General features: G+C 38.2%; 1 protein-coding gene and 1 pseudogene across 1 annotated transcript; both read left to right on the plus strand.

The window, feature by feature from the left end:
• Positions 1-1792: 1792 nt before the first annotated feature.
• On the plus strand, positions 1793-199423 carry SRBD1 (S1 RNA binding domain 1). The gene is made up of 21 exons (XM_069494081.1): positions 1793-1839; positions 7300-7379; positions 10242-10422; positions 12534-12917; positions 22321-22487; positions 26634-26751; positions 27788-27926; positions 32689-32785; positions 34115-34250; positions 38714-38817; positions 46263-46370; positions 48404-48561; positions 51189-51279; positions 52002-52109; positions 109947-110038; positions 120203-120285; positions 170957-171063; positions 172274-172450; positions 174092-174268; positions 195014-195198; positions 198506-199423. Exons 2-21 carry the CDS (start codon positions 7300-7302, stop codon positions 198793-198795), a joined length of 2982 nt encoding a protein of 993 aa, XP_069350182.1. The 5' UTR covers positions 1793-1839; the 3' UTR covers positions 198796-199423.
• LOC138399594 (small ribosomal subunit protein eS6-like) lies at positions 23790-24538 on the plus strand (annotated as a pseudogene).
• Positions 199424-288358: the final 88935 nt, after the last annotated feature.

Raw genomic sequence — 288358 nt, forward strand, 5'->3', positions numbered from 1 at the left:
TCTTGTTGCTGTATCTAGTCCTTAGTTTTGTTTATAAATTCCTCCAGGGTAGGAATTATGTCAAAAGACTTTGTAGAATATTGCTTCACCTCTGCTATGGTTTGAATGTTCCCTTTATAACTCATGTTTAAATTTAATTGCCACTGTAACAGTATTAAGAGGTAGGAAATTTAAGAGGTGATTAAGTCACCAGGGCTTTGCTTTCATGAACGTATTAATACTATTATTGCAGTAGTGGTTAGTTATTTTGGGAGTTTGGCTCATTTGCTCCATTCTTCTCCTCTCCTCTCCCATGTGATACCTTCCCCCATGCTTTGATGCAGCAAGAAGGCCCTCAGTCTTGGACTTCTCAGCTTTCAGAACTGTGAGCCAAATAAATATCTTTTCTTTATTGAGGACTGAACTCTGATCTTTTTCTTTGCCCTCCCACTCCCCAAAAAATTCCTTTCTAAGGGGGCCTGTTGAGTCACACCCACAAATAACAACTAAGCAAACAGGTTTTTATGATGCTGTTTACTTCCCAACCTGATTCTGGTGTAGCATCATGTGAAAGACAGAAGACACTTAAACATTCCTTTCAGCTGATTCCTGGTCTTTTGGACAAAACCCAACTCTTTCAGCCAATTGTCAACTAAAGACTCCCTAGATCCACCTATGACTTGCAAGCCCCGGCTTTGAGATGTCCTGCCCTTTTTGGGCCAAACCAATGTATGCCCTCCATGTATTGATTTATTATTCTACCTGTAATTCTTGTCTCCATGAAAATGTATAAAAAAATCAAACTGTAACCCAACCACAGCGAGTCCACTTGCTCAAGTCTTCTTGGGAGTGGCTTCGGGCCATGGTCCTCAAATTTGGCTCAGAATAAACCTTCTTAAATTATTTTACAGAGTTTGTCTTCTTTTCTGTTGACATTATAAATTACCCAGCCTATGGTATTCAGTTATAGCAGCAGAAAAATGGACTAAGACAACTCCTACCTTAAACCTCTCTAGCACAATGCAATATTAAAAGTAGGTGCATGGTAAATAGTAAATTATTGTTGATTTTTATGACCTGGTTTCTCTTCCTATAATCCTAGACAGTAATGTATTCTCTAGTATTGTTTCAGGGCAATAAATTGTGGAGCGGACTGTGATTGTAGCAGACGGTTAATTCCAGACCTTCTGGAACCACATTGCAAAAGGCAACATAAGATTGTGAGGATTAAGAATGAAAAAAATCCCTAAACAATGTCAGAAACTGATCTTTAGATGAGACTTCCTAAGTTTAAAAAGAGTCCAGCTTTTCTTCCCATCACAAAAATTATCTAGTAAAATCTATGCTCACCCTGGGGTCGATCTGTAGCAAAGCACACTCGTGTATCATTTCAATACCTTGCTAGGGTCTTCAGTACTCAAGAGTTCCTGGAAATGAGTCCTTAGCAGTGGGAAGCTTCTTTTTAGAGTCTTCTAAAACAAATCCAAGAGGTTTTGATCTTCAGTTGTAATGCAGACTAACAACAGATTTATTTTCCTAATTTTAAAACAATCCAATTTCTTTGGTTGTATCTGTGAGTTGAGAGTTTAGTGTGCTTCGTAAAAAACAAAAAAAGTCATTTTTCACTTCTGCGAAGAACAGGTCCCACCCCAGCGCTCCCTCGGGACCCTCGCTCCAGCCGGCCTCGGTAAAACACGGCTCCGCCCCACACCCGCAGCCCAAAGTCCTTGGCAGTGTGTGTTGCTGATTTGGTCCGGGAGAAGCGAGGCGGGACTTCCGTTGTTTGAAAAACTTCCGGCGGGAACCGGAAGGTGCGGTGACACACAGAATCCCGGGTATTCTGCCGAGCCCGGCGGGAAGGTGAGCTGTTTGTGCGCCTTGGCGGTCTTTCTGAGGGCTCACAGGAGCCCGGCGTCCGGGCTCCGGTATTTTTGGGGCCATTTAAAGAGTTCTGAGCGCTCATCTGGGAAATAACACCTCCCCTTTTTAAAAAGTGAGAGGTATCATTACATTTTACTGTCAGCAGTCTGTGTCTTACAACCTGCACCCGGAAAAACCCTCCCAGCTGCCGCGTGTCTCCTGGCGCGTCTTCTCAGTCAAATTGCAGCAGCTCTTAGAGCGTAGGAACAGACATGAGAAAGCCCAGGCAAAGCTAGATTGTTTTTATACGGCAAATTACTGGAGATGGGGGAGGAAGCACCTTTTTCACTGTCAGATGGTGGACCTGTCTGAATCAACGGCATCTTCAGCAGCGTGCCTGGCATTTGGGAGGCGCTAAATAACTGTTGAGGAAAGGAATGAATGGGAGCTCTCTAGACAACTTTCCTGGAACCTCCCACATGACAGCATGTTATTAACATAATGTGTAAGGAATGGGAAACAGGGCTAGTCTTGGTGTTCTGGGCACTGGGCTCTAGTTCTTTGCCACATATCTCTTTCCTTTGAGTAAACCGTTTCACCTTATTGGATCTCAGGCTTCTGAATATAGCAGGACTGTCTGATCTCAGAGGCTCTAATATTTTGTTTTTATGACTTAGGGATCTGTGCTAACATTCCAAGCACTTCTTTTGGTTCTTCAGGGAAGGACCTAACATTCCAAGCACTTCTTTAGGTGCCTCGTAAGAAGATGTTCCCCTCTGCTCTCCTTGAATTTTTAAATTGTTGGTTTTCCAGTTTGAATTTAATATTTATATGTGTACAGGTCCTTTTGCCCCTTTCTCCTGATTTTTATTTGCCCTAGTTTAGTACCTCCTTCCTTAGGAACATCACAGGAACCTCAGGATTATTGCTTTGGATTATGTTCACGTGCCCACAGTGATAAGAAAATTTCAAAGGAGGGAAAATCCCAAGTCACTAAAGAATAGGAATGTTCTTATGTGCCATCACTTTTTTAAGAAAGCAGTGAGTGTGACTTATGGCATTGCCTAATAGTGATGGAAAATGAATGTAAATTCCTCTGTAGAGTACATATTTGTGTACATTCTGATGTTCATTTAATAAGTAGTTATAGGGCAGCTGTTAAGTGCTAGGCACTGTGATATGTAAGTGAAGAAGGCAAATGTGTTTCCTGCATGGTGTTTACTGCCTTGAGAGTGATGCAGACAATAAGTAAAACAAAAAGATAATTATAGATTATGTTACATACTACTGTATAAAGAAGTAAATGGAGTTCTTTTTAAACATAGTACAACTGAGAAACCTATTGTAGGCCTAAAATGTTAAGATCTAAGGGATGAGAAGGAGCCAACCAATTGACAAGCAGGGAGAAGAGGGCTCCGGGTAGAATGAGCCTGAGGTGGGAAAGAATCATGCTTGTTACAGGGCCTGAAAGAATGTTGTGAGGAGAGCTGAGGAGCTAGAGCAAGTGGTGAATGTGGTTAGAAAAGTAGGCAGAACTGAGTTATATGGGGCATTTTAGAAGGCCATGGTAAAAAAAATATGGCTCGATTCTAAGTGAAGAATGGGGCGGGAAGTCATTGAATGTTGTTAAGCATTTTCTAAATGGTCTTTTGCCTTGATATGTGGTGAATGGGTTGTAGGGGCAAGAGTGGAAATAGGGAGGACAGTTAAGAGGCTATTGCAGTAGTCCAGGTGAGAGATGTTGAGGACTAAACACCTACTGGAGCTCGTAGAGATTTAAGATATATTTTGGGGCCGGGCGTGGTGGCTCACGCCTGTAATCCTAGCACTCTGGGAGGCCGAGGTGGGCGGATCGTTTGAGCTCAGGAGTTCGAGACCAGCCTGAGCAAGAGCGAGACCCCATCTCTACTAAAAATAGAAAGAAATTATATGGACAGCTAAAAATATGTATAGAAAAAAAAAAAAATTAGCCGGGCATGGTGGTGCATGCCTGTAGTCCCAGCTACTCGGGAGGCTGAGACAGGAGGATCCCTTGAGCTCAGGAGTTTGAGGTTGCTGTGAGCTAGGCTGACGCCATGGCACTCACTCTAGCCTGGGCAACAAAGCGAGACTCTGTCTCAAAAAAAAAAAAAAGATATGTTTTGGAGAAAGAATTTATGTGATTTACTAATAGTCTGGATGTGGGAGATGAAAGAAAGAAAGATTTGCAATGTTTTGGCTTAGAAATTAGAACTTTGGAAGATGACGGATATGTTTATTATCTTGATAGTGGTGATATGTATACTTGAGTCAAAACTTATCAAATTTGTACAATTTAAACACATGCAGTATGTTGCGTGTCAATTATAACTCAGTGGAACTGTTTAAAAATTTCTGAGGTTCCACCTTAGCAACTAGGTGGATGGTGGTGCCACTTACTGAGATGGGAAAGGCTGGAGTGGAATGGGTTTTAGGGCAAGGAATAGCTATCTAGAGTGGCATTGTGGATGTGTTACGTTTTGGTAACTATGAGGCATGTAAATAGTTTCAGAGGCAGGCAGTTTATTATGTAAATCTGAATCATAAAGGCAAGGTTTTAATAAGTGGCTGATGTGGGTATTAAAACCCATGGAAATGGGTGAGATTTGGGGTAATCTAACAAGTTTTATGATACAAAGTAAGAGGACATGGGAGAAATGGAGATGGAGAAACAGGCCCCAACAACATTAGTCTTTAAATTGGAGTATACACAGACCTGGGAATATACCAGGGATAGTTACTAGAAATAATTTCTAGGTCTTCAGCTTCTAAATCACTTTCAAAATCTGATCTGCTTGAAATTGGCCTATGTGTTCATGCAGATTCTGCTTTCCCACCCCCATCCTCTTTACACTTTTTTTTTTTTTAGCTTATAGATAACAGAAATTTATTTCTCACAGTTATTTGAGGCTGGGAAGTCCAAGATAAGGCACCAGCAGATTTGGTGTCTTGTGAGGGCCCACTTCCTGTTCATAGATGGCATTTTCTTGCTGTGTCCTCACATGGTAGAAGGGGTACACTAATTTTTTTTTCTACTTTTGAAAAAAGAAATGCTTACCTCTTACTCATCTTTCCATGGCATGTCGCCTCCAGGGTGCCTAATAAAGGGGCAGTTGGAAATATGTGTTTCAGGGAAGCCTTTTTTAAGGCTAATGGTTCATTAAAACATAAGCCTGCTAAGGGTTTGCCTATTCCTCTTTTAAACACATTTCTGTTAAGGCTGAAGTGTGGAGATAGAATTGATGTGTGATCCGTATGGGAATGTTCTGAATTCAGGTATATTGTAGAATGGGGTGGTGGGAGTGGTTATAAGGTGATCTGGGTGGGTTGTTTGATGGGGAGCTTAGCACCTTCAGGTTTTTACTCCTGGGCTGGTCAGATTCTACAGAGAAAAGCCTTCCCATTCTTCTCCCTAGAGGGTAAGGATCTGACTGGCAGCATTTTGGGAACTTAGTGGGAGAAGCAGACTTGGGGTTTTTTGTATTTGGCATTCAGTCTGTATGGTTCCCATGCCTACAATTAGACGTGGTGTCCTCTACTCCAGAGACTGTTTTACCTTCTCCAGATTATGTACTTCTAGATTTTTTCCTGGAGGCAGTTGCCTAATACTACAGCATGAAGTGGAATAGGGCACCTACGCTTTGTGTCAGGCAACTTACACCCAGCCCTAAACCCTTCACCTTTAGTTCCAAAGGTAACAGCTATGGCTTCCTGTGAGTTTTTTGAGGATACTGCAGGGTAAATTGGTTTGATTCGCAAATGCTCTCATTACTGGCCTGAGATTTTAATTTTTATGTAATAAAATCAGATAATCTTTCTGGTTTTAGAATTTTGAGCCATACCCAGGAAAACCTCCATTTCCCTACCCCTACTCAAGATTATGCAAAGAGTCGCTGTTAATTTTTGTAGTACTTTTGTAGTTTTATTTTGTACATTTTCAAATCATTGGTCATTGGGGAATATATTTTTGTTCATGGTGTGGAGCTAGGGATTAAACACTGATTTTCCTCCAGAGAAATAGCTTGTTATCTCGATACCATTTATTGAATAATGTATTTTTACCCTACGCTGGTTTGAAATGCTACCTCTGTCATACACTGACTTCCTCTGATTTTTATTATGGTAAGATATATGTAACACAGAAATCACAATGACCTATTTGTTTATGATCAGTATCTAGAAGTACTCATTTGAGGAAGAATGGCCTGTATAACTATAAAATCCCAAAAAGAGTAAAGGAAAAGACAGAAGTTTATCCTGTCTATTTCCTGGAGACTAATTTCTTTTGTTCTCCTGGTTCCCTCTGAGCACTAGCTGCTGGGAGAACATATTCCCTTTTGTGGCAACCCCTTTAGTATTTCTATGAAGGATTACTTCCTCCTCTAAGTGAATGTTAGAACCAGAGGCATTTTAACATATGACTGGTTTAGGAACTTGAAGTGTTCCAAACTGTCAGAGTCTAATGCCATTTTTATGGTTTGGCAAACATTCTGTAGGTAATGAATCTTAACAGCTAAAGTAAATTTATTTACTTCCTGTATTATATGGTATCTCTGGCTATTTGTCTTAATTTTTTTTGAAGAGCTGGGCCTTTGAATGTGGTAACTATTTTATAAGGGATTACTTATCTTTTTTGTTTGAGACAGAGTCTCACTCTGTTGCCGGGGCTAGAGTGCTGTGGCTTCAGCCTAGCTCACAGCAACCTCAAACTCCTGGGCTCAAGCAATCCTCCTGCCTCAGCCTCCTGAATAACTGGGACTACAGGTGCATGCCACCATGCCTGGCTAATTTTTTTGTTTCTGTTTTTAGTTGCCTGGCTAATTTTTTCTGTTTTTAGTAGAGACGGGGTCTCGCTCTTGCTCAGGCTGTTTTCGAACTCCTGAGCTCAAGTGATCCTCCCGCCTTGGCCTCCCTGAGTGCTAGGATTACAGACATGAGCCACTCTGCCTGACTGAGAATAGTTCACTTGTTTTAGGAATAACTTGGCTGTACATTCAGCCCATCAGCATCATTTATTTCATTGCCAACTTTGTAGAGAGACCTCTACTTTATACTGTAAGAAGATACAGAAGAGGGAAAAATGTTTCTGTCTTTGAGATATAGTTTAATAAAGGACATTATAATTTAATGCTCCATAGTATCATCATCAAATAACATTTGCAGAATATTCAAGCACACAATTCTAAAAAAACTAAGAATTGTCATCCTGTAGGAGCTTATATTTTTGAAAATATAGCCCACCCTCTTAAGGTTTTTAAACCATTGGAAGGCTATTAGCTCGTCTTTTAATTGGCATCTATATAGCTGGGAAACCCGTGTTTGGGCTTATGAATAAACCTCCTTTTTTCTATGAAGTATTAGTTTTGAATGACACATCATTTTGTAGCCCGTAAGAGATCAAACTATTCTATTCATGCTGATTTCATGTTCTGTTTCTTCCAGATGTCATCATTGCCAGGAAGAGCAAAAGCACAGGTTCAGACTGTGGTATCGAAAGATGAATTTTCTTCCCTCTCTGAGTTGTAAGCATATTGGCTTAATATGGGGGTGGGTAAATAATGATTATTTTAAGGAGTACTGCATTCTCAACTAATTCCTTACATGATTTGGGTGGAAGAAAGCTATGTCTCTTTCTTTCATTCATGCAATGAATATTTGTTGAACTTATGCTATGTTCCAGACTCTGTCTAAAGATAAAGTGTTGATGATAAAGTGTTGAATAAGGAGAAAGTAAGCAACTTAATATATCAGATAATATTTACATTAGAATGTAAGCTCCATGAGGGTAGAGAGTTTTATATATTGCTTTAGAACAGGGTTACTCACCCTCTGCAATATTGACATTGTGTGCATGATAATTCGTTATTGTGAGGGTTATCCTTTGCCTTGTAGGATGTTTAGCAGCATCTCTGGCATCCACCCATTAGATGTCAATAGCATCTCTTCCTCTTTCCTGCACCCCCCCCCCCCGCCCCCACCGTTGTGACAATCAGAAATGTCTCCAGACATTGCCAGATGTCCCCGGTTGAGAATCTCTTGTTTAAAGTACCATGTTAGGTGCTCTGAAGATATTTGTTAAATAAATGATTTATTTATGTTAGGCAGTAATAACTACTATAAACAAAAATAAAGTAGGGTAAGGAATAGAGAGCATGTTGAGTAGTTGTATTGGGAGAACGTTTTGGATAGAGTAGTCAGGGAGTTCTTTGAGAGGATGTGGCAAGAGATCTAAATGAGATTTGGGAGTGCAACTTGCAAAGATCTTGGGGATGGGTGTTCCAAGTAGAAAGAACAGCAAGTGCAAAGACCCTGAGGCAGGAATGAGTTTGATGTGTTCAGGGAACAGCAAGAAGACCGGTGTGGGCAGTCCAGAGTCATCAAGGCAGAGAGTGATAGGAAATGAGATTGGAATGGGTAGGTTGTAATAGGCTATGACAGGGTATTAGGATTTTATTTGACATGTGTTGGGAAGCCACTGGAGAGTTTTGGGCAGGGATGTGACATGATCTGGTTTGCATTTGTAAAGTATCATTCTGGTTTCTTGGTGGAAAACAGACTATAGAGAGGCAATAATGGAAGTATGGGAGTGAGTTAAGCAGATCGTTATAGAAGCCTAGGGTTCTAAAAGTGAAAGTGATGAGAAATGGTCTAATTTGGGATATATTTTGAAGGTAGAGTAGACAATACATTCTGTTAGATTGGATTTGAGACATGAGGGAAAGATAGGCATTTTGGGGTGACTGGAAGAGGAATAGGTGTGAGGGGTGGTAGAATTGGGGGTTCTATTTTGGATTTGGTAAGTTTGAGGTGATTGCCAGACATCCAGGTGAAAGTGGATATACAAGTCTTAAGCTCAGGGTAAAGGTCAAATTGAAGACACTGTATGTATAAAACTGAGATCCCTGAATTGAGCCACAGGACAAGATCAGATCAGCTAGCAGGAAAGCAGAGAGAGAGGGGAGGAGAGGGCTGAGGACTAAGCCTTGGGGGATTTCAACATTTAGAGGTTGGGGAGAGAAGGAGAAGTTAAAAGGACTAAGGAGAAACTTCCAGAAGTAGGATGAAAACTAGGGGTTCCTGGAAGGCATGTAAAGGACATGCTCTAAGGAGTGCCAGATGCGTCTGAGAGCTCACTTGTGATTGAGAATGAGAGTTGAGGAGCTGCCTTAGAACTGCTTCATGAGTAACAAAATGATACCTGTGCTTGTGTCTTCTTTCATAGTAAGTAAAAGCCCTTTAATATTGGCAGTATTCATATATGGTATAGGGTTAGTCAGTAACCCTACTTGACAAGTGATGAGACTGAGGTGGGAAGAGGCCATCCTGCTCAGTTTGTTTATAGTGTGAGTGAAACCCTGATTTTCTGATTCCTTGGTTTTCTAATTCTAGTTCCTTTTGATTCCACTGCTATTGTGTTATGTGATTCTAATGATTCCTGTTTGTTTATTTCTTTTGCTTACTCTTGGACTTATTAGTATCCACCTCTGAAAGGAATTCACTTTGAAAACACTAGTGGTTTGACCTATCAGAATTATGCTTTCCTAGAGTATAATTTAGCTAAGAAGTCATTCAATCAGATTTTTGCCTCGAGTCAGAACTTAACATTCAAACACCCAGACATCCCTATTCCCTAGTCTCAATGAAGGGAGTGGTCATCCTTCCCACTAATATTTTTCTCTTACACTAGGGTAGAAATAGAATGAACTGGGTTGGCAGGAGCATTATGTTCCTTTAACAGAGTTCACTTGGCTGCTTTTGCTGTGAGTTTAATTCTTTGTTGTTAGAAAAGTACTGTAGATATACCTGATCCAATCTGATCTGGAAACAAATCCATTTTTTGAAAGGAAAAAAGGGGTTAATTAAATCAGCTGGAAGTGTCTTGATGCTGGATTTTTATGTAATGTAGGGTGTTTCCTAGAGCTATTTCTCACTCCTTTCATTGATTTAAGTAACTTATTAATAATACAATTTGAATGAATTTGATTAGCACTTGGGAACTTATTTAAGTGCTTTTCACTGTTAAAATTGAAAAGCTCATATTGACTATGGTGTAACATGACCCAGTAAATTACTTAAGGTAATGAATGATTTTTTTAATGTCTTGAATGTATGTGTATATGTGTTTGTCTGTTAGGTGAGAAGAGAATGGAGATAACCTGTGATTTACAGCATACTGGGGTATTTTTACATGGGTGCCTGTACAGCTCTGTTGGTTCAGTTCTTAACGGTGACAGTTCATAGCCTGTGTGCTCCTATCATTCCGTTTTTTATTAAACACCTCCTACTTTATCGTTTTTTTCAAAAAGTATATGTCTTTTTTTTTTTTTACCTTTGACAAAATGGTTTTATTTTTCCTGGAAATTCTTCTGTCAATTTACTCCTAGATCATATGCCTCTAAAGAAGATGACAAGGAAGATAGTGCCTGGGAGCCCCAAACGAAAGTTTCTAGAAGCCGTAAGCAGCCTGCTCCCAAGGAATCCAAACCAAAGAGGGCACCTCGGGTGAAGAAGAATACCCCACAGATGAGTGATGGGACGGAAGGCATTTCTGTTAAGGAGGAGCTGGTAGGTGCTGTAGAGGGAAGTTTCTAGTGTTCTAGTGTTACTTTCTCCTTATACAGAGTAGGACAAAGCATGTAGATGGCAAAAACTGCCAGCAGTGGTGTCCTCTGCCATGGGTCTTAATAATATTTATCTTCAGATCCACTGTGTTTCTTTGTTTATTTCCTTTTCTTTCTCCTAGGAGGTGGTCTTGGTATGGTAGTGGTGGTAATGATGGTGGTATTAGCAAATATTTGGGTGCTTACCATCAACCAGGCAACTTGGTCAACATTTCATTTGAGTGATTTTACTTGATATTCATAACAACCATTGAGGCAAGTGCTATTATTATCCTGATTTTATAGATAAGAAAGCTGAGGCAAGAGATGTTCAGTGACTTGCTCATGGTATACAGAGAGTAGGTGTTGTTAACTGGGTTTCTAAGTCAGGAATATGATTTTGTCAGCATTTCAGGAACTGATACATCTCTCCTGGGTGTTTTTACATCAGCCATGCTCATACGAGTGATTTATATAATCAGAGTGCTGGCTTAATAATTAATAGTTTGAAATAATCATCTTAAGGACTTAAAATTCTTATGGCCCACACTTTTTCTCTTTGGAGGCTGAACTAAGTAGAGAATTAAATAATAATCAGAAATTTGCTTGATGTGCATGGGCTCAGAATTGGAGGATTAGATAAATTCATTTGAGTTTATTGAATGTCTGCTGTGTTCTAGGCATTGTGCTTGTCACAATGACAATTGAATGTTTTAATTGCATGAAGCTAAGGTAGTCTGAAGTATCCATCTCACAGCAAGGCTTTCATATCATTGGGACAAAAATACCTTAGAATCTATTTGCTCAGCTTTCCTCCCTTTCATACATTACTTTGAAGAATGCTGATCGTATTTGCTTTCTGTAGTTCTTTTTCTGCTTCTCTGTAGCTGACAACCCCCTTTATGATCAACACTTTCTTTAGTTCTGCCAATTCATTTGATTAGGTTATTATCAACTCTTATAGGCCTAGGGGTCATTCTTCATATCTCTGCTCTGATCCTAATATTCAGTAATTCTGGAAACTATATTTGATAGGAGAGAAGATTACATTTTGACTGAAATTTAGATTGGGAGTTGTTTGTGTTTGTGTTATCTGTGTCACTTAGATAACGGAGAACAGGGTATCTTGTGAAACGGGAAGCTCCTTAGAGGCAGGGTCTTTATCTTTTTTACCACTCTATCTCCAGTGTCAAGATGAATGCCAGCTATCTTTCCTTCACTCCTGAGCTTCACTTAGATGGGGGGTGGTGAGGCAGTGGTGCAGAGAGTAGTTCCTAGGCAGTTGTGTGGACTCCTATTAGACAAAAATGTCTGACATTACCCTGTTGTCATTCTTCTTCTGTCCTCTAGCCTTCGGCATAAATTGGTAGCAGGTGAAGCCTGTTGAGTTTTATGAGTGTGTGAGATTCTTCTCCCCCCATATGGTTGACTTTGATTGCAAGTTTTAATTTTGGTTTTTTGGCATGTGTAGACCTATGCTTTACTCATTTTTAAAAAATGAACTTGTTATTTCTAAATAATTCACAAGCAATAGTAAGAAAGAATAGAGGGATTCCATGTACCCTTTATTTAGTTTCCCCCAATGGTAACATCTTACAAAAGTAAGTAAAATATCACAACCAGTATATTGACATTAATAAAATCAACTGATCTTATTTAGATTTCTCTAGTTTTACTTGTGTTCATTTATGTATACATGTGTGTGTGTATGGGTGTATTATTTCTATGCAGTTTTATCACATGTGTAGGTTTATGTATCCACCACCACAGAACAGACCCATCACCACAAGGATCCCTAGTGTTGCCCTTGTATACACACCCCTCTCCCTTTTATCCCCTTCCCACTGTCACCTCTGATCCCTCACAAGTACTAATCTGTTCAGGAATGATATGTAAATAAAATCATATAGCATGTAATTTTGAGGTTGGCTTTTTTCCCTACTCAACATAATTTCCTTGAGATCCTTCCAAGTTATTGTGTATATCAATAATTTGTTCATTTTTTTTTCTGATTAATATTCCAGGGCAATGGTTTTTATCATCTAATTCTCATGTATTCTCTTTGTGGTTTGATAGAATAGCCCTGTGGCTATTGCTGATGTTGATTTGGAAGACAGAAAAAGTAAATTGAATACTATACAGACACTGAAACCAGCAAAGACAAAACGGAAAAATTCAGCTCAGTCATTTTCAGCTCAAAGGACCAAAAAGCTGAAAGTTGAAGAAACCAGCAAAGCCGGCAGCTTAGAGGGTGGGAGTAACAGTACAGAGACGCCGTCCACAAGCACCACGTGGGAAGGTGCATGCAAGAAGGAAGAGAATGAAGATGACTTTGCATTTGGTCAGACCCCTTTAAAGAAAATGAAGACTGAAATGTGTCCTCAGGGGCAGCCTGTCAAGTTTCCAGCAAATGCCAGCAATATTAAAGAGGAGGTGGAAATGAACTGGGATATAGTACAGGTATGTGCAGCCTTTTTCTGTCACTTTAGGTGGTTTGATTCCTTTCTAGCGTAAGGGTTGTAATGGCCAAGGGAAGGGCCGGGAGTTTTCAGTTTTCTTTTCCGTTTTGTCAGTGATTTCTGGAGACTTTGGCTGCTGGTTCCTTTCGTGGGTACACTGTTTTGTGTTATGGCTTCTCATCATCAGTTCTTTGGCTCAGAGTTCTGACCTCAGTCAAAGTAGGTCTTTGCCCTGGAGTTTTAGTGAACATACACTATGTAGACAGACTGTACCAACAGATTGGGCCCTCAAAGTTTTGTTGTTAAGTTTTTTATTTGAACTTGGACTGTATTTCCCCATAAAAGTAGGACAGGTGATTAGGTCATTGGCTGTTCATATTAATACATCTTTTAACCTTTAGCGTACTGTTGTAATATACTACAAATAAGGACTAGCAATTTTTTAAAGGAAAATTCTATAAGAATTCCAATTTGAGGTGCCAGAATTATATCTCTTACTACAAAGGAAATTGGATTTCTCCTGGCTTTTTTTTTTTTAACTGGCTTTGGACGGTAGAGGGGACCTGAAGGGTGGCTCATGAGCAGTGATTCTCAACCTTTTATCTGCTCCGACACACTGTGGAACCATGTCAAACTTAATTATTTATGGCAGTGCCTCTCAGAGTAGTTGGGGTGACCTCCCTCCCTGTTGTCTGTCCCATGTGACTCTGACATGTATGCCTTCCCCTGCCATGAATTGTGGCTGTAGCGTCCAGGGCCTCTGCTGATCCTAATACTACTTCTCAGTCTGTGACTGTGTATCACCTTATTTCTTCCAGAGGCATGTCTTTTTACCCATGCTGCCTTTTTTATCTATTAGTAGAATGTCACCAGTAGTTTTTAATCATGATTTTTGTTCTCTCTGAGCCACTAAGGAGTAGGATGTTGCTTCATAGCTTTTCCTCTCACTCTTGTTTCTGAACTAAATAGTCCAGGGTATCTTGGAGAAACAGTATATTGGGCTCCTTTCTATGCCTTCTTTTTCTTTGTTCATTTAGACCTACAAGGCAATGTTTTAAAGTGTGGTTCATGGTCCACCTGCATCACAATCACTCTGAAGGCTTTTGTAAAGAGCAGAGTTCTTGGTCCCAGACCAGGCCTACAGAGGCAGGTGGACATGTCCCACTTCCCTCCCCTTTCCCTTTACTAACGCTTTTAAGCTTATTTCTATTATTGACATAGACTCATCCCTGGTAGTTGACAGTGTGCAGGAAGAAGGGAGGAACATTTCAAAGACCATGAGGTCTCTGGTCTTGGACACTTAGGAATAAATTATTCATAGTTAGGTCAAGAGCTACTTTCTCTATGACACTTTGCCCTCTACCCCATCCCCTAATCTCTGTTTCAGAGAAAGAGAAGAAAATGACCCTATTTTAGTCTTGTCTCTAGGTTACAAGGAATAGAAACCTACTTCTAATGAGCTTAAGTAGAAAAGAGTTTATTACCAAGGACACAGGGACCTTTCAAAGAACAAAAGGGACAGAATGTGATCAAGTCTCCTAAAGGACTTGAACCAGAAATTGGAAAACCATGAGGACTTGGAGAAGATACTCTCAGCTTTCTCTCTCTGGTGTTTTATGATCACCCATTTCTGTTGCTTGTCTGTTTATTATTTTCCCTCAGCAGACCAGATTTCACTGCTTCTTTACAGAGGATGGAAGATGACAGTTCCCTTGTTCGTTTCCCATTAGTTTTATTAGTGACATAGACTGACCAGCTAATTATGCATTCCAATTCCAAATTTTAGGAAGAGAATCTGATTGGCTGAATTTGGGTCAGTTATCTACCTCTGGTCCAATATCCAGGGTACAGAGGCCTCATTGCATTGCAGAAATATGGTTGTCAAGGGTCCACCAGTGTGTGTGTGTGCGTGTGTGTATGTGTGTGTGTGCACGCATTGGGGGCGGGGGGAGAATGTTTCTCTGAGAAAAGGAGGTGTTTGTGGGCCAACTGAAAGTTTCTATTTCAAGGTCTAGCTTTAGAATGTAAATTTATTAATATAGGTGATGATGAGACTCTCTTAAAGATTTCCATAGGTTTCTTATTTATCACTACCATAATACCTTAAGGTGTTTGTTTACAGAACTTTATTTGACAAGGGATAGCAATACTTATTTATGGATGACTTATTTTGGGCTAGGCTCCATACCAGGCACTTATTATTACATTCTTTTATTCATTATCATGATGGATTATTAGAAATAATGGAAAATATAAAAATCATTTATAGCTAGGATTAAAATAGCCAGAAAACATTTTTGTTTGTACAGTCTATATAATTTAGTGCCTATAGGTTGTGTCTTTTCTATAATAGGTATAACTAAAGTTGATTTCACAGCTTTGAGAGAAGAAAGCGTGTTGCAGTTTGTTAACTTGGACTTTTTATTTTTGTTAGGAGTGGTTATCTGGGTTCGCTAATGAGTTCTGTAATGTCACTAAAGAAGCAGCTAAACAAAGCCTTTTGGTACATTCTAAGAGAAAGGCAAGATTACTTGCTGAGTAGAAAGAGGAAGGAAAAATGTATGGTAGGAAACAGGTGCCCAGTTGTCAGAGGGTGAGTGACAGAAGAAAAGCAGAGGAAGAAGGCTTCGTTTGTAAGCCAGTAGCAGCAATGTCCATTGTTGTGTTGTGAGACTATCAAATGGGAGTAAATTACCTCGTTTTAAGGCCCTAGAACTATTTTGTGGCCTTTGGCCTTCTTGGAAAATATAGGTCTTTCCTTTTAATTCCAAGTAGTTTTTTCCTCCTCCTCTTTCTTATTGTAAGTGATTTTTGACAGCTAAAAGCCTATTCTCTGGGAATCTGGGCACTCCTTGCCTGCAAGTTGGGAAAAGTGGTTGTTACAGCTCCCACCTTTGCTGAGCAATCTGATGGCAACTATTAAGCTCAGCATTTTCTAGGTGGCTTTAGGAAAATTGCAACTGGGCAACTATTTGTGTGAATTTACATGTTTAGGTTCTTTTTATTTAACCAGATACTGTCATCCTTCCCCAACTTTAACTTAACTTTTACAGACAATTCTTGTGGTATATGTGGATTTCCTTTCTTACACTTTTTAAATTCCCCCCTAACCAGGAGAAATTTTGTGGGAGAAAATATAATTTTGTCTTAAAACTTTGTTGCTGCTTCTGGATATGGTTGAGAACAGTGGAAGGTGGAGGAAAAACAGGGAACTGACAAGAGCAAGAGGCAAATAATACCAAGTCAGAAAATCAGGAAGTTCTTAAACATTTGGATAAGGACTAAACTCAATAAAATGCCTATGATATGTATATTATCTGTCACAAAAGATATGTCTGTATGTCCAAGTTCTTTGGGGACATCCTGAATAGTACTGTGTTAGCAAGGAATGGTCAATGGAAATTAATTGTATATAAATTATTAATTATTACTAATTGAATATGTGGAAATGTCATTTATATTTCCTTCATTTTGTGTGCTATTCCCTATGACTCCTGGCCACCATGATGCCTTGGTCCTCTATTTTTTTCTCTTCAAGGTGTGTTTCACAATTCTGGAAACTCTACTCTTTTTTACAAGAATGTCTCTGTCTTGTTTGGGGAGTGAAAACTACATAGCCAACACTTGTTTTATTTTTAGGTTTATAAAGAGGACAAAATTACAACAAATTTAAATATTTCAGTTACCTTTATTTGTGATTCCAGAACCAGGCAACACTTCATTTCATAGAATAAGTGTTTCATTTTTTTTTTTTTTTTTTTTGAGACAGAGTCTCACTCTCTTGCCTAGGCTAGAGTGCCATGGTGTCAGCCTAGCTCACAGCAACCTCAAACTCCTGGGCTCAAGCAATCCTCTGCCTCAGCCTGCCGGGTAGCTGGGACTACAGGCATGCACCACAGTGCCCGGCAGATTTTTTCTATTTTTAGTTGTTTGGCTAATTTCTTTCTATTTATAGTAGAGACGGCGTCTCGCTCTTGCTCAGGCTGGTCTTGAATTCCTGAGCTCAAGCAATCCTCCCGCCTCGGCCTCCCAGAGTGCTAGGATTACAGGCGTGAGCTAACTCACCCGGCCAGAATAAGAGTTTCAATGAGTTGAGGAGAGGATGTTGGTTTGATAGACAGAAAGTTCCAAAGAAATGAGAAACAACAAAAAGTGGATTACTTTTCTCATAAGGTAGGGACAGGGAGACAGAAAAATAGAAAAATAACTGATTAGTTAACGTCAGGTTACTTCAGGCTACTTTTTTTTTTTGTGTAAGGATTAAAGCATAGGATGACAATATTGGGGAAAGAAGTGAGAAAAAAAGGCGGCCAGTATCTGAGTTGCATATCTCACTGCAATTCTGCATATAAAGCAGGGCCTCTTATTAAGTTTAACCTGTTTGTCCCAGGAGAGATTAAATAAAATAAATTATATTGGTATTTTTTGTTAATATAATTTAGCTGGAAGTATTTGTTGTGGGCTTTTTTTTTTAAAAAAAAAACAACAAACTTTTTTTGAAGCATAGCTTACAGAAAATTATACCTAAGTATACAGCTCAGGAATGTTCAAAAGTGTAACCACATAACTAGCTTCCCGATCAAGAAACAGAACATTAACAACACTTTAGAATCCCCCTTCATACCCTTTTCCAATTCCCCCTTCCCTTTCCTGTAACCACTCTTCTGATTTCTAACATCATAGATTAGTTTTTCTTTTTGCAGTCTTTAAGGAAACTTTTTTTGTATGATACCATGAAATAACTAGGTAAGGGCAAAGAGGGCAGCAGCTGGAATCAACAGCTTTCCAGAAGGGAGGTGTCTAATGGCTGGGAATTATTTTGAATGGAAAAGTCTCTTAATTCTACCCATTAGAGAGTTATTTAACTTAAATGTTCTTTTAAAATTCAGATTTTGCCTGGATGATTGAGGCTATAGTTTATTTGCTTGATATCAGGTATTTTCTTTTTAACTGAGGGAATGGGAATTTCCCTTTGGAAGAGTAAATCTCAGGACATTTTGGGAGAAGGCATTTCCTTGGAAGTTTTAGACAATCAGAGGGCAGTTTGAAGTCACCCTGCCTTACTTATCTGCAAGAAGAGAAGTGATACATTTGATTTATTTGTGTTTTTGCCCTCTAAAATCATTTTGCTTTGCATACAATTCAAATTTTTGAAGTAGTGCTGTGGCTTGTGGAACTTAGGGCAATTTATTTAATTTCTTTGAGCTTCAGTTTTTACATTTGTAAAAGGGGAATAATAATAGTACGTATCTCATGTAGTTTAAATTAGTATATATTAAATGTGTAAAAGTGTTTGGAACATAATAAACTTTATATAGGTATTAGCTTAGAACAATAGTCAAAAAAAGTCCCTATTTAATTCTTAGGGGTGAAAAAATTCTCAACACGACCTTTTTTCCCTCTGACTCTGATCGCTATCCACCAGTTAATTAAAAAAAAAATAAAGTAATAAATGTGCATAGTTTAAAAGTATAAACTATAGTAGTTCCCTGCCCTATCCCTTCCTATCCCTAAGGCTTGCTCTCTACTTTTAACTCTTCTAGTTTTTTTTTTGTTGTTTGCCTAATTTTTCTAAAACACTCATTATTGGGCCTTGCTCCAGTGTTTCTGATTCAGTGGCTCTTTGGACCCAATAATTTGCATTTTGATAAGTTCTCAGATGATGCTTATGCCCTGGTTTAGGGACCACACATTGTGAACCATTGCTGTAGTCTACAGATCTCATGGCCTCAAAAGGTCCAGCTGAAACCAAGCAACGAGCAGATCAATTGTTGAATGACTTCATACTGAGTATATGATAAAGTTCAAACTCTATAGAATTCACTGTCCCACCTCCTCCCCTTTTCCATTTCTCACCTGATCTCTACAGCCCTTGTACAATTCAGCATTACTGAACTTTTAGCAATTTAAAAAATGTGCAGTGGCTTTTCATATGCTATTCTCTTCCTGGAATCCCTGCTCCCCATTTAACTGTCTGGAAATACGTTCGTTCTCTTGTTATTTTTCTGTTGTTGCAAAGAGTAGAAATTATATTGTATTTCAACTATTTACTTGTCTGTCTGTCTTCTTATGTTAGCTTGTTAGCTCCTTGGGAAGAAGAACTTGGTTTTTTACATCTTGATTATCACTGGCTTAGTATGGTTATTGACATATAATATGACCTAAAATAAATGTTTGACTAAATCAATATACAAGAAATTTGGTGATTTGGAGGCCCAAAAGTGATGACTGCTTATATGTAGTTTTGTTTAGCCTAAATTTCAAGGAGCAAATTTGTATAAGTAGCAGCATACACAACCTTAACTCATATGATACTGTCTGGATTTGTTACAACTTAGTACTGTGCTGATGTGGGTCTGGAGTCTTAGTTGTTTTAGATTTCTTTTACTTAATAGCTGAGCTATTGGGTAGTGGGAGCTCAGGGGTTGCTCTAACAATCACAGGGTCCCAAAATGATGAACATTTTGCTTGTTTCCAGTTGTCATCTCTATCGTTCAGAATCTTGCCTATTTTCAAGGGCCACCTGAAATGCTACCCCTGCAGTAAGCCTCCCTTGATTACCCCAGGGAGCTCTTTCTCTTCTCTGAAAACATATACCACTTATTGCCTGGTACATGATGTTTTATTTCTACTTATTTGCATTAGTATTTTATCTTCCCTTCTAGATTGCTAACCCCTCATGAGCAGTGTTATGAAGGCCTCTCAGGAGGGAAGTGGTTGGACTTTTACCAGTAGGTAGATGAGAGTCATTGGAGCGTAAGTTCAAAAAAGAGAAAAAATAAGGGTCTTGATTATATCTGTATTTTAGAAATATAATCAGCAGTAATGCAGAGAGGATGGGTGGAAGGCATAGAGAACAAAAAACAAACAAACAACTGCTATATGGTTTAGATAAAAGATGCTATTAGTAGAAAGAATTGAGGGGAAGGAACAGACATTTTAGAAGTTCTCTTTGCCTCCTTGGTGACAGAGTAGATGGGCGTGATAGAGAACACATAGTGACACTGAGGCCATTGATTAGAATGCTTTTGGTCACAATAAAAGAAAACACAAATTAGTTTAAGCAATAAAAGAGATTTATTGACTTACATAACAAGAAAGTTTCAGTCAGTGCACTGAAACAGTCTCTCTACTATTCTCTTAGTACCACCATCCTCATGATAGCAAAGTAGTTACAGTTTCGAGTTTCTGCCTCTATAAACTGTATTTCTCCAGAGGAAGAAATTGTACTTGGGTTCTGAGTTCTAGTCCAAATCTTGAGCTTCATGCTGATTGGGCTAATCACTCTGGCCAGGGCAATATAACACTCTGGCTGTTGTTAATTCTTAAAACAACACTTGAGCCAAGTGCTGTGGAGCTGGACTTGGGTCAAATGCTGTCAAGCCACATAGCTGCTGTATAATGGGGAGGTAACCACAATATCCCCTAAGGTTTCTGTGGTAAATGATGGTGATGTTGACTGAAATAAGAGACAGGAGAAGGTACAGATTTGAGGGAGAAGATTCTAATAAGTGTGATTTTGTAGGGGTTAGGGAAGATAACAAGCAACAGGAGCATTTCTGAATGAGGGAGCATCCTCAGGAAGGCCTCTTAAGAGGGAAGCAACTGGACTTGATCTAGGAACTGAGAGAAGGCCATTGGGCTGGCTTCTAATGATTGGGGAAGACTAGATAAGATGAGGTTGGAGAAGGAGGCTGATGTCTTTGGGTCATGGTAAGGAGTTTGGATTCCAAATGCAATGGGAAGTCAGTGACAGGTTGACATGATCCAATATACATTTTGAAAGAAACATTCTTGTTGCTTTATGGAAATTGGAATAGATGGGACTTGGAGTGGATGCAGAGAGAACAATTAAAGGCTATTTCAGGAGTCCAGGCTAGAACTAGGCTGGGTTGTGGGGCAGAAAAAATGAGGAACAATGATAGGCTAAGGAAACATTTTACAGTTTAAGTTGACTGGTTCTTAAGATGGATTAAATTTAAGAGTTGAAGGAGATGGACTAGTTAGACTCTTACTTTTCTGGCTTGAACTGCTCTTCAGATAGACATCATATGGGAAAAACTAGAGGAGAAATAAATTTCGGAGGAAGATCATTTTGAATATGCAAGGTTTGAGATGCCCATTATATTTCCAAGAGAATATGTCAAATGGTTTGGCTAAATGAGTCTGGAACTCGTATAGAAGAGAGTCAGGGCTGGAGATGTGAAATCAGCGCCCTTATGAGAAATTTGGGTGATAAGCTGTCGTCTCAGGATTTAAGATGCCTAGAGAATGAGGTATCCTCTATAGTCTCTGAAGTTCAGCCATTTCTTTCATAAAGTTTTGAAATTCAGTGTGTTATATTTTGACTTGATTTTGTTAATCAGTGGATTATGGTAATTCTTTAATAATATTTCCCTGTTTATTTCCCCCCAGTTTTGGGCAGGTCATAGATACAAAGATTGAAATAATAATAAAACTTATTCTTTTTGTCCCCTACTTTGAAAAAACTGCTTAGATTTTTGAGAACAGTTGCTGAAATTGTGCTTTATTCTTTTTCTTCTCTGGGCTGATTTTTCTAAACTTTTCTGCTTACATGTACATTTTCCTGAGACCTATAGACTTATTTTTAAAAAATAATTATTTTGAATATGTAACTTGGGCATGATATAAAATTCAAAACATACAGAAAAATCTTCCTACTCTAATACTTAACCACCCAGTTACCTTTCTGTTCCCAGTTCTTATGAATCATTCCATATCAGTTCATACAGAGCTGATTGCATGGTTGCATGGTATTCTACTGTGTGGGCGTATTATAATTTATATATCAGTTCCCTTGTAAACTGAGGTTTTTGCTGACCTTTACTGTGCCAGAAACCGTTCTCAAAAAAAAAAAAATCATTATAAATAATATTTTCTAGAGGTGTATATAACATATATATATCAGGATAAATTCCCAGGAGTGGAATTACTGGGTCAAAGAGTTTATGCATTGCAAATTTTGATAGGTATTGCCAAATTGCTCTTTCACCAGAGGTTATTCATTGTAGCTTTTCATTAATAATGATTAAAAATGCTTTCCCCCTATACTCTTGCTGACATGGTGAGTCCTTGATATTTGCTGTCAGTCTGAGAGATGAAAAGTGCATCACTGCATAATTGAAAAGTGCTCTCATTGAACATTGTGAAATTTGAATGATGCAGCGGTTTTGATTGGATTTTCCTGAATTGGTAAAATGTCTGTTTTACAATTATGATTGTTAATACATGTATGTATTTTATATAGTTTTTTATATAAAACCACAGCAAGGAGTTTCTAAGTGACTAGAGAACAATATTTGATACTACATTTTAAATTATATTTTATAATATAGATGTTTAATTTTTAGTATTTTAAATCACTAAGTGTTTTTGATTTGCAGGTTTTATCTGAGAGAACTAATATTGAACTTTGGGTGTGTGCCAATATCATTCGTCTCTTTAATGATGATAACACAATTCCCTTCATTGTACGTTATCGAAAAGAGCTCATTAATAATCTTGATGCTGATTCTTTGAGAGAAGTTCGACAAACACTAGAAGAGCTACGGTAAGAAACCTGGGAAGAGATGAACCTAGTGTAAGGGGACAAAGGGTATGTAAGCCAATGAAGAGAAACTATGAGGAAGTGAATCACAGTATATTTGGACAGTTCCAGTGTTTTGTTTCCTTGAATTATTGTAATCTGAATATAGTCCTCTTCTGATGGAGAAAGTCTCTTCTGTTTTACTTATTTAGGGGTGTATGGAGTCCCTCTGCTGGTGTGTTTATGCATAGCTAGGGCATGTGTCAGAAAAAAGGTGGTTTGCAGTGAAAGTATATATATGCCTTAGAATTTGACAGTCATCTTCTCTCATAGAAATGATTGGGCATAATGGCAAAATTAGTACTGTCAGCAGGAAACTCTGAAAAGTACATTTTAGTCTAAATGTTTTAACAGCTTGTATAACATTGTCCTCTTAATTCCATAAAGTTCCTAAATGGATAGTTCTTGGGCAGTATAGAGTTTGGTAGGACATATGTATATTTCCTTTTTCCATTCTTTTAATGGAAGTAATTTAATATTTGTGGATTATAAGTTTAATATACTGATAGAATGGAAAGTAACTTTTTAAAAAAAAAAAAAATTATGCCTCTGAACTTAACTCAGAAATATGTGTAGAAAGACCATAAGACTGACCATATGATTCAATAGTGCTTATTAAAAGACTGTTCACCACTTGTGCATTTATTGCATGTCTCCTACAGGTACTATGTTAATGTGTATGTTTTTCAAGTCTACAACAAGGACCTGATTAAAATTGGGTATAATCTTACCATCAAGCCATCCTAAAAGTAATTAGGGTTATTTTTACTTGCTAATCAAATGGTCTCAGATGTATCATAAATCTTCTAGGGCCAGGCTAATATCAAAAATGGGGGATAAGAACTGTAGATTACAAGTCCTGTCAAAGAGGGGCAACCCTAATTGTCTCCTACAGATGATTGTCATGCAGAGTTGTTTGCCCAGTTGCTAGATGTCTTTATTTCTGAAAAGAAGCTGGTAATCTGGATTTCTATGTAAGAAATTTCTAGGCCAAACAAAACCATCTACAGGCCACATCTTTAAAGCCAGCAGTTTGCAAATTCTGACATAAGCTTTCTGTTTGGTTGAAGGCAAGGTAATTAAGAAAGTCTGAGGGTTTGGGGCCCTGAAATTGAGGAAAGTGTCACAGACAAGCAAGAATAGTTTGCTTAAAAAATTAAAGGTATTCTAACATTATTTGGTTATACAGGAGATAAATAGAAGCTTTATATAAAGATTATTATTACCATTTTTCATGGTGCCTTGGAGGCTATCAGCTGCTTCAAGATGAAACTGTATATCTCCTTCCCAGCAACTGGCTGCCAGAAACTCATTGAGGTGGATGATTAATGCAAACCTGGTACTATTTATGAGAAGTGTATGGCTACAGAAGTTGCTGCTGATGCTCTGGGTGAAGAATGGAAAGATTATGTGGTCTGAATCAGTGGTGGAAACAACAAGCAAGGTTTCTCCGTGAAGCAGGGTGTCTTGACCCATGGTCTTGTCTGCCTGCTACTGAGTAAGGGGCATTCCTGTCATAAACCAAGGAGAAGTGGAGAAAGAAAGCACATTTTTTGGGGGGGTTGCATTGTGTCTGCCAATCTGAATGTTCTCAACTTGGTTATTGTGAAAAAAAAAAAAAAAGAGAGACGTATATTCCTGGACTGACTGATACTATGGTGCCTCATGATCTGGGGCTCAAAAGAGTGAGCAGAATCCATAAACTTTTTAATCTCTCCAAGAAGATGATGTCTACCAATATTTTGTAATAAAGTCCTTAAACAAAGAAGGTAAGAAATGTAGGACCAAAGCACCCAAGATTCAGTGTCTTATTGTTCTACATGTCCTGCAACACAAACGCCAGTGCATTGCTCTGAAGAAACTGTACCAAGAAAAATAAGGAAGAGGCCACAGAATATTCTAAACTTTTGGCCAAGAGGATGAAGGAAGCCAAAGGGAACTGCCAGGATCAGATTGCCAAGAGACATAGGCTGTCCTCTCTAAGAGTTTCCACTTCTGAGTCCAATCAGAAATAAAATTGTCTGAGTAACAGATAAATAAAATCAGATAAAAAAAAAGATGATTATTACTATTTTCCTTTTCTATAAAAAACACTTCTACTTCAAAAGAGTTCCATTCCCTGGGTTTCTATGACCAGAGGAAGGCATACATTGAATATTAGTGAGAGAATATTCCTTGAATTAGGCAAGGATGTTGACTAGGGCTTAGAAGATCTTTTTCGATAAGACTGAGGTTTCTTTTTGGTAATGAGATATGGTCTCTATTTTTTCCTTAAGTTCAGCATTTTCTATAACTAGAGCATTGGTTTTCATTCTGTTAATTGTGACCTATACATGAGAAATAAAACCAATTTAATAAGTCATGCCACTTAAAAAAATGAAATAGAGAATAGAAAATATGAGTTTCATGAAATGTTTTAATTATGCAGTATATATATGTATACTGGATTATAGAAATGTATTTCTTAATATGGGTCATGATTAAAAGTGAATTAAAGAATATGATTCTGGATAGTAAGAAAAGTACCCTATATTTTTCTCTAAAAGTACTTCTCTTCTTCCTTATATACAGGCCAACAGGCATTGGTCTTTACTCAAAAAGACCCTGGTAGGCTTTAGGCCTTGAAAACAGTCTTGGGCTTCCAGGACTATAAAAGACATAATCTAAGGGTTGTAATCTAAGGACTGCATTCTTCTTTTAGTTTTTTTTTTTTTTTTTGTAAATATATAAGTAGATTTAATTTTCTTTCCCATCAATCATTTTTAATAATTCTCTAGCTTTTGGCCATCATTTTAGTGATACCATTATTAGGCAGATCCTATAAATAGGTACAACGAAATAGGATGAGAAGCATTAAAAGTAACAATAGAATTGTATAGTCACAGTGAAAAACTTTTGTAAAGCGGGGAACTACTGTACCTGCCCCTCTTTTTGTCCCTGCTTGTATACTGATCCCTGTATGTTGATTACTGGAATCAGGTTTTTTACATGGAATCCAGGTTCTTTTTTGTCAGGAATGGTATTTAGAAACCAGTTATGGGTGCTAGGTGTACCTTTCTTGAGCAGTGATACTGCAGTAGCAATGAGCATGTCTAATACCCATAACTTGGTTTCTAAGTACCATTCTCCTGATTTCAGGGCTGGGCAGGGAAAGTAGAAGATGAGCCTGGAATAACTTATGCCAGAGAATAAGGAGGTGCTCACAGAATGACAGGGTTATGTCAAAAGGACACAGAAGCTAGCTAAAAGGGGCTACTTCTGGCCAAACCTGGAACAATTTGAACATGAAAATGTGATAGCAATGGATTATAACCACTGAATAAAATAAGAAATCATGAGTCTATGTGATATAAATAAATCAGTGAATAAATTGAAAGTTTTTTTTTTTAAATTGAAAGTTTAATGAGGAATGAGATAATTACTCAAAGTACCTGTCCATGAAATACTTAATTACAAGGGGAATAAAGAGTACCTGTATCATGGAGAAACCCACAGACACTACCTTAATTGTCATGGTCAAAGTTAATTAGTAATGGGACAATTTTTTTTGCCACCTAATGGGATGTAGTGAGAAGAACACGGTGTCACTTCTACGATATTCCTGCCAAAGATTTACCTTCTGAATTTAATTGTAAGGACACATCAGAGAAACCCAAACTGTGGGACATTCTTCAAAATAAACGGCCAATAGTATTCAGAAATATTAAGGCCTTGAAATCAAGGAGATACTAAATTACTGCTTTAGTTTGAAGAAGACTATGGATGTGTGGCAACTACATGCAACCCATAATGCTAATCTGAATCCTCTATAAAGGACATTATTGGGACAATTGGTGAAACTTGAATGAGGTCTGAGGATTAGATGGTACTAATATATCAGTATTAATTACCTGACATTGGTGGCTATATTATGGTTATGTAGGAGAAGATTCATGTTTATAGGAAATGCACCCTAAAGTATTTGGGGGTAATGTTAACTTATTCTAAAATGGATCAGAGAAGAAAAAAAGTTCCTTTTACTTTACCTGCCACTTTTCTGTAAGTTTCAGATCGCTTCAAAAAAAGTTTTGACATCTAAGTTTTGTATATTACAAAAGTTTTTATTTTCAGGGCTGTTGCAAAGAAGGTTCATAGCACAATCCAGAAAATTAAGAAGGAGGGGAAGATGTCTGAGTGCTTGTTAAAAACCTTGCTAAACTGTAAAACTTCTGAAGAACTAGAACATGTGGTAAGTTACCCTTTTTATCTTTTAATATAATACCTGAATATATTATGATTTGGGTCTTTTTATAGTTAAAGACAACCAAGAAGTAAAAAGCTAAAATATTAGCCACCATTATTTAATTCAATGAAATATTTATTCAATAGATATTTAGAGAGTATTTTTTTTTGTGCTAGTCACTTGAGTTTGTGAAGATGAATAAATATATAATCGTTATCCTCAAGGAATTCCCAGTCAAGTGGGGAAAGAGAGTCGATAATACAAATGTGAAGCTTAAAGGAGAGGGCTGAATTGGAGACGTAGATGTGAGTGTGTTCAGCCTGTAGTTGTATTTGAAACCATGAGAACAGAAGAATTCACTCAAGGAGAGTTTGCGGAGTGAGCAGGTCAGGATTGACCACTGGCGAACATCAACTTTTAAAGGGTGGGTGGAGGAGGGGACAGCCTAAGGAGACATGGAAGAAATGGTCAGAGAAGTATGAGGAGAATTAGGAGATGATGGTACCTTGGAACAGGAGGGAAGAGAGTTTTAGAAGGAGGTAATGGTCAATAACTAAATGTAGCAGGGGGATTTGGCAAAATAAGGACTGAAAAAAATGTGTTTGGTAATTAGGGGATCATTGTGGATTTTAATGGTACCTCTTTCAGCAAGGTGTGTGGGAAGAGAAGCCAGGTGGTGGCAGGTTGAGGAGTGAACGTGGATTAAGAAGTAGAAGGCTTGTGTGTAGACAATTTTTAGAGAAGCTTGCTGGGGTTGAGGAGAGGACCTTGGCATCCAGGCAATGAGTTTCTGAGATGAGTGAAACCAAACAAATAGGTAATAGAGCACATAGAAAAGCATGAAGAATAAGATAAGGCACACACTATCTTCATACAGTAAGTGTTATCTAGTTAGTATTACTTCATCTCTGAAGGAGGAGCAAAGGGTTGAGAAAAAGATGTCTTAAGCATTCTCAGCATGTCCTCTAATTTTATATCCTAGTTTTAACTTTTACTTTTTAAAACTGAACCGTATGATATGTTTTCTGCCTTTTTTTCCTAGTCTGCTCCATATAAAACTGGGAGCAAAGGCACTAAAGCCCAGAGAGCAAAACAGCTGGGATTAGAAGGAGCAGCCAGGACACTGCTTGAGAATCCAGGGGCGCTCAATCTGCTCTCTTATGTTAGACCCGATGTTAAAGGTACCAGCTTTACTTACAGAGATCCTCTTTGCTTTCTTTTTTTTTTTATTTGAAAACTTATGTTAAAAAGTTGTTTCATTTGGTAATGACTATGTAAAAGAATATTGTAGCATATAAATAATAAATAATTCTAATAAAATAAATCTTGATGTACATATTGCTTAGCCACTCTGCTTTCCTTTTTTGATGAAGTGGCTGTTCTAGTCTTTTGCGTGTTTTTCTATGTATTTCTCTTTTTCTTATTCATTCATAAGTATTTTTTAGATACTCTTTGTCACTTATGTATTGCAAATCTTTTCTTCCAGTTCATAACTTGTTTTTTCATTTTCTTTATGCCATCTCTTAGTACGTGAGGATTGAATGTGGATTAAGAAGTATTGTGTCTAGATAATTTTTAGAGGAGCTTGCTGGAGTTGAGGAGAGGACCTTGGCATCCAGGCAATGAATTTCTAAGATGAGTGAAACCAAGGAGGAAAACTGAAGAAAGTTTTAGTTTTATTATAGTTAATTTGTTAATCTTTTTTTAAAGATAATTGTTTTTTTTTCTTTTTAAAGAAATCCCTTCATATCCCAAGGCTATAAAGATTCTTCTATATTGTCTTTTAAAGCTTTTATTTCTAAAAACTTGTTTAATTATAAAAGTCATACCTACTCTTTAAATCGAATTTTAACAATTCTGACATGCACAAAGTATAAAGTGAAGCCCTACTCCCACACTTCTAAGAGTAAAGTATCTTTGTCTGAAATTTACTTCTATCTTTCTATTCTTTTGTGTGTGTGTGTGTATGTGTGTGTGCATAAGACAGAATGAGAGTGAGGGATGAAAGGAGAGATGTTTCTAAGAAAAATCCAAGGAAAGTGACAATTGATACATGCCAAGATGCATTGGTTTTATTGTCAAAATGAACCTTTGAGTGAGAACCTTCTGGGTACGACTGGCTTTTTTCAGGAGTTCTCTGTTAGTAGTTGAGTGAGGGGATTGATGCTCTGGTGATCCATACTCTTTTAAAAATTTATTTTAGAAAATTGTATATATTTAACATGTCCAAGATGATGCTTTGATATACATATACATAGTGAAATGAGTACTGCAGTCATGCAGTACTGTACATGATAATCAAGCGAATTAACATGTCTATCATCTCACATAGTTACCTTTTTTTTTTGTGGTAAGAGTACCTGAAATCTACTCTTTTGGTAAATTTCCAGTATACAGTACAATATTATTAACTGTAGTCCTCATGCTGTACGTTAGATCTCTAGTCTTATTCGGCTTGCACAACTACAACTTTGTACCCTATCTTCCCATTCCCCTTCTCCCTTCTATTCTAGTCTCTTTTGTGCTTCTGTTGATTCTTTAGGCTGGGAGATATAAATGTCTGTAGGGGGCAGTCTCTGATAACAAAATCCACAGTATGTACTAAACTGTAGAAAATTATAGCATACCATAGCCTGTTTTTGTTTTAAATAATCCAGCAAATGTGAATTTGTGATTTAAAAAATTGAGTAGGTATGCCTGTAAAATACAAATATCTGTTCATACTGAAACACACACATCTTAATTAATGTTTGGAAAGGGGCGATAATGAAAAGAAAAAGCAAAATAGGATTACTTGAATTTAGAGATAGGTTGAAATGAGTAAAATTAAAATTTAAGTTTTTAATGTGTATTTATAATTTGATTTCCAAATGGTTACAAAATTTAATATTTTAATAATAGCTGAGATTGTATACCTAAGCATTAAGGTTAACCACAGTGAGAACTATCTGGGCCCAGTCATGGTATGTTTTATTAGAATTTTCAGAATGTTAGATGCACAAAAGTTTATTGACTGTTCTTATTTTTATTTTTCTTGTTATGGTTGATTTCCTTTCCTTCTACTCCCACCACTTTTAGTACAAAGGTCTCCTGAGTTCCCACATGTACTGAGTTCCTACTGGGTAGGTTTTTGATAACCGTATCTCTCTGGATTGTCATAAATGGAATACATGATCATGGACACTTGGTGATACTTCTGATAATGTGGATAGTAATAGTGTGGATAGTTCAGGGTTCGTCACAATTACCAAAGTACTATACTAACAGATATATCAGGACTTTCTGTTTCCTTTACCTTCTCTTTCTTTTATCCTGATCAAGAGTGTAGAAAAATTATAATTAATTTCAGATAAGCTAGGTACTGCTTTTTAAAGTTTGTTTGGAATGTTTTTCCTTTCTCTCCCCTTCTTTATGCTACACACATAACACATGATCACCCTCAATTCTATTACTCTTTTTCTAAACAAGTTTCATCAGTCTATCATTCCTCAAAGAAATACCTAAGAAACCAGATATTGTATTTTTCCTCCCCCCAGCAGAAGACACTTCTTGCTTACTATAGACCAACAAGAATTTGGTCTGAACTAAAATGAAATATGTCCTAGGAGATCCCTGTGTTGTATCCAAGGGGGAGTAGCTGATTGTTCTGTTGTATGTAAGAAGAGGTAGTCCAAGTGCAGATACAGTGAAAAGAAGTGTTGGCCTTTCAATTTTTATTACAGCTGTGGAGGTTTGAAGATTCTTTAGCTGGATTTCATTATAAGGCAAGGGGTATGATTTTCTGGTTCTGTGGCCTTTATTTCCTCCTGATTTCACTAAGGGGCTAAATTTTTAGAACTCCTATTCTCCTTAGCTGTATTAATACCAAAAGATCAATTCTCTTTGATTGGGGAAGGAGCATTTTCAAAATATACAAGATTTTCTTTGTCAGTTGTTTTTCTCCCTAGTTGGACTGAGAAGGGGGTATGTAATTTGAAAGAGTTTCCCAAATGATTCTAAAAATTTCTACATTGCATTGAGAACCACTGCTCTAGAAGTAGCTCAAGGTACCTCCCTAGCAGTGATGTTTTAAAGTTTTGTTTCTGAAAATTCCCTCATAGGAAAATTTTCTTAAAATGTACATAGAATTCCTATTAGTTTCAATGACCAAATTTCTTTCTTGAAATTTCTTTAAAATATAATTGACCCTTGCATAATGCAGGGATTAGGAGCACCAGTCTCTCACACAGTTGAATATCTGAGTATAACTTTTGACTCCCCCAAATCTTAACTACCAATAGGCTACTGTTGAAGCCTTACTGATAATATAAACAAGAAATGAACACATATTTTTTATGTTATATGTATTATTACAATACTGTATTACAATCAAGTAAGCTAGAGAAAAGAAAATGTTACTAAGAAAATCATAACAAAGAGAAAATATGTTTACTATTCATTAAGTAGCAGTGGGTCATCATAAAGGTCTTCATCCTCATTGTCTTCATATTGAGTAGGCTGAGAGGAGGAAGAAGAGAAGGGGTTGGTCTTGCTGTCTTAGGGGTGGAAGAGGTGAAGGAAGTGGAAAGGGAGACAGGAAAGGCAGGCACACTTAGTGTAACTTTTATTGAAAAAAACTGTATACAAATGGACCTGTGCATTTCAAACCCGTGTTGTTTAAGGGCTAACTGTACATACAGTATTTCAGTAGTTAACATTAGCTATTATAACACAACCAAAGTTTTTTTAATTAATTATGGCATAATAAATCTGTTCTCCTGTTCTCTTTGGCTTTTGTACCTATTACTCATTAAAACTATCCTCACAGAAAAACATACATATGATATATAATGCGTGTATCATTCAAGCTTTAATGCAAAAAATGAAAAGCTTTAATGCATATAGAAAAATGAGGACAATAGAAGTGAAAAGAGGCAAGGCAAATGATCTTTCTGGATGTGTAAGTTGGTATCACAGGGGCTATGATGTACAAGACTCACTGCTGTAAATTAGCAAGCCAAAAGCACTTAGAACTTAATGCCCCATTTGTAAACAAATCTTAATTGTGAAGATGAACGACTGCATGATAGCTCTTGTTTTGTTCTTATGAGATTTGTGAAATTTAAATGGGTCATTGAAAATGTGAATAAATGCTGCATAATCAAAAATAAGAAGTTAATACAATTGCCTGTAAAGGAGAATTTTTATAACAAATGAAATAGTGTGCCTTGGTATATGACTCTATTAGTACATATTTTTCATAACTTTTTTTTTTTTTTTGAAACAAGAGTCTTGCTCTGTTGCCTGGGCTAGAATGCCATGCCATAGTTCACAGCAACCTCAAACTCTGGGCTCAAGCAATCCCTCTGCCTCAGCCTCCAGAGTAGCTGGGACTATGGGTGCATGGCACCACACCCAGCTAATTTTTTGTATTTTTAGTAGAGATGGGGTCTCACTCTTACTCAGGCTGGTCTCGAACTCCTGAGCTCAAGCAATCCTCCGGCCTCGACCTCCCGGAGTGCTAGGATTACAGGTGTGAGCCACCGTGCCTGGCCCACATAACACCTTTAATTTTTGCAAACACTTCATGAAGGAAGTACTATTATTATTATTATTCCATTTTTATAGGAAAGTAACTTTAAAAGAAGGTACAGAGAAGTCAAGTAACTTGCTCAAGGTCTCATGCTTGGTAAGTGGCAGAAACAGATTAGACCAGGCAGCTTACTCCAGAGCTACATTTTTAACCACTAGGCAAGATAGTATGTAAAGGGCCTGTATTACTGCTTTTGGAGACTTGTTTTTGTTGCAGAGGGAAGCTAGTCACTGCTACTGTACCTTTTTGTCTTAAGGTTGTCAATTTAAGATTTTATTTTGACCAAACTAATTTATTGTGATTTAATTATAGAATTTAAAACCAATCTTATACTTTTTGTTTTTATTTTCCCTCTTACTTTTCTCCTAAAGGGCTTTCAGCACTCCAGGATATTGAAATAGGAGTGCAGCATATTTTAGCAGACATGATTGCCAAAGACAAAGACACGCTTGATTTCATTCGGAAATTGTGAGTAACTCTTATGGAGTTTTCTGCTTTGTGGACTCATGCTGTTAATGGTTACATGGTTAGTGCTAACACTGGTGTTCATTAAAAACTTTATTTTCCAGCTTTTTTTTTTTTTTTAGTAGCAGAAGTCTTTGTTCAAACAATAGAATCTTAATGTACAAAACAGATAAAAGTAAGATTTTAATTGAATTCTGGGCAGGGAGCCTGGAACTCTGCCTACTTATGCGCCTTACACCGAGGCACCTCAGTGAAGGGGCGCTGATGAACACAGTTTAAAAATCACTGCACTGCACGATACATGCTAGAGAGAGTCATGTTCGTTTGGAGTGGGTAGCATTGCTTTTTAAACATCGTGATTGTGATTTATGCTTAATTTTATAATATCGGTGTTTAACAATAATTGGGTTTACTTGAGGATGTATAATATCAGGTATGGATAACAGTGCTGACCTCAAAATGAATTTTGGCTTTTGACGAGAGCAGCTTATCCATGGCATCACACATCCAATTTATAAGAGATTAAAGCTCTTTGACCTATAGGGCCTATGGATTTTATGCCTTATTAAAAGAAGACATTAATTTAAAACCCTATTCTGTACTCTGTTCTTTTTCTGCTGTGTATCAGGAGAGAAGGCAGATTTCTGCCAGAGGTCTGCCCTTCCTGTCTCTTTCTCTCTCTCGCTCTCCCCCCACATCTCTAGCTGTGTGAGCTGTACAGAGGAGAGGGAAGGTAGAGATGATCCAGTTGATTACTGTTGATAGTCACGGTTTTTGTTAATACAAGAGAGAGAACTTTTCTATTTTCTCAGTGATCCCAGCAGGAATGAGTTGAAATAGAAGAATTGCTCACGTTTTAAAATGTGTTTTTATAAGTAATTATGCTGCTGAAATTTGGTTCAGTTTTATAAATTGTTATTGGAAGCTGTCCTGACACATCCTTTTGTTTGCCTTCTTTTTAGTTTTTAATTGACTGTGACTGCCTTGGTGGTTAGAAAAGGAAGATATTTAGACTAGAGTTTTTGTTCTGATTTTTATAGATAGTTTTGGTCTCTTGCATAACTGTAGATGGTATCTGAATTCATTTGGCCATTTAATGGAGTGGGTTGGGTTGATGTTCAGATAGATCTGTAAGACCTATACTAGCATGAATAGACAGAGTCCTCTTTTGATGGGTCAGTAACATCATTTTCATAGTTGGACATCATAAAAAAGAAATTTTCTTTGGTAATGGCTTAACTTTTTTGCTATCCTTGTTTCCACATAATGTGTTTCTTTACTAAAGCACATAGTAATAACTGCCTGTTTTTTGAACATTGTGTGTCTGAACAGGTGCCAAAATAGATACATTTGTATCCAGTCATCTCTGGCAAAAGTGTCCTCAAAAAAGGTAAATGAGAAAGACGTTGATAAGTTTCTTCTCTACCAGAATTTTTCATGCAACATAAGAAACATCCAACATCATCAGGTAAATAAGGAGAAACTGCTTGTGCATGCTGACAGTAGCAATAATAATAATACTTTGCATTTGCGTGCTACTTTACTTACTAAGGATTTAAAGAATTTTATGTCAACTATTTTCTTTTTTTCTTTATATAAATTTTCATGTGCCCCCCTCCTCCCCATTTCACAGATGAGGAACTAAAGACCTGGAAAAGTTAGTAGGTGACACTGAGAATTATTAGCAGACTGACAACATCACAACTCAGATATCTTGACTTTCTGGCTGGCATTCTTTCTTGTTAGACCCTGCTTCCCAGTATGCTTGGATTTGAGATCAATTCTGGATCTCTTCCAGGTGAAATACAAATCAGAGATATCTGATTCCAGGATAAAGTGTGAGAGATCTTATTTGGTTATATAAACCATACTCATTGTATCTCAGTCTTTAAATTTCATTTTTCAGTTCACTAACTTTTTTCCTAAATGTAGTCATAGGCTATATCTACATTGTAGAATGTGGCTTTTAAATCACATAGGGGGAAAAAAAGAGGCGTTACAAACCAAAAATATGTTAATATTGGTTTTTATATTTACATATGTAGGTACCTTTACCAGTGGTATTTCTTTGTATGTTCTTGAGTTACTCTCTAGTGTCCTTTCATTTCAACCTGAAAGTACTTACTATAATATTTCATGTAAGGCATGTCTTCTAATAACAATCTCCCTAGGTATTCTTTTTCTGGGAAGTCTTCTCCGTTTTTAAAAAACAGTATTTTTAGTTATAAAATGCACATAACACAAAGTATACAATCTTAGGCATTTTTAAGTGTACAGTTTAGTAATATTAAGTATAGATAGTCACATTGTTGTGCAACCAGTATCCAGAACTTTTTCGTTTTGTAAAACTGAAACTCTATACTCATTAAGCATTTCCTTCATTTTTGAAGGACAATTTTTCTGGTTATAGAACTCTTGGTTAATAGGTTTTTTTTTTTTTTTTTCCTTTTAACACTTTGATTATGTCATCCACTGCCTTATGGTATGGCTTCTGTGGTTTTTGATGAGTTGTCAGCTATTAATCTTACTGAACCCTTGTTCATGACAAGTCATTTCTTTCTTGCTGCATTCAAGATTGTCTATCTTTATCTTTTGATAATTTGATTATAATGTGTCCTGTTGTGGGTCTCTGGGTTTATCCTCCTTGAAGTTCATTGTGATTCTTAGATTAATGTTTTTCATCAAAATTGGGAAATTCTTGGTCATAATTTCTTCAAATATTCTTTCTAACTCCTTTCTCTTCTCTCCTGGGACTTGTGTTATATGTAATGGGTGTGCTTGATAGTGTTCCACAGGTCTCTTAGGCCCTGTTCATTTCTTTTTCTCTCTTGTCAGACTGTATAATCTCAATGACCTGCCTTCACGTTTGTTGATTTGTTCTGCTTGCTCAAATTTGAACATATTTAAGACAGTTGATTTAAAATTTTTGTTTCATAAGGCCAATGTCTAAGCTTTCTCAGGGACAGTTTTCATTAATTTTTTTTTTCCTGTGAATGGGTCATACTTTCTTGTTTCTTTGCATACCTTGCTGTATTTTTGGTAAAAACTGGATATTTTGAGTGTTATAACTTGGCAACTCTGGAAATAAGATTCTTTCTTCTCCTAAGTATTAGTTGGTGCCGCTTATTGTGGGTTGTTGGCTTTCTAAACTATTTTTGTAAATCTGTATACTTTGTCATGTGTGGCCATTGAGGTCTCTCTTCTTAGCTTAGTAACTGGCTAGTTATTTGATAAAGATTTCCTTAAAGACCTGGAGCCCAAAATAGACAAACCAACCCCAAACTCTCCCAGCCTTTGCAAGTTGGTTCTGTGTTGGGGCACTCCTTCATCACTTAGTGAGGCCATTAACAACTCTGCCATAACTTTTTCTTCTTGTTTGCATGGCGCCCAAAGGTCATTCAGAGGTGAAACTTAAGTTCTTTTCAAGTCTTTTCAGAGCATGAGTCTAGCCCTGAGCATGCAGGTGTCCTACTAGAGTCCCTGGTACACAGGAATTTTAAAAAGCCCCTTTCCCCTCAAATATCTCATTTCTTACCTTCTTTCTTCACAGGTTTTTGATCTGTCTGTTAGTAGCCTCACTGTTTTTCCTTACCTCTCATGGCTATAGCTAGTACATTTGCCTTTAAATACTTTTGGCAAAGGTCACCTGGGAAGTTGTTTCAGTCCTGGGTGAGCTCTAAGGCAGGTGAAACAAAAGCAAGCCCTTTAGTCAATCCCTCAGGGACCCACCAGACAGATTAAAACACACAACCACAATTATTTGAGAATAAGGTCCATATTGCTTCTTCTAGTAGCAGCAACCTGCCCTGGGAATGTAGACTGTCATCTTCATGGCCACTGCTGATCTGGAGAGTGGAGGATGGTACACCGATAAGTTAGAAGTGTTTATGGAATTTCTTTTGAAAATCCTGTAGCTTCTTTCTTCTTCAAGTGTTCCTCTGGTTGTTGTAAATTTTTAAGTAGATTCCAAACTTCTGCAAAAGTTGACTCTGACAGTTTTTGCTACCTTATTTGTTACTTTTGTAGAAGAATGGAGTTTTGGAGTTCCTTCCTCCACCATTTTTGGTGATCTCACTCTTAGCAACATCTTTAAAGTACAGTATATATGCCCCTTGTTCTATTTCAAAACCAGGATGTGACTTTTAACATTATAAAATTTCCTTCTTTATCTTGAAGTCTTTATTCTATTGATATAATGTATTATGTAAATTGATTTTTGGATGTTAAGTCAACCAGTCATTCCTGGAATAAATTCTACTTGATCCTGGTGTATAATTCTTTTTATATGTTTCTGGATTTGGTTTGCCAGTATTTTATTGAAGATATTTACATCTATATTCATAAGAAAAAATATTGGTCTCTAGTTTTCTTGTGAAGTCTTGTCTGGTTTTTGTGTCAGGATAATCTGGCCTCATAGAAAGAGTTGAGAAGTTTTCCCTTCTTTTATAATTTTTGGAAAAGTTTGTAGAGAGTTGGTATTAATTCTTTTTTAAATATTCGGTGGAATTTGATGGTGCAGCCATCTGGGCCTGGACATTTCTTTGTGGGAAAATTTAAAATTACTAGTTCAATGTCTTTACTTGTCATAGGTCTATTCAGATTTTCTATTTCTTTTGGATTTGATTTTGGTAGTTTGGTTAGGAATTTGTCCATTTTATCTGTTATATAATTTGGCATACAGTTGTACTTATGTATTCTCTTATGATCCTCTTTATTTCTATAAGGTCCATAGTAATGACCTCTCTTTTGTTACTAATTTTGGTAATTTGAATGTTTTCTCTTTTTTCTTTGTTAGTCTAGCAAAAGGTCTGTTAATTTTGTTGATATCTGCAAAGAACCAACTTTTCATTTTATTGATATTCTCTATTTTCCTATTCTCTATTTAATTAACTTTCATCCTATTATTTATTTCCTTTCTTCTGCTTGCTTGGTTTTGTTTGCACTTGTTTAAGGAATGTATTTAATGTGTTTTAAGATGCTTGCTCTTTTAATATAATATTAATTAACAGCATGGATGGGTTGATCTGAGTTTAATTTTCTCCTTTGTTACTTGCTACCTTTGTGATTTGGTACAAGTAGTCTCAGAAAAATTGTTATGTAAAATGAAGATGATAATACACATATCACTGGTGGCTGTAGGATTACTTGAGATAACATACTTAAAGTGCTTAGAGGGACCCTACAATTGCTCAATAAATGACAATTAGTAGCTATTAAATATACCACTTAGGATTTTACATTGTTTGTATTTATCTTAGCATAGGTTATTTTTTCACATTTATAAAAAGTATACCCTTCCAGGCTGAGCGCGGTGGCTCACGCCTGTAATCCTAGCACTCTGGAAGACCTAGGTGGGAGGGTCGCATGAGGTCAGACCCCATCTCTACTAAAAATAGAAAAAATTAGCTGGGTGTGGTGTGCAGCTGTAGTCCCAGCTACTAGAGAGGATGAGGCAGGAGGATTGCTTGAGCCCAGGAGTTTGAGGTTGCTGTGAGCTAGGCTGACACCATGGTACTCTAGCCCAGGTAACAGAGTGAGACTTTTGTCTCAAAAAAAAAAAAAAAAAAGGTATGCCCTTCCAACTCCAGATGATCAAAAATTTTCAATTAGTAGAATGTGAAATGAGATTTTAGATCACCAAAGTCTATTCTTGTGAATGTGATAGATAGGCTTTGTTACTGTACTTTATTTTCAAAAAGCATGTTATGGTTTTTATTATGAGAGAGGTAAGTTACTTGGAAAAAGTGTAAACAAATTATTATTTTGGATACATTCTTGGTAAGTAAATGAATAAAAAATTGGTATGCCAATTTTTACCAATAACTCTTGGCTAGATAGCTACCTGATTTGTTTAAAAAATGTTGACTGTTTAAATTTATCATTTATATATTTTGTGGATTATCAGTCTTTGCCATATATATTTGCACTCAGATTTTGGCAATTAACCGTGGAGAAAATTTGAAGATCCTGACAGTTAAGGTCAACATTTCTGATGGAGTGAAGAATGAATTCTGTAGGTGGTGCATCCAAAACAGGTCTGTTTATAGATTTTTACAGAATTTCCTTTCCTTTCTAAAATACCATGCTGATATCTATATGTACTGATATGGGAAGATGTTATTATTTTAAATAAAAGAAAATGATAGAAAATAGTGTTCCTTTTACATTTTTAGAAATAAATGTATAAATGTATAAATGTATGTGTTATATATGTTTAAATAGAAAATATCTGGGAGAGCGCATAAGAAATTATTGGTAGTGATTGTCTCTGAAGAGAGGGACTTTTACTTCAATACTTTTCTATACCATTTGAATCTTTTACAAAGAGCATCTCTTCCCTTGCAAAAAAAAAAACCATTATATTTTATATAGCATATCTGAAATGTTTAGCTCATTAAAGATGATTGAAATAAAAATTTAACTTACAGGATATGATAATACAAGTCTCTAAACATATTATATATGGTTTACCTAAAATATTTTTCACATTAAGGATGATTGAAATAAACATTAAATTTATTAGGTATTTAAAAAAAATTTTTAAACTTAGGTAATTTTTATTATCCTTTTCATTTGTTAAGAGTACCTTTTTAAATAGTGCTACTTGTTTGTATAACCTTTTAAATTTTAGTTTTAACTTTTCAGAGGTATTTGATCCTCACAATAATCTATTTGGTTGGTAGAGCAGATTTTGTAGCCACTATTTAACTAATAAGACAACTGACCCATAGTCACATGTGTAGGAAGTAATATAATACATGACTGAAGGGAATATTGTAATATTACATACATTATATAATTATGATATATACAACATTATGTACTGTATATTACTTCCTACACATGTGATTAGGGGTATGTTACTTAAATGGTGGGTAATATCTTCCTGATAGATTTAAGAGGATTAAGTGATTTTTTTTTTTTTTTGAGACATGGTCTCACTGTCGCCTTGGCTAGAGTGTGGTGGCATCATCATAGCTCACTGCAACCTCAAACTCCAGGCTCAAGTGATCCTTCTGCCTCAGCCTTCCAAGTAGCTGGGACTATAGGCATGTGCCATCATGCCCAGATAGTTTTTGTCATTTTTTATAGAAACGGGGTCTCGCTATTGCTCAGGCTGGTCTCGAACTCCTGGCCTCAAGCAATCCTCCCACCTTGGCCTCCCAAAGTGCTAGGATTATAGACATAAGCCACCTCGCCCAGCCTAACTGGTATTCCATGTAATTGTGTAGCACAATACCTGGTAAAGAGTAAGCCTTTGATGGTATCTGTTATTATAAAGTGGTACGATTATTGTGCTAATTCTCTTTTTAGAGAAGATACAGTAAATAGATCACAGTAAACTGAAGACAACTTCTGGCTTATTTTCCTATAAATATTCATAATACTAAGCATCAGAGTCAGTCCTCAATAGTTAAAGAAGTATTAGTTATGCTTTTAACCTATTTTTGTTATACTAGGTAAATGTCAAGGGATTATTTTTCTTTATGGTGACTTTCTTTGGCTTATCTATATTTTACTCAGTTCTATTCTAATGGAGTAATCAGTGATATTATTTAACCTACAGTATAACATATTACATCACTATGCTATAGTAATATAATTTTTAGTCAGGTTTATAAGTTTTCTTCATATAGGTAATTCTAAAAACTATAAGCTTTTACGGGAACTAAAGGATTATTCTCAGTTCTTTTCTTTTTTTTTTTATTTTTATTTTTATTTTATTTTTTGTTTGTTTTTCAGCTCATTAAGGGGGTACAAAAGATCAGGCTATATACATTGCCCATGCCTCCCCATCCCCCCGAGTCTGAGCTTTAGTTGTGTCCATTCCCTAGACAGTGCACATCACTCTCATCATGTAGGTGTGCACTCCTCCCCTCCCCCCACCCCATCCCCCCCAGTCAGAACTTCAATCGTGTCCATTCTCCAGGCAGTGCGCATCGCACTCATCAAGTAGGTATACACCCATCCCTTCCACCCAGCCCCGACCTCTGTCCGATACCCAATTGGTGTTAATCCCAAATGTGCATTCAGGGAAACCAGTTTGCTGGTGAGTACATGTGGTGCTTGTTTTTCCATTCTTGGGATACTTCACTTCATAGAATGGGTTCCAGCTCACTCCAGGAGAACCAAAGAGATGCCATATCGCCATCATTTCTAATAGCTGAGTAATATTCCATGGTATACATATACCACATTTTGCTAATCCATTCATGAATCGATGGGCATTTGGGTTGTTTCCACATCTTTGCGATTGTGAATTGTGCTGCTATAAACATTCGGGTGCAGATGTCTTTTTTATAGAATGACTTTTGTTCTTCTGGGTAGATGCCCAGTAATGGGATTGCTGGATCGAATGGTAGGTCTACTTGAATCTGTTTAAGGTATCTCCACATTGCTTTCCACAGGGGTTGCACTAGTTTACAGTCCCACCAGCAGTGTATGAGTGTACCTATCTCTCCACACCCACGCCAACATGTATAGTTTTGGGACTTTTTGATAAAGGCCGTTCTCACTGGAGTTAAGTGATATCTCATTGTGGTTTTGATTTGCATTTCCCTGATGATTAGAGATGTTGAACACTTTTTCATAAGTTTGTTAGCCATTTTTATATCTTCTTTTGAAAAATTTCTATTCATGTCCTTTGCCCACTTTTTGATAGGGTTGTTCGATTTTTTCTTACTGATTTTCCTGAGTTCTAAATAGATTCTTGTTATCAGTCCTTTATCTGATGTGTAGTATGCGAAAATTTTTTCCCATTCTGTAGGTTGTCTGTTTACTCTTGTGACTGTTTCTTTGTCTGTGCAGAAGCTTTTTAATTTGATCAGGTCCCATTTATTTAGTTTTGTGGCTGCTGTGATTGCCTTAGGGGTCTTCCTCATAAATTCTTTGCCTAGGCCAATGTCTGTAAGAGTCTTTCCTACGTTTTCTTCTAAAATCCTAATAGTTTCTGACCTAAGGTTTAAGTCTGTTAACCACCGTGATTTGATTTTTGTGAGGGGTGAGAGCTGTGTGTCCTGTTTTAGTCTTCTGCATGTGGATATCCAATGGAAAACCATACCATGCTCATGGATCGGTAGAATCAACATTGTTAAAATGTCTATACTGCCCAAAGTTATCTACAGATTCAATGCAATCCCTATTAAATTACCAACATCTTTTTTCACAGACATAGAAAAAATAATTTTACGCTTTGTATGGAACCAGAGAAGACCCCATTTAGCAAAAGCAATCTTAAACAACAAAAACAAAATGGGAGGTATTAATTTGCCAGACTTCAAACTTTACTACAAGACTGTGGTTCTTAAAACAGCCTGGTACTGGCACAAGTGCAGAGACACAGACCAGTGGAACAGAACAGAAAATCCAAATATAAAACCATCCTCATATAGCCATCTAATCTTTGACAAAGCAGAAAAAAACATACTCTGGGGAAAAGATTCCTTATTTAATAAATGGTGCTGAGTTCTTTTCTTTAAACATATTGGAATGACTCTGGAGATGCTTAGTCAATGAATCTTTTCTTCTTTTTATACTCTCTTTGTTCCTATTTCTTCTACCCTCCTCCCCCACATACTCATCCATTCAGGGTATGTGCTAGATGTTGGAGGTTTGCTTGTAAATTAGACAAATATGCTACTGCCTGTCCTTGGTGATAATGTAGTTTACTGAGAACAACATTGAGAAAATAGTTAAGAATGTGTTGAGTTAGGAAGAAGTGCAATGTACTTGTAAGTGCTTGTATCAGAGAACTCTAGTGTGAGCTCGACAAGTAGGTAGGTCAGAGACAGAACAAGAGGGAAGATAAGTGACATGAAGTGAAGATTGAGATATTGGCATGGGCCAGATCATACCTAGCTTTCTAGGTATGCTAAGGATTTTGTTTTTTATTTTAAGGGTGGTAAGAGCCAATAAAGGTTTTAAACGAGGAGTGTTATGATCAGATTGCATTTTAAGATGATCACTGGCTATAGTGTAAAAAATTATTTGGAAGGAACCAAGAGTAGATGGCGAGCAACAGATGATGGTAGCTTGGACTAGGGTGGTAGTAACAAGAAATAAGTAGACATATTTAGGAGGTAGAGTCTACAGGGGTAAGAACATATATCTGATTAAATGATGGGTGGATTGGTCAGGGAGAAGGGAGGTGAAGCATGACATTTTTATGGCTTGAACAAGATGATGGTACTATTTACTATCATACTATAAATATATAAAGCACTGTATAATTAGGGCAAAGAATGATTTAAATAGAAATCTTATTACCTAACTTAATTAGCATTAACAAGGAGGAATTCAATACTGATGTGTTAATATTAAAAATAGTATTTAGATTCAAATTCAGCAACTGAACAATTCATCATTTGTAATTTTATGATGCTCGTACAAGAGGATAAATATGAGAGGATTTCTAAGCTGGTCAGATGCTGAAATATGTTATGAGAACCCCAATAATCCAAGTTTCTGCATTTGTTCTTTAAATAAAAACATATGTGAGGGAATGATCTCAATAGTTCTCTGTGCATGAGTTGGATTGTATAGTGACCAGAACTTGTCTTATTTGAGCCTGCAGATTTTTGTGTCTTTGACGTGATAAGTAAATTTCTATTCTCTAAAACTGTGCTGCTGTTTTTCATGTAGTAGATTTAAAGGGGACTGTTTCCTGTATCTAATTCTCTTTTAAATGTAGCAAAATGAAAGCTACGTGGAGGGAGCCTATCTTTATCTTACTTGTAAGAAATGGAGAGAGCACATTTCTTTGCCAAAGTGGAGAATATATCTTTGTATATAATGGATGAACAAACATGTCTCTGTCAAAAACATACAGTTTAGTACATGGGTATTTTTAGTGTTTACAGTTTTATCCTGATCCTTGTAAGTGTTTGAGTTTGTGACCTCCACCTTAATTTTGTGCTTTGTTGTGTACATCTTACATAGTTTGTGTTTTGAATTGTGGAATTCGGTTTAAGTGAGGTCCTTCTTAGTTTTCTTAAGAAGTATTTAACTGTTGAATTAGAGGAGGAATCAAGTTTTGAGATGATATCCTGTACAGCAAACCCATTATATTTACTTGAAGTGTGTAGGTACAATAAGCAGTAATGTCTGCGAATTCATTATAATGTTTTAGGTTCCTTAGTGTGGTAGTCCTGTGAATAGATCCCAACAAGCCAGTGAAGGGGCAGAAATTGTTGTTGGGTAAGGAACAAAAAGGAGTTCCTGTAATATAGGAAATGGATATAGCTGTTACATAGCTTTCAGGGTTGGGTCTGATTGAATGGGTATAAAATAATTGAGGCATCCTCAAAAATTAAATAGAACCACAACACTTTGTTTCAGGGAGGAGAGCAGAGCAGTTCAAGCTGAGGGAGAATCTTGAGGTTTAAAGACTACTGGGGCTTTGAGAGGGTATGGGCAGGTAATATTAAGGATTTCTGGCTTTTTGCTGCAAGCAATGGGGGAAACTTTGGCCTAAAGGGAATGATCCTAGCAGCATCAGATATATAAATTAAAGAAAAAATCACTCTGTTAGGGTCTTCCTGACTCTAAGGACTATCTTCCTAGCATATTGTTCTGGGATACAGGACTATATTCTCTCTCCTACCTGGCCAAGCTCCATAGCACTGGGGATAAGACCTTTTATGATCCAACCACTGCCCTATTTTCTAGCCTCACCTCCCCCTCCACTTGATCCTGCCTCTGAGCTTTTACATATGCTATGGTTTTTTCTCAGAGTGCCCTTATTGCTTTGTCTTGCTTGATAAATAAACCACAGTTCATTTTTAAAACTCATCTCAGATGTTTTATATAGGACATTTTTCTTGACAGTGGATTCCCCAAATTAATGTTAATAGCAGCAGGTGTCAGACACCATTATAAGTCAGTTTCATATATTAACTCACAACAACTTAATGAAGTAGATACTATTATTACTTCCATTTTACAGATGTGGAAATAGTAGCACAGACATGGTTAAGTAAATCTGCCAAGAAAAGTAGTAGAGCAGAATTTGAACCAGGGCAATCTGGTCAGATCTTACTTTTAACTAGTGTATTATACTACTACTGCCCCTCCTTTTGAGCTCTCTATGTCTTTGTCTTTTACATATTTCTATTTTTACATTTGTGCTGTACATTTGTTCAAATATTTGTTTAATGGAAAATAGGACTTGCGTGTAATTTATTTTCTATTTCTTTGTACCATTCATTCCTTAAAGTAAAGGTGACGGTAAGGAGTAGCAGGGATTTGGGTGGAAGGGTGTATGTCCTGCCTTAAAACACCTTCATTCGAATTTAAAAACAAAACTATATGTTGCTCAAATAACATCCTTCTAAGGAAGAGATTCACTTAGTTGCTGTTATGTAACCTTTGGGATATCACACTGTAAATGTTTAAATATTTGTTCACTGAAATTTAGTTCATTTCCTAGCCTGAGATAAGTAAGGGAGATGAGAGTACCCTTAAGATATGTTAATGGATTAGTAGAAACTGTTAATATTTTGTTAATGGTTTCTATTTAAGAGCTGTTGAAGGGCAAGGCCAGAGATGCTGTAAATGGATGCAAACACAGAATGGCTAGGGCTAAATTTGTCCTTTTAGCTTGAGCTTTTCTATGTTTTCTCCAGTGTCCACTAATTAGTTCTGTGGCATTTACACTCCTCAGTATGTATGCAGATGCTGCCTGGTAGAGCAGTATGGCTTGAGCAATAGAGTTCAGTTCTACTTAAGAATGGCAAGAAGCAAGGGTGAAAACAGTTTCTCCTTTGCTTTGTCAACTTTAACTGTTAGGAAGAGATAAAGACATGAGAAAAGGATATGGTACTTGTCTTAGCTCAGACTGCTGTAACAAAATACCATAGACTGAGTGGCTTAAACAACAGAAATTTATTTTCTCACAGTTCAGAGGCTGGGTAGTCCAAGATCAAGGTGCCATCCCATTTAGTTCCTGGTGAGGGCTCTCATCCTGGTTTGTAGAGGGCTGCCTTCTTCCTATGTTCTCATATGGTAGAGAGGGAGAGAAAGAGCAAGCTCTCTGGTGCGTCTTCTTATGATGGCACAAAACCTAATTATCTCCCAGAGGACTCATCTCCAGATACCATCACATTGGGGATTAGGGCTTTAACGTGTGAATTTGAGGAGGGACACAATTCAGTCCTAGCAGTACTATAGTAATTTTTTGATGACTTTCTTATATCTTAAGATTTTGACCATTATTTATAACACTTTGGAGAGATGTCAAGAAGAGGAAATTTTTTTCCCTTAAGTTTTTTGTCTGATTATAGTTACCAGGTTTTTAAAAATAAAAACTCCAGATGTCATAGTAATAATTTCCAGACACCATAGCCTCTCCTCACAGATTATGTTACGTTGGCTTCAATAAAGATTTCTTCTCCTTCTCTATTCCATTCCCACTCTTCTAGGAGCCCTTTCACAGTCTCATTATTGTTACAGCAGTTTTAATATGGACTTTTCTTTTTTGCAGATGGAGACCACGTGGCTTTGCAAGGCCAGAGTTAATGAAGATCTTACATAATTCACTGGACGATTCCTTTAAACGCCTTATTTATCCTCTTCTCTGTAGAGAGTTCAGGTATGCATCTTGTCTTGTTCAGTTTTGTGTACTGTTTATTATGTATGGTGCTAGTCCTATTATAACTTGTAGTAAATATTTGTTGATTAATCAATTCAAAGAATTTAGTCAGAATCACAGAGTCAAATTTAAGCTTTGATTTCAATCTGTAGATGCATTCAATTTATTTATTTCTTTATTGTACTATGCATAGCCTACTTCTGCATTTCTTATTCCCATGACTGTCATGGTCATTCATCCACATTTTTCACACCTATTTCACATCTATCTCATCAATCCTACATTGTCAGTTACCAAGTGTTACCTATTTTGCCATATTTTATTATATCTTGAATTTTTCCTCCTCTTTATCTCCATGATTGCTATCTTAATTCAGGACATCATTATTTTTTGTTTGGATTACTGAACTAGGATCATAGATGATTTTGGTTTTTTGTCTTGTCTTTCCAATACATATTCCACATTGCTATTTTAGAATTCTCATCCCATTATTTCATCCTTAAAATCCTTTAGATGGTTTTTTTTTTTTTGTCTCCTGGATAAAATTCATGCTCTTTAGAAGAACATACATGACCCTTTGCGATCTGTTTTTTTCTTTTCTCTACAGGTTTATGTCTTGCTATTTCTTTTTACTTTAGCATATGAAATTACTTGCTTTTTCTAATGAACCATGAGCCCTTACATATGCTGCTTCCATTTTCTGGGGTGTCTTCTCCCTGCCTTGCATTTACTGTCCCTACCTTTGTTTGCATAATTCTATGACTTTTTCTTTTTGGTTTACCTGAGAAGACATCTCTTCTAGAAAGTTTTCCTAGTTTAGCTCTCTCTCCTGTGAGTTCCCATTAGCATAGCACTTATCATTGTTTTAGACTTGTCTGTTTATTTTTCTGCTTTTTCCACCAGACAGTGTTCTTCACGGCAGGCATCTGTCTTTTCAGCTTTGTATCTCTCACACTAATCATGAGACCTTGTGTAAAAGACTGACAACAAATGCCTGCCTAATAAATGAAGTTAAAAGTGAAGATTTAGAAGTACCTGTAATGATACTTTTCATCTTGTTTGACTGAATGCAGGGAGAATGATAGTGAAATGTTAGAGAAGATAAGAGAAAAGCCTTATGAAAATGAATTGAGCCAGAGAAGCAAATATTAGTTAGCTGTGTGCATCTTCATATGTGTAGATAATTCTATATCGACACTGATAACAAAATGTGCTCTGAATAGCTTTTGTAATCTGAATTTTCTTGTGGCCAGTGGCGTGCATTTTTTATTTGGTCTAACAGTAAATACATACTTTTTATAAATTCTTATGAATTTCAGGAGATAGTATGTTGAGAACTTCTGTTAAGTAGATGAATGGTGTAAAACTTGGTTTTTGAATGCCTTTAAGCTCATTATAGACACAGGTTTTTATCATAGTCTTAAAATTAGACCTTTAATAACTTCTCTGGATAAATCTAGGAAGATATTTATATGAGGCATGGTTCTGGACTGGGTACTGGTATCTGTGGTCATGTCACATTACTGTGAAAATGACAAAGGTGTAGATGTGAAGAATAGAGTGAGAAGATGACATAGATATTTATAGGTGAAGGTGTAAAACTAAATATTGTTGTAGAAGACTACTTATGATTCAATGATTTGTCTTTCTAATTTTGTGTTTATAGTTTAATCAGTTGATAAACTTTAATTTGACATCCCATAGGACATCCAAATCTTTATACTCTTCTCTTTCTCACATATACACAGATACACATGGGTTTTATATACAATGAAGAGCAGATAGAGAGGGAGTATGGGTATTACAAACACACAAGGTTTGCTTCAGAATTGTTTGTGATACCATGTATCATTGTTGTGATTAGTGAAAATAAATGCAATATGATTTTTGTGTATAATGTTTTTTCTCTTATTTTGCCATAATAAATGCTCCTGTGAGGAATAACTGTATAACATGAATTCTGCTCCATTTCTGGACAGAAAATTTTGGTGAATGAAAAACTAAGTACTTTTTCTTTTCTTTTATTTCTAAAGAGCCAAACTAACATCAGATGCAGAGAAGGAATCAGTAATGATGTTTGGACGGAACCTTCGTCACCTCCTTTTAACAAGCCCTGTTCCAGGACGCACCTTAATGGGAGTGGATCCTGGTTATAAACACGGTTGCAAATTAGCTATAATTTCTCCTACCAGTAAGTTGTCTTTCAGCTTTTCATGTAAAAGTTGTTCGGTTGGTCATAAGTTTCACTGCATACATTTCATGAGGATTTGGAAATAATGTTAATTTTCAAGGCTTAGAAAATGATTTTCTCACATACAGGAATATTGGGAACCAGAGAATTAAAATTCATATTTCTGTTACTTGTTGATCAAAACCTTCAACATATGACCATCATTTATATCCTTCGTTGTGTCATAATGGAGATATTGAGGATTAACTAGGCTCAGACTTGAACTGTATTAACCCTCCATCAACTTCTATTTATTGTGATGCATTTACATATGATGCATTTTAATTCTGTATATATTTTAAATACCAAAAGACATTTTTACTGTTTTGTCTCATCAATATTTTTTCTTATTTACTCATATATTTACCTTATCCCTTATCTATTACTCTTTATTTCCTTCTGTTTTTCTGTGTTTCTCTTTGAAAAGCATTTTATTTCTGCGCGAAGAACCCTAGGCTATTATTATTATTATTATTATTGTGTTTTTTTCAAGGCAGGGTCTCACTCTGTTGTGCAGGCTATAGTGGAGTGTTGTGATCATAGCTCATTGCAACCTCAAACTCCTGGGCTCAAATGATCCTCCTGCCTCAGCCTCCCAAGTAGCTGGGACTACAGGCATGTGCCACCACATCCAGCTAATTTTTCTATTTTTTGTAAAAACAGGTCTCACTATGTTGCTCAGGCTGGACTTGAACTCCTGGCCTCAAGTGATTCTGCCACCTTGGCCTCCCAAAGTGGTAGATTACAGGAGTGAGTCACTGCACCTGGTTTGTTGCTTAGTTTTACATAAAGCTAAGAGCTTTTCCAGAGCTTTTAGAAGAAGAGGCTGGGTCAGGAAAGGTTTTATAGCTGTTTATCTTTAGAACTTTCCCCTATGTTTTTTCTAAATTATGAAAAAAAAAAAAAAAACCACTACGTGGCTAGAGAGATAGTCTCATAGTTTCTAGAATCTGCTTCTCTGTTGCTTTTCTCTCTTTTCTCTGAGCTTTTTCCTTTGTTCTTACTATCCTTACTTAGCTCAATTTGGGAGTGATTCCCAGATGTTTCTCCTCAGTGTGAGATTTTTGTCTTGAAAGGGATCTTCTGCTAATTGGTTTCAAGAGTTCATAGAGATCATAGAGAGTTTTCCAATTCTTTCTAATTTTTAGTGGACAATCTTTATGCTCTATCTCTCCCAGTTTCATTTAGCTCCTGTTCTCAAACTGACTGTTGTGATTTCCAGGGAAGTACCTTTTTATGTTTTGGGGATTCTCCTGTTGTCAGATCCCTGAGATACTCCATTGCTTCTCTCTGCTTCCTCCCACACGGATGAGGATGCGTGGAGGTCTTTTCAGTGCATGGTTCCCATCTGCTCTGTTTGGGTTTTGTGGGGAATATTTTGTTATCATTGTTATAGTCATGGGTTTTTGTTTTGTTATCTTAATTCTTTTTATGCTATTCATTTTTACAATAAATGGGAAGTAAATTTTATCAATGTTCTTCCTGCATCTAATGAGATGTCATATGGCTTTTTTCCTTCAGTGTGTTACTGTGATGAATTAGATTATTAGATTTTTTTAAGAATGTCAAATCACACTCACTTTCCTTAGATAAACTCAACTTGGCCATGAAACTTTCTTATGGTTATGTTGATGGGTCAGTTTTCAGTTATTGTATTGTATTGCTTATTCAAATGCTTATTCTAAATTCTTTTAAAAAATTTTACATACATACATACACATGAATCCTCAGTCTGTTTTGGTAATATTTTTTTCCAGGAATTTATCCATTTTATCATTTAATCTCAATTAACATAAAGTTGTTTATAATAGTCTTCCTCTATTTTTTTAGTCTTGCTCAATCTCTAGTTATATCTTCATTTCTAATATTAGTGTATTTGTATCTTGTCTTTTTCTTAATTGGTATTGCTAAAAGTATATATTTTTCTTATAAGTGCTTTTTTACTTTAAATTTTGTTGATCCTTTCTGTTGTATTTTTTTCCTTACTTCATTAATTTCTGCTTTTATCATTTCCTACCTTCTGCTTTCTTTGGGATTATTCTGTTGTTCTTTTCCTAACTTCCTAAGTTGGTCTCTTAGTTCATTATTTTTATTCTTTAGGTGGTTACCCTCACATTTTAAAAAATATTTTTAATTAAAAATAAAATATTTTCTCTGTAATGCAATATAGAAAAGCTCATAATTCTTAAATATGGAGCTCAAAGAATTACACAAGGTAAATAAATTTAAACCAAAAAGAAGAAATAGAATAAGACAATAGTGTCTGATGCATAGTAAGTATTCAGTAACTGTTTGCTTTTACTGTTATTAATGCTAGGTGTTAACTGAAAACCATTTCTCTTTTGGGTATTATGGCATATTATCCAGTTAATTGGTTTTGTGTAGCAAAATAGAATCCTTGAGACTTTGTAAGTGACTGTATTTCAGTGTGCTTAGGGACAATCTGATTTAGTGAATATGAAGGATTCAGACAGCATTTTAAAAGATAAGCCAGTCCCTTTTTCTGTCACAACTTGCTTAATCCAATTATTGGTATGTTACATTTTGTAATTTTTTACAGAATGGCTTATGCTTTTCGTTTTTTAAAGGTCAGATACTTCATACGGATGTGGTTTACTTGCATTGTGGACAAGGCTTCCGAGAGGCAGAGAAAATAAAGAGGCTTTTGCTGAATTTCAAGTATGAAAATAAGTAATCTTTTTTGTATTTTAATGGCTCAGCCAGAGATACCTTTGAAGCCCCTAATTTGGAGGGAGGGATTAAGGAAGTGCCTTGGTGAGAGAGAAGGAACCATGTAAAACAGTGCTGTGGCAAACTGCTGGAGAACTCTAGTGTGGAGACTCTGGAGGAATTCTGCTCTTTTCCTCTTCACAAATAAAGGTGGTAATATGGGCAAATGTGAGCATTTCATCATTCTTCTGTTTGGATTCCCTTCTTCCCTCCCTCCCTGTTTTCTCCCTTCCCTCTTCCCTCTTTTCCTCCCTTTCCTTCCTTCTTCTTTTCCTTATGGATCTGAAGAAAGGATGTAGTAGTTAAAAGCTTCAGAAATTGACAATTTATCGTATAATTCAGTCATAATGTCTTTATTATGGCTTAGCAAGCTCCAGAGTTTACTTACTCCTGTCTCATTTTGGTTCCTTCTAGATGGGAAGAAAGCTGACTATTCTTGAGACAGTATGGCAGTAAAATATTTCTCCACTGCCTCCTATAGCTAATGCAGGGACAGTATCTTTTATTCTACCCAAGTCTGTGTTTCCCTTTTCAAACATTGGACAGCTTTCATGGGTATATGAAAGAATAAGAACATCATATAATAGTATTTGTACATTCTGTACATTTTCTCTGGTTGAGTTCAAAGCATGCCTTGAAATTCAGTTTCTCATTCTTTTTCTCCTTTGAAGCTGCAGCACAGTGGTGATTGGAAATGGAACTGCTTGCAGGGAAACGGAAGCTTACTTTGCTGACCTAATAATGAAAAATTACTTTGCACCACTGGATGTTGTTTACTGGTAAGGATGTTAGATATGTTTGTTTTTCTGGAGAATCATGGGAACTTCTAAAGTTCCTTTTTTGATGAATTTCCCCTTCTCTTTTTAGGATATACATCTTGTTTGCCCCCCAAACCACCTCTTGCTGTTCATAAGAGTTTTTCAGGATAATTTAAAGTGTCTGACTCTTGGAGAAATTTGAGACAGGAATGATTAGAGCAGGATAGTGTCCTGAAACCTCTTACAAAAGCAGCACATGAGGACTCACTTTGATGAGATCTTACAGGCTATACATTGTGTGAGAACTCTAGTTAACTATTGAATAATAAGTAGGATGATGTTCCAGGCTAGCAACTATAGATTGTAGATAACTTAGCCTTCTTTTCCCTAAGTTTTGAAACCTATGAATCATTGCCCTTCAAACTGAGAGCCAAGGTAGGTATTATGAATTAAAAAGTATTTCTGATGTTCCTTTCTCATTTGTCCCTTGGTCACAAGCTTTCATTTCATATACGTGTACATATAACTTCTGAATAGGTAGCTTTGGATTAGAATGACCCAATTTCTCTAGTCTTATCCTGCATCTGTAGTAGTTGTTCTTTCATTCACCACTGTTTTCCCACTTTCCCTTTGGCCCTCAAATAGCCAGGTCTACCCTTTCTAAACTGCAGTAGAATATTAAGTCCTAAAGGGTTTAATTCTAGGAGAGAGGATAGTTATAATGGCTGATTTTTAAGGGAGAGTGCTCAAGAGCCATCTCCAACTGCTAGTGAGAAAACTAAGTGTAGTCAACTGTTGAATAGGTGACTGACAGGATCAACAAAACAAAACAAATCAAAAAGTAAAACCTAACACAGGAAGCATTCTAGGATTTGTTTAGGTAGGCCAAAAGGGAAGGGCCAAGTATTGTGGTATTCTGTGTGCCAAGAGTATAATCAAAATAAGTCAGGAAAACAAACCCAGGGTAACCAAAGGGGATTAGGAAAAGATTAGAAAGAAACCATAGATGCCATGGGATCACGGTTCAAGAAACGAGGAGATTGCAAAGTTTGCTTCAGCTTTTTTCCCTTTCCTTCTTCTTGTTATTCAAGTTGGCCTGGGAAATACTGTGGATCTTCCCTATTCTGGGAACTGCAAACATGCACCTAGTCCTTTTGAGAACCTAATATAAGCACCTGACATAGCTGATTCAGTTTATTTCAGGCAACTTCTTTGATTTCTTTTTAACTTGTTCACATTAATTTGATGTAAATATCTTGGGTACATTTTTAGTGATTATAAATACAACTTTCAAATCATAAAAAATATGAAGTAGTGAAGACATCTTGGATTTCGTCTGAATTTGCTTAAGGAATATCCCTTTAATGAAATTTCAGCAGTGTTTAGTATTAAAAAGGATGAACTATAGAGTCAGACAAATCTGGGTCCGTCTTTTGTTTTCATCAAGTTTAGAAGTTAATGCAAGTTTAGAAGAGTTACTTAATCTCTGTTAGCTTCACTTTCCTTCATCTTTAAAATGGGGAAAAGAATACCTACCTCATAGGATTTTTAGGAATTTTAAAAATGACGTAACATATGTTAAGATATAACACTAGAAAAGCTCTAATAAATGATGTAGTATTTTTGTTTATGAATGTTTGTGTTTGCTTATGTACACATTTCATTATAGATGTAATTCACATTTAAAATGTTATTATGAAATCAGAGACAGTGTTTTCTTAGACAAATTAATAACCCTACATAAAGTTCATTTTTTACCTCTATGTAATAGGGATAATAATATTGTGTATCACTCTGGGGTAATTAATATATCTATCTCACTAGTGTAAAATAATAGAATCTGTGTGTATCATGTGGTACCATGAGATGTTCAGTCTTATTACTGGGTATGAATAAGGTGCCATTTTTGTTAAGCCTCATGATAGATGCTATGGTATAATGAAAATTGGTGAGCTCTGGAGACAGACCTGGGTTCATAGCCTACCACCTACTACCTCTGTGATTAGCCATAAATATTTTACCCTCATTTAGCTTTAGCTTTTTCATGTATGGGAATAATACTTACCTGTTTCTATCATTGATCACTGTGAAGATTTGAAATAGAATGTGTTATGTGTCTTCTATTTCTAAGGTTATTTTAATACATATTTTAAGTATGGGCTAATCTTTGAGATGATGTAACTCATAACTGAAGCTCCTATTACATGACATAACTTAGTGTTTGGGGGAGGGAATCTGGTTATTTTGTCTTAGTTGTGATGTTGATAATACGTACTTTCAAAATAAGTTGCAGTTGTCCAAGAAAACACTATTACTTTTTAATTTTTCCATTCCAACCTTTCCTCTTACAAGTATTTTTTCACTTCTGAGATGAATCATTTGCAGAACCATTTATAAACAAGATGACTGTCACCCATGCTTTCGGATTATGTTGCCAGAACACGGACAGATAAACTTTGTTTTTGCTTTTGAGAACATGTGGGTTCTTTGCTCAGTACACAAAGCCTGGCTTTATCATATGCCTGCAGCATTGCCACATAGTACCAAAGTTAGTCTTTCCTTCTAAATTTTATTCCCTGGTGCCTCCTTTGCACTTTTATGAATGAAGTGTCTATTGAGCACCTTCTTCCAGAAGAGCCTGGTTTCATCACAATTAAAGACTTGCTTTGGACGATATCATTTGTGCTACTATAATCATGTGAGGTTTTTGATCTGTCTATATGGTGAATTATAGTAGTCATTTCCTGCAATTGAATCATCTTTGCAGTTCTGTTTTGAACTCCACTTTGCCATAGTGTTTTATTCTTTTAATGTACTTTTAGAATCTGTTTGCTAATATTCTATTATGTGCTTTTGAAGTCCTTAAATGGTACAAATATCTAATCAGAATTTATAGTGAGTACTTCAGGAAAATCAGCTATTTGATTGCATTTCATTATCATTTTACCAGTTCAAAGTGCCTGTTTGAGGAAACCATGTTTTCTCATCTAACATTTTGAAGTTACATTAAAGTTGAAGTCTTCTGGCTTTCTCTAGCATTCATTTTTAGTACCTCCTGGACAGATAATCTGATACGCATTTCTATAATCTTGTCAGGCACTCATCCTGAAAAACCTTTCCAAGCCATATCCACCAACACATTCCCTCTTACCTGTTCCTTCCAGTACTTTTTGCCTTGACATGCTGCTGTAGGCTAACACACACCTTGATTTATATCCCAATTCATAAACCCCATGTGACCTGACCCATTCATCTCCCTTCTCTCTCATCTATTTTTCTCCCTACCCTTAGATTACCTTACAAACTCTGATATTTATACAGTTATTATAGGGAAGTTATCTAAAACTTCAAATCCTAATTACCAAAGGCGAAAAAAAAAAACTGGAATTAAGTTGTAGAATGTAACTGTGCTAAGGCTCAGTTAGCCACATACGTTTAAAGTTTAATGAACTATGAAAGAACTAAAAGTAGTCTTTGAATATTTGTTGTCTTATATTTCAAACTCTGACAAAATTTATGTTAAACATTGCTAAAAATGACAGCATTGTGTGCATTTTGTGGCATCACAGATACATGAGGCCACTTAAAACCTGGGAGTAGAAAATAGAAAAGAACATTTTGTACTGTTATTTCAGACCTTGTGCTTAATGTTTCTGCTCTGAAAGCTGTAATATACAAATGAATTTAAGCAGGCAAATATAGAGAGAATGAGAAAAGAAATTAAGCTTGCTTCCTAATGACTTCTTTCATTGGGACAGTGAAAGAATTAGAAAATGGAATGAACTGAGAGGGTTTGGGATGTGATGAAAGAATGAGAAAAGGGAAGGAGTGCTGAAATGGAGAGCTGGGGACATGGTTCTGGAGGTTAGAAGGATGTGTACAAAGGGCCTGATCAAATGGCTAGATCATATTAGGAAAAAAGGCATGGTGCTGGACATCTGTGAAATATACATTGAAGTTCATTCTTCCTTTTTCATTCCAGTGGGATACCAACCACTTAATAGAAGGAAAATATAATTTAAGGAATCATAGCTTTGTTGATGTATCTTCCAGAGTTTCTAACTTAATTGCAGGGAATAACTTGAGTCTTAAGGGGTTAAATTAGTGAAAAATACCTGATAGTCAAGCTAATGAAAATCTTTTGCTTTAAAATTAAAAAATCAACTTTTTTCTTTGAAGATATTAATATGTTATAGATTAATTGGAAAATACAGATATGTGATAGGACTTTCTATTACCTAAATTATTTATATCTTAGAGTATATTTCCAGATTTTTCTTATATGTATATATTATAAAAAGGAGCTTACACTGTACATTTACATCCTTTTGCTCACTTAATATATTATCATCTCTCCATGCCAATAAACATACTTCACAACATCATTTAAAGATTACTACAGACACACTATTACAGGATCATATCCTATTTTAGTTATTCCTTGTTTGACAGCTGGATTTTTATAATCATCACTATTATAAACAAAGCTAAAGTGAATGTCCTTGTATTTAAATCTTCATACATACCTTTCTTCAGAATACATTCTACAAAGTGTAAGACAGGTTTAAAGAGGCACCTTACCACTGCTTACAAACTGAAAATTGTCATAAATTTTATATTGATCTGTATGTCATAATTTTTGCCAGTTTTGGAAATCAATTTCCCTATTTTGTGTTTATAATTTTTATTTCACACAGAATTTTAAATTGTATTTTCTTGGATTTATGCCTTTTTCTTTATGTCTGTTGAGTTTTATATTTTGCTTGTTTGAGTCTAGGATATTAAAAAAGTATTATATTAGTTTTGGAGAAAATGTGAACCTGTCATATGTCAAGGAATATCAGGTTTTATTTTTTTTAAATGCAAGCCTCTTTCAAATTTTTATTTCCCTAACTTTTCTTGAAGTCTTCTGACTTTTCTTTGTGAAGCCACAAAACCTCATTATCCTCTCAATTACTTTATATGCTTGCTTTGAAGTTTCATTCTCTAAGAAATCAAAAATTAACTAGAGAACCTGAATCAGCTTAGATAACAGAAATAGTGTCTAGAAAGCTGTTAAATATACCTGAGAGTAGTTAAAGAATGGACGCTGATTTTTCCCCTTCTTTTTTAAGGTCTTTATTCACCCAGCTATGGTATTCTGTACACAGCAGAGATTTCTTCCCTTCCTTTTCCTCCTATCCTCTCCTCCCTCTTCCCCTTCCTCCTTCTTCTTTCTGCTCCTCCCTCTCTTCCTCCATATTCTAGTCATCTCCTATTGATTGACAACTGGGTTATTCCCAATCTCTGATGGATCTTTAGTTCTAAAACTAGTGGTACAGACCTGTAGACTGTAATTTCATTATTTATTTTCAGACATATTTAGTATGGTATTTGTAATGAGCCGAGAAGAAAGGAAGAATATTTCTGTTTTTAAATTTACCACTGATGATTCAATTTTAAAAGAGTATTATTTAATAATATGTTGATAAGAAAATGAAATACTGTATCAAACTGTTCTTTTTACCATTAAGTAGCATTTTAGACTGCTTTATTACACTCATAATTTATTAGAATTGTTAAATCTATCAGGTGATATCTTTTAGTTCTTCAAAATTTCAGCCATTACTCTTTAAATATTGCTTCTGTTAAATTCTCTATTCTCCCTCTAGATTCTAACTATATGTATATTTAGCCTTCTCACTCTGTCCTCCATGCCTTTTAACCTCCCTCTTTTCATTTGCCATCTCTTGTCTGTGTTGGCTGCTTTGTGGTTGATTTCTTCAGGTCTTTTCTCCAGTTCATTAGCTTTTTCTCTAGCTGTCAAACCCATCCATTGAATTTTTAATTTCAGTTATTATGTCTTTCACTTCTAGAAGTTCTATTTGTTAGTTTTTGAGCTTTATTGAGAGATAATTGACATATAATAAATTGCATATATTTAAAGTCTACAATTTCATGAGTTTTGACATATCCATACTACCATGAAACTATCACCATAATCAAGATAATGAACATATCCATTACCCCCCCAGCCAATTTCCTTGTGTTCCTTTTTAGTATACCTTTCCCTCCCTGCCTTCTTCCTCTAGGCAACCTCTGATTTGCTTTTTATAGTTACAGATTAGTTTGCATTTTCTAGATTTATATATCATGGAATCATACAGCATGTAATCTTTTGTTAGCCTCTTTCATTCAGCTTAATTATTTTGAGATTCACCCATGTTACAGAAACCAGTATTTTTTTTTTTTTTTTTTTTAACTATTGAGTGGTATTTCATTGTATGGCTATATCACAATTAGTTTATTCATTCACCTGTTGATGGACATTTGGGTTGTTGCTAGTTTTTGGCAATTACAAATAAAGCAGCATGAGCATTCTCGTACAAGTCTTTGTGTGGACATGTGTTTTCATTTCTCTTAGATAAATAACTAGCTGTGGAAAGGTTGTATTGTGTGGTAGGTGTATGTTTAACTTAAGAAACTGCCAAAGTGTTTTCCAAGGAGATTGTATCGTTTTATATTCCTGCCAGCAGTGTATCAGAGTTCCAGTTTCTCCATATCTTCAATGGAATTATAAAATTATGGCAAATACTTGTTATGGTCAGTCTTTTTAATTTAGTTATTCTAGTGGATGTGTAGTCATAGCTCATTGTGGTTTTAATCTGCATTTCTTAATGACTAATAATGTTGAGCATCTTTGCTGCTTATTTGCCATCCATATATCTTCTTTGGTGAAGTATCTGTTTAAATCTTCCCATTTAAAAATATTCAATTGTTTTTCTTCCTGTTATTGAATAAGAGTATTTTTTACTTATTCTAAATTCAAGTCCTTTGTCATATATGTTTTATAAACATTTTCTTCCAGTCCGTGGCTTTCCACTTTTTTAAAAACATAGGATCATTTGAATAGCAAAAATTTTAGTTTTGAGGAAGTCCAATTTATCAGTTTTTTTGGTATAGTTTTTGCTTTTTGTTTCCTATGTAAGAAATGTTTGGCAGAACTAAGGTCACTATGATTTTCTTCTGTTTTGTTTTAGAAGTTTTATAGTTTTAACTCTATCATTTAGGTTTATAGTTTAATTTTGGGAGAATTGACATCCATCCATTTAATTTTTAATTTCAGTTATATTTTTCATTTCTAGAAGTTCTGTTTTGTTCAAATCTACTTGATTATTCTTAGAGTTTTTTTTTGTTGTTGTTGTTCTTGAATATATTTTCAAGCCTTTTATTTCGTTTACCATATTAAGTGTTATATTTTAGTCTGTGTGATAATTCTAGTATCGAAAATCCTGGCAAGTCTATTTCTGCTATCTGTTGTAACTGCTGGTTCTGCTTTGTGGTGCTTTGTTTTCTTTTTTGTTCAGTTTTTATTGTAAACTTTTTATTTTTATGGAACTTTATCTGCAGGAATTCATCGAGGTCTGAAGTGGTTGAGTCTCTTCAAAGAGGATTTGCATTTGCTTCTGCCAGGCTCCCTTAGATACTACCAGTTTGGGATCACTTAAATTAAATTTTTGGCTTGAATTTTTTTCTGACCACCTAGGTAGTGTGAATTTAGGCTGCAAACTAGGGAGATGAATTATGGTTTCATTTTCTCATCAGCAGTTCCCCCACTATCAGCCATATGACAAGGTGTATGATAGGCCATTTTCGTTTTGATTTCCTGGGGGTAAATATAGTGAGTTTATTTTTGTTTTACCCTTATACTGAGAGTTTAACTTAACTTTGGGGTCCCAGCTTTATGATGTGAGGGTAGGTGGGGGAATTTCTTGTTAATGAAGAAATTAATGTTACTTTCTTGCCAACTCACTGATGCATTTAAGAAGATGTATTATATCTAGGATTTTTAGTTGTTTTCAGGAAAAGGTGAATCCAGGTAAATTTAAAATTTGGTATTTTCAGACACCAAAGACATAGACCATAAGGGAAAAATAGAAGATAATTTTTAATCATCTCAGTTTACACTTTTGAGTTAAGAATTACTTTTTTCTTTCCCTTGTTTCTTCAGGATATGAATGCCTATTGAAATATATACATAACATACCTTTCATTCTCTTGCAATCTAGTATATACTTTTTAAAGTGTGTTTAAGGGAGAGATTTTGAAAAAATCCAGAAAAATACGAAGTATCTAAGGGAGCCTGGCAGAAGTAAATGAGTTGGCTCCCCATGCTCTGGGGAGCATATGTGAAGTTCACATACTAGTTGTTCTACTAAAGCTCCTCTTACTTGGCATATGATGAATGAGATAAACCCTTCTCCACGAAATGTTGGGACAATAGGAGAAATGCCACAGCATTTTAGCCATCTTCCTAAAGAAATTTTCTCTCTCAGCTCTTTAACTCCTTCCTCTTCCTCCCCCCAAAGTATACCCATTTTATAGGACAGAGGCGGGTGATTGCCAATGTTGGGAAAACAGACATTTGGTGTTTTATCTAGAACAAAAACATCCCATTACACGTGCTTTCATACAATGAGCGAAGTGTCGCTCAACACCCAAACTATGTGGCAGTACTGTGCACTGGGAATAAGAGCAGTGAATAAGTACCTGTCCTCTTGAAGCTTGCTTCACATATGCTCCCCAGAGTATGGGGAGCTAAACATCCCTTAGAAAAATGAAAAGCAAGAGCTACCTCTGAGGGCACAGAGAAGAAAGTACAAGGGGGAAGGGTGGGATGGAAAGGAAAGAGAATAGATGCAAGCACAACCATATGAGTGGGGAAAAGAGACCAAAAGGTAAATGTGTGTGTATTTATACATACTGTACTATGTCAGTGGTAAATTCTACATAGAGAATTAAAAGCAAGATAAGGAGGTACAGAGTAACAAGTACAATTTTTGGACAGATTAGGTATAACAGATATTCTTAGTGAAAGGAATTCTGTTTGTGTGGCATGGTATGTGGGATTCATTGTAAGAAAGCCACTCATGCTGAAGTAAAGTGTGATGAATCTATGTCCTCCTTTATCCATATCACCCAGATTCATCTTCTCATTGCCCTCATTTTCCATGTCATATGAGCTCTCTAGAGCCATGTTTTTCAAATTGTAGGTTGCAACCGATTGCGAAAAGGTGAAATCAATTTAGTGGGTCCCAGGCAGCATTTAAAAAAATTAAATAGAAAAGAATAGAAAGTAGAATGCATCTCATGTGGTAGGCTAAGTATTTATTACCTCATGAATATTTGTTTTGGTTACATATATGTGTTGTGTACTTACTGGATTGTGATGTAAAGTGTATACCTTATTGTCGATGATCAGAAAAGTTGGAGAAACATTGCTGTATGAAGTTCTGTTTTCAACATTTAAAAATAGAAAGTTAAGAGGAAGATTGGCCTGCAAGAGTCTTCAATGAGAAGTTGGGAAACTCTTAGAAATAAAATTCAGACTATCTTATAAAATCAAAAAAGATCCTCTAAACAGCAGTCCCCAACCATTTTGGCATCAGGGACCATATTCATGGAAGACAGTTTTTCCATGGACTGGGGAAGTGGGGGATGGTTTCGGGATGATTTGAGTGCATTGCATTTATTGTGCACTTTATTTCTATTATTACATTGTAATATATAATGAAATAATTATACAACTCACCATAGGTTGGGGACCCTTGCTAAAGGAAAGAAAATAGAGCAGTGGTTCTTAGAACACATTGGGTTATGTGAGCTGGACTAATGTGCTCTACCAATCAAATCATGAACCATGATTTTTTTCAAATTCTCTGGAAAAAGTTAAATTAATGGATAGAATTTTCTCAATTAAAATTCCTCATGTCGAAGAAAACTTCCCAAGCACTTTAGTTATTAACACATGTTAAAGTTTTATTATAATCTTATTGCAAGGGAAGAGGCTTCTAGTAGGACACTTCAGAGATGCATTTTAGGTAACAAAATGATGTGGAAAAGAGAATGTAAAATAATTATAGTAGGAAAAAACCACAAAAGTGGGTGATTGGATTGCTAGACAAGTCTTATGCTCCTTAAAGTGTATTAGAAAATTGTTTAAGCATTTTATCAAGAATGCTTTTTTTCCCCTTGAAGAAAGTTATAATTATATTATACAAGAAAGATTCTTTACCAAACCAAATTTGGAAAAATTTTTATTTTACGCTTACATATTTTCTTAATTTTTGATGTCTACTAGTATCTAGTATCTGATTTAGTTCTTATATGTTTAAACATATTATTTAATATGCAAATATTCTATCATGTTCTGAATAGAGCACATTGACTTCCAGAGGCTTTGCCACCAGAAAAAGATTGGGAACTAAAAGTAAATCAATTCGAGTGTATTGACTGCAGATTTCTTGTCAAGTGTGGATTTTACAAGGGCATATACAAAGCTGAAAAAAGTGTAAGTAACCAAGGATGTGTGTAAGATGGGAGCTACTGATCTACTAAAAGTAGCTCTGGAAGACTAAAGTCTAAGGCCTGAATCCCTCCATTACCTGTCTCCCCTCAAGTGTAGACTAAAAGTCTTTTAATGATTACCTTTGGGAAAATAGAAAAGAATATTTCATTGCTTGTAGTTAATATCTAATCCTAATCAATGGATAAGAGTGGAATTGTTCAACTCTTTTAATTTGTGAGATAGAGTGATTTTGGGGCTGAAAAGATAGAATAAGTATCAATAAAATAAAACTAGAATGTAATTAAAATAAGATGATATTAAGAGAACTATTTCTCACCTTATCTTCTGACCCAGATGAAACATTTTTCTGGAGGTCTGGGTGGACTTGTGCATAAAATTTTGATAATTTTGTTGGTAATTATTGAGAAATTGTGGAAGTTTGGAGATAGATATTATTTTGATGTTTCAAAGGGGAAATAAAATAGGTCATGCAAATGACTGAGTGTGATCTTGATCAGGCAAGATGATTATTAAATTATAAAGGGATGGTTTATGAGCACTTAAGAAGGGACAATAGAGCAATAATCACTGGAAGTCACCATGCATTTCTTATAAGCAGAACATTTTGGTCTTATCCTATTTCATTTTCTGCTAGGAAAACTAGGCTGGTAGACAAATCTGTATCTCAGCACAGCTTTTGATAGTTTCTTGATACCCATATAGACAAACTACAGATTTGCATATTTGTATGTGGCTCCCCAAAAGATGTTGATTAGCTAATAGATTGATGTTTGGTGTGAAGTATGAGGTTTCTAGTGGCATGCCACGGATACTGTATTAATGTTTCAGTCAATAATTTAGTCAAGGTTTGGAGACATGCTTTTCAAATTTGTGGACATTGAGGTATGTTAGAATCAGGATCAGAAAAGTTTTTGAAAGACTTGAGTTTTGGGACCTAACCTAACAATATGAACTTTAGTAGGAGTGGCACTTTTGTGATGCTAGAGGGAATTTTGATAGAGATTTGACAAAATGATTTTTAAGGTTTCTTTGCACTCTGACCGTGGATGATTCTATCAGAATAACATGCAGCAGATCTCTCTTGCCCTGAACCACTTGGACCTTTCTCTTTGGTTTAAAGAAACTTTCTAACAAATCAAGAAGCTTCACTATACAAGTTAAGATCTGTCTAGCTATGTAAAGCTCATAATGTCATGAAGTTAATATTGTTTTATATGGAGAATAAGTTGTTGTGGTTGCTGCTATTTACTTTTCACTAGTGCAGTGGAATGTGAAATCAGGTTTTTTATATTTAAATATCCTGTTTCCTCCATCTGCAATTTCCTAGTAATGATGAAGGCCATAAATTAGCCTTGGAACTTGGGATAGCCTAAATTGTTTTCTGGCTATTAAAACTAATATCCAAATTATTATGACAAGGTAATACGGTATTTAAATTTCTCACTTCTTTCTACAGTGTTAGCTTACGAAGATGTACTGTGACATTCTACAGTTTTGTTGCCTTTCACCTGTTAATATTTGTCTCTCCATTTCTGTAACTATTATAAGCACTGGACTCTTGTTTATAAGGTTCCCTTTTTGGGATGTTTGTGATCTTTTACAATTGATGTAATTTATGTTCATTTTGTTGCAAGGTAGCATTTTTTTAAAAATACATATTTAAATAGACCGTTTTAGTGAAGTATGTTGGGAAAGGAGGCATAAGAAATGAATAATTGGGGGGAGGGGGGAGTGTATTTGGCTTTAAAATACTTTTTGGATTTGAATTCAGTTTGACAGTTTTTGATCAAAATAAAATGTTTTACCAGTTTTATAACCCATGTGTTTTTGTGTCCCTAAGTCCAATTTAAATATCTGCAGGAGTTACTCCACCCTTAACTGTAGCCCCTCTTGCAGATCTTTGTTTATTGACTTAGATTAGAACTGGCCGAGAGCCCAGTGATGGTCATTTTTGTGTCTTAAGGTTTTTGGTTACAAATCTGCTTTTGTTGCCAGATCCAATAAAGATTCTTGATTGTTTTTGTTAGTTTTATTGTAAGCTCTTGCCAAAGATACAATGTATTGTAACTAAAACAGATGTTCTGTTTAGACAAGTATATTTGCTAATACAGAACCTAAAATGTAAATTAAACAATATGTTCAGCATTAATGTAACAATTGACGAACTTTGGGATTTTATGAGTGTTTTTGATAACCTTTAGAAATGGAAGAAACAACACCTTATTTTGAGCAATTGTTTTACATTTTTTCCTTTCTAATCTCAGTTTTTGTATGTACAGTGTTACACTCCTAGATACTCCTGCAAACTGACATTTTACTGTGATTGTGAAAATAGAGGATTCACCAATTTCGTATATACACAATTCGTTTACTTCTTAAAGCACATACCTCAGATAAACAGCATTTTCGGCCATAGGATTATCAGTTTAGTAGACTTTCATGCTTGTAAATAGATGGGTGAAATAATTTTACATAGACCTTTCCATTAACAGTGTTCTTGGTGAAGTTAGGAATCATATTATAGGGTGGTAGTGTCCACTTTTGGGGACTTTTAGTAACCATCTCTGTGAATAGGGTCCAGTGCATCCTTGATTTATGCTGAATTCTATGTTGTGGTGAACACAGATGTGTAGTGAATACAAAATAAATGTATATGTTTATATTAAGTAATTTTAGCTCTTTTTTTTCTTCATAGTTTCTAGAGTAAATTAAATGTATAAGGGATAAGACTGCCTTATCAGTGGTTACTAATGGAACTATTTTTATGTTGAGATTGTTAACTCTTTGGCCTATTCTTACTATTTTCCTTTTCTTTGGCATTAAACAGCCTGCTGTTTTCCCTCGCCTTTGGCCAATACATTTTTTAAAATGTATTCAATTGATTGATTATGGAAGGAACATTAAGTGTTTTCTTATTGTAGCTGTTTGGGTTGTATATAATCACTATGGTTTCTCTCATTTCAGTTGCATTAGAAGAATTGAAAATTGCTAGAATCCTGTGTTGGGATCCTTTTCATTTGGTTGTATAGGACTTAGAGATTGAGGGGCCAGAAATTGATATTTGAAAATAGTAGTTCTTGAATCCATCTTATTTGTGTTTTATATATGTTTTTTGACCAGAGGGTGGGGGTGGGGGAGGATACCTTTTGATTCTAATGTATTTTATGTGGCTAAATCTTTGTATTATGTTCTTCTAATTTATTGAAATATCACTTTTAAGTTCCCCACATCCATACATTTCTAAGGTTACGCCCAGCTTAATTCCCATTACTTTTCTGCTTCACAGCACTTGCGTTTTGAAGGCACCCTAACATTTGGGTTCACATTATGATAATTAGGTTTCAGGGGCATGGAGGATTAAAGATGTCTCAGGTCTAGTTGCAGAATAAAGTTCAGAAGCACTTTTAAAACTTGCCTGATTGGTGGGTAGAGGTGCTTTTATTTATTCACTACTCATGCAGCATTAATCCCTTTTTCATCAGGTACCTACAGTGCTGTAATTCTAGACGTGACCTTGGGTCTTGATTTACTTCAGCTCCGTTTTCTTTATTAATGTGCCATGAAAGAGGTACATGAAAGATAGCCAACATCAAAGCACCTTTTAAAGTAAAATGGTTGATAGTAATTCCCTGGTGTTTAACACTGTCTGTCAAATGTTTCAGCTGGTTTGCATCCTTTTACAAGCTATTGCTTGCTGCACTAAAAGAAATTTAAAGCAGTTGTTTTAAGTCTTGGGGGGGAGGGGCAGGGTGATGGTGATGGTGATGGTGGTGGTGGGGAGCAATAGTTAGCCAGACAAGAGAGTAAATGAGAAGTTAAGAGCATATTCTTTTTCAACTGTGCTCCTCCCAAGATTGTTTCTGTGTTGTTCTTTGCATTGGGGATTGTTTAGTGTAATACAGTGCTTATGATTAGAAGGAAGAGGCACTCATCTTGGTTATCAGAAGATTGAAGAGGGTGGCCAAAGACAATTCAAACTTTTGTGAAGGAAAAAATAAAAGGCAATGTCAGTATCTTATTCAGAGATGGTTTAACCAGTTTAACTTCACAGCCTATTTATTCTTTACTGAGCCACATGAGAAAAAGCTGTTAAACACGGTAATGTGGGAAACTGAGTCTGAAGAAAGAACAAAGGAAACAGGACTCAGAGAAGGTTTGCCATATGTATTATTGAATATTTATTTTCCTGTAAACACATGTTTTAGAGGCTGTTGTCTCTGTTCTAGGCTGTATATATAGGGGTAGAACTTCTTGTAGCTAAATTTCAAAACTCTAATTCCTTCTTTGTTTCATAAATATTAGTTGGCTGTTTCTCCCTACTTAAGAAAAAATATTTAAAAGCATTTTGCTTTTTAGATTCCCACCAGGATTATCCCTGTATCTAGTCCTATCATCTTTGCCATAGAACTTTCTTAATTTGAATAGTGAAAAATAGAAATTATGGAATATTTTAGAAAATGAAATTGACTTGCTTTTAAATTTATATTTTATTTTCAACTTACTAACATAACCTTGACTTGTAGAGGTCTTTAAAATCTACTGTAATAAAAACTTTATTGAAAATAGTATTTGCTAATGTATATTTATATAGTATTAAGGTGCTTTAAAATAATATGATTTCTTGAGATTCTGTAATTTTATTTGCACTTATCTGCTTAACTAACTTTTTATTCATATATGGTGGGTATGAAAATAAATTTCAGTCCAGACCTGGGACTTGGTGATTTATCGAACTAAAGACTTTGGCCTGTAAAGTATCAGAAACCGACAGTACAACTTACGCAGATGAGTTTGGTAATGACCTTTTCAAGGAAAGCAGATATTTGAGACAGACCGTAACTGTCATTGTAGAATGGGCTACAGAGGTCTCTTTTGGGATTTTATGAAGAGAAACAGCCTAGTATGTATGGGGAGTGAGCAGCACGTGTAACTTATTTGGGATTTGAGTGTGTGATTAAGGAAGGTGATTCCTTAGGAATCACCTAAGGAAGGTGATTAGGAGAGTTACACCTTGCCCATTTTGTTACTGAAAGTTTGGTACTTGTCCCCGAGGCCAAATCAGTGAGAATGGAAAATGAGGACAAGTGGTTTGAGGAAAAGGAAAGGGAAGTTTATTAATTTGCTGGCAAATTAGGAGGGTGGCAGACTAGCATCTTGAAAGACTACTCTCCTACCTTTAAGCAGAAACATAGGGATTTTTAAAGGGGGTTTTCAGAGGTTGGGATCAGGTCTATATGACCGATGTCACATGTCATGGCTTTGGACTATTGTTGTTTAACTGTAGTTAGTAGTTTTGGTTGAACTTGTGTCTGGTGGAGATGATCTTGTGACCTCTGGACAATTCTGTTGAGTCATCTCCTGTGGTTTTAGGACACTAGAAAACAAAGAACAAAGGACATTTTTCTGCCCCTTTGATTACTGGCATCAGGCAGGAATGCAGGTTTTAATTCCCAAAAAGGGTGAGAGTTTTAAAGAGACAATTTGTAATACATTTTGCCGTGTTTCAGACCTTTACCTCTGTTACATATTCTCCACTGTCGATTTTGTTCTTCTATCTCTATAGGAGAAGGGATGATGTAGTCATTGAGCTACTTCTGCTAAATTGGGGCCATGTTTTAGATGGAAGGTTTGTGCTTATTTATGCCATTGCATAAACTCCTTCTAGTTTGTCAAAGCTTTGGCAGTAGATTTATAAAAAAATAAAGAATGCAACAGATTACCGGGCGGAAAAGGGCATAAGCAACAACTACAACAGTGAGGATTGACAAGGTGAAACTGAAGATACCTGATAGGAGATAAATTTACCCTTCTTGGTATCTGAAGGTACCAGTAGGACTGTGGGTCCTTACTGTCGCCTTGTTCATAATGTCTGATATGGGGCTGGGTAAGAAAGAAATATGGGCCCTCTGAGTATGGAGCTATTAGTCACAGTATCAAACCCAGCAGGTAGACAGATCAGCAGAAGAGGTGATAGTTTGGGAAATCCTCGCTAAGGAGTTGTCTCTTCATTCTATAGATGGAACAAATAACCAAAGAAAGGCTAGCAAAAATGTCAATGTTTTCATTTTCTCTTTTTCTTAAACAGATATTTTAGATCACCTAATGGTTGCCCCATCCACTGGGGGCTTGTGTCCTCTTCTTCCATGGTATACCTCTTTATTCTGGTATGACGGACCCAAGGTTTTACTCCTGACAATTTCAGTGAGGTGTGAGTTGTTAGAAGCACTTCATAGTGTCCCTTCCATTTCTCTGCCAGTTGTTGTTCGGGTCCTTGTTGTTTCCAGGCTTTAAGCAACACCAGGTCTCCTGGATTAAAAGAGTGGAGGGGTGCGTTCAACTGGCACGAGGATCTGAAAGAGGCAAACTAATGTTTAGTGATTAGTATTTATTTATTTATTTTTGACATATTGCTTTACTCTGTTTTCTTCACTTCCAGTTATATTACTATACTTAAATCGGGGTGCTGTGAAGGGTCTCGCATAAACTATTTCACAGGAGCTTAACTTAAGCATGTTTCTAGGAGCTACTCTTATCTAGAGTAGGGGAAGCGGGAACACCTTATCCCTCTTTAGATGGGTTTCCGGCATCAATTTTGCTATAGTTTTCTTTAAAGTATGATTCATTTTTTCTGTTTTTCCCAGGCCTTTCAGCCTCTTTATTATGCAATCTCATGAAAGACTATATATACGAAATCTAGTCCCATTTACCTGACCTTTGCCAAAATAATTCCAGTTGTAAGATAGTATAAAAATTTAAGGTTCCATTCAACAGCCACTTCTCCTCACATTCCAGCCAAGCAGTATTATAATAAAACACCGTTCTCTTTTTCTACATAGGCTTATAGCTATAGGTTGACCATTCAGCCAGGATTCTCCCCAGGAATTTCAGATGGAATAGAAACAGAGCTTTGTTAAAACAAAACTCAGAAACAACAACAATAAACACAAGTTAACAAGTAGCCAATACAGGGAGTTCCCAGTGCAAACAATCTCGATCTTAAGGCCCAAACCTACCAAACAAATGGGAACCATACAAATGAGACCTGAATTCTCCTAACCCAGAGGGGATGAATCTCCCAGGTTCCCTAGTTCCACCCAACCATGACTTCCACACGTATGGTGCCATACCAAAAGGGCTCAAGTATTGAGACTTCCCAAATCCATTTCCCTTTCCTCAGTGGGATCAGGTTGCATGTGAGGAGTTGCATCTAATTCAGGGAGGGAGAGACGGGGAGTTCCCCAGAGCTAAACAAGCTCCCACAGCTCCTGGGGTGGTCCTTCACTCTCTCACCAAGACAAGAGGATGCTTCTGGTGAAGACCCACAGCTTGACCCAGGGCTGCTCCCCACCTCCTCTAGACATGGCAGCTGTCACAGGGTGCTGTTGCACTGAGGTGCTAATGGACCCAGCTAGGGACACCAGATTTTGTTACTGAAAGTTTGGTACTTGTCCCCAAGGCCAAATCAGTGAGAACCAAGAATAAGTACAAGTGGTTTGGCCGGGCGCGGTGGCTGACGCCTGTAATCCTAGCACTCTGGGAGGCCGAGGTGGGCGGATCGTTTGAGCTCAGGAGTTCGAGACCAGCCTGAGCAAGAGCGAGACCCCACCTCTACTAAAAATAGAAAGAAATTATATGGACAGCTAAAAATATATATAGAAAAAATTAGCCAGGCATGGTGGCGCATGCCTGTAGTCCCAGCTACTCGGGAGGCTGAGACAGGAGGATCCCTTAAGCTCAGGAGTTTGAGGTTGCTGTGAGCTAGGCTGACGCCACGGCACTCACTCTAGCCTGGGCAACAGAGTGAGACTCTGTCTCAAAAAAAAAAAAAAAAAAAAAAAAAAATAAGTACAAGTGGTTTGAGGAAAAGAAAAGAGAAGTTTATTAATTTGCAGGCAGATGAGGAGAGTGGCAGGTTAGTGTCTTGAAAGACCTCTGTCCTGCCCTTAAGCAGAAATACAGGGCTTTTTAAAGGGGGGTTTTCAGAGGTTGAGCTTGGGTCTGTGTGATTAGTGTCACATGTGGCTTTGGGCTATTGCTGTTTAACTGCAATTGGTGGTTTTGGTCGACCTTATCTCTGGTGAAGATGATCTCATGACCTCTGGACAATTCTAAGCCATCTCCTGTGGTTTAAGATATTAGAAAACAGGCCGGGTGTGGTGGCTCATGCCTGTAATCCTAGCACTTTGGGAGGCCGAGGTGGGAGGATCGTTTGAGCTCAGGAGTTCGAAACCAGCCTGAGCAAGAGCGAGACCCTGTCTCTACTAAAAAATAGAAAGAAATTAGCTGGACAACTAAAAATATAGAAAAAATTAGCCAGGCATGGTGGCACATGCCTGTAGTCCCAGCTGCTTGGGAGGCTGATGCAGAAGGATTGCTTGAGCCCAGGAGTTTGAGGTTGCTGTGAGCTAGGCTGATGCCACAGCACTCTAGCCAGGGTGACAGAGCCGGACTCTGCCTCAAAAAAAAAAAAAAAAAAAAAAAAAAAAAAAAGATATTAGAAAACAAGGGACATTTTCTGCCCCTTTGATTACTGGCGTCGGGCAGGGAATGCAGGTTTTAATTCCCAAGTAAATCAGTTTGGAAATTACTGCCATTTTAACAATGTTAAATCTTCCAATCCATAGGCATGTGATGCCTTTCCATTTATTTAGATCTTTAATTTCTTTCAACAATGTTTTGTAGTTTTATGCTTATGTTAAATTTATTCCCTAAATATTTTATTCATCTTGATACTATTGTAAATGGAATTTTCTTATTTCATTTTGGAGTTTTTCATTGCTAGCATGTAGAAATACAATTGGTTTTTGTAATTGATCTTGTATTTTCCAACTTTGTTGAATATGTTTATTAGTTCTAACAGTTTTTTAGTGGATTTCTTAGGATTTTCTCTGTACAAGATCATGTAATCAGTGAATAGAAATAGTTTTGCTTCTTCCTTTCTAATCTATATATCTTTTATTCTTTTTCTTGCCTAACTGCCTTGGCTAAAACCTCCAATGCAATGTTGAATAGAAGTGGCAAGAACAGACATTTCATCTTGTTTCTACCTTAAGGGGAAGTATCCAGTCTTTCATCATTAACTATTATGTTATCTGTGGGTTTTTCCGACATGCTTTTTGTCTGGTTGAGGAAGTTCCCTTCTAATTTTAGTTTCTTGAGCATTGTTCAGAGTGTCTGTTTCTTTTTGAGTTGTTCTTGGTAGTTGTGTCTTTCTAGGAATTTGTCCATTTCATCTAAGATACAGTTCTTATATTCCTTTATAATCATTTTTAATTCTAGAAGGTCAGTATTGGTGTCTCTTTTCATTTCTGATTTTAGTAATTTCTATCTTCTCCCTTTTTGTGGTCACTTTAGCTAATGGCTTGTCAATTTTGTTGATACGTTCTAAAGACCAATTTTTGTTTTCATTGAATTTCTCTAATGTTATTAATTTCTGCTCTAATTTTTATTATTTCCTTCCTCTGCTTGCTTTAGGTTTAGTTTGCTTTTCTTTTTTTCAGTGTCTTAGAGGGAAGATTGGGTATTCAAGATAGTTCTTATTTTTTTGGGGGGGGTGGGAGGTTTGGATATTGAAGTTCTTTCCAACTTTTTTTTTCCTTTTTATTTCAGCATATTATGGGGGTACAAATGTTTAGGTTACGTATATTCCCCTTGCCCCTCCCCCCCAGTCAGAGCTTCAGTTGTGTCTATCCCTGACACAGTGCAATACCCCTCCCCTCTCCCCTCTCCTATCTGCCCAAACCTGATGAATGTTATTGCTATATGTGCACTTAAGGTGTTGAACAGTTAAAACCAATTTGATGGTGAGTATGTGTGGTGCTTATTTTTCCATTCTTGGAATACTTCACTTAGTAAAATGGGTTCCAGCTCTATCCAAGATAATACAAGAGGTGTTATATCACCATTGAAATTTATAGCTATAATTTTTCTTTTAAATTCTTCTTTAGCTATATCTCATAAGTTTTGGTATGTTGTGTCTTCATTTTTATTCATCTCAACGTATTTTCTAATTTCCTTTTTGACTTTTTTATTTATTTTTTTAAATTCAGGATACTATGGGCGTACAAACATTTTGTTTACATGAAATGCGTTTGCCTTGCCCAAGCCAGAGCTATGAGCGTGTCCTTCCCCCATGCAGTGTGCCCCGTTTCCATTTACTCCCCCACCCCCTCCACCCTCCAGCCCCCAGCCCCCCTACATGGCCAACACCCAGTGAGTGTTACTACCATGTTAGCATCCCATATTCAAAATGCCTGGGCCAAGAAGTGTTTTGGATTTTGGATTTCTTTAGACTACAGTTGACTGTTGAATGATCTGGGGGTTAGGGTACTGACCATCCCCCTCCTGTGGAGTCAAAAATTTTTGTACAACTTTTGACTGCTAATAGCCTACTGTTGACCAGGAGCCTTACTGATGACATAAACAGTTGAATTAACACATTCTGTGTATTATATGCATTATATACTGTATTCTTACAATAAAGTAAGCCAGAGAAAAGAAAATGTTAAGAAAATCATAAGGAAAAGAAAATATATTTACTATGTATTAAGTAGAAGTAGATTGTCATAAAGGTCTTTATCCTCATTGTCTTCCTATTGAGTAGTCTGAAGAGAAAGAGGAAGAGGAAGGGTTGGTTTTGCTGTTTCAGGGGTGGCAAAGGCAGATGAAAATTCAAGTATAAGTGGACTCGTGTAGTTTCAACCCATAATCGCTCAAGAGTCAACTGTATTTGCATTATATACTTTCCAGCTAAGCATTCCTAATCCGAAATGCTACAATGAGCATTTCCTTTGAGCATCATGTCAGAACTCAGAATGTTTCAAATTTGGGAGCATTTTGTATTTTAGATTTTTGGATTTAGGATATTCAACCTGTACAGTATGTTTATTCATTCATCTGTTGATAGACACTTGGGTTGTTTCTACCTTTTTGCTATTGTGTATAATGCTGCTGTGAACATTGGTATACAAATATCTGTTTGAATTCCTGCTTTCAATTCTTTTGGATTTATACCTAGGAATGGAATTGCTGGGTCATATGGTAGTTCTATATTTTGATTTTTGAGAAACTGCCAAACTGGTTTCCATTAGTGGCTGCACCTTTTTATATTCCTACCAACAGTGCATGAGGGTTCCAGTTTCTTCATGTCTCTGTCAACACTTACTGTTTTCTCTTTTTAAAATTATAGACATCACGTAGGGATGAAGTGGTATCTCATCGTGGTTTTGATTTGCATTTGCCTAATGACTAATGAAGTTGAGCATCTTTTCATGTGCTCATTGGCTGTTTCTGTCTCTTCATTGAAGAAATGTTTATTCAAGCCCTTTGCCTATTTTGAATTGGTTTTTTTGCCTTTTTGTTGTTGAATTGTAGGAGTTCTTATATATTGTAGAACTGGCACTCTCGTACTCTGCTTATTTAGTTCCCTGCTGTCTTTGGGCCACATCTGAGTGGTGAATTCAGGGATCTTGTGTCTGTTATCATAGAGGCTAAAACAAACTGCCCTGTGGCATTGTGAACAGATGCTAATCTGTGTTCTCACAGGGTTGCTGGGGCTGGCTATGGAGCTTTGGAGGAGAATCTCTTCTGGATGCTCTTCAATAAAACCAGATTCATAGCTTGAGCAGATATACCTCTGCAGACCCAGCAACAGCACAGAAGCACCATTGAGGCCAGGTAGCCTGCCACTGCTGTCTCTGTGCTGCCCACACTGACAGCTTCTTGATCTCTACTTGACTGATGTCTGGAACATCTATCTTTTGAGTAATAATTGCCTGGGATGTAATTTTCTGTTTTTTTGCTTTTGTCCTTTTGGTGTCTCATATTTTTTAAGCATGAAAAGTTTGTACAGGGGAGTAGTCAAGAGCATCATTTTCCTGTCTGATCTGCCTGACTTTGAATCCTAATTCCAACACTTACTAGCCTTTTGGTCTTGGCCAGGTTACTTTACCCTTCTGTGCCTTGTTTTCTTCATATGTAAAATGGGGATAATGATAAATAGTAACTTTATAAGGTTGTTGCAAAGATTAAGTTAACATATAAAAGTCCTTAGAAGAGTGCTCCACTGTATAGCAGAGGCAAATTCCATCCTCTCTGAAGGTCAACGCATTAAACCTAGGCATCAAAGATTTTCTGATGTTAAAATTCCAGAAAAATGAATAAATAATTGTTTTTTAAAAAATCACATAATATATGTGCCTGATTCAACAGAAGTAAGTAACAAAATTTTCTTTTGAACCCTCAAACACTGCAGTTGTTGGGAGTATCAAATACAGAATGTAATGTAAGTATGTTGACTATATTTAAGGAATTAAAAGAGTATGAATGGATTGGTCAATCTTTGGGGCTGGGGGACATGATGAAAATCATGCTTAATCAAAGATACTCATGTAAGTTCCTTAAAATGGCCAGCACCAGGGACCTAGCAAGTGTAACAGGCCAAATGAACTTTCTGTTTCTTTTTGTGAGTTGGTAAAAATCTTTCTTTCTCTGGGCTGTTGGAGGCTAAGGTTTAGTCTGAAAGATGTGGGGTGCAAGGTGAGGTGGTGGTGAGGCCAGAGGGGTCCCCATGTTGCACAGTTATGGACCTGGGAGTATGCTGAGGGATATTAAGTTGTTCCTTTGTCTTTCTGGGAAAAACTAATATTTTTACTTATTCAAATTTGAGGAAATAACATTTTTTTTTCTGTTTCAGTACCCTCCTTTAATTAGGATCTATCTAGTTTAATTTTTTTTAGATCTATAAATATGATTTGATTAAAAAATTATAGCTTATAGTCATGCCTAGAATATCTTTAATTTTTTGTTGTAGCCTTAATTTCTTGTTATAGCTTTTTGTCTCATCTATCAATTTTCTAGGCTTTCTCAATATACTTTGCTAGAAATTCCACTAGACAGAAATGGTGAGATTCCTATCTTTTTTCCAACCTTGTTCATTTTCAGGAGCTCACCCTGAGAAAGCCATAGACAAAATGTAAGTCTGCTATTTCTCTCTGGGCAAAATGAGATTTCAATAAGTTTTTTAGTTGTATACACTAAAAAAGTACATGCTTTGGCAGTTTGTAAATTGTTGACTCATTGATGTAAACAAGATAAGTCAAATTAGATATTTGTGTCTGAAGAAATTTAATTGCTTGAATATAGCTGTATCCTTTGTATAGAAAATTCTCGGGTCATTATTCTATGATCTGTCCTTTTCCAGGCTATCTATCTCCTTTACAATCTGTCCAAAACATAAAGAAGATGTTCCCAGGCTTTCTATCTCCTTTTCCAGGCTCTATCTCCTTTACAATCTGTCTAAAACATAAAGAAGATGTTTCCTTGGTTGATTCTTGAGAAAGCCCCAGGCATGTTGTAAAAATGTAAAGTGGAAGATTACTACCAACTTGTCCTTAGCTGTGGTTTCCAAACAAGGTGCTGTGGATTAAGGTAATGGGAGGCATGACCTGGGGCTTTCTCTCAGCCCAGGAGAGCCCTCTGCCAGTCTCTCAGTTCTTTCTCTCCCTCCCGCTTTACTCAGCATACAACTGGCTTGACAAGTGCTGCCAACTTGGTTTGGAAATTATTGTACAGTACTGTTCTGTCATTCATTCTGCTCAAAATAATCTCACATAGCAGTGCTCAAATGAATTGGGAGGTCGTTGTGGTGGATAAATACTTAAATATTCAGTAGACTCTTGAAGGGGCAATATTGTGTAGCAGAACCAGATTTCTGAATTCCAGATCACCTTTGATATTTTGCTAGTTTTATGCTCTTGGGTAAATTACTTACCTTTCAGTTTCTCTCCCTGTAAAAATGATAATGATAATAGGATTATTGTGGGGACTAAAGATATATTATTGTATTTCAATGAGTCTAAGGTGTTATGAATTTTAAGACACACCATTTTTTAGGTACCTTTAAGAAAAAAAACTTGCCCATTAAATTATGACATTATTCTTTCTCATTACACAGAGCTTTTTGAGTTATCTAGACATAAATTTTTAACTTAAGTTACTCTTATACATACAAAAAAAGTAAAATATAAGATAAATAAAATCAACTAAGTTATTTTTCAAATCCTATATTCAAAGACTGACTTGAGAGTTAACTTTTACTTAAAGTCAGCAGGAAATTTCTGACAAATTAATGCTCAATGACTTAGCTGTGTGTAGACTTGGCTTAAAGCTTGTCATACCTCTGTGCTCTGAAACAGCTTTCTCTTATTCCAAGGAATTTAGCAATTTTTCCTGCTTTTAGTTGCCTTGCTGTAACCTACCTATTTTTAGACTTGTTTGTTACCACAACATATTATAATGAAAACTCTCACTAATATAAAAAGTTGAATTCTAATTGAAATTAAACAAATTATAAAGCAGTAAGACATTCATAAAAAATAGGAATAGAGATCAATAAATATATTAGAAAATGCCAAACAGAGCTAACTATTTAAAAGATAAAATACACATAGCAAAACTATAGGCAGAAAGTATGGTTTAATAATATTTGAACTGATTTTTTAAAATGCTTAAATAATATTTAATGCTGATGAGTGTGTGATGAGTTAGATACCTTCATATACTGTGTATGAAGTAGTACAACCCTCCTAATTTTTTTGGTAAATTAAAAATTTTTTTGTTATGTATTTTTATTGCTATATCAGTATATATGTTTTTAGCTATTGAGTATTATACTTTCTTAAATTTAAGGATTAGTAAATATTTACTAACATATAAGCTCCATGAGTACAGGGCATATTTTGTTATTTATTTCCTGGTATATCCACAAACATAAGAGCAGTGTCTAGTACGTGGTACTCATGTATCTGATGACTAAATTAATATATTCTGAATAACTATAACTTATGGATTCTAGTATATTTTATTTTATGTTTACATTAACAAAATGCCTTTTCTTACAGAACCACTTTAAAATTTCTTACAGCACCTATATGGTGAAAGTACTTAGCTTTTTTTTAAAACAACTTTTTTTGTGAAATTGGAATGTATTTTCTTATACCTGTATACTTTATATACTGACAAATTAAGAATATTTTTATTATTTTTGTGGAAATATATGACCCTGTAAGCAGTTTAAACAGTATAGTCCAAATAGCATTGTAGAGAATTATCTGTACTTGACTATCCAAGGGTAACGATCATTATTATATTGGTGAACGGGATTCCACATGTATCTCTGTTGTGTGTGTGTGTTATACAATTTAACATTAATGGGTACCTGTTCTTTCCTCCATTCATTAATATGTACAGATAAACACCAATTTTAAGGATTCTCATAATTTTTAAGGACTGCTGACTGATATTTTATTGCATGTATTTATTTTATGGTACTTTTTCAGAATATGGATTTTTTTTTTTTGATAGGGGTACTGTTTAACCACTAAGATCCTGCCTCTCAGAACAACTCCAACTGCTATTTATCCTTAATATTTATTTTTGAAAAAGAATAGTATACTGTCATATATTTTTGTTTATGTATTTGGAATATCCCTTTTGTTCCTTCGAAGAGCAAAAGATTCTCATTTTAACCCTTGGTGCAATCTGTATATTTAGTAGTATATCTCAAAGCCTGTTTTTGGATTGAACACACTAAGTTCTTGACACTTTGAAATGAGGTTATTAAATCTCTCTCTTTTCTTTCCCCATGTTTAAAGTCAAGACTGAGTACTTGACTAGGAGTGTTTTTGGAGTGGAAGAAAAGTTAGGTAACACAGAGGACAAGACAAGGTTGCCGAAGAATATCATAGTTACACCTAGGGATTCCTTTTAGACTGTGTCTCTGGGATTGTCAGGGAGTAAATCAGCCATCATGCACAGTGATTGTGAAAAGGTGAATTTATGACCTGCCTCCTGATGACAGATTTTTAAAAAATTGTTGACAGTAGTCTTTTTATATACAGATGACTTAGAAATACTACAATATTGTACTTAAATGATCTTTCATGTCTTTCTTGGCTGCTGGTTTTCCTTCTTTACACAATTTATTTTGGTTTTCATGCCTACCCTGTTATGACAGTAATCCAGTGAGATAGAGGAGGAGTAATAAGTATCACAGCGATTGGTGAGGGGTTGTGACAGTGGTGGTAGAGTCACTGCCTCCTTAGGAGGTGATACAGTGCTAAGTCTAAGAGCATGGAATTCAGAGTCATACAGTCCTGAGGCTGAGCCTCAGCTCGGATCCTTGCTAGCTTTCTGACTTTGGGCGGGCTTCCTAATTTCTCTGAGCTTCAGTTTTCTAATTAGTAAGTGATGATAATAACGATACTTGCTTCTCAGGAATATGTGGATTAAATGAGATATCTGTACTGTGCAGAATAAATTAATAGTATATAGCTCAAAATAGTGGTTAATAATATGGGCTGTTGAGTCAGACTGTGTGTTCAGATCCCAACTCTGCCTTTTACTAGTTATATGCTTCAGCAAATTACCTAACCTAAGTTTACCTCAGTTTCCTCAGCTGCTGTGGGGGATAACATTAAGTTTGTTGTGACAGTTAAAGAAATTAATACACATGTAGGACAATAGTGTCTGACCCTGTAAGCCTATAAGTGCTAATACTCAGTAGCTAATAATAAGAAGTCTCCTTTAATCCTGAAGTGGTTCCATGCTATATGTCTATAGCATATAATTTCATCTATTCTCTCTTGTTCCCTTATTCTCATGGACTTTGCTCTTCTTGATCTTGAAATACTATTAATTTCCAAGTGTTTCAGTCCTATTGCTCAGTGATATATTTTCTTACGAGGTACAGAACTTCCTTTTAAAATTAAAGAGTGGCATCCAGTGATTAAAGCACTGAATAAGGCTACTTGTTAAAGAATATGGTCTGTCATAGCTGTTCATAATCTAAGACAGACTTGGAGTTTTTGGATGAAAATGCTTTGAAAATTGTTAGTGCTATAAAATCTGTAAGGTATAAGGAAGTTGGTAATAATTTTAAAAGTGATTTAAATGAGAATTGGAACACTTTGAAAAGTATTTACGCCAGAGAGACTGTGATGAAAACAGATATTTCCTCTGGAAACCCTGACTCAGAGTATTCTTTGCGTTCCATAATGATGGAGCCAGAAGATCTCAGACAGTTCCAACATCCCCCATTCCATTTTATTTTTGCTGAAAAGGGTCCAGAAGTGTCCCATGTGTTTGTCTTCATTCTAGCCATGTATTTATTATGTAGGCATGTAAGAAAATTATTTTTCTGCCTAATTTTAGTTAAAAGCTATCTACATTATCTGTTTTGGAATGTTTTTTTGAATAGTGTTTTTTCACTTTAGGAGATAAAGTGTAGTACCAAAGTAATCTTTTTTCCCCTTTTTTGTAGGTGAGTTGTGAAATAAATTTTCTTTCTCACATTTGTTTTTTGTTGAGATTCATACTCATTTACTTGTGAAGTTATACTTGAATTATTTAGAACTGCTGGTTAGCCTGGATGCTACTTCACCACAACAAATTATCCCTGCTTTTTTGCTTGGTCACTATTTGCTAGGTCATCAATTCATAGAATGTGATTTCATAAACTGAGAATTTGTGAAGAATTAAGTTATAGGAATTAATATTCTTAATTAGTAAGAATGTCAAATATATTTCCCTTAGAGGTGAAGAAAAGTAGATTTTAGTAAATTCTTTAATTCAGATTTTATTGTAATATTCCATGGGTTCACTGCTGCTTATCGAGTACCTTTATGCCTATTCTTATTTATCTCTTACAGTAACCCTCTGATGAGGAAATGAAACTGCAAACTGATAAGGATTAAAAAATTTTTGGAAGGGGAACTTAGGTCCAAGTCATCTGATTTTAAATCTCATGCTGTTTCTAGCACACCATGCTGACTTTCTACCTCTCTGTTGTTTAAATACGGTAGCAGTTACCAGAAAATATGAGTTGAAGGAATAAACTTGTCTTTAGTACTCTTAATTTTACCTTATACCTTTGATTTGAGGAGATAATAGCAAAAAACAAAAACTTCTGATAAAGACTGAATTTATGTTCAGATTAATGAGTTTTCATCTGTTTTTCAGCATTAAGGAATTTTCCTAAATCATATGTTATATAGTATTGGAGTAAGAATACCCTCAGAGATGTAACCCAACTCCTCATTTTCTAGAAGGGACCTGAAGCTCAGTGATCATACCATCCAGAGTTTGTTCTTTATGGTCCCAAAACTCTGTGTCAAATGGTTTATTAAGGTAATAGAACAAAATACCTCTTGAATTTTTCATCTTCTTCGACTTTTAAACATTTGAGAATTCAAGCATGAACTAAACTTGTCTCAGTGCTAGAATGGAACTTATTAACTTTTATTCACTGGTCAGTTTTTTTAAGGGAGCATTCTAGAGGAGAGGAACTTTCAGGGGGTAATCTAGCCCTTCTTATGTAACTAGACTACATGCCATATGTTCTTGTCATACCTGGACATTTCTTGAGCCTGAAATCTCAGCAGATGGCAAGAAATAGCCACTGAGGAATTACCTTTGGACTAACACAGTTTTATAAGATGAAGAATGTGGGAGTAGAAGATCTCTCCACCACATCTGGCATGCTGTCCTGTGGATATGACCCTGCTGGAGCAATGGGATAAATGTTACAGAGGAATAGTGTCATCTCCAGGAAGGACAGAGTTTGAAAGTTGAGCTTGATTTCTTGCTTTCTGTTAACTGAGGGGCTTGTGTTCCAGGGGTCATTTGTGAGTGTTTATTGTTTGCTTGCTTGGTCCTACTCAGCATGAGGTTTGTGTCTCTTTTATACTTCCTTTAATATAAGCTAGATGTAGGTTAAGGGGGACAGACATTTCTTTTCTCTAGCAGAACTTGGAAGTCTACATTTCTATGGTTAGCATAGGAATGATATAGGCATAAAGAAAAATACTGTTCACTTATGCAAATTGTAAATACATAATCACAAGTTAAAAGCTTATAAAAGGAATGATCAGTGCTTTGCCAGTGAATTCTTTGTACTGTAGAAATTTCACTTTGTAGTTCCTTTAGCTAATGAGCTCCCTTGTTGCATTTAAAATGCATTTAAAATGTAATTTAACTTACAAAAATTTAGTTTAAGAGCAGATTTTCTTGAATCCACCTAAACATAATGTAGAATTATTGTCTTCATGTTTAAAGCCTCAGTTGGTTTTCATGTGGAAATAGTAGAGTTCAATATATTAATATGTTCCTTGGTATAAATGCCTGAATTTGTTGTGCCAGAAAATTGTGTTATTCTTTGAAATTTAAAAATATCTTTCCTTAACAGATAAGTATAATTTAATATGTTGATTGGGTTAGCCGTTATAGATTCAGGTTTTCTTTTTACAGGGTGAGTGAAGAGTATTCTCCCTGAACTAAGCTAGACTAAAAGTTCCTAAGTACAGAATTGTGGTTACCAATAGGGCTCTGAAATTAAATATACAGTACTCAGGTCTTACAAATGTATGTAAACTAAGGAAGTACAGTCTATAGGTAGAAAACTTGGAGAAATGAGAGTCAATTACATGCAGATTTTCTTTCTCCTTCTTTAAGCAGCCTGCAGGTTTAGAAGCATACTTAGAAAAACAGTGTTTTAACTATGAAAATCCCTTTGTCCAGATTCACATCTTGACAAAAGTAAGTTGGTCTGCATACTACTTTGCATAAGAGATGGGTATGGCAGTAACTATGCGGGAGGAGGAGGATTCCAATGTATTTCAGCCTCTTTGCAGGGGAAGGCAAAGCAAAGAAAATAGCCATGCTGTGTGTCTCAAAGGGCTCTTGTGTGGGTATTTCAACTTGAAAGGAGATTAGCATTGGAAGTCTGTGATCATGTCAAACATTTGTAATTGAAGGTGGCTGTTGAAAATAATTCTTTACATAACTGGACTAGCAGTCTTGTTGAAGATGAGGTAAGTGGAGTGAATAGGAAATGATCTGTTTGTCATCACTTAGCCACAAAACTAAGAAACTTGGTATTTGGGAATGGAGACTTTAAAAAACATCAAGATTGAAAAGTATATGACAATTCAAGTCTAAGAGGCTTTTTATAAAAAGTGCAGAAGGAATATATGCGTGGGAATATATATCATTGAATTTTTGCTATTAACGTCTTTTGCACAGTTAAAATTGAACCTTTTGATTATTCTAATAGCCACAGGTCATATAATGATTTTTGTCAAACCATAAGCCTGGGCAACTGAAGTCCATGCTTCGTGTAGGTAGTCTTATACTGTGAGCATGTTTGTCCTGTTGCTTGTATTTCTGTTCCTTGAAATTGAATTTTAGAACTTGTGGGGGGAAGTCCATGTACAATCATAGTTCTTTCTAGTAGATGAACATGATTTTCACTTCCTTGGGTAAATTATAAATGTATTATAAAAATTCATCTGAGGCTGGGTGCAGTGGCTCATGGCTATAATCCTGACACTTTGGGAGGCCAAGGTGGGAGGATTGCTTGAGGTCAGGACTTCAAGACCAACCTGGGAAACATAGCATGCTCCTGTCTCTACAAAAAAATTTAAAAATTAATCTGGTGTCCTGGTGTGCGCCTGTAGTCCTACCTACTTGGGAGACTGAGACAGGAAGATGGCTTGAGCCCAGGAATTTGAGGCTACAATGAGCTTTGATTTTTTTCTCTGCACTCTAGCCTAAGCGACAGAACAAGACCCTGTCTCTTAAAAAAAAAAAAAAAAAAATTATTTGGACTTGCAGGTGAAAAAGATATAGTGTGATTGGCTGCCAAAGAACATCTATTACATTTGCACATTTATGCTGCTAATGAATGAACACTTCTACAAGGCAATTTCTGAGTGATCTGCAGCTTTTGGAAAACAATGAAGTGAATGGAAAATGTTTTTCTTAGAGGATATTATTTGCTCATCCAAGGCAATAGAGAAACATTAAATGATTTGCGGTGGATTTTATTTTCCTGGAGCACCTTCTATAACCTGCAATTCAATCAATTATTATGCTAAGGGCTGGGTGCACTGACCTTGTCAAAAGAGTGAGCAAGGATTTCATTTGACTTTGGTTTGTTAGTTCACAATGCTCATGGATATCTGGATCTCTAACCTTGGCTTTTTATAACTCTGTAATCCTAGGCAGTCATTCACTATGAAAACACTTGTGTTTCTCTTTTTTCTTTGTATTTGTTCATTTGAAAAGCCTTTCAAAGGGAATTGTAGCCTGCATGTGATTATAGCTATCAGTAGCACTTAAACTAACTGCTGCAATGAAACTTTTCTTTTTGGACCCTGCTAATTTCACATATCAATAGAAAAAGAAATTTTTTTTCGTGTTAAAAGGCCTGACTTTACTAATTGGTAGCTGCTCTTTGGATTGAGCTACAATCCTTAGGGACAGCATTTGATAGAATAATTTTTGACATTTTAATTTGACAAGAAACAATTCAGTGAAATGACTTAGACTTGTGCCTGAAGTGGAGTCTTCTCTTTCTACGGTTGTGATCCTCAGTGCAGGGAATGCCTTTGAAAGTGTGCAGTACTTTATAAACTCTGTCATCCATTAAATATGATAGTTCACGCCGCTTGGCAGGTGTTTTCACAGGAGCTTCACCTAAAATACTCTTATACAATTGAAACACTTTTCTATAGATATTAGGATTTGGGGGACAATGCAGTAAATTCTAATCTTTGTGACAAAAGCACAGCTTTCCAGAAGGACAATACATTTAGGTATAAAATGTGTAAATTTTATGCCTGTTTATTCTTTATGTTATCATATATGTCTTTCTAACTCAGAGGTATTATTTGTTTATATTTCCTCCCAAATTACCACTTGAAAATAGTAGAATAGACTAACAAGTCAGTGTGTGTGTGTGTGTGTGTGTGTGTGTATGCTGTTACTATCTCTATGGAAAACTTACATTTTTAAATAATGAAGTTAAAGTTGAAGCAAATATAGAGTGTATACACACACACACACACACTGACTTGTTTCTGAAAAATTATCTCAGAAATCTGCATTTGTCCATGTATTTTGGGGAGTATGTAAACGGCCAAATTGGAAATGAAATAGGTGTTTGAAAAATATCTGGTAACAGAAGCCTGGTTTCTAAGCCTGGGAAATAGGTTGAAAGAAAAGGAAAAAGTGACTTTTAGTTTCTTCCTTGTGTGTGTGTGTGTGTGTGTGTGTGTGTTTGTAATATGTGAAATTTTGTAAGGTTAGAAATTGATAGTGTCAAAACTTGCTCATGATGATAGTGATTTATTCCAGGTGAGAAAAAGGCATTCATTTTACTACCAACATATCCCCCCTGAGATTGAAATGGATAGACTGCTTAGTGTCAGTTGGTTACATTCTGTTACTTCTTTACAAGCCATTATTAGTTAGTACCCTATGTATTTTAGTGAAAGAAAAAGTTTTAATGGATTTGCTGGTCACATACTTGCGTGTGTTAGCACCTATTCTCTCCCTTCCTTCCTCCCTATTCTCTCTCTCTCCTGCAAACATTTATCTGTCTGCTTTTCTTCCTCCCTCCCTCTCTTCCTTTTTTCTTTTCTCACATTTAAATATGAGGAAAAGATTAACATCCTTCATATCATTGTGTAAGAATGCCTATGACTATATTTTGTTTCATGAAAATTTGTTTTAAATCATTTTTACATTTATTTTTAGTAAAATCATTTATTACATTAAGCAATGTACTGGATAAAATTTCTCATAAAGAAGAAACATCACTGTTCAGTTTTCCTGTAAGAAAAACAGTCCTTAAAAATAAAAATGTCAAAGTTAACATAGTATATCATACACTTGAGTTTGTAGTCTAACATCTTTTTATTTTTGTTTAACTTTCAAATGAAAATGGTGTTTGAATATGACTCCAAGTATGTGATATGCTACATTAATATTACTTTAGAGATTATAATTGTCCTAAGTGTGAATTAGAAAACTTAAAATTAACAGGAAAAGTTCACTAGAGCCTTTTAATATAAAATATCGTACTTTGAGAACAACATCAAATCCTTTAAGATTTACTTTGGAATGGAGATTTCATACTTAAAACAAACTTAGGGGAAATAAACTAGTATGAAAAAGTTTCTTCAGCCATCGTGTATAGTTACTGTTAGAGGTGATTTCCAGCACTGGGGAGTCAGGAAGTCTGTAGTTTAAATTCTTCAGGATCACATCATATTGCCCATTTTCTTTATACATCGTGTTAAGTACATATTAAGTGACAGCTATAACTTTTCTTTTCCTCTCTTACCTTTGGGAATTTCAAGAACATGGCTTTAGCTTTCTTCTAATTTGTGTTATTTTTATATTTGTTTCTAATTTTCAAGAATATATGACTTTATAGTGTGATAAATATATGAACAACATTCTAAATTTCTTTAGTATATTGTGTATTTATTTATTTATATTTTTGAGAAAGGGTCTCACTCTGTCACCTGTGCTGGAATGCAATGATGTCGTCATAGCTCACTGTAACCTCAAACTCCTGGGCTCAAGCAATCCTCCTGCCTCAGCCTTCTGAGTAGCTGGGACTATAGGCAATCACCACAACACCCAGCTAATTTTTTCTAGTTTTTGTAGAGACAGGGTTTCAGTCTTGCCCAGGCTGGTCTTAAACTCCTGGTCCCAAGTGATCCTCCCACCTCAGCCTTCCAAAATGCTAGGATTACAAGCGTGAGTCACTGCACTGGCCTGTGTTTTTAAAATAACATAAATATCTATGGGCCAGGTTTTAAGAACTTAGAGCAGGAAACTTTAAGAAGGAATGGGGGAGATATCATTGCTTTTACATAAGATTAGACTAGAAGGTTGTGTTTACTTATTTGTTGGTTTTAGGTTCTTTTTGTGCCACTTATGATTTTATCTTAAAGGAGAATTATTGAGATAAAATATATTTGCCAAAAATTAGGCCCAACAATTAAGTTTTCAAATTGCCAGGGTTATCAAAAGAGGTTTTAAAAGATTTTGATGATTTGAAGGGAGAATTGACTGACTATTCAGAAAATGTTCAGTGATTTTATAAGCACAGTTTTTTGTGGTTTGACTTATCAAAAAGGTCCTATAAGTATCATTGTCCAAGTAATATTTGAGTGTCCTACTTTGTCCACTTGCTTTTTTGTGGACTGAAAAAAACTCATGACTGTTAGTATGATTCTATAGTGACATTGAAAATTATGAGATATTTGTATCTGGCTTGACTTAGTCCTGCTTATATTTCAGCTGAAATACATACCAAGTCTGATTTCAATGCAAAGTTTTTCCACTTCATGTGTCTTTTTACCATTTGCATGATTTTGAGCAATAAACATTTCTTGACAACAGCATCACACCTTGTTTTTACTAACACTCATCTTTACTGTCCTCCAAACATGAGCACAAATTGGTTTATATCCGTGTTAATGAAAAAACAAATCTCTCTATTTCAAAGTGTAAAACAGAAAAGTATGAGATGCATAACTTGTTTTACAGAAATGGAAACCTGCAGACGGAATGAATAAGAAATTAAGTTAATTTAGAAAACACTGCTTTATGTAATATGTATTTTTATTTATTTAATACGTTTGATTTTCAAACTGTAGAATATATGAGAGTTCTCTTAGTCCTTATATGAATGTACGTCTGTGTTAATTGGTATTTTTATCCTTTCCACACTGTATGTTTCAGTTGTCCTTAGAATAAGATCTGAAAATATGAAGATGAGAAATTAGTTGAGCAACTGCACAGAGTTGAAGAATAGTACTTACTAGTTGATGACAAGACAGAATAATGTAGGCTCCCCTGGGTGGCTTTACTGTGAAAATAGGCACAAGTGTTTGGCAAATAAATAAACGTCAAGGGTGTAATCATGGAGAGTAAAAATGTTACAGAGAAAAAAAAAAAACCAGTTTCTTTGTGAGAGAAATAGAAGACCATGCTTGTTCTATAGGCGCTCATGTTGACATTATTTTATGTTGAAGAATTACTAACCGGAATTTAGGTGAAGTCTTGGCTTTTGTTTGTACTTTGTCTTGTGAGGTATGGGAGGAAATCAGGTGGTTTTAAAGTATTTTATTATTATTAAATACTTTAAAGTATTTAAAAACTTTGGCCTAGTGATCCCTTTATGTATTTCAACAGAGTACAAAAACCCAAATGACACTGAATTTGCCTCTTCCGTGCATGGATTGTATATTGTTAACTATGTTCTGCTCTTCTGGGTGAATCCTAGCTTGTTTAGTTTCTGGTGAATCTAACCAGATGGCTTGATAGTGAGTGAATGCTCCTCCCTAAACAAATCACTTAGTTGTATGCTTCTCCAGCATCTCTGGATTTGAGTATCCCTCACACATCAGTACATTTTCTTAGATTCAGGTTTGAGGAGAAACAAAGTATACCATCATGTCAATTATGTTAACCTCTGGAAACAAGGATGCTAATTGGCCAACCTCCACAAACAACTTGAAAGAGCCTCCAAAACTTGCTTATCATTGGGGAAACCAGTGAAAAGATGATTGGTAGGAATGGGCAGAGGATATCTAAATAGAGAGTAGTCTGGCATAACAGTCCAAAAACCATTATTTCAGATTATTTTGGTCTGATTATTTAACTCTTTGGGTCTCTCTTACTCCAAATATGCAGAGATGACTTATGATCCTGACTTCCTCATAGGGCTATGCATGTTAAAATGAGTTAGTTTGAGTTAGTAGATCTTAAAGCACTTTCAGAGAGTTGTAAGTATTATTCAAATGCAGGAGATTCATATTATTTACTTTAGAATAACTAAAAATGACCTTGAGAAAATAATACCCACTTGTAGACTAAGCAAAGAATTCTGTGGCCATTTTCTTCTCTGCATAAAAGGAGCTAGTTTGACCAAATTATTATACAGACAGGACATGGACAGGTGCCATTGTGCTCAGCTATTTTCCGTTTCGTGAGAGCCTTGACTTGAATGTTTCTCAGGGCACCTAATCCTTGGCACCACATCTCTGTTCTGATAGTGGCATCTGGCACTAGATTGATTTAACTGAGTCTGAGGTTTGCTCTTTTCAGAATGTGCTCTCTAGGCAGCTTCTGTGTGGCTCTGACATGACCACATGCTGCTGCTGCTTTTTCTGCCTTCTAGCACCACACGTGAGGCTAAGACATTATGACACCTGCCATTTGGAACCTTTATTTGCTGAAAAATGTCAAGATTTCCAGACAAGTTGAAGACAGATACAACTGATCATTCTTCCCTTTCTCAGGAATGGGCTGAGGGCATTTGTTTATAGATGGATGAATTGCTGAACTGGTATAGTTGAGTTATTTTTGAGAGAGCACATGGGTTTTGTGTAGACTATTCAGTTGCATTTATATGTTCTTATTTTCCTTTGCAACTACTTGGTGTGATACTAATTTGCTGTTTGTATAAGCATAGATTTTAGTGATTATGTTCTGGATTCCACTGGATATTGATGAGTGTTGATGGGAGTGTTCTCAACCTTACTCCTCATTTTTATTAAAAACCTCACTAGGAAATCGCAGATTTTTGAGGATGGGCTTTTGTTGTGATAATATGCCATACGGATGCACACACTGATGACTGTCAAATCTGAAATTGCCAGGAGTAAGACGACCTTGAGGTTCTTACTGCTTCCTTTTCCTTTTTCCCCCTTGATCTATTTAGTGTTCTAAATCGAGAAGATTGATTGGTAGATAAAGGACAGAAGTACAGGAATCTACCTGACTGAGGAAGGAAGTTGAACTCTGGTATAAAATAAAGGCTTAAAAAACTATTATTATTTTGTTTATTCTTACCTTTCAATCTTATGGGTAAATTATTATTGGCCGCATGCTACTGAGTAAACTATTTCCTCTGTTTCTTATATTTTGGTCTTTATCTTAAATCTCAAGCCTGATAACATTACAGAGATGATGATAGCCTACTTTGGTGTAACTTGGAAAAGAAGTTACAACTCTAGTCTTTTTGAATTGCAAAAAACGTAAAGAGGTCCTATGAGAAGAAGCCCTAAAAGTTACTTTGTTGAGAGCAAGACCATGTTGAGAGACCGTGGATCAGATGTGGAACTATATCCTCTGACATCTCTTTGGAAAGCTTCTTCTCAAGTGGCACAGTGGAAAAGGGAGAATGAATATTGGCCAACAGCTTTGTTCTTTGTAATGTAATTTAGGAAGACTAGCAGAATACAAAATCCATCTTTAGCAACTAGAAGGCAGTGAGGACTAATAGCTTTAATGTTATCAATAGGATCCATGAATTGGAACATAAATATTTGAAAATATTTTACAGTAGAAACTTGGTAGTTCTTCAGTAAACAAAGCTTCTTGCTTAGGATGCTAGGTTGACTTGAATTACATAAAGAAGAATTCTTGTTTCAAATTTAAACTTTCTTCCCCTTTTAACTGGATTCTTCCTATTGCAACAGTTTTTTCATAGACTCACAAAATATGTGTTTCAGTTTATAGTTATAGAAATAGCATTCATATAAGCATCTCCATCTTAGGATTTGTATTTTGAACATGGATAATCACCAAGGAAAAGACATACATTATTTTGGGTTTCACCTTGGAAATGAACAATCTTAATATTACTTCTATCTGAATCAAACATTTTATATTCCTTGAAGTATATTTCATTCAGTTGCAAGTTATGGTGTTAGACAAGATTTGAACTTTAGCTGCCATCTTTGGTTCTTCTTAATTTAAGGTATGATAGATATTCAACAAAGAAAGGGCTGTATTTATATGTGAATTATTTTAAAAGGCCCTGAGGTGAAGATGACAAAATTAGACAAAAATGCCAAGATAAATCAATTGTATCTTTTAGATAGTATGCTCTTTCTCTGTAATCTTTACCGTGTTGTACCATTTATCTTTCTTCCTATTAATGTGAGGAGTGGACACATATTTCTAACGTCTTTAATAATCATGGTGTCAAAAGCCATAGGACTAACCAATGATTCTGAAAACACTGGCTTAGAAGTCCGTATTCTTTACTGCCAACACTCCATCCACGTAATAGCTCGGGCCCATTTATAGCTGAAATAAATGAAAATAAACTTATTCATTTCATAGCGTATTAAAGTACTAACGGATACAATGCACACTGTCTGGGTGATGGACACACTTGTAGCTTTGACTCAAACTGTACAAAAGTAATTCATGTAATCAAAACATTTGTACCTCCATAATATTCTGAAAAACAAACAAAGATAGAAGCAGAAAAAAAAATAAAATCTGCCATCTTGCTCTTTTCTGTTTTTTTTTTTTTTTTAAAGTCAGTTGCATATTCTATTTCCCTTCATAAAAATGATAAATATGTTTAGGATAATAGTTATGATATTGCTAAAACAAAACAGAAGTGCAGATGTTATGAATGACATTTAGGTACTGCTTATGCAGGTGGGAACTACTAAGCTTTTCCTATTTTCAAGGAAAGCTTTGGTAGAGCTTTAGGTTTTGGGAGGCCAAGTGGGGAGGATTGCTTAAGTCTAGGAATTCAACCCAAATAGACTTCTCTTTTTTCAAAAGAAAACATACAAATGGCCAAAGAGTACATGAAAAAATGTTCAGCATCACTAATCATCAGGGAAATGCAAGACAAAACCACAATGAGATATAATCTCACCCCAGTTAGTAGGCTATTATCAAAAAGACAAAAAATAACAAATGCTGGTGAGGATGTGGAGAAAGGGGAAAGCTTGTATGTTGTTGGTGGGAATGTAAAATGGTATAGCCATTATGGAAAACAGTATGGAAGTTTCTCAGAAAGCTACAAATAGAACTACCATTCAATCCAGCAATCCCACTACTGGGTATATATCCAAAAGAAGGGAAATCAGTATATCAAAGAGATATCTGTACTCCCATGTTTATTGGGACACTATTCACAGTATTCAATGTATGGAATTGACCTAAGTGTTCATCAACCAAAGAATAGATAAAGAAAATGTGCAGTATTTTCCACATAATTTCACGGGAATATTATTCATCCATAAAAATGAATGAAGGCCGGGCGCGGTGGCTCACGCCTGTAATCCTAGCACTCTGGGAGGCCGAGGCGGGTGGATCGCTCAAGGTCAGGAGTTTGAGACCAGCCTGAGCAAGAGTGAGACCCCCGTCTCTACTAAAAATAGAAAGAAATTATCTGGCCAACTAAAATATATATAGAAAAAATTAGCCAGGCATGGTGGCGCATGCCTGTAGTCCCAGCTACTCGGGAGGCTGAGACAGGAGGATCGCTTAAGCCCAGGAGTTTGAGGTTGCTGTGAGCTAGGCTGACGCCACGGCACTCACTCTAGCCCGGGCAACAAAGCGAGACTCTGTCTCAAAAAAAAAAAAAAAAAAAAATGAATGAAATGTCATTTGCAACAACATAGATGGAACTGGAGAGCAGTATGTTAAGTGAAATAAGTCAGGCACAAAAAATCAAATATCACATGTTCTCACTCTTAGGTGGGAGCTAAAAAGTGGATCTCATAGAGAGTAGAATGATGGTTAGCAGAGTGTAGGAAAGGGAGGAGAGTTGGGGGAAGGATGAAGAGAAGTTGGTTAAAGGGTACAAAAATATGGTTAGATAGAAGGAATAAGTTCTAGTATTTAATAGTATAGTCAGGAAATTATATTTAATAGTTAACAGTAATTTATTGTATATTTCAAAATAACTAGAAGAGAACTGTAGTGTTCCCCACACAAAAGATAAATGTTCGGGGTGATGCTTATCCCAATAACCATGATTTGGTCATTACACATTGTATACAGGTGTTCAAATATCACAGGTGCTCCAAAAATATGTACAATTATATATGAGTAAATTAAAAAAAATAAAATGAGCACACACATACAAACTTTTATATTTCAAAAGACCATTAAGAGAATGAAAAGTCAAGCCAAAAGTTGCGACAAAATAATTGCAAATCATGTATCTGATAAAGGATTTGTATTTAGAATACATAAAGAACACTTACAATTCAAACCAATTAAAATGTGTAAAAGATTAGAATAGATATTTCACTAAAGAAATGTATATCTATCCTAGGAAAGGCCAATAAGTACATTGAATAAGTGCTCATTGTCATTAGTGGTTAAAGAAATATAAATTTGATTACAAGTAGGTACCACTTCATAACCACTAGAATAGCTACAGTAAAAAGGACAGATAACAAGTATTGTCAAGGATATGAACAAACTGGAGCCCTCATTCAATGCCCTTAAGCAGTTGCTTAAAAAATTAAACAGAAATTTACAACCCAGCATTTCCACTGTTGAGAATCTATCCAAGAGAAATAAAACATATGTTCACACAAACACTTATATATGAATGTTTATGCAGCATCCCTTGTAATAAATACCATAAGACTGTAACAACCCAAAGGCCATCAGCTGGTGAATGGATAAACAAAATATGGTATATCCATAACAATGGAATACTATCCAGCAATAAAAAGGGAGTATTGATACTGTAAGTCACAAAAACATTATGCTAAGTGAAGAAGCCAGACACAAAGGATCATATAATTCCATTTATATGAAATGTTCAGAAAAGATGGATAGACACAGAAGGTAGATAAGCGGATATGTGGGGCTGAAGGTGGAATGAGGAGTGACTGCAAATGGGTATAAAGGATCTTTTTCAGATAGAAGTATTCTGAAATTGACTTTTGATGATGGTTATGCAACATTTACTACATGCCATTGAATTAGACACTTAAGGTGGATGGATTTTATGAAATGTAAATTATACCTCAGCAAAACCTTAAAGCTAAAAGTGCGGTCCCAGGACCAGTAGTATCAGCATCACCAGTGAACTTGTTAGAAATGTAAATTCTCAGCCCCACTGAAGCAGAAACTCTGGGGGTGGGGCCCAGCAATCTGTGTTTTAACAAACACTCCAGCTGATTCTGATGCAGGCTCAAGTTTGAGAATTACTGCTCTAGAATCAAGGATACTTAAGTGGAGATGTGGGTAGTTTTTGGTACAGTTTGTGTACATTCAATCTACTCTTCCTGTAACTGCAGGAAAGGTTTGAATTAAGGACTGATCTAGTAGAGTTAAAGGAAATTACAGGGCAATGGGAATAAAAATAAACTGGCCTTTCATGTTCTTGATATGTCCCCATGAGAAGTTTTATGATTGTGGTGTTTGTGTACCACATATGTTAGTAAATTCCTATGTTCTTTTAGGCTTGCTGTTATTTAACGAACATAGCATAAACAGGTTCATTTGCCATAACGACAGTGGAGGTTTAGATCCTTGAAAGGAATTATTTCTCCTAAATATTTACACAGCATAATATAGCAGAGCCAGAAATGTGCAGTGATCCCCAAAAAGCAAAGATCTGACTATAAAAGAGTAAATGGAGCAGCCGCTGAACTGAGCATCTCCCTCCATCTGTTCAGTGTACTTTAAAAGCCATGATTAGAAAAGGGGTTGATCTAGGATAGTGGTCTTATACATAGCATGTGCTTTCAGGATTTTTTTCAGCATTAGCTGGGAGGCCAAAAGAACTTCTAAAGGTGGAGGCTGCTCCAGAATAGGGCTTGGAAATCCAAACTGGACGCTACTGGTTGGTGAGTATTTTAGATGAAGTTTGTAGATAAGGGCTCCTTTGACTGGAGGCAAGGGGCGGTGATGACTTCTCCTGAGATATAAGTTCACTTCAGAGGGAAGTAGAGGTCGTGGAAGAAGACATAAAACAAATGTGAGAGAGGGAAGAAAAGGAGGAGTGAGAAATGGTATGTAAACTGATGAATATATGTCATTTATTAGTGAAGCTCACTGAGATCATTAATAGTACAATTTAGAAGAATATTAGGGAATGTTGCACAAACCATTCATATTTCCAAAACTTTTTTTAACTGTAGGTAAAAAGAACTGGGTTATTTGTTGCTGACAAAGTATATTTCTGCTTCTTTCTCTTTTGAATTATTATTATTATTTTACTTCTCTATGTCTCTCTCTTTCCTTTTGCTTCTTTTTGTTTAGAGTTTTCTTTTTGTTGTTATTGTTCTTTTAAAAATACTCAGTATTATATTATTGGATGCTTATTAGCAAAATATTAGAATATTATGTCCTCTAAGTGGGTCATTTCAATTCTTCCTTCTGTTATGGGATAGAATGATAAGGGAATAAAATAACTTGCAATAATTTTTATTCTAAAAAAATCTATGCCATAGCAATTCAAATTTCTTATATTTATTAGTGAACAAAATCTCATAGATGTATTTAAGCTAAAAAATTATAGGAATGGTAGAAAAGAGGAGTAAATAAAGCAAACTTCTCTTTTTGTACGAAAATTTTATTGCTTACAATTCTCTATGCAACTCTCAGATTTATATCTGAACAGAATTGCAATTGAACAAGAATAAACAAATACAGATAATCTATTATATGAATAAATACAAATTTGGTACATAAAAATTGATAGTTTTAGAGTTAACTGCAAAAATCAGGAGAAACACAACTTTTGGATGTGTTGGAGGGATGGCAGGTAGCTTGACATATCATGTTTTTTTAAGTCAGTACATTTCAAAATATTGACCAAAGAACATTTTACTTACAAAATCAGAATGGTGTTTATTCCCTGCCCTCTTAGGTTTTGTATCTTGTTAGTAGTGAACATGGAATGTTTATAGTACTGCTGCAAACAACAATGTCTTCCACAATTAGTGTTCTCATCTTTGAGCCTGCTTCTCCTGTTCCAGAATCAATGGGATCCTTGCTCTTTGCCTAGCCTAATGCCACTTGTGCACCAGGCCTTGTGGTTGGTCCTGTGGCTGTTTCATTTTTGACTTCTATTAGTGATATCATTGCAGTACTTGTAATAACTTTATGATGCTCTCAGATATAGGTAAGGAAAAAGGAAATAAAAGGGGGCTTTTTAAAATGGAAAGCAGAGGAGGGTGAAGGGAAGGGAGAGAATAAAAAGATCTTTACTGTGGAAGGTGGTAGAGAATGACAGTCTCTGCTCATTAGTCAGAAATTGCTTTTACTTCAGTAGAGGGACTTAACCTACAAATCAAAGACAAGCTCTCCATCTTCTTTGTCCTTCAGTTTGTTGATTTGCTTTCCCTATGATGGCATTTGAAGGTACCATTGATTTTGTCATCTCTATCATTGAATGGCTCACTGACAGCAGTAAAGTAATTCAGATGCAATGTTTTGATACATTGTGGCACATTGTAGCAGCTCAGCATTGTTGTGAACATAAACCAGTGATGCTAAATAGCAGAATCAGATTCTTGGGTTAAATATTCTTTATGGCACAGAAAGATAGGTAGCTGGTGCTTTGAGCAACCTCAAACTCCAAATTAAAGTTCTTCTTGGTAGTTGCTGATTCAGGTCTGTTTTTTTAAAGTCTCCTTTGTGGCTGGAAAGCATTCTTTTCATCTACTATGGTATGGGACAATGAAGGAAAAGTAGCCAAGGGAATTCTGTTCTGTTGAAATATTGCTCTGTGGATAGGATGTTTGTCTTGCAGTAGACTTAGATCCTCTGGTTGGGAGACTTTTTAAGTTCTCCCAGGCTTGTTATGGATTTTCTGTGTGATAACTGAACCATTGCGAGTGTTGTTCTCTTTGGAAAATGCTCATCTTTTTTGAAAATAATTTAGGCTTTTTTTTTTTAAACTGGCAATTGAAGAAGTGCTTCTACCTAGTCTTCCACCAGATGGTGCTAATGTTACATACCTAAAGGTAATCTTGTTTGGTGCCATTGAAATAATAAGGTTGTGTATTTTCTGTCTTTCTCTTTTTATGCTTCACCATATTTTGCCCTTAGTGATTTTTTCCTACATACTACTTGCCTTGTATACTTCTACATCACCTCACATCTTTTATGTTGTGGATAGTGAGCTGATTGGTGATCATGAATGATAACATGGGAGATGGGTTCAGGACTTTATGTACAAGGACTAAGTAAAATTTAAAGATATATAATATGTAATTTCTTGTAAAATTTTTCATCATTCATTTGCTTCTTATCTGACCTGTGTATAAAAATTGAGAACTCATTCTCTACTTCTTTGCTTAGCTATGATTCTTTTATGTTATCCTAACAATATCGTAAAATGTTAAATTTTAAAGTTTTTCTGATTACAAATAAATATTACATGATTATTGCAGAAAAATTTAAAGAATGTAAATAAAGAATAATTCATGTTTAAGTGCTGTTAACATTGTATTACATAAACCTGTTTTTTTCTTTTTGTATATATTTTTAAAATATCAAAGTTGGTCTCATAGTTTTATAACCAGTTTTTTTACTTAATAATTTGTCATAAATATTTTACATGAGATCAAGATATTTTACAATAATAATTTTTAATGACAGCATAGTTTAATGAACCTTTTAATGATAGGCATTTTGGTTTTTAGTTTCTTTCAGTCACATAGAAGTGTGCTATGATGAATAGTGTTTAATTTTTTGTGTATTTTTATATTTATTTCATATAAATTCTTAAAAATACGATAGTTGGTTCAGAGAGAATGTACATTTTTGTGACTTTTGATCCAGTTTTCAAATCACCATCCAAGAGGTCTATAGTTTAAACATCTTAACAGTATATGATTTTGCTTGTTTCCTTGCATCCTCTTCATCACTAAATTAGTTTTTAAAAGTGACTAGGTATTGCTCATTTAAGACTCCCTGAAATGATTATTCATTGTTAAATAAAGCAATTTAAAATTGCTTTGATATTTTCTAAGAAATAAGCTGTATCCTTTAAGCATTAAATTCTAGAGCCCCTTCTACTTGTGATGATTTGGTTTTTGGCTTTGTCTCCTATCCCTAAAATACAAACAACTATTCATTCTTTCATACTTCAGAACTGGTTATCTCATATGCAAAGAATTAAGATTTTCTTAAAAGAGGTGTTGGTTAATATTTTTAGTGCTTTCTATTACTTACTGAGAAACTTAAGCCAAATCATTTAACCTCTCTTGATATGAATGTTTCTGAGTCTAGAAAGTTGAAAGAATGGTTTGTAGATAAATTATTTTTAAAACTTTAAAGAAGTAGGCTAGGCATTTAGCGTAACAGCTATTTAATACCTGTTTTTGGGAGGCAGAAAGAAAGAAAAGAGAAAGATGTTAGATATTAATAGAGCCTGAGGAATTTTAGTATACTTTTGTAAAGAATTAAAAACATATCAGCCTGTATTAATTTAGTAAATGCATCCGGGTTGATTTTTGATATCTTACTAAATAACTACATTTTCATTTAAGTAAATTAACTTTGAATCAAATTCTCCTGTTAACACAAAGACGCATGTAATTTATTTTAAGATCTGAAAAAACAATAAAGATATTTTGATTTTTGGGAAATTGATAGAGGGCAGGAGATTCATATAGAGACTTCACATAACCTTGTAAATGAATGTGAAAACTATTAGCCCAATAACTTCTTTTTTTTTTTTTTTTTTTTTTTTTTTTTTGGAGACAGAGTGTCACTTTGTTGCCCTGGCTAGAGTGAGTGCCGTGGCGTCAGCCTAGCTCACAGCAACCTCAAACTCCTGGGCTTAAGCGATCCTACTGCCTCAGCCTCCCGAGTAGCTGGGACTACAGGCATGCGCCACCATGCCCGGCTAATTTTTTCTATATATATTTTAGTTGGCCATATAATGTCTTTCTATTTTTAGTAGAGACGGGGTCTCGCTCTTGCTCAGGCTGGTCTCGAACTCCTGACCTCATGCGATCCACCCGCCTCGGCCTCCCAGAGTGCTAGGATTACAGGCGTGAGCCACCGCGCCCGGCCAAGCCCAATAACTTCTAAAAAAAACTAGACAATCTAGTTTTTCTTTCTCATGAGAAGAATCTTACTCTCCCATCTCAATTTGGTAAAAAACAAATTACCATTTTCTTACTGTCAGAATAAATAGTCACTTTAGGAAAAGTTCTGACAAACTTGGTTTTAAAAAGTTCATCAACATACAATCTGTCATGGTAGAAGAGACTTAAAAACTGTGGAGATATCAATTTTGTAATTTAAACATATATCTTTTTAAAAGAAAATTATATTAATGATCAGTTTTATGTAAGTAACATCATTGAATTTTACTTGAGATAAAATTTAGCATTTTTAACTTATAGAGCTTTTATAAAAAATTTTTAAATGAACTTAAAAGTGAATGTATCTATATTACAGGCATTTTACTTGTTTAGATTATCAATGTGTGGTCTGTTGTTTTAAAAAGACCTAAAAAGGTCCTGAAATTATGCTTAATTAGATAAAATGTTTTAAAAATTACCAACTTAATTCTAGAGAATTAGCATATTAACATATAGAACTGGTAAAATATAAGTCCAATGGTAGCTTCTGAAATGTACTTTCATATGTTTAAAGCTTGAGATGCTATACTTATTTGTTTAGGTGTTGGTCTAAATCGTAGCAATTTGAAGGGCTTTCAGAGTACTATAATGATCTTGAAACATTAGTTGATTTACAACTGCATCAGTTAAAAGTCCCTCTAAAATATAAATTCTGCTGAGAATATTGTCTGCTTAATGGCAAAATACATAAAATAATCAAATTACTAAGATTTTGAGCCTAATTTGTTTATACCAGAGAGAAATTTGTTTTGTGAAATGTAATACTTATTAAATCATTAGATATATGAATTTTATACCACGTTCATTTTTATTTTCTTCAAAATATGTTAGAGATAATTGGAATAATTTCCCAATAGTTTATTGAGAAACTTCCCATTAAACAGAAAGTGCCTTTATAAATCTAGCATAATTTCTGCTGAATGTCTATTCTTCAACTCTAAATAGGAATAAAAAAGGGGAGGGAGGCATTATAGCTTTTGTTCTTAGCAACTTCCCCTGGAAAAAATCATCACCACTCCCAGTTTGATTTGTTTCATTTAATTCTTACCACATATACTTCTTAGGTCCTTATGTGTTTTATATTGAAGTAATCAGTGTTGAGGTTTTTCTGTTCATTTAGATTATTTAAGCTTTCTGATCTATGCTCAGTACTGAACTGTTTATTGGACCCATGCTGTTCAATAACTAAAGCATGTGAAATTTACTACATTTTGTATTGATTTAATATTAATGTTAATCTAAAATCTTTGGGTGCAGTGTGTCACATCTGTTTTATATTCCTCTGTTTAAAAGAAGTGGCAGTATGGTATTTGGAAGAATATTTATTATCTGAGTGTTTTTCTTTGCAATAGTTTCCTTCAGTCTATTGAGAATTATAACCTCCAAGAGACAGTGAATTGCCCAGCAAATTCTCAGGTATCCACCTACTAAAGACCACAGTTAATTAGAATTTTTATTTACCATTTAAATTCCCTTAATAGTGGTAACTTAAATAGTTGTAACTTTGGAGACTTCTGGAAATGATAGAAAATAAATTTGTGGTGAGATTTTAAAATATATTTTTTCTCTTAGTAATAGGTCCAGCCTGTACTTCATGTATAGTCTGGTTTTTTAGAAAAGACTTCATTAGACTGAGTGTTAGTTTGTATTTGAAACTGAATTTTCTATAGTTGTTTACTAAATATTCTTATTCTGTGGTGGTATTTATTAACCTTTTTGGCAGTCATGGATTTCTTTAAGTAATTGATGAAAACTATAACCCCTTTCCCTAGGGGAAAAAATATTTGTGTATAAACACAAGCATTTTGCATATAGTTCTAATTAATCCTGCCTCTCCCTACCCAGTATTCCAAGGGTCCCAGATTAGGAAGTTCTGCTAATAGAACTGAAAAATCACTTCTCATATATTATTAATAGTTTTAACATCATATTGTTATGCCATACTAATAATTTTCTTCACTTCAGCCTTTATTTAACATTACATATTGTCTTTGATCATTCTATATTAGAAGATATGCATAATTTAAATCTTATTTTGGAGAAAAAGCATAATTACCTTTTAATTTTAAAGTTGGTTCTCTGAAGTTATAGAACATATTTGACCTTCTATATGCTTTAATTTCTACCTTAGATACTCAAGAAAGCAAAACTCACTTTACCTTTTTTTTTTTTTTTTTGAGACAGAGTCTCACTCTGTTGCCCAGGCTAGAGTGAGTGCCGTGGCGTCAGCCTAGCTCACAGCAACCTCAAACTCCTGAGCTCAAGCAATCCTCCTGTCTCAGCCTCCCGAGTAGCTGGGACTACAGGCATGCACCACCATGCCCGGCTAATTTTTTGTATATATATTTTTAGCTGTCCATATAATTTCTTTCTATTTTTAGTAGAGATGGGGTCTCGCTCTTGCTCAGGCTGGTCTTGAACTCCTGAGCTCAAACAATCCGCCCACCTCGGCCTCCCAGAGTGCTAGGATTACAGGCATGAGCCACCACGCCCGGCCTCACTTTACCTTTTGATCAAAGGTGAAGGCAATGGAAGAGAGATATAAGTTCTCATGGATCTGTTGTTTAAGAAAGTAGTTCTTCCTTAGAGAAGATGTTGCATTTGTTGTTTGGCACAAAAATATGGGCTCTCATTTTAATGAGAGGTTGCAAAAATATTTAGGAGTTACCTAGTTGTGCTGGTTAAGAGCTCAGACATGGGAATCAAGCAGGTTAGGGTCCAAATCTAGCTCAGTTGCTTATCACCTATATGACCTTGGGCCTATTATCTATAAAGTAGAACCTACCCCATTAAATGAGATAATGTCTGTGAAGTGTTTGTTTTTATGCTTTGTATATAATTTGCATTCAGTTACCTCTTACTGTATCATCACAATGCTGTTGAGAAACAGGATGAGCGGCCTTGCTGTTCAGTTATAGTGTTTATTTTTCCTATTGTTGAATTTAGGATAGTAGATCTTGGTTACAGAAAGGTAAGTCTTGATGTTCCCCAGAGTAATCTTCTCAAGTTTTGGTGGCTTACTGTTGTCATCAAAATTCATTCAGAAATTCTCCAAAGATGGAGGTGGCAAACTAACTTTTCCACATTTTACTTCTCTGTGTTCACTTGTCACAACGGGGCAAAACGTTAAAAGTTACCCAATAAACTTGTCTCATATAACTGAAGTAAATACTGAGGAGCAAAGAAAGGGAAAGATTGCTAAGAGTGGATTAAAAATTGAGCCCAAACATGTTTTTGCTTTTAAATCTTTTTTTTTTTTCTTTTTTTTTTTTTATTTAATTTTACAGAATCAAAGAGTCTAACAGTATATCTTGTTAGATACAGTATGTCCTCATAATGTATACATTATTTCTTGTACAATGATATGAAATAATATGGGAAATATTCATGATAAATTATTAAGTGAACAGTGCAAGTTAAAAACAATAGTTTCATATTTTTTTCCCCACTCCCCCTTTCCCGAGTCAGCACCTTCAAGTGTTACCACTCCCCAAACGGTGCGCAATGCACTCATTGTGTAGGCATACCCTCATCCCCTCCCCCACCCCCCACCTCAGTCTGATGTCCAATTGGTGTCGTTTCCAGATTTGTATTTAGGTGATGATCAAGGAAACCAATTTTCTGGTGAGTACATGTGATGCTTGTTTTTCCATTCTTGGGATACTTCACTTAATATAATGGGTTCCAACTCTCTCCAGGAGAACCATAGAGATGTTGTATCTTCATCATTCCTTATAGCTGAATAGTATTCCATGGTATACATATACCACAGTTTACTAATCCAGTCATGTATTGATGGGCATTTGGGTTGTTTCCACATCTTTGCTATTGTGAATTGTGCTGCTATAAACATTTGGGTACACGTGCCTTTGTTACAGAATGACCTTTTTTCCTTTGGGTATATGCCCAGTAATGGGATTGCTGGGTCAAATGGCAGGTCTACTTGAATCTGTTTAAGATACCTCCATAATGCTTTCCACAGAGGTTGCACTAGTTTGCAATCCCACCAGCAGTGTATTAGTGTTCCTGTCTCTCCACACCCACGCCAACATGTGTTGTTTTGGGTTTTTTTGATAAAGGCCATTCTCACTGGGGTTAAGTGATATCTCATTGTGGTTTTGATTTGCATTTCCCTGATGATTAGAGATGTTGAACACTGTTTCATATGTTTGTTAGCAATTTTTATATCTTCTTTTGAAAAATTTCTATTCATGTCCTTTGCCCACTTTTTGATAGGGTTGCTTGATTTTTTCTTGCTGATTTTCCTGAGTTCTAAATAGATTCTTGTTATCAGTCCTTTATCTGATGTGTAGTATGCAAAAATTTTTTCCCATTCTGTAGGTGGTCTGTTTATTCTCATGACTGTTTCTTTGGCTGTGCAGAAGCTTTTTAATTTAATCATGTCCCATTCATTTATTTTTGTTGCTGCTGTGATTGCCTTGGGGGTCTTCTTCATAAATTCTTTGCCTAGGCCAATGTCTGTAAGAGTCTTTCCTACATTTTCTTCTAGAATTCTGATTGTATCACGCCTAAGGTTTAAGTCTGTTATCCACCGTGATTTGATTTTTGTGAGAGGTGAAAGCTGTGGGTCCTGTTTCAGTCTTCTACAAGTGGCTAACCAATTCTCCCAGCACCATTTGTTGAATAGGGATTCTTGTCCCCAGAGTATATTCTTTCCCGCTTTGTCGAAAATTAGGTGACTATATGAGGATGGTTCTATATTTGGATTTTCTGTTGTGTTCCACTGGTCTGTGTCCCTGCACTTGTGCCAATACCAGGCTGTTTTAAGAACCACGGCCTTGTAGTATAGTTTGAGGTCTGGCAAATTAATACCTCCCATTTTGTTTTTGTTGCTTAAAATTGCTTTTGCTATACGGGGTCTTCTTTGATTCCATACAAAGTGTATAATTATTTTCTCTATGTCTGTAAAGAATGATGTTGGTAATTTAATAGGGATTGCATTGAATCTGTAGATCACTTTGGGTAGTATAGACATTTTAACAATGTTGATTCTTCCAATCCACGAGCATGGTATATTTTTCCATCTATTTGCAAGTTCTGCTATTTCTTTTCTCAGTGTTTCATAGTTTTCCTTATAGAGGTCCTTTACCTCTTTAGTTAGATATATACCTAGATATTTTATTTTCTTTGTTGCTATTTTGAAGGGTATTGAGTCTTTAATTTGGTTTTCCGATTGACTGTTATTGGCATATATAAATGCCTCTGATTTGTGTATATTAATTTTGTAGCCTGAGACTTTGCTGTATTCGTTAATCAATTCCAGGAGTCTCTTGGTTGAATCCTGGGGGGTTTTCCAGATATAACATCATATCATCAGCAAAAAGTGAGAGTTTGATCTCTTCCTTCCCTATTTGGACTCCCTTGATTCTGCTCTCTTGCCTGATAGCTCTCGCAAGGACTTCCAATACTATGTTGAAAAGTAATGGAGACAATGGGCAGCCCTGTCTGGTTCCAGTTCTAAGTGGGAGTGCTTTCAGTTTTTCCCCATTCAGTATGATGTTGGCTGTGGGTTTGTCATATATGGCTTGTATCATTTTTAGGTAGGTTCCATCAATGCCTATTTTGTTAAGCGTTTTTATCATAAAAGGGTGTTGAATTTTGTCAAATGCTTTTTCTGCATCTAATGAGAGTATCATATGGTTTTTGTTTTTGCTTCTATTTATGTGGTGAATTACATTTATAGATTTACGTATGTTGAACCACCCCTGCATCTCGGGGATGAAGCCCACTTGGTCGTGGTGGATTACTTTTTTGATAAGTACTTGGATTCGATTTGCTAGTATTTTATTGAAAATTTTTGCATCTATATTCATGAGGGAAATTGGTCTGTAGTTCTCTATTTTTGTTGTGTCCTTTCCAGGTTTTGGTATTAATGTTATATTGGCTTGGTAGAACGTGTTAGGGAGAACTCCATCCTTCTCAATATTGGAGAATAGTTTATGTAGGATGGGCACCAGTTCTTCTTTGTATGTATGGTAAAATTCAGGTGTGAACCCATCTGGACCAGGGCTTTTCTTTTTGGGAAGGTTTTTTATTGCTGTTTCGATTTCAGTTCTTGATATTGGTCTGTTCAGGTACTCTATTTCTTCCTGGTTGAGCCTGGGAAGACTATGTGTTTCTAAAAATTTGTCCATTTCCTCCACGTTCTCCAGTTTGTGTGCATAAAGATTTTTGTAGAATTCATAGATGATATCTTGTATCTCTGTAGCATCGGTTGTGATTTCTCCTTTCATGTTCCTAATGGAGGTTATTAGAGATTTTACTTTTGTGCTCTTGGTTAGTCTAGCCAGAGGTGTGTCTATTTTGTTTATCTTTTCAAAGAACCAACTTTTTGTTTTATTAATTTCCCTTATAGTTTCTTTGTTGTCCTTTTCATTTAGTTCTGATTTGATCTTAGTAATTTCTCGCCTTCTGCTGGGTTTGGGATCGTTCTGTTCTTCTTTCTCCAGTTCTTTGAGTCTATTCGTTAGGTTGTCTATTTGCATGTTTTCTGTCTTTTTGATATAGGCATTTATGGATATGAATTTTCCTCTCAGGACTGCTTTAGCTGCATCCCATAGATTTTGATAAGTTGTATCTCCATTGTCATTTAATTCAAAGAAATTTTTGATTTCCATCTTGATTTCTTCTTTTATAGAATAATTATTCAGGAGAAGGTTATTTAGCTTCCATGACTTTGAGTAAGAGTGAGGGTTTCTGTTTGTGATCATTGTTACTTTTATTCCGCTGTGATCTGAGAAGATGCATGGTATAATTTCTATTTTTTTGAATTTTTGAAGACATGATTTATGTCCTAGGACATGGTCAATCTTAGAGAATGTCCCGTGAGCTGATGAGAAGAATGTATATTCTGTGGACTTTGGGTAGAATGTCCTATAGATGTCAGCCATGCCCATTTGTTCTAGCATTCTATTGAGGTCCATTATGTCTTTGTTTATTTTCTGTTTAGAGGATCTGTCCTGTACTGTCAGTGGGGTGTTAAAGTCTCCAGCTATTACAGTATTGTTATCTATCATTTGGTTGAGATCTAGTAGGGTTTGCATTATGAATCTAGGTGCACCTAGGTTGGGTGCATATATATTGAGTATAGTCATGGCTTCTTGATGAATTGTGCCTTTAATCAGTATGTAGTAGCGATCTTTATCTTTTATTATTTTTGTTGGTTTGAAAGCTAAGTTATTGGAAATTAAGATTGCCACACCAGCTTTCTTTTGGTTACCATTTGCTTGAAATATCGATTTCCATCCTTTTATTTTCAGTCTAAATGCATCTTTGCAGGTTAGGTGAGTTTCTTGAAGACAGCAGATACTTGGATTGTATTTTTTTATCCATTGGGCCAGTCTATGTCTCTTGAGCGGGGAGTTCAAGCCATTCACATTTATTGAGAAAACTGATAGGTGAGACAGTTTTTTGTTCAGCTTGTTGGGTAGAACTTCATTGTGATGTTTTCTCTCCTGGGCCATTGTGGTATCTGGAATTTCATCTTTAGCTCTTGAGTAGTTTTACATTCGTGGATCTTTCTTGTGCTGATCCGTGTATAATTCTCTTTTGAGTACTTCTTGGAGGGCTGGTCTTGTCTTGGTGAATTCCCTCAACCTTTGTTTATCTGAGAATGTCTTGATTTCTCCTTCGTATAGAAAACTTAGCTTAGCTGGGTACAAGATTCTAGGCTGGGCATTATTCTGTTTCAGAAGCGTGAAAATGGGGCCCCAACCTCTTCTTGCTTGTAAGGTTTCAGCTGAGAAATCTGGCGTAATTCTGATGGGTTTTCCTTTGTAAGTTACTTGTTTCTTTCTCCTTACAGCTCGGAGAAGTGACTCTTTAGTGGATATTTTGGTCAGCCTGATGACTACGTGGCGTGGTGTTTTCCTATTTGCTATGAATCTCCCAGGGGTCCTTTGAGCTTCTTGAATCTGTATGTCTAGAGTATTGGCAAAGCCTGGAAAATTTTCCTCGATTATGTCTTCAAATAGCTTGTCCAACTCTTGCTTGTTATCTTCTTCACCCTCAGGAATGCCAATAACTCTCAAGTTAGGTTTCTTCACATAATCCCACATTTCTTGAAGACTCAGATCATTTCTCTTACTTTTTCGATCTATCTCTGTGACTGACTTATTTAGTTGGAAGGAGTTATCTTCAATTTCTGAGATTCTTTCCTCTGTTTGATCTACCCTGCTCTTGAGACTTTCCACAGTGTTTTGTAGCTCTCTGAGTGAATTCTTCACTTCTAGGAGTTCAGTTTGGTTTTTCTTCAATATTTCAATTTCTTTAGTGAATTTTTCCTCCAAATCCTGTATTTTTTTTGTGTTTTCCTTGTGTTGTTTATCCATTGATTCTTGTATATTATTCAGCTTGTTTATAATCCATAATTGGAATTCTTCCTGTGACATGTTGGTGTTTTGAGTCTGGTTTGTGTCAAATGGTTGGGAGCTGGTATTTCTCTTTGGGGATGAGCTTTCCATTTGATTCTTTTTGCTCTCCGTGTTTTTTCGCTGGGCCCTTCCCATCTAGATTTGTCGTTGGATCTTTACTTATAGGTTTAGTCTGGTTAACAGGACTCTTTGTGCTCTATTCTTAGGCTGTGAAACAGTCTAGGTATGTTGCTTCTTTTGGCAAGAGGGGGAGACTGTTGTGTATTGTTCAGAGATTTTTCTGTTTCCGTTGGGGGACTGCTTCCGATGGGTCCAATCCTAGAGGATTGGAGTGATCCAGGACCGCTTTGGTGAGTTAGGACACTGTGTTGTGGTCTTTCAGAAGGCAGGAGGGTCCACACTAATAGTAGACCGAAATTCTCTTTGTTTGTTTGTTTGCTTGTTTCCCTTTGGTTCTTCCTCTATAGGGGAGGTTTCTGACTCTATCTGCCGGCAAGATACTAGCTATGGGGAGAGGACGGTGACTTTGCTTGCTCAGCACCCCAGTTGCTGTAGCTCCCACGGGTAAAAGTCTGTCTTGGCCCAATGTCCCCAGGGATCAGGTTCCACACTCTCGCTTCTGGAGAAGTATTCAGTGTTTACACTTGGGCAGGGATCCTATATAAGGTCCGCGGACCAGGGGAGAGGGCCGTCCAGGGAGCCTCTTGGTACCCTATTGCTCCGCAGTGACTTGGCTGTGGGCCCTAGAGTGGCAATTGCGTGCCCGCAGATCTCCGGCCCTGGGGGTGACTACTCAGGATCCGGTATGTACCAGAGCCAGGGACCTGGCCCGTTCCGAAGCTCACCGTAGGTCCCCAGTTAGAAGGCGAAAAGAGAGGAGAAAGAGAAGAGAAAAAAAAAAAAGAAAAGGAAAGAAAGAAAAGAAAGAGGAGAAAACGAAAGAGAAAAGAAAAAAAAGAAGAAAAAGAAAGAAAGAAAAAGAAAAAAAAAAAGAAAAGAAAAAAAAAAAAAAGAAAAGAAATGCAAAAAGCCAAACCAAAAAACACCAAAAACGCCAACAAAAATGAACAAAAACAAACTACATAGCACTTCACCACACCGCAAGGCAGAAAGATACACAAATCTGAAGTATATAATTCAGCGACTCAATGTTTTTTTGTTTGTTTGTTTGTTTTACGCCTTAGCACAGCTCCGCCCCTTCACGCCCGCCCGGCTGGGTCCCGGGCGGTTTCGCAGTGGATTTCAAGATGACGTCTGCGCGCCCGCACAGCTCCGAGGGTGGTGGGGATCCAACCTCCGCGCTCAAAAAGGCGCGGCAGCCATAGGCCCAGAGGGCAAAGGTGCCCGCCGAGGCTGTCCGCCGCCGGAAAAAAAAAGAAAAAGAAAAGAAAAGGAAAGAAAAAACCCCCAAAAAACAAAAACAAACACAAACACAAACAAACAAAACCCAGAAGAAATTTACCAAGAATAAAATATACAGTTCGGCGAGCCTATTCTTCTTGTTTGTGTTGTTTTTTTTTTTTTTTTGCCTTAGTGCAGCTCTGCCCCTTCACCCCGAGCGCGGCCCCGGCATATCCCGCACTCCTGGCGTTGGTTCAGAGACCAGCGGAGGGCGCCGGGCAGAGAGAGCCGCTCGGCACTTTATGGCTCCCGAGCGGTTTCGCCCTTGCTTTCAAAATGGCGCCTGCAGAGCTCTGGGGCTGGAGGAGACCGGGTCCTCGGCAGGCAGAGACCACCACTGCCCGGGGGCTGGCGAGCAAGGACGCGCACCAGGGGGTCACCGGCTGGAGAACCGCCGAAAAAGGCAGCACGGGCAGAAAGAGCCGCTGGGCACTTTTTGGCTCCCGAGCGGTTTTGCCTTCGCTTTCAAGATGGCGCCTGCCGAGCTCCGGGGCTGGAGGGGACCGGCTCCCCAGCAGGCAGAGACCGCCACTGCCCAGGGGCTGGCCAGCAAGGACACGCACCGGGGGTGACCGGCTGGAGAACTGCCGAAAAAGGCAGCATGGGGTACAACGCTGTTTGCTGTCCGGGAGTCTTTTGTGTTTTTCTGCCCTGGGGCAGATCCGTCCCTCCTCGCCAAGCGCTGTCTCAGCTGAGATCCCCCAGGTTCTAAGGTAATTTCTCAAAAAAGCCTCCTGTCTGCAATGCGCCACGTATCCCTCAGTGATTCTGTGCTGGCCTGGGTCAGGGCTCTGTTCAATTGGGAGCGGAGGGCAAGCCGCTTTCCCGAGAGGCTGCACCCACCCCGGCTGGGGGCGGGTGTATCCGACCCGCGCTCCGCTGGCTAGTGTCTGTCCCGCGTTCCCAATTTTCATTCACCTCAGACCTCACTCGCTCTGTTTGTCCCACGCTGATTCTCCGTGGATTCACACCGCTGTTCCTGTGTGGGAGCGGTCCTCTAGCGTTGTGGCAGGTCCGGATCGATGCCTTCCTTCCCGGGAGCGCAGATTCAGGCCGTCACCACCACTCCGCCATCTTTGAAATCCTCTCTGCTTTTAAATCTTGACACCTAGATGGTCACATGGTATAGCACCATAAGTATTGTATATGTTTAGGGTAGATGATGTTTCTTTGTGTATTATGTCATAAAGGAGAAGTCTAATTTAAAAATGTTTGATAAACTGTACAAACATCAACCACCATACAAATGTGAGCTTTAAGCCAGTGTTCCCATTGTGGTTTGTAAAGTATTTGGAGCCAAAAAAGTAAAGAAGAGGATGATTTGTGTGATGCTTTGATTAAATAAATGATGAAATGGTTTAACACCTGCCTGAAGTGAAAGGCTTCAGATTCACTGAAAGGATGATTTCAGACTCTCCTGAAAAGAAGTGAGATGACATCCTATCTGATCCCTTTCGTTTTCACATTGCAGTTGCTAATTATAGCTAGGTAATAATAATAGCAGTGTTTATGACAGTGGTTTTTTGTATGTCCGCACATGGATATACCCACACACATGTCTGTATGCTTTCCAAAATGCTTTTGAATGATTAATTCAGTTGGGAGCCATAAATGTCAGTCAATAATTGATTATAAGCATAGGAGAAGCTAAATGTGTTCTGAAAATTTTGAAGTTGTCATGATGGGAAAGTATTCCTTGTGTTCATCTATAAACCATCTCTTGTTACCAGTGTCAGAGAAAACAACTGAATGAATTCATCATGGACTTAAGCCTATGTGGTTCCTATGGGAAGAAAACAAACATTGCTTAATCACTTTATATTAATGAAATATTAGATGCTGTAATATTATTGAAATATGAAGAGACTACTTTGTCCTGCTGGTTTTTCTCCTATAATACCTGGTTTTATTCATTTATTTTCTTTGGCCAGGCAGAAAGTTTAGAAAATGACATTTCCCTTTTCTTTCTTCTCAGTATCATCAGTGAAGCAGGAGCATCAATCTACAGTGTCAGCCCTGAAGCTAACAAAGAAATGCCTGGGCTGGACCCTAATTTGAGAAGTGCAGGTAAGAAACTCTGGGCCATCACAAAAGCATATGATTTTGATATTTTGGACATGCATGTGTGGTAAGCTAAATATTTTGAATATCCAAGAAACTTTAAAAGATACACTATATTCGTAAGAGTTGGCATATTAGAAAGTGGCTGATTGAACTAATAACTGAAATTATGAAAAAGACGAGAAAGAATATTATACTGTTTTTAAAGAACACTGCATAGCATTCTGGAGTATAGTGGAAAATTAATCCAAAAAGTCTTTAGTAAAATTAAGTGCCCGAGAGTTGAATAATAAAGGTAATAAAATACTCTAAGATCTTTTATTATTGTTACAAGATACTAAGTTTAAAGTCTTTTGTTGGCAAAAAGTAATATATTAAAAAAAATATCTGTAGCACAAATGTATGAACTATACAGGCTTTCAGTTTATTTCTAAGTATTTATCAAATGACTAGGCTCTCTTATTTTGTTAACAGAAGTTGTCATTTGGTGGTATATTCCTTAAAACAGCCTGCTTTGGTTTTAGTTGTATTTGATTGCTTTGATTTCTGTGATGTGGGATAGTCAAAATCTTGTGTGTAAAGAAATCAAGGTGCTTTGATACATTTAGTGAAAGCAAAATACTAGATCTGGTCAGAGAATTTTTCTGTATAGTCGGCAGATATTTAGACCACTTTGTTAGTAATGGACCTTTTATTTAAAATTTTTCTTTAAATATTCTTATCAGATTTCATTGGGTGTCCTTGAAATCTATACCTGAAGATATAAATTTGAAAATTTTTTCATTAATTCAAAGTTACAAACTTTCTTACATCCAAAAGAGCTTGTTTCCCTTCAGTTATTTCTTCCATGACACAGTCTCCTGTCTCAGAAGATCTCTTCTCAAACTCAAATTGCAGCTCAAAATTTTGCTTCTCCTGTGAAGTTTTTTCTTATCACTTCAGCTCGTTGTTGTCTCTACCTCCGTACCCTGTGCTCTTTTGGTGCTTGCCCTGTAATAGTAGTAGTAATAATAATGGTAGAGGGAATAGAAATAGTAGTCATAGTGGGAGCTGCTAATATTAATTTTTTAAAGCACTTAGTATATGTGAAACATTGTGATAAATACATTACCAGGATTGCTTTATTTTATCCTAACAATTGCCCTATGAGACATTTATTATTATTCCCACTTTATAGATGAGGAAATTAAGGCTTAAAAAGGCTTTACAGCCAATAAGTGTATACATAATATTTGTATACCTAACTTCTATGATAAAATGGTACTTTTCTTTATAAAAAAAATAAAATCCAGAACTTCTCAAGTTGACACTGAAAGGATATCTTCCAACACAGTGTTGGAAAAAAATATTTGCACCATATTTTCTGAGAGGTAGCAAACCCTCAGGGCTCCCACTGCTAAACAGACTGCTGTTTCTTCTTAACCACTGGCCCATGCGGGTGCGTAATTGTCACAGTAATATAGGGTGAGACAAGATTATAACATTCCAGCAAGACTCTGAAAAGAGAAAATAATAAAGTGGAGAATCATTTTGTGGTTCTAATTGCTTTGATTTCAAAGTCTAGCTGTGTATCTTCAGTTTGTGATGGATTCACTGTAGGTGTGCCTTCGTTCTGTGTCTCGGCATGCTTTTATGTGTCAGTGACCATGTTCAATTCATATGAACTCAAAACACCTACCTAGACACTTTGAGTTTTTAAAATCTGGTCCTGGAGGCCAATATTCAAAGAAGCTTAAGTCTCTACTCTTGGTTTTTTAGGGTCCACTTCGTTTTCAATTCCTGTGTCTGACTAGGAATCTTTCTTTTCCTTAGTGATTGATGCCAGGGATGACTTTATACTTTATTTGCGATCTGAGCTACCTACAGGTGTGGATTTTACCTTTAAACCCTCTATAAGTATAATATATCAGAATATAACAGAACCTCGACATTCATACATGTGTTAAACATAAGAAAATGACTCTCATATTACTGTATATCCCTAGCCAGTTTATCAGCTTATTGAAAACAGAAGCTATCTTTATATATGCTTATGTCCTCCACAATAAATACATTGTACATGGCATTTAAATTGGGTGGATAGATTAGTAGATGGATAATATTAAAATGTTTATTATGGATTTCAGATTTAAAATGGGAGATTTGAGTATACCTTTTATTCCTTTATTCTCTTCTGAAATTTCCTTAAAATGATAGCATGAAGGTGTTAACAGTAGGACAAAAGAATGGAAGAAGAGATAACAGCAACAAGTTTTAAAGCTGGAAAATAGATACATGAGTAATAAGTGACCTTGCCAACTTGAGAAAGTTGAATCCTAAAACAGTATTGTAGAAAACAGAGAACTAACCTGGTATGGATCATGGAACCCCTAATGTTTTAGGAAATGTTACTAAGTACCTTTGGAAGTATATTAGGAGGGTTGAGGGTGGGTCCAAAATAAGAAGATTGGTTGAAAGTCTATTTAAAAAGCAATGAGAACAAGTTAAACATAGAACTACCATATGACCCAGCAATTCCACACCTAGGTATATAGCCGAAAGAATTGAAAACAGATAAACAAATAGTTGCACACAATACTCATAGTAGCACTATTTACAATAGCTAAAAGCTGGAAACAACTCAAATGTCCATCAGTAAAAAAATGGATAAACAAAATGTGGTATATCCATACAATGGAATATTATTCAGCCATATGATATAATGAAGTACTGATACCTGCTACAACATCATCTGCCCCTCTAAAACATTATGCTAAGTGAAAGAAGTCAATCCCAAAAGACCATATATTGTATTATTACATTCATATAAAATGTTCACAATAGATAAATCTGTAGAGATAGGAAGCTGACTAGTGGTTGTCAGGTACTGGAGAGATGGGAACAGATAGTGACTAAATAGGTACAGGGTTTTCTTTTGGTATAATGAAAATATTTTGAAACTTGATAGAAGTGATGGTGGCACAACATTGTAAGTACACTAAGTAGTATTGATTTCTACACTTTAAGGTAGTTAATTATATGCTATGTAAATTTCACCTCAATATAATAACAATAACAATGAGAACTCCCCTTCCATGGTTGAGTAATTGTCCTTTTTCTACCTTTGCAGAAGACTAGAGATTTGCTCTCGGGAGAGGGTTAAATAGAAGGTTTCTACAATGGAGGACACAGGGTATAAAGGAGAGTAGAGATACCTACTGAAATAAAAGGGGATTAAATAAATATATACATGCTGTCGTAGAGAATTTAGAGAGGAATAAACCTTTCATGCAGATTAGGGACTGTGACTAACACGAAAGACAACACCTAAAGAAACTGAGATCAGAGGTTCCACAAAGAAATGGCTGGAGCACCCACAGAGAAGCCCACAGTTGACAAGACTTACCATTGGGCAAACAAAGCACCTACAGTCAGCATTTTAGTACCTTGCCCCTGGTGGACAGTCAGGGGTCACCTAACACATAGTGAAAACTTATACTATTAAAGACAGATGCCAAAATACACTGTGGGTAAAAAGGCTACTTGGAGGAGATAGAGACTATGCAGACAAGAGAAAAAGAAAAGTTTAACATTCTCAGAGAAATAAAAAAATATTTATTTAGAGATATATTTATATAAAGTAAAATTCACCCTTTTTAAGTACTCCATCTGAATTTTGAAAAACTTATACTAGTTGGGTAATCTCAACCACCTTTATCATAGTCAAGATACAAAATATTTTTTATCAGGTTGACATGTTTCTCAGCTTCTTGTTCAAAAATATAGTTTTTAATTAGCAGGTCAAGATTATAACAGATTTGCATCAAGACTATTAAAACTATATTTTAATACGCTTTACAGTGAAAAAATTCTAATTTGAAGTTGCTGAATGAAAAAGACAGCATGGGGGAAATTTTGCTTATTTTCCTCTGTTCCTATCTGATGGCAAGGTTGGAAGGATAAAATGAGATGAGTATTGGACTTTAAAAATAAAAATTTCTACTTTGATATTATTAGATAACAGAATAAGACAAATTTTAAAGAGAGCACTATTTAGTATAGTCTTTAAAGCAAAAGTTGATTTACTCTACAAGCTTTAGGATTCTAGACATTTCATAGAACTTAAAGGCCAAAATCCATGAGCCCTTTTTATCCACTGGATATAATACAGTTATGGTTAAGTGTTGCTTTCGAGGCTACTGCGTATGGGCATGCAGGTGGTGTACTGTACAACTGAACCATATGAAGTAGCTCTGCTTGCTTGCCTTTTAGAGTGATAATCTTCACTCAATCTGGCCTCCCCTCCCCACTTTTGGTGTATCTAACACAATTTTTTCCTCTAATGCATACCTTTTTGTTTTAATATCCCATAGTAATTGTTTTCCTTTACACACTGAATTACATTACCATTTAATAAATTACCATTTATTAAAATTAAAATCTCTCTATATACTTTAGGTTCTCTTTTTATTGGTCTATCTAGTCTACCACAATGCAAGACTCTGTTTCTGTGGTTTATGATATGACTTGCTTTAATCTTTTTTAAATTGCATTTTTCTTATGTGTTTTTTTCCAAACAAACTTTAGAGTCATTACAGTTGACCCTCTGTATCCACAGTTTCCACATCCACAGATTCAACCAACTGCAGATCAAAAATATTTGGGGGAAAGAAACAATAAAAAATAATGCAAATTAAAAATACAGTAAAACAATTAGTTACGCAGCATTTATATCGTGTTAGGTATTATAAGGAATCTAGAGATGATTTAAAGTATATGGGAGGATGTGCATAGGTTCTGTGCAAATACTATTCCATTTTATATAAGGGACTTGAGCATCCACAAATTTGGGTGTCCATGGGGGTCCTAGAACAAATCCCCAGCTGGTACTGAGGGACGACTATACTTTTAAAAGTCTGTAATATATAGAGTGAAATTCTGTTAAATTTATACTTCTATCCCAGTTCTGTATGTTTTATTTTTATTTTTTGTGGATTATATATATATTTATATATATATATATATATATATTGTGAATGGATTTTCTTCAATGATTCTTAAATTTTTTACATTATAATGTCATCATATTTTATATTAGGTCTTCAGAATTTATTAATCTTATAAATGCAAGTTTGTACTCTTTGACCAACATCTCCCCATTTGCTATACTCCCCCACCTCTATGTTATTGGGTTGATGGCATATGATAGAGCATCACTTCTTATCTGTGTGTCTTGAAACCAACCAACTAATTGGTATCTTTCTAGTTCTGGTATTTTTTCATTTGACTCGCTTGGGTTTTCCAGGTAGATAATCATCATCTGCAAATAATAATAATAATCTAGCGTGTGATTTCAATATTTATATCTTTTTATCAAATTGCATTGACTAGAGTTTTCTGAACAATGGTGAATAGTAGCAGTGGTACAGCAAGGTATTGATGTCACATGTGGGCAAAATAGTATTTGGCATACATTTGGACATACTGCATTTAAAAAAATATATGACACCTTCATTGAGATATAATGTAATTTACATAGCATAAAGTTTACCCTTTTAATATGTACAAGTCAATGTGTTTTAATATAGTCAGAGTTGTATAACCGTTACCACAATCTAATTTTAAAACATCTTCATCACCACCAAAGGAAACTCTGTACCCACTAGCAATCACTTCTAGTACTCTCCTCACTCATCACCCTGGCAAACACCAATCTACTTTTTATCTATATGGATTTGTCTGTTCTGGACATTTCATATACATGAAATCATAAAATATGTGATCTTTTGTGACTGTCTTCTTTCCATTAGAATAATGTTTTCAATGTTTATACATGCTGTAGCATGTATCAGCATTACCTTTCTTTTTATTACCAAATAATATTCTACTGTATGGGCATACCACATTTTGTTTATCCATTCATCAGTTGATGGATATTTTGGTTGTTTGTGCATTTTTAGCTATTATGAATAATGCTCCTATGAGAATTCATTTATAAGATTTTATGTGGACATATGTTTCCATTTCTCTTGAGTATATACCTAGGAGTAAAAAACTGGGGACATGCGGTAACTATATTTAACATTTCTAGAACTCTTTTTGGCTTCTATTAATATGCTTTCCTCATCATTCATTCTCTGCCTCTTTCACTGTTTTCTCCTTTTTTTCCTCTGTCTCAAAATGCAGATGTTCCCCAAATTTGGGGCCACAACTCTTCCTCTCTCTTAATTCTCTGTATCAGCAATATGTTAGACTCCCTTTTCCTGAGCTACCTCTCTATCTCTTCCTTTCAAGAACCTGTTGTCAGCCTGATCATTCTCAACCTAGAGCTCTGCATTATTGCTATCTACTAAATAATTCATTCTTGATTATCCTGCCAGCAAGAAAATATAGCACCATCGTTTTTCCAAAGCCCAAACATACTATCCTTTGAATTCCAACATTTTTTTTTTTTTTTTTGAGTCAAGATCTTGCTGTTTCCCAGGCTAGAGTGCAGTGGTATCATCATAGCTCTCTGCAACCTCAAACTCCCAGGCTCATGCAATCCTCCTGCCTCAGCCTCCTGAGTATCTGGGACTATAGGCATGCACCACAGTGCCGAGCTAATTTTTTCTATTTTTTGTAGAGATGGAGTTTCACTATGTTGCTCAGGCTGGTCTCAAATTCCTAACCTCAAGCTATCCTTCTGCCTGGCCCCACAAAGTGCTAGGATTATGGGTGGGCGTGAGCCACCAAGCCTGCCCCTGAATTCTACTTTAAACAGTGTTCATTTCTCTTTATACAACTGCTCTAACCAATTTCTCAATTTAGATTTTTATAATGTGGGTTTTTCTGTAGGGGTAAATTTGAGAGATTTACGCATTACTGATACCGTTTTATTGAATTTCTAGTACCGCCTTCCTACACAGAAAATGTTCTGATGCCTGTGCCTGCATATCTCAGAGATACTGCAGGTTTGGTTCCAGAGTCATCTAGATAAAGCATGTCTGTTTACAGCATGGTTTATTGAATATTTTAAGTTCACTGTTGAGATCTACTGCTCAGAAAAAAGAATCCTTTCAAAATACTACTGCTCACAAAAATGCACCTAGTAATTCAAGAACTTTGATGAAGATATACAAGGGGATTAATGCTATTTTGAAGACTGCTAACAAAACATCCATTCTGCAGCTCATAGGTCAAGGAGTAATTTTGACTTTCAAGTATTGTTATTTAAAAAACACATTTTGTAAGGCTATAGCTGCCATAGATAGTGATTTCTCTCGTGGATCTGGGCAAAGTCAATTGAAAACCTTCTGGAAAGGATTCACCATTTTAGATGCCATTAAGAACATCTGTGATTCATGGGAAGAAGTCAAAATATCAACATTAACAGAGTTTGGAAGAAATTTATTCCAACTCTCATAGATGATTTTGACTATAAGACTTCAAACCACGCTGTAAACAGATGTGCTGTCATCTAGGCTTTGTTGTTCCATTGATAGAACATAGGCAGAGTAGATGCAGCATAATTCTTAAGGACCCTAGGATTTAGGGAATGGTAAATAAGCCTTGGCTTCAACTTAAAGTCATCAGCTACATTAGACCCTAATGAGAGTCACCATGTCCTTTGAAGCTTTGAAGCCAGCCATTGACTTCTCTCTAGCTATGGAAGTCATAGATGGCATCTTCTTCCAATAGAAGACTGTTTCATATACATTGGAAATCTGTTGTTTAGTAAAGCCACCTTCATCAGTGATCTTAGCTAGATCTTCTGGATAACTTGCTATAGCTTCTTTATCAGCACTTGCTGCTTCACCTTGTACTTTTATGTTATGAAGAGAGCTTCCTTCCTTAAACCTCATGAACCAACCTCTGCTAGCTAGCTTCAAACTTTTCCTCTGCAACTTCCTCACCTCTCTCAGCCTTCATAGACTTGAGGAAAGTTAAAGCCTTGCTGTGGATTAGGCTTTTGCTTAAGGGAATGTTGTGGCTAGGGTGATCTTCTGTCCAGACCACTAAGACTCTCCCAATTAGCAATAAGGCTGATTCGCTTTCTTATTCATGTGTTCACCGGAGTAGCACTTTTAATGTCCTTCAAGAACTTCTCCTTTGCATTTATGGCTTGGCTAACAATTTGGCACAAGAGGCCTAGCTCTGGGCTTATCTTGGTTTTTGACATGCTTTCCTCAGTAAGTGTCATCATTACTATAATAGCTTTTGATTTCAAGTGAAAGATGTGTGACTCTTCCTTTCACTTGAACACTTAGTGGCCCTTGTAGGTTTATCAATTGGCCAATTTCAATATTGTGGTCTCAAAGAATAGGGAGGCTCAAGGAGAGGGAGAGAGACAGGAGAACATCCTGTCAGGAGCAGTCAGAACACACACAACGATTATCAATTAAGTTCACTATCTTATATGGACATGGTTTGTGGTACCCCAAAACACAATAGTAATATCAAATATCATCAATCACAGATCACCATAACAGATATAATAATGAAGTTTGAAATATCATGAGGAGTTACCAAAATGTGATACATAGACCAGAAGTGAGCACATGCTGTTGGAAAAATGGTACCAGTAGACTTGTTTGATACAGAGTTGCCACAAACCTTCAATTTATAAAAAACATAGTATCTGCAAAACACAGTAAAGCTCAGTACAATAAAATGAGATATGCCTATATTTTAAAATTCTTAACTTGGTTTATACTCTGAACTCTGAAAGTATTTTGACAATGTATATATGTGTTGAAGATCATTATTACTGCATTATAGAGCAAGACTAAAGAAATAATATTTGCTTTAGAGTAATTCAAGCATATTTCTAGTGGCGCTATATTTTGAATCTGTAATTACAAATGCGGTTGTTAGAGAAAAGCATTTTTTCTATAACCTGCAGTGCTTGTACAAATTAACCTTTTGTGATTTTTGATAACAAAAGTGTATGTGAAGGCTTTGGAATCCCCATCTTTTTTTGAGAGACATAGGCAGATTGTATGAAACCAGCTTAATGTTTTCTAACTTGCTTTGCAAACTGCCATTGTCACTGTATGTTAGATGTACTAATAAAGAACATGAAAAAGACTTCAATGACTGTGCAGTGAACTTGATGTTCATAAAAGATTAGTAGACTTTTATCTCTGATGAAAGAATTGATACAAATCAGTGACTGGAGAATCTGATAGTCACTTGCAAGAGGTGGCTTCTGTTGGCAGACCTTGGACACTTTAACATGGAAACAGGCATGGGATTTTCTTTGATTGCCTTAATGTGTTCACTTTATGAATTTACATTCCATCCAACCTATATGAGTAGGTGACACTGATTAGCTTGCATGTGTTTAGAAACTGGAAGCTGTTCATATGTAAGGACTCTATGTAACTATGCTACTGGGTGGCAGTGGGGGGTCTGCCTTTAGAAATATTCTTAAGAGTCACAATAAATACCTTTTCTCTAGCTAAATCTATCTTATAAATAATACTATATGTGAAGTTTTATTGATATTTGGAAAAAAACTTGACAATAAATGATGACTAAGTAAAATGACACAGGTAAAGGAATATTTGAAGTTAACTGTCAAGTTTCTTGAGGATGATGGATTGTGATGTCAAGAAAGGGATGTGATTAGAACTGTGTGGTGTGTTAAGAGACAAGCAGTTGGGATTGAAGGAAATCAATTCCCAAGGCAATCTTGCAATCATATTCAAAGCCAGATAAGTGTATTCCTTAGCTAAATGACTTGGTATCTGTTGGCATTAAGATATGATTCCATCATTTATTCATTATTTTCAGAATAAGCATATTTGACACATAAATGTCTTATTTATAATCAGAATTATTTAAAAGTAGAACAAATATTTACTTGGTCTTTAAAGCCCAAGGTATCCTATTTTGCTTTATTTAAAGAATGAACAGATAATCATGTAAGTATAGGAACTAAATGCTTTGTCTTTTCAAATCTATAATCCCTTCAATCTATTTGTGGTCAAGAATGCCTAGGAGTTCTGATGACATAATTAATTCTGAAATTTTGCATTTACTTTTTGGTTGGGAAAAAAAGGGAATTTTGAAACTTAGTTAAATTTTTGGTCTTTTGGAAGGGCAGTAAGGATTAAGTACTTAGATTATGAGAAACTAACATAAGTAATTATCTGGCTACTGCTTTTCACATTAAGTCATACTTGTTTTCTGATTCTGTTTTTTCAGTTTCCATAGCAAGGCGTGTACAAGATCCATTAGCTGAGCTAGTGAAAATTGAGCCGAAGCACATTGGAGTTGGAATGTATCAGGTAAAACAATGTGGATCATTTAATTTATGAAATCCATCAACACAAAGAGCAGTACTCAGACCTGGCATAGTAATTGTCAGTGGGAGTAGATTCCCATTTTCAAGGTTATAAAGTTTGTGGGAAGTTAGTTAGGAGTTATTAGAGAAGGAAGGGATTCTTTTTTTTCCCCTGGTATTAATGATTTTGATCAAGACTTAGAATTGACTATAGTCAGATTTAAAGACTATTAAAACATTAGATAAAGCTAGTAACTTAATTTGGAGAGCTTCTCCTTTTAACATTATTATAAAAATGAAGGCAGTATGGAGCAAGGGGGACCTGTTGGCTCTTGCGTAAACCAGTATGAACAATTGATCTTTATCGACCTTTCAGGAAGAAGCCTTTGGTACCTCCTGTGCCTTATATTTTCCCTATGTTTTCCCTTCCTATTTGATTATTATAGTTAGTTTTTAGTCATTACCCAAAATAGTCTAACCTTCCAAATGTTGTTACTGTGTAGTAGTAATGATAATAGTAGTACTTGTTTTGTTGTTACTGTATGTTTAATTCTTGAGGTTGTATGTCTTCATTGGGCAATTGAAGACAGCACTAGATCTTGGCAGAGTGAATTTCTGGTGATAGCGGAGTGGTATGTGGGGCTTAAGTTGTCTCCAGAAGGCTCAGGTCAAAATTTTTTCCGCTTTGATAAAAATTCTTCTTAAACCTGAAATAGAATATTACCCTCTGTATAATTTTTATGAGATTTGAGTGATAGGTACCATACTATACTTTTTGTAAAGAAAGATTATGTTAAGTCATGGAATCTGTGACTACTACAGATGGAAGAGACCTTAGAAATCTTACAACTGTATCCCATCACTTGACAGAAAAAGAGGTTGTGTCCTAGAGTAGTTAGGATTTTTACCCAGGATCACATAATGGCAAAGCTCAGATTAGCCTGTCATGTATTGAGACTCAACTGGGAGTATTCTCATTTTATAGCAAGTTGGCTGAGGCCTTCAGACCTTTAACTGAACTTGTTCATTTGACAAAGATGGTTCCTAAAGGGACTGATCTAGCTACAAGTAGATAGAAATGCTTGGTGTCTAAAAAGTACAACTGAAACAGTTTTGTGGTACAGGCATTAAAGTGAGGAGGAATTTTAGTTATATTAATTCAAGATGAAGTTATGGGGCATCTCAGCAAAGTAATGGAATAAAGAAAAGAGAAATATTTCAAATTTATGGAACCCAGGCAGGCTAATAAGCTATTGGCATCAAAGAAGTCTTTAAGTAAATCACAGAGAAATAACCTCCATATTGGGATTTAGAGATAGCATTTAATGTGAAAGAGTTTGGAATTTATTCCAACAACAGTGAGAAGTAGGAGAAGAGTTTTAAGCAAGGATATGACATGATCTTAAACGTTGACTCTGGCCACTGAAAAGAATGAATTAGAGGGAAACAAGAGAAACATTAAGACTAATTAGGAGGCTCTTAACACTAGCCCAGGTGAGATATGATACTTGGACAAAGTTAATGGCAGTAAAGATGGAAAGTAGTTAAGTTTATTTTGTAGGGACTGCTGGTGATAAGTGAGGGAAAAGGAGTTAGGAAGAATTTGCCCCAAATGTTCTAATATGTGGATGATGCCTGAGTAGAACACATTTGGTGGGGTAAGACCAGTAATTCAGTTTTGGACTGAATTAAGTTTGAGATACCTGTAAGAAATTCAAGGAAAGATGTCAAATAGGAGTTGGATATATAATACAAGTCTGAGCTTAAAAGAAATAGCCATATTAACATTGGAGTACACACTGTTTAGCAAATAATGAAATTGAAAAAGTGATCAAAATGGTAGGCTGAGCTCATGATACTCTTTATCCACAATACTACCACCATTGGCCTAGCCACAAATCCAAATTCCATGAGATGACAGAAAAGGTGTACATGTGTATCTGTACCTATATAAATATATATTTATATGAATAAATTGATAATAGACTGGGGAAACAAGAAAGGGTCCCGTTGGTGGATGGAAATTTCAGGAATTCCTGAAAGGTACTAAGCATGAGGAATCATATCCATGGAGAAATAAAACCTGGTATAGTCACAGCTCAAAACATATACAGATCAATGTGGATCAGTGAGTTCTCAAAGTACGTGCACTTCCAGGTGGATCCAAGCTAGTCAGATTCAAATAATGAGGAGGGGCCAAGTATTAGATAAGGAGATACATATAGAGTAGCTAGCCCTATAGTAACCACCTTCCTCAATATACTCTGAATTCAAGCTAAAGTGCACTGAGCTTAACACGGATTGGAGAAGCTGGGAGACACATCAAGAGGCCTTGATTGGATTGTCAGGAAGTTCAAGGAGCCTTGTCCTGAGAAGACAAACTCTTATAATATACATGACACCTGGTATGTCCCACATTTCCCATATTATAACTGGAGGCAGATAGTAGTAAAAAGAAACAGCATACACAGATAGACAAATAGGGACGCTGAAATGATCTCCCTACCAAGAATCATTGAACATTTGAGGAAAACCTGTGATAGAAAAATGAGTTATCAAATTTAATAAACAAAAAATAACATCCAACGAAACAGTCTATGGGCAACAGAGACTTTGAAATAAGTAAAAGTAATATTGACAGAGGCATAAGAAAGGTTATTGCATTTATAGAGCAAACATGAGGAAGAATGAAATCAAATGAATCAAATATCTTAGAATTTAAAAATATGATCGTCAAGATAAAAAATGCTAAATGGGCTAAATAGAATGGACACAGTTAAAAGCAAATTAATGAATTGGAATATTTAGCTAAGAGATTCTTCAGAATATAGTTTTGCATTGAAAAAGGTAGAAAGTATGAACAAAAAGTAACGTGATGTAGAAGACATTCTAGAGCTTCAGCATCCATCTAATATTAATATAAAATTCAAATAGAAAGAATGGAGGAGAATGATAATCATAGAAATAATAGAAGGACATTTTCCCAAACTGAAGACAGATAAGTCTTCTAAAAACACCTAATAAGTGCTGAATAAACAAATAACAAAAAACCTACAATCAAATGCCTACTTCAGAAATTTCAGAATACCAGTGATAAGGAGTAATTGACTGAAAGCATCCAGAGAGCAAACATAGTGTATCTCCACAAGGGAAAGAATCAGATTGTCATCAGTACTATTATTGGTAAAAAAAAAAAAAAAAAAAAGGTAGAAATGCAGTAGTTTTGAAGTTATGGGAAAAACATTTTAAACAGAGACTTTAAAATAAATTAAAGTAATATTCACAGAGAGATTAGAGACATTATTACATTTAGAAAGCAAAATGGGGTGGAGTCAAATCAAATATACAATGTAATTCTATATTCAGGAAAACTGTCAATTTAATGTGAGAGGAAAATAAAAATATTTTTGAACCAGTGATTCACTTTCTTTGATTGATCCAGACCTTCCTTGAAAGTACTCCTTTCCAAAAAGGGTGGGGAAGTGTCCAAAGAAGAGAAAGACATGACATGGGAAACAGCAGTGAACTTAAAAATATATACAAACAGTAAAATGTATAGTTGAATCTAATAGTTTTTTAAAAATCTATAATGTTAATCTTTAAATATTTAAGTTTTGATCAAATTGACTCAACATGGAAAGTAGAAGAAAAATAAATGATAAAATATTAGAATTCTTTTACAGGAAAAAGATTCAGATACAGATTAACTCTAGAATTTGATTTTAAAATGTAATCTGAAATATATGATGAATAACCACAAATAAGATATTAAATATAAATCATGAGAGTAAAATACAAAAAGTTTATCATTTCAACCAAAGGCAGAGAAAAGAAAATAAGAAAATGTTAGTAAATAAACAACAAAATATAAGGAAATAGGAACAGGTAATAGGTAAAGGTAAATATGTTAAATTTCCCCCTATTGATAGAGTTTCAGACTTTTAAGACAAAAATATGGCACTGAGCTGTATATGTACAAGAGGCACGTCTAAAGAAAAAAGCAATCTCGATATTAAAAATTTGGAAAAAATATTCCATACAAATGAAAAAGATAGTCATAGCAATATTAGACAAAATAGAATGTAAGGCAAAATGCGTTACATAGGTCAAAAGAGGATATTTCATATTAATAACAGATATGGTCTCCCAAGAAAATATAATTGCTCTGAGCAATCTGTTATCTAACAATATAGCTTCAAGAAATATGTAGTATTATAAGCTTTTCTAGAAATTAAAAAATGAGACAAATTCGTTGTTTTTGCAGGAGTCTTAATAGACCATTGTATGTTAACATATACATTTTTAAAATAGCCTTAACTGTGTGGTGGTGCACACCTATAGTCCCAGCTACTTGGAAACTGAGACAGGAGGATTCTTTGAGCCCAGGAATTTGAGGCTGTAGTGCACAATGATTGTGCCTGTGAGTAGACACTGCACTTCAGCCTGGGCAACATAGCAAGACTCTGTATCTTAAAACAAAATAGCTTTATTGAGATATAACTATATATCACGTAATTCACCCATTTAAAATGTCCAAGTCATTGATTTTTAGTATATTCATAGAGTTGTGAAAATCAAACATTTTTATCACCCCAGAAGGAAACCCTGTACTCATTGGCAGTTACTCCATCGCCCCTTCTTCCCTGACCCTAGGTAGCCACTATCTACTGTCGTCTGGACATTTGATGTACATGGAATCATGCAATATGTGACTTTTTGTGATTGGCTTCTTTCACTTATGATGTTTTCAAGGTTGTTCCATGTTGCAGTATTTATCAGCACTTCAATCTTTTTTTATGGCCAAGTAGAATTCATGCATGCATGCGTGTGTTTGTGTGTGACATTTTATTTGATGCGCATTTGGATTATTTCCACTTTTCAGCTGCTATGAACATTTGTGTACAAGTTTTTATGATGTATGTTTTCATTTCTCTTGGCTATATACTTCAGAGTGGATTTGCTGGGTCATTTAACACATAAATTTAAAGCCATATGATTTGGGAAAATTATTTGCCACAAATGTATATGTATTTATGATAATTATGTATTTTATTGATAAGGCTTTATTTTTTCCTTGTTGATTTGTACACATTTATGTGTTGGTTTATATAAAACACTTAGGCTCTACATACTGTTTACCATAGAAGAAATAAAAATTTCTCTTTTTATCAAAGTAACCCACATTTTAAAAGGTGATATTATTTCCACCTAACAAGTAAAGTTGTAATAAAATGATAAAAATTTGTGCAGATCAGACAGATACAGTGAAATGAGCACTTATATACACTGCTGGTAGAAGTGTAAATTGCTATTTCTAGCAAATAGTCAATACCTATCAAGACACACTTTTTAAAAATGCATCCCTTTTAGTTCTCCCTTTAGCTAGTTCCAAGGCAGTAATAAGACCTGGTGTTAAGATTTATATTAATACAAGTTTGCTGTGACAGCAAAATGTTGGGAACAACTATAATAGGATAATAGTTTTTAAAAAATAAGATATCAGTTGAAATATTAAATAACCATTAAAAACTTAGGCTTTCAAGGAGGACTTAATAACATGAAAAATTACTCTTGACATATATTTTAAAATTTCAACAAAGTTGTTGATACAGAATAAAACTAATTTGTATTTTTAAAATATAGATATGCATTTGTGTTGAAGAAACAAACCCCTGGCAGGTGACTGATATTTATATCTTTGGTGGATATGGTTAGGGATTTTTTTTTCACATTTTGTTTTCAAGCTTTTTGTAGTAAATATGTATTAGGAAAATTTATTATAAAATATATATCCATTTCCATATCCTATCCCATGGACCACTTATTTTTAAGCCTTGATACAATAGATTTCCCTTACAACCAGAGCGGGAGTGAATTTCTTTTTAGTTGGGACCTCTAAGTGCTTTTAGTATAAACTTAATACTTATATTCTTTTTGATTTAAGATATGAGTAGATGGATAAACATTGGTGATTTAAAAAATGAAAGCTGTTCAAAGGAAGAATGTTAAATAGTTAGACGAAATAATAGAAGCTATAATAGTATTTCAATAGAAACTAAAATACTTTGAATTTAATAACAGCTAAAATGCTAAAGGCAGCACTCCAACCCTTGTCTTAGAAAATGGGGAGAGCTGATTTTAAAAACACATGCCTGTCATTATTTCTGGAGAGAGAGGCAGCCAGTGTGGTCGGATGACAACATATCCCTAACTGACCCCTAAAGATTTTGCTGGAAAGTGGCTTGGTGTTACTCCCAAGAAAACACTCCAGGGTGAGAGCAGGATGATGCAGGGTTGGCTCTGTTGAGTTCTCTGGGACACGGGGAATGGTGGTTTAGCTTGGCCTTGTCATATCCTGAAAGCACAACTTAAATACGTTGGATTTACTTACTATTTATTTCTTCTTTGGGTTATGTTTTATATATCTTCATGCTCATTAACACCTTCATTTGGTAATGAACATGCACGGTAAAGTAGGAAAGACTCAGAACAGCCCTCTTTCGTCCTTTTGTGCCTCTCTGTTAGATCATTTGATGATGTTAGAGAATGAAATGGTTGTCCAAAATGAGTTTTTGGAACCCTTAGTGAATTCTATATCCAGGCCATCTTTATTCCTCATTATTGTGGATAATGAGTAGTCACTGTTAAAGGAAAATCGTCTTCCCAGCTGAAATTTTTTATTGTAAAACCTCAAAGGTGGGAATTTGCATTTATTTTACCACCCTCTCTATGGGATCCATTCTGGGTAAAAACAAACAAACAAACAAACCCCCCAAAAAACGATTTATCTGGGTGACATTAGTCTGTTAAAAACTATTTTATATTTAATATATAGGGATTATGAAATGTAGTTTTGGTTTAGGTCTGGAAAAGATAAGGTTTCTCATTTGTTCTATAGTGTTGTTCAAATCTTTTAAAACTCTTTAATTCCTTAATTATTTGTCATTGTATAGTAGGATACAGAACAGAGTCTGTTTGTGGGCAATCACTTAGGTGACTTTTCCCTCGATTTTTGTCCCCTATACAAAAGCAATATTTTGAAATATGGAAAACACAAAGGTGAAATAGAGAAAACTATTCTAAAACTGAGGCAGTATTTACATTGGCAGGTGAATTCCCTGCCAAAATGGTTTTGCAATCTTGTTCCTTGATTCTAAGTCCCAGGATATGGGCTGTACCCAAATCTCTGCTTTGCACGGGTATTATGAGTGAAATTCAAACTGAGCCTTACAATTCAAATATTTCGTTCCTTTGTGACAATGCAAAGACCTAACTGAATGAAAACAAGGGATTGACCTTGACTAGGAGTATGAACCAAACTCATGCGTTAGAATTTGCTAATTATTCCTTAAACTTCAAGTTGTAAAATTTCTATTCTGGGTATTTTTCCCTTCAGGGTGAATTATGCTTCCTATGTTGAAATATTAGCTTTATTTTTCTGAGGTTCCTAGAAATCACCAACAATGTAATAAGCCGTATATACACACACATATTCTAGTGTAACACTACTACTTATCTTTAAAAGAAATGTGAAATATTAGCATGGTTTGAAGAACCTTTTACCAATAATGCCTTAAATTATTAACAATGATATATCTAATTTCCTTTATCTTTTGTTTGCTTACTCTGTATGTCATTGACCTTGGCAGTGAAACTAGATCCATTTCAGTTTCTACTCAGGTTCACCTTCTGGTTTTCATACATCAGCACAAAAATCACTGTTACAATTTCTAAAACTTTAAAGTATTTTCACAGTGTTTAAAACTAAGAATTATCATGATCATTGAAAAAAATTACATATGACTTTAAAAATACCATAAAGTAAAAGATTAATAAATTCTGCATTCAAATCTAAAATGTCTTTGAATCAGAACCCAATCCACAGACAGGGAGAAAATATTTGCAACACAACCTGTAAATGATCCAGAATATATAAAAGTCCCCCACAAATCAAGAGAAAAAAAGACAATTCAGAAAAATAGGGAAAGAATATGAACAGACAGTTCACAGAAGAGGAAACACACAAAAAAACATTTAAGATATGGAGAAAATTATCAGTCTCACTAGGAATGGAGGAAATGCAAACTAAAGCCATGACGGGAAACCCTTCAGGTTGTCAAAACTTTGCCAATTCATATGTTAGCAAGCATGTGAAACGTTGGAAATCTTGTATTATTTGTAGGAGTATAAAATGGTGTAACCACTTTGGAGAGCAATTAGAAATTAGTAAAAGTTGGAGATAGGGATTCTCTTCAACTCCACAATTCGTTTGCTAAGTATACATAGCCTAGAAAAATTCTCTTACCTGGGCATAAGAAGAAATGCACAAGTTCATTGAAGTGCTAGTTATAGTAGCGAAAAATTTGAAATGGTGTGTCCATCATCCGGAAAATGGAAAAATAAACTAGTATACTCAGACTGTGGAACATTGTATGAATAGCAGTGAACATGACCCAAGTAGAGTCTTCAACCTATTAATATATTGATATAGATAAACCTCATAAGATACAGTGTTGAGAGAAAATTGTAGAATATGTACAGTATTTATGGAATTGATATAAAATTTAAAAATATGAAAAATACTACTATAGAGCAGCAGTCTTCAACTTTTTGACACTAGGGACTGGCTTCATGGAACACAATTTTTCCAGGGATGGGCAGTGGGGGGAGGGAGGTGGAGCTCAGGCAGTGATGCGAGCAATGGGGACTCTCCGCTTATTTGCGGATAGGTCCGCGGCCGGGGATTGGGGACTGCAGCTACAATGTATTTATGAATATCTGTATATGGTAAGAATATAAAAATAAACACAGAATTTAAGATTTTAGTTACTTTGGGTGGGACACAGAATGAGAGAAAAGGGGGAACTGGGCGTTTCAATTATATTTATAATATCTTATTTCTTAAGTTGATTGGTGGGCACATGGTGTCTCTTACACTCTATAATTTTATTAAATATTTTATAATTTTTAAAAAAGATGCAGGAAAGCTTGGTCAAATGATAAATGTGCTTTAACTCAGGAAGTTTGGCTTTCAGTTGGTTTTAGTTTCTCATAAATTTGTGTGTGTGCATGTGTTTTACAATGAGGATTTATTTATATAATCAGAAAAAATAAAGCTATTTTCATTTTTAGTCAAAATGAAGAAAATACACTTAATATGGTAGATTACATTTCCTTTCTTAATATTCTCACAAACTTTCTTCAGGACCCTGATGTCGCACCAGGTCAAATACTCTTTAATGCCCAGTTTTGACACTGTCTTTATAAATTTCTCGTCTCACAAATGTAAGTTTTTGTTCTGTGAATTTTAAGAATTAAATATCATTTATTTTGCTCCTATGGTCATTTTAGAGAGATAATGACCTAGGACTGTTAAATTTCTAGTGCTTATTTACAGGGCAGAGTTGGGTAGAGCAGATGTTTAAGGAATTATAGTATAATATGGTGTAATAATGGTACTGTCATTTAACTGGCATTCATCCTACACTATTGTCTTTTCGTCACTACATCCATCCCTCCCTCCTAAATTATCTAAATTACAAACCTTAAGATTAAGCAAGGGAGCTTTTAAAAATACCTAGCCTAGCTATATCCCCAGAGATTTTAGTTTAAGTGGTCTAGGGGTGGGCCCCATATGCCAACAAATTCCACAGATGATTCTAATGTGCAGCCAGGGCTGAGGACCATTGGTTCTCAAAATGTGGTTCCCAGCCCAGCAGCATCAGTATCATCTGACAATTTGTTAGAAATGCAGATTTTTGCACCTTCTTCCCAGACCTATATAGTATCAGAAATTCTGAGGGTTGGGCCTTGGCTTGTAATCTGTGTTTTCTTGGCTTAGGTTTGAGAACCACTGGTCTCTAATGCTTCTCAAGCTTAATGTGCATATTAAACCCCTTTGCGGTCTTGTTAAAATGCAGATTCTGATTCATTTCATCTGGGGTGGGCAGTGAGAGTCTGTGTTTCTAGTAAGCTTCAGGTGATAACTGTGCTGCTAGGCTGTTTTGAGTAACCAGAGACCCTACTCAAAGCCTCTTGGACTCTTCCATAGGTCTGATGAATCAGAATCTGATTTTAACAAGATTTCCAGGTTCTTTGAATGCTGAGGAGGCAGCATCCACAAGATGCCTACAGAAACAGTCTAAGGAAATGGATAAGAAGAATTCCAAAGAAAGAAGATCCTGGCATAGTGGGTGGCTGGGAAAAGGTGGAAGACAACAGGACTGTGAAGGGTTTATTCCCCTACCTGATAGTTTTTATTTTCTCTTAAAACAGAATCCTGCTGTTTTAAACCGCCCTCCTACCCCAGCCAAAAACAAAACAGCTAGTGTTTAAATTTATGAAATCATAGTATTGATTTGCTTATTGTCTGTCCCTTCTAATGCAATGTAAATGCTTCTATGAGGGCAGGGTGTTTCCACCTCTGTATCTACAGCTCCCATAACCTGGCACATAGTCGATATTCACTCAGTATTTCTGAATGAATGAATGGTAGATTATTGGTATAGTTGATCATTTGTTGTATTTTTAAACTCTATTTATTATAAATACACTATAAAATTTTTTAGCCTTTCACTTAAAAGTTGTGAAACCTGTACTGTCAGTTACTAGTTTTGTTTTTTTTTAATGAAACTTTTTTCAGGAAAATGTCTTAAAAATCCTCATTTTCCTTTCCAGTTTTCCTTCAGTCTTATACTTTGACCATTATAAGTTTTAAGTCCTTTATATTCAAGGTAAGAATTTGTTCAGTTTTTTGGCTGGACAAGTACCATGGTCTACTCCTATAGTCTGCACCAATTTCTATCAGAATTTTCACTGTCATGTTTTTTTATATATATATATATATATATACATACACATACACACATATACATACATATATACATATAGTCAGCCCTCCATATCTGGGGGTTCCACATCCGTGCATTCAACTAACCACAGATTGAAAATATTCAGGAAAAAAAAAAAAAGAATAGTTGTGCCTCTACTAAACATGTACAAACTTTTTTCCTTGTCATTATTCCCTAAACAATATAGTATTACCAACTATTTACATAGAACTTACATTGTATTAGGTATGTAAAGATGATATTAGGTATGTAAACTATACAGGAGGATGTGCCCAGGTTACATACAAATACTATACCATTTTATATCAGGGACTTAAGCGTCTATGGATTTTCATATCTGCAGAGAGTCCTGGAACCAATTCCCCGCAGATACTGAGGTATGACTGGTATGTGTCTGTGGGTGTTTATAATATCTCAAACATGACACTTTCTTTTTAACACAAAGTATTGGTATTCAGTTTATTAATAATAGTTCCAATAAATGTTTAAAGATGATGGTGAAATCACTTTATTATTTCATAAATAGCCTTTTTTGTTATTTTAGGTTGTACTTGGCATATGTAAATTATTAAATATGGAATGTCCAATTTCCTTAAGTACTAAGTTTGACAGTTGATATCTCTGACATTTCACTTTGACACTTCTTTTTTTTTATTGTGAAGGTACATCCTCATTCTTTCACATGCATGTTTTGGCTTATGATTATCTTTCAGTTTTTTTTAAGAGCAATTTTTGTGAAACCATAGATAAGTTAAAATTTGTGTTATTTTTGAATATGAGTTCCATCGTGGAACCAATGCATCACAGACAGCTCAAAACATCAATGAAGTGTTTGGGAAGGATGTGGCTAATGAACACACAATACGTTGATGGTTTGAGAAGTTTCATTCTGATGATTTTAGTCTTGAAAATGAGCCATGAGGGTGACCTGAAACCAAGGGGGATAATGATGAGCTAAAAGCTATAGTGGAAGCAAATCCATCTCAGCCTTCGCGTGAATTAGCAGCAAGGTTTGACATCACTATTCCAACAATATTTATTGGACCATTTGAAACAAATCGCCAAGGTAAAGAAGCTGGATAGATGGGTTCACATGAATTAAGCATCAGAAGAGAAATTGTCTCGAAGCTTGCCTTTCTCTGCTGTTGTGAAATAAAGGTGAACCATTTCTACACCATTTTGTCACGTGTGATTAAAAATGGGTTCTTTGTGACAGTTGCAAGCATTCGGCACAATGGTTGGATAAAGATGAAGTGCCAAAACAGCCCAAAACCAAATATTCATCAAAAAAAGGTGATGGCTGTCTGGTGGTCCAGCGCGAGTATTATCCACTACAGCTTCATAAAACCTGGTCAGTCGATTACAGTGGATGTCTACTGCAGCCAATTGAATGAAATGATGAGGATGCTTGAGATTAAGCCTCTGAGATTGATAAATAGAGACAGGCCAATCCTCTTGCAAGAAAATGATAGACCACATGTTGCACAAACAATGCTGCTCAAACTACAGAAGCTGGACTTGGAAACTCTCTGTCATCCACTGCATTCACCAGATCTTGCACCTACTAAGTACCACTTCTTCCAGGCTTTGGACCACTTCTGGCAAGGAAAAATACTCAATTCTCAATAAGCTGTGAAAAATGTCTTTTGCGATTTCATCGCCACTCGCTCTCTAGGCTTCTTCACTGCTGGCATAAGCTACTGTTAAGATGGCAAAACTGTGTCAATAGTTTAGGCACATACTTTGATTAATTGTATGCTTCTTGTTTGTGATATAATAAACTAAACTTTTGATTTGAAATTGGATATTTCATATTTAATGAGCTAATACTTTTTTAGAGCCTTAATGTTATGACCTCAGTTACCTGAAAATATGCTGTCTCATTTACACATTCTATGATCTGGAACATTGATCCTATCTCCAATTTTGTGCCTCTGTTTTTTCCCCGTGTAAATTTCAAGCTCTTGGATTTGCTTTATAGTGAGTGGCTGGCCTTGTGAAGGCCTTGTTACATATTCAAAATGTAATCTGTCTCAAAGCTGAGGTAGCAACCAGAATAACCAATGCCACATTATTTCCATTCCTTGTGATAGAAAGCTTTGTGTAGTCCAGTGTGTGGAGGTGACACTTGACAGCTCTTTACTAATTGATCCTTTAAGAAGACTATTATTTCTTTATTATGTATGTCATTTAACCAATGACCTGAGGATATGAAATGTCTTTTTCAAAAAATGCCTTTGAACATTGTTTTTCCCTACTGAATTTTAATTAAAATCAGGAGTTCAAAAATAAACAGTTGATGCTAATTATAGTGAATTAGCAAGTAAAAATTTCTTGAAACCTAGTAGGATTGGGGAGAGCTGTCTTGCACACCTCATCTCCTTTCTGTTTTGCTTTGACTTGGATCTTTCTGTGGGAGCACAGTGTGTGAGCTCCTGCACTGAAAGGCGTATGAGAATTTAGGGCCAGACAGCATTAGAATGGCCATGTAGTTGAAGTGAGAATGACTGAGGAAAGTGAAGAAGGATTGCTATTGATGAAAGAACTAGAGTTCTTTAATTTAGCACACATCTCTTGTTCCTTTTCCCCTCTACAATACATATTTTCTATGGAAATAATTCTTACCGGGACAGATCAGAAAGAGAACATTTATAAAGGAATGTTCTTTGATTATGACTAAATTGGTAATAAGGACCCATAATTAATATCTTTAACAAAGAAAAATCCTTGTTGCAATGGGGTTCATTGGAACAGAATTTTTGCTTTTAAGTGCCTATTAAAATATGAGTTTATGGAAGTTCTTAATTTTATCTTTGATAAAGAGCGCTAAGGAAGTTTTTAATATACTGGTGAGGTCTTTTATTGGTTGTGTGTGGGTGGATAGTTTATAGACTAAAAGTTAGTGGAATAAGATTAGTCCAATAAATGTTTAATTCTAGTATTCATATAGGTATTACCTTCTGTTTTGCTGAAATTTTAGATATAATTATGTGTAGATAACTGGCATTCTAAGGGATAATCTTGGATGTAATTTTTAACTTAGGGCAAAAAACTATCTGTTTAATATAATGTCCACATTAGAAAAAAATCATTGAAATAGGAAATTGAAAATAGGATTGTGGTAGGTAATTATATCAATTGAGAAAAGAAAGGAAATGTATAAATATTAAGAGAGCTACTTGTGAGAATTTAAAAACTGCATTCTGAATATCAGTTATCTGCCATTTTCCCCAGGAATGTTGATTAAATCATTCCATTATTAATTCCATATATTAATTATTAATATATGGGTGCTGGGGTGGGTGTCAGTCATGGTCTTTAAGAATAGCACAGGTAAATTTAATTACTTACAAGATTATTATGTTTTAAATTCAAGGGGACGGCATTATCATTATCATAGTGACAATATAGGTTAAATGCATGATCCTGCAGAAAGGACTATGAGGTTTTATAGAGTTGAGGTGAGAAATGAACCCTGCCTGCAAAGTGATTATAATGTGGTGCAGAGACAGGAAAACTGGCCTCATTGAATTACGGTGTGAGTTCACTCATGGCATGTTTCTCTACCAAATTTATCTTCTGCTATGGACAGTTGTATTATAGTGTCTTTCTTTCTGGTCGTGGAAAGGAATTCTAAGGGTAAAAGTCTGTATTGAGGGAAAATTATATTGGTGAGAGATTCCCCCCATACACATTATTTTACTCTGGATTTGTATAGAATGAAGATTGTTTTTCATTCCACAGAAAGAAATACATGTGTTGTTTGTCATTTTGAAAACTAACATTAGAAAATATCTTTGTTTTGAGTGAGATAATAGGCTAGTTGGCTGCCTTCTTAGTGTTCTGTTAACTATGGTGATATATATTTTTTTCAATAATCCAGATCAGGGTCGCCAAGCTGTTTATTGTATATTATTACTAAAAAGTTCTTTTTGAATGCATAATTGAAAGGGAGAATTTTCTTCTGACATATACAAGGCTTTTGTTTCATTATTTATTTGGAATAAATGGGGCCAGAGGGTATGAGTGCAGTTAGGTTTTGTTGGATGGGGGCTTGCAAAGACTCTTTGAGGCATGATGTGCAAGTGAGTGTTTTTAAATCTCGGAGGTGTGATTATGTCATAACAGCCATAACCTCTGGGCTTGCTTTATTACTTTTATTAAAACAAATCTGTATGGGGGTGCTATGTATATTTTGGTGATGAAGGAAATGAGGTGGTTAATTTATTATGTGAACAGCACTTTCAACTAACCACAGCGTGATTCACTGAGAGTGCAGTGGAAAAGCCTAGCTCTGTAGGAATGACTGCTTTTTGATTTGTGGACCTTAACTTTCAACACCATAGCATGAAGTTTATCTACAAAATGGTCCTTCTTTTTTTCTGTAATGTTTTTGTCTAATTTTAAACTCAATTTTTTCCCCTTCATTTTATTGTGGCTATTTACTGCATATGAATGATCTAAACAGTCCTTGCCAGCATACTCAGGGTGAATGAGCAAGAGAAGATCCACGTTTTAGGTAGGGCATGAGGGAAGTGAGTAGCATCTGTACAGTTTCCGAGTAAGTCCCACATATATCTCAGAAGAGGACTCCGCAGAATAAATCAATATTCTCAGTCCTCAATGAATGAGGATAACTAACTGGAATCAGGAGTTAAAGAAACGTGAGGTACCTGTTATTGTTCCCTTTTTTAGGATAAATTTTTAAGCAGATACACAGTGGAAAGGAAAGTCAATCTCTTGCAAAAGAGTCTCTGAGAAACGTTTGTTTGGAAGTGGGGGTTGGTTACGGGAGGAGGTGTACCACACAGAAGTACACGCACTACAGAGTGGGATCGAAAGAAGACCAGTCCAGCTAACAAGTTCACAGTGTGTATAAAGCACTTGTTGTATACTCATAAACAGCCACTGAAAGACCAAGAAAAGGTTGTTTTCCTTGGAGTGAAGCCATATCCAGCATCATCTGGTGATGTGAACCTGCCTAGAGAGAGAGAGTAAAAATAGGTCATCTTCCCAGCAGTATTTTTGAAAGACCCCTTCATTTTCCAGATGTGCCAAGTACCAATCATTTACAAACAGAAAGACCTGGAAATCAGTAAGGCATTTAATTAATAATTAAGAAATTTTATATCTGGAATATTATAAGGCTCCTTGAAAGTCAGGATAACAATCAGTTTTATATTTTATCTCTGCTGCTTTGGAGTGGCACCCCACATTTCTCTTTAGAGCTCTAAATTTACACATTAGGTTGTTTCTTCATAGTACTTCCCTAGGAGAGGTGGTAAAGGCTGGGAGAAACGTTATTTGTGCAATTTAAAGGCAGAGTGTAGAGGGGGGAGGTCCAGGCCTGTGGTTTTTTAAACAGGGTGGAGTAGGAGGGAGCACTGGCCCATGGTTAGGTTGCCCCTCAGCTGTCATGACCAGTCAGTTCTGGTGACAGTGTGTCCACTTTGGAACTACTTCAATCATGATGATAGTAATGATCATCCACAGTCCCAGATTGTGGTAGAAATTTAATTTTAAAAGAAATTGGATTTGCAGGCAAAACTTCATTTTAATGATATAGGTTGGGCCTCTCAAACTTCCGGATATCTCCACTAGTAGAATAAAACTATATTTTGGACATTCCATGAGACATTATATTGACACTATGTGAGCTAGCATTTAATTTGTTAAAAGAAAATTTGCGTTCGTAACAGTTTTGCTGCTTTTTAAAAGATTGAGATTTATTCTTGGGAGTTGGCTTTAAAAAATCTTACTCTTTCTCCCTCCCTTCTGAATGTCCACCACAAACCAGTGCAGAACATAACAGTTATTTTTAAAACGTAGATATTAAATAATAGAGAAGCTGTAATTCCAAGTGTGCCCTCCTTTCTTCCCTGCCTTCCTCAGCATTTCCCTCTGCTATGTCCACTTGCTTATGTACTTCTTTCTTTGACTCCCTTGCAACCTACTATGACCTGCCTTTTTGGTTTATTTTTGTTTGTTTGTTTGTCTGAGACAGGGTCTCCCTCTGTCACCCGGGCTAGAGTGCAGTGGCGGCATCATAGCTCATTGCAACTTCAAACAAACTGCTGGACTCAGGCAATCCTCCTGCCTCAGCCTCCCAAAGTAGTTTGTTCTCCAGTTCCTCACTCAGGCCCCCCTTCATATGGTGTGAAATACAACCAGGCTTTTAAAAAAGTGATCCAATCCTCGTTTACGATTTGAAACCTACTTGGATATGTGTTGACAAATTTAAGTAACTTTTTGAGGTTTTTCAAAATTCAAGTTTATGGGCTTGCTACCAAAGTTAGCATTAACTGAACACAGACCCAGTGATGGCAGCAGAATACCAGAGATGTCCAGCCCAGTCAGCTAGATGGTAAGGGCATGATTATAAATAAAATGGAACATTGCAGTTGACAGTGAGCCAGGAGGTGCTTTCTTGTGTAGAAACTCCCTGTTTATCATTAAGTTTGGAAAACAAAATTTGGATTCTAGATTAACATACTTGGTTAGTCACACCTGGGGCACATAATTATGCTCATTGACCTATGCCCATCCTTGCAGTCAGTAATTATAATTCAGGGTGTGTTTAATGAAAATTTTCCTGAAATGCAAAGATCCCAATATAGACAGGGAGACTTCCTTAAACTAAAATCATATACACAGTCTCACTGGCACCATCCTGGCACCTGGTGTGATTCTGTGGAAAGAACAGAACCTGGGACACCAAAGGGAGCTGTGGCCTTACCTTGCTTTAGCTACTTTTGCCATGTCACCTTGGGAAAGTAATTTTACTTCTTCATGCCTCATTGGAAAATAAGATAAGGGTACATATATACTTTATAGAAGGAGTGGTAGAAGAAAAAGAAAAAAATAGACATGGAAGTGCCTGAAGGTGCAGATGTGAAAGTGATTTCATTTCATGTTGGGACCATCAAACAACCAGATTCTATTTACTTAAGTGGGTTTTTTTTAACCTTTGATGTTAAGCTCCTGTTTATTCCTATCATTTATTCACATGCTAATCTTATCAAATATTCATTTAATTTCAAGTTACAAGGGATCTTCTAGGTCATTTAGTTCACACCTGGCAGGTATAAGCATGTTCATTCCCTTCTGTTGAAAGGGAGGACAGAAGAAGCCAATGGGGAAAGCTTCCAGAACAAAGATCAGAATGGCTGCATTGCTGTGGTCATAATCCAGGAATGAGGAAGTGGAGCCCCATTGCCTGCATCTTATAAATAGTAATGACAGGACGTGTTGCATAGGGAAAGAGGCATTTGAAGTTGAATTGGAAAGTACACTTTAAACTTCTGTTAATTATTACCTACAGAATTTTTTTTGTAAGTCTATAGTGCTTTACTTCTTATCCCTATATATCTGTTTCTTCTGTTGTGGTTTACATCTAATGTTTAAATTGACTCATCTAATGTTTAAAATGTATTTTGGAGGTGGGAGTGGAAGAGGGTAGAATGCTTAAAAACAAACTCCTCAGTTTGTTGGGATGCATGATCTAGTACGGGTTGGCAATAAGAAACAGCTGTTTGTTTGTTGACAGCCTGCCTTGCCTCTTCCATAATCAAGCTGTTTCTTATCATGTAATTACCAACTCTTTAGTATTTGAGACTTGTTGTGGATTTATAGTTGGTTGTATATTGTTTGCCAAAACATCATAGTTTAGATAAAAAATTAGTGATTCCCCTGTAGTCATTCTACTGAAGTATGAATGTGGGTTGTAATAAAAGAAAGATGCCTGAAGAGACTTCTGAAATTCATTTCAAACTTAAGAGAACATGAAGGATGTTTTTTGTGTTTTCTAAGGAGGGAGTATTGATATAACTCTTCCCTCTCTTTGTAGACTCTATTGCTAATCTGAAAAGCATTCTGTGTTCTGATTTCACACATGTAGTAGGGCAGCACCGATGTGGGTAGTAGGATAGATTTTCTGATGCAGAAAGACATGGTTGCTTGCTTGCTTTCTGTTTGTGTGTCTTTTTTTTTCCCCCTTAAAACACTGTTCTGATTTTGAAGCCAGGAATGAAAGGAAGTAAGTTAAAGTTCTCTGAGAGTCCAAGGTGATGTTTCAGCCTCCTGGGTAGCTTTACTAGCTGAAAAAAAAAGCTGAATGTGCCTCCTACTCTAAAGAGACTTATCTAGGCAATTTTATAAACAGACCGCTTTTCAATCTGGATTATGCTGTGTGAGGCCCATTTCGAAATAAGGGCAAACCTGTGTTTTAGAAAAACAAGCCAGAAAGGTGAGGTTTCTGTTGCTTCATTTAGTTTTATTCTTCAAAATAAAGCAAAAACGTTTTCTAATCATGCTTAAGTCACAGCTTCTCTAGGAGTGGAAAAGTTTCTCTCCTTAATCTTTTCACATTGCAGAGTTACGTCAGAAAAATCCCCTTAAAAACTACAGTGCCTCAAATTTTTATTTTCATAAACTCCAAAGAAACATCACAATTTTTCTTGGTTTGATAGGTTTAAAATTATAATGGATTTTAGAGTATTTTTTGTAATTTTCTCTTTGATCTCAAAGGCGTTACATAAATTGGTAAATTTTCGCTATATGAATATGTATTTTAAAAGACAGAATATGTGTATAGTAAGTGCTTTTTTGTCATAGGAGGTGTGACTAGGAAAGGAAATAATTTAGTTTAAAATTTGTAAAAGTCAAATTTTAAGGAGAGCAGTATATTTTGTATGAATATAGTTTTTATTCCCATTATTTGCATTGTGTTCATACTATATTTTTCATCTGAAGCTCACATCTACTTTTTTTCTAAAAGTATAAGTCACAGATATATTTTATTTTATTTTAAAAGCATATGTCAAAAATTCTTGCTCTCAAAGCCAAATGATCCCAAATGTTAGAGGGAATTAGACTATCAATGATTTCACCAGGTGGCTAGTGACTGTTAATACTTAGTTATTACTAGAGTATGAAATGTTTTGTGGGTTTTTATAAAATATACCATGAGAATGACATTTCTTATAGCTACCTTAAACTATTTAATTGCAGTTATTATCAAGGCAAGATTTATGTCTGTATCTGAAAATACTAGCTATACTATGAAGTTGGGACTCAATATTAAAAGATTATGTCTGGCTTAATTGGCAAAAGTAGGAAGGAATGGAATATAAAGGTGAATATTTTCATATACACAGCTATGCATATATTCTTAGGGCCCTAGTAACCAAAACCTCTTGTCTTAGTAGTACTCAGGTGCATAATTCAGTCAAATGAATTACAGATGATCCATTTTAAAAGCACTTTACTGTTTGGGTGTTGGGGAAAGAATATTTAGTTGTAACTTTAAGAACTTCATCCCTAATCATTTAACGTTATATTTAATTTTAGCAGCTCCAAATCTGTGTGGACAAACATTATTCAGTTATAAATAAAAGATGTGTAAATCCTTACTCCAATGGCCTTTTTAGGGGGAAGGGGGGTATTAGGAGATGTTACAGGATATTATTACAATTTTCTATTCTGTTTCTCTGTGTTAGCCTTTTCTATTTGGTAATGCTTTCTCAGAAATGATGCTAAAAATCCATTATTATAGAACCATTAAAAATACAGGTTTATTATCCAGTGATTAATATCTATGACCTTTATTTTTGGATCAGCTTCATAAATATATACGTTTTTCTATGTCAGTCATTGTCTAGAATTTCATTTTTGTTCTGCTTTCCATTACATACCGTGAATTAAATGAAATTAATTTAATCGCTACTACAAACAGAAATTAAATGTGCCCTAATCCAGAGTTACGTTGTTTGCTTTTACAACTGTAAGTCATAAGTAATTAATTTTCCTTGGAAAATTAATTCACTTACCATTCCCAGTAGCATCATATGTTGACACAGGGTTATAGATAGTTTAATATTTTTCTTCAGCATGCTGGCCTCAACTTTAGAAGACCTTAAATGAAAACAAATTAAAATTTACTCAACTGTATATAATTTGGGGTTATTTAAAATAAGTGTTGTTGTTATTGATATCATCCAGGTGATGACTTGAAAATTATATTCAAACTTTAAAAAATGCCCATTAGTATATTAGCAACTCTGAAACAATATATTTTTTAAAAAGTTAATCATATGACAGTAGCCACTAATATTTTCTCTCTCTCAATTTTGAATAAACATTTTATATGACAGCCATCTGACAGGAGTAGCATGGAGAGTTTTATCATCACTTAATTGATAGGAAAACCAAAGTAGTAACTTACTTGCTGGACATTTTGACCACCTAGGATAGCAGGCCATCATATCTGATTCTTGCAGAGCTTATTTTCAATCTCTAACCTCAGTCAGTAGAAAGATTTGCATCAAGGTCATCTTAAAACATAAAATATAAAAGACATATTTTAATCTGCCCAAATATTTTTTATTATATTGATTGCCCTTCTCTAATTCTTTAATTCTTTCCTGTTTAATACTTTCCCCCCTTACTTTCCAGAAAGGCCAACGTGGAAAATAAGCAAAAGTCTTTCATTTAAACAAGTTAGGTTTCCCCCACTGCTTGTTTTATTCTGAGGACTCAAAATATGCGCAAACCAAATTTAGCTTTTCTTTTGCATTTGCCAGGACGTTATTTAGTAAGGTGATTTTTTTTTTCCTGGTTCATAGAAGTCTATAAAACATATAGTGTTTATTACTTTATGTATATTTATTTAAGTCACGAAGGTGAAACTCTAGTGATGGTGGCAATGTTACAGTTTTAACAAGTGGGGGCTTATTTTATAAATGTGCCTTTGTGGCGATAGCTTTCAAAAATGCACGGGGTTAGCAGTGACATATTCTTTATGCCTTTTAGAAAGAAAATTTGCTGTTCAATCCCAGTGTAAAAGTACTACTAGAATACAGAATCACTACTGTTATTTTGTTGTTGTTGTTACTATTCATTGTTATATTCAACTTTTTTGATCTGTACTCAGAGGATTTAACTTCATATATTCCAAAGTTGTGTCCGGGAGAAAATGTTTACTTGCTACTTCCATCATAAGGAGGATGATAGAGGAATTACCCCCGCCCCTGTTGCTTCAGAGGGTTTTCTTGTCAGAGTGACCTTCAGAATTAGGATAATAGCTTTCTTCTTTACCATCCTCAGACAAAACGAAAAAACTACACGTGTCAAGTCATGCACATTTATGTTTATGCTCTGGCTCAAATAAAGATTATTATATTTGATACATATATTTATTATATCAGGTTTAAGGCAAAGCAGTCGTATGATAACACTGCATACATTCTTACAGTTTTAAAATATGCCTCTGCCTTCTTTCCGAAATGAATAGATTTATTTTATCCTGGTTTTGAAATGGAAGAGTAAATGTGTCCTTATAGAAATTTACTAGTATTAATCTGCATTTAATTTCACAATATATTCTCCAAAAAAATTAAATTTAAATGAAAGGAGTTTATCATGTTATTAACTTTTATTTTGTGTCAAAATGAATATCTTTTCAAAAAATGTTTATAGTGAACTAAGAAGTATACAGCGGTTGTGTTACAAGAGGAGGTTGTAAGAGGGTGGAGAAAAAAGGTAGTAAATTTGAGCTACATGGTATTTACCCCAAACTGGCAAATGAAAACTTTATGTTAAAATATATAAAAATTAGAGATTCAAGAGACAAAATTTGGAGAATCAAAATTTTTTACTTTCCATGGCTATTTTGATTCAGATTAGAATAGAAACAATAAGACTTTGTGATATAAATGTTCTTTTTAAAAATTGTATGATGTTAAGATAGTACAAAGTTTATAATTTTCTCAATAGTCATAACACATGAAAAACTGTGCTATTTGTGAGAAATAGACAAATAAATTTGTGTTGTGAGAACTCTGAGGAACTTGGAGCAAACAAAATCTGGCTTGAGTTTGGTCAATATGATTTTATTTTTAATTTGCAAGCAGAGTGTAAATATTCATAATTATTCCTAAATTGCTCCCTAAAGTATGGTAAAAATGAGATTTCCAGACTGCTGATACCTGTTAGAGAATGAGATTGATGTTTTATAACATGTTACTATTCAATAGCATTCCTCGCAATGCTACTGGGTGGAAAAATAAATTTGTACCTAAAGAAATGTACAACTATTAATCTGCATTCTGTTCCACACTTGTCTTTCAAAAGACTAAATTTAAATGAGTTTGCATTTCTACTCACAAAGGTAATAATTAAATCAAGATAATATATAGAAAGGTAAAACGGCAATTTGCCACCACCTGAGATTGACAAAACTGTTCCAGGTCCTTCAAAGTGAATCATGCTCCTGATCATTATCCCATATGACCTGATCTTACACATTGACAGTGGGATATATGGGGTTATATTTTTGCTTTTGCTAGAAACTTAAATCAAATCACAGGCAAGGCAGGGAGTAACACATTGGAATAACCTGCTTTTATGCTTCTGTAAGGGCAGTACATTAACCTTTGGCTGTAGAAACTAGCTCACCTAGATATGCTCTTTCCTTTTGTAGCACCATTCATACATAGTTTGGGGCCATCTTCAATCTGATACATAAGAGCCCTGCTTCAAAAGACTGTGTGTATATATATAACAATATGAAATAATTTAATAGGCACCTTTTGATGGGTTTAAAATGAACTGGAGATTTGTGTTAATTGCAGTAGATGAATTGCCACATTTGTCCTACTAAAGCTGCTTATCAGAAGATGAAAAGAAACAGAACCTTTAAGCAATGTTTTATCTCCATGTTGTTTCATATTTGCATATTAACCCAGAACATTTTTCTGTAGAGAGAGTGTGTGTGTGTGTATATTTATATATATATATAACTTCTGAATTGTGTTTTCCATCAAATTTCCAGTGAAGATTAAAAACAAAAACAGAAAGAACCTCTTCCCAATAAACATCGCTACTACATTTAAGTTTGTAATTTTTAGAAGAAAGGAACACTAAATAGAAGATATTTTAATTTTTTTGAGCTTTAATATTTGACAAATTTGTAGGAATCCTCAACATGTTATTGTTTTACCTTTTTTCCCTCCATATATGTAAATCCAATGAAGTTAAATTTAACTGGTGATTTCTACCCTAGAGTGATTTTTAAAAAAATATTGTTTGTTAATAACAAGCTTGAACTTATTTTGACATTACTGTACATTCTGTATGATATAACATGGAAAAAATACTTAAGGGATATGGAGAGAAATAGACTGTTCTAGCTAATAAGAGTGCTTAACTCTGGAGGGGCCACCAAGGAGTCTGTCATGATTGACAAGCATTCTAGTGGAGTCTTTCTTTTCTTTTTCTTTTTTTTTTTCTATAACAGTGTTGAAGTCAGTCAAAGTATATATACAAAGCTGAGTGAATACCAGTTTCCCCAGTACAGGGGCTATTTTTTCAGGAAGTCTAACTCAAACCAGATGTTTTGCCTAGACCTAGAGTTTGTTGCTGCCAAGCATCTCATCAGAGGTCAGAGTTCTGGGCTCCGGGCCCTGCTAGAATTCTTTCACAAATTGCTATTCGGTGAGGTTTTAATCCTAATGGAAAGAATAATGTGCTTGTAAAATCTGCAGTTATTACAAACACAGTATACATATTGTGGACTTCAAATGACTACATATTTCATTCCCATAAACAGGGAATGCAGACGAATGCCTTGTGTGATAGCTTTAGACATTCTAACTAAAACCTAGCATACAGTTTATACCACATTAACCATTTGCATTTGTAATACCCCAATAAAAGCAACTGTTATTTTTGGGTGACAACTGGTAACCAACTTGTGCACCCCCCCCACCACAACCAATTTTTTTTTAACAAGCTCTACAACCTCATACAGCTGTTTGAATGTAAGAATTAAAACCATTCAGAACTAAATATCAGATATTCTCATAGAAAGATCTGTGAATGCTACAGTACTAGATGAAAAGTTCTTAAAGCAAAAGACACCATTGTGCCAAGACTTAACTATCCTATATTTGGAAACACGTGTATTAAATTCATTTACTCAAATTAGGGTGAAGAGTATTTTTCTTTGTAATGGAGAATGTGATTGGTATATAGCTAAAGATGAGTTATGGCCCTTTGGGAAGGATTAAGGAAGATTGCTGAAATTTATTATATCACTGCTTAATTAATTTTATATACAAATATTATACAAATTTATATACAAATATTATAAATATTATTAGATGCTTACTTGGGGGCTCTACTATTGCTTATTATGAGCCCAACAGAAATTCCCAAGTAGATAAAGGTGTGTGAAACCAGAATCACAATTTGGCTAAGAGTTAAGGATGTTAATTATTAGACTATACCTACTAAAATTAAATCTGCAGTTCAGGTAGATGTGACAAATTTTTGTATGAACAACGTAGCAAAAGTCCAAATTTCTGAAAATGAATTTAAAAAAATTTTTTGAAAGGACAGATTCTAATAACCCCAAATTATTCCATGGCATACAAAAGCACTTTTTGTTTGAACAGTTTGTAGCATTTGTTTGGGGGTGGGAGTCTAATTTCTAAATATTTTTTGTTTTCATATGTAAGTAACAACAATATAGGATATAATAAATGTATAAATAAAACTCTAGTCTCTAAGTCTTCAAAACAAATAAAAAGTGGTTAACTGTAGGAGCCCCCAAAATTTTAATAAAACCTCTGTAGTATGGGTAGTGCCTTTTAAACCACTGTTTTGATTTTACCTTTCATTTCTATAAAAGAAAATCAACATTGATATCTCTTTTGCACAGACAATTGCATTGGTGTTGAGAGGAGTCATCATTTCTATGAACTTAAATTCTCCTAATTGCTGCCAGCAAATGACAAGAAGATTTGTTTAAGAGTGTGATGTAAAAAGAAAATGTTTGGAGAATATTTGTGTTGTACTACTTCCTTAAAGTTGTGGAACAGTTTTAAAAATCTATTTTCTGATTCATCTTTCTGCTATTGGTTGCCTCTAAAGTTACAGCACAGTGGCAGATCTTCTGCAGAGTCTTATTTTCCGATGTGCATCTCACTGAGTGAGCACTCTCTCTCCCACGAAAACTCTCATGGTATATATATGATGCTTATCACTCGACCATTTAGTCTCACTTTATTTCATAATTGCCTGCAAGGGTCTTTTTCATAGAAGAAAGGTGCAATATTAATGCACAGTATTTTTATCATCTTTGGTATTCTGGAAAGTGAAATAACATTTCTTTTTTATGTGTTCATAAACCATAATTAGTGAATTTTCCCCCATAAAGTCAGGGGATACCATCATCAATTTCTGTAAAGAAGTTGAAAATAAATGTCAAAACTTGAGACTACATTTCATTCTATATGACATAATCATTCAAGCACAATTAAAAAAATAGTCTGAGACTATGATCAGTTAATGAGAAACAAACAATTTCATATTAATGAGTTCCCATTTGCCAATAATTCTGTCATTTGTAACTTGAATCAGTCATCACCCTGCAAATAGCCCTTTCAAGACATTATTTGCAATTTTGTCTTCTGTTTTCTGTCCTTGATGTTGTGAAAATGGCCGTCTACTGTTACAAGAATGAAAAGAGATCCCGTTCAAACATCTTTTGTGTTTCCACTTTCAGTGAAAAAAATGTTTTTCAAACCTGCAGCTGGTTATTTCTGCAGGAGTTCCCACTTATGCTCAGATTTGATTGACATTTTGAAATGGCAGCTTTTCATGAAAAGCTGTTAACTTGTAGAATTCAGTTATGGTACTAAGACAGACTGACTTTGTTCTGTGGCTGGGACCTGTCCAAACTAAATAGAACCCTGCATCTGAATTTAATAGTGGTACTCAGCCAAGATAGGGCACTTTTGCCTTTTTTTCTTCAAAACTCTGATGCTTCTTATGTGTTCTAAAACTAACGTGATGGATATTCATCCCAACATCTTTCTGTAATTGCTTTAATTGACATACATAGTCATTCTCTTGTTCCCTCTCTTGAAGATCTAATGGACTAGGACAAGTGCTTCATTTTAAGATACAATGCTAATTGAGAAGAACGTCTTAATTTGCAACTAATGTTACAGAGAGCCCTCAACATTTAAGAATATTATAACTTTTTTCTAGTAGGGAGATCCAAGATTTTTGTTGCTAGAACTATAGATTAGAGCTATAGATTCATTCATTATGTGAAAAATATTTTACATATGGTACTACACAAATATAGTTTGTGAACATTATTTATTCATTGACTCAACAAATAATTATATTATACCTGCAATTTCAAGGGCAATGTGCTATAAACTATGGGAATCATGAAGTACATGATCCCTGCCCTTGAGGAACTTTGAATTCAGTATCTTCTTGTTATACCTAACTGACAATTAATGCTTCAAAATGTGCCAATTTGTAAAATTATTTAGTGATAATGACCTTTAATTTTTCAAGTGCCCAGTTCTTGTATTTGATTTCCATATAACACTCTCATGAGATTAATAGGAAAATTTAGTATCCTAGGCCTGTTGTGCTTTTTTTGGTGGTCTCATGCCATCTGTTGGGAAATGTAAAAATCTGGTTTCACTTCCAAGTGTTTGGGTATTATTTGTTGTGTTACATGGGGCCATTAACCTTGAATATCTATCTATATGTGATACCTGGTATCACTTTTCTTAAGACAGAGCTGCAACAGATAATCACTATAGATCCTGATTACAATTATGAAGCCCTGATCTTTGCCATCTCAGTTCACACAGCTGAAGGTCGATTGAAATAGCTGACTTAGGATGGTTACCTAGTTTGTGTTCATTGTAGCTGGCTGTTTTAGGTAGCTAGACTACTTTCTGTAGCATATCCACAAGAGTGTAAGCTAATGCTGCACAGTATGCTCTCTGAGAATGTTGCTGTAAGATACAGTGTTTTAATTTTTATTCTTATATCTCTGAGAAAGAGAAATTTAGGGTTGAAGTTGGTTGAAAATATTGGCCAAAATGATAGTCTTAATATTATTCCTGGATTTTAATATCCCACCTTTGTTTTGTTCCCCAACAACTTAGATAATTAAAATGAAGTCATATATATCCATTTGTATTAATTATAGGATTTCAGAGGATCTATACAACTTTACAATGCATTATTAGTAAAACGTAATATAACCTTTTTTATTTAAAGAGATGGGGCCTGACTTTGTTGCCCAGGCTGGAGTGCAGTAGCACAATCATAGCTCACGGTAACCTCAAACTCCTGGGCTGAAGCGATCCTTCCACCTCAGGCTCCTAAGTAGCTGGGACAACAGGCAGACGCCACCATGCTTAGCTAATTTTTGAATATTTTTGTAGAGATGAGGTTTTTCTATGTCGCCCAGGCTGGTCTTAAACTCCTGGCCTCAAGAAATTCTCCCATGTCAGGTAAAAATACTGCAACTTTGAAGAATCAAAATTACTTTTTAAGTAAGAGTTTAAATTCATTTTTCCCATATTGATGTTGTATAAGGAACAATTTTGTGTAAACTGATTTAATTGTTTCAAATGTGTAGATTGACAGACAGTGTGTGTCAAGGTCCTTAAAATGTTCTTCTTTGTTTTAACCACATAATGAGAACATTTGGGCATTATGTCCTAAGGAAGCAAGTTAAGTTTTAAATGTTACGCATAAATATGTTCTTATAGTGTTACCTATAATAATTGAAAACTAGAAAAGCAAAGAAACTATTCAGTTAAAAAAAAATTAAAGTGTCTCCATATAATTGAATAATCTACAATCATTTAAAATTAAGCTTCCAAAGAATCTTTAATAAAATGTGAAAACAAAATATTCAGATATTTAAAAGCTGGATTCATATTGGTATTACAGAGGAAAATATACGCCTAGGAAAAATCTCTATAGGTTAAAATGAGTTCCCTCTGGGTGATAAGATTGTATGTGTTATTTTCTTCTTGTCTTTATGCATTTGTATACTTTCCTAATTTGCTATAATTAAAACATGTAACTTTTTTTCCTTTGGAAGAAGAAAGGATTTAGTAAATGAGAAACCTAGAAAAAAAATAGTATTGACACATTGGAATAGAGGAATCTTGTTTTCTGATTTCTTTCAGGGTAGCTTGGATAATAGTCCTAGTTTAGGAGGTAAAAAATGTTACCTGCAGGCCTTATTCCACCTGGAGGGGATTTTACTTCGCTGGCACTTAAAATTTTTAAATAATTTAAATTTGAATGCCATTAGGAGAGGGCTCTAGCCTCTCAAGTTTGCCAGAGCCCCTACCCATCTTTCTTATACTTACCTGATTCATACATTTATGTAACTTTCCAAGCCTCTGAGATGCAAATGTTTTATTTTTCCAGCTGCTGTGCCTAATGCCCAATACTTTTCCCATAATAGTAGAATGGTCTACTCCAGGTTTTGTTTTTGTTTTTTTTTCCTCACTCATGATATGATAATGGTAGTGATGGTGGTGTTGCTCTTAACATTAGCATTTGTTGAGCCTTTATGTAGTACTTGGTTTATAATAAAATTTACCTTAATCATTCTAATTCTTGCAACTCCATAGAGATAGATGCAATTATTTCCCCCATTGTAAATGTAAAACAACTGAAGTTCAAAGAGGTTAATAATCTGTTAATTGTAGAACCAAGATGCTAAGGTAAGTGTACCTGGATTTGAAATCTGTGCTCTTAATATTAATAGCTAAGTTATATGCATAATGATTATATTTTAACATCACTAGAAGTCTTTAACCAACAATAACATTATATTATTGAAAAGAGGCCTCAGTAACAATTGTTTTTCTTGTTTTTGCATGTCACAAATGGAGGGAGATAAAGTTCCTGGTATTATTCTTTAATATTCTTATAAATAATAAATTATTAAACAAAAATTAAATTATCCTTGAATACTCTTATTAAACAATAAACCATGTTATTTTACTTTTAATTTATAATTGTATGTTGTATGTTAAGATATGGAAAGGAAATACTAGTGTTTACCATGGAAACTTGATATAAATATTATTTTCTGTTTCAAGGAATAATATACCTATTTCTTATATAAAATTATATTATCTTCAAACATGTAATTCTGATATATTCAGCTCCTGTTACATGGAATGTTCAGAAATATAACCCCTATAATAAATGTCTAAGTGTATAAAAACAAAACTCTCTGTTAAGTAGGTTAGTGTACAACTTTCCTAGTTTTATATGCCTAATACCTATTTTCTCAAATATGTGTTTTGTTTTGCCTTTTGGTTTTCTTTTGGCAAAAGAAACCAATTTTGGGGATTCCTATTAGAGGGATAAAATTGGCTTCTATATGAAATAAAAAATATATGTGTTTTAAATCTATATGTGCTCTAAAATTTTTAGTATTCTCATGAGGTTTAAATCACTTAACTCTTTGTATGAGTCCCATTTGGGAAATGTAATATACCATTTTAAAAGTATTTCTTTACAAGTGATGAGAAAAGGAGGAAAGTCACAGTGATCTCTGCTTTAAACTCTTTAAGAAGGATAGTTATAAAGCAAACACAAGACATTTGTTACACTAGTAGAACATGGAAAATTAGAAAAAAAGAGTAAGTAAGCAAGTGAAACCCTAACACTGATGGGTAACTTGGAGGTGTGTAGGCAGTAAATGTTCTCAGTCCGTGCATGTCGAAAAGGTATTTCGACATGAATAATAGTTTTACTGGATGTAGAATTTTAGATTGAAAGTAATTTTTCCTTAGCAATTTTATTGTTTCCATTCCATTATCTTCTACCACTCAGTGGTATTGATGGTGATCTGATTCTCATTCCTGTGAGGATGACCTGTTTTTTGAGTTTCTGGAAGGTTTCCCCCTCCACCCTTCTTCCTTTATATGCTTAGGTGCTTGTCTTTTTCCATTCGTTGGGTACACTTGTACCCTTGTAATTTAAAGATGTTCTTCACTTTTGGGATATTATCTTTTGCTGTATATTTGATTTCTTGCCCTCTGCTTTCTCTCTCTCTAATTCCACTAAGTTGGATATTGGACCTGTTAGGTGGAACATCTTTGTCTCTTATCTTTTTTCTAAATTTTTCAGCTCTTGATTTGTGTTATTACTGTTGTCGTTCTGGGAAAGCTCCTCTACTTTATCTTCTGATCATTTTGAATATTTCATTTTGGTAGTCATATTTTTAATTTCTAAAAGATACTCTCTTGATCTCTAATCCCCTTTTATGGTATTATGTTCTTATATTTTTGTTCATTTTTTTAGCTACAAATTTTATTTAATTTTTTTAATAATGCAAACCAGAAGGATTTCTCCTCTATCTCTGTTTCTTCCAGTTGTTTTTAATTTTTGTTTTCCATTAGATATCTTGGTATTTCTCAGGATGGAGACTTTTTCAGCTTCATATGAGAGCCTTGATGGTCCCTTCCTACTTAAGAATATAGTTGTACAATGCCAAATGGAACTTTGCTGTATGTATTAGGTTGGTGCAAAAGTAATTGAGGTTTTAGCATTGTTGAAATTTGTTGTTTGATATTGGAATACATTCTTAAATGTGGTTATGTTATACATCATTTTAATGTACATTTCTCACTTTATTTTTTTTGCTAAGGACTTATTACTTGCTGTTTATATTTATTTTAGACTATGGAAATGATGTTAGACAAAAAGCAAATTCAGGCGATTTTCTTTTTTGAGTTCAAAATGGGTTGTAAAGCAGTGGAGACAACTCGCAACATCAATAACGCATTTGGCCCAGGAACTGCTAACGAACATACAGTGTGGTGGTGATTCAAGAAGTTTTGCAAAGGAGACGAGAGCCTTGAAAATGAGGAACGCAGTGGCCAGCCATCAGAAGTTGACAACAACCAATTGAGAGCAATCATCGAAGTTGATCCTCTTACAACTACACGAGAACTTGCTGAAGAACTCAGTGTTGACCATTCTATGGTCATTCGGCATTGGAAGCAAATTGGAAAGGTGAGAAAGCTCGATAAGTGGGTGCCTCCTGAGCTGACCAAAAATCAAAAAGTATCATTGTTTTAAAGTGTCATCTTCTCTTCTTATATGCAACCACAGCAAACCATTTCTCAATCAGATTGTGACGTGCGATGAAAAGTGGATTTTATACAACAACTGGTGACGACCAGGTCAGTGATGGATTTTATACGACAACCAGTGACTACCGCTCAGTGATGGACCGAGAAGAAGCTTCAAAGCGCTTCCCAAAGCCAAACTTGCAGCAGAAAAAGATCACGGTCACTGTTTGGTGGTCTGCTGCCAGTCTGATCCACTACAGCTTTCTGAATCCCGGTGAAACCATTACATCTGAGAAGTATGCTCAGCAGATGGATGAGATGCACCAAAAACTGCAACGCCTGCAGCCGGCATTGGTCAACAGAAAGGGCCCAATTCTTCTCCATGACAATGCCCAACTGCACTTGGCACAACCAATGCTTCCAAAGTTGAATGAAATGGGCTACAAAGTTTTGCCTTATCCGACATATTCATCTGACTTCTTGCCAACCAACCTACTGCCACTTCCTCAAGCATCTCGACAACTTTTTGCAGGTAAAATGCATCCACAACCAGCTGGATACAGAGAATGCTTTCCAAGAGTTCCTTGAATCCCAAAGCACCGATTTTTATGCTACAGAAATAAACAAACTTATTTCTCATTGGCAACAATGTATTGATTGTAATGGTTCCTGTTTTGATTGATAAAGATGTGTTTGAACCTAGTTATAATGATTTAAAATTCATGATCTGAAACCATAATTACTTTTGCACCAACCTAGGTATGGTTTGTTTCATTAGTAGGCTTTACTCTGTTAGAATCTCAAGATCCTGTTCTTAAAATGAAAAATGTCTACATGACTGATTTCAGAGGACTTTTTCCCTGAGCTCTTTCCAGTCTTCTTAGTGAAGAATACTATAATTTTTTTCCTCTTTGGTGGGCGAAGATGGAATAAATATTTGGCTATGTAGGTGGAATAAATATGTTAGATACTTCTTGCAGTGAGTTTGGGGTGTATACTGGTCAAATAGTATCCCTGCAAAATTCATGTCTACCTAGAACCTCAAAATGTCACCTTATGTGGAAATAGTGTCTTTGATGATATAATTAGTTAAGATGAGGCCATATGGATTAGGGTGGGTCCTAATCCAGTGACCAGTATTCTTATAAGAAGAGAAAACACAGACACACAGAGAAAGAACACCGTGTGAAGATGGAGACAGAGATTAGAGTGATACAGCCGCAAGCCAAGAAATACCAAGGACTGCCAGCAACACCAGAAGCTAGGAGAGAGGCATGGAACAGATTGTCTCAAAGCCTTTAGAAGGAATCGATTACTGATGTCTTGATTTCAGGCTTCTAGGCTCCACAAGTCTGAGAGAATAAATCTCTATTGTTTGAAGACACCCACTTTGTGATAATTTGTTATAGTAACCCTAGGAAACTAAGAGAGGGATATGCAGCAAATAAGACTTGATGGCCTGACCAGTGTATTTACTGGGCCTTTTGAACAGCATCTCTTGCTCTTTTAGCCTATGGTTCTCAATCCCTGGGCCACAGCCCGGTACTGATCTGTGGCCTGTTAGGAAATGGACTGCGCATCACCACCTGAGCTCCGCAACACACTCTCCACCCTATCCGCCATCCCGTGGAAAAATTGTCTTCCATGAAACCAGTCCCTGGTGCCGAAAAGGGGGACTGTTACTTTTGGCCATTTGCATTTGGCGACTGTATACAAGAAGTTTAAATGACCAGACTTCACACTACTCAGACTTGGGAAAAGGATCCCAGTCCTTAGACCATGAGAATTTTAGGCTTAATGATTAGGGAAGAATTAGGAAGATTCAGTTATGGTAGGGTGTGGCAGAGTTTTTGCCTTAGTGTATTCATGGCTGGGGGATGCCAGCTCTTTCTCAGTCATGATAATGGGAACTGGAGTCTCAAGACTTGCAGTTCCAGCATTGGAGACATTTATGAAGCAGGGACCTGATTGACCACCTCAGCTTTCTATCAGGATGGATTATCTTAACCTACTGTTCTCATGGCACACTGTGTGAAGTCAGCCTGTTGCGAATCAGTCATTGGCATGTTAACTCTCACTTCTCTTAGGAGGCAACTGTTTTATATTCTGACTTTGAATTAATTCCTTAGATCTTATGGTCTTGTATTAATACATATCTCAAGCCAGATCTCTCTAGAGGTTCTGTCTGACTTACGAGCTCCCTCCTCAACTGTGTTCCTGTCAGGAATATGTCAGCCTACAACTTCTTCCTTCTGACTTTTCTTCCTCAAGACACTTAATTCTGAGGCCTTGAGGTAGATATCTGCTCCTAGCCATTGAACTTTCTCTAGTAGCTGGTACATCATATAGGATTTGACAAGAGGGGGAGGGGGGAACAAGAAAACCCTGGACTTTTTTCTTTTTAAAGCATCTTTCCATTTTTGTTGAAATTTACTGGGAAAAAGGTAAAGAATTCAGTCCCTACTGGAGTTGGAAAAGTTTCATAGGTGAGTTGTCAGTAGTTGAAAAGCATGTCTACTCTTAGTAATAGCCATTATTAAAACAACTGTGGACCGTGGCATGGTTTAAGTCACTGACAACATGTGGTTTTCTAGGTTGTCTGTACACTGGTTTCTTTAATGTGTTTCTTTGTTCCATGGCTGGACTAGCACTAATTCCTTTTCTACTTTTTCTTTACCTCTGGGAAGGTATTGCTTTTGTAGATTTCACATTGTAGAGAGAAACCTGCCTCATTGTGACCCCTAACCTATGTAGTAAATCAGCTAAAATTAATTTTGGTTCTTTCTGATCTGTGCCCCATGTGACTCCCCCCAAGATTTCATTATTAGATTTTGACAGCCTTTTAAATTTGTAAGTGCCACAAATTTGTCACTAGAGATGAATGGGTAAAAAGAAAATTCCTTGGAGTGGAGGATATGGGTAAAATATTTCAAGTGACAGATCTGCATCAATAATGTTAATGTTTATGGGGTGATGAAAACCATATAAGTCTTAAGCCAGAATCTTGTTTCAGCTGAGTCCCAGAAATTTTGACCACAGAAGCCAAGGCACATTCCATTTATCCCAACGAATGTTTTTTCAAGTCCTTTCCAACTGTCTGGAAGACAATTGTCACTCTTGAATGCTCTTAAATGCTTTTTCTACTATATTAGTTAAAAGCAATAGAAACATTGTCTACTATTCCCAAAATGACTTTTGACTTGTCTTGAGTTCCTAAAATGGAGAGCAGATTTGGCAATGTTATTCTGCCCTCTACTTTTCATGTTCATCTTCTGGCAAGGTTTTCCAGAAATTTAGCATCATTCTTTTTGACTGACCTCTGGCCTAGCTTTCATGCGTAGGGTTGCCTTTACTGAGTACTAAGCAGTCACAGGGCTGGGGACTGTCTTTGTCTCTTGCTGGTAAGAAAGGAGTTCCTCCACTTGCGTGGCTTCTCATTCCGGTGCAGAAAAGGGTTAGTATTTGAGAAACTGAGAGTAAATTCAGAGGAAATCTAGAAAAAAGATAACTGAAATTATCCCAAATATGTTGCCAACTAGCATATGTATGTTATTATTTTTAACTAGAAGAGAATAATGAAGAATTTTAAACCATTACAGTGTGATCTTTTGTTTATTTATTTGCACTACGCCATTTTAAAGTTTCCCTGGGAAATTAAAAGTGGTTCTTAGGAGAAAGAAGAAAGAAAGAAAAAAGGTAAATTACTACCCTTCCATCTTCACCCACATGTGTACAGAAGGTTTCCATGACTATAGAGATTAATAAGCTTATCATTTCTCTACTAAAATTATCTGAAAGTGATACCATAACAGTGTAGTAAGCATAACGATTTTACAATGAAAATTTCACTTTACATAAAAGATTATTGTATTATAAGCTGATATGAAGACAAGTGTCTCAAAATGGGCCATTACAATGTAGGAATGCGCTGTCAATAATAATAAAGAAAACAATTAGCATTTATGAAATGCTTATTAGGGATAGGATTATTCTCTCCATTTTACAATTACTGAACAGTAAGGCAGCAAGATGTTATTTGACTTACTTAGTCTTCTTTACTACCTCTCATTTTCAGTTATTTCCCAAGGTTGAGCTAGCGTGGGCTCTGCAGTCTAGCTGTGTGAGTTCAAATTTCAGCTCTACCTTTTAGTAACCTTAGGCAAGTTATCAAATTATCGTCATCATTGTCGTCGTCATTGTCGTCATCATCATCATCTCTAGTGTAGAATTATAGCATGTTAGCAAGAAAGCTCTAAGAGACTATCAAGCCCAACCCCCTTATTTTCTATAGAAACTGAAGCCTAGAAAATTAAGTGACTTATTCACTACTTATTAGTGTTTTAGTTATAACTACAACAATATTCTTTTAACTTTATTTTCATGTCCTTCCTACTACAACAGTGGTTTCCGGACTTTTGACTTCATGGACAACTGAAATAGTTAAAAAATAAAATTGGGGTAGCCAGTCTTTAAGATGGTCCTCAGCAATCCCTGCCTCTTGCTATTCACACCCTCGTGTAGTCCCTACATTGTGTACTGATCTTTGTGAGCAATAGAATATGGCAGAAGTGATGGCATATCACTTTTGAAATTTAAGTTGTAAAAAACCTTGTGGCTTCTGTCATGGATACTTTCATTCTCTTGGATCACTCACTGTTGTGAAGCCAACTTCTATGTCATGAGCAGCCCTGTGGAGAGACCAAGATGGTCTCCATAGAAGAGACCTCTAGCCAACAGAATGTGAGGAACTCAGGCCTTCTGCGAACAGTTACAGGAGTTAGCCATCTTGGAAATAGATCCTTCAACCTGCTTAGGCCTTCAGGTGACTGTAGCCCCAGACAACATCTGGACTAACCTCACCTCAGGAGAGCCAGAACTACCCAGATAAGCTGCTCCTGGATTCCTGCCCTTTAGAAACTGTGCGAGATAATACATGTTTATTTTAAGCAGCTAGGTTTTAGGGTAATTGGTTACACAGCAGCAAATTACTAATGCAATGGGGTTATGGAATACTGACATATTTCTAGTGTTTTTCTCTGTCCTAGACAAGGATAAGAGAAAGGACTATTTTAGCACCAAAGTAGTAGGGATGTCATAATTACACAGTAAAGGACAGTCATTTAAATGGAATACATTTATCTTCCTGAAAAACTTCATCATGTTGTTCTTTTCCTCATTTTGCTATTGACCACTGAAAACTTTGTTATGAACAGGCATTTGGGGATCATTGTACTTCATGCTGTATTTATTTCAGTTAGTAATTTTCCAACTTTGCCTTCTTTTGTGTCCTCAGGTGTTTTCTGAATAAAGGAAACTTTTTTGTTGTCTTTTGAATTTCAGCTATAGAAAAACCAAACCGAGGGAACTCAAGTTGTGTTTCTTACTTGTGGTGGAAAGTATAATAACACAGAAAGACATTTTAATCATCTGATCCAGTTTCTCTCTCCTTAGATTTTTCTCATCTGTGAATTGAAGGGTTATATATACTATATGATCTCTCATAAGCCTTTCTAGTCCTAAAATTTTCAGATTCTAAAAGAAGAACTTTGGATATTATTCTTTCCTCCTACACTGTTTATCAACAAAAAGGAAAAGGTGGTAATCATAAAATCTTTGCTTTTTCCATTTTAAAAGATGCAATTGTTTAAAATCAAAATTGGAATCTCATCACAACGAATACAAATTCCCAGAAGGGGAAGGAAAGAAAACTGCCAGTTAAGGGAACATATTCCTTTTCTTCTGACTCTGCCATGTGCATACTTATGTCCTAGCCTCCATACTTAATATTATACCACTTAAAAAATAAAATAGGTCAAGTCAATGGATTTTCTTTGCAACCTAAGCAAGCGAGCTAGATTTTTCATTGCTAGATCAAGTGAGACTATTTTACTTATGAAAAACAGAGGGACATAATATTTCAAAGTTTATATACTCAAGAGATAGACCCTCTGTGCTCAGCTATACCCTGGCAGTATGACTTTGGGCAATTAACTTATCTGTGCCTTGGTTTTCTTTTCTGTAAAATTGAGATAATAATAGTTTTCACTCTGCAGGGTTGTGAAGATGAATTAAGTTAGCATTGTAAAATTCCAAACATCTAGTATCAACCAATACGGCATAAATATTTTCTGGTATTCTTACTGTACAGTGGATTTTCTTTTATAAAGATACTGAAGAACTTTGACAATTTAACATAGATTCTCTGTAACATTTTGTATTTTGCCCCTCTGCGTGATAAAGAACTGTACCAGATTATGAATTCTGACCTAGAAATTTAGCCCTGCACAAACATTTACTTAAGGAGTACCTGTTGTTAAAGATTACGCATCTTATCCAATGAAAATGACTAGATATATATAAGAAGGATTCTGGAGACAACACTCTTTTTTTAAAACAAGTGGCTAATTTTCACAACTCCCCCCTCCCTTTTAAGATGAATTTCAGAATTATTTGTATATAGCAACTGCAAAAGGGTTGTATTCAGTTTTTTGTTTATTTAGATGCTTATAATATGCACATTTCCACTTCTATCCTTTGATGTTACTGGATCCCCTCCTGAGGTTTTCGATGTTTATAATGTTCCTCCCACCTGAATGCTAGACAGTTTGTACTTTAAATGCTTTACTATAGATCTCTCCCCTGAACACCAAACTCCATATATCCACCTGCCAACTTGACTTTTCAATTTGGAAGTCTAATAGGCTTCTCAAAGTTAACATGTCTATAAAAGAACTCCTGACCTCTCTTTACTAACCTCCCCTCGCCTGCCAAAATTTAAAATTAAAACCACAACACTTTCTGTCCCATCCTTCCCCATTTCTATTAATGGCATCGTCATTCACTGAGTAAAGCTACAAACTTATTAAAAACTTCTTTTTATTACAATTCTTGATTCTTCCTTTTGCTTCATCATCTCCTAATATTAACTCCATCTACTTCTTTCCATTCCAGACACCTGACTCTAGACAACCATCATCTCCCTCTTGGAGAAAGTCTCCTACCAGGACTCCTTGTTTCCACTTTTGTCTTTTTTTAAGTCATTTTCTACAGCATAATATTTTTAAAATGTATGTTAGATCCTATCATCTGTCCCATTGTAGTTGGAATCAAATTCAAGCTCCTTGTCATAGAGACCTATAAAAGCCCTGTCTACAGCCTTGTTCCTTAGCACTTTTTCACCTTTTCCATTATGTCCCAGCTGCATTGCCCTCCTTTCAGTTTCATGAGCACTGTAGTTTGTTCCTACCTCTGGCCATGTAAAACAGGAGATATTTATTGTAAACTTACTCTTATGAACCAAAGACACTACTGCCTCAGGACAAGGAATGAAGTTTTGTTACCATGTTATGAAAGGAAGGCACATAAAGAAGGTAGCTAGACTGCCTTTTCCTTTCTTCTTGATGTCAGAAAAAACCTTTCAAAGTAGAATGAAAATAAGTTGCTGATTCACTTTAAAACCCAAACTTGTTTAAAATAAACAGTCAGTTCTAAACTGAGATTTACTCTAACAGACTATTCCCGTTGATGAGTTCAGAATGAATGAAATGAAGAATTATTAATATTTGAGTCCCTATGTCGCTCAGATAGCTGTTTCTTTAAGGACCAGTCTTTGGTTCCTATGCCCTAGGATTCTTTCCATGATGAAGAGGAGTTAGTAACATCTGTATCCCTTTTCTACATTCTAGAATTCTTCAATTTGTATTTTCTTTTAACACTAATGACATAGCCCATGTCCATGACCCTGTTACTCTATGGGTCCAATAGGCATGATTTTGCCTAATCCTGTCCTAACCCACAGAGATATTTCAGGAAAATGAGTTCTGCTACATTGAGCCTTAATGAAATGATTGTGTCTAAATCAAACATTTTCATATAAAGAAAAATATTTTCCAAACTTATTAATTAATTGTATCAGGGTGTGTACTGGTATCCCAAGATATGCTATTTGTCCTTTCTGGTAGAGATGCTTAATCAGTTTCTAATCATGTCAGTTATAAGAGAGAGAACCTGTCTGTGGTAAATGGTGTCCCATAAATGAGTTCACAAGGCTTGACCTGGGAACTAGCAAGTCAGGACGCTTTATTCCTAGTGTTTCTTTGCAGTCTTGTTCCAAATCTCCCAGCTTCTTTTGTGTCCTTTTATTATGTGACAAGATGGGACACTTTAGCTCATGTTTAAAATGACAGAAGCTTGAGTTTTGAGTTCTCAGAAAAAGAAAGACTTAATTAAGCATTTCTAGTTAAAAGCAGCAGAGATTAGTCTGACTAGGGTTTGAGTTAACAGGAACTCATTATTGGCCTAGAAACCTACCCAGAAACTATTTGCATGAGAATTTGGCAGCTTAGAGTGGGAAGGCCTGTGGCCATGGTCCGTCTTAACATGTTATGTTAAGGCATCTTAGATTTCACTTTAAAATTTCTTCTTCTGGCCAGGCATGGTGACTCATGCCTGTAATCCCAGCACTTTGGGAGGCTGAGGCAGGAGGATTGCTTAATGCCAAGAGTTTGAGACCAGCCTGGGCAACATAATGAGACCTTGTCTTTACAAAAAAATAAATAAATTATATTAGCTAGGTATGGTGGCGTGTGCCTGTAGTCCCAGCCACTCAGGAGGCTAAGGCAGGAAGATCACGTGAGCCCAGGAGTTTCAGGCTGCAGTGAACTGTGATCGTGCCTCTGCACTCCAGCCTGGGCAATAGTGCAAGATCCTGTTTTAATCAATCAATCAATCGATCAATCCTTTTTTAAAAAGGTACATAACATTTCTTCTTCTGACTTGCTGTTGAAGATACCTGCCAAAAAAAAGTTTTTCTATAATGTAATTTAGATTGTTGCTGCTGAAATAACCTCAAGCAATGCCATGTCACCAATATCTCCTTTTATTTTAGGGCAACTCTTTTTCTTAAACCAAATTCCCAGCATAAGCAACAAAAATTCAAAAGCTGAACTGCTAGAAATTTGCCCCTAACTGTTCCTTCCTTTATCTAGTTTATTGAGAAGCTATCGTGTGTGTACTAAGAAGCATGGTATGAGGAAATGGGTATATAAAGAAGAGTCTAAATAAATGGACAGTAAATGCACACAGATCCTCAACTAAACCAATACTCAAGGAGCAGATTAACACAACAGTAGGATTGTGCACCTACTGTGTAGCAGGATATAGCAACGAACAAAACATATTTATTTACTTATACACATACACCACACCTGGGTGCATCAGATGACAGTAAGTACTGTGGATAATAAAATAGGAAATGGGGATAGGAGTGGTATGAGAGGCAGAGTTTTGGAGCCCAGTCTTCACTCCCATCAGTGCAGGAAGCTAGCTGTGGAGTGATTGTTGCACGTCATGTGGTGCACTGGGTGATCTGTTGCCATGGTCATGTGGAGAGAGGGGACGTGGAAACAAAAGGGAACCTTGCCTTTCCATATTAACATTCGGACTCGGTAGAAAAACATTAATGTGGATCCTGGGCTGGCAATGTCAGCCTCTGGTCTAATTGGGAGAAGTTTGCTGTCTGTAATAATGGGCTGGATGCCAATTCATATCTGACTGCATGTGTGGCCACATGCATGTCTTTGTATTTGGGGAGAGAAAATGTGTCTTTAGAACTTATTGCTGGAAATATTGTTTCTACATTTGGGGAAGCAAAACCTTTTTTATTACTTTGCATTAACACCCCCTTCTGTCTCCACAATCTGCCCCTTCAAACAAACAAACACAGTTTAAATACGAGGCTGTCAAATTTTCTGTGCATTAGGATGGTGCCTGCCTTTTTTCCTCCCTCCCTCTCTCTCTCTCATGCACGCACATACGCACACGACCATAGTTTCAGATCAGATTTCTACATACTGTTTTACTTTTAATTTATTAGAAGGGAAAATTCTTTCTTGTGGCTGAATCTTTGCACCCTAAATTTTTCTAAAGTCCATTTTTATGACTAAGCTATAAATCTCTAAAAATAGAGATTTACAGTGGAAATGTTGACTCCTTTGTATTATGTCAGGTCAAAATGTATAGCTAATTGGTGTGCATTTGTTCATGTATATGTCATGAGCCAGGATTATGTTTTAGCCCAGTGACCACACATGGGGCAGATAGGTGTGGTCCAGTTCAGATATGTTAATGTTTTCTTTGTTTATGGTAAATTAGAATAGTGCAAGGCATTGGTTTGGAAAAGTATGTGGGCAAGGTAGGCATTTAGGATTTATAGACCTTTACTTAGCCAGTATTGCCCCTATCTTTCCTCCTCCATATCGACGTGTATCCACTAGGGGACATAAGAGTACCTACTGGAAGATAGAACGAAAGCCTGACTAAATTAAAATTTAAACACGATAGTCTCATGTTTATGATAACATATGAAAAGAGGCATTTTTTAGTTTCATGATGCATAAAGAAGTTATACATTTTGTTTAAATTTTAATCAGTCATCACCAGAAACTTTTAAAGGTAGGATCAGTATCTTGTATTGATAATTATGGAATGAGAACCAAACAAGCAGCTAACTAGCAAGCTTGTGTTATCTAACTGCATGATCTTTTTCATTAACTGAGTTCCCATGTGGTCTACTGAAGCTATGCTGAGAATAATTCTGGCGTTGCAAATTACTCTATATAGAAAAGAATTACCTTTTAGGGTCTCGGAGGTAAGACATCTGGAGAGGACATCTACTATCAGATTCCAATAAACATAAATCAGAGTGTTCTGTGTTTCGTACCCCAGCCACCTGCTCTAGATTTATGAAACCCAAGAGAGAGATGTAGTTAAGGGCATCGCTGTTCCCTTCTAAACTGATTATCTAGCCACCAGTTTAGAAACTTAGGTTGTATTTTTGTTTGCTTACAGTTCTTTTTTAAGGTATAATCTGCAAAGAGAAAAATGCAAAGATTTTAAGTGATACGATCTTTATTGACAATTTTTTCCTGTTAGTTGGAGCATGTATTTCTCTAACATTTAATGTAAGTATTGATATAGTTAAATTAAGGTCTACAATTCTATTTGTCCCATCTGCTTTTTGGTCCTCTGTTGTTCTTTTTCTGCCTTATTGTGGCAGAAAATCAAATAATTTTTAGTTTTCCATTTTAATTCTATTGACTTTTCAGCTATATTTCTTTTCATTTTTTATTGATTACTCTAGGAATTACAATATATATTCTTACCTTTTCACAGTCTACAGTGTCTAATATTATAACACCCCACCACCTTCCTTCTTTGTGCTATTGTTTTCATATATATGCGCCTTAGGAGTAGGGCTACTTAAGATCTAGAAGGTTGGATTTTTAAAATTAGTTTCCATTTGTCTTGTGCAGAACAGATAAGATAATCATTATCCTAAGGATTTTTTTGTCAAGTTGGCTTGATTAATTGATTTACATTAAATAGTATACATTCACAGACACTGGATGCTTAAATACTGAGTTAGGAATAAAGGTGTCTTCAGCATACATTTCATATGTTTTATCAGAGAAGGAGGATTTGCAATGAGAATCTATTCCTGTGTTTTATTCCCTCTTATGACCACTGGCCATACTTTAGTTTATGTTTCCAGATGTGGAAAAATCCTTCCAGTGCTGATGTCCTTGGCCATCTTAACCCTAGAGCCTTATAGGCACAATGAGTTGTTCATTGTTCAGCTTATTCATTTAAAAAATAAAAATGTTCTGCTAGTGTTCAATGTATGTGTTTTTAAAAGAATGTGTTTATAAAGTCTTTTTCACGCCCTTTTTTCAAGATTATTTGTCCCATTGTATGTAATTACCTGTGATCAATAAAGCTAGAATACACAGGCTTTTAAAAGGTTAAATGAAGTATTTCTATGGTGCTGAACATTGTCTTAGTCTTTAAAGGAAGCATACAAAGATCCCTTTGGAGAAGTGGAGGAGGAGCTTCTTTTAAGCACACACAATTCTGTTTTCCCAAATGTTTCCCATTCTCCTGTCAGTTTTGTCTTTCATGGGTCATTCAATACACACACTCCTCTGGATGACTCTTTTAAACTATTGCATGTCAATCAAAGAAAAGTAGATAGGAGATGAGGAAGTAAACTTGCTTTCTTTGAAATTGGGTAGACTGTCCCTATTGACAGATAACATTGTATGTATTTATCATGTGTAACATGATGTTTTGAGGTGCATATACATTGTGGAATGGTTAAATCTAGCTAATCAACAAGTGCAGTACCTCACAGTTACCATTTTTGTGGTGGGAACACTGGACATCCACTCTCTTTGCATTTTTCAAGAATATAATATATCCTCATAATTCTAATCACCCTGCACCCATAAAGCTTTTTTTTTTTTCTTTTTTTTTTTTTGTGTGTCTTTCATTTTCTAGCAGCATTTTGTATTTTGGCAATAGTAAAGGGGCAGAAAAGGATATGAGTGATGATCACTAAGCAAAAAAAAAAAAGACTTCAGTAAGAATACTGCACTAGAAAACCACTTGGGAATAAACAAAGTTTAGAATGGGATATGTAGAGTGAAATTTTTTGCTCTAGGAGCTGTAGTCCACAGTGTTTTATCTGGAAGGACTTTTTAAAAAAATAATTCTGAGATAATTTTAGGGCTTCAGGGTAAAATAAAACACAGCAGTTTGATGAGCAATTCTTAAGAAGTTTGTGGTAGAGTAATAATAAAAATGCGGATTCTGACGTCAAAAAAGCTGACTAGCATAAATGATCATTTATGTTTCTTTTTTAAAATCTCATAAATTTTAGTAAAAATATAATGGCTCAAACAGTATTTCCTTGAATTCATAAGAGACTGTTTATACAATTCAAGCAATTTGCCCAAAAATTCAGAGTTGGAAAACTTCTATTTAAAAATGGAGCAGTCCATTTTTCCTGGCTTCAAGTCCTTGGGGATTATTAGCACAGTCAGTCCAGGGCCTCTCACCTCTTGCACTGGTGACTGCCGGTAGGGTGCTGTGTCACACCTCAGCTTTCAGCAAATCTAAATGGAGCTTCTTGAAGACCTGGAATACATATGACTTTTTCTATGCTTTCAACACCTAGCACAACGTGCACAGTGTCTGGTACATAATAGTTGCTTAGAAAACGTTTTTAGAATGGCAGAATGAATGCCTCTGCTTTAATGTCAAAGACATTATTGTGGAGGCAGTATGGAATTTTCTTTAGTATTTGCTCCCCCAAATATAACTTACAGAAATTTCTCTTACATATGTAGCTGCTAGAGGAATTTAAAAAGTATATTTTAACTCTATGTTATCTTGGACCTTTTTCCTTATATGGTGTTTTGGTGAAATAGTTGGTCTATAGTGTGTTTTTTAATGGCCTCATAATAGTTCACTCTGTGATTGTTCCATAATTTATTTGTATCAGTCCCCTTTGGATGGATTTCTAGATTGTATACATAGAAACACACCCTTTTGCACATGTGTCCTGCTGTTTCCTTAGAATAAATTATTATATATGAAGGTGCTGCATAAAATCATATATACATTTCTTAGGACTATTGTGAGGATTCAATTAGATGCTATTATAAAGCCTTACAACAACACCTGACAATAAAATTTCAAGTTTTTGATAATAGGTTATTGTTGTTTTCATCACCTCAATCTTCCCACTTGACTTTGAGCCCCTAAATAAAGTGACTGCATCAGTTAAAAAAAGTCAGAGATCCCACCTCAAAGTGGCTTGAATGATAAGGATATTTATTATTCTTTATTAAACAGTAAAGAAATTTTGTTACAAGAAGCCCAGAGGAGGGGTGAGTCCAGAACTAGTTAATTCAGAAGCTCAAGAGTATCATGAAGACCCAGTCTTTCAATGTCTTCCACCTGCCATCCTCAGTGAGTCAGCTTTTCCTCAGGCTAGTCCCATCGCATGATATCGTGTTTAGCCAGGTTCCTGGAGTCATACTTGAATCAAAGGAAGAAAAGGCCGGCTATTTATAAGGGTCTCTATTTAAGAGCTTTGAATTCTTTTTTCTGAAGTGCCTGGCGTATTTTACCCTCACATTTCATTTGCCATAATTGAATATATGGAATGGGACTACCATGATTAGCTTAGACTATTGTTTTTCATACCTTTTGATCATGACACACTAGAAAATACATTTTACATCATGACCAGGGCACCCATTACACATATATTTGAGTATATGTATATGTCTCTTTTTATAATTAAACATAATTCAAAATAAATGTTTCTCAGAACAATACAACCAATCATGAAGTTAAATGCTATTTTATTTATATTCAAATATAAGTTTTTAAATACCCAAATACAATAATTAGAAAAGAATTAATTTAATGTATAGATATAGGATGTTCATGAATTTTTTCTAGTCCAGAATACATAAGGACAGTGCTGTGAGCATATATGATTTAGTGTTGAGCCTGTTTTTTTAAATTTTATTTGAGTCAAGATTGAAAATACTTTTTCGCACAAATAGGTCATTGTGAGTGGTAAAATAATCTTAATAATAATTGATTCAAACAAGATTCATCAATGAATTCTACACTCAATAGGAGAGGATTACACAAATGCATGAATACCAGGATTTGAGGATTGCAGGGAACCATCTTAGAAGCTGCCTACCACAGAGTATGAAAAGATAAGACAACTAAATGCAATGTGTGATTGTGGATTGAATTCTGGATTGGAAAGAAAATGCCATAAAGTAGAATTCGACAATTGATGGAATTTGAGTATGGGCTATATGTTAGATAGTATTATTACAGCAATAAGTTTCCTAATTTTAATAATCATACATAAGACAATGTTTTTGTGACTTGGAAATACACACTGAGGTATTTATGTGAGGGAAGGCAATAGGACAGCTTTTGGAACTACTTTCGCATGTTTTTTCTAAACTTAGAATTATTTTAAAATAAAAAGTTAAAAATGTCAAGAGATTGTTTTCAACTAAAAAAATGTGAGTCTGATTCTTAAGTTCATACATACTGAATACATTATGTCTATGTCATGGTGTATAATCCTTTTAATATGCTGTTGGATTTGGTTTCCCAGTATTTTGTTAAGAGTTTTTGCACCAATATTCATAAGAGATTAGTCTGTAGGGTTTTTTCCTTGTGGTATCTTTGTCTAGCTTTGATATCAGGGTAATGCTGGCCTCATAGAATGAGTTAGGAAATGTTGCCTCCTTTTTAGTTTTTGGAAGACTTTGAAAAGGATTGGTGTTAATTCTTTTTGACATGTTTAGTAGGATTCACCAATGAAACTATGTGTTTCTGAACTTTGTTGTGAGATTTTTGATTACTGATTGAATCTCTTTACTTGTAAAGGGTCTGTTCAGATTTTCTATTTCTTCTTGAGTCAGTTTTGGCAATTTTGGTGTCCCTAGAAATTTTTCCATTTTTTATTCCTTTACAGTCTATCTAGTTTAACTTATATTGAACAATAATGCATTTTTGCATTGTGTGAATATATCTGATTTAGTTTTATATGAAGTTACATTTAAACCATATAAACTAAATCCTCAATAAAACTGCCTTGCCTTGCATATCCGACCTAAAATGTACTTATCATGATAATGTTTTGAGCATTCCAGTTCCATATCCATATCCATACTTGGTATTTTCCATCTTTTTCATTTAAGCCATTCTGGTAGGGGAGTTTAAGTGGTTTTGTTTGTTTGTTTAATTTTGAAATTTTTTGTTTGTTTTGTTTTTTAGAGACAGGGCCTTACTCTCTTACCCAGGCTGGAGTGCAGTGACCCAGTCATAGCTCACTGCAGCCTTGAACTCTTGGGCTCAAGAGATCCTCTCACCTCAGCCTTCTGAGTAGCTGGGACTATAGGCACCCATCACCACACCCATCTACTTTTTAAAAATTTTTTTGTAGAGACAAGGTCTCACTATATTGCCCAGCCTGGTCCCAAACTCCTGGCCTCAAACAATCCTCCAACCTCGGCCTGCAAAGTGCTGGGATTACAGGAGTGAGTCACCACCCCCAGCCTTAATTTTGAAGTTTTTAGGTTGTCATCTACAAGAACTTACCAACAATACATCTGGGGACTGTCACTTACTGTTTTGCATATTTTTGCGTATTTGTAAACCCATTTATTAAATCAAGTTTATTTTAAAGTCTTATAATTATTCTTTTCTATTTAAAATGGAGTCTATTTAAATTGGAGTCACCATTTTCTCTTAATTTTGTCACTATTAAAACTTCCAAAGCTGGTAGTTGAGCTTGCCTCTATAGGTTTTATTTCACTATTATTTTTTTCTTCTAAGTATAAAATTATTCATTTTAAGGGCAGCTTGTACTTTAACTGACTCTGTTAAAATATTACAATTGCTGAGAATTTGAAAAATGTTATACTCAGCGTTCTTTCTGAAAAATACACTGAAAGTTTGTAACTAAACTTGATTGAAAGAATAGCACTTTGCCAGTAAATGATTAACTTCGCACATACTTTGCTTCGTAATTCGGTAAAGCTACTCTTTAACCTCTCCATCAGTCAGTGGTTAAATTGACCATCATGTGTCAGAAGATCAAATGGGATATTAGTGAACCAAATACCTATTCCTGACCAATTAATGTTATACTCTTTTCACATGATAGTCGCAGTTGGCTGCTTTGTTTTTTGTACTATTCATTGCATGTTAAGGGTATCTGCAATATGCCATATGCGGTCTGTGCTATTTCTTTCTTGATTTTTTTTAATGCTTGCAGCAAGCCATCAAATTAATTTTATGGCCCACTACTTTGTCACAACCCACTGTATGAAAAACACGGGTTTTAACTAGTCAATATTGTCTGCTAGAGGTGGCACCAGCTTCCCCAACCATATGGCCTTACAGAAGTGGGGTAAATGCAGGAAACACAGTCAGGCTTCTGTTTGAAAGGAGCAAAAAGGGTTGAAAGCTGGAGGTAGGATAGGCAATCAAGATTGTCTGCTACAGAGACCGTAGCTTACTCATTTAGCTATCCTAACCATCTGGTGTGCTTTGCAGTACTAGATAGACTTGTTTGCCCTTACTCATATGGCTCCCAACTATTACTCTTCCTTTTTCCAATTTGATTATAGTTTTGTCTTTTTCCTCTGATATTTTTTCTTGTTGCTATCATTGTGCTTCTTTTACATTGTCATCCTATCTTCTACCCTCTCATTTTTAAAAGATTCCCTTTGATTTTGCTGCTTCTCATCTACTTAGACAAAGAAAACACTATGTAGCTCCTTGAAAGCTGTGGCTCAAGAGTAATCAGGTTCACAGTAAGGTCTCACATTTCACTTTATGATCTTTTTCATGATTGTGTTTGTTTATTAGATTTTTAAAATTAGATCCAAAATTTTTAGCTGTGGCCTGGATAGTTACCAGCTTAGCTATCACTGAAATATAGAAGTACTCCCAGAACAAAAACTTCTGTTGTCATTAAATAATAATGTAATCACAATACTTGGGGACTCTATGATATTGTCTTGCTTGTTTCCTTGAGATATTTTGGAAAAGAGAAGTATGCTGACCCACAGTTTCATAACAGGGAACTAGAGGATCATTAATTTTAGAATTATGAGTAACAACAAGCGTATTCATTGTTTTAACCTGGCTTCAGTTAGTCAACAAATATTTACTTGTAAATACTTCATTTCATCAATTGAAAAATGAACATTTCCTCACACTTTCACATGACTGAAATCAGGATGCAGCTTACAATAGATGGTGTCCTACACTTGTTGTTGGCCCTGTGGTAAATCATGATGTATTAATCATTTCTGTGTGAACTTGGTTGTTAATCCTGGAGACATGACTGAACTGCAAACCCCTCACTGTTTTAGTTAGCAAACCATTGAACAATAAACCATTTAAAGACCTTTCAGTTAGGAATAGGAGTTTTGTTACTATCCAAAATCTCTTCTGTTGATACCTTCTGTTAAGATTAATACAGGGCTACTATCATCAGAGCTTGTAAGAATGGACATCTGAAGCTTGAAAGAAAATCCCAGAGACAATAGAGGATTGCTCTTTTAAGACATGCCACATTACCAAGGGTCTTGATAGCATGAAGATCACGCTGTAAAGAACACCTTGACACCTGTGACTTTGAGTATAAAAGTGATTCAGAAGAGTGAAACACTAAATGTGAAGAAGTTTTAGGAACACCTTAGCCAGTTTAGATTGCTTATTTTTTTTATTTATACATGATATGTTATTTTTAGAATTTCTAAATGAGTCTAAAGAGTTCTTTCAATATTTAAAAATTAAATAACTTTAAGCAATAAGAAAGCATATGTCATGGTTTCGTTGACAGTGTATTTTCTATCTTAGTGGTATGTAAAATAATGGGGCTTCATATGAACCATACTATCTTCAATTTGATGAAACATAAGAGTTTGATTTACTGTCTAACTTATTGAATATTACTGTACTGCTTCCTATGTTTTCTTCTCTTAAGAACTAAGGAACAGAATATATATGCAAGTGAAGTTAACACTACAAGGCAATGCATGAATGATAGAGGACCAGTATGTCTCAAATTGTGGTCTGGCAGCCACAGTATTACCTGGAAACCTGTTAGAATACAAATTTTCAGGCCTCACCCAGACCTACTCAATCAGAAATCTGGATGTGGGGCCCATCAGACTGTGTTTTAACAAGCCCTACAGGTGATTTTAACAGAAGCTAAAGTTTGAGAACCACTGCTCTAGGCAAAATTTCAGACAAGGGAAAAATACTGTTGCTGTTACATTCAAGTCAGGTGTATGAGTAGCTTAAAGATTAAAAAAAAAAAACAGATTCCTTGAGTTTGGCTCAATTACATCTGCTAACAGTGTCTTTAAAAGGAATGAAGAAATTTACCCTGGTGTGTATTAGCCAACTACCAGGAATACAGGCAGAGTAATGGAATAGTCCAAGAACTGTATCTCCATCACTTTTGATTGATATTTGATCTTTGTCTTTTCAGCATGATGTATCCCAGACTTTACTCAAGGCAACACTGGACAGCGTTGTAGAAGAATGTGTCAGCTTTGTGGGAGTGGATATTAACATCTGTTCAGAAGTTTTGTTAAGGTGAGTCAAGAAGTCTGCAGCTGAAGATCACAGAATCTAACCCAAACTCAGCTAAAACAAGGGGACATATGTGTATAAAGTTGTCAAGTACAAAAAAATCTGTGGGTTTATACATTGCATTAGATAATCAGTCAGAGGGGAAGACATCATTTAAGAAAAGAATTGTAGCAATTCACATTATCATTTTTAATATTGCAAGTCTAAAGTGAAGAGCATATGGTAACCATTGAGTGCATTAGTGTCGCTAATAGAATTTAAATAAGGCTAACATGGAAAATAGCTGTTTCCCACCACATGAGAGTAGATATTTTTCACTAGTTCAGTCTCTTGCTTGCATCTGTCAAAGCTAGCAGTAACCAAAAAATAAATTCTGAGAGTTCAAGGTATGGTTACCATATTTTTACACTAATTCCACAAGTCACCTGTCAAAATTTCCATCATACTATGATCGCATCTTGTATACACTTTTTCCCCCTGTGGTTATAGAAGAGGTGCTTTTTTTGTTCATAGTTTTGCATTTATTATACAAGTCTGCTGATACAGCATGAAATTCCCTGATCTGGACATTTTTCACTGTGAAACAGGTATCGTGGAAAATATCCCTTACGTTTTAAGGTGTTGTTTTTTTACCACAGCTACAAACGTTTCATAATTCCATATATGGAATGTAGTAATAAAATTAAGATTCTCTGAATTTTTTAATCAACCCCAAGCAAACTACTTAATTATATAGATTTCATATTTTTATATTAATCATGACATTCAAGGATAAGTATTCTTCTGTAATTCAACTCCTATAGAACAGGCTGACCAAAAAAAATGGGGGATAGTACAACTCAATTGTAGCTATTGTAACTTCTGCTGATTCACTTTCCAAGCTAACCAGAAATAGGCACAATTATTACTTGATTCAGAAATACAAGGAATGTGAATAGGATAGAAAATACTATGAGGAACAGTTCTTTTTCTTGCATCAGCATTAACCAGTTTACCAACATCTTTATGATAGCTACTGTTTTGCCATTATTTGTCATTCTATTGTCCATCTTTCCTCTTGGACAACTCTTTCCTCTTTGTCCTTTTTATTTAATTCCTTTTTGGATTAATTTAGGCATATGACAATATGTCATTACAATTGTTTTTATGATCCAAATGTTTTATATCATTGTCTTTTCAGATGAGATATTTAATCATTTATTATTTTTTTTAGGCATATTGCAGGACTTAATGCAAACAGGGCCAAAAATATTATTGAATGGAGAGAGCAAAACGGGCCCTTTATCAACCGAGAACAGCTGAAGAAAGTGAAAGGGCTGGGTCCAAAATCCTTCCAACAGTGTGCTGGCTTTATCAGAATCAACCAGGATTATATCCGAACGTTTTGCAGGTGATTCTTAAAGTGTACACTTTTGGTTCTGTTGTCAACCTCCTCTCTTGTTATTGTTACCCAGGCTTCTACTGACTGGCATAAATTCTAGGTGTCTGTTATTCAGGGCTTCATTCAATAAGTGCTGAGTGTCTGTTCTTTGCAAGGCGCTGGGAATATAGCCCGGAACAAGTCAGCAAGTTCCCCATTCCTACAGAGTTATATTTTAATGTGTGAAATGGACAATAAACAAACTAGTAAAATAAGTAGTTTCAGATGGTAATAAGTGCTATAAAAATTAAAACAGGGATACATGACACTGTCTTGGGGAGCGGTACAACTTCTTAGGATGAGTTATTTATTGAAGAGTTATTTGAGCAGAGTTTTGAATGAAATGAGGGAGCTAGCCACACAGGGATCCGAAGGAAAGCATTCCAGGCAAAGCAAACACTAAGTGAGCAAAGTCCTAGGCAGGGCCAACTTTGGTGTGTTCAAGAAATGAGGTGAAGGCCAGCACAGTTGGAGCACAGCAAGTGGGAAGAAGTGGTATGAGGTGAGGTGACGAAGGTGACTTCACAGCAACCACTTCATACTGACATAGCTGTTCCCTTAGCATAGATGGGCTTCCCTACTCCCTCTTCATTGAAAATTGACCAAAGCATTAATTATCACTAGTTTAGATTAAAAGCTAAATTTTTACTTTCTAATCCTCATAGCACATAGGTCTCTCTGTTCGCCCAGAGAAAGCTAAAAACTTAGGACTCTTCCCTATCTTCCTCTCTTCAATTCTGTCTACTTCCCATGATGAGGTGACCTGAGATTTTAGTTTCAGACTGTTCTTTTTATATGTATTTTTTTTACATTATTCATGAGCAGTTTTTTAACTTAATAAGTTTCTATGATTTCTGTGCTTATCACTGTTTCTTATAGCCCGCGTTATCATTTTTCTTGAATTCATTGTTTTTACTGGAGTTTATCCTTAATAAATTCTTTTTAGAGAGGATGTATTATTTATACGAAAGTTCTTAACATGTCTGGAAATGATTTAATTTTCCCTCCTACTTGAATGCTAGTTTGGCTAGGTATATGATTTTAAATACAAAATCATTTTCTCTCAGAACTTTTTAGACATTGTTGCACTATGTTCTAACATCTGATGTTTGCCAATGAGAAATCTGATACTAGTCTGTTTCCAGATCCCTTTCAAAGTAATGTTTTATTTTTCTCTCTTGAAAGCCTTCTGGGATTTTTAAAATTATTTATTTTCTAAAGTTTCACCATAATATGTCAAGTATGAGTCTTTTTCTATTTATCCTATGCTACACTCAGTAGGTTCTTTTAAGAACTTGTGTTTTTCTTTAGCTCTGAGAAATCTTCTTATTTCATTTCCCTTCATTTTTCTCTGTTCTCTATTGAATGCCAATTATACAACTGAATCAGTTAAGAATGTTTTTGGCTTTAAGTAACAGAAAACCCTATTAGCAGTGGTTTAAACAAGTAGGTAGTAATTTCTATGAAGTGAAAAGTCAGACTCTGGTTGCTGTTTTTTGTATATTTGTATGGCAGAGAAATAAGTACATTTTTAATTAAAGACACTTTTCTGCCCAATCTCCCCTTTTTTAAATTTGTTTTTTTTTTCCTGGTTATAAATGGCTACAGTAGTCAGCAAACTGAGTCTTCAGGCCAAATTCAAGGAGTTGTGACATCTTCAGCAGGTGTTGAGGTCACAAATGAGAAGCAGGGCAGAAAGAAGAGCAAAACTACAATGAATGTTTTACTGAAGCCAAATCCTTTGGACCAAACTTGTATTCATCCAGAATCATATGACATAGCAATGAGGTAAGTCTGCAGCCCATGTGGGAATTCTCCATACCCAGAGTGAGTTCTTTATGGCAAATGGCCTTTGTTTTGACATAATGGAAACTGAAAAATATGACCGTGTTTAACGTGACAACATTTTTCAGAAGTTCCGCATTGCTGAGTTATGTGGCACATTATTTTATTTCAGTGAGGAATGAAACCATTATTCCTGGAGCAGTGTCAAACTAATAAACCCTGGTACTAATGGTGAAGTGTGTGTAATGGAAATTGCGTGGCACTCTCCTTTGTTTGTTTTGGAAATTAACAAGACACAATTGACCAGCACCTGGCATAAAACTTGTGCTTTTCTGAAGATAAAGCTCTTTTGAAAGTAAACAGCCAACGCAGTTTTCCTAAGAAATGTTGTCCTGTTTGATAATTATGGAGCCTAAGAAATGATGTACTTTTAGTGAGCACACATTAACACAGAATGAATGATATCGGAGAGGATTTTGAATACAAGGGAAGTTTAATGTGAGGCATTAAAAGAAAAAAATTTTTTAATAGCACATTTAATTAGTTTTAAAATTTTTTAATTAGTTCGAAAACAGTGACTTGCTACATAACCAGATTTTCTGAAGGTTCTTACTGAATTTTATGACAGTGGATTAAAAATAGTGAATATGTTAACTTTCATTGAACCTAAAATGAGATTTTTCACTTGTTTTGAAATCATTTATATTTGATTTTCATAAATGTCATCGGTTTGCTTTCTTTTAAAAATGTTTAAAATTAAAAAGACTATTGCACATTATACAGAACTTAGAAAATAGAAGAAAGAAATAAAAAAAAATAACATCAAAACATCAGTTCCTGGTTTTCCCAAAAAATTTTATTATGAAGAAAATTTAACCATACAGAAAAATTGAAAAAAAAATTAGTGACTTCCTGTATATCACATCTAGATTTTATCATTGACATTTAACTATATCTGTTTTTCTACATATCTATCCATCTATTTGTCCATCAATCCATCTTATTTTTTGATGCATTTCAAATAAGTCTGCAAACATCAATACACTTTACACCAAGTACTCTAGCATGCATATAATTTAACTATAGTTTTATCATTCTTTATAGTTTTTTTTACTTTTGAGGTAAAATTCACATATAATTAAATTTTAAATGTACATTAGCTGAATTATGACAGATATCTATACCTGTGCAACCTAAACCTCCGTCAAGATAAAGAACGTTGCTATCATCGAAAACGTTCCCCTATACCTCTTCTACCAATCGCTGCCCCAACCTGCCACAAGTAACTGCCTATTCTAATTTTTTTCTACCAAGGATTAGTTTGCTGCTGCTAGAACTTCATATAAATGATACCATACAGTTGTACTCTTTTGTGTAAGGCCTCTTTCAGTATATTTAGAGATTTATCCATGTTATAACAAGTTACCAGTAGCTTGTGTGTTTTTATTGCTGAGTATATTCCATTGAATGAATATACCACAGTTATCTATTCTGTTAATGGAAGCTAAGAGATATAGGAAGAAACAAACCATTTTTCATATTCTCTACCTTCAGTACAACATAGAACACTTCTGTGACCTCTGGTCACCAAAATATTTGGGGATTTCTCCCCAGCAACAATCGGTCACTTCTGTAGCTGATTCCTCAATAGACACCACCTGAATGTCCTTTAATTTAATTCAATTCTGACATTCCTATCAACTGGAGAAACGTCAGATCCCCCAGGTTGAGGGCCCAGACCCACAAAACTTCCCCCCTCCCTACCATACCAGGTGCCAGTTGCAAGCATAGGTTGTGACCTCTGCTTCTGAGAAACCTGCTATAAATTGGGGTTCCCAAGATACCCTCCTTAGTTACATTAATTTGCCGGTTTACAGATGTTAGGGAAACAGTTTACTTACATTTACCTGTTTATTATAAAGGATATTACCAAAGATACAGATGAACAGCCAGTTGGAAAAGATACACTCCCTGGGTATGCCACCCTCTAGGAACCTCCAAGTGTTCGCTGTGTGGAAGCTCATCAAAACCCAGTCCTTGAGTTGATTGCATCATTGGCCATTAGTGATCAATTCAACCTTCAGCCCCACTCTCCTCTCCCATTTGATCACATGGCTGGTTTTTTGGGTGACCAGCCCCTCTTCTGAAGCTGTCTAGGGGGCCCCAGCTTTCAGTCATCTCATTAGCAAAAGACACTCATCACTCTGGAGATTACAGGGGTTTTAGGAGCTTTTTGGAAGACTAAATTTATATTTCCCACTACCGCATGAACCTTAGCTATTTCTAGTTTTTGGCTATTCTGAGTAAAACTGCTATGAACATTCTCATATATATTTTTGTTGCCATTGACATGTTTGGAAAACTACCTATGAGCGGAATTGCTGAGTCATAGGGTAGACGAAAATTCTTAGAAACTTTGGTTATACCATTTTATTAACACATTTTACACTTCCACCTTGACAGTTCTGGTTACTTCACATCTTTGTCATTTTATATTAGTCTTTTTGATTTTAGCCATTGTATTGTGTGTAGTAGTATCTCTTTGTGGTTTTAATTTGCATTTACCTGAAAATATTGAGCATTTTCTCGTGTTTGTTAGCCATTTGTATATCTTCCTTTGTGACATATCTGTTCATATCATTTGGTCATTTTCTAATTGAGTTGTTTGCCTTTTTATTATTGAGTTTGGGGAGTATTTTATATATTCTGCATATATAAAAATGTCCTGACTTACCTCTTTATTTTTTTAGGAAAAATTGATGTCTTAATATTTATTGAGTGTTTTGGTCCATGAACTTATTATATCTCTCCATTTATTTAGGTTTTCTTTCATTTCTCTAATCATTTTTTTTCAGTGTTTAGTGTATAGGTCTTATATGTGTTTTATTAAATGTATTATATGTTTTTTCAATAGTATTGTAAATGGAATTTTAAAAATTTGAAGCTTATTCTTTGCTAATTTGTGAAAATACAATTGATTTTGTATTATAACCTTGGGTCTTGCAAACTCGCTAAATTTACTTACTATTTCTAGTAGGTATTTATAGATTCTTTAAGTTTTCCTATATAAGCAATTATGTTATCAGGAAATATATTAAAGCTTTACTTCTTCTGTTTTAATCTTCATGCTTTTCATTTCTTTCTCTTTCTCTTTTTTCTTTTCCATTACATTGGCCAGGACCTTCAATACAGTGATGAATAGGAATGGCAAAAGTAGGCATCTTATTTTGTACTCAACCTTGGGACATGATTCCCATTTTTTTCATATCAAAAAATATTGTGATCTCATAGTGATTCTATTTTTAGTGTTGTTTGAGAAGATGCATATGTACAGATGGATTCACAGATTTCTTGCAATAACTCTGATGTCTCCATGAGAACTAAATTATTATTTTGTTCTGTGGAACCCAATATCTTTTTTAATGTACATTTTGGTTAGTTTCCATAATGTAGTAGTAATATGGTTTATAAGTTTTTCAATTCTTTTCGATTTGCTTTCTATTGTTAAGCACTATTTTTAAAATTTTTACATATCCTCCTTGTTAAAAGGCTAGATAATATTTCATCAAGTGATTGAACTGTAATTTAGTAATAGTAGTACTAGTAATGGTTCCTTATAATGGATTCCTAGAAGTGGAATTACTCTGCCAAAGGGTTTGAAATTTTTTGTGGTTCTTGTCATACTCACTTATAAAGCCATCAGCAGTATTAAAGCTTGAAAAATCTTTAGTTTCTCCTGTTAGATAGGACTTTTCTGCCACTTTTCATATGTGCCAATTTCTGCATGTGAAACATAAATGGCCCCCTAGTGACTTCACTTTGCTTCCTTTGGGAGTAGCCTTGTCCCTCACAAGCAAGGTACTCGTAGAGTATTTCATAGGAGATTTCTTCTGTATGCAGTTTGACATCTGACCTTTAAAACCTGAAGATAAAATTGGTAATTTATCTAAGTAAACTTGCCATCCCCATTGTCCAGTTTCGAACTATGATAATTATTTCTGGCTTACAAGTACACTTCTTCTAGACATCTCTCAACATAGGTAGTTCATATTCTCGTATAGCGTCACAGAAGTGTCTTCCTAGGGGAGGAAAAAAGCCCATTAAGGATGTGATTAGGTCATATCAGTTTGACTTCAGTTCTGTAAAATTAAGTTCCATTGCTTGAAGCTCTGACTCAGGGGCGGGGGCGGGGGGGGCGGGTATGGGCAATATACATAACCTAAACTTTTGTACCCCCATAATAAGCTGAAATAAAAAAAAAAGTTCCATTGCAATATATTTCATTTTTTGTTATATCAGAAAACTAGTAGGAAAGTATTAATATATGGCTTTAATATCACCCTACTATAATATTACCCACAGAAATACACCAAAATATGAAATGAATCTTTTAACTTTTGTATTCCTGGTACTCGCTCATATTTGTATTTTCAAGACTGAGATCATGATATTTTGAAGCCTGAATTAGTTATTTAGTGATTTAGAGTTGGTCAATTTTTTTTTTACTATTTTTATTATTTATATTATTTTTTAAAAGTCTTATTTATATAGGGGTTCTCTATATATTATAGTTCCCTGTCTTATGGGCTGAAATTTTTTTCTAGTTGGTTTACCTTTTATATCTGCTTATAATGTTATATTTTTGAAATATGAATGTTTAATTTTTATGAAATAAAATCTATTATTCTTTTATTTTTTATTATTATTTTTTTTAGATTCTTTTTTTTTTTTTAATTTCATCTTATTGTTATGGGGGATACAGAATTGCAGGTTACATACGTTGCCCATGTACCACCTTTCCCCCCAAGTCAGAGCTCCAGGAGTGTCTGTTCCCCAGGTAGTGCGCGTTGCACCCATCATGTAGGTATATATCCCTCCCTTCCCCACCCCCCCTTCCCGAGTCAGCACCTTCAAGCGTTACCATTCCCCAAACGGTGCGCAATGCACTCATTGTCTAGGCATGCCCCCATCCCCTCCCCCACCCCCCACCTCAGTCTGATATCCGATTGGTGTCGTTCCCAGATGTGTATTTAGGTGATATTCAGGGAAACCAATTTTCTAGTGAGTACATGTGATGCTTGTTTTTCCATTCTTGGGATACTTCACTTAATATAATGGGTTCCAACTCTCTCCAGGAGAACCATAGAGATGTTATATCTTCATTATTCCTTATAGCTGAGTAATATTCCATGGTATACATATACCACAGCTTACTAATCCAATCATGTATTGATGGGCATTTGGGTTGTTTCCACATCTTTGCTATTGTGAATTGTGCTGCTATAAACATTCGGGTACATGTGTCTTTGTTACAGAATGACCTTTTTTCCTTTGGGTATATGCCTAATAATGGGCTTGCTGGGTCAAATGGCAGGTCTACTTGAATCTGTTTAAGATACCTCCATAATGCTTTCCACAGGGGTTGCACTAGTTTGCAGTCCCACCAGCAGTGTATTAGTGTTCCTGTCTCTCCATACCCACGCCAACATGTGTTGTTTTGGGTTTTTTTGATAAAGGCCATTCTCATTGGGGTTAAGTGATATCTCATTGTGAAAACCTATTATTCTTTTGATTGTTTTTATCCAAGATCTTAAGATTCCTGATCTCTTAAGATCAATTCAACGCTCCTCATGTTTTTTCTATTTGTGGTTCCAATGTTTATGAATTTTATTGGTGATGATTTTATTTATGACTTAGAATTTACAGAGTACTGTGGTAGGGCCTGAAGAACATAAAGATGAATAGAGGTGATTTATGCTGTCATGGAGTCTACCAAAGTAGTAAAGATAAAACTCATATTCCCAGATATCATAATAGTGGTCAATAATTAGTACTCTTTGTGAAGCACAAAGTTTGCTCCCAGTAGAAAGAGCTCATTTCCAGATAGGACGATCTTGTAAGGTTTCATACAGGAGGTTACATTCGGGCTAGGTTTTTAGAATTTTAGTCACTAGAAAGAGGTGTTTTAAAGGCTAGAGACAGAAAAATATAGGTCAGGCCAGTTTGAGGAATAGTTAATAGTCCAGTAAAAACAATAAACATCCGTTGAATACTTCCTTATTACCAGGTATATTAGAAGGATCATCTTGTTTAAACCTCATAGCAACCTTGTGATATTGCTACTATTATTATTCACAGTTCTTTAGGTACACAGGGCCTCAGATAGGATAAGTAAATTATCCAAGATAACCCACCTGGTAGAACCAAGATTTGAACCTGATCTGTGTCGCCTCAAAGCCTGAGCCCTGAACTAGGTTACAGTTAAAAAGCTAGCTTGAAGCCAGATTTGAATGTAATCATAATGATCTTTCTGATTAAGGGTATTTTACCCTTAAAGACAGTATGTATTGTTTCATACAGAAAATAATAGCACTTGTGTAATATGTGCTTCTTAGGAAAAAACAAAACTGAGTATCTGGAATATGCTGGCTTTGAGTATTATTCTCTGTCATCACATGGTTGAAATTGGACTCTGCCCTTCCGCTTAAGAATGCATTACTTCCTCCAATAAATGAAATTTTGCCTATTTATTTTATTAAGAGATCTGTAGGAAATGGATTCTTCACTAAAGTGTGTAGAATTTTGCTGTTCTGCTGCAGATATGGTGTTTCCTGAATATTGCACTAAAAAGAATTCCCTTCCATTATGTTTTTTAGAATGAGGCACATGCATTTCAAAGGAAGCAGCTTAATAGTGACTACATTTGCTATCTTCTCATCTCAGGAGAGAAACGGGTATAGAGCAGGAGTAGCATGTTCATCCTAGAGCCAGACAGGTTTTTAAGTGAGGGGTGGGGGTAGAATGTCACTTAATAGAGATATGGTAAGAGAACATATAGAAGACATAAAGGGAACCTGAGATTAAGAATATTACTCTACAGAATTGCTACAGATAGATTTTACTTCAATAGTTCTTTGAAGCCATTTTATTCTAAATCCCTTTTACTTGTTTCAGGATCTATCACACTCACCTGGTGACTTCACTTCATACCTCACTGAAAAAAATCACAACTACGTTACATTCCCCTTCTTCAGATTGTCTCCATATTTTCACTCTTTCTGGCCCATCTTCCCTAAGCTGATTCTCGATTTCTTGATTCTGTTCTAAAAGTAAGGGGGAAAGTGGCAGCTAAATGAATAAGGTCTTTCAACTTTATAAAGTTTTATGACTGTCTCTTGTATCTTTAATGTCTTCTCCACTTTTTTCTATTGTTTTAGCCCACAGACTTATGATTGCTGGGGCTCCCCATTCCCCACTTCCTAAAAGCTAAAAGCAGCGACCACCTTTTACCTCACTTTCCCCATGAACTTCTAATCTAACCCATTGCACCTTCTTTTCATTGCCAAACTTATTAGTAAGTTACCTGCCTCTAATTTTTTCTGCCTACCTTCTCTCAGTCCCTTACAGAATTGGCTTTCATCCTTACCCCTCTTCTGAAATTACCCTCTCAACTGATGGCATCCTGACTGTCAAAACCAGTGACCTCTTTCCATCCTTAAATCTTTTACCCATTCTGCACATTTGACATCAACTTACTGACCTTCCTATGACTTTTGTTTTCATATTCTATCTTCTCTTGTTTCTCTTTTTCCTCAGGCCTTCTAGATATTCAAGTTTTTGAGCTTCACCTCCTTTTCCTCGTGCTCTACGTGTTCCCTTGGATGATTGCATCTTATCACCTACTTCATATAATTCCAATCCTATATCTTAACATCTCTAGTCCAGGCCTTTCTCTGAGGATCTAGCTCAACCTTCTCATTTATCTTCAAGAGATTTTCTCATGAGTATCTTAGCAACTCAAACTCAATATATCAAAAACTGAACCTTGTGCCCTACTTTCTCTCCCTTTACAATTCCATCTTCTCCTCTGATCAGTCCTCCTCACAAGCCTCACACAAAAAGAAGGTAAACTAGTAAACAAAAAGGCTTGGTCTTCCTCTCTTTTCCCATAGTGAATGGCTAATGGCACTACTATCTTTCTATTAACCTAGTCTAGAACTGACAGAACCATTCATTCATTTATTCATTAAACAAATGTCTTTTGAGTGCCTGCTTGTATTCCAAGTACTGTTATGCAATCTTGAAATACATTCAAAGATCCCTACTCTGAAAGAGACAGACAGTATACAACCAGCATAATAAATGAATTACACAGTATGATAAAGTGCTGTGAGAAACAGGAAAAGAGCGGAGTAGTGGGACCAGAATTGCCAGAGTTGTGGGTAGGGCTTGTAAATTTAAGTAGTCATTGTAGTCCTCATTGACATGGTGATATTTGAGACAAGTCTTGACAGAGGAAAGGAGTTAGCTGTGCAGATATCTGGAGAAAGAGTTCCAGGAAAAGGAACCAGACAATGTGAAGGTCCTAATGTGGGAACAGGCCTGGCATATTCAAGGAATAGCAAGGTGACCACTGTGTCCAGAGCTGAGTGAACAAGGAAGAGACAAGTAGAAGATTAGGTCAAAAGGGCATTGGGAGGGCATTACAGGGACACAGACTTAATTCTGAGTGAAATCAGGAGCCATGGTTGTGTTTGAGCTGAAGAGTGACATGATCTGATTTACATGTGAAAAGGATCTCCTTGTGAGAGGTAAGAAGGGGAAGTGGCAGAAGCAGGGAGACCAGTTAGACTAATTATAGTAATTCAAGGGAAAATGAGGATGATAGCAGAAGTGGTGAGAAGCATTCAGGTTCTGGGTATATTTTGAAAGTAGAGCCAATAGGATTTGCTGACAGATTGTATGAAAGGCATGCAGGACAGTAACTGTGGTTATGAATGACAGAAATAATATGAATACCAGAGACACTGTGGAGAAGGCAGTGGAAACTCACTGTATTGGAAAGGGGGTAGAAAAGGGAGAAGTTAGTGAACTAAACAATGCTCACTTCCCAAGTGATCTCTTGTAGTCTCCTGACCTTAAGGACTGTCATAAGCACGTGACTCCTAAATGTGCTCCCTTAGCCCAAACCACTCTTCCAAACTTCAGGAGCATATATTAATATCTAATTGCCTGCTCCACATTTCAAATGTAATATGCCTAAAACTGAACCCCAGGTCTTTCCCCCAAATCTTATTCCAACTATGGTTATTCTCAGATGATTTCAATTCATCCTTTCCGTTTCTTAGCCCAAAAGCCTTAAAGTCATCTTTGATCTTATGAGATATCCTTATCTGGAAATGACCTCTTTCTCTTTGAACAACCTTTGTGCCTTACAAAGGGCACTTACTAATTATTGACCTCTAAAGTATGGTGAGTATAAGTTTCATCCTACCTACTTTGGTAGGCTCCTTGAAAACATAAGTCACCTCTATTCATTTTTATATTTTTCAGGGCCTACCACAATGCTCTGCACATTCTAAGTGATGAATAAAATCATCACCAACAAAATTCCTAAATATCAAAATCCTAAAGAATACAAAAAATTAGGGGGAACATTGAACTGATCTTAGAGATCAGGGATTTTAAGAGTAGACCCATCTTGCATAAAAGCCGGAAAAAACAATAACAAGTTAAATTTTTTTTAATTAAAAGGTTTCTTTTGATGTACCTCAGTACTCCACTTTACCCAACTTATTCATAATAGGCTTAGATCTGCGGTTCCCAACCCTCAGGCCACAGACTGGTATGCAGACCTGTATTGATCAGTGGCCTGTTAGGAACCAGGCCACACAGCAGGAGGTGAGCAGCAGATGAGAAAGCAAAGCTTCATCTATATTTATAGCCGCTCCCCATCGCTTGCATCACTGCATAATCTCCACCTCCTGTCAGATCAGCAGAGACATTAGATTCTCATAGGAGCACGAACCCTGCTGTAAACAGTACATGTGAGGGACCTAGGTTGTGTGCTCCTTATGAGTATCTATTGCCCGATGATCTGAGGTGGAGCTGAGGTGGTGATGCTAGCGCCGGGGAGTGGCTGCAAATACAGATTATCATTAGCAGAGAGGTTTGACTGAACAATAAATGTAATGCACTTGAATCATCCAAACACCATCCCCCACAGCCACCCTGGTCCATGGAAAAATTGTCTTCCATGAAACCAGTCCCTGGTGCCAGAAAGGTTAGGGACCACTGGCTAAAATGGTCAAAAAGAGGTATGACACAATAGCATATTGTAGTTAAAGTAAAGCTGTGAGCCTCTCCAATCGTCCTAGCCTCTGTAAAAAAAATATTGCATCTGAAAATTTGGCACCAAATTTGCTAGGCTAGTGGCAATTAAATTTAAGATTAATTTATAATTGTAAACTGTGAGCTCCAGTAGGGTGGGTACTGTAAGAATCTGATCTACCTCTCTATCCCCAGCACGTAACCAAGACTGATATGGCAATATTTGTTTAATGAAAGAATCAATGATAGATATAGAGAATGAAATATGACTACATAGCAGAACATCAAGGAAAGGGAATTACTCAGAAATTGATAACTTTAATAGAACAAAATAAAATGTTTAGCTTTAGTTCAATTCACATATTTTTTCTATGTTTTGTAAACAAAACTGTTGGTAGAACCTCTAGATCACCCTTTCCTAGCATTGCCTTTCCTACATGTTGAGTAAGTACTTCTTTCGGAATCCCTTATGGATTGAAAGGATTTTAGGACTTTCCCAAACTGAATCCCATTTGCCTTCACAGAGCATTATATCCAGGGCCCTGGCCATCCCAGATTTTATAGACTGGAAAAGCAGAGAAAGACCATGAAAGAAGATTTCTTACCATTTTCTGTCATCATCCAGAAATTGTCACAACGTCTCCATGTATGATTTCATTGTATTGGGTACTGTAAGCCATGAGTAAAATTGCTGCTATATTATGAATCGAATGAGGCCCAGAAACAGCCTATTTGTAAATACCATCCACCCGCTGCCATGCCTCCTCTGTCTTTGTCCTACCATTTTGGTTTATCCAGAGAGCCAAGGCAAGTATCAGATTTCCCCCTTTTCTTGAATAAGGTGCCAGGAGGTAGTGCTTTGTGCTGCAGATTACGCTGATTTGTGCGTGTCACAGTGAGACTTGGCACTCTCCCAAAGAATTTGCTGCATTAAGAATTTGATTCACTCCAGATAGTTAAGCTTGAAAGTTGTTGTGCTCTTGATTTAACTTGAAAAATGCCAGGAAATTTAACGTCAAGACTGTCACTCGGCACTCATTTTGATAAAGCATTAGGTAGTATTTGTTATTTCCATTTTTGCCATTAGGGAGAAATTTTAAAAGACTAGTCTCTAGAAGTAGTTAACAGCCTATGTTGCAGGAGTGTGACATGTAGCGCCATCTGAATGAACCAGGTAAATGTATATCGAGGGCTGATGTATATCTATGGCTGTGCTGTAATATTAGTGCTGTGCTATTACCTGTATTTCTGCTGATATGCCTATTTCTGACCCTGACAATCAATGTTGAAAAGTATGTTTCAGAGAGTACACAGCCATGAATTTAAAATTCAGGTCTAGGACAGGAATAATCACATAACCTAGCAATATATTTACCTGGGGAGGGGAGAAACTTCGGTACAACAGCCAGGCAATGTTTACTTTACTAAAAACAAGTCAGGTTTTAAAACTTTTAAACACCAAAAGTAGAATTAACCCAACAGATACACAAGAATATCCTGATGAGATAAATGGATCCTAACTAGTGCATTTGAGCCAAAAGTAGTTGGGGTAGGGTGAGGCCCTTTTGAGGTTCTGCCTTGCCCCCTGCCTTAGAGCTAAAACAAGTCAAGCCAGAGAGTGAAGAATGGCGAAGACTGAAGACCCTTACTGGGTGGGTGCAGCTCAGTCTCTCTCCCTTTCCTGTTCAAGGATTACCATCTTTGAGAATTGCCTTCAGAGGTTTTATCACCTTCTCTCAAACCTTAGCTTGCTGCTCAGCAAAGAAGTCTTCTAGCTAATAAGCAGCTGTAATGCAGGGAGTTTAAATTGTTTTTGTTTTAAAAACAGCAACAGTAGACCCACGACACGACATTCACAGATTTGATGTTCATGTTTTGACTGTGAACAAACAGAAGATCCATGACTTGTGATTTGTAATTCTTCTGAGGGGTGTGTCTAGCCTACTGAATATGTCTAGCACACCTCCCCAAATCTAAAATTCACCACAGGTTTGTTGTACTTTGGCATGCCAACTAACTCCCGCAATGATAAAAACATGTTTCTTTGTGGGAAACTTGCCTGAAAAGAAATCCAACTGCAAATGCAGTGCAATAAAGACGATTAGGTAAACAGACCTAAGAGATTATTTGCAAATTTGAAAGAGCTCGAAGTTTTCTGGACTTGCCTTATAAGAATTGGCAGCATTTGAACATGAAGATTAAATCAGAATCGTTTCTGGCTTTTGATAAGTGATAACTTAGAATGTGTATCAATTAGTTGTCCCATATTAATTTCTAATAGCACTATGGTTAAACAATATTAGATTGCCTTTTCATAAAGAGACATAGCATCATTAAAGAGAGGCCAAACCTAAAATATAAAAATGTTAAATGGACAGATTACTATGTTGCCCAGGCTAGACTCAAACTCCTGGGCTCAAGCAATCTTCCACCTCAGCCTTCCGAGTAGCTGGGCCTCCAGGCATGCACCACCACACTTGGCTTTGTTTTTTTCTTGTTAGTAGTTAAAACCTAAACATCTTAACCATAGTTCCCAGGGAGGAACATTCATCATATTTTCAAAAGTGCCCTCACAAAGGAGAAAAATGATGGAAGAGAATTCATCTGCCTGAGAATTACATGATCAGACTAGGGGGTTCCTAGAAATTGATTGTTATATCTAATGTAATGTTCCAAGAGACAGCCCAGATGATGTTTCTGGCAAAGCTGGTAGAGGGAACTAGGAAGTTCAAGAACCTGAGACTGTACATAATTTTCCCCTCATTCAGTCTGGAGGCAGTGCAGTGTCAGACTACCTGGGTTCAGATCATGGCTACTTGACCTGGGAATGTTACTTAACTTCCCTGTACCTCAGTTTTCTTGTCTGGTAAGTGGGGATAATAATAGTACCTTTCTCATAGAATTACGTGAGTTAATATATGTAGAATACTTAGCACCTGGACAGAGTAAGCTAGTGTTGCTATAATTATTAATACTGTTATTTTTGTTGTAATTGAGGAGGAGCTGTCAACCTGAGCCATGAAAGAACGGGGGGATTACAAGGAAAAACATTGTTGTTTTACCATGTGATCTGGATGTAATTTGGGCATTTAGCATTGTTAATCAATATGAATACTGGGTCTTGGGACTGGAGAAACCACTGGTTTCTCTTCTGGGTATCTGGAGCAACCTGTCAGTACCCAGTGGTGGAGGAATGAGAGAGCGTTGCTAGCCAGCCATGAAGCTGTGCTTGCTTCAGTCTCTTCCATCTCCAAAGTATTTGTCTGCTCTTCTTCTTTTCTTCTCTTTGTCAAGTTTAGACCACTCAGTCTGGAGCCTGAACTCAGTAGCATATTGATTTAGTCTCCTGTTATCTCCCTCCTCCCCTTCCTGCCCTCAATCTAGCTATGGATTTTAACCTTAGCTGGTCTTCTGATTCTCAATGTCACCATAAGCAAGTTACTTTGACCTCAGTTGCAGATTCTTTAAATGGAATAACAATATCTCTGCCCATTAAGAGGACAACCATGGATTTATTGAAATGGCAGATGTTAAGCATTTTCAAATTTTTTCAAAGGAACATTCCTTGACAGGACAGCATTCATAGTAATAAATTATTACTGTTTCCCAAAGAAGAAAGTCCTTTACCTCTAATACATGGGCTTTATCCTGTAATGGTGCCAAAGCTGTTTAATTTCAGCTCTTCCATTACAATCCTGTATGTTTTTGAATACTACTTTTTTATTTGTCCTCCTCTTTCAAATATTCACAGGCACTAATCCACGTTATGGCTTTACAGGCAGTAAATTAAATTATATTAATTCTAAACACAGTGTTTTTAAGCTATAGAGAGTCTGCAGCCTTTGAAACCACTAACTTAATTTTGTGCAACTCTTATTCAGTAACTCAAAAAGAGCCAAAGTCTTTTTCTTTTGAATTTGGTTTAAAAAGTAATAATAAATTGCTCCCAGGCAGTGGTCCTGGGTGCCAAATTTTATCAGAGATCTAAATCTTCTGTCTGCATTGAAAATCCCCCAAAGTAAAGGGGTGAAAGTGCTAATGAAGATGTGTTCTATCATAACTTTTACCTGAGCTGCTGCAACTTTGTGGTTTCAGTTGTGTGACTTTGGGCAGGTCACTTAATTTCTTTGAGGTTTGGTTCCCTTATTTGTAAATCTACATCCACAATAAATTTTTGAGAGAATTAAATGAAATCATCTTTACTAGGCAATTTCAAAATATTTATTTATCTGCACATAAAATCCTGCTTCTAAAAGAACAGATAAAAATGGAAGACCATTTCAATTATGCTGTCGTTACTTAAAATTAGATTCATTCAAGGCAAAGTCTCTGTTATTTTTCATATGAGTCTTCCTCCATGGTAAAGAAATGTTTCTTGAATAAAGCTGAGTATACTTTTCTAAATTAATTTTAATTGGCTTTAGCATTTTGTCATATTCCTTTGAAGAGCCTTGATTTTAGCAAATCTTTATCATGGAGGAGTGTTTAAAACAATTAGACTCACTGGAAAGAGAAAGATCAAACTGGTAATACTGAGTTGTTGATTTTTTTTTTTTTTTTTTTTTCCTGTTTCTCTTTTTGGGGGCCTAGTGGTTTGCTACTTTTTAAAATGTGAGAAAACCGATTTTTTATGTCCCTTATAAATTTGTTTCTAAGACAATTCCTAAAACAGTTTAGACATCTTTAGAGCAATAATTGCAATATTTCAATATATGATACCTTTCTATTTTTATATATTCCTACTCATTTGGATGATACATTTGTTTTTTTAATTATAGTTTAAATTATATGTTAATTACACAGTATATAATACAAAGCAAGTGGTTGTGAAATAGGAAAAGCTACATAAAAATAATCAGTGCTACTTATTGGTTATTATTTCAGTGATCCTAGATACTTTGATGTAACCATATGATCATTGTCTTCAACTGTTTCTAAAAAGATCATCCTAAATCATAAACTTTTAGAAAATTTCCATGTAAGGACATTTTAACTGGCACTTTTTTTTTTACAAAGTTAATTCCCTATACTAAATTGCTAAAGAATACAAATTTTAAAATAAAGCAGGCTTCTAAGGGTATGTTTTCCTATATACAATGACTGCAATATGCAATGAGTATCCAGTTTCTGTGCATGTATAAAGATCTTTGAAAAAGAAGGAAACATTTAGGAAGTTCTTCAGAAGTTAGAAGCAGGTAACAGTCTGATGATTATAAACCAAGTCTTTTGAATGACAGACTACATTCCTTAATCTATGACAGGACATTTTGCTCCTTTTTAGTTCTTGTTGGTTATTTTCTGCTACTCATAGATGCAGGAGATGTTCTAAAGACACTTCAAATGGTACCAAGCAGTGACATTAAAAATGCCCCCACCTCTGCCTATACCTGCATACAATTTAAAACTACACTCTGAGGTATGGCTCTCTAAGAGCTTTCAGACCAACCCCATTGCCCTTTCTGAAAGGGTTACATTTTTTAAATGTTTATTTGTAGTATGTTAATTTTAAAAGGTGAAAGATTTATACGATCTGAAGAGAAACCAGAGTATATGTAGTATGTTAATTTTAAAAGCCAGTGAGCTGTAAGTTCCAGTGCAGAACTATTTGCTCTTTCTGTGGTTGATTGTATGCTAAGAAAAGCCATTTAAAAATCTTATTTTCACTAAATGTCTGCTAGCTTCTGAAGTACAATAGGTAGTTCTGTGGCCCTCTGTATAAGTGCACTCTACTTTAATTTACAATTACTTGTAGATTTTGTACCAACAAAGATTTTTAAGGATTCTGGCCCAGTTCTGTGTCTTGGTTTAACAAAGAGATTAGAAGTTTGAAAAGATACCTTGATGATGATTAAAGTGCAATTCACTTTGCTGTCCCTTTGATTTGACTGCTGGAACAGCAGCTGTGGTAGACTCACCTGTGTAAATTCAGCTCCTCTGTGGATGGTGTAAAAGAAACAGCAGGTTTTCCTCGTTTGCCACCCCTGAATTTATATTCAGTTTTTAATATTAAGAGCAGTAGATTTGAAAACACTCATACATGTAGTACCTGTGGTTTTTAGAATAACAAATTATTACTGAACTTTAATCTGTGTCTCACTGCTTAATCTGCAATCATAGTTTACAAGGCCAGATTTTCTCTTAGAGTAAGTATAAACTCTCTTTTTAAATCATTGTGTCTACTTGTATTACACATTATGATCTGCTCTGTGTGTGTGTATTCATTTCTAAAATGATGTGCTCTTGCATTTAGCTTTTTGCTTATTGATGTAATTACTTTAAAACTGAGTAAAACTAATGGATAAAAATAAACAAGTAGGAAAGTCTCTTAAAAGTGTTGAGAGTGCATAGACAACTAGAATCCTTTGCCCTTATAGCATGGTTCTTGGTGGAGTTATAAATCATATGTGTTTTGCCCACAAAGCACATGCTAATATTAAGTTGTTTTTAAAGTGATTGTGTTGCATCACCATGGTTCTTCTGTGCTCTGTAGGGTATCATGTTGCTTTAATGTAATGAACCGATTCCTCAGCTCCTAAATCTCCATGCTGGAAATGATTACATAAAGCTGAATGGCTATGCCTGAAGTCTTATGAATCTTGAGAATTTCTTATTCTTTGAAAATGTCTTACAGAGACTTTTCTTATTCTTAGAGGGGAAAACTTCTGCATTTATAACTAGTTTCTGTTGCAAATATCAGCGATTTTAGCTTATATAGCATTCTGTTTGAAAAGTAAGCATCATCTTTGCTGCAACGTCTGTATTTTAACTTTGTACAGATGTGTGTTAAAAGAACATGATGTGCTTATTTGTTGCATTTATGCTACTTTCTTACTTTAAGTAAGATGGATGAAATTACATATTAAATAAAAACAGCAGCTCAAATAGCAGTCCTTAACAAACTGAAAAAGCCTTCCAGAGACAGTGAAGAAAATGAGAACATGACTTTAATAACTCACTGACTTTTGAGAGAATTGTCTTTTTAAAAGCATGTGTATAATAATTTCTTTATTGGATTTATTCAGTGTTAACCGTTTAATGTTTAAAAGTAATCTGACATGGCCGGGCATGGTGGCTCATGCCTGTAATCCTAGCACTCTGGGAGGCCAAGGAGGGAGGATCGCTTGAACTCAGGAGTTCGAGACCAGCCTGAGCAAGAGCAAGACCCTATCTCTACTAAAAATAGAAAAATTAGCCGGACAACATGGTGCGTGCCGGTAGTCCCAGCTACTTGGGAGGCTGAGGCAGGAGGATTGCTTGAGCCTAGGAGCTGAGGTTGCTGTGAGCTGTGATGACATCACGACACTCTACCCAGGGCAACTGAGCGAGACCCTGTCTCAAAAAAATTGATAAATAAAATTTAATAAAATAATGAAAGTAAACTGACATTAAATTATATTAGCAAAATATTACTGAAAGTATTGTTTTCTATCTTAACCAAATACAGCACTTTAATTTTTACATACCTTCAGTTATACACAAACATATACATTGTGTGTAGCATGAAACTGCAGTTACTGAGAATGGCTGCATGGCCTTGGGCAAGTTATTTAACCTCCCTGAACCTCAGTTTTCCTCTTCTGTGTTATAACACCTCCCTTTAGGATTATTGTCATGATTAAATGAGAATATCTATCCAGCATAATGTCTGACATGTAGTTATCAGTATATGTTCACCTACCTTCTGTGTTCCAAGCTTAATAAAGTTATGTATTTTTATTTGGTACTTTCCAGATAGAAAATACTTTGTATCGAGTATTAATTATCACACTCAATTCTAAAGTGAAATTTATGTAGAATAAATTTTTCTTCAGATATTTAAGGAACGTATATTTATTGAATGGCTACTGAGCATAAAACATTGCTTTCTATCATATACAGTTAAATATACTTGAACTTCAGTAAGGGAGAGATCAATCTGAATGCTATTCCAAGTTCATTTTATAGTTCCCCTCCCTTTGCTCTTTTTTTGTGCCCTTGTTGTTAACTTTTAGAACGTTTTCAAAATAAAAAAGCACTTGACTTTGTCCTGTAGTCATTTAAAAATAGGGTTGATCGATATGAAGCATTAGCTAGAAGTACAACTTGGTGCTTTTTTATTGATTTCAGTTACCAATGCCCTCAGGCTTACGGTGTGGGAATGAAAATGATATATGAAATATGCACCCAGGTTAAACAGACCCATTTTCTTCTTACATCTGCAACCACTATAAGCAGAATTCTTCATATGGAAGTGACTTTCATAGCAGTTAGTGTTCCTCTCTCTCATACACACGCACACACCCACACCCTTCCCCTTAAAACTCCAAGTGGCCTGCAGAGCCGACGTTTTTGTTATCGAAGCCAAGACTTGTACAGTTCTTTGGGAAGTTTCTGCCATTTAGTTGCTTTTATTAACAATAAAATGCTATTCAAGGTTATAGATTTACAGCCCATGAATACACTTTTTGGCATTTTAACAGATGATTATAAGCCAGAATCTTGAGGATTTGAAAGATGTTCTGCTAAGTAGCCAGTTGCAGACCAATAAAGCCAAGAGAGGGAATACCAGGGAAGCCTGCTCAGCAGGGCATGAATTATTTAGAAAGTTGTGTATGGAAGTTGGCTGTGGGCAGAGGTTGTCATGTGTCATCTGCCCCGTCAGTCAGAGCTCCAGCAGCTGTTCCCTGTCACCAGGGTCCTTGTGTACTACTGCCCATCCATCAGTGCTAACAGATACCAGCTGCCTCTCCACCCTGCTGGGGAAGCCACAAACACACAGACTCACGGTGTGTATCTCCCACTAGCCACCAGTTGGGATGGAGGCTCATTTCCAAAGAGGGAGACCAAGCACTAACTCCTTGGTCTTTTATTAGACTATTAACCAAAATATATTATCAAAAGAATTAGCTGCATGCTGGAATATCTGTTTTTGACCAAAAATACGGCTACAGTAGTATAAGAGGGTTACACATTTAAACCCAAAGAGATGCTCAGTGAGAGATGGAAAAGTTTTCTCCACCAGATACCAGATTATCAGCATCAGAGTATCACTGAAGAAGCCTTTTCTGGTTGAACACAACAATGCAGAAAAGATTGGAATGACAAGCATTGCATTTGTGATGATGCAGCAACCTGCCAAATGGGATGCATCCCAGTTCTGATTATAGACAAACCTCCAACAGTTCCTTTTTCCCTTCTTGTATTCCAGAGATACCCTTAGAGGAAAGGGTTTGAGGGCATTAGTATCACTATCTGTCTGATTGCTGTGTTGACATTTTTAAAGTGCCATTAATCATAGGAAATGGAACTTAATGGTGTAGAACAATAGCCAGCCAAGGAATGTCAAGAAAGTAAGCTACAGCCTGATATTCACATGAAATTGCAGGGAAATGCATCCTAACCCTTTAATTATTTTTTGTTCATCAATTTATGATTGAACTCAAAAGCTGAGTATTAATAACTGAGAGGCAGCTGTGCAAGCAAAAGAAATGGTACACATAGCAAAAGGAAATTTTAAAAGGCGGTTATTTTTCTTTGCAAATAGTGCAGCTATGTAATATATAAAATGAATAAATATGATAGTCATCTTTAGATTATATAATTGAGGTCTTCCATTTTGGAAGAAAGTTACTTTTTATTTTTGATATCCCCCCTCATAATTTTTCTTTTGACTCTAAACACTCAATGTACTTGATAGTATGCTACCCAGGTAACACTCCTGTCATGGCCACACAGAAGTAAAAAGCAGTGATATGGCACTTGAATAGAGTTATTCATTTGTCAAAAGCTGGGACTGGACACAGTAGCTCACACCTGTAATCCCAGCACTTTGGGAGGCTAAGGCCGCTTGAGGCCAAGAGTTTGAGACCAGCCTGGGCAACATAGTGAGACTCCCATCTGTATAAAAAAATTTAAAAATTAGCCAGGTGGGGTGGCATACACTTACAGTCCCAGCTACTTGGGAGGCCGAGGTGGGAGGATAGCTTGAGGCCAGGAGTTCAAGACTAGCCTCTGCAACACAGCGAGATCCCATCTCTACCAAGAAAAAAAAATTAGCTGGACATGGTGGCTCATGCCTGTAGTCCCACCTACTTGTAAGACTGAAGTGGGAGGATTGCTTGAGCCCAGGAGTTCAAGGCTGTATTGAACTATGATTGGACCACTGTACTCTAGCCTAGATGACAGAGTGAGACCCTATCTCTTAAAAAAAAAAAAAAAAAAGTTGGCAATATTTGATGCATATTTTATAGGATTTTGGTACCATCAGATAATTGTTTGCCTGTTGGCTAGTTTAAATTCAAATAAGTTTTCGTAACTGAAATTTTAGGAAATGAGGTAAATATAGATAACCTTATTTAGAAAATATATATGACACTAAACTATAATGAACATTACACTGTAAAATGTTTTTGGTGCTGACTCTGAGCAGGTGCTTTATTTGAAAAATAGCACAAGAACCTAAATCAACCTCCTCATTCCTCTGCTTTTTTTCCCCAAGACAGATCACCTATTTATTATAGCATGGGATACACATTATATTTTCAGTAAAGACTGATGTATGGATCCGAGATGAATGAATTTTAGGGTGACCTGAATAAGAAAATTAGAAAAGAAGTAATATTATTGATAAGTGATGGTTTTTTTTACCCCCCAATGCAGGTTTTTATCATCCATTGGAGGGACAGTCTGTGAGATTGGAAAGCCTGAAATGCAACAAAAAATAAATTCATTCCTTGAAAAGGAAGGAATAGAGAAGATTGCAGAAAGATTACAAACAACAGTACATACCTTACAAGTAATCATAGATGGTCTCAGCCAGCCTGAAAGTTTTGACTTTCGAACAGGTAAACAATTGAACTTGAATTATGGCAGTTTGCATTTGTATAGCTCATATTGTCTTCTTGGATCCTCAGAAAAATCCTATGCCATAGGCAAAACAAATACTATTCTCCCATTCTATACATATAGTGTCCTTCCTTCAAAGTCATTATAGTTAATAACCAGTGGCAAAGCTAGAAGCCAGGTGGTCTCCAGACTCCTTATCCAAATGTATTTGCCATTATACTAGACTACATGCATCATACATGTACTACTATTTGCATGAAGGCACGTATTTTTCATGATTTTTTTAAGCTGTTTTTATCTCCTGGGAGCCAGAAGTCCAAGGTAAAGCATTCAGTTCACAGGCTAAAGAGTGAATCTTCTTCCTAGATTACAGCCTTCCAAGTTCTTGGATTCTGTGTCACTGAATCCATTGAACAAAAAAGATAATATCTTTCTGTTGATTTTCCTTCTAATTAAAAGTGCTCTCTGGTTTCAGCACAGGTAGATGGTGAGGGAAGTATAACAGCCATAATTGTTGAGAGCAACGACCTGGTGAAAAAGAATTATGGTATCGAATGACCTACTTCCCAAGGGAAGTTTGAACGGGAACCCCTGAGATTTAAATGAATCTGCACACTCATCTCATAACCATTTTTGATGATACCATATTTAGGGCTTGGCTCTTTTTATTCTGATGTGGGCTATGTTGAGGTGGTTAGATATGCTTCTTTAAAAAGGTTTAAGAGAATTTAAAAACACACCCAGAAAGTTCATTGTGCTGTTCCCTTAACTGTTCTGTAGGTTTTACGTTTTTAAAAAAAAGTTAAAGAAAAATAAAATAACATCCAGTAAGACCTGTGCCAAAAATGTGGGAACAGAAGCCTCCAGATGGTCCTCCACACAAAGTGGATGTTTCAGCAGACAAATCCATCTCCATTTGGAGGCCTGATATCCTGGTATCCCTTTATGGGAATCCCATGGATGTTGTCTGGCAAGGATACCAAGTAGCGCAGTGGTTCTCAAAAAGGGTGGGATGTGCAGATGGTATGCCTGCACCCACTGTATTAGAAGATTGGCAGATATTACTCTAACTGCAAGTACCCTGTACTGGATTTGCGTGTCCATCTTCATTTTTCTGTTGTGGTGTTGATTGCTCCATTATGCCAGTCATACTATAGACTCGGAGCAAAGATCAACACTCTAAATATATGGTCCAATTAACAACCAATGGAGTTGAGCAGAAACACAGATGCACCTGGGCTCTGGACTGAGCTTTCCAGTTACTGCAGTGTTTATCAGTGTGACAAGTGAAATTTCAAATAGGTCTCTTTAAGCAAACTTTGGAACTGACCTTTGCCCTAATGTAAGTCACAATTTTCAAGATGTCTGAGAACTTTTGTTTTCCTACTAAACACATCCCCAAGGAGGAAGGCAGATGAGCCATCCTTTTGAGGGGGCAGATAGTATTTTGGGCGTTTCCACATTGCAGTATTTATGTTACATCTCTTTTCTCCATTGTCTCAAGAGTATTTCCTTTCTTAATGCCTCATGCTTTCCTCATACTCATCTTGTCTTCTGTTTTCTCAGTGACATAATCACTTCTATTTTTATTAACACTCTGGTTGCTACTTAGTTTCCCCATAATTGGGTTCATCAGAGCAGCCTGGTGACAGTGGACTGAGTATGCAGCCTTGGCTATGAAAGTGTTAAAGTTTGCATGGTACACTGAGGATTTTCTGATTTCTCAGTGTCCCAGACTGTCTTCAGGAACAAGTTAAGTAGTTCCTGACTCTAATTTTCCATGCAAAATTAAACTGAGCAGCTGATCAGGAACCCTTTGGGAATCTGCAGCAGCTGGACTTCTGCAAGAAAAGAGGGGAAAAAAGAATTTCCAAGCATAAAAACAATGCCTCTGGTGCCTCAGGGACCATCCTAGCCCTGGCTGTGATCAACGACTTAGTTTCACTTTGCTTTGACACAGTCCTAGCCCAGTGTAATATTATATTACATTGCAGTAGGTTTCTTGCTTTTGGAATTCACTGCTTTAGCATCAGGTGAAATTCTACAGAATCAGTTCCAACTTTGCATATTCTTATTTTATGAGGAAAATGAGATCTGGGGTTTAAAGAGGGTTTTTGTTTTGTTTTATGGGAAAAAGCTTAATTTTTAAAACATCTTGGTTTCAGTATGGTTGGACTAGGGGAGGGGAAGAAAGGTGACCAGTTGTTAATACAAATGTAAAGGATAGCTTTAACAAGTAATCAGGATAAAGCCAACAGCTGTGGAGGAAAAGGAAATGGAATGGGTGGAGGGGAGAATGAGGTCTTAGTAAATGGAGATCCAAGCATAGAATGAGTTCTTTGTTATTAGAGTCAACACGCAGTAATCCTAGGAAAGGGGGCCTTCGTGAAGAGCATGGATAAATGGAGCCCACAGATTATCAAGCCCCATTTCAACTGTTAGTTCTAACTGTCTCCCTCATAAAACCTTTGTTGTTGTTTTTGTTTTAACTAGAGCCATAATGACTCTTTGGCATGCTTTATACCCACCTTTTGGGGGATAGTGTTAATGAACAGAGAAATGGACACTGAAGAAAGCAAGAAAAGAGGGCATAAGGAACTTGAGAACAGAGATCTAAGTGTCCTCATCTTTGTATCTCTAGCACCCAGCAGAGTGCCTGGCTGGGAGGTAATAATAGGAGTAAATAAATGTTTGATGAATTGAATTGAAAGAAGAGAAAGAAGATTAGGTACTAGCTGGTCTGGGTTTCTGAGCCATAGATAATCAAGAATCCATGAATTTTGAGTGTATGAATATATTTGAAATGGATAGGAATTGCTTTTCTGAGTTCCAAATTTGTAGGAAGAAGTAAAGAGAGAGAACATCTGAATTTCATCCACATTTAACGAAAAGTTGATGCACTTTCTACCACCTTTAAACAATTTAAGATTCCAAGCACTGGGTTGGGGAGCGGGGGGCGGCGCTCCCGATCCCCTGTCTCAGTGTTTGTGATTATCCTTGTATATTCATTCAGCAAAGATATATTCACATCATCTCACAGAAAGAAAAATAAGACTCTCTACTCTTCTCAATTCTCTTATATAGTGCTAATGTGTACCTGCTAGTGAGACAGAGTTTGGGGAGAAGAAAGTGTTTGAGTAAATTTTTAAAAATTGTTTCTAGTGTACAAATGCTGTTTCTTTGCCCAGGATACATTTTCTCTGAAGGCAAGCCTGTGTCTTCAGCTCCTTTTATGTCCCCACTAATGTGCCTAGGAAGTACAATGTCTTATTAGTTACTGCTAACTTTTTTCCCCTTTCCTTATAGATTTTGATAAACCTGATTTCAAGAGAAGCATAGTGTGCCTGGAAGATCTGCAGGTTGGGACAGTTCTTACAGGCAAAGTCGAGAATGCCACTCTGTTTGGAATTTTTGTGGATATAGGAGTGGGGAGATCAGGGCTGATTCCCATACGAAATGTAACAGAAGCAAAACTCTCTAAAACGAAGAGGAGAAGGAGCCTTGGCCTGGGCCCTGGAGAAAGAGTGGAAGTCCAAGTACTCAACATTGACATCCCCCGATCTAGGATTACTCTGGACCTCATTAGGGTGTTGTGAGTGCCCCACTGAAAGCTAAGCACTGATTTTTATTTCCTCCTTTCTAAAGGTTGACAAAGATAAGTCAGATGTTTATGCATTCTAGATAGCAGGTAAGAAAGTCTTCACTTAATATCAGGAATATTTTCCAAACACTTTCTTTATTTTTCCTTCTGAATAAATAGAAAACTAATAGCTTGATTTCTTTTCCCCTTAAAGAAAACAACTAATAGATATCCTTATATGGCTTTATGTAGTAATGGTTTTCTGACCAAACTTTGATTTTTTATTTTTTGTAATTTGTTTTTAACCCTATTTGCATTTTGTATAACAGATTGCTTCACTTCTACATGCCAACATCTGCCTTGTTAGACTTGTATAGAATTGTCTTCTTGATTTGAATTATACGATGTTTGTTGACACGGTAGGACTGACAGTATTTGATCCTCCCATTTTATAAATTTTTTTATCAGGCCTTTTGGACTTGATTCATAATTTTGCAATAATCTTTATTTTCCATTGCCAAGCAAACCAAAAATATATTAGTACAACAGATTCTGATATGTTCATAACCATCAAGTGACTGGCTCAAAACATTTCTCAGAAGGATATATGTATTGATTCCAACAATAAAGTTTTGTAGCTAGTGTCTTGGTTTTGCTGTGCTGATTCAGTGAATGACCTAGAAGTCAATCTTGATTAAAGAAAAATGTGGTTCATGTAACGGCACCTTTGGGGAAGAGGGTAGCCTCTGGAAATTTGAAGAATGGTTTTGTTTGACTTAGCAGAGAACCCTACATTGTTTCTTAAATCAGGATTAAACTTTAAATGGGGACAGAAATGGCCTTTTTAAGGATTGAATATAGATCATGTGTGAAGGAGCAAGAAAAATAAGTAGAGGCCAGGCACAGTGGGAGGCCTGGAAGGCCCATGTGAGAGGATCACTTGAGGCCATGAGTTCAAGACTAGCCTGGGCAACATAGCAAGACCCAGTTTCTACAAAACATTTAAAAATTACCAAGGTGTCGTGGTGTGAGCCTGTAGTCTCATCTACTTAGGAGACTGAGGTAGGAGGAATGTTTGAGACCAAGAATTCGAGGTTATACTAAAAAACAAAAAGAAGTAGATGAAGGAAATGACTCTTACTCTGTTTTTATTCAGTGGAGTCAGTAAGTATTAGCATGACCATTCAGGGTCAAAATGATTTAAATAAAGCCCACACTGGACTGGTATCCTATCCATTCTGGCTAGCGCTACTGTTGTTGATTTGCCTGATGAAGATATTTGTATGGCTGAATGAGTACCTGGTATTCTCCAAGCATAATGAGTGGAGGATGGTTTCTAAGAGGGTGACCAGTCCTGTTTGTTTCCCTTGGACAGTCCTAGTAAACACCCATTGTTCTGGCATAATTTTTAATGTTGCCTCTTTTTATTCTCAAAGTGCCCCATTTTGGATAATAAATCATATAATCACCTAGTAGTAATCACTTCCAAAATAGTAAACACAATTGTGTGTTTCATGACAGTTCTGCCAATGGTGTGCTGTTCTCAAAATAGCCTTCCAATTGGTATACACAGATTTTTTTTTAATTTAGTAGATTCCTTAAAAGTTGTTAAGTCCTATTTGCCTAGCAGTTTCATTTCTGAAATGTTTTTTCTGTGTTTCTTACTGGTCTTCAACTGACAATAGATCTTAATGTTATAACTTTAAGTTGTTCTTCCTACTCACTCCTCCCAGTGTTCTTCCTGGTTCACAATCTGTAGGTCACTAATGAGTGATAGGCACCTGAAGGGTCTTATTCTGAAGCCTCAGATGTAATTTCAAATGAATGTTTCTGGGAAGAGGCCTTCTCCCTGGGCACTTAGGATACAGAAACAAGAGCAGCTGACAATGTGAAGATGCTCTGTTGACCTAGCAGCTAAGCCTTTATGGGCATAATGAGGGCTTGACATAGCACTAGGTTGTATGGTTTGTCCTGTCCAGCCCATACATGGCATTAGTACTAGCTTAGTGGAGGCTGTCTTTTAGCGATAGCTGGAGAAGAAGGGCCACATCTCATTTATCATTACAACTTCAAAATAGAGCATAGTGGTCCATTATGTTCTATTCCTAGTCCTATTCTACCACTAATCTACATTGTTCCTTTGAAATGGTATCTTTGCATCTATAGGCCTCCTTTTCCCAAGTTTAAAATGGGAATGATAATAATAAAGCATTTCTTCCCCTAAACACATTTATAGGTGGTCTCCTATGTGCCAGACACTAGACACTGACCATACCGTTGTGATAGAAAAATAGACATTATCCCTACCCTTATGGAGTTTAGAGTCTACTGAGGAAGAAAGAATCGTTAATTGAAGAATTATATAAAAATATAAAATTACAATCATGATAAGTGATGTAATGGTGACAGCATATAATAGATGAATAGACTTAGAAAAGTCAGAAAATGTTTCAGTGGGGTTTGACTGAGTTGTGAAAGATGACCAGAAGTTAACTGGGACAAATGTTTTGTTGACCTTAATAAGTGTTGTTTTCAATAAATGGTGAGGACGAAACTTATTGGATGAAGCTTAGAGGGAGTGGAAGGAGTTAGACTGGAGAAAGTAAATACAGACCATTCTTTCAGGGAGTTTAGTTACAAAAGAAGAAGAGAAATAGCATAGTGGCTGGAAGGGGGAAATGGAAGCAAGCAAGGGGTTTTGTATTTTTTTAAGACAAAAGAAATGTATACAAATGGAAATGATTCAGTAAAATAGGAAAATATGATATAGAAGACAGGGGAGAATTACTGGAAAGATATCCTTAACTATATGAGATCAGATGGAATTTAGTGCACAAGGGATTGGCCTAAGATAGGAATACAGAGAGTTCATTCATATCTGTGAGTACAGAATTATCTGCTGAGGTGGGGAAGACAGTGGGAAGAACAGTTTTGGTGAAGGACAGGTTAAATTGGAGATACTCATTAGACATCCGAGTGCAGATCTGAAGTTCAGAGGAGAGGGCTGGACTAGAGATGTAAATTTGGAAGCCACCAGTGTGTAATTGCACTTACAGCCATGAGACTGAATGACATCACCAATGGAGTGAGTGGAGATAAAATAGAGGAGAGGTCCAAGGACTGAGTTGTTGAAAATCATCCAAGACCCTCAGCTCAAAAATTTTTGAACTTCTCCATAAGGACAAGAATTTTGTCTTGTGGCAGGGCCTGCCAGATGCTTGTTCAGATTTCTCCCATTCTCCCTTACTAAGAGAATCTTGATTTGAGGGGAGTGATAAAGTGGCTAATGGCAATGGATGTGGCCAGTTTAATGTAAGTAAAAGTCATGGGGTGGGATTCCAGGAAGGTTAGAATGAGTGGGGAGATCAAGCTCAGCTGTCATGCTTTTCTTATCCTTTGCCCTTGCCCTCCTTCCTGCTTGGAATGGAGATAGAATGCTGGAAATGCTGGAGGTCAAACAGTGGCTAGCACCCAGTGGGGAGTGCTAGAATGTTCCTGAATCCATCTTGGCATTATGGAGTAACCAAAGCAGCCCGAACTGCCTACTTAGGATTTCACATTATGTGAGAAAAACAAAACTCATTCATTTAAGCTGGGGGAGGAGGTAGGGGGTTTATAGCAAGTATATTTCCTAATATACATTTGTGTTGTCCCCTACTGTATCCCCATATGTAGGAAAATGCCCAGCATGTGATAGGGGCTCAATAAATGTTGATCAATTGGATGAATAAATGAATGAGTTTATTCAATTCTCATATTCATTCTAATTTATTTATTCATACCAAATAAGAATTCAGTGAAATAGTGGAATGTAAAATAAATGCCCCCAAATCATGTAAGACAATGTGATAGAATAAAGATTCCTATTTATTATGACACTATGAAATATTGAGAAATGCTCTAACAAGGAATATAAAAGGTGAATATGAAGAAAAATTATAAAATGTTACTCATGAATATAAAATAAGAGCAGAATACATTAATGTATACCATGTTTCTGGATGAGAAAACATGGTATTAGAGAGAGACCAGTCCTCCAAAAATTTATATATATATGTGTGTATATATATATATATATAGCCAAAATTTTAATCATCATTCCAACTGGCTTTGCTTTTGTTTGTATGGTTGTTTATTTAAACTTAAAAATAAAATTTATATGTGAAAAAAGTCAAATCAAAACTTTAAATAGAATAATTTAATTGGATGGTACGGGGGAATTTGCCCTACCAGATACTAAAGTATACTCTAAAGCTGCCATCATTTAAACTGTATGTTACTAGCATAAGAATAGACAAACAGAAGAATGGAATAAAATGGAATTCAAAATCAATGAGAATTTAATGTATATTAAAAAGTGGCATTTCATATTGGGGCAAAACTATATTGCTATGCTACACACATAAATTCTCAATGGATTATACATAAATTATTTTTCAAAATTACATGCAAACATGGAAGGACTTTGAGAAGCGATTGAATAGCAACAGTTGTGGAATGTGAGAAAAAATACGGGAAATACAAGCTTGTAGACCTAAGAGTTCCATTCAGAATACATTTCCTGGATACCTGTAAGACCCTGTGCCGGGTACTAGGGACAAAAGATGAATAACATATCTTTTTAGGATGTCTTCAGCCTAGAGGAATTGGAATTTAACCTGCAGCAAAGAGTATTTTAAGTTCAGTATCATGGGCATTTTGGAGTTCGACCTGGCAATTGTCTACTTCATAATTTGATAGTATCCCATCTTGTTCGAAGCCACAGGACCCATTGGAAAGCTTAGCTTTGGATTAATGGAGTGATCACATTCAGGTGTCTATATATCTGACCTTGATCTCAGAGTTAGCACTTGTGTTAAAATTGGAGATGGCAAGAAGGGACAGGATGGAAAAACCAAAATACATTTAGTCAAGCTTTTCATTTTGGCTTCCTGCCTAAAATCAGTCATGAGTAGGATTTAAATAACAGATCATGGAGAACTCCTGAATGACTGGGCGCATTGCCAAAGCAGTCTGTTCCACAGGAAGAAAGATTAGATTGCTTCTCACTCACTCACTCTATACGGCAAGGATGATTCTGTGCATGAAGGCTGCATTTCTTACTTAGGGAGAGAGTGGGATAAGCAGACTCTGGTCCTGTCAGCACTAAAAATTACCTTTTTCGAAATTAATTTAAAAACCACCCCCAGAAAGATCTGCTGTTCTCTTGCCTCATATCAAGTATCTAAATAAGGATTATAATACCCACCCCTCAAATATGTTCAAGGAGAAAACTCTCTTCCTGAAGAAAGGAAATAAATTATTAATCTAAATGCCACAGGGAAACCTCTCAGAGACCAGAGAGTTCACCCCACCTGTATGGCCCATCTGATATGATGAGCCTGAAATGTTATGTAGCCCAGTCCTAGCAGAAAATTCTAAAGTTAAAGGCACAGTGGTGAAGGGAGAGATTGGGGAAGAGAAGGAGGGAGAGAGATCAGTGTAAAAATCCCCATGTTGTTGGGGTACCAAGTTTTGAGAGTCCAGTTTTATCCAAGCAATTAGGCCAAATAGAAGTCTCCAGATTTATTGCAGTACTTTGCAAAAACAATCAAGTAACAGATGGATGAAAGCTTGCTACTGAAAGCTTTTCACTTCTGACAAAACTTTCCACCCTTCTTATAGCCAGGCCCACAATAACTGGGGAAATTTCCCCCAAGGGAGCACGCCTTTGGATGTCTTTCTCCAGTCCCGCTGATTGGTTCTTTGATCATTTGGCATTTGCCCTCCTGCTTCCCAGGTTTAAGTCTCTCAGTCATGCAGGAGAAGGTGGCACTAGTGAAAGTCAAACCTAAAATTTTCTCAAATTCTGTGATTCACAGGGTTAAAGTGATTCCATGAAGCTAAAACTCAAAATGCCAGTTTAGTCAAATTTGGTGTAATTTGCTGCTTCAATAACCAAAACAAGACAGTAAGGTTTGCTGTCACTTGACCTTTATTAGCACCCACGAGAAACATCTGAAGCAATTTTTGGCCACTTCATCGTAACTGTATTTTTATGACTTTTTTCCTGATTAAAAAAGTAATACATGTAGTACAAAAAGTACAAATAATAAAATATAAACATTGGAAACAAAAATCTCCTTAATTTCAGAAAAACACCTTTTATAGTTTGTGTATATCCCCAGCCCTTTCTCTATACATACTTCTCCACATATGAAGATTTTTAACAAATCTGGATCTTATTATGTTTACAGTTCTACTGTTTCTTTTCCCAATAGAGCAGGCACATCTTCTCATATCAGTACCTACATACCTACCTTAGTTTGTTTCACTCTGTGTAAACAACTGCAAACAAAACTACAGTGAACGCCACGGCACGCTCTCCCAGTAGCATTGCTCTGTCAAGGCACAGGTACATGTAAATGTCAATAGCTATTGTGAACCCCCTCCATACAATAAGGGTAAATATCATTTCATGAACTTTTGTTTCAGTTGTCTATGTCTGTATATGTGTGTTGGTACTGGGTTAAGATGTAAAATATATTGTGGGTTGAGATTTTTCTAAAAAGTGAAAGTTAAGGCTAGGGGACACCTTTCTCTATGGAAGGAGTTCTTCTGTTCCCCAACGCAGCATGTTGCCTCCCACTAGAGAGCCTTTGTGTCACTCCTTTTGCCTGGAATGAGCCTCCCCTCACTCTCACCTCCACCACTTTATGAGGCCCCAAGATTGGATCTCACTGCAGATGGCATTTTCTCAGAAAAATCTTACCGACCTCTCAGACTAAATCAAGTTCACTGCTACCGGCTCTCCTTGCACCACATAACTTTCCTTCGCTTCCTGCACATATACATTTACGTGCCTGATAATAGCATTTAATCAATGTCCTCCTCTGCAGACTCTATGAGGACAGCAACCTTGAATATCTACCACTATTTGTGGTGATCGGGAACCCCACCCCCTCTTATTCCTTCCTTACCTCCTCTGATTTTGACCCTATCTTCACCAGATCTTCTGAGTCTCCCATTTTCTTTGATTCCTCCAGGTATGGTATTTGGCCTTGGTCTCTATCTTAACTCACTTTTTCTAGAGAACAAAGCATGAGAAAAGCTTGTATACTCATGCTTTATTGGAGATTACAATTCCAGGACAGGAAGAAGAGAAAAAGGAAAGTGAGCCCAGGAAGCAGAGAAAGCACATAAAAAGAGCTACGTTACTGAGCTGGTCGCAGCCTCATAAGGAAACATTACCAGTTTCTTAGTCACCAGGTTGTCTTGGAGGAAGTTACGCGGAATGATGGAAGGAAGGTAGGAAAGAAGAGTTTATTTGTTGTCTCCTTCCTTCTTTCTGACTGGTCAGTGTTCATCTTACCAGGCATTGATTCCCCCCTACTTCCAGGTTTTAGTACTTGGCTTCTGCAGACAGCTGCTAAGGAAGTGGATCCAGTTGGGTCAGACCATTGTGCTGGAGCTACTTTAGATCCCATGACAGCAGGCTTGATGGAGGCCACGCTAAAGTCTGGTCCTCACCCCCCACTCCCAGCTGCGGTGAGAACACTCAGCATGACTGCGGTAGCAGCCAGGCTTCCCACAGAGCAATTGGCTGAGGATGGGAGTGGGGTGATGCAGGCAAGGCTGAGTGAATCTGGCGAGCCTCATAAACAGGTCCAGTACAGCCTCTGGAGCATTAGCATTGAGGTTGTTCCAGGCAGCTTACATGAACTGCCCCCCCGCCACCCCAGTTTTTCCTCCAGTCATCTCTTACTCCTGTACTTGTGGAACTCAGTCTAACCCAGGCTACCCAACCAGCTCCTAGGCAAGCCAGCCTCAGAACCTGCTCATCCCTGGCCTTATAATTGTAGCAGCATTGCGGTGCCAAAATGTCTCTATTGCTTCATTGTTTACAAGATTCCCTTGGATCACTTCCGTCCCACCTAGACCTATGAGAGCACTGAGCAGCAGCTGCACATCCATTAAAGAAGGAAAATTAGAAATTCAGAGCAGTGAGGAAATCTGTCTGGCTCATGGAGAGTTTGGCTCCTGTGTGATTGATACTGGAAGCAGTTGTGGTTGAAAATGGACGTGAGTCAGGGGCCAAGAAAACTCAAACTGACAATTGGCCCTTAACCCAGCACATCTTTCAAAAAGGAAAATAGATCCTCCATGCCCCTTCTCATCCCCAAGATAAAAACATCAAAAACCCTAGGAGAGGATATGCAAAACTAGACTGTGTATGTCTAATTTGACAAAGGGTTATTTAAAAATAAATTGCTCAGGGCAAAGCACAGATCAAGAGAGTTCCTTTGGGCTTTGGCCAACTCCTCACTAATACAGTCTGCTGGCCCCCGTGAATAGGGCCAGGACCAAAGAAAATAGTCTGCAATGCTAAAAACTTTTGCCTCCGGAAACTTTACCTTGCTCTCTTTTTTTTAAACAGCTTTATTGAGATATAATTCACATACCATGCAACTCACCCATATAAAGGGTACAAATCAATGATTTTTGATATAGTTGCAGAGTTCTGTAACCATTGCCACAATACATTTTAGAGCATTTTCATCCCTCCAACAAGAGACCCTGTGCCCATTAGCAGTTGTTCCACATCCCAGCCACCAACCCCTGGGAAACCAGGGCTAATTTCTACCTCTGTGGATTTACCTATTCTGGACATTTCATATAGATGGAATCATACAATATGTGGTCTTCTGCAACTGGTTTCTTTCACTTAGCATAATGTTTCCAGCGTTCATCTGTGTTGTAGCATATATCAGTAGTTCATTTCTTCTTATTGCTAAATAGAATTCTATATGAATATACAACATCTTATCCATCAGTTGATGGATATTGAGTTGTTTCCACTTTTTGGCTATTATAAATTATTCTGCCATGAACATTCATGTACAAATTTTTGTGTAGACATATATTTTCAGTTCTCTTGGGTATATACCTACAGTGGAATTACTGGGTCAAGTGGTAACTCTATGTTTAACCTTTTGAGGAACTGCCAAATTGTTTTCTAAAGTGGCTGCACCATTGTACAATCTCACCAGCAATGTATGAAGGTTACAGTTTTTCCACATCCTCATCAACGCTTGTTATTGTCTGTATTTTTTTATTATGGCCATACTAGTGAGTATGAAATAGCTTTACACTGCTTTTATTTTTATTTTTTTACATTGATTTTAATTTGCATTTTCCTTGTGGATAAAATTGTTGGACATGTTTTTCATGTTCTTATTGGCCATTTGTATATCTTCTTTGAAGAAACATCTATTGAGGCTCTGACTACTTTTAAAATTAGGTTATTTTTTCTACATTGTAGGAGTTCTTTGTATATTCTAGATGCAAGTTTCTTATCAGATATATGATTTATAAAAACTTTATCCTATTCTGTGGGTTTTCTTTTCACTTTTTTGAAAGTGTCCTTTGAAACACAAAGTTTTTAATTGTTATCATGTTCAATTTGTTTTTTTCTTTTGTGCTTAAGCTTTTGGGGTCGTATTTAAGAAACTGTTGCCTAATCCAAGGTCAAAAAATTTATGCTTGTGTTTTCTTTTAAGGGTTTAATAATTTTAGCTCTTACATTTAGGTCTTTGATCCATAGTGTATGGAATGAAGTAGGGGTCCAAATGATTGTTTTGCCTGTGGATATCCAGTTGTCCCAGAGCTATTTGTTGAAAAGATAATTCTTTCTCCATTTAATTATCTTGGTACTCTTGTCAATAATCAACAGACCATAGATGTGTGGATTCTATTCTATTGACATATAGATCAATTCCAATCCATTGCTCTGTATGTCTGTCCTTATGCTAGTATGATGCAGTCGCGAGTACTGTAGCTTTGTAGTAAATTTTGAAAATGGGAAGTGTAAGTCCACCAACTTTGTTCCTCATTCCCAAAATTGTTTTGGCTATTGTGGATCTCTTAAATTTTCATATGGATTTTAACACTAGCTTGTCAATTTCTGCAAAAGAAGTCAGCTGAGACTTTAATAGGAATTGTATTGACTTTGTAGATCCATTTGGGGAATATTGCGTTCTTAATAATACAGTCGGCCCTCTGTATCCATGGGTTCCACATCCATGACTTCAACCAACCACATATGGAAAATATTTGAAAAAATGGATGGGTGCATCTGCGCTGAACATGATCTCCTTCAAATATCAAAATCCATAGGTGCTCAAATCCCTTATATAAAATGATATTTGCATATAACCTATGCATATTCTCTTGTATACTTTAAATCATCTCTAGGTTACTTATACCTAATACAATTGCTGTGTAAATAGTTATACCCTATTGTTTAGGGAATGATGACAAGAAAAAAGAGTCTGTACATATTCAGCACAAATGTGACCATCCATTTTTTCTTATACTCATTTTTTGAATGTTCACTGCAAGTATATAGAAATGCAATTGATTTTTTATATTGATCTTGTATCCTGAAACCTTGCTGAACTCATTTTATTAGTTCTAATAATTTTTAGGGGATTTCTTGGGATTTTCTATATATAAATTTATGCCATATGTGTATGGAGATAGTTTTACTTCCATCTTTCCAATAAATTCCTTTTATTTAATTTTCTTGCTTGATTGCTCTGACTAGAACCTCCAATACAATGTTGCATAGTGGTGAGAGTGGACATTCTTGTCTTTTTCCTGATTTTAAGGGGAAAGCCTTCAGTCTTTTGTCATTAAGTATGATGTTGGGGGCGGGCGTTGTGTGTACATACCCTTTATTGGGTTCAGGAAGTTCCCTTATGTTCCTATCTTTTTTAGTATTTTTATCATGAAGTGATATTGAATTTTGCCAAATTCTTTTTCTGCATTTATTGAGATGGTCATGTGTGCCTTGTCCATTATTCTACTGATATGTTGTGTTACATTAATTAATTTTCAAATGCTAAACCAATCTTGCATTCCTGGAATAAATTCCACTTGGTCAAGGTATGTGTTATGGATTGAATTGTTTTCCCCCAAAATTCATATATTTAAGTCCTAACCAATAGTTGCAAATGGGGTCATTGCAGATATAATTAGTTTAAATGAGGTCACATGGGATTAAGGTAGGCCCTCATCTAAAATGACTGGTGTCCTTATAGAAAGAGGAAATTTGGACACAGACACACATGCAGGGAGAAGGTCACATGAAGACTGGAGTTTTGCTGCCACAAGCCAAGGAACCACAAAAAGCTAGGAGAGAGGCCTGGAACAGACCCTTCCCTAGTGCCCTCAGAAGGAACCAACCCTGCCAACACATTGATCTCAGACTTAAAGCCTCCAGAATTGAGACAATAAATTTTTGTCATTTAAACCACCCAGTTTATGGTACTTTGTTATGGCAGTCCTAATAAACGTATATAATGTATGATCCTTTCTATATATTAGTGGATTTGGATTGCTAGTATTTTGTTGAGCATTTTTGTATCTGTATTCATAATAGGTGTTGGTCTGTAGTTCTGTTTACTTGTGATGTCTTTGTTTAGAGTTATGTTCTTAGTGTTTCTCTAGGCTTGCCATGTACATCTTAACTTAGCAGAACTTACCTCAGAGTTACATTAACTTATTTGCAGTGAGACATGGAAATATCCTCCTATATAACTCTATTCCTTCTCTCCTTTTTTTGTATTATAATTATAATGTTATATTTATTGTACTGTTGTTACATCTGTATGTTACAAACCCAACAATACATTGGTATAATTATTACTTTATATAATTTTATATCGATTAAAGAAGTTGTGAAAAGAAAGCAAGTACAGTTGGCCCCATAGATACGGTTCCAGGACCTTCCTAGGATACCAAAATCCACAGATCTCAAGTCCCTAATATAAAATGGTGTAGTATTTGCATATAACCTACACGCATCCTCCCATATACTTTAAATCATTCCTGGATTACTTATATAATATCTAATACAATATAAATGCCATGTAAATAGTTGTTATACTGTGTTGTTTAGAGAATAAGGACAAGAATTTAAATGGTCTGTACATCTTCAGTACAGATGCAATTTTCTTTTCCAAATATTTTTGATCTGCAGTTGGTTGAATCCACAGATGTGGAACCCACAGATACAGAGGCCCACCTACATATTTATATAATTGTTTATATTAATTTTTTAATCTACCATTTCTGGTTCTCTTCATTTGTACCTTATTTTCTAAGCAAAGAGGATCCACTGAAGATTTTTGGTAGGGGAATGGGAAGAGGGGCATTGAAATATGTAAGTGATATGTGAGGACAATGCTCTGGCATGTGTCAATGCATCGAAGGTAGTGGGAGGAACAGGAATCGGGAGCTAAGTTAGGAAGCAGTTGCTGAAGTCAAGGTATGAGTTAATGGGAGCCTGGATTTGGCTTGATTGGGGGTCTGTTGCCTTGTGTTTTGCCTTCTGGAACTGGGAATGTCCAAGTCTATGTGAACAGACACTGATGAGAGTCAGGTGTGGATAGGTACACTCATCAGGACTTGTGGATGAGCTGAGGTCCATTCAAGAATGGGCCCAAGAGGGGAATAATGCCAGATCTGGTGATCTGAGGGACTTGGAAGGAGGAGCTTTCTCGTGGCAAGCCTCTGTGGAGAGTTTGAAGCCTACCTAGCGAGTAAAGCCTGTCCCAGGACATGGTGAGGAAAGTAAATTGCCAAGCAGTGTGTGAATAGCAAGGGGGCTGGGGGAAATAAGAAGGAGAGAGTCTTGCCCCATGCACGTGTCCCTGCAGCTGTCAGGGATGAGGTTACAGACCATGGAAGAGAATGCAGAATTCTCCTTCCCTTTCCCAAAACAGATGACCTTTCAGAAATTAAACAAATCAATTCTGTGTCCCCAGAGGAAGCATGTTTGACTGCCCTGATTCAATGGGCTCTATTGTTTCAGGTGAATCCAGGTGATTGAATTCATCATTGATATCCTCCCTAGGAGATTTTTGTCTGTGAATTTTTCCCTGGAATAATTTTTTAAGATCAGAATTAGGCATACCACTACATATAGTTAAAACAACAAAAATAAAGGACAAAGAGCATTCTCCCTGGGTGTAAAGACAACATTGGCACTATAGATAGTGGGTAGTGGTTATTCTAGTCCAAGCAAGAGGTAGCCAAGGCCTGAATGAGGTTCGCTTGTAGAATGCTCATAGAGGTAATCCAGGGAAGCAATAACAAAGGTTTGGAAGTTTAAAAATACTTCCAAATTCAATTGAAGAAGATATGAAAATGAAAATTAGAAAATACTTAGAACTGTACAATAAGAAGAAAAATACAACTTATCAAAATTAACACAAATGCCGCCTCACACTGCTGATTTCATACTACCCGAGTGATCCCCGGTTCCTCAAGGCAAGAATATCATTTAAAATGTGCTCCTTGGCAACTGCTGGAGTGAACGCAAATCTCTCTGAAGGAGAATTCTCTCAGAAAAGCTCCAAGAAATATGACAGCACAGTCAAGAATCTAAAAACAAACAAAACAAAACCAAAACAAGAAACAAGCTACTCTGAGTAAGAGCCAGCAGGAAAAAAACAGAGCAAAGTGAGACCACAAAGCCTCCCATATTGGAATGACTAGACAAGAATTATAAAATAGGTATTTTGACTACACAAATCATTTATGTAAGGAGGAAAAGAATATTTTTTAAATGACCAAGTAGGTCTGATTAAAAAAGGCTAAGAAAATCAAAATTTTATAAAATCAAGTATATAATTTCTGTTACCTTTATGGTTAATTTTTTCCATTTTAATAGATAATCTAACTAGAATTTATTTTGGTATAAGGAGTGAAAGAATTCAATTTTATATTTTCCAGATGACTGCCCTCTTATCCTAATGCCATTTACTAAATATATAATTTTATTGATTTGAAAAGCCAACTTTATCAGGAATGAAATCCCAATACCTATTCCCATCTGTTTCTGGGACATTCTATTCCATAGACCTTCCTGTTCGTGGGCTGGTACCAAACTGTTTTAATTACTATTCATATAATGTTTACAGTACCTGGTAGGGCTGGTCTCTCATTACTTTTTCCTTGCTTTATTCCTAAAGTAATGGTGTTAGTATTTTTATTGAGAAAGTTCAATTTGTAGATTTATTTAGAGAGGATTGCCATCATTACCATCATCTCTTTATCTAAAAATATGATACATCTTATTATTTATTCAAGTCTTTTTAAATGGCTTTGAGTAGTGTTTCCAAGTTTTCTTCATGTGGATCATGCACATTTCTTAGGTTTATTCCTAAGAATTCTATCATATTTCTTGTAATTGTGAACTGGATATTTGTTTCTATTATATTTTCTTGATGATTGTTGTTTATAAAGAAAACTATTGATTTTTGTGTTTTAATGTTCTCAGCCACGTTGCTAAATTATCTTACTCTTGGTAATAGAGATTTTTTAGCTGATTCTTTTGGACTTTCTGGCATAGTATCATCTCATCTGCAAATAAGAATGTTGCTTTTCCTTTCTGATCTTACATATTTTCCTTTCTCTTCTCTAACAAATTGGCTAGTACTGCCCAAAGTTTAAGTAATAGTGGTAATAATGTGCACCCTTGTTTTGCTTCTGATTTTAATGGGACTCAGTGTTTCACTGTGTAGTTTTTGGCCTTTGAAATGAAATATGTATATTTTTCATGTCAAGAAACTACCTGTTAGTATTTTATTGATAGTTTTTTTAATTCAAAAGGGATATTGTGTTATTAGATGACTTTTCAACATTGACAGGTTGTTTATGCAGTATTTTCTTTTGATCTATATGTAAGCTTTATTACAATAATAGATTTATTAATATTGAACCATCTTTCCATTCTTGGTATGAGCTTTGCTTGATCATGATATATATTTGATTAATATATATGATTAATAATAGACTAGAGTCAACCAGCTAATATTTTATTTACAGTGTTTAGGGATTGGACCGTGTCAATGTTGAGTTGATCAGATTCTGGAAATTTTCCTTTATATACTCTGAAATTATTAAATAATATTAAAGTTATATGCTCCTTAAAGATTTGTTAGAATTCACTTGTAAAAGTTTTTAGAGATTGATTTATTTGTATTTTCTTCCTTTTGGGGGTCAATTTTGATCATTTGTATTTCCCTACCTAATTATCTATTACATATATTTGCATAAAGCTAAGCAATGTATCTTCTTATAATTTAATTTCCTCAGTATCTATGGTTATTTCTCCATACTCATTTTTAATAATTTATTTATATATGTCTTCCCTTTTTATTTATATTGTTTGATTAGTGTAGGTAAGTGTTTACCTTTTTATTTTCCCTTACAAACATTCTCTAGGCAATACTTATTTGTCCTACAGTTCTCGCTTTTCTAATTCTTTAATCGTTGCTTTTATGTTTTCTAGTATCTCCCTTCTTTTGCTCTTAAGATTATTGTGCTGTTCTTTTTCTAACTTACTGAATTGGACACTTTATTATTTTCATTCTCCATTTGTCTTTCAATGGACAGAGCTAATTTTTAGTAGTTTTTTCAAGAAAGATTCCAAGGAACTGTGTTATTTGAATATTTGTATGTTTGAAATCATCTGCATGTTTGAACTTTATGCTTGAACTATATTTTTTGGCTGGAAATATTATAAAATTCTTGAGTTATAGTTTCCTTACGAATTTTGAAGACAGTGAATTTCTGCAATGTTGAATGTTGCTTTAAAGAAGTATGAAGCCAACCTGATTTCTATCCCTTCCACTTGAGGCAATTTGATCTTCTGTCGAATGATTTTTATCTTTGAGGTCCGGTAACTTTATTAGAGTATGTTCTAGTGCTGATTAATCTTTTTTTCTTTGTTGGAATCACTAGTATTCTTATTTTATCAAAAAGTTATGAAGGTGCTTTTTTTGTAAATTTTCTCATAAAATTGAATTAATCTTTTTTTTTGCTGGTATTTTCTTCAACCCTATCTACATTTTATTTTATTTTTCTAATTGACAAATAAAATTTTACATATTCATGGGGTACATAATGATGTTTTGATTTGTTACTTCTTTCTGGAAGATTGTGTGCCTATTTAAATCTGTAGATTGAAGTCTTTTATTTCAGAAAAAATTTCTTGGATTATACTTTGAAAATTTTCTGTAGCTTGATTGTTCTGTTGTCTTCTAAAGAATGTAATATTGAATATTAACTCTTACCTATCTCCTGTATATGATTTTTTTTCTATAAGTCTTTAAAACTTTTTTGTTTTGCTCAGTTTTCTTAAGCCTGCCCTCCATATCTTTAGCTTATTTTCAATAGTATCTATTGTTCTTTCTGTGATTTCCATTTCTGTGATGTTATCACTTTTCTCTTCCACATCTTTCCTGGGCTCACTTTTAACTGGTTCCAATTTTATCTTCTTGTGTTGTCTCATCATTTCTTCCTTCAGTCCTTTTATCTGTACTTTGAACTCTTCATTCATAAGTTTTTTGAGTACCTATAAAGTTATTTGGCCACAATTTTCACTAAGTTCTTCGAATCCCTGTGAAGTTAGTTGACCACAATTTTCAACACTTTTACAATAAATTCTTTTTCTGACATATACTGAATTTGTTTTCTTATTTTTTTTTGTCTTTTTTTCTGCAATGTGTTTGTCTTCCAGTTCCTTTTTCTTTTTCTTTTTTTTTTTTTTTTTAGTTTTGAGATATAACTCACATACAATGTATTTTACCTACTTAAAAGTTTCACAGATTGTAGAAGGACTTTCCTTAGGGAAAGAAAATGTGAGAGAGATATCAGAGGTTTTGAACAACCTCTGGACCAACAAAAGGTCATCCTAACTCACAATGAGGCCCTACATATATAAGGTTGGGTGGAATGTATTGTGAGTGTGGATTCAGACTTTATAAAATTTTAATTTAGTAGAATTGGTAGCTTCAGGATCACCTGTTAACCTTAATTTCTCTACTATCTCAAAATTTTTTCTTGCAGAAATGTCAGCTGTATGTTGTTTCAAAAGTTAGTCATATCACTAACTTGGAACACTGTGTTCTGTTGACACTGCTTGAGATCTGTAGCCATAGGTATTGTCTCTTGTCAACTTTTCTCCCTCCGATCTAATTTCACTGCACTTTGAAGCCCTTCTTTATAAATATTAACGTTCAGGTCATAGTTGTTTCCTGATTTCCTTCCAGATTGAGTTTTGAAATCCATCTTTATTCTTGTTGTTTCTGATTGGTTTTAGAAAGCAAGATGGGGTCAGAAATTTCTTCATTCCTCCATCTTAAAATGAGAGACTGATAATTTTATTAATAGCTTAGTTCTTCTCTTGGTTGTTTTGAAATTTTACCTAATACCCTTAAACCTCCATTTCTTGCCCATGAACTATAGAATACATATATATATAATTATATATAAATAAACATATATATGTCACTTAGTAAAGTAAGAAAATAAACATATCTATAATTCTGTCTGCCTTCTTTCTCTAATTTTGCCCTACAACATCTGGTAGTATTTCATTATTTTTACAACATTGAGATTTAAGTTATTTATATTCTTTTTTGTAATTATAACTGGAAAAATAGCATTTGGTTAAATTATTACAGACTGTATAAATATGGTGAACTGTGATATAAAATAGTGTTATTGGAAACTCAGAGAAGAAAACATACTTTTGTCACTAACTCTTGAAGGAGAATGTTCCAGGTATCGTGTTAAATAAATTATCCTTCTTATACTCTGAGAAAACTGTACTATATTTTAATTGCGTCACATTTCTTATACAGTGCCCTCCAGGCTTTTAATTACCTTTCTTTTTTCTTTTCAATATATACATTGTACACATTATTTACAATATACACAATAGATACATTCACTGTAACATTAAAACATCCATCTTCACCATACTACCTTTTGATAAAATCTGCTTTTTTCTGGAAGATAGCCTTTCTGTGGTCCAATTGGAACTAGTTGCTTTCTAAGCCTACTGCTTATCTGTCATCATGGGATTTCTTTTTACACGCTCTTAGGGAAGTGTCACTGTTTCTTGAAGCATCAGTCTTCCTTCTTACACTTCGTTTTTTGTTTAACTATAATACATTCTCATGTTTTATCTCATGTGCATGGGATGTAAATACTTTGAGATTTGCATGTTTGAAAATCACTAATCACTCATCTGTCTTCTCACTTGATTGCTAGTTTAGCTTAGCATAGAATTCTAGAATAAAAGTAGTATTTTTTGAGAACTTTCAAAGTACTGCTCTATTGTGTTACAGAAAATGGTTTTACAGAAAAGAAACATGATGCTACTTTTATTCTTGTTCCGTTATGGGTAATATACATTCATTGAGGAATAATCAACATACAATATATTGTACTTGTTTAAAATATGCAATGTGGTAAGTTTTTACATTTGTATACACCCATGAAACCATCCTTTTTCCACTTTGCTTCACTCTGGATATCTTCTAATCACCTATTTTTTAGTTAATCTTCTTTTCTTCTGTGTCTGTTCAGTTCTTAATTTTAATAAAATTTTAATTTCAGTAATTTTTATTTTTTAGTTCAAGAATTTAGGTTTGATTATCTCTTTTCATTATTACTGATTCTAGTTCCCTAGTGAAAGTTATTTTAAAGTCATACTTCATAACTCCAATATCTGTAGCATCTGTGGGTCTTTTCTAAAGTCTGTTTTATTCCTTGGTTTTGGTCAATTGGTCCTAACTCTTGGCATGTCTGGTAATTTTTTGGTTGAATGCCAGACATTATATATAAAAATCATCGATATATTTGAGGCTCTAGCTGATGTTTTTATTTTCCAGAGATTTACTGCTGTTTGGCAGGCAGTTAGAGTAGGGATAGATCACTTTAGTCTCATCTGAAATGAGCTCATTTCAAGCTGAGTTTCAGTCTTTTGTGCATGCTGTTCTATTTCCAGCTTACCCATATATCTATGATTTTACTTTTCCAGTGTCTTAACTGGAAGTCTGGAATGTATACCAGAGCCCCTCCTCATTGGTAGGAACTGATCTTAATTTCTGTCCCCAAGCCTGAGAGATTGCTGAAAGATCCGATTGGATTCCCAGGTTCTAAGCTGCTGTTTTTGCATTGTTTCTTCACCTCTTGTACCTAAGCCATTGAAGATCGGCAGATTCATTAAAAGGAAAAGTTGCACAGAATGTACTACCCTTCTCTTTGGAATCTTGCCCTTTAAGGCCTGTCAATGATCTCTGTTTCCACCTTAAGAAACTAGAAAAAAAGAGCACATGAAACTAAAATAAGCAGAAGAAGGAAAATAATACATAACAGCAAAAGTCAATGAAATAGAAAAGAGAAAAACAATAGAGAAAATCAATGAAACCAAAAACTGATTCCTTGAAGAGCAACAAAAAGGTAAACTTCTACCTAGACTAATGAGAGAAAAAGAAAACACAAATTTCCACTATCAGGAATGAGAGAGGTAATGTAACTACAGAGTATTTGTATTAAAAAGATAGAAAAAGAATAAAACAACTTTATAGCAATCAATTCAACTGTTAGATGGAATGGACAAATTCCTTCAAAGCACAAAGTACCAAAGCTCACTCAAGAAGAAATAGATAACTTGAATTGTTATCTATTAAATAGATTGAATGTATACTTTAAAACCTTCTTACAAAGAAAACTTCAAATCCAGATGGCTTCACTAGGGAATTTTACCAAACATTTAAGGAAAAAAAAATAGTAATTTTACATGAACACTTCCAGAATACTGAAGAGGAGAATACTCCCCAACTCATTCTATGAGGCCAGCATTACCCTGATTCCAAAAAAAAAAGAAAAATATATGGACACATAGAATGAATATTGACTGTAAAAAAACACTTATAATATTATCTTGAGGTGTTTAAAATAAGTAGAAATGAAATTCATGATAATAATAGCACAAAAAAACAGGAAAAGAAAGGAATCTAAAGTGTTCTACATTCCTTGCATTGGCGAAAGTACAAATTTATGTCTGACTCTAGCAAATGAAGATTCATGTTGTAATCTCTAAGAGAACCACAAAAAGAGTCGTAAAGTAATATATAAATAACGAGCCAATCAAAAGGGAAATACAATGATAAAAAAGAATCTGATTAATTTTCTTCTAAAGTACAAGAAAGAATAGTGAAAAAAGCACAGAACAGATGGGACAAATAAAAAACAAATAGTAAGAGTTAAGCCCTACTACATCAGTAATTACTTTAAATAAATACTTTGATTAAAAGGCGGAGATTATTTAGTCTGGATAAAAACAAAAACAAAAGCTGTGGCGCTCGGCAGGAGAGCATGCAGAAAGCAGCGGAGAGGATCATTCTGCAGACTTCATAGCAGCCTGGCAAGTGTTTCTCAGAGTTGAAGGACACATCCTGAAGTGTGAGACCTAAGGCCTCTGTGCACAATGGCAAGAAGAAAATGCATAGGCTGGTAGCAGAAGTTTCCCGAGACTCAATTTGGTTTTGAGAAACAGGAGATGGACTAAACAAGGAATCCCACGTTGCAGTCCAACAGTGTATGCTGCTGATGTGTTTAGCAACTAGCTCTCCAAGTGTAGTTCTGGCATGAGTGTTGATTGATGCTTTTGTTTACATTAACAAGTAAGATGACAAGTGAAACGATGAAGACATATGTTAGAATTTCACTTGTTCATCACAAGTCAATAGTGTGTATGCCTTCTTTGCTGAATTGGATGATAGTCATTGAATACCGGCAAAATTCTTTTCTTTTTTCTTATTCACAATGTAATGTCTACAGACATGACATACTTTTAAGTTTCATCTGCATTATTAACATTTTTTTTCTATCACTTTCTTAGGTCTAGACCAGGGATCAGCAAACTACAAACCAAGAGCCACATTAAACTGTTTATATAACTCTTTTAAATTATCCACTCAGATCTAAATATCACAGTGCTTTGATATGTACTAAAATATGTGAATGAGCTCTTTAGTAGTCAAATATTGTACATTTCTTTTTTCCTTGAACTCCTGCCTGTTTCCTTTTCACTTTTTCCATAAGATAAAGTGTAATATCTTTAAGAGATGTTTATTGGTTACCTTGTCATTTTTCTCTGCAAGAAAAATCATATATTGCAGTTTTTAGCAGTATACAATTAAGCAAAATACATGTTATAAACTTTGACAAATAATGATTAAATTAAAAAAATAAAAGCTTATTAGAAAATTATCACTTAATGATATTGGATGAGGCATTTTTCAGTTAGTTCACACATCCATAGACAAATATATAAATATCACTTATTTTCTGAGTGAGAGATGCTTAGCATCAATGCTGTTCCTCTTCTTGGTTTTTATAGATGTAAGAGCTGAGAACCCTTGTTCACATAAATAACTACATGGAAGTAAAAGGAGCTGCTTTTTTTTTTTTTTTTATGTCACTAAAGTCTCAGAAATCCTTTCAAGATTGCCAAAATCATATAGTGATCGTCCAATATTATTTTTAATGCTCTGTAGCTGATAACTTGATAGATTCTCTCTCAATTTTGTTGGAACCCAGTAGTTAGAACACACTCAACTTGAAAAAGATTTGTTTCCTAGTCTTTAGAGCCATTCAGTTTCTCAATTTCTGGTAATTTTGCCAAAAAGGTCTTTTCCTGACTTATCATATTACTATTAATTATTGCTATCTTTAGAGAAACCTCATTTTTGTAGCTTGTTAAACAGAGATTTTTTTAAAAGAACATAAAATTGGAAATTATACATCCTTTGTAAAGAAAGCATAATTACGCTGAATTTCAGTTTCCTAGGACATCTTAAAATGTCTTTAAAAGGCCAGACAGGTGGACAGGGTTGGATACTTGACAGTTGTTATATAGAGATAAGTTAGCAATTCACTTAATGGTTGAAAAGGAGCATGTTTATAATTATGCATGTGATATTATTAGAAAAGCACATCAACATCTGAAGGGGAAGAATTATCCCTAATTAAATAAAGTTGGTTTTGTAAAGTTCAGGATATTATGTTCTAGTATATGTTTTGGGAACATTTTATCCTACACCTGTACAGAGGTAGAGGTACTATTTTTAAGAATGCAATTTAAACTACTTTATGGAAAGTAACACCAAAAGGAAAGTATTGGGCCATCAGTAATTGGAAGACTTACAGAAACTTAATAAGTTTTGCTATCTGTATTATTTATAGTGGAATCTATATCATATTCCTGTCACAATAATATAAATCTAATAACTTCATGGCAAAAAAAGAATTGAGCAGCAAGTCGTTGACTAGCAGCAGTGAGAGGGAGATGTATGCTCAAATAAAAAATAAACAGGAGTTTATAGCATCCCATGACCTGTTGGCAAAAGTTAATGAAAATGTTTCCCCCACCAATCTGAATAAATGTTTAAGAAAATACAAAACTCTAACTTAGGTATATGTTCCATTTCCAGATGTAACACTTATCTTCTGGGAGCATTGGAAATTAGTGGGGAACTGTTTACTTCCTCCTCCTCAAAGTCATGTGCATATGTACCCGAGATGAACCAAGGCATGGGTGAATGAGGGTGTTCTCTAAGCTCCATCAGCAAACATGGTGGAAATTCAGAAAGAACGATTTGTGGTAGATTGCTATTTCATTTAACAATAAATATTAATACTCAAATTCTTAGGTTAATGGATATGTAGATAAGAGCCAAGGCTTGTCATAAATTTGTCCCTTATGGGTTCTTATAAGACTCTCCCTTAGAGGCAATGCATTCTTTGACAATAGTTATGTATTGGAAGAGGTGAGATTAGTGAGCAAATTTTGTCATCTCTCTTGTTGCCCCACTTTACAGTGAATTCAGAGCATGCCAATGAGGCAAAATTCTGAGTTTCTAATGCCTTGCTTCAAGCTTAATAGAAATGTATGTGAGAGAAGGAAAGGTGTGAAGCCCTACCACGGGTTTATGGTGCCTTGATTAAAGGAGGCTTCACCAACACCAATGATGAGTGATTGTGAAGGGGGAGATAAGAAAAAAACCCACAAAACATCTCAACCTCTGGTGTATTTTCTGGTAGATCAATTTTTGGAAAGAATGCATATGGAAATTGAGAATATGGAAATTGATGCTCTTAACACTATCTATGCTTACCTATCCCTTAGAAAGTCTTTGCCTGGAGTATGCATTCCTCACTTAACACTACTAGCATAGAGAAAAGAAATGAAAAGAAAAATAACAAAATGAAATGAAAGCAAATGAATGAGTAGAAAGGCTTAGAAGAGAAATGATATTATGGAAGACAAACCAAGGAGTTCAATGTAGGATCTTTGAAGAAGGCAGCAGAAATAATGAACAGAACAAATATTTAAAGATTTAATTCAAAAAACTTTTTGTGAAATAAAAGAAAAATATAAATCTTCATATGGAAAGGGCGCAGCCAGAAAAAATTAAGCTAGATGGTCAAATTAGACATATATCCCCATAAAATTACTGAACTTCAAAGAATTCTTTGGGAAAGGAAGCAAAAAAAAATTTGAATTACTTATGGAAGGGTAACTTACAGGGCTTATTAGACAAGCTTCAGAGTAACTAAAAGACAATAGAACATACTTTCTTAAGAAAGTGAGACTCAAGAATTTTATTCCCAGCCTATCACTCTAATGCTGTACTAAAGCAACCAACAAACTATTTTGAATATACAAGAACATAGTGGAGGGGTTATTGTTTCATTGAACCTTTTTGATGAATAAGAGCATGCATTTTAATTACTTAAGAAAATTTTTCATGGAAAAAACTACCATAAAATAATCTGACAGTGAGCACTGAATCTATTTAACTACAGAACTAAAACCAAAACAAATCTGGGGTTTTTGATTACAGAAGAGATTATAAATATAAACATAGATAAACCAAGATACTGTGAAAATGGAATAAAGTCACAACAGTTGGGAGGAGAAGGGATAAAGACATGAATGTTATAAGTACAATAAAATCCCTGAGAGGTCAAAAGATACTTAATATAGAGATATAAATATCATTTCTAATAATATTTTTTAATGGAAATAAAACACATATAGAAAAATACAGAAATTATAAGTGTGCATATTGTTAAAGTTTTGCAAAATGAATATATGAATGTACCTATATAAAAAGGACCCATATCAAGAAATAGAACGTTCCTAGCACTCAGAAACTTCCCTCTTATCTCCTTATTGGCATTATACCTCTCTCAAGGGCATCCACTATACTGATTTCTAGCTGAATATATTAGTTTTGTCTGTTTTTGCATGTTGTATAATAGGATTAATGTGCTATGATGTGTTACGTTGTTACATGTAACAATAGTCCATTATCACATATATATAAAATACTCAGTTTTGTGAATATATCACAATTTATTTATCCACTCAACTATGGATATACTTTTGGGTTAGTTTTAGTAGGAGGCTATTGTGAATAATTCTGCCATGAACACTCTTATATTTACCTTCTTGGTGAACAGACATCCTTTTTTGTTGGGAATCATTATTTGAGGGGAAAAATAAAATGTATTAATTTAATATTTGCAAAAATATTATCCCTGTCATATAACAATATATATATACACACACATAAAATATTCAAAACCAAGTTTAAATGTTTTCCAATACAAAAACCAAATTACCTTCAAGTAATTTATGTAAGGAAAGATTTACACATCCACAGTTTTTTTGACTTAAAAAGTGCAGTATTAACACATTGTTTAAAAATATGGAGATAAATGTCAAAAGAAATTGCCAAAATAATTGAAAGTAATGATCTCAAAGGAGAAGGGAGGATTGGTTTTGGTTACAAGTCTTGTATAATAGTATAGGTTGAACATTCCTTACAGAAATGCTTGGGACCAGAAGGGTTTCTGATTTCTGATATTTTTGGATTTGGAATATTTGCACATACATAATGAGATATCTAAATACAAAATTCATTTATGTCTAAATACAAAATTCATTTATGTTTCATATATACCTTATAACACATAGCCTGAAGGTAATTTTGTACGATATTTTGTAACAAACTTGTTCATGAAACAAAGTTTGTGTACACTGGACCATGAAAAAGTGAAGGTCTCACTATCTCAGCCACCCATGTGGACAATCTGTGGTCATTTGGCATCACCATCATTCCTGACTTCAAATTTATATGCTACCATGAAGCAATCATTTTCTTACACTTATTCATACATAAGTACTTAACAATAAAAAAATATGACATACCTTTAATACAGGGAAAAAATAATGTATTCAGGGTAACTAAAGAGCACAATAGCATCACCAGAATACCTGGGGACGCTGAATAAACTGTGTTTTTTTGACTGATACCTGTTACATGAGGTCAGGTATGGAATTTTCCACCTGTGGTGTCATGTCATCATTCAAAAAGTTTTGGATTTTGGAGCATTTCAGATTTTGGATTTGTGGATTAGGGATGCTCAACCTGTACTGTCCAGCTTTTCTCTAAGCCCCCTGTACTATTTGATTTGTTACCAGATACATATGTTATTTGAGTAAAATTAAGGGTTTTGTTTGTTTTGTTTTTGCAGAAAGACAGACAGCAATAACTTTACACTGAAGTGATTGGCAATCATATAAACTTATCTCACCAAACCCTAACTAAATGTACCCCTAACTCAACTTTCTTTTAGCCAGTTCCTAAAAATGCCCCCAGCCACTTGAAGGCCACCCAGTAGGAGGGGAGCCAGTCAGAGAGGAAAGTCCGAATGAAAAGACAGTAGTTTTAACTACTGTCCAATATCTTACATCTGCACATTTTACAAAAATACGTGACCATATCTACACAACTCCAGGGCCCCTCCCAGGGCCTTGGAAGTTGTAGTGAAAGTGTGCACCCGAAGCTTAAGCATCCAGATCAATCCACTCCTGGGAGCAAAGGGAAGAGAGTGGAATAAAAGGCCAAGATTCAAGCTCAGCTCTGTTCTTTAGGAATTATGGGATGTCCAGTACTTAATTGCTCTGCACCTCAGTTTCCCAATTTGTAAAATGGTGATAATGAAACCTCACAGTGTTGTTCTGGGACGCTAAGAAGATAATGATGACATCACCTTAATGAAATGCAAGCTAGCTTCAAAGTCAGCAGCAGTTTGTCCCAAATTTCATAGAGAAGCCTGCGATCCTCTTATCTGTGGTGCAGTGTGAATTTAGAAACTTCTGTTTGTTAGTGGGTCATGTCCTTAAGTAGCTCTGATCTAAAGTATTTTAAACAGAAAAATATGAAAATCCAACTTACATTTTATATATTTGATTTTGTTTTGTTTTGTTTTGGTTTTTTACTAACATCTTGAGTCAGTCAATTTACTAGAAAATTTTATTCCAATCTCAGGCCTGCCTATGATGTTCTAGGTGTCTCTCCGAAACTATAGTGACAGGAACAAGTACTGATCAGGATCTTTTTCTTCCCACTTTTGTTATGTCCAGGAGTAGGAAGGCAGAGCCGACCTGTCCGTAGTTGGTATCTTGGAACAATATGTTAATTAGCAAAGTCATATAAAATTCAGATGTAGGAAAAAGGATAAAAAATCAGAGACCTAACACCCTCCATTTGGAATTCCTGCAGCAGTTTTACCAGGTCTATCCCATTTTGCTTATCACTTTATAATAAACCATTTTGTTTTGTTGTCTGTTTTATGCTTATGGTTCTATCAAGGTACGGATTGTATCTTTTTCATTAATCCATGTCAACAAGTATTTATTAAGTCCATAGTATGTATTGACTGTGCTAGGTAGGGGGGCAAGAAAGATGATGAAAACATTTTCCTATTCTGAAATCTAGCTGTGGAGCATTTCCACTAACCAAAAGTCACCAAGTTATGTTAGGAGGATATTCATTGCAGCATGGTTTGCAATAGGAAAATAAAAGGGATAAGGGGACAACCTAAATGTCCAACAATACAGGACTGGTTAAATGTTAGTTCACCATATTCCACCAGCCTTCCTTAACCCAGATCCTCATCCAAACCCCAGAAAACAGAAAGTGATCTGAGTGACTGTTTTCTTAATTTTACCAAGGCGCATACTTAACTAGTGCCATTCTGAGTGCATAGAAGAGAAGTTAATTCAAGACGTTCATTGTTGCTTTAGAGCATTCAGGCTTAATTCTTTCATGGGGGCAAAGTTAATATGGAAATATTTGTAAGGTATAGTGTAAGGTGAGAAAAGATATAAAATGAAAAAAGCAAGGTGGACAACAAAATGTATAATTGATCCCTTCTGTATAAATAAAAAAGCTATAGATGAGTTGCTTATATGTGCAGAGTTAGGTGAGCTAAGGCTGGCTGCTGGGCCCAGACCTCGATTGGGAGACAGGAACGGCCGTGGTTAATGGGTTCAGTTCTAGCAGGTACAGGCCAGGGAGGCAGGTCCTCTGTCTTTGGCACAAGCCAGCTCTGGCCTTTCTTTCTTGCCTCAGGTCCTTTTCCACCTCTTAGATGGGGCCCCACTAATTTGTCAGTTTGAGGATGGATTTATTGTGTGTTCCACAGGAATGAAATCAGTAGGAAAATCAATCTGAAGGAATTTCCATTTGGTCCTGACGCCTACTCCACACGGCCCCTGCCCCATCAGCCTTGCTCTGGGATTGTGTTTCAAGCCTCTCCTACGCACTTACAAATAAAACCAGGCTGCCCTGGGCATACTTGTGAGGTGAGGCCTGGAGCCTCACAGGGTTGGGCCAGAGATTGATACGGTGCGTGCACGCCTGGGCCGATACAACCCTTTTGATCTATTTCCGAAGGCAGATTTTTGCCTCCTGCTTCAAGTGATTGATTAAGTTAGGATCTCTTTTCGGAATTCTCTCCACTCATGCCTCCTCATGGGCTCACAGTGCGCCCTGCCAAATTGTACTCTCCTTTATGGTACAGATTGTTCTATTCCAAGTGGGTAAATGGAAACTGTTTTCCTAATATGCAATCAGTTACCTTGGAATTCCTGTTTTGCATTCCATATGGTACGGGCACCCTCTTATCACATCATCAGTCACGTTTCTATCAAAGTTTTGGCCTTATGGTTAGGGGGTAGCTTTGCTCCAGAGCTCTCCTTCCCCTCTGGTCTCCCCCACTCCCATTTCAGTGTGAGAACCATGGGGAATCCAGGGTGATCCCATTAGTTTTAAAACAAGCCAGCGGACATGTTTGTAGACTTTTAAAGACCTGTGCAATGTACGTGGACTCCTCTGGTGTTCTGTAGGCCCCAGCCAGGGAAGTGGACCTTGGTTCCATGGGTCCTGGTCGGATGGAGATCTGAGGTGATTCAAAAAGCACCAGCTTTGCAGTCTTGCAGACCTCTTGCAACTTCCGCCCCAAGCACATTGTTCACTTATAAAAATGGGGTTAGAGTTTCCATCTTGTGTGAGTGGTGAGGGAGATTGACGTGGACAAGGGAAAGTACAAGCATGTTGCCATCCCCATTTCTAAGTCCTCCTTCTACCTCCCAAACCTTCCGGTCTTTTCCACAGTGGCTGTCCTGTGACGTGAGACTGGCCCTCAGTGAGGGACATCTCCTCAGCTCTTTCCTCCGCCTGGCCTGTGCCTCTCTCACAGCCTTCCCTCCGGTTGCCCTGGGCCTCCGGTGCCTTGTTGAAACGTTCCGGTGTGGTCTCAGCTCTGCCGGGAGGAATTGTTGCTGGAGTGCGAGCAGTCAAGGTCCAAAGCTCTTATGGGGGAAGGACCTTCAGGTCAAGAGCCAGGTGGGGAGGTCCAGCCACACCCCCTGTGACACACTTTTCCAGCCTTGCAAGCCCTGCGTTTTGCTTTATTAAGGGAGCGAGGCATGCTCTGTGCTGTCCTGTCAGCAACCCTAGTGCTTTCCTTTCTTTGGGGGCCATTTTTTCCCTCACAAAGAAATCCAGTGGGGTTTTTTTTTTTTTTTCCTTTTTTAATTACTCCATGAGAGTTACTGTGTGCATGATAATGAGGATAATAATGGCTCATTAGTTTAGAGATTACCCATTCACTAATTTACTCATTCAGCCAATCTTCCTTGAGTGCCTATTATATACCAAGCAAAATGCAGGCACAGGGAAGTGACAGTGGACAAGAGAGACAAATCCCTACCCGCATGGCCCTTATATGGGGAGATGCCAATAGCACAAAAAACAGAGTTTCAGACAGCGACGGTGAAGAATGAGCAGGGGAAGGGAGAATAGACGATGGATCCCTATTGGAAGGTGATGTTTGGGTGGAGATGAGCGTGAGATGAGGCAGGGGACTACACAAAGATCCAGGAGAACACCAAGGAGGTGGAAAGGCCCTGGGGCAGGAAACAGCCTGATGTGTTCAAGGAAGAGCAGGAAGGCTGGTGTGACCAGAGCCCCGTGCACAAGGAGGGTGTGGCAGGAAATGAGGACACATCAGGTGGGGCATTGTTCCCCACAGTAGGGCTTTGGGATCTTATTCTAGGCGTAAGGGAAAGCCATTAGAGGGTTTTGAGAAGTGGACTGACATGGTTTGATTTATGATTTTGAAAAGTCACCATGACTGCTGTGTGGAGAACAGCCTAGCAGGGAGCAAGACAGGCGAGGTGACCAGCCAGACAGCAGCGGCCACTCGGGCCAGAGCTGCTGGCGGCGCTGCACACTGCTGCAGTGGTCGAGGCCATGAGCAGCTATCGAATTCAGCGTGTCTTCTGAAGACAGAGCCAACAGAACTTGCTGGAGGATTGCATGTGGGGTGTGAGGCAAAGTGAGAACTCAAAAATGACTCCTAGGATTTTGGCTTGAGCAGCAGGACAGGGATGCGATTTACTGAGAAAGGGAAAGGTGGAGACAGAGCCTGTTTGGGACGGGAATCAAGAGGTGTGTTTTGGATGTGTTAATTGTGGGATGTTTATGTGGAGCTCAGGAGGACACTATCTGGAGCTATGAACACAGGCATCATCTGCACGTTGGTAATATCAGGGCCGTGGGACTGGGCAGAGTCACTCAGGGAGTGAGTGTAGACGGAGAAGAGAACAGGCCCAAAGACTGAGCCAAGGGCACTCAAACACTTAGAAATGTGGGAGAGAAGATCCACCCCTAATCTCACCCCTCCTTGTCCAGCAGTTTTATGGGAGTCTCCACCTGGTTTCCTGGCCTCCCTGTCCAGAGGCAAGTCTTAGATATAGGTGGCTTAAGGCTCTCGCCCCCAGGGACTTTGGGGATCTCATGGATATATTCCCAGCCTGGGTTCTGGTGGCCTTGTTATCCTCTGGGCAGGAGCCCTGGGTCCTCCCTCGCAAGGAGGAGGGTCTGCCTCTGGACTAGAACCAGCAAACTCATGGCTTCAGCCCCATTTGGAGTCTTTCCGTTTTGTGTCTGAACCACAGAGTTGATGATTTTGTTTTAGAGAGAGGATATGACTTTTTGTGACACTGGATTTTTATCTACCATGCTACGTTTTTGGGAACTTGGGGCAGGCCATCTAGGAGGCAAGGGATGTTGCTGTCCTGACAGGAGCACCGACATTTGGATTTTCCAGAGCTTGTTTTCTCTATGGTTCAACCTCAGCCCTTGAATCTCTCCAACAGCTAGTTATCACTAAATCACTCACTCAATTGACAGATACTATGAATAGTTGCAAAAAATAGAATAAGATATAGTTCCTGCTCTCCAGGAGCTTAAAATCAAGTCAGGCAGTGAAACCTGCAAACATGAAATGAAGACTGATGTAGTTCTTGTGTATGTTCTTGTGCAGAACCGCCCTGGCACAGGGCGTGGCACGTGGGAGATTTGCAAGTGTGAAAGGAACAGTCCATAGGGTTTGTCACTGTCCAGCGACATCTACCTAAGAGGAGGAGATGAGTAAGGGCTAGTGGAGCTGGAGAGAGTGGAGGGAGATATGGACGGGAGCCATGAGGTCAGGGTTGGGCTAGTGCAGGGGCAAGAGACGCGACGCGCGCAGGCCAGGGAAGAAAGTGAACGCATGGGAGATCTAGCCCGACTCAGGCGATGAGATCAGCCTGGGAGGAAAGGTGGGGACATTTGGGGCAGTAGTAGGCACATACAATGGAGGTCCTAAAAGCCAATTTAGGACCTGGAGAGGACTTTGCCTGCCCTCCTGGGGATTTGAACTAATTAGGAAAAGAAGTCGTGACTTCCTTCAATTTGGAGTGAGGAGCAGTCCAATGTCTGAGGGGTCTTGGGGGACAGCAGATTGGAAAGGAGAAACAGACAGGGAAGACTGCCACCCTGGGGCTGCAAGCCCAGCACCCAGGAAGGTTGCTGCTGTACGCACAAGCCCCCTGTACCTGTGGCCTGCGCTGGTGGCAGCTCGGCCAAAGCAAAGCAAGCAGCCGAGGCAGCTGCCTCAAGACAACTACCATGAAGTTATGAAAAGGTTTCCTAGCAGTAGTAATAGCAAAATATTCTTTTCCTTTAATAGAATGCTCTACACTAGAGCTTAAAATGTGTTTCCACCTATCTTTTATCTCTTAATTTTCACAAAAACTCTGTGACTTCAGTAACTGCATCCCACCTAAGAGGAGGAGATGTGCACTTTTAGACTGACCCCGGGCCTGCTGATGGTGACGGTGGCGGTTTGAGCACCAGCACCCCATGGCCCCTGCTCTTTTCATTCGGGTGGAAGATACACAGTGAGGGGGGTGTGACACACTCCAAGGCTGGAACCCAGATGGAAAGTGGAGGGAAGGGGAATGGAGGGTTTCTAAGGTTTCTTAGAGGGAGTGTGGACGCCGGTGACCAGTGTGCCAGGGGCTGGTTTTCCTAACACGCAGGCCTGGATCTCGGCTAGCTCTGTCCTTTAGACCTTCATGCCTGTGCCGAGGAAAGGAAATTGCCTTTCAAAAGCTAAAAACCCATTCTCGTGCTATAGGGACTTTGGATCCAGATCATTTCATTTCCTACCTCACAAGAACAAAATCCCAATTTAAAATAAACACTCGGTTTACCAAACAGAAAAGGAAAACAGTAGATGATAAGAAAACAAAACAAGAGTGTGCTCGGAGCCATCTTTGTTCTATTATCATCATATTTTGTCTTCCAAAGGAAGCATCTTTACATGCAAATCCATTTTTGTGTATTTTGAGTGATTGCTGGCAAGACAGAGAGACATAAATATTTCTGGAAAGGGACACGACATAAACATATCATTAGCAGGGCTGCAACTTTGTGTGTATGTGTCTGTGTGCGTGTGTCTCTGTGTGGTTTGAAAAGTTGTTTATGGTGAGTTCAGTCAACAGACCTTCCTCTCTTTAAGGACCTGGGAGCATCAGGCTTGGAGAGGATAGATGGGAAATGTTCTCAGAGCTCAAGGAACATTCCAGATCTTAGGCATTAATTAAGTTAGAAACCCACCATCTGTGCACTTGCTCGTAACCTTTCTGATCATATTTCTTAATTTTTAAATGTGTGAAGCATGTTTAGGTGTACCCCATGGCGCTGATGTTGCTTTAAAAATTCCAGCTGTTGCAGACTCTTCCCAACGACTACGATGTTACTAGGCAACTTAGCCTCTGCGAGGGGGAAGGTGTTTCTGACCCCAAACTCCAGCAGATCGCAGGCCTGTAAAATACATGTAAACAGGCATTTGCGACTTTTTCTTTTCCTTTTTAAAAATCAAACCTGGTCACAATGAGGCCCTGCTCCAAGGCAGGAGGATTGAGACGGGAGTGTTTTCACGTCTGGGATATATTGCTTTGTCTAACTAGGCACCCCAGCAGGCTTCCAATTGTGGTCTCTCCAGACCCTCCCAGCTGCACGGGCTGATTGACAGACTGTGGGCAGATGCGGTGCCAGACTCCAATAAAGAGAGGGCCTTGGGAAAATATAAGGCAATTATTGATGGGCAGCAATCCACTAATCAGACAATTTCAAAATTAATCCCATATTCCCTTACTGTATTAGCTTTCTTTCTTGTTTGTATTTATATAGCAAATTCATGACTTCAGTGAAAATTCTTCCCTCCAGCCCAATTATGTCTCTCCGAGGGCATTAAATTAAAAAACAAGAGATATTGAAAGTGGCTTGCAATTAGTTTCTTTAGTTAAAGGTGCTGCATGCACTTAGTGACAGTGGCGTTCATAACAGGATGCATAATAATAAAAGTAAACACTCGTATTTCTCCCTCATCTCGACAGGGCGAGGGGCTGGCAAGGATAATACGCCTGGCATCACTCTTGGACCAGTGATAGTGGGTTAAATAATTGTGATTTGATTTAGGAGCTGATTAGATTTGCATAAAATCCTACTCAGATGTCTTGACAGGCTCCAAACGTCTCAGGATACTCTGCCCTCCTCCGTGCCGTGGTCCTTCCTGGTGGCCTCCTTCGACTTCCCCGTGCCTCATTAAGAATGTGGGGTTTTTACAATAAAGTTATTCAGAGAAAACCCAGCCAGTTTTCTATTCCAGGTTTCCCATGCAGGATAACCTTCCAAGTAGTGATATAAGACTTTTAAATATACATGAAGAAATGTCAAATATTTTGCCAGTCATAGAAGTCAATCTATTACCATTCCCATCCTCATTTCATCTCCCTTCCCTGTCCCCCTGGTTTTTGAGGGTATTTTTTGAGCTGAAACAGATGGAATTCTTTTTTTGTTGTTTTTGCTATAAAATTTGCTCATGCAATGTGCTTCCTGATTCTATAACTTTACCACTTGAACTGAGCAAAGTCAAGGATCAGCACAATTTGGGGAAGTTATAAACAGACAGAGGCTCACTTTGGCTTGAAGACTGTGGCCGTTGAGTCCTGCCCGGCCTTACAGCCTGCATTCCTCCCCTCCTCACACCCCTCAGGCTCACCGTGTTGCAGTCTGCCCCGCCAGTCCTGTCCTTTGGCAGGAGGGACTGACGCAGCTCTGGTCCAATGTCAGGACTCAACAGCTTCAAGCACTGTTGGATGTTCTTCCCATTCTGACCTTGGCCCCGGTTCCAGTGACAAACCTTCTTGCTAGTCTGGAAATACTAAACATTCCTGCTACCTCTCTTCCCTCCTATGCCTGGAGTAACATTGGTGATCAATCATGATGCTCCCTTCTGGAAACAATCTCAGAATCTTGTCTGAGACTCCAATGAATCAGGTGTTGGGGGCATCCAATCAGCTGGGCCAAGAAGAAAAGGCCAGAGATAAAGAAGGTGAGAGGAAAGAAGAGGCTTCTTCTGGAGTCCATTCCAGATTGTTAGGATGGGGAGTGAGAGAAACAGAGGAAGAGGAGAACCAAGGGGTAGAGTGGAGAAAATATGCAGAATGTGTGGAAGGAACCACAGGAAGCCCAGCCTAGAGCAAAAAGGGCAGAAATGAGGCTTCAAGAGCAGGTGGAACCAGATTTAAAAGGCCATGGACACCAGGCTAAGGAGGGAGGCCCACTCTAGCAGGCAGCGGGAAGCCACTCAAGAACTTCTTGAGTAGGAAACCGATATGAGAGTTTGTATAAATCACTGAGATATAAGTTGTCCATATGGAAAATCCATTAAAAAGGAAAACACCTGCTCATGGGTGTCAGATATGGTTCCAGTGGTGGCAAAGAAAGACTTTAATAACCAACCAAGTTGGAGTTGCCCTGTGAGGAGTGGAGCCAGCGGAGGATATATAGAATGTATACAAAAACTTTTACCTATGAGACGCTGGGCAAAGGTCCTAAAATCCCAACGTTGCCTTCTTCATTTGACCCCTTATACCTCATCTGGTACCCCTGGTCAGCTTCAAGAGACACAAAGATAATGGCCTTGTCTTTTTCTGTAGTCACACCAAATCATTTCTTCTTAAGGCCTAAAGTGACCTTAAAGTCATTGACACCTCCATGTGAAGCCCAAGTTCTGAAGTAACATCCTTGCCAAACTATTGTTCAGCCTCTGCCTGAATACCTACAGTGACAGGTTGTCACTATCTATTGGGACAACCCTCTCCATCTTTAGAAATGTCTGGCTTTTAGACAATATTTCTTTAGATAAAGTCAAAACCTGTCTTCCTGTCACTTCCATTCATTGACCTCATTCCACCTCTTAGGGATGTTCAGAATCACTTTTGCTCATTCTTGTACATGACATCTCTTCAGTATTTTAAGCCTTCGATTGTGTCCTCAACACCTACTCATCTTAACATCTGGAATAGAAAGCCCTCCTCACTCTTCTCAGCTTCTTTACATCTGGCCTTTTCTTCTCAACCCAGTTGGATGCTCCCAACACCTGATTCCTCTTGATATGTAAAAGCCTCTGAACTTCACGAACAGCCTTCTTCCAAAGGGAGTAGGACTTACATGGGGCAGGAAGGAGGCAGAAACAAGTGAAAACAAAGACTTCCTTACTGCTCCTTGTTTGTTCGAGGTGTTTAGTCAAAGTCAAAATCAATGGGACATTCAAAGGAGCACCTGGCAACTGGATAATGACTCGTGCTTCAGGTAAACTCCTTGCCTGGGTGAAATGGGAATTGGATGGTGTGTTTTGCAGGTCCTGAGAGTGCAGCTCTGTCTCTCTGACCCACGGGACATGCGCTCTGGAGCCCTGGAGCTCATAGGGTCAGGAAGGCTGCACATGTGGCTTTCAGCTGAGAGCTGAAATAAGAGGTAAGTCAGCACTCTGTTGGAAGTGGCTCGCTGTTGTGATAATTTGGAAGCACTGTTGATCAAATTGTGTGTCATCAGTAGGGAAAATGTAGGGTGTTGGGATTTGACAGCTTGAGTTTAGTTCCAACTCTTCCACTGGTTAGCTGGGTGATCTTCGCCAAATGGCTTCATATTTCTGAGTTTCAGTTTCTACATCTGTAGAATAGCAATGATAATACCTGCCTTCATGGCTGTTGTAAGGATCAAATTGGAAGGTGATTTGCAAGTTGTAAAGTGCTAGAAGAAGTCTTACACTGTGTGGTCTTTACCTCGATAACACTTGTTGGTTCTGGTCCCAGACCACAAGTTGATGAAGGAGGCCCCCTGCAGGGGGTGTGCATACGAGGGGAGTGAGGGCTGGGTATCCACCATTGGGAGTCTAATATAGTCTTTTAAAAAAAATTGAGATACAACTCACATAATAATAATTCACAGCTTCAAAGTTTACAATTCAGTGGCTTTTGGTATATTCATTATGATGTGCAACCATCAGCACTAATTCCAGAACATTTCCATCACCCCAAAAAGAAACCCCATACCCATTAGCAGACTCTTGCTATACCTCCCCCCACGCTGTAGGGGGAGTGGGTAGCCATAGTAACCACTAATCTACTTTCAGTCTCTATGTATTTGTTCTAGACATTTCATGGAAATTAAATCATGTTATACAATATGTGGACTTTTGTGTCTGGCTTTTTAAAATTAGCATAATGGTTTTAAGGTTCATTCATGTTATAGCCTGCATTAGAGTTTCATTCCTTTTAATGGCTGAGTAATATTCCATTGTATGGATATACTTCATTTTATTTTCCAATTCATCATTGGCAGATATGTGTGTTGTTTTCACTTTTTGACTATTGTGAATAACACTGCTATGAACATTGGTATACAAGTATCTGTTTGAGTCCCTGTTTCTGATCTTTGGTATATATACTGCTGAGGTCTGAATGTTTGTGTGCTTCCAAAATTCATGTTGAAACCTAACCCCCATTGTGGTGATAGTGGTATTAGGAGGTAGAACGTTTAGGAGGTGATTAGGTCATTAGGCCTCTGTCCTTATGAATGGGATTAGTTCCCTTATAATAGAGGCATGAGGGAGCTCCCTTGCTCTTTCCACCAGGTGAGGACACATAGAAGGATCTATCTATGAAAAACAGGCCCTCACCAGATACCCAATCTGGGGGAGTCTTGATCTTGGACTTCCTAGCCTCCAGATATCTGAACAGTAAATTTCTATTGTTTATAAATTATCTAGTCTAAAGTATTTTTATTGTAGCAGAATAAACAGACGAAGACATATACTTAGGAGTGGAATTGCTGTATATATGGTAATTCTATGTTTCACTTTTTGAGGAACTGCCAAACTGTTTTCCACAGTGGCTGTACCATTGAACATACCCACCAGCAATGCATGAGTGTTCCAATTCCTCAACATCCTCTCCAACATTGTTATTTTCTAGTTTTCTTTATTATAGCTGGCCCAGTGGGTATGAAATGGTATCTCATTATGGTTTTGATTTTTATTTCCCAAACGAGGAAGCCTAATACATTCTTAACAGAACCAAACAGTCTATGAAACAAGATAGCCTAAAAGCTGCTCAGAAGACCTTCCTATAGAATTAGAGGTTCTGAGGTTTACTTGTCACATCCACTTCTGCTACCACTCCCACTCCTATTGGCCAATGCAAAGATGCTTCTGTGTGCCAAAGACTGCTACAGACTTTAAGGGTAACAGCTCTATAAGGTAAGTATTATTATCATCCCATTTTGCAGCCTTGGAAACTGAAGCTTAGAGATGCTAAACAGCTTGCCCACAGTCATACAGCTGAGTGGGACGGCTGCTAGGATTTAATTCCAGGTCTGTCTGATTCTCAAGCCAAGCTCTTAACCACAACACCACAGTGATTTCTACTAGAGAAGAAAACGATGGAGCAGATGCTCCACTCTTTCAAAATTCAACAAATGCTTCCTGAGTGCCCACTGTGTGCCCAAATCTGTGCTGGGCTCTATGGCCATGAATGAAGCTGCTCTGTGGGGAAGCTTACAGTCTGGAGAGTTCTGAGTTTGCCAGTGATTTTTGTAGAGTGAAGAAATGAGTTTTATAATTTTTATTTGATTTAGCCCTCAAGTTGTTAACACCTCCAGTGCAGGGGCTGGGGAGAGGGTTGTCTATAAATATTAGCTCCCAAAGTAAAAATGACGCTTTCATCTCGGCAGACCTAATTAAGCTGTTGATTAGAGAAGGATCAACACCTCCATCTGTAACAAAAGACACTGTCTGTCAGCGGGAGGTCCTGTCAGGGCAATTTCTCTTGCAATTTAGGAAGTTTGGGAGGACAGAACCCAGGCAACCCACAGTGTCAAAAGGGATAGGTCTTACTTCACATACCCTCCCCCCACCACACACACACATAGCTCCAGGGAGATTGGAAACCTTGCAGCCCAGTTGCCTGGAAGGCATTTAAAGTCTCTGTACTAGAAATAGAAGCTTCAAGCAATAGACAAATTTACTGAATCAGTACTAATTATGGGGCACAAATGGAGCCTGGCAGCTATGGGATGTCTGCCTCTGTTCAGAGGATTCCAGCCCGGAGAGGAGCGGCAGGCCAGGCTCTGACTTTCCTCTCGGGGTAACCAGGGACGCCAGCCACAGGCTGCCCCTGCCCCTTCCCTGCAGGGGCATGCAGTGTGGCAACCCTTTCGTGAGAGCAGTTCTGAGACACCGGCTTCCCTTAAGCCTCTATGGCAAAGGATGGGCTTTCTGTGGAGAGCCAGGGAGTCTACCTTCTTGCAAGAAAGCCTGTCTCCCTCCACGGAAGATGGCTTGTTAAACTCGCAGCAAAGATTCACCTGCCCTCTGCTCCACCCCTGTCCCAAGGCCATCCGCAGCAACTGCAGGGAAGTGAGGGAGTCCCAGCTGCATTGTTGTTCCCTGAGTTCAACAGGGAATGACAACCAGCCACCCAAGACTCTGGGAGCAGCGCTGTAAGTGTGGGTGTTTGGGGGTGGGGGGCAACTTTCTTTGTAGGAAATGGAGCAGGCCATTCTAAACTTACCTAATAGTAGTTGGCATTTATGGAGAACTTACCATGTTCCAGGCACCATTCTAAGCACTTTACATGCCTTTACTCCTCACGATGACCCTATGAAGTAGCTATTACTAACCCCATGTCACAGAAGAGCAGACCGAGGAACAGCTGATGAGTGAGCACAGTCTGTCTCCAGAGCCCGTGTCCCTGACCGCTGTGCTATGCAGTCTGAACTGTGCACACTAGTCTGGGCATTTTCCAGCGATGCGAGTGGCCCATATGAGTCTGATTCCCTTTATCTGTATACTCAAGATGATGTGAGAGGGTAGGTTGCTGAGTGTGGAGGAATTCTCAGAAGGGAAACGGAACAAGGAAGTGGATAAGTTCATACATTCAACCCATTTTCATTGAGCAACTACTATGCACCAGTGACAGTCCCTGGGTTCACAGAGCAAAACAAATCAACAAAGAAGTTAAAAAATTACAAGTTGTGTTCAGTCCCATGGAGGTAGCAAAGGAGACCAAGATAATGACCTGGCTGGAAGGAGAACCCGATGTTAGAGAGGGTGTCAGGAGAGGCCTCTCTTAGGTGACATACTGCAGAGACTAGCATATGAGCAGCAGAGGGAAGGGCATTATGGGAGGCACTGGCACTGCGAAGGCACCGAGGGGAAAGGCTTGGTGGATGGAGAACCTGCAAGGCCAGGGAGGGCTGTGTTGTGAGGCCAGAGAGTGGAGGCACAGAGGGCAGTGGGTCTGGGGGGACTTTGAATTTGGTTCTGAGAGCAATAATAATCCACCAAGGGGGTTTAAGTAGGAGAGTGGCATAAGGACCGTGGCGTCTGTGAGGAGAATGACTGGAGGGCAGAGGGGGTAGGCGATGCCAGGCAGGAGGCCACCGCTGTATGGCGGAGGGCCCCGGGGCACTGAGGAGGGCCCTGCCCGAGCAGAAGGGCCAGGAGGTGCCGTTCATTCCACAGATGCCCTCAGAGCCCCAACTGTGCCACAGGCTCATGGGGAAAGGGAGGGCTTCGTGGCGGAGGTGACCTTGGAGGTGAGCCCAGAAGGCAGAGAATGGGTTCTGCAGGTGGAGGACAGCGTGCAGGCTTTCCAGACTGAGCCCTGCAGAATAGAATGCCGCCTTCCAGAGCCCAGAGAGTTCACTGTGGCTGCAGCCCACGAGCGGGGAGGGAGGAGGCAAGGCAGGGGGCCAGGTTGTCATGGGCTAGAGGAAGGAATTTGCCACCAACAGAGCCCTGAGCTCCACCACCCACCCTGAACAGGTCACTCAGTTGGGAGGACTCTCAGCCTGGTCTGTTGGCGTGTCAACTCCGTGCCTCCCCTGACCACGTGCCCAGGGCAGAGAGCGCCACAACCCGCTCCCCACAGCCTGCCCGTGTGGCCACCTCATGCACTATGCATCCAGGAAGAGAATCAGTCGCAGCGGATCTAAATGTTAATAAAAACGAAATCCCTGAGCAGTCACTGAAATTAGCCCGGGTATGATTGAAATGCCAAGGCAGGTCTTGTTATTTTTATGAAGCCGTGAATAATATAAGTATCCAATTGATAAAATGTTATTAAAGCTGACAGCCCTTAAGTGATCTAAGTGGTAAATATTGAAATGAGGTCTCTGAAACACTGTGCCCGGGGGCCCGCGGCGGTAATAAGCATTGAACAATGATTCCGTGGGCTCTGGGGGGCTGCGGAGCTGGGGGGAGCGAAAGCGCTCTTCCTCCTAAATAATTAAACCGGGATTCCAGGGACTGATCGCAGGTCCTTGTAGTGGTTTGTTAACGTCCACAGGAGCTGGCTTCAGGCGAGGGCTCTGTTGGGCCATCCCTCCCCGGCTGGGGGTGGGCAGGCAGCAGGGAGGGGCTCCTCCGCTCCTTCCAGCCCCCAAGGAGCCCCCAGTGAGCAGGCTGCATATTTCAGCCTTTATTTATAATATAAACAGACTGGTGCAGCCTGAGGGCAGCTAATAGTTGATGAGCAGCAGGGCTCCACGTGGGTTAGAGATTTTATTAGCACTGCTAAGAAAAAACCACCACGGAGAGAAATTTAAAACATGGTGTCTTCCTGATAATCAGATCGTTAGCATCTTTCTTTGCTCTTAGAAAAAGAAGTCAGAGCTCCCTGGAAGCCGTCCTCTCTCCCATCCTTACCTGAAGGCCAGCTGTGCGGGGGTGACCAGTGCTCACAGTGGGACTCTGCTCAGTCCCTTCCAGGGCTTGGGGATGGGATGCTCCTTGGGTGGCCAGATAAGGTACACAGTAAGCTGATCTGTGGGAGACAGGGAGGCAGGCATTGTGACCCCTACCATGACAGAAGGGCCAGCAGAGGTGACTGAGTCCCAGACTTTGGTCCCAGCCAGCAGTGTCAAGCACCTGCCAGGGCCTGCCTGTATGGGGTGTGGAGAAAGTGGCCCCTCTGGTCCTGAAAGCCCTGCTGAGGGTGGTGACTGTGCCTGGGTGTCAGGGAGATTCTGCTTTAATCCATCCCTATAAGTCCAGGACATTCACGCTGAGAGCCTGGGGCCTTTGATTGTGTCCCCTGGGCCATGTGTCCCCTTGGCCCAGTGAGCAAGGCTGAGGAGACTGACCCAGGCTGCCCTTCCTCGAACATCCCTCCTGAGGACAGAGTGAGGATAGATGAACCCATTCATTCACTGAGTCCTCCAGGCTTCTAGGTGAAAAGTGGCAGAAATCATCGTCATATAAGAAGTATTTGTATAATGACTTTCATTTATAAAAGTTATTTACTTTTTTCAAAATCTGTTCTATAGGTAAGGAAACTGAGGCTCAGAGAAGTTAAGTAATATGTCCAAAGTAAGGTGTCCAAAGTCTCCTGGTGCCAAGTGACACAGCAACACAGAGTCCTGGCTCTAAAACAATACTGCTGACTTGAGGCCCAGGGAAGAAAGGATTTTTAAAAATTGAAATTCTTCCCCCCAGTCCCAATTTTGCCCTTTGTTTCCAACCAGTTGCTGCTTCTGTAGCCTCTTCAGAGTCTTCCCTGAAACAAACTGGGGCAGGTTCTCTCAAGCCGGTCTGTGGGCTGACTTTGCTTTCTGCAAAGCCCTGGAGGAGGGGCCTGGCTGGCCAGGCCAAGCTTCTGCTCTGCGGGGAGCCGGCCGTCTCCTGCCCAGCTCACACCACAGCCCTGCCCTGCCCTTCTCTCTGTTCTCACTGTGCTGCCCACAACTGCCATGTCCAACTTCCATGAAGATAGAAATTGCTCGTTCCCCGGCCTCTGGCCCTCCAACTCCAGACAGTGAGACATCATTGTACGTATTAATCACCACTAAGAACACTTCCTTACACGGGCCCAGGTCTTTCATACCCATCACCACACGTAGGGGCACTGCAAAACCGTGAGTGGGCAGGGCAGGCTGGCCCAGGTTGCAGTTGGGGGAACTGAGGGTTAGAGCGACAGACGTGACCTCAGCCTTGCTCACCAAAGTCTCCTGGTGCCAAAATATTCTCTCTCCTCACTCGTGGTTGATGCTGCCGGGGGTAAAAGGTAGGCTGGAGGTCATAATGAGTAGGCAGCGGACCTCAGAAAACAAGATTCTCTCTGGGAGTGACGAGCATTCTGTTGTGGATAACCTAAAGGAGTGGGACCTGCCTTACCAGCCATTTTTGACATCTGAAAGGAAAGATTATGGGATGTTTTTAAGGAACAGATCTAAGAGCTCTTGGGGCTAGGCAGTGGCTTTTAGTCTAGCTCAGGAAGAGGGAGCAGTTGGCAAATGCACTACACAACATTTAAACTTCCAAGAGGTTCAAGCAGACCACTTGTGTGTCTCAGCGCCTCTTTGGGCCTCTGTAAACAGCAAATCGATTGAGCGTCAGACTTGTTTTCATAGCTGTCCTGCACACTGGGAGTATTAGATGAAGCAAACCTTTTATTTAGTTCCTGACAGGTAATTAAATTTGCCTCTGCATTGGTTTGTGATCCCGCCAAGGAGCCAGGAGTAGCATTCTGAGTGGCTGTAGCTATTTGCTGGAATATTACAACTTAATTTTGCGTCTCAGGTTGCAAGTAGAGATCTTGCTTCAGTGGAAAGTTTGACTCAGGCTTGGGGCTCCAGGTTGGAGATTTCATTTTTTCCAACAGGAATTTGCTCTCTGTCTCAAACATGTGAGAGCCCCATGTCCACATTTTTTCCAGAGTGACAAACTGTGGGAAAAATTGAACGTTACAAAGAAAAGGAAAACAGCAATTGGCAACAGCAAGGGAAGGAATCCAATGCCTTCCAAAAGACCTGTTTCCTTGGGAATCGGGGTTTATTTCAGAGACAGATAAAGTTCTGGATTCTGTGTTCATCACAGATGCCAGAAAGCTACCGTGGCTCTGAGGGTTTTAATAAAGAGCTCGTGGGATCGCGTGCAGGAGGGGCCCGATGGACTCGGCTTTCCCGGTGCCACAGGTACGTGGGCACTTCCCTGTGCACCAGGCCCAGACTCCAGGGATGGTGGCAGCAGGTCCTCAGCCCTGCCCCTTCCTGGTGTGGGGGGGCCGATCTTGCTCCTTGTTCAGCAAGAGCTTGGTTTGAAGGGTGGAAGAAAGGAGGCACGAGGCTGAAACACAGAGGCAGAATCATAGAAACGTCATCGTTGAAAGGAACGTTGAAGATCTTCCAGTCTTAAAAAACACTCTGCTCCACTGTTCCTTAGCTCTGTCTGTAACATCACAGCAAGGGCTTGTCCACACCGTCTGAACAACTCCGGAGATGAGCACCCACTCCCCACCAAAGCAGCCTTTGTATCTCTGCACAGCTTCCTTCTTCCTTTACATTCTGAAATCCATCCCTCGTTAGCTTCTGCCCTGTGGTCCTCCCTGGGAACCATACGGAAAAGTTCAGTCGTTCTTCCACCTGGCACATGTAAATGCTCAGTAACTGCTCTCTGCAATTATTATTTCTGAACCCTTATTAACCCAGCCAAGCTCACTGTGCACTGCCTGGCCCTTCGTTTCTCAGCTCACCCCCAGGCGCGATGTGGTTTGGAAGTCTGGTTGTGCTGCCTGGAGTTTTCTGACGCTGTAGTAATGGGAGCGGGGCCCACTGCAGCACTCCCTCCTCCCCCCGCAACAGCGTGTGCTCCCTGCTCACACAGGGAAAGGCTCCGAAAGCCATGGGCAGAGGTAGCTCAGCCTTTCTTCCCCTAAACCAGTGCAGGAGGGGGCTCCTGGGACTTTGGGGAGCATTCCCTGAGGGGCAGATAGAGCCTGCAGCTCTGGGCTGAGCAGGCAGCAGGGAGAGGATGAAATGTTCCAGGACCTGAGCTCCAGCCTCTGGCCTGAGTGGCCTAGGTTGGCTCATGGAGAACTATTCCCAGGACTGAGTTTGGACTTCAGGCTGGACCATTCTGGGGTTTTCCTGGTCCAGCCTTCTCCAGAAAAGAATCCTGAGCTCCAGGTCATCAAACAACCAGGAAAGCTTACATGACTTTAAGAACTAAGCCACTAGCACACTTTGATTCACAAAACTGTCCTTGGAAAGTTTTAAGGATTTGGAGTCAGAACTCCCAGGTTTAAATCCTCAGTTCATCCAATCACTTACCATGCAATCTTGGTATGCCCCTCTGATTTTTTTTTCCTTTTTGAGTCTTAATTCTTTATCTGTAAAATGGGTATAATAATGTATACATGCTACATTCTTCAGGGGTGTCCTAAAGGATGAACGATCTCACATTTGAAAAATGCTTAGCACATGCCAGGTGCATCATCAATAGACATTAAATATTTTTTCCTTAGCTCCCTTTCAGTTTCCTCATCTTTTTTGATGATGATAATGCTTATTTCACAGGATTTTCAGGATCAAATGAGATAATCTATAAATCACAGAGCAGTACACAATGCTCATCATTTATTATTCAGAGAGGAACATATTAAGTGGTCCTGGTAAGGACCAGGGATATTGGCTGGGACATCTTTCCACCCTAGTGCTGGGCCAAAGCCCAGTGATTGTCTACCTTACTCCAGGGGCTAGTGAGGGAGACAGCGCCAGACAGTATCAGGGTATCCTGGAGGGACAGAGGCAGCTATGGCTCTTCTCCAAGTGCACAGACTTGGACATAAGGTCTTTTGCTCATATATTTATTCAGAGTATTTACTGAAGGCCTCTGAAATACTGTGTGAAGTGCTGTTTTCTGCGGGCTTTGCAATAAAGTCCTTTGGACACTGAGAAAGTAAATTTCCCCCAGAAATCAATTCACATGTAGGTGAGTTATTGAAGTCCCAAAAGTTAGGTCTTCACCTGACCTTACTGTAGGGAAAAGACATTTCTCCTTTAATGTTTGAATTTTAGAAGGAAGAAAAGATGGAAGGGAAAGAGAGGGGAAAGAGGAAGAAAGAAGAAAGGAAGGAATTTTAGAAGGTCTCAAAGAAATTCTTCAAGCACAGAAAGATGAGATCTCACAGAGTTATAGCATGACTGTCATCAGGGCCAACAAAATAATCTGAAAGCCAGCCATGAGTGCGGGTATTAGGAGGACTCAGGTTCCCTGTGGATGGCAGAGACTTTGAGGGCCAGTAGGTGTGGGGCCAGGGGTCTTCTCAGCCTCTTGCAGTGGGAGTGCCTCATTTGGGGGTGCCAGTCTGTGATCCCTACCAACAAAAGTGCTGCCACTTCTCCAGGGCTGGAGGTGCTGGAGCTGCTTATTGCATTTGCAGATTTGTGTGCAAATGTATGTGTTTTACAAACCGAGCAAACGCCTTATGTTTCTGATTGATGGGCCATCAGTCGCACAGTTGTTGGGCAGTGATTGATTTTCCAACCCAACTGCTCCAGCTGTGCCGCAGATGCTCCTTGTCTGAAGTCAGAGGACTGGTGTTGTAAGCCATGGAGAAGATCCTAATTGGAGTGATCCCTGAGAAATCAGCCATTGTGATGGCTAACAGCCATTAATTTGGGGCTTTGCTTGGGGTGCTAAACCACAAGCCCTCCCCTAGTAATTGCCATTCCCCACTGGATCGGTGCCATTTTGAAACTCATGATGACGCAGGTGGGGCCGAGCTGAAGCTTGCTCTTGCACAGTCTGCTGAACCAAAACTCAATTTTCAAAATAGCTTGTTTTAAAGTTCAAAATTAACACATGCTCATTTTAAAGGTCTTAAAATATATCAAAGGGAAAATAAAGACAGCCAGAGTCAATCGCATTCTCACCATCCCTAGATAACCATGGCCAATATTTTGATGTATTTTATTTTGGTTATTTCACTGTGTGTGAATGTGACATACACACACTTTTTAAAAGTTGGAATCATACTTTAAACATAATTTTTATAATGTTTTTTAATCTTTATATTATAACTGGAAACACAACATATGGCTTTAAATTAAAAGTGCTGAGCGAGCAAATGGTGTAAGCTTGTTGCAGCTGGAGGGAGAATGAAGAGCAGTACAGGATGGGGATAGGACCATGGCAGATACGCGGGAGACCTGGCTTCCAGAACAGTTTCTCCCTGGCATTAACTAATCCTAAGTTCCCAATCTGTAAAGCAGTGACATTAATACCTGCCTCACTTATCTCAAGGGGTTGTGACGTACCATACTGTGCCACACATTGGAATCAAGCACATAATAAAGTGAAAGTATGGCCATTATTACTTAAGAAAGGAAAATGTCCCCAGCATGTCAGTTGCACCCATTTGTATAGAGTGTGGCTTGACGAAATGCCCTGCTTTGTCAGAGTAGACCAGGTGGGCAGCACATGGTCAGCCCTTCCTCTGGGTTTTACTGCAGAGGTGACATGGGGATAAGAGTACCTTTCCTGCCTGCAGGGAGGCCTTGGGCCAGGCCTCCTCAGGCTCCAACATCTGCCATTTGGTGTCGTTAAAGGGGTTAACACAGGATTTCTTTAAACTCTCTGATGGAGAACTTTTCACTGCTCCTCAAGGTCCTTCCCACTCTGGTCCAGAGGAGGGACTTCCTGGCGGTGTTCTGTCACCTGCCTTTTCAGAACACTGACTTTGCACTGTGGGCAGGGCAACCCAGTTCAAAGGCTGCCCTGAGGCTTGGAGGGATGGTTGGCCACACACACAGATGGCACCTCTTGCCATGGATGCTGCCCTGGGTGGCATGGGGCTCATAGGGCGCCTTCATCTTGGGTGTTTGGGGAAGGCAGCAGAGCAGCCTCTCTGGCTGCTGATTCCTCCTGCCCACGAGGACCCCTGAGATTAGTTCAATTCAATATTTCTGTGGCCAAAGAACTTACTCAATACGCGGGCCAGGACTGGGACAACTTCTGACCTCTATATGACTGCTGGTGGCCTAACTTTAGTGCCATAATTTGAAAAGAGACCAAAAAAATCACCTTTAGTTCTTTTTGAGTTCTTAAAATTTTTATTCCAGGAGAGGAAATTAAACACTTGAATTTCCAGGTTCTGGCCCATGGGCCATGCCATGTGGGTTTGATGTTTGCTTAATAAAATCCTCATAGCAACTAGTGTAGGGGGTTCCCAAGCTTGCCTACACATTAGAATCACCTGAGGTTCCATCCCAGCTCAATTAGATAAGAACCGCCGGGGCTGGAGCCTAGGCAATGGCACTTTTAGAAAGCTCCTTAGATAATTAAAATGTGTCACCAAGGTTAAGAACCCTTGAAGGGACTGGGATGGCTTCAGAGAGTGCAGCTCAACACCCTCATTTCCAAAGGGACAAGACTAAAGCCAGGGGAGGCAAAGTAACATGTTCATTGGAGGCTGTGGCTAGATGGAGAAAGAGTCAGCCCTGGGACCCAGACCTCTGGAGTCCTAGTCCCTGAGGTGGACCATCTTTGTAAGTGTTCTGTTTGCCCTGAGTGTAGGCTGGATTAACGCCTCTTATCCACATAGCAACAGCTTTAAAAACAAAGAGCAAACCTGCTATAGGAAGTCTTTTAGTTCTACAAAGACCATTTTGGCGTTTACTCTCTGGTACTGTGGCTGAGCAGGGTGTCACGAGTGACCCTGGGAAGGGCCATGACTTGGCAGAAATACTTAGAGGAGACATGGGGGAGGGACCCTGATGACCTGCAGAGGGGGCTGCACGGTACAGAGCTGGGAGTGAGAGCACCTTCTCCCAGCTCTTTCTCCTCCTCCTGCTGTGGCTTTGCCATGTTCCCACCCTCCCCCGGCTCCCTTTTCCCAACTGCAATAAGACTTCATCTGTGTAATCTTAGAGTCACAACGTGCTTTCAGAAGAGTTTCCCTCTGGCCATGAGGTACAGAGAGCAGGAGGCTCTATCTCCATCTTACAAATATAGCACAAATGTCATGAAGCTTCACAGGCCTCACCATGGGATGAGAACATCTCAGAGCCTACCCCCCCATCCCATCCTCTAGTATTTTCTGGAAGTTTCCAAGACCTGATGCAAGTTCATAATAAGGCAGTCTATTGGTTTCAGACTGCAGTAACTCTTGACAGCTAGTCCTCACCCTGACCCTAAGTCCCAGGGAGACTGACCTTAAGTCCCAGGGAGACTCTGGCGCACCCTTCCCACCTCCCCCGCAGTGTCATTGGTAAGTGACGGTCACTTTCTGGATTGTTCCAGGATGCTGAATCCTTCAGCCCCCAAATCAGTGCTGCCCGTGGCCAGCCCCACCTTGAGAGGGCGGGTTGGCCTCAAGTCTCGCGAGAGCCTGAAAGGTTTCTCCAGCCTCCGGCACTGACCCCCTCGGGCCCCGCAGGTCTCAGCAGTTTGGCCTTCCCTCCTGACTCCAGCCTTCTCTCCCCTCGGTGCCCACTTTGACCTTTAGAATTTCCGGGACTTTGATGAACAGAGTCAATCCTGCCGTGCAGGTAAGTCTGCGGGGCCGGGCTGCGCTGGGGACAGACTGTGGCTGGGGAGGTGCGTCCGCCTCACGAATGCTGCCACCACTAACGCCCTGTTACGCAGATGAGAAGCCGAGGCTCCCAGTCATGGAGCCAGTAAACAATCAGGTGAGAAAGGAAACCTCAACCCCGGCCAGTACACACGGCGACACCTGCCCGAGTCCCCAGTGTGCGGAGGGAGGGGAAAAGGAGAGCGGGCGACCGAAAGCTCTCAAAGCGCTGTCCGCTCCAGGGGCTGACTACGAAGGCCACCCTCTCCCCCAGTCCGGCCTTCAGGCCCAGGCTCCGGCCCGGCCCCGCCGAGCACCCTGGCGGCCGGCGCTCCGAGCCAGCGCGCGTCCCTGCTGCTAACAAAGGCCCGCGCCCTGGCGGCCTCCGGAGGCCGGCGGCCTTTGAAGCGCACAGCCTGGATTATTTAATATAATGGAACAGTGCAACCCGACCCATCAGAGACATAAATTTCCAGGTGTTTTAAATTTGTTTTCCCCGTCAGAATGGTAAATGGCAGATAGTAAAATTCGGCACCAGGTCGTGGCTGTCGGCGCAGAGCCGGCCACAGGCGGCGCTCCCTTCGCTCTGGGGTGGGTCTAGTGGCCCAGGGTTCACCAGGGGCCGTCGTGGGTCCGTAGACTACCCTGGACGTGAGTCTTCGAAGCCCTGAGAGGGATTCTGGGCCCAGACTGGGCGGGGTCCTGGGCCCTCCTTGGTTTCTGGAGGGGTCTTAGGGCACCCGAACCTCCTGCTCACGAGGTGTCTTGCCCCCAGACAGCTGTGCGGAGAAGCTAACAGCCCCTCCGCCCCTAGGTTAATTGAGGTGCGAGTGCCTGTAACACCCATAACGAGGTTTCTATTGCCCTTGCCAAGTTCAATTATGGTGCATCTGCTTTCTGATTTTTCCAAGATGGTTTGATTTTCTTTTTTAAAAAAGACCCCAGACTACAAAGGAACAGACTGCACAGTAGCTTTTTGCAGAAGGTAAGAGATTCTGACTAGTTTTTCCAGACTCCTTGCTTTTTTGAGGTGTGTCAGAATCCACAGGGTGGCTGCTATTACTCCGATATTACTCTGATAGATATTACTCTGAGTGATTCCAGAGAAACCCGATCCCTGGGCCCACTCCCCACAAGGCCCTTCGCAGCTTTGCCTTCAAAGTAATAAAGGATGTCTACTTTTTATGAGGCAGGTTCACCTGCCTGCTACTTAGAAACCTACTGTGATCCGTCACTTTGAATGGAGAAATCATTTCACATTTATTTCCCAAACAGGGAGTACTGGCTCAGAGAAGGTGGAAACCCCAGAAATTAGTGCAGTTTAGGAGATGAAAGTGGGGAAGGCCATAGCTCCTTACCAAGGTGATTATCATTCCCTACTTGCCGAAGTGCAGGGCCTTAAACAGGGATACCTCAGCGTCTAGGAGGAGGCAAATCCCTAACAAAATAGTTACATTTGCGCTGAGTAGAGTACTCTGTATTGGCCCAGCACTGCGTGCACAAGTGTGCACGTGTGTGTGTGTTGAGGGGGAGTGGGGCCAAGAAAATACGATGTAGAACTGAGACGTTTGGGGTCAGCTGGCCCTCCAAGAACTTACACACTGTCCCCAGCTGAAGTGCATAGTTCACAAAGCTGTGTATGAAAGGTGCCGACGGAGCAGAGACAGTGGTTGGGGCTGAGAAGTTCAGAAGCCAGAGGGGGGACGGATGCTTTCTGGCTCGTGTGGTCAGGAAAGGGCTTTCCGGAAGAGCTTGGCATTTGGCTGAGGCTGGGAAAAGGCTGAGGGAGGGGGCAACTGTGAGCCAAGTGAGGAGGACGGCTGCGTGCACGCGGGCGCAGGAGGACATTGAGGGACGGTGTTGTGAAGACCAGCGCCTAGTGGGGCGGGACCCCAGATATCCTCAGAAAGCTGCTAATCTCCGTTTGCCTCGCTGTTGTGTTTTCAGCGGGGAGTGTCTCCCTGATGACATCCCCCAAGAGCAGGGGAATGCTTCAAAGGTTAACATCCAGGGCTTATTTCTGGAAACGGGAAACAGTGATCAGCAAATCAATTAATTAAGGTCCAGTAAGCCACTGGATTATAAAGAGCGGTTGTTAACCGAAGACAGACCTCGGCTGCTGTTGAGAGCTCTGATTCTGTGAGAGGGCCGACCACGGCAGCATACCGAAGGCATGTGCAGGCCTACCTATGTGTGAAATTCCAGCAGCCCAGCTCTGCTGATGACAGAAATGACCATAATAAACCAAGGAGGCCACAAGTCAAACAAATAATTTGGTGACAAATAGTAGTATAAACAAGACCTTGATTAATGAATTTCCTAATAGTTCTCTGTTTATTGACATTAGCTCAGCCTGGTCATTAGGCCTGACCTTGCCCATATATGTTGTGTAGTATAACGTCTTCCATTCATTCTAACTCTGCTTTGTAGAGTGTTTCCTGGATGTTTTATCCTTTAAGTCTTGTCTCCCTGGCTGGACCATGAACCGCTAGTTCTGAGAACCCTTTATATGCTTATGGAATGCACAGTAAGCTCACAGACCTTCCTGTGAGTTGGTAAATAGAAAAATGAGAGAAGAGAGAAAAGCCTGTAGGTTCGGCATCTGTAACCCTGGGCAGTGAGTTGAGAATCAGGGTCTAGCTTCTTCTCCCTGTAACCTTTGTTGCCTTTTTGGACTAGCCTCTCAATCCTGTGGTGCCTTGATTGCTCTGTCTTTTGGGGAAAGGAATCATTCCAGCAGGGCCGTTCTTCTCCCGGTGTTACAGACACTGAAAAGAGCACAGTAAACAGAGTAGAGGTGTCCCAGAAGAGCAAGAGCTTCCCTGGGGCTCATCTTAGTCATGACTTAGTCTGCCTCTAGCTGAGCTTACCTTTCCAAAGTGCTCTGGAGGAACTCAGCCACTGCTTATAGTGGCCAGAGACCAAGACGGGGTTGTCCTGGGAAGGTGCCAACATGCCTACAGTTAGCCACCGATCCCTGGCCAGTGGACATCAGGAGCCACTGTCCTTGCTCATGGCATGGGAATGGGCCTTGTGGTCCTGGGCCGAGATTCCAAGCTGGGGCAGCTTTGTATGCAGCTTTAGCAACGTGGTGAAAGCAGAGGCAGGAGGAGTTGAAGCTGTAAATGCCAGCTGTATTTTTATTGGTCGTCTGCAACTTCAAAGAGTTCCCTGCTTGAAAGGAGGCCCGTGCAGGTATCCAGTCGGCTCTCCGAGCTCCCGGCCTTGATGCCTTATTGATTTTCAATGTGGCTTGACTCCCAGGTGGGCAGACTTCAAAACCGTCTGTATTTTTCTGCTGTCATGTTTCCATCCATGTTAGTTTCCATCTCCAGCAAGATCCTGGGTCTGTTTGAGGGCAGCTTTTCCTTCTTGGACTTTAGCTCAATTTTCTTCTGGACAGGATTTCAGGCAGCCAGGGCCACTTCTGCTGGGGTTGTGTCTTGCCTGATTGGTACCCAGCTGTACTAGATGCTGGCAAGGGCAAGGGAGAAGATGCAGTCCCTGTTCTCAAGGGGCTTACACCCATCGGCCCATCTAAGTGTATTCTGAGTGTGGCCACTACGGAAGGTGTGGCCAGCAGCGAGGGTGGGGCCAGTGACTTGATGCCACAGCACAGTGTGACACATTCCCTTCAGAACTGACCTCAAGCCACAAGTGCTAGCTGAGCTATTGTGTGCCCAGCCCAGGGGAGGACATTCACAGGATGCCGACTACAGGCCAGGCACTGAGGTTTGCTGATGTTTACTGGTAGCTTTATTTGAATTTCATGTAAATTCTAGACTGCTCTGTGAGGCAGGTTATTCTTGGCTCCCCTTTATAAATGAGTAAGCTGGGTTGCGAGGGTTTAATAACTTGCCCAAGCTCACTTAATAAGCAAAAGGCATGGCAGGATCTGAGCTGCTCTTGCCACCACACCACTCCAGATTGGGCTGGGTGTCTGTGTGCGTCGTGGAGGAAGGAAGGGACACTGGACCTTGTCATCTCGTCGGCGGACAAAACCTGTACATGTGGGATAAACAAGCAAGATGAGGTATATGTGTGGCAATAATAACAATAGCAAACATTTCTGTGGCACCTCCCAGATGCCAGGGACTGTTCAAGTGCTTCACCAATGTTAGCTAATCCCTATGAGGAAACGGAGGCACAGAGGGGTTGGGTGACTCTCCCAAAGGAGCACAACTGGCAACTGTCAGAGTTGAGATTCCAGCACTGAGTGTGTCTTAAATGCTTCACTGAGTGTCAAGATGGCCAGAGAGGGACACCAGTAGTGTCCCTGGGCTGGGCAGTGGCTTCCGTTTGAGAGCTTTTCTGCCTGCTCTGCCACACTTGACCTCTTCTGACCTCCAAAGAGCTATGAGGCAGAAGCCAGGCCTTGGTGTCACCCTCCTTGATAGATGAGGCAGAGAGATATCAAGTGGGTGCCCAGGGTTCCCCAGACCACACCCCAGCCTCCTGTCTTTCCATGTAGGGGCTTTCTATAGACAAAAAAAAGTCTCTTATCCTGTTGGTACATTGAACAGATGTTTGGTCAGAAGAATCTTGCCTATAAACCTGGGACATATGGACCCGTGAAAGCAGTCTCCTAAACAGACAGTTCCTCTCCTGCAGTTCCATCTGCTGTGGCTACCAAGGAGCTGGGAAAGTGATTTTTGTGACTATAAAAGAAAGAGGCAGGGTAGGCTGGAGAGGAGGCTGGATCCAGGTCCAGGGGGAATTCCCTGGTGCCCTGGGCACAGGCCTTCTGCTCTGCAGCCTGCCTGGCCCAGCCATGCAGGAGGAGAGGCCTTTGAAGTCACAGACCACCAATAAAATTGCAGCTGGCACCAGGAGCTTACAGGGCTCCAGGCGTGAGATTTTACACCACTAAGGGGCTAAGCCAGCGCTGACAAGGCTTGGAATGTGCCCTGGACTCCCCTTTCTTCTGCAGAGAGCCACTAGGGTGCCTCAGACCCTGGCTACCCTGTCACCCAATCAATCAAGGCTGCAGCAAGGGCCCATTAGTCACCACAGGGAAGCAGGAGGAGCAGCTTGCAGTGTGGACCCAAGGCTGGTGCGCCTGCAGCCAACAGCCACAGTGCTGCAGACAGGGAGTCCAGGCTGTGCTGTGTCGGCGGCCAGGCGTGAGGCCAGCAGTGGGGGAGAGGAATGAGGGTGGGAACAGTTGTGGGGAGTTGTTCATACGCAGCAGCCTCTTTAGGTTTCTGCATGCACAAAGGCATGGAGGCTGGAATAAAGGAGGCACTCTCCTCCCTCTTCCCCCTTTTCTTCCTCCTCTTTTCTTGTCATCTGCCTCCTCCTTTCCTCTGTCGTCTTTAAACTGCCATTTACGTTCTGGGCCTGTGCTGGGGGTGGCCCCATTTCTCCTTTTAAGGAGCTGATGGTCTGTACAGGCAGCATCCTTAAGGATGGAGTTAGGACCTGAAGGAAGGTCAGTGCCAAGGGAACCTGGCTAAGTGCCGCACAGCCCTAGGGCTGTGAGCACAGCAGGGAGCAGAGCTACCCTGCCCCACCCCCACCCATGCCCAGAGTTTTCTCTGGGCCCCTGTGCTGGTGGGAAGCGGCTGTTGATTCAGCTCTTCTGAGGCCTTTGGTGATGAGTGGGTTCACTCCCCTGAAGGATGGTGAGCAGGAGGGGCTCCCGGAAGTGAGCTCAGTGGGGAGAGCCATTACCTAGAGGTTGTAGCCAGGAAGAGGAGCTGAAACGGAGACCACACACACACAGGGAATGGGCAAAAGGAGGCTGGAGGAAGGAGGAAGAGGTGCTGGGGATGGGTCCCTGGCTGGGGTCTTCACTGCAGCATACCCCCAGACCACAACCAGCTGTCCCAGTTGGGCAGGGGCACTCACAAGAGCAACCTGACTAAGGTTTCTGATTAAGGAACAGGAAGCTTAATGGGGGACTGTGGCATCTTCAGGGGGCAAGAGAGTCCTGTGAGCAGGGAGCTTTTGCGGTGTCCCTGCACCCACAGGTCACACTCCACAGGGAGCCTGCTTATCTGCCCGTCCTCCTTACCCACCCCACCCCCTTTGGTCTTTTATGGGGGATTGTCCTAACCAGGAGATGACAGTGCTTATTGGGGTTGGCCCCTCTAACCTTGTCATTCTTATCATTTGTCTTGGAGAAAGCAGACTCTTCCCTACAACTGTGCCAATGAGAGGAGGGCTGAGTGGAGGACGGCTGGTGGACTCAGACAGACACCCAGACACAGCTGGTGCATCTCCCACCAGGGCTGGTGGGCCTGACTCGCCACATGTTGTGTCGGACCTTGGGGGACGGGGGGTTGGCAGACATTCTCCTGCTTTGTCCTGAAGGCTGAGCTTCTGTTTTCATCCTCACATCAGCCTCAGACATTTCACTGCAATCTAATGAGGAATTGATGGACCCACCTGCTGTGTGTAGACACCTTAATACACGATATGATTAATCAAGCTAAGTCCATGTCCACTTTACGCTAATCATTGAGAAAGGCATTTAAATGTGGAGAAAGTCTCCCTACAGGGACATTGAGCAGGAAATGATTAAATGTGACTAATATGATAATGAAGCTGGCATTTTAAAAACTAAGTTTACAGAGTGTACAGCCAGATGAAACTTGTCACCCTCAAAGTAGTCATCTAGCAAGGCCAGCGTTCGTTGGGATATGCATGTTTTGTTACTTACTCTGCCTTGTTCCAAAAAGAATTTGAAGTGTCAGCCAGTAAGAACTCAGAACTTGTTTTATGTGGCAAAACATTTGCTCAAACTGTGCCTGATTTTAGAAGAGAGACCATACACGGCCTGAGGTTATGGCAGTAGGGGAAATGGTGGAGAAAATTCACATTGTTAGTGTGTGTTGTGTTGTGTCTTACTGCTTGTATGAAATCCTCAAAGAGTGAAGTGAAGTCAGGCCAACGTTAGTTAGTCTGCAAGAACAGAGGGACAAGAAGGGGACTTTGCGCTGCTCTCTTGCCTGCAGCCTGAAATCTAAATTGAGTGAGAGTTCCGTAATTTGGAGACTTGCTGGGTTGAAAATGCCAATTGTTTCTGTACCTGAAACTGAAGCAGAAAGTAAGTGGTATTTGAGAAGCCGTAGACTTAGCAGAGGATAAAATTAGCGTTCTTTTATACAGCCCTGATGAACCTGCTGGTCTAGGTGGGCTTAAGGGGGTGGCCTACGGTTTCAGATGGCCTCAACACAGTTGCCGGTAAACGGGGCGCGCTGGCAGAGCCCAGCAGGCGGTATGTGAAAGAACAGTCTGTAGGTTAAAAACTTGTGACCAGGCAAGAGCTTTAGTGGTAGTTTTTTACACATGGAATGATCAGAAACGAAAGGATATCAAAAGTATTTGAAGAAATTATTTTACCAAAGAAATAATCCTGGCTTGAAAAAGCCTGTTCAATCCTTAAAACCATCCCTGGGTACCCAGTCCTGCAACAGCAGGAAGGAGCCTGCAAAAGCCTACAGTCCTCTGAAAGTCCATGTTCTCCAATGACCATTCACATGTGGCCCAGGAGGACAGCGAATGTGAGGACATTCCTGCTAGGGGGCAGAACAGGGGTTCTATCAGCAGAAGCAACGTTAGGATGATAATTTTGGAAGCAAAAGCCCTATGTTAACATTAATACTCATTTCATGCAGAAAACTTGGAGAACCCAGATGAACACCTCCCCATGCCAACCTCCCCCAAACCCTGAAAATTACTTGTTATTGTATCACATTTGATGATTTTAGTGTAAACAGGCTGTTTGCTAGGAACATCTATGTATTCGTCCATTTTGCACTGTTATAAAGAAAATACTCGAGGCTGGGTAACTTATAGAGTGGTTTATTTGGCTCACGGTTCTGCGGGCTGATCAAGAAGTGTGGTGCCTGTGTCTGCTCCTGGTGAGGGCTTCAGGGAGCTTCTAGTCAAAGTAGAAGACAAAAGGGGAGCAGGCGTGTCACCTGGCAGGAGAGGGAGCAAAGAGAGAGTGGAGGTGGTGCCAGGCTCTTTTAAACAACCAGCTTTTGCGCGCACTAACAAGGTGAGAACTCACTCATTATTGCAGGTGGGGCACCGAGCCATTCATCAGGGACCCACCCTCACGACCCAAACACCTCCCACCAGGCTCCACATTCAACACTGGGGATCAAATTTTGGAGGAGCCAATCATCCAAACCATATCAGTCTATTTATATATTTGTTTGCTATGAAATTTGATTATGTTGTATTTACTATTTTATATTCTGCTTTTTAGTGTAGTAATATATTATGAATATCATCTCTTTTTCTTAATATTCTCAAACTTTTTTTATTTGTACAAATGTATGGAGTATGTGTGCAATTTTGTTACATGCATAGATTGTGTTGTGATCAAGTCAGGGCTTTAGGGTATCTATCACTTGAACAATATACATTGTACCCATTAACTAATCACTCATCATTCACCCCTTTTACTCTCTCACCCTTCCAAGTCTCCATTTTCTATCATTCCATGCTCTACATCCATGTGTACACATTTTTTAGCATTAGTGAGAACATGTGATAGTTGACTTTCTGTGCCGGCTTGTTTCACTTAAGATAATGACCTCCATCCAGTTCCATTCATATTGCTTCAAAAGACATGATTTCATTCTTTTTGATGGCTGAATAGTATTCCATTGTGTATATATACCACATTTTCTTTATCCATTCATCCATTGGTGGACACTTAGGTTGATTCCATATCTTTGCTATTGTGAATAGTGTTGCGATAAACATACAAGTACAGGTATCTTTTTGATATATTGGTTTATTTTACTTTGGATAGATACCCAGTAGTCGGATTGCTGGATCAAATGGTAGCTCTATTTTTAGTTCTTGGGGAAATCTCCATAAGGTTTTCCATAGAGGCTATACTAATTTGCATTTCCACCAACAGCATATAAGAGTTCTCTTTTCTCTGCATCTTTACTAACATGTTATTTTTTGTCTTTTTAATAGTAGCCATTCTGACTGGAGTAAGATGATATCTTATTGTGGTTTTGATTTGCTTTTCTCTGATACTTAGTGATGTTGAGCATTTTTTCATATACCTGTTGGCTACTTGTATGTCTTCTTTTGAAAAATGTCTATTCATATCTTTTGCCTACTTTTTGATGGGATTATTTGTTGTTGTCTTGTCATTGAGTTGTCTGAGTTCCTTAGATATCCTGGATATTAGTCCCCTGTCAGATGAATAGTTTGCAAATATTGTCTCCCATTCTACAGGTTGTTTCTTCACTCTGTTGATTCTTTCTTTTGCTGTGCAGAAGCTTTTTAGTTTAGTTAAGTTCTATTTGTCTATTGGTTGTTTTTTTTTTACCTGTGCTTTTGAGTTGTTAGTCATAAATTCTTTGCCTAGACCAATGTCCAGAAAAGTTTTTCCCTAGGTTTTCTTCCAATGTTTTTATAGTTTCAGGTCTTATGTTTAAGTCTTTAAACCATCTTGAGTTGGTTTTTGTACATGGTGACAGAGAGCAGTCCAGTTTGATCCTCTGCATATGGCATTCCAATTTTCCTAGCACCATTTATTAAAGAGGTATCCTTTTCCCAATGTATGTTCTTGTCGGCTTTGTCAAAGATCAGATGGCTGTGAATATGTGGCTTCATTTCTGGGTTCTCTATTCTGGTCCATTGACCTGTGTGTCTATTTTTATACAGTATCAGGCTATTTTGATTACTATGGCCTTATAATTTGAAGTCAGGTAATGTGGTGCCTCTAGCTTTATGCTTTTTGCTCAGGATTTCTTTGGTTATCCTTTTTTGGTTCCATATGAATTTTAGGATTTTTTTCCGAATTCTGTGAAAAATTAAGTTGGTATTTTGATAAGGATTGCATTGAATCTGTAGATTACATCTGTAGACTATTTTGGGGAATATGGCCATTTTATTGATATTAATTCTTCCAATCCATCAGCATGGGATGTATTTCTATTTGTTTGTGCCTTCTACAATTTCTTACATCAAGGTCTTGTAGTTTGCCTTGTAGAGATCTTTCACCTCCTTGGTTAAATTTATTCCTAGGTATTTAATTTTTTGGTGGCTATTATAAATGAGATTGCCTTCTTGATTTCTTTCTCAGCTGGATTGTTCTTTGTGTATATGACATTACTGATTTTTGTATGTTGATTTTGTATCTTGCAACATTACTGAATTCATTTATCAAATCTAAGATTTTTTTGGTGGAGTTTTTAGGTTTTTCTAGATATAAGATCATATCATCAGCAAACAGGAGTAATTTGACTTCGTCTTCCAACTTGGATATGTTTTATTTCTTTCTCTTACCTGATTGCTCTGGCTAGGACTTCCAACACTACATTGAATAGGAAGTGGTGAAAGTGGGCATCTTTGTCTTGTTCCAGTTCTTAGAGGAAATGCTTTCAACTTTTCCCCATTTATTATGGTGTTAGCTGTTTGTTGTATATAACCTTTTTTATTTTGAGATATGTTCTGTCTATGCCTAGTTTGTTGAGGTTTTTTTTTAATTATGAAGGGATGTTGAATTTTATCAAATGCTGTTCTGTGTCTGTTGAGATGATCATATGGTTTTGTCCTATATTCCATTTATGTGATGTATTACATTTATTGATTTGTATAAGTTGTGTACTTGCATTCCTGGTATAAAACCTACTTGATCACGACGTATTATCTTGTTTGATATGCTGTTGGATTTGGTTTGCTAGTGTTATGTTGAGGATTTTTGTATCTGTGTTCATCAGGAACATTGGTCTGTGCTTTTCTTTTTTTGTGGTGTCCTTGTCCAGTTTTGGTATCAGGATGATACTGGCCTCATAGAACGAATTAAGAAGAATTCCCTCCTCCCCAATTTTTTAGAACAGTTTTAGGAGGATTGGTATTAGTTCTTTTTTATACATTTCATAGAATTTGACTGTGGATCCATCTGATCCTGGGATTATCTTTTTTGGAAGATTTTTTATTACTGATTCAATCTTGCTACTTGTTATTGGTCTATTCAGGTTTTCTATTTCTTCTTAATTCAATCTTGGGAGGTTGTATATGTCCAGGAATTTATCCATTTCCTCTGGGTTTTCTAATATGTGAGCATATAGTTGTTCACAATAGTCTTTGATGATCTTTTGTACTTCTGTGGTATCAGTTGTAACATCTCCTTTTTTATTTCTTATTTTGTTTATTTGGGTCTTCTCCATTCTTTTCTTGGTTAGTCTAGCTAGTGATGTATCAATTTTATTTTGAAGTCCCCCACTATTATATTGTTGTCTCTCTCTTTAGTAATATTTGTTTTATGAATTCAGGTGCTCCAATGTTGGGTGCATACATATTTAGAATTGTAATTTCTTCTTGCTGAATTGATCCCTTTATTATTATATAATGACTTTTTTTTTTCTGTTTTTGACTTAATGTCTGTTTTATTTGATGTAAGTATTCAAATATAAGACAATAGAAAGCAAATTCATTTACTTTCTGTGGTCCCAAACTCTTGTTTGCTTTTGGTTTCCATTTGTGTGGAATAACTATTTCTACCCCTTCACTTTCAGTCTCTGTGTCTTTACAGGTAAGGTGAGTTTTTTGTAAGCAGTATATACTTAGATCATGGGTTTTTTTTAAATCCATTCCACCAATCTATACCCTTTAAATGGAGCTTTTAATCTATTTACATTCAAGATTAATATGGATATGTGAGGTTTTATTCCAGTCATATTGTTTTCTAGTTATTTTATAAATTCCATGTTTCTTTCTTTTTCTCTTATTGTTTGTCATTGTGGTTTGGTGGAATGCTCTAGTGGTGCCATTTGATTCTTTTATCTTCCTCCTTTGTGTGATTGCTTTACCAGTGTTTCCATGCTTTTATGTGTTTTATGTTATGCGTTTTTGCTTTTATGTGTTTCCATGATGGTAAATACTATCCTTTCACTTCCAATTTTAGGACTCCCTTGAACATTTCTTTTAGGGCTGATCTAGCAGAGACAAATTCCCTCAGCATTTGCTTGTCTGGGAAAGACTTTATTTCTCTTTCATTTATGAAGGTTAGTCTTGCTGGATATAGACTTCTGGGTGGCAGTTTTTGTTTTTTTTTTTTTGTTTGTTTGTTTTGTTTTTTTCAGCCCTTGACTATACCATCCCATTCTCTTTTGGCCTGTAAGGTTTCTGCTGAGAAGTCTGCTATTAGTCTGATAAGGTTTCTCTTATAAATGACTAGACATTTTTTTCTTGCTGTTTTTAGCAGTTGCTCTTTCACTTTGACTTTAGTCTGGTTATAATGTGCCATGATGAAGTACTTTTTGCATTATATTTGCCTGGGGATGGCTGAGCATTATGCTTCTGGATGTCTAGCTCTCTTGCCATACTTGGAAATTTTTCATCTATTATTTCATCAAATAGGTTTTCTAAACCTTTTGGTCTTTATTCACCCTTGGGGATACTGATCATTTATAAATTCAGTTGCCTTCTGTTGTCCTTAACTTCTGAAAGGTTTTTTTCATTTTTCATTATTCTTTTTTCTTTATTTTTGTCTGACTGGGTTATTTTAAAAGACCTGTCTTTAAGTTCTGAAATTCTGTCTTCTGCTTGATCTGGTCTACAGTTGAAGCTCTTAAATGTACTTTCTATTTCCTTCAATAAATTCTTCAGTTCCAGAATTTGTGTGTCTGTGTGTATGTGCACGCGCACACACGTGTGTGTGGGTGTGTTTAAGATATCTATCTGCTTAGTAAATTTCTCATTCATATCCTGAAATGTTTTTCTGAGTTCTTTGTATTGGTTTTCAGATTTCTCTTATATCTCATTGAGCTTCTTTAAAATCAATATTTTGGATTCTCTACCTGGGATTTTGAGAATTTCTTCTTGATTAAGATTTATTGCTGAAGAATTATTGTGTTCCATTGGGGATGTCATATTACCTTTTTTTTCATGTTCTTTGTGTCTTTATGTTGATTTCTGTGTATCTGGTGTAATAGTTGCTTCTTCCTGTTTTTAAATTTACTTTCTTTGGGGAAGGGACTTTTTTCTGAAGATGTGACTATGATATTGGTTTGGAAGGGCCCTTTGGTTTTGCTTCTGGATGTGTGCAATGGTAAAGTCTCTGTATAATTTCTTCAGCTATAAACAGCACTACTGATATTTTTGTTCCCTAGGTGTGTTATGATGCAGTTATTGGTGGAGGCTTTGGTGAAGTTGTGTCAGAGACTGGAATACCACATGGGCCCATCTTCAGGTTTCAGTGATAGCCGTGGTGGGGTTAGCATATCTATCCTTATGTCCTGGGGCAGTGTATGATGGCACCTGTGTTGGCAATTTCAGGCAGGCTGATTCCTGTGCCTCTGGATGCCTTTCTTGGATGCCAATCATAATAGGGGTGTATCAGGTGGGTGAGCAGGATCATGAGCCCTTTGGCAGCCAGTGTGTCATGGGTGATGGCAGTAGCAGTAGTGAGATGCTCTTCTGGGCCCCAAGCGCTGTGTGCTTGTGCTGGCAATGGGTGTAATGGGATGTATGGACTGGCCTCCAGGCTAGCAGGTGGTGCTTGTAGGTAGGAGCCAGCTGAGGTGGTAGTGATAGGGTGTTTATGCCCAATCTCAGTCCCCCAGGAGGCATGCTCTGGTGTCCCAGGTGGTGGATTGGGTTGTGCAACCCCCAGGACCCTGGACCCTGGCACTCTGTCTCAGAAGGGTGAGGGGTGAAGCCACACTGAGCAACCTTGCTCTCAGGCCCCCCCCCATGGTGAGTGCATGCATCAGCTGTGATGGGTGGGGATGGGGTAATCCTCAGGCCCCTGGTAGAATGTTTGGGTGAAGAGTGGCTGCTGCTGTGTTGACATCCTGCAAGTGGTGGATTTGAATCTTTCTCATGCCCTAGTCCTGCAGGGCTTACTCCCCAGTCCTGGCTGTCACAGTTGAACTTGCTGTTCTGTCCAACCCAGCAGTTTGTGCCTAACCCAAAATTTAGCTTTGGGCTATAGGAGCCTCCACCCAGCTCCAGACCAGGCCTCCACATGGCAACTCTTGTCCCACTCAAATCTCAGAGGCAGTGCCTGATTCCCAGTGCTGGTGGCTCAGCCCATGCCATGCTCACTTCTCAGTCCTAGTTGTGAGATCCCAACCCGTGCTTGCACCTTGGTTCCGCAAGCAGCAGCCTGAGTTTCCCTAATGTGTAGGACTGGCGCTCTGGTCCCCAGTACTGTTCAGTCTGTTAAAAGCTAGGATTGAAAATGGTATCTTGCTGTAGAAAGGGCATGGGACCCAGAGTGAGTTCCTTCCCTGCAGCAGTTCCTTCTCACTTTCTCCTAGACTCTCCCTAAGTTAGATTCAGGGATTGAGAGGGTCAAGGAGCTCTCTTGTGGTCTGGATTGTACAATTCCCCAGTGGGAAAGTGGGCTGCAGAAAGACTTTCCTTCTCCCTCTCCCATATTGGGGAGTCATTTCTAGTTCCCAGCTGGTCTCAGCCAAGCAGTCTCCTTCTTTTCCTTTTCCTTCCTGGGTTTTGGTGTTTCCCTTCGCTTTTTCTGTTGAACTCCTGTGTTTCTTCTTGAATAATGTACTCAAAGTATGATTGTCTACATTTGGTTCTTAGTGGATGGGGCATACTTGAAATGCTTCTAGTCATCCATGTAGTCAGAAACACCTCAAATGTGATTTTCAATGGCTGCATAATATTCTGCTGTGTGTATGTCATAAAACTGGACATTTAGATTTTTATTTTTCTTGTCCTAGAATAAATTCTGTCAAGTCGAAATACAAGTGAATCACCTGTTACAATGAACCCATAATTTAAGTAGGACTCTTGGTATTTTCTTTTAAATGCAACTTTCACTTTGTTGGTAGTCTTGGAGTCTTCTGCTGTCTCGTTATTGGGTCTTCCCCCTTTTCAAAGAAGCTCTCCAGCGACGTTTGTTTTTTATTCATTTTTCTAGGGTTAGCTTGTGGGCTTACCAAAAGTGTGACTGAGGCAAGTGAGCAGTGTGGGAAAGAGGCGTAGGCAGAAGTGGTAAATAAAATAATGGGCAGGCCGCATGTGGACTAAAATAAATGTTGGATTCTGACTTAAAGCCTGCCACCAGATGCAGCTTAATTGTCACTTGCCACTCACTGATAGGGTTTTGATATGAGCCTGCAAGCAATTGATTTATTATAGTCTCTGTGTAGTCAAACCTCTCTGCTAATGATAATCTGCATTTGCAGCCGCTGCCCAGCACTAGCTTCACTGCCTCAGCTCCACCTCAGTTCATCGGGCATTAGATTCTCATAAGGAGCACAACCTAGATCTCTCACATGTGCAGTTTATGGTAGAGTTCATGCTCCTATGGGAATCTAATGCCTCTGCTGATCTGACAGGAGATGGAGCTTATGTCGTGATGTGAGCATTGGGAGCTGCTGTAAATACAGATGAAGTTTTGCTCGCGCTCTGGCCGTTCACCTCCTGCTGTGTGGCCGGTTCCTAACAGGCCACTGACCGGTATTGGCCCGTGGCCCAGGGGTTGGGGACCGCAGGATTAGTGGATACTAGTAAAGTCTACCGTGTCTTCACAAAGAGGCATGGAAACAGTCTCTACTGCACTGACCACCATCCAGCCAGTGCTTTGGTGACGCACATTTGCAAGTTGCATGGTGTGAATTATGGTGTCCCCACCAGTCCTGGGACTAGCCAGCTGACTGTTGCCCAAAGCTGGCAGGCATAGTCAGCTGAAATTCTGAAACTGAATCATGTATGGAGTAATGCTATTCTCAGGAAATGAGTGATTTATTTTATCTAAAATTTAAACGTTTTAATATACCTCCCAAGAAGTTACCTGGTTTAGAAAACTCCAAAGGAACCATGGAGCTCAGCAGAAGGCCAGCTCCCTCTCTGGTGGGCCACCTGCAGGAAACCGGCCATCCACCAGCCTGATTCCAAAGGAATTACGGGAAAAAAATCATAAATTATATTCCCAGTATGACTTTGTAACTCTATCCATGGAGGTTGCCTCGGACTTCAGTGAGTGTGAGGGACTAATGCTGTCCATTTATGAGTGATGAAAGCACTGGGGAGTGAAAGACTGTTCCAAATGCACTGAAGTGTTAATGGCGCACTCAGTGTCTGGAATTCTATTTTATATTAATTAGAATGATTTTTATTAATGAAAGTATATTGAATATTTGTTATTGTTGGAAAGTAAGCTTCTCTTTTATTTCTCTAAGTAAGTGTTAAATATTTTAAGAATATTGGGCTGGGTATGGTGGCTCGCACCTGTAATCCTAGCACTCTGGGAGGCTGAGGCGGGAGAATTGCTTGAGGTCAAGAGTTCGAGACCAGCCTGAGCAAGAGCAAGACCCCATCTCTACAAAAAGAAAATAAAAAAAAAAAAAAGAAAAAGTAGCCAGGCATGGTGGCATGTGCCTGTAGTCCCAGCTACTCAGGAGGCTGAGGTGGGAGGATCACTTGAACTCCGAGATTTGAGGTTGCAGTGAGCTACGATGACACCAATGCATTCTGGCCTAGGTGACAGAGCAAGACTCAGTCTCAAAAAAATAAATTTTTTTTAAAAAATATTGATTTTTGAAAGCCCAGGATGATTTCGCCCCCTAAAGTGCCCTTAAGGAACCCACTTGTTTCTCTTTGACCAGGTCCCCACCAGGTGGCATTTACTTGGCAAATTCATTGGTGTTGGGTCTAGCACTCAGCGTTGCTTGCCACGAATGGACTTTCCTCATAGGCAGAACTCACATTAACCAAACTCACACAGGCTGCTGTGTAAACTGGAAGGCCAGCCTGAATCTCTGGGGGTAGAAGCCAGAGGCAGGCATATGTATGTATGCGTGTCTATGGACTTAGGTGTGAGAACCTGTGTGATGACATTGATAATCTTCCAAGGAAATGGAAATGCTCTGGCCTCTAGGTCCCTACACACTGCTTGGGTGGGCAAGGCCAGTCGTGCCCCGTGCTTCTCCCTTTCCCGTGTCTGCAAGGGTGGTTCAGCCCCTTTGATACTATTAATATCTGCTGGCCCTGAAGCCATTCTGTCTCTTTCAAGGACCTCCAGTCTACTCTGTTGTGGCTTGGTTTTAACACTCAAGGAATAATTTTGGTTTCTTAATCTCTAAGCAGAGAGACAGAGAGACCAGCTGTACTTTCCCCATCTCTACTTCTGAGATATTTAAAAATGTATTTTATAACAGTAATAAGACTACAAATCGTCATGCCTTACACGCACAGTGACTTGTATGTCCCAAAGTACCTTCGGTTTCATCATCTCCTTTGATCTTCCCAGTACCCCTATGGCCAGGCTGGGAAGCGTTAATCCACATTCTAGTTTTAAGACCTATATTTTCCGTTGCCTACAAGCGTTTTCACCTGGTGGCCCCATCAGGGCCTCGCAGTAAGCATGTATGAAATATGCTCTCTGATCCCCACCCACTTCTCTTACTGCAGTGGCCTCTGTTTTTGTTCATTACTGGGTCATGTTCCTGACAGTCCAAGCCTGCAACCTTGACATCCTTGCAGGGCTTCACTCTTCACTCCCTTCCTTTACATCCAGTCAGCTCCTCAGTCCTGCTGTTTCTACCCTCGATAGGTCCCTGATGTCAGCCTCCTCCTCTTGCCACCTTTCTCACTGCCATCTGTCTTTGCATTCTCTTGTGAATAATTGCAACAGCCTCTCAACTGATCATCCTCCTCATTCTGGCAGCAAGATGAACCATTCTAAAGCATAGCTCTCAGCAGTCACTCTCTTGCTCACAGCCCTCCGGTAGCTCCCTATGGCATGAGGAATTACTTCCAAACTCCTAAGCGGCATTTCAGAATCTCCTGATGTGTCTCCAGTCTACCTTCCCAGTTTCACTTGCTCTTCTGTACCCTACACGGCAGCTAAGCTGGGCCCTAGACACTCCTCAAGCATGTCCCAGGCTTCTCCATTTCTGTCCCTTTAATGTCATTGCATTAGTGAGAGGATCCCTCTCATCCCCCCTCCACATTTTGACCTGTTAAAGTCCTACCTGCTGGAAGCTTGCCCTGATGTCCCTTCCTCCTTAAAGCCTTCTCAATCTATCACTTGAAGTGGGCTCTTTCTTTTATGCAGTCCCTAGTTCTTTCACATTATCTTGGAGTGTTTTCAAAGTCGCCTTGTATTATGGCAATTTATCTTGAAGTCTAATTGTACCCACTAAACTACAAGCCTCTTGAGGGCAAGGACTGTGTTTTTCATCTCTGCAGGCACCAACAGAGCCTAGCAGAACCCATATACACTGTGCCAGCCCAATAAACATTTGCTGAATTGAACCAGTTCCCCATCTGGCACTCAGACAGGCTGAGAGTCAGAGAAATTAAAATTTGCACCAGGTGGGAAACTACCTCATAGCCCCCAGCTCACAATGCAATCTTTCTTTCCACTACTCTGAGATTAACTGGATAGCCGGAAGTCCCATTGGCGATTCAAAAAACATTCATTACGTGCTAACTATGTGTCAGGCATTGGGTGCTGAGGATACAATGGTGAACAAGACTGCCTTAGACCCTGCCCTCTTTGGAAATTTAGCCCAGTGGAGGAAAGCAAACCTAAATAAATGGTAATTAAGTGCTACAGGGGAGAATCAAAAAGTGTTAAGATAGCATAGAAAAGAAAAGGGGGTTACAATGTGGGCTTGAGGAGGGTGCAGGGTAGTCAGGAAAAGCTTTCCTGAGGCACTGCTGTTTTAAAACAGCCAGTTGAAGAGAACCAAGAAAGGAATGGCTTTCACAAAGGGGAAACAGCATACTTAAATGCCCCGAAGCAGGAAGTAGCCAAGGACTGAAAGAAGGCCAGGGTGGCTGGAGCATAGAGAGGGAAGGAGACATTGGCAAGAAATAAGCCTGGTTAGAGAGGGTGTCTGATGGCAGAGACACTCATAGGCCATTTCCAGGCCACTTACAGGAGGAGCTGTGGCTGGAAGTGGGGTATGGAGAAGTGGGTGGACACAGAGGATGAAGGAGATTGGGGAGAGGATTACTGGAGTCACGAGACAAGAGAGGATGGAGGCCTGGGGTGCTGAGGTCACAGTGGGACAGAGGAGACCTGATGGACAACCACTCCCAAACAACCCCCTCCACCATTGCAAATGGCGAGCCCACACTTGGAAGACTGTGGCAGGATTTAATGCCTTTTCCAGCTCCTGGTTTGGGTGGACTGGGTAGAGAAGACGAGGAGACAGAGGCCTGGCTTTACCCCCAATTCCTCCATATGCTTCTGTGTGGCCTGCACAGGATTTGGAGCCTTTTTGGTTTTCATTTTCTGAACCATATATTGAAATTGGTAAAGCCTCACAGTGGATGTCGATAAATACCTTTAGATTTCCTAACAGAACAGGGCTCTAGACATCCTCTAAAGCAAGACTATTATTTACGCTCTCCTAGTTATTATTTTCTCCTGAGAATGGGTTCTGTGTATGAAAGAAAATGCTAAGAAAAAAACAAAAGAGCAGTTGGCAGGATGTCATTGCAGACTGGCCTTTGCAAGGTGGACAAAACCTTATGATTAGAAAAAAATGCAGTCAGCACTCATTGGATTAAGAGTGTAGAAAAGCAAATGTGTTCGAATCTTAAACACATCATAATTTTAAGCATCCACAAGTGTTTAAAAAGTGTTAGCTGCTATGAGCACATACATCCATTCACTAGTTAAACATCATAACCTGTTTCTTTTCTAAACACATGGGCAGGAGAACAGAGCATGGTTAACATGTTAAACACACTGACATGTTTACAATGTGTTGCAAGAAGGTGTTTAACTTTTTGTGCTCCAAAGCTAAACACTTTGGAATTACAGGGTTGGCTAATTCCGCCTACGTTTAGTATGGCGATTGCCTCCTGGTCCCTTTGGCTTTGGGCAGAGCACCTCTGGGAAAGCAGACCATCACAGTGATAACCCGGATTTCATAAAGAACACACTGGGCTACTCACTGCAGGGCCTTGGCTGCACATGAAATGTGTTTCTGAAAACAAATCATAAAAGGAATTAGTCCTGAATCCATGAATCTCTGGCCCCAGCTCATGCTCCGGATTAGCATGGCCACTGTTTCATCTCCCTGGTGTGCGTTCTGTCCTGCTGGGGGGGCTTTCGAGGGGGCCCCAGACTTAGGCCAACTGGGGCTCTGGTCTCTCCTCTACACTGGGTCAGACTTTCTTGGAGAATAAATAGATCTCTGGAAGCTGAATTGGAAAGAGGGATCGAGGAAAGAAGGAAGAAAAAGGAAGAAGCGGGTGAATATTCCTTTTCTATAGCTTCTGTAACAAATTATCACATACTTGGTGCTTAAAACAACATAAATTTATTATCTTACAGTTCTGAAGGTCCCAAGTCGTAAATGGGTCTCATTGGGCTAAACTCAAGGTGTCGGTAGGGCTACGTTCCTCCTGAGGGCTCTAGGGGAGAATGTGTTTCCACCTTTTAGAGGCTGCCCACATTCCTTGGCTGGTGGCTCCCTCCTGACTTCAAGGCCAGCAATGGCCTAGTCTTTCTCGTAGTGCGTCAGTTTGATTCTGCCTCTCTTGCCTCCCTATTTCATTTATAAGGATCTTCATGATGACACTGAGCTCGCCTGGATAACTCAGGATGCCTTCCTTAATTTGCCAGCTGATTAGCAACCTTAATTCCATCTGCAACCTTCACTCCCCCTTGCTATGTAACACAACATATTCACAGGTTCTAGAGGTTAGGAAATAGACATTTTGGGGGTGGGGAGCATTATTCTATTATAGAAAGAAAGGGCAAGAGAGAAAGAGAATAGGAAAAAAGGAATCCTATTTAGCCTGGGATTAAAGACCACTTCAGTCAAGCAGCAGGTGGTGGTCTGGGAGTGTGGGCAGCAACTAGCGCTTGACAGCTTTGGAAGCTATTTTAGGGAGTCCAGGTCGCTGCTCTCTTAAAATCCATTGTATCAGGGTATGAGCTAAGCTGCTGTAACAAAAGGACCCCCAAACACAATGCCTTACACAAGAGAAGATTGTTTCCCTTTCATGGTAATGGTAGAAGTGGGCAGTCTAGGACAGTTACGGTGGCTCTGCCGTCCTCAAGCATGTGGTTTCTAAGTCCAAGGAGATTGCTCCAATTTTCCTTAACTTATGTCCTGGAGGAGAGGAGCAAAGGCCCAGGGAAGGTCATGTGCATTCCTTTTAGGGGCACAATATAGAACAGAATTTCTCAAGCTTGACACTGTTGACATTTTGTGCCAGATAATTCTCTTTATCGTGGGGGTCTGCTTGATGTACCATAGAATGTTTAACAGCACCTCTGGCTTTTATCCACTAAATACCAGTAATACCCCCAGTTGTGACAATGAGAAATGTTTCCAGACATTGTCAGATGTCTCCTGGTGGGAAGAATCAGCCCCAGTTAAGAGCCAATGATCTAGAAAAATCACACGTTACTTCTGGTGTCATCGTATTGTCCAGAACTTACCTATCTAAAACTTGGCAGTTCTATTATTAAGGAAAGAGAGAATGAGTTTTTTGGGACAATTAGTAGTCTTTGCATCTGTTTCAGGTATTTGGACTGCCAATTACTGAAGTCCCACCTTATATCTGAGACATCTGTCTAGAATGCACAGTGGGGTTGGCTGTGAAGGGGAGGGACTGAAGGTGGTCAGCAGTGGGAGGTATTTCTAGAGTCCTTGGCCAGAGCTGTGGATGGCCTGCTGACAGCCCCTGGCCAGAGCTGTCCGCAGGGGCTGGGCAATCATGCATTGGCACTGATGGGGAACCAAAGGCATTTCTGGGAGCCAGGAGCTTGCCATTCCTGCAGCACTCATGAGATGTAGCTTGACTGGTGAGGGCTCTAGACTTGGTGCTCTGATTTGTAATCTTTTGTTCTGGCCCAGCGTGATTGTGTGCACCTATAGTCCCAGCTACTCAGGAGGCTGAGGCAGGAGGATTGCTTGAGGCTAGGAGTTTGATGCTGCAGTATGCTATGATTGCACCTGTGAATAACCACTGAACTCCAGCCTGGGCAACATGGCAGTACCTTGTCTCTGAAAAGAAAGAAAGAGAGAGAGAGAGAGAGAGAAAGAAAGAAACTTTAACCTCTTGTTCTACCCTTGGTGGGAGCAGGGTGACCTTGGGGACTCACTGGATTTGTCTAGGGTAGTGGGTTTAAAAGACAGAACTGTGTTTTATATCTATTTCTGCTATTTGTTAGCTGTGGGATTCCTTAGCATCTCGATTTCCTCATCCATAATATTAGAACAGTATCATCTCTTGCAGAGGGTTGTTGGAAGGATTAAAGTAGGTAATGTGTGAAACAGACTTAGACCATCCCTGGGACTTAATGAACACTTGGTAGGTGGTACTCATCTGTTCCTCGATTCTTCAGACATTGACTGAATACCTACCACGTGTAAGGCTCTTCCTGGATTCTGGCAACATGAACACAGCAGTGAGTAAAGTGGATCAGATTCTTACCTTCTCAGTGATTGCATGTGGTAGTTATTACAGTTATGACTATCATGGTTCTGGACACAGGCCCAGAGACTGACTCTGCCAGTGGGTGGTGAGGCTGAGCAGCGCTGGGCTTGGATATGAACAAATGAGGCCGGCTGGTGAGGTCCGGCCTGGGTGTTGGGTGGGGGCTGGCTGGTGGGGAAGAGTGGAGGGTTGACAAGGGCAGAGCAGCCAAGGACTTGGTCCTGTGAGCCAGGGGCAGAGATTCAGAAATCGCTGGGAATCAGAGGACATGAATTGAGGTGGAGCCGCCGTCCCGAGACTGATAAGTGGGTGGGGAAAGGTCAACCGTATGAGGGCGGCAGGAGGGTGGGGATGGCAGTTGCCTGGCAGAGCTCCTTCACCCAAATTGGAGGAGCCGAGAGACCGAGCTGAGAGGCCTTGCTGAGGGCACAGGTGCTGCTAGAGCTATTCCCAGTGAGGCCAGGCTTGCTGATGAGGCAGGGGAGACTGGGTTTGGGGGTGAATGAGGTGCCCCTTGGGCAGTCCGACAGCAGGTTTAGTGAAATAGGGCAGCCCCTCACCTCCCTGTTCCACTGCCAGCCATCACATCTCTTGGCAAGCCAATCATGAGAGCAGGCTGAGAAGGCAGGTCACCTCCGTTAAGCCATCAGGGAGTCACCAAGTTAATGATGGCTCTAGGCAGTGAGTCTCAGACTTTTTCCATCCACAGCTCACTCTTGGCAAAGTAAAAGACCTCACATGTTCCCACTTACTAAAATGGAAACCCTTCTTTCCAGAATGCAACTGAAACTCCATGGTCAATCGTTATAATCATTCCCTTGTGTACCCCTTTGACGCCCTTGTTCCTCTCGTTTTGTTGCACTGTCTTGGCAAAACCACAACCACGGTTAAATCCAGTTCCCCATCTACTCCCTGCCTACAACCATGCTGACAGATCTCATTTCAAATTCATGCCCAGGGTTTTCAAGGAGGCCTCTCATTGCCGCCAGGTAGTCATACACCACATCCCAATCCATTTGCTGTCCCGCTTTCTTGAGATGACAACTTTACATGGTCTCTTCTCTCTTCAGACCGCTGACACCTTCGTCCCGTGTCACTCCTGGCTGATGACCTTGATTCCCTCTGTACGACAAACTGCACCTCCTGCCTGCATCTGCCCGCATGTCTTCTGCTTCCTTCACTTCAACAGGGGTGGGCTTTCACTGCCCCTCTCTGGAGCCCCCCTCCCCACCAGCACACTGGACCCCAGCCCTCCCCTGCCCAGGGGGATTGCAGCAGCGACACTGCCCGCTTCTCTCCCGCATCTTCATTGTTCGTTCTCTCCCGAGTCATTCCCACCAGCATGCAAGCACGTGATTATTTCTCCCATTTTTAGAAGACCTTCTCTTCAACCCACTTCTCCTGCAACTTTTTGTTTGTTCCCCTTCTGCAGCAAAACTTCTCCAGAAGTAGGCTGTGCTCTCTGTTCTTGTTTGTTTCCTCCCATTCTCTCTTAAACCCACTCCAACCAGCCTCTTGCCCCCAACACTCAACAGACTGTTCTAGTCAAACCTCACACTGCTGCATCCAGTGATTAAGTCTCAGTCCTCAACTTAGTTGATCTGACAGCTGCGTTTAACACAGTTGGTCACTTTTTTCCATGACACGTATCCTTCACCTGACTTCCAGAACAGCACGCTCTCTTTGTTTTCCTCCTGTCTCCTAGTCACTCCTGCTTGGTCTCCTTTGCTGGTTTCTCCTCATTTCCCTGAACTTTGAGGGTTGATATGCCCCAGGGCTCAGTCCGTGATCCTCTTTTCTTTATCTACATTAATTCTTTTGGTGATCTCACTTGATCTCCTGGCTTTGTGTGTGATGTATCACTGATGTCCAAATGTAGATTAATATCTCTGGCCTTTAGGTCTCTGCTTGCTTGCCTGCTTGGATGATCTCTTCAGCTCAGCATGTTCTCCTGATCTGCCCTGTGCCCACTCCTACCTAGTGGACCAGCTTCATCCACAGCTGTCACTATCTCACCTGATGGCAACTCCATCCTTCCAGCGGCTTAGGCGCCCCACTGCCATGGCTGCCAGCCTGGTTGGAACCTGGATTCCCGTAGTAGCCCCATGAGGGCTTCCACCTTTGTGCCTCTGCAGTCTGTTCTCAAAACAGCAGCTAGAGGGAGTCTTTTAAAATTTAAATCAGATCATGTCATTCCTCTTCTCAAAACCCTCCCCTGGCTCCCAGTTTCCCTAAGGCCCTGCAGGATCTACCAGCCCGTCCCCACTCTACCTCTCTGAACTCACTGCCGACTGCTCCCCGTGTCTATGCACTGCGGCCGCTGACCTCACTGCAGGTCCTCACACACACCAGGCACGCTCCACTGTGCAGGCTCGTGCAGCGCCCCCTCTCCGTTGCCTCTGCTGGAATATGCCTTCCCCACACATCCACATGATCCACCTCCCCATTTCCCTCAAATCTTTGCTCAGACGTTACTATCCCAATGAGACCCACTCTGACTCCTCCATAAGCTACAACCTGCCTCACCCAAATCCAAGCCCTCCCAACTGCTCCTTTTTCTTTTTGTTTGTTTCCATAGTAGTTATCCCTTTCTGACATCCTACACAATGTACTTAAATTTAAATGTTTATTGTGTATAAGTTTCCCTCAATGGAATACTCGTTCCACAAGGGCAGGGATTTTTTTGTTGCTGTTGTTCACTAATGCATCCCAAGGACCTAGAACAGTAGCTGGTACGTAGTAAGTAAATATTTGTTGCGCAGAAAAACCATTCCTGCTATGGGAAGGCCTCAGAGAAGAGTGTCTGCCATCCATCCACCCAGACTTGTCATTCAACAAATCTAGTTTGGGCACCTGGTCATTTTTCAACCTATGTTTTAGCCTGTAGGAAAATAGTGTCTACGGTAAAAAACACTTCCAATCAAGTTAAGGGGAAAAGCCTAGACAGAGGAATCATTAAATAGAACTTAACCATTGTTAATATAAATCAGAACTAAAAGCATAGACGTTGTCATACTGGAGGGCTAGGGACAGGGGTGGTAGCATAATATTTATGGCCTGGCATTCCAGTAGATTTGAGATCAAAGAGCCTTTGAGGACCCCACTTACTGCATGTCCTGGGGATGCTGAGAATCTGCTGGAAGGTGGAGGGAAATGGCCTTTGACAGCGCTGGGGGAGGTGCTAGAGGGAAGCCACCCTTCTGCCTGTTTCCTCTGTGTTTTACCAAGGCTGCCACTCCCGGGGAAAGCCCCAGGGGCAAGTGGTGTTTTTAGCTCCTGGGCAAGGGGGACATCCAGCCACCTGTGTCCAGGGAGATGCCCTGCCCTGAAAAGCAGCATCCACAACATGTCTTGGGGGAGCTGGAATTCCAGGCAGCACCTGTGGGAGCTGAGAGCTGAGAGGCTACTTCCTGGGCATCCTCAGCCGGGGATCCTTTCCCTGTACCCACTCCACCTGCTCCGAGAGAAAAACAGTCCTAATCCCATAGCCCCAGATTACACAGCTGGCCAGCTCACCAAAAGAAATAACTGGAGACCCTTCGAAGAGCTGACCAGAAGAAAAAAGACTCAGAGCCTGTTGAAGAAATCTCATTATTTTGTTCCCCAGTGGAAGTTTGTGAGGTGGATGAGTGACCCATGAAAACATTTGGAGATGTTGATGCATCTCAGGGCAAGGTGAACTGAGGGGCCTCCGAGACTCTGGGAAGTGGGAGCAGGGGACACAGGGAAGGAGTGGGGGATTCCGGGAAGAGGGATTGGGGTGAATCAGGGAAGAGGGAGTGAGGGGACTCGGGGGGAAAAGGGAGTGGGATCTCAGGAAATAGGGAGTTGGGGTACTCAGGGAAGAGGGAGTGGGGGTACTTGGGGAGGAGGGAGTGAGGGGACTCAGGGAAGGAGGGACCTTAGGGACTCAGAGTCGGGACTGATGGAACCCGGGGAAGGAGGCTTTAATGGGACTTCAGGACGCATGGCTTTAGGGTACTCAGGGATGGAGGCAGGTTGGAAATCCTCCCACTTCCGTGTGGCACTTAGTGGTGGCGTCCAGGGTGTGCACTCGGGTAGATGGTTCCTGGGGGAGGGGCCCTGGTGCAGCAAGTAGCTCGCCAGGGTTTGGACACCTGCGCCCACAGGTCTGAGTGGGCCTCTTACGCTCTGTGGCTATTTACAGGTCGACAACGATAGCTAAATGCTCAGAGCCTGCACTGGGTTTGAAATCACTCAGAAAGTCTTTGTTTTGCTCAAAGGGCCAGTTTCATTCCCCTTGCTTTTAGCCTCCTCCTTTCTAGAAACTCTCATCATCTCAGCCCCTAAAGGAATCCTAGCTTTGTTACCAAATACTACCTCTAAACTTGAATTTTTTGATACAAGTGATTTATATTTATTGTAGAATTGCAGAGAAATTAAAAGGAGCAAATTGCAGTACCCATAATCTCCCCCTGCCCCACCGGAAGTAACCACATTCGGGCACACACCCCGTGTGCACACACGTCTGCCAGTAACTTCCCACGCTGTTAACTGGTGTGGGTTCTCCCTGGCTCCTTCCTCTTTTCTCTGCCTGTGCATTCCTCACCTGGGGAGCTTTTGCTAGAGGAAGAAGCAGGAGCTGTCCCCCATTCTTCCTGTTAGGAAAATGCACGTTCCCAGAGCCGCACATTATGGCATATGTGCGTGGGGGAGGGACTTTGTGCACTGGGAGGGCAGACAAGACTGTGCAGGGATGGAGGCTGGCGGGCCCAAGTTGCAAGGAACCAGGACTTGTCCTGGCAGCACCTGAAGAGGGGAAAGGACACTTGAGGGGAATGACTACCCCCAGGTGACAGGCCACGGACACCTGAGCACCCATCTTGTGAACAGCCTGGCGCCCATAAGGGGCCTGTGGGTTCAGCTACGAGGATGTCAGTGCAGCCACAGGGGAGGGAGGCTAGGCCACCCCGTAAGCATGTTGGAGTCTCAAGCGGCGCTGGGTAGGGGAGAAACCCCAGCAGTGCCCAAGACTGAATTTCCTACCGGCCCAGCAGAGTGAAACTTGCAGTCAAATTTGAGTTGATTTAAATAAAATAACAAGATATGATGCTTCTTGCGTATCTGAGTATGTGGAGTATGATTCCTACATGCTGCAAGTATATGCTTTTAACAAAATGGGACCACCCTGTTCTCTTCCATGTTTATTTGACTCACGATGATGTCACACATTTCCTTGCATGTGTATTCATACGCATTCACCATTATTTTTAACGACCACATCACATTTCATCATATGAATGTATCACAATGTACTCAACCAGCCCTGACTTCTTAACCCAATCTCTTTCTAAGACCCAAATCTCCAGTGGTCTGGAAGAGGGGAGAGTCTTCATCTTGCTGTTGCCAGCAGGGGCCCTGGGACAGCCCCTCAGATCTTGACTTTGCAGGGCTTGGTGCCTAAGAATGACTGGCAGTAGCTGTGAGAACCTCACACCGAGTAATAACAATAGTTAACATTTGTGCAGCACTCTGGGCCAGGCTCTGCCCTCAGCACTTTACACATGTTATCAGACTGACTCTTCACAACAACCTTATGGGAGAGGTACTATTTTTATTCCTTTTGTATACATGGGGAAACAGGTTCAGAGAGGGTGATTAACTTGTGCAAGATCACACTATAAGTGGTTGTGCTGGGATTTGAACCCAGGCAGCCTTACCTCAGCATCCACACTTTTAATCACCAATTAGCCTGCTTGGCTGGAGAGTTTGTGTTGGTTATTGGTAATAAGCAGCATGTTTGTTTTCTTGATCTTTCCCTATAAATTTTGGTAGGTTATATTTTGAGGCTTGTACTTTAAAAACAAAACAAACAAACAAAAAAAAAAAACACCACCAAGAAAATCTTATGGTTTTCCTTTAAAGCATTCAAGAGCCTCAGATTCTCTGGGTCAGTCAATCCAGGGCAGGACCCTGCTAACTGATTGATGTGCCACAGGTCAGTATTTTGAGCAGCTCCTGAGTGATGTGGCCTGACCATCCACCCCAACCCTCCTTACACGCCCCTCACCACCTCCAGGTAGAAATGACAATGACTGTTCCCACTGCTGGTGAAGGGTCATCATGCCAGCCTTATTCATCCTGTACAAACACGTTCCTGCGTAGAAGCTACCTGCCTGGCTGGGTCAAAACCAGTGGTTCTAACTAGAGGGGCCTGTGGGGCTGCCAGGTACTGTTCAGATGCATATGGTGACCCTGGGTAGCCACCAGAATCACTGAGACACTTACGTAAAACACAGATGTCTTGGGTCCAGTCCTATCAAAAGAAACCTCTGGGAATGGATCCTTTTGAGAATGGTCCTGAGTGGATCATGCCCCATCTTGGCCAATGAGTCCTGGGATTCTGACCGGTTTCAGCCCCAGGTTGTCTCTCCTTCTGCTGCCAGCTCGCAGGCATCTTCCCACTCATTTCGGGGATGCTTGATGCCAAGGTCGCTGCAGCGTGGATGCAGACTCCCTGGAGCATGTTGTCTGAAACCTGCAGTGATTTCAAGTTGGGGCCCTTCCTGCTGGGAGCCAGAGGCTGGAGCTGATTAATGTCAAGTGTCGCGTGATGGGGACAATTCCAGAAACACTATTGGATGTCACCAACACCATAAATAGATGGAGAGAAGCTGCTTCTTATCTTCTCCTCAAGGAAACCAGCCAAACAGAAACAGGAGAAGGACACAGGTCTTCAGGTTCTGCAATGCTGTGTGTGCCTAGGAATGCAGGAGTCTGTCTGGGCTGCTCCTCTACCCACTCTGCCAGCCTCCCCGGGGAAGTCACAGACTCTTGTCATGCTGTGTCACAAATACAGCTGCTTGTGATCTTTAAATTTCTGTAAGTGACAGATAATGGAATCTTCTTGCTTGATGGAACATTCATGGTGTCACTCATCCAAGAAGTATCATATGTTAGAGGTTTCTTAAGATCAAAAAGTCTTTGCTTTCCAAAGACATGATTCCTTAGCGGTGGTTTTCAACACCCAATATACTCCATACAAACTTGTTGAATTCCTAAAACCATTTATTTGCCAAATTGGATCCTGGAATAGAAAAAGTGACCTTAGTGGAAAAACCATTAGTGAAATCCAAGTAAAACATAAAGTTTAATTGTAATGGACCAATGTTAACTTCTTAGTTTAGACAAATGTACCCTGGTTCTGTATCATGTTAGCCTCAGGGGAAATGGAGTGAAGGGCATATAGAGCTCTCTTCACTATCTTTGCAACTTCTAGAAACCTAAAATTATTTGAAAGTAAAAAGTTTTTTAAAAAATTTGGTAGGACTTCCTTGACACTGGCTGCCTAATCTGCCTACCTGAGTCCGGCCCTCGTTTGTTTCCCTACTTTCTTTCCCCAGAAAAGAAGTGACAGAATTCTGTTCTCCTGCACTGGCATTTCTCCTGAGGACTCGCTCCAGCAAGAAAAGTCATGTAGACCCCACTGGAGCCTCCACTCATCACAAAAGTGAGCTGAGCCCATGGGGGACGCTGTGGGTAGACGTCCACAGAGGCCTGATCTTGGGGTGTAGGATGGAGACACGTTTCAAAGGAAGACTTGGGAGTCTTGGGGCAGGTGTGATGAAGGCTGCACCACGGGAGGAGTTACATCCTCCAAGGGTCTGCGGAACCTTTATCTCCAGTAGAGAGGGACCCCTAAAGCTCATCACTGGCCTCGGGAGGGTGCCTTATCATGGTTAAAGACATTTTAGAAGACAAAAATGAAAAAAAAACAAAAACTGAAAACCAAGAAAAAGGATAAAAGAAGAGGAGGACAAGGAGGAAGATGAAAAAGGAAAGAAGAGGAAGGAAAAACAAGAGGCTGAAAGAGGTTGGTGAATTACTGGAAGGCAAAGTGTGGCTGTCTCTGGGGTCAGACTGACCACTGTCCCCAACCACTCTATTGTCTTTCACCTCTGCCTCCTTCCTGTCTTAGGGCTAATTAATAATGTTGGCAATGCCAGGGGTTAATTGTGACAAGCAGCTGTGCAGGGCTGGTGTTAGGCATGGCAGCTTCACTCAGGCCAGGTGTGAGCTGCCCTCCAGCTCCATGGGATGCGTGTTGAAGCAGTTCAGAGGCAGAGTGGCTTCCCCAGAGGCTGGAGTAGGTCACATCACATGCTTCTCAAACTAGGCTGTGGCTACCTGGAGCCAGGAGGCAGTGTGCTGGACCATCACAGAATAAGCAAGGCACACACAAAGCATCGGCAAGTGGTTATTGAGCACCTACTTTGTGCCCGGCACTGTGCTGGGTGCTGGGGACACAGCTGTGACATAGTGGAAGAGTTCCTGCCTGCGTCATCCTACAGCAGTGGCTCTCAAAGTGTGGTCCCTGGGCCAGGAGCATCAGCATCACCTGGGAACCTGTGAGAAGTACAAATTTAATCAGAAACCCTCTGGGCGTGGCCCCATGTTCCGTGCTTTAGCAAGCTCTCCAGGAGACTCTTAGATGTGCTAAAGTTTGAGAAATCCTGTGTAGATTATGACCCTGGCACAGAGGGTATTTTGCTCAGTGTGCAGGACTCAGCCGCGATGGTACCCGTCACAGGACATAGGGCTCTGCAGTCCCAGCTCCCTCCCCTCCCACTGGCTCCAGGACCATAACGGCCCTAGATTGCACATGAAAGGTAACTGACAATGGAAAACCCCAGCTCTCCCAGGCAGGAGTACGATGATGATGATGATGATGATGATGATGATAATAATACCATCTACACTGCTGATGTTTAGGGAGCATTTGCTGTGTCAGCCACTGATCTGGGTTCATTGCATGGACTAGCTCACTTCATTTAATGTTCACAACTGTCCTAACTGCTATTATCATCTCCATTTCAGGGATGAGGAAACAGAGGTGTAGAAAGATTACAGATCCCAGGAAGTATGTAGCGCATGAGTGGTATAGACAGGGTTGCATCGTGTTGAAGTGAAGCAAGAATCATCTGGGTGGGCGGGAATGGTTAAGCTGGGCATGATGGCATCAGGAGAGGTGGTAGGTACCTGCAATGGCCTGGCCTGTCTTGCTCGCTGACGGATCTCCAGCCTGTAGCTACTAGGAGTCCAGTAAAATGTTTTTCTGAATGAGCAAAGTGTGCCCTGCCATGGAGCTAGGGAATGTCCCCCCTGTGCAAGTACTTGGGACCCACTGAGACAGTGAGCCCAGTGCAGACGAGGAGTGGAGAAGGCAAGGCCGTCTCTGGGAAGGCTGGCAGGGATTCGGGCAGATGAAAGCACAGGAGGGGATGCTTTCCAGGCAGGCGTCAGCCTGGAAAATGTGTGTAGGTAAGAATGGACGTGGAGAATGAGTGAGCCACCCCGTGGCTCCCCAGCCCTCTGAGTCCTGGACACGGGGGGCGCCCGCACGTGTTTCCAGCCTGCAGCGGCTCCCACAGGGTCATTAACTGTAGCAGGGGAAACACCTGCCCTGGCTGGAGCCAGGTTTTTATGTTGTCTTCATTGCTTCGTGCTTATCTCATTTATGATTATAGAAGAGATTCTTGGCAGCTGTCATCAAATCCTAACGGCGCCTTTAATGTCCCTCATATATCCTGAACGTGTCAGTAATTCCACACTGCACATTTATGCATTTCTTTCACCTGCAATAAAATTTTAGAAAAATGTAACTTCAATAGAAATGCCTGTGAGGACAGTAAAGAACATAAACACATACCTTCTAATGCTTGGGGTAGGTGAGCGCACACGCAAATGGCAAGGACTGAAGTGGTCCGGGCATTCGGGAAACCGGGGGCTGGAGGATCAGGCTGTGGTGCACAGAGACCCCTGCACGCGCTGGAAAGTAAGCCCGGGAGTGGGACGGCTGGGTGGCCTGGGCTTTCTCAGCGTTATTGACAAAGGCACATCATAGGTGACATGTTTACTTTCTTGCCTCTCTTAGGGTTAGTCATTGTTCTGTGGTTTCTACTGGCTGTTGAAATGATATGTTGAGACCCTGACACCATCCCTGTCATCTTCCTATCGGGATCACAAACAGTGCCTTGAGCTCAGCCCTACCTTAGATTCACCAGGTGCTTAGATTCACGGGCAGTAAGTCAGGGGCTCTGGACAAGCCCTTCAGTCCCGGGTCATCTCTTCTGAGGTTCTGTTCAAGACTTGGGTCTGGAATGTCCCCTGAGCTTCGATCTCTGCCCTGCTCCCCTCGCTGACAGCCCAGTTCATCCAGGCTTGAAACCTTGCCCTGGGTTCCCTATTTGGGCCTCCTGCGGTCAGAGTGGTGCCCCTGGGCCAGTCTCCTCGTGTGCCTGTTTTGTCTGACAGGCCTCTGATGCTGGACCCTGGCTGCCTGCATCTGCTCCTGGGCTCGCCAGCCTTCTGGGTCATGCCGGATGCCTGGACCTGGACCTCCCGACGGCCCTCATCTTGTTCTCCCGACACATGCATGGCAGGCCTTGTTGCCCACACTGCTCTACTGGCGTGGCGTGTTCTCTGAGCCCCTGGGGCCCTGGTGTAGCCCATCACATGGCCAACGGAGGCCTGTTTGTGGATGCCCTTGTACTAAGGGAAGCCATAGTAAGTTCATTTAGGGGCCGATGTATTATCAGTCAGCAGGTCTTTGTTGATTGAGCACTTACAGTATACCTGGCCCTAGAAGGATGGTGGCCATGCAGACACATTCCTGTTCTCAAAGCATTAAGTGCAGTCAAGCCCAGTGATTCTCAGCTTTTGTACAGGGTAGATGATGTTCACAGGGGATATGTGTACCCACTAGTTATGTGCCATTCCCAGGGCCTAACAGCCTCACTTTAGCCCCTCGTAAGAAATTCTGAAGCTCCGTACCACCTGCACTCTGAGCGAAGGGCTTGTGCAAGGTCAAGTGAAATCAGAAAGTTTCTGTGTGTCATTCAAATTTCCAGGATATGCTCATAATTAGTCGACCTCAGCAGAACCCAGAAGCCATTCAGAAGTCTAGTCGGAGTCTTGCCAAATGTGGAATGTGGGCAGTCCCTTTGAATAGAGGCTGTGAGCTCAAACCTGCATTTGCCACTACAGCTTACACACTGTGGACACAGCACACCCACGGGTGTCACCACAAAGCCAGATGGGGCATCTAGAAGCAGGGACTCTACAGAGGGGACAGACACCCTCCTGTGTGCTACTAAGAGGATGACAGCTGTATATCACCAAGCAGGGTGCGTGGGGCTTGGGAGATGCCAGTCTCTCCTTTTCCTCTGCTTAGCTCCTGGGGACGGGGCTCAGGTCAAGGTGAAAACCACCAGGTTCCTTTCTCTCCTGAGTGCAGGGCCCTCTCTCATACATTAGGGCTTTAGGAGACCCTGGCAACCATGAAGAAGAATGGCCCCTAGGAAGAGCCAGGGACAGGACTGGGAGATCCCAGTGTCCCAGCAGCTTTAGGACCTTGTCCTTCCTGGGGAACCTTGAGGACCCAGTTCCCTCACAGCATGGAGGGAAGGGAGAATGGTGAGTGGGCTGTCAGGTAGGGTGCCTCAGGTGCAGGCACCTGGCTGCTACCTGTGTGCTAGGACAGCCGGAGCACCACCTCCACACGCTGGCCACAGCCCTCAAGTTTCCAATAGGGTGGTCCCTATGTGGTGAAGCCTTCTGAGGGCCTGGGAAAAATTAAAAATGAGTCAAAGATGAGCCCTCAAAGGCTGCACTATAGAGAATTCTTAGAAATAGCTGCTAAGGCTCATCCCTGTGACATTTGGTGAAACTGGTTGAAGTTCTGGCTAGAAGAGAGATCACTTGGGCCAAGAGAGAAGTGTCCCAGAGACAAGGGGTCTCTAGCTTGGATTAAGAACTGCTCCCTGGGGCCCTTGGGGTTCAGGCCAGGCTTTGTAGGATCTGTGACACTGGGCAAGGGACCTAATGCTCCCTTAAGGAAGGGCAGAGGATCCTAAGCCTGATTTGGGGGCTATGGCTGGCTTTGCTGAGCAGTTCCCAACAATGGTCTACCGAAGGTCCTGGGAGCACCTGTGGGCCAAATCCTATTTCTATCCTATTTCAAATATGTTCTATCCTAGGTCTCTATCCTATTTCAAATATATTCTTTTGTCGATGCCTGGGGCTGTCACACAGTGGGCAGGGCACTCACAGCCCTGTGGAAATTCAAGGGAGTCAAGATACCAGGTAAAGAAGGTAAAGAAGCCAGCCACACATAGCTATCAAAGTAAACACCCTTTCTACCCTTCCAGCCACCCCATAGCCAGCGTCCCAGCTGTTGCCTGCAGCTGAGGCTCTCCGACTATGAGAGACTTCTTCGAGGTTATGCCTTGGGCTACTGTGTCTTGGCGTGCATGAGGGACCAAATCTTTGGTGATAATCGTCTTGCTCTTTTTTTTTTTTTTTTTTTTTTGAAACAGAGTCTTACTCTGTCACCCAGGTTTGAGTGTGGTGGCACCATCGTAGCTCACAGCAGCCTCAAACTCCTGAGCTCAAGCGATCCTCCTGCCTCGGCCTCCTGAGTAGCTGGAACTACAGGTGCACGCCACCAAACCCAGCTAATTTTTCTATTTTTAGTAGAAACGGGGTCTCACTCTTGCTCAGGCTGGTCTCAAACTCCTGAGCTTAAGCAATCCTCCTGCCTCAGCCTCCCCGAGTGCTAGGATTACAGGTGTGAGCCACAGCACCCGGCCAATAGGCTCTTTCTAATGGAGCTCTGTGTAGGTAGAAAGAGAAGCAGTGTGGTGGTTCTGCAGTCTCCTCTCCTCCCTGTCTTTTTTTGCCCGAGTTTGGGAGTCATCACACATCAGCCCTTGCTGGGCCCTCTCACAGCCATTCTTGTTAGTATAAGAGCTGATGCAGATTAGGGGGTCTAAATCAGCACCTTCTGTTGCTAAGATTCCTGGCTGGAGCCTCCTTCCTGAAGCCCCAGACTAAATGGCCTCACTGTGCTTGGTTACTCTGTAAACCAATTGACTCATTCTTGGGGGAGAAATTCATTGACAGGCAGTGCATGGAGCCCCAGCAGGTCACCCTTTGAAGTTATTTTTATTTGGCTGATTTTTATTTTTAATGAGACGTAGTTGAATGCTAGGAGTGGAGAGAAGGGGTAAGAAATCCAGACACCAAACTTCCAAAAAATGTCTCTTTTGAAGACCCTTATGGGTAGATCCCTCCATCCTCCAAGCATGCAATCAGCAAGTCTTTATTGAGCAATTACTGTGTGCTAGGCTCTGTGCTAGAGCTTTAAGAGAAGATAGTTTCAGGCTTCAAAGAAGTTTATAGTCCACTGGGGATGTGCAGAGGGAGGGTCGAAGGGAGTGCAGGATTCACACCCATGAAACAGTTCAAGACATACTTGTCACACAGTACGGGACAGGCAGGCAGCGGGAATCAGCAGAAAAGAGCCCTGTGGAACGAGGTGATGGAGACTTTATGAAGGAAGTGAGACTCTGGCTTGACCTTGAAAAAAAGAGAATTAATCAGCCAACAAGAATGTATTGAGTATTTGACATAAAAACCATGTGACTAGGGCTTAACTAAAGTCATAAGGCAGAAGTCTTATAGCTGGGTACATGCACCAGACATGTATATATGAAAAAGAAACATGCAAAATAGGCAAACAAGACCATGTGTATATGTGTATATATACATTATACACTCTGTGTTCATTCATTTTCCCATTTTTTTCCAACCACGCATTCATGTCATTGTTGAATGTTTCCTATGGCAGGCCACTTTGTGCTGTGGCTGATAAGGCAGCAATTGGGCAAAATAAGCAATAAGCAGTAAGCAGAAAAGGGAATCAGATGCATGTGTGGACAGGCAGATGTGAGTAAAGGTGCCCTTGAGTTATATTTTGAAATGCGTGGGCTTGGATTGCTTGGACGAGGGGAGATGTAGTTTGTTATTGGGTTGGACAGACAAAGGGATCCAATGCGGAGAAAATGGAGAAAGTAATTCAGACGCAAAACTAAGGCTTAGAGGATGACAGCAGCCCCAACACTCCAGGTTCCACCTGGCTATTGTTCCCATGTCTGTCCCCTTTCCTGGTTAGACCCCTCTACAGGTCAGCACTGAACAATAGAAATATAACGTGAGTCACATGTATATCTTAACATTTGCTAGTAGCCACATTAACAAAAGGAAAAAGAAATAGGCAAAATTAATTTTAATAATATATTTTAACACAGTATATCTAAAACATCATTTCAACATGCATTCAATTTTAACCAGCTATTTTACATTCTTTTTTTTCTTTCTCTACTAAGTCTTTGTCCAGTGTGTATTTTACCCTTATAGCACATCTCACTCAGTTCATACTATGCACTTTCCAAGTCTTAAAGCCACCTGTGGCTTAGTGGACAGTGAAAGTCTGTGTGTCCCCCTTGCAACACACCACACACCCTACACACACACACTCACCTTCTGTGCCTTGGTGCCCACGATATAGATGTTAAATGGATTGGTGTTTGTCAGATGTCAGGGAGGAATGAAAGAGCTGTATGTAGGCAGGTGGGAAGATGTTTGCGGGCAGGTGAGGGGCATGAAGCTAGGAGACAGTGCCAGGAGCTAGTCCTGTTTTCTAAAGACCTCCAGAGAGAGCGTCTGTGAATTGAGGTAGTGATACTGATATTTGAAATCATTTTCTAGCATATCCTTTCCCTTTTATTACCACCTTTGCCCTGGGTCTACCTATCAATGAATCCACGAGTCTACTGAGCACCGACTGCATACCCACCATTACTGTTCCAGATGTTGTAAGAAGTAAAAGAAGGACCTTGGGAGAGAAGATAAAGACCCTTAGACAGTAGCTGCAGGGCAGGGCCGTACGCACAAAGTGCCCCATAAGCGGTACTTGGCAGTAACTGAGTTTCCATTGAGACGTGTGAGGATGGAAAAAGCCATGGAACTTCGCAGTTCCCAGCTGCTGAACTGTATGGAAGGGACAGAGCAGAGTTGGAGGAGCCAGAAACCCTCAGTGATGCCTGGGCACTGCCTCTTCTTAGTGCCGTGTGACACCAGTCAAGGCACAAACCTCCCTGAGTTTCACATTCCTGATCTGGAGAAATAGTGACATTTGCTCTGCTTATCCTCCGCGTGCTTGTGAGGATCCAATGAGATTGGGCATGGGGATGAAGTGTCACAGGGAGGTCAGGAGTGATTCATAGTAACAGTAATTACTGTTGATGCTGAAAGGCTTGGCTCAGGGAGACCTTGCAGAGCAGCAGAAAGGAGTAGCCAACCCAGTGTCACATGTCTGTGAAGACTGACATTTCTTAGATCTCTGCTTTCTCTGCCTGGAAGTCCTATCGCTCCTTTCTCTGCCTACAATGTCCTTTTCATCCTCTGATCTAAGACCTTGGTCAGACCCCACTTCCCCAAGAAGCCCACCTGGATCCAAGGCTCCTTATTCTGGGTCTCCATAGTGTGGTACCCTTGACCACCTTCCTGTCTAGCTCACTGCATGTGGGAATCTCCTCTACTGGACCAGGAAGGACTAGGAGGTGAGACTTTTATTCATCTCTGAATCCCGGGGCACCGAGCAAGCAACCATTTCTGGGTTTGTGCTGACTTATGTCTTCTGTGTCTGGGGGTTCTGTGGGAGAACAGGTTCTAGGCTCTCATGCCCTAAACAGGCTCAGCCCTTCCTATGTCTCTAACTCTTTGCTGAGTGAGGATTTGGAGGCTGTTTCTGATTTGGAAATTGCAGCCAGAGCGTTTTTGTTGCCGTTTTCCAAAGTCAACATTCCCAAGCAGAACTGGGTGGAGAGGAGTCAGTGCCCCCAGCCCTTGGAAGAAAGGATCAGTGTGGTTCCATTATTTAATTAGGCTGAAGAATGCTCACGGGGGTGTCCTGAGCAAGAGGTGGTGGGGGTCCCAAGGAAGGGGGATGCTACATGTTATTGGACCCTCCTCTGGATCTGGAGAGGAAGCCTGGGGTGGGAGGGAGAGCATGGGTGAAAGGTCAGGGCTCTGGCCTCAATGCAGCAACTAATTGTGTGTGTTTAGTCACTGGGAGCCTCAGTTTTCCCATTTGTCAAACGTGGACGTGGTTGTTATTTCTCAAAATTATCCTGAGACCCAATTTAGGCAATCTTTATAAAAAGGCTTTGAAAAGCTCTAAAAACCCCTTTGTGAGCTAATGGAAAATACACTGAGTCATTCAAGGGCTGTGTGATCTTGCTCAAGTCCCAACCATCTCTGGACCTGTGATTCTTCACTTGAAAACAATGAGATGTTGGATTGGTTTATCCTGAAGGTTGGTTAGAGTTCAAAATGTTTTTTTATGTTTGCTCTTCTGATCACTGGAGGCCCAAAGAGGCACACACAGAGCTTCATTTCAAGACACACTGAGTGGCCAGCATTTGTGTACCAATAAATTACTGTCATTGTCAGCCGATAATTAAACATTGATAGTGTTGAAAACCCCTCTTGACCTTGTGCTTCTTGACACTTTGTTGTTTGGTTCTTGTATCATCACTGACTTCGTGTGTGTGCATGTCTGTGGTCCATCTAGACCATCACCCACCAATAGAAATATGATAGGAGCCACATATGCAATTTTAACTTTTCTAGTGGCCACATTAAAAGAATTAAAAAGAAACAGAAGAAATTTTAGTAGTATATTTTATTTAACCCAATATATCAAAATATTATTTCAACATGTGTTCAATATAAAACATATTAACAAGATATTTTTACATTAAAATACACACATTCCCTCTTGTGTATTTTATACTTACAGCACGTGTCAATTTGCATCGACCAGATTTGAAACACTGGATAGTCACATGTGGCTGGTGGCTACCGTGTTGGACAGTGCAGGTCTAGACTGCAAGCTGCTTAAAGGTAGCGATTGCATTTTGTGATATTTAATACTTGGAAATAGCTTTAGAGTTTACAAGCCCTTTCTGCGATGTCATGTCATTCAGTCCTTACTGTTGTCTGATGAGGTGGATACAGTTATGAACACCATTTTATAGATAAGAAAACTGAGGCTTTGGGGCCATCAAATGCGTGCTCAAGGGCAGAGCATAAACAGTAACAGCAGGGATTTGAATCTAGATATTCTGGTCCCAAGTATGGAGGGAGTTCTAACAGGGCAACTGCCTTCATTTCTTTATTTACTGGTGATGCGCTCCTTACTTAATCTAGGTAGAAGCTCTGTGCCCCGGGCTGATATTAATGAGACATTATCCTCCTCCATTTTAAGGGGAGACAAATGGAGAGGGTTACTTAGTATGTTTCTGTTTCTTTTCTTTTTTCTTGTTTGTTTTTAAGTTTGAGAGAAAGATGAGGTTGGAGGATGATTGTAGCATTATTGTCAGTGTCCTCATCTGTTTATCTGCAAGCCTGCTTCCACATGTCCATGAACCAGGGCTGGGAAACATTCTTGCATTGCAGACTGTACTTCCCCTGTCATTTATCTCCTGAGTCTGTGAGTCCCCTGCCCGGCTCCTCCTTCCTCCTTGGTCTGTATCCCTCACCAGGCTTGGAGATGGTTATCATATGCACTCTCTATTAGACCAGACTTTGGCCAAGCTAAACAGTTCTTTCTCTCATGTGGCGATTTTGGCTCATTGGTTTTAGGAAGGGGCACCCTCAGTTACTTTCCTGATATGGATTCCGGTTCTGGGAGCCTGAGGCCTTCCTGCTGCAAGGCAGGGTTGCTCTGTGCTGTTCCAAGGGGAGCTTGATGTCCCAGAAAAGTCCTGGCTATACTCTGCCCATCAGAGGTGATGGTTCTAGAAAACTAGTGAGGGGGCTGCAGACTTGGAGGCAGGTAATGGAGATGATGGAGGCAGAGCCTACCATCTAGTGTTGGTAGTCGCTCGGCACTGCCGGCTAGGAGGCGGCGCAGGGGCTGAAGAGGGAGGAAGCCTCAGGTTTTGAGGCTCCTGAGCCAAAGTAGCCAATACCACAGCCAGGGCCGTAGGCAGGGGCCAAGTCAGGAGCTGAGGTACGAGGAGGGGCCCCCTCGGCAGGCAGGTACCATGACCCCACCCGTGTTCTGTGCCGCCTCCATTGGTACACTGGTACCTAAGAAATCACAGAATCCTTGAGATGCAGGAATCTTAGAAGTCAGCTACTCTAATCCCCTAATCCCCTTCCTGATACTGATATTGCTGACAGTAGTGAGTTTAATCAGTGCTGCTCATCAGTAAAGAACAGCTTTAAACCTTCACAAGAGTCAGTGGGGAACATCCAGGGTGAGACAGGTGTGTCCAGCCCAGGTTAGTGGTAGCTCACTTTTCCATGGTCACCGGTGGGCACAGGAGACCCCCTCTCTGGTCTAGCAGGTCACGTGGAGTGTCTGTTTGCAGAAACAGTAAAGCAGAACTCCCAACTTCATTCTGAGACCTCTAAGGGATTGAAAAGGAAGGGGCCTAGCCTGTGGGCCTTGGGTTTTAAATATCGGGATTTGACAGGAGATTTCAATCTGAAGAAAAGGTCCCGTGGCTAAAACAGTTTGAAAAAACCATCGTTCCGCACAATATCCCCAGTAAGTGGTCTTCCACCTTTGGTGAAGCATCCAACTAAAAACAAAAGTGTGTGTCAAATTACTTATAAAATGGGAATTTCTAAGGTAGAGCAGACCCTAGGATCATAGGATACTAAGTTCTCAGGTGAGCATGATCACGCTTTGGCTATTTTGCCAGTTGTTGGAGAACATTTTGATTCAGCGCTCACTGATCCGTTTATCAACAGGGCCTTGATAACTAGTTGTGTGAGCATGTCGTGGTGCCTGAGTCATGCGTGGTGATGACTTAATAGGTGATCATACTTAAATTTTCATTCTTGGCAGTGGATACACAGGTTGCTGCAGCCTTGGAAAGCCTTTCTTTTCTGCAGGGCAGCAGTCAGGGAGCTGCTCTGTGGATACCCAAATCTGAAGAGTTCTTTTTTAATTGTGGTAAAATACATATGACACAAATTTATCATCTTAGCCATTTTTAAGTGCATAGTCCAGTAGTGTTAAGTCCATTCACAA

The sequence above is a fragment of the Eulemur rufifrons genome, chromosome 19 (assembly GCF_041146395.1).
Source record: "Eulemur rufifrons isolate Redbay chromosome 19, OSU_ERuf_1, whole genome shotgun sequence".
Classification (NCBI taxonomy): Eukaryota; Metazoa; Chordata; class Mammalia; order Primates; family Lemuridae; genus Eulemur; species Eulemur rufifrons.

Bases quoted from the DNA above. Each gene is read 5' to 3' on its own strand.
- SRBD1 (XM_069494081.1), top strand. From the start codon at position 7,300: ATGTCATCATTGCCAGGAAGAGCAAAAGCACAGGTTCAGACTGTGGTA. The intron at 38,818-46,262 runs GTCTGTTTATAG...TCTTTTTTGCAG, and splicing joins AGGTGGTGCATCCAAAACAG to ATGGAGACCACGTGGCTTTG. The intron at 110,039-120,202 runs GTAAGAAACTCT...CTGTTTTTTCAG, and splicing joins CCCTAATTTGAGAAGTGCAG to TTTCCATAGCAAGGCGTGTA.